The following is a 251168-nucleotide window of genomic DNA, read 5'->3' on the forward strand; positions in this document are numbered from 1 at the left end:
CCTGCTAAAAGCAGGTTCACTCCAATAGTTAACACATGAAAGCACTTCAGATGGGTCTTGACTATCTTGAGAGAAGGAGACCCCATCATTTCTTTGGGCAGCTTGTTCCAGAGCTCTGTCATCCTCACAGGAAGGAAGGTCTTCTGAGTGTTTGTATGGAACTTTCTGTCTTCCAGTTTCTGCCCATTGCCCCTCATCCTGTGCCCATCCACACCTCTCACAAGAGCCTAGACCAGGCTGCCCTGGGCCCCATCCAAGTCTGGCCTCAGATCACAGGGATGCTGTGGGAGCCAAAAGCCCTGCTGAAGTCAACTATCGTGATTACAGATTTGCAAATAGTGCACTGCCCGATCCATCTAGCCATGTTCCAGTGGGCTTCTCTCAATCACCCTTAAGGAGTTTGCCCATGCCCAATGAGATCTCTCATGGCTTGATTAGTGAATAATTCATTTTATTAAAGCAATAGAATGCACATTGTTTTTATTGTAAGCAGAGCATGTGAAGTTAACCAAGAACATGAGTAATATGGCTGACTACAATCAATTTAAACCATGGAATAACTCTACAGTGATTTTTAGGTTCTCTGGGGGAAGCACTCAGCATAACTGAGTATGCAAATCTCACCTAATAGCCTTCCCTATAAGGGTGAAGAGAGCTCAGCCCATTGGCAGGTCCTGGAAGTCAGCAGCGTCCTCCCAGGTTGTACCTTCTTCCAAAATCCCTCTCTTAAGCCATTTTACACCATTTCTTACTTTCAGGTGGAGCTTCAGTGACTCCATTCAAACATACCTTTGTCTTGTAAAGTTTACTTGAGAACGTGTTTTTGAGTAGGTGGAAAAGTGCTGGCTCAGGGCTGGCTCAGAACAACAAGATAGTTTATCAGTTCCAACGGCCCCATCACGGCCCCATCCCTGCAGCACCTGCACCCGCCCCACGTTTCGTGTTGGCTTTATCTTCTAGTCAGCACACCAGGCTCCCAGGTGTTTGCTAACAGCAAGGTCGCAGGTCATGTTGCTTAGGGAACTATCACAGAATGGATTATCCCCTGCATTCCACCACAGAAGTTTACCTTCTGTTAAGAGGTGGACGTAGGAATAAGTCACCTCCAGGAAATGCTCCACAACATCGCAAGAGTATTTCATTGAATCATTAAGGCTGGAAAAGACCATTAAGATCATGCATTCTTCACTCACATCATAAAGGAAAGCTCAGATATGCTGGTTATCCAAAGCAGCACCAATGCTTGGTGCAGGCAAATCTTGCACTGATGCTTGCAAGCAGACAAACCTCCAGTCTGCAGGGCAAGGAGATGGAGCTCTGAGCTCTGAGATGCTGCTCCCCAAGTTTATCACTCTGCATCCCCTGGGGTGGATTGAAAGCCACAGCCAAACATCCCTGGCTGAGCAAACACAGCTTCCCTATCTAAACAAGCAAGTGAATCTCGAGGCATAATTTGTCATCTAATTGCACAAACACACCCAGGATTAATTGTTACATTTGAATGCGAAGAAGTTTTGATTTATGGCAAGATCAGGTTTAATCAGCTGTTTAGCAGAGGTGGCTGCCAAGCTGGAAGCTGCATTGCAAACAGCAACAAGAGGACTTCAGGAGGTGTATTTTTGCAAAGCTGAAGGGTTATTGAATCACACACAGCTTGCGAGGGGCACATAGAGACCAAAGGGGTGAAATTAAAGCCTCTAATGCATTTGTTACAGACTCCACTGTGGACTTTTTAACCTGTGCACAAAGGTAAACTTCTCTTGTTAGCTTATATAAGATTTTGATAACATTATGGACAGAAATAGAAAGCCAGTAAGAGAAGGCTGCCAAAGTTTTCCACATATCAAAGCCATTAACCACCACCCCTGTGCCTCAGATAAGAAAGTGTAATTAAACAAGAACCTGCAGCCCTAAATTGGGATTTTGGCTGCAGGCACACAGCCGCTGCAGCGAGCCAAACCCCACAGCCTCACAGCCCCAGGAGCACCCAGCCCCACATGCAGCTCCCCATGTGCTTTGCACTTGTCCAAATGCAACAGGGAAGCGCCCACCTTTCAGTGCGTTGCAGGGCATCGTGCTGCGTGCCCACTGATGCACGGATTCACTCAATAGTGAGGACAGAGCCTCTGACTTGGGCTTCACGTGGCCCCCAGTGACCATCACTTCCCATCGATGAAAAGGAGCAGAGATGCTGTGCAGGAGGTGCCACTGGTGTGGGATACACAGTGGGTGTCCATCTCCCAGCTGTGAGCTCCCTATGGCCCCTGCTTACAGTTCTCCATCAGCCCACCCATCCCTGCTCGGTTTTTGGGTACAAGCAACTTTCTCCTCCCTCTACCAGCTACCAAAATCAATTCTTCTCCAGGCTTGCATCCCCATATGGAATGCATGCCCTTGGCCATGACAACCAACAGCATTCCTTTCCATGCATGTGGTCTTTTGGTGCTCGTGGAGGGTGCTCAGGGCTAGGAGAGCAATGGGAGCTGGGAAATCCAGAGATCTCACCCAGTTTCCTGCTGCTTTGTTGGCACTGAAGGGAGAAAAACTACAGATTCATCCAAAATGGGGATCCCCCTTGAGGTTGGATACAGCCTGGGAGTGCTTTTAGGAGGGGCTACACAGCAATGATCCCCCGTTCTTATGGAGTTATGGTTCCCACCCAGCTCATGATAGCCTGCCCCACAGCTCAGCCCCATCTCTGCCCCCTGTTGTACTCCTCCTCCTGGCAGTGAAGGTCAACTATGAGCAGGAGGCTGCAGCATCAAAGGCAGATACTGGGTTCTGCCCCAAAAAACATGCATGAAGGTAAAAAAGGGGCAGCAAAATAAGCCAGGATCCTCAAGAGTTGCCAACATACCTTGCTGGGAACACAGAGTATCTTTTTTAATGGCTTTCCTTTTGCTTTTAAAGAACACCTGTGAAGGAAAACAGGTGAAAAAGTCCGAAACGATGCTGAAACTGAAACCATGACCTCAGGGTCACCCTGAAGGAGATGTTTCAGGTGAAAGCACTGACCCAAGGAGGGCTTTCTGTGCTCTGTTATGCCTTGGCAGCAGCAAGCTCTGACAGAATGGGTATAAAATTGCCTCTAATTGTGGCTGGGGAGGGGGAGGCCAACTGCACCTTCAGCCACAGGGGCAGGGAGAGCACAAAGCTGATTCATGGGGCTCTCTGGCGTGGGTTAGGGGCTGCACAGGGATGGGCTTCCCATTCTCTGCTCTTTTCAGCTGGGTTGGACCTGACATGCTCCCCACAGAGCTGTGCGGAATGGCAGAGGATCCAAGAAGGCGAATCTCAGCCTTTATTCTTTCTTAATCACAGTAAATCCCTCCAAAATTAACCACTGCTCAGTTTGGCTGAGCCTGCAGCTACAGGATGGGAGTATCGGGGTGGTTTGTTGCTTTTAATGTGCCTTCATGGTCGCCTGCGAGCTTTTGTAAAGGATGCCATCCTCATCCATTCGCTCCAGGCAGGGAATCCAAGCCCCAGAGCTGCTGGCAGTGTGATATTCAGCAATATTCAGTATGTCTTCCCTGCACTTCAAGCCTAAACTTCTTTTGCTTCTGGCCTGATTTTGGACAACCCTATAAGACTGTGTCCCACTGTTCCCATTGGATCCGCATGGCCACTGCTGCTTCTCCCAAAGATGCAGATACCAAAGCTGGTAGATCAATCACATGCTCAGTCCTGGGGGAACTTGATGGGAAAACGCCCTTCTTCAGAGGATGGAAGAGTTGATCCAAGCACTGATGAACCTGAGGTGTGCAATATGGCCCAGGCGTTTTCCCAACCCTCTTTCCTTGCAGGCAAGGTGTAGCAAGCAGGACAAGTGTGTTCTTTGGGATCCACGGAGAGATGGTGGCAGCGAGGCAGAGGCAGATAGAGGCAGATAGACAAAGGGCAGGCAGAGAGAGGCTGCCACCTGCTGCCCATAAAAACCTCTCCAAGCCCTAAAAAAAGTGCAAAATCCGGATCTGTGCGTGTAACTTAACACATGGCTCTGTGCCCCCACAGTGCTATCGTCCAGCATGGGAGAGACACTAATTGGTGGGCTACAGATGCCTAGAAAGGGAAGACTATCATAGGAGTTGGACTTGGTGATCCTTATAAGTCCCTTCCACTCGAGACTCTCCATGAATGCGTTCCAGAGAAAATTACCTGGGGAGGGGAGAGGAAGAGTCCCATTGGGACACAGCACTCTGACACCTGGAACCCCTGTGGAGAAAACTGAGACACACCATGGAGGCGTTGCATGGACTGGGTTGGATTTCTCTGCACTGCCACAGAAATCTCGTGCCCTTTCCCAGGGGCACCACAAGCAGTGCCACTGAGAGCTAATTTGGTGGCATTAATGAATGTTCCGTCCAAGTGATGGGTGGGACATCTGGACCTCTCGTCTGAAGGTTGAGCTAATTAATCTCCTACCTTTCTCCTCTGATGTCAGGCTTCCTCGTAAGGCCATTGCTGGCCCTAATTAAAAGGCTCTTCAAGCTGAGTGTCCCCTGAACACCAGTCGTATTTTGACAGTAATAATAATTACAGAAATCTCTTTGGTAGAATAATAATAACTACCCAACAGTGAGAAGAAAGGTCCCAGGGGAGAGACGGTAAGCAGTGGGGAAGTCGGGGATTCGAGTCTTCATGCCCTGGTGGTGCTGGGTGAGGGAGAAACGTGGCCCATCTCCCTCAGGCCTGCTGTTCTCTGCACCTGTGAAATGGGCACTTGGGCTGCAATGGGCACATTTAGCCCCTGAGCACTGAAACATGAGTTCCTGGGTTCCCCCAGTGCTCCCTCAGGAGCCCCCGCCCTGGGATGGCCGTGGAGCTCAGGGCTGTGTCGCTCAGGGGCTGTCAGCACCCCACAGCTGGCAGTTCTGCTCCCCTCCAGCCTCGTTTCCATGGATTTTAAAGGGATGAGCCCAGCTCTCAGGAGACACCCCAGCAGAACCCATTGTCCTTGTCCTGATGAGTTCCAGATGTTCCCCAGCCCCTGGTCTGAGCCCAGATGTCCCACGGGATGAAGCTCTGGCTCAAAACTGCAGCTGCTTCCACTCACCCCCAATGGGAGAAACGGTGGTGAACGGCCCCATACCTGACCTGGCCTTAAGGGACAACACTGGGCTTGGATTGAGAGAGGTGTCTGCCCATCTTTGGAGCTCTGAGCCTAAATTTCACCTTGCAGAAAGCAGCAGTGAGTGCTCGTGCACCCAGATGCTTCATTTACTTTTCCACTTCCTTTTATTTATTTATTTATTTTCCTCCTTTCATTTTTAATGTTTTCAACTCATACCAAAGGTGTTTGGAAGGGCAGTCCTACGGGCACAGAAATCACCTCCCTGTGCACGATGTGCTGTGGCAATGGTGACCATTGCACCTGGAAACTTGAAACCCGTGGGTCACTCCGTTGGTCCAAGCTATGAAAGAAAAAAAAAAAAAAAGAAATTCAAAGATAAGAGAAAAAGAAATGATCAAAAAAAAAAAAAAAGAAAAGAATAGAAGGAAAAAAAAAAAAAAAAAAGCAACCTAATCAACTCATTGCTGAAGGCGTAAGCTGAAAAATATGGCAACAACTATATTTTTGCAACGGCCCCTCTTAAAAAATCCTGTAATGATTCATAATGACCCATCCAACTAAAAAGAGGAGCACCGATGACCTACCTGTCAGCTTTTAGCATCCTGCTAACAAGCTTAAAAGCACCAGGAAGGAGTGGAGTTGAGCCACAACCAGCAAAGGAGGGAAATAGGATCTTGCTTTTAGGGGAGCAGTTGTCCTCGCAAGAAGGTAAGTGCCTTTCGCTCCCTTCTTTCCTACCAATCTCTGAAGAAATTAAAGTAATGATTGCCTGATGATAGACCAAAAATCTAATTTTCTGCAAACGAGAGGTGGGGGGGGGGGGGGGAGGGGTGCATTTTAAACCCTCTGAGCCGTGCAGCCCCGTTAGGAAATGTAGAACTCTAATTAGCCAACTCTTTGTAACACGGCTTCTCTGAGCAGCTGGTGGTGGGGAAAGTCCCACAGCATCGTGGTGATGAGTGTGAGGAAGGAATATTGCTGCTGGGTAAAGGGGGTGGGGGGTGGCAGAGTTGAATTTTGTCTTTGGATCCTACAAACCCTGTGTGCCTACAGCCAGGACCATGTGCTAATGGATAGTGATGGGAATGGGTTTTCAGCTGTGCACCCACCACAATGCTGCCGGCACTCCTGGCAGGGATCTCTTATTCCACATCCATCCTTACCATGCTGGAAGGGTTAGAGGGGTTTCCACAGCAATGGCAAGCTGTACTTTTCTATCTGAATTCCAGGAGGAGAAATGAAGCTCATCCGCTGGCTGTACCTCTCCGGGCTGGTGTTGGCTGTGCTGATCCCAGCAGCGTGGCAGGTGGTTCCGAGGGACACAGGAGATGCACTCAGGTATGGCATCGGGTGGTTGGCTGCAGGCGGCAGCTGCTGCAGGCTGAGAGCTGAGCCCCTCGCTATTGAGCGATGCCTTTGGATTCATCCTTTCTGCCAGCCCACATTGCCACGTCCCACAGGGGTTTCACATTGCCCAGACCCAAAGGTTGTGTTGGCAATGTGGCGAGCAGGGCTGGGTGCCTCTCTCCTTTCCATCTCTATGGGGACAGAGGCAACTGGCCCCCCCTGAGGCCAAAGGCAGCATGTGTCAGGAGCTGTTAGCTATGGCAGAACACCGCAAAGAGCAGAGATTTCTGCTGCATGGGGAGATGCAGAGGCAGACACCCAGAGTGGTGCTGAGCCTGTCTCCACACTGTGCAGAGACCCTCTGTGGTCTCTGTGCCAGGAGGGGCTGGCCCTTAAGCCCCCCGTCTGCAGAGGGCTGAGAGCAGCAGTGATGAGATCCCTGGAGCTGGAGGTGTCCATAAAGACGCAGCCAAGCAAGGTCCAGGGCACAGAACAGGACGTCTCATGCACTTAAGGGACAATACTGGCCAGGCTTGTCAGATCCCCACCATTATTTTTATGTGTTGTTACAGATTTTCTGGACACTGCTCCACTCGTTGCCGCATTTTGCAGCCTCCTGCAGGGAGGGCACAGGAGCCCTTCTATTTGATGTGCATTAATCCCTGCATTTTGCCCCATTTTTGCCCTCAGATGGCCCTCATACGAAGCCCCATCCAACACTAAGCGGCACTCGGAGGGCACCTTCACCAGCGACTTCACACGCTACCTGGACAGGATGAAGGCCAAGGACTTTGTGCATTGGCTCATCAACACCAAACGATACAGGTAGAGGGGAGAGGGGAGCAGGATGATGCAGGGAAACACCCCAGTGCAAAAGGACAACAGCAATAGAATCATAGAATCATGGAATCATTAAGGTTGGATAAGAACTCTAAGATTACCCAGCTCAACCAGCCACCTACCACCAACACTGCTCCCTAAACCACAGCTCTAAATAGAGTAGTAGAATCAGTGAGATTGGAAAAGACCTCGAAGGTCATCCAGCCCAAGCTCAACCCGTTCCACCACCCACAGGTGCCACATCTCCATGGTTCATGAGCACCTCTGGGGATGGGGACTCCACCACCTCCCTGGGCAGCCTGTGCCAATGCATCACCACTCTTTTGAAGAAAAAATGTCTCCTAACGCCCAACCCAAACCTCTCCTGATGCAACATGAGGCCAATAATTATCTCTGCTTTTACTGATGCCATTCTCACAGCAGCCCATATTTTAAATTTTGCCCGTGACCAAAAAAACAAACTTCAAAGTGCTGAAACCCAACAAATACCAGCCACGTTGGGTACGGTTGGATTTCTGGCTACACATCCTCCTTCATCCCATTTCCAGAGGCAATGAAAAGCATTTTATGAAGTCCCCAGCACATTCTCATTGGAGCATCCTCGTGTTGTGGCTGCTATGGCTGTTGTCTTATTTCCACAGCTCCACCAAGAGGTACATGAGGGAGCAGCCCCGCAGCGTCCCCTTCCTGGCCATGCTGCCAGCAGCGTAAGTCATCCAACCCCAAAAAGGATCGTTTCAAAATGCATCCACACACTGGGTGCAAAACTTCCCAACACCACCTCTTCCTTTTGCTCTCGTGTGGGTTTTATCCAGTGCTTATTGGCAATAGAGGACAATGAGGAAAGTGAAGCAGCTTTTGGGGTGGGGGGGGGGGTTAAATAGTTTATGAAATCAAAGAATGATAGAATCATTAAGGTCAGAAAAGACCATCAAGATCGTATAGCCATCCATGCAGCCCAACCATCAACAACGGGGCAGAAGCAGTTTTGCACTGAGCTGTGCTCAGCCATTTTCACTTTGTGTGTGGGAGAGTTTCTGTTCTGCTAAACTGTTTGGTGCTCAGTTCCTTCCTTCCTTCCTTCCTTCCTTCCTTCCTTCCTTCCTTCCTTCCTTCCTTCCTTCCTTCCTTCCTTCCTTCCTTCCTTCCTTCCTTCCTTCCTTCCTTCCTTCCTTCCTTCCTTCCTTCCTTCCTTCCTTCCTTCCTTCCTTCCTTCCTTCCTTCCTTCCTTCCTTCCTTCCCTTTCTCTCTTTCTCTCTTTCTCTTTCTTTCTTTCTCTCTTTCTTGCTTCCTTGCTTGCTTGCTTGCTTTCTCTCTTTCTTTCTCTCTCTTTCTCTCTCTTTCTCTCTCTCCATTTATTGACTTATTATTTCCTTTTTAAAAGGTACAATTAAACAGCAATCCCAGGCTTTCCAGCGTGCACCCATGGCTGTGGGACCCCTGCATCACCAGCAGCAATCTGACCCTCTGCAGAAGGAATGATCCATGGAACCACTGCACGAGCCCGCATGGTGTTTCCCAATCCCCTGCTGAAATCAGCGCTGCAGCTCAGCATCTCTGCCCAATTTATTTCCTCTCTACCCCCCGTTCCTGCCGTGCTGCCCTTCCTAATTCTGGTTCTGGGTGCTCCAACCCACCCCAGCACCCCATGGGGATCCTGCATGCTGCTGCCTGAGGACTTTGGGAGAACCAATCTCTGACAGGGGCTGGTTCAGGTGCCCCGTTTTTTCTCCAAATTCCTTCAATTTTAGGTAGATGGTAACCAGGGTGCCCCCTCCTGACCCCCCTGAGTATCCCATCTGCTCAGACCTATGGCTCTAAGATTAAATAAAGGAGTATGAAAGACAAGTAGAACATATTTTGTTTAATTCTGCCCTGTTTGTATTGAAAGCAGTACCAAAAGAAAATCTCACACGACAGAGGGACTGCTCTCTCTGGGTGGAGTTTTGCTACAGATCAAGGACACAAAGTGATGCTGCTCAAAAAAAACCCCAATAATGTCACGTCTTTCCCACCAGCTCACAAAACCCAGCGGGGATGGATTTCCCCCAGGTCAGTGCTGCTCACTCCCCCACCTGTCTGAAACATCCATAAACATCTCCAGGAACACCTCCAACCCTCTCCATCAGCACCACAGCCCTTCAAGAGACACCGGAGCAGCACAGAGACACAAACAGATTTTATTGGGTGGTTTTCCCATTGTGGTCAGTGAACGACAGAGAAAACCCAGCAGATGGGGCTGGGATGGTGGAACATGTCAATAGCAGCAACAATTTGAGACAGGAACCACGAGACAGCGACACGGAGTGATGGCATTTGGGTTTCACAGAATGAGCCCTAAATAAATCGAATTCTTTAAAAATATATAAATTAAAATTCAGAACTGGGAGACAACACAGATTTGGTCGGATGTTTTCTTTTCCTCCCCGTTTTATTTACAACACTGTGCGTTTCCAAACTAGATCATCTCTTGCAACAAAAATAAATTCATTTCAGTATCTCGGAACAAAAATAATTCCTCTATTTCTACATTCAGATGGCAGAAGGGAGAATATACTGGGACAAAACAGAAGTGCCAGCACCAAGCTTATTACCCTCTTACTTTCCTCCCGCCCATCTTCACTTAGGGCTCTCCATAGGATTCATTTAGGATCCTTTTTTTTTTTCTTTTTTTTCTTTTTTTTATCCTATGGGAGAGAGGAGCTTTGCTTTTTGCACTGCTGGTTGTGAGCCTTCTTCCTTCTCCTCCTCCTCCTCCTTTTCCTCCTCCTCCTCGCATCCCCAGTGCTTCCAAAGTCCCCTCATGTAACAGAGCCGCCTTTGTGCATGGCCCCAGGAGCTGCTTTAAGGCACCAGAGATGAGGATGAACCCCAGCACCCATCCTGCAATGGAGTTTGCTGCCAACTGAACCAACACGGCACGTTGCAAGGAAGTGATTTTAATCCCATGCTGATTCCAGGGCTGCCTTTGGGGTGCTCCCTGCCCCCTACATGGAAATATCAAATCCTCCCCAAATCGTGGAATCCTTACGATTGGAAAAGACCTCTAAGATCACCAGCCCCAATCAAGTCTGCTCATACAGAGCAATCCATGGGTTGGTGGTGAGTAAACGAAGCAGCAGCACCAAGAACTGCAGCTGCAATTGCAATAATGGCATTAAGAATTAGAACTCTGCTTCCTTTTAAATAATAACTTAAAAATAAAATGAAGGAGAGAAGACTAGGCCTGCAAACAGGGGAAAAAATCATTTCAGATCCGGATGTTTGTGCATCCTGTGCCAGGGCACTCTGAGGAAGCCTGGTTTGCTTTTAACATAAGGAACCAATAATATTTGCCTTCATGGCTGGGACTTTTCTGCTCCTTCAATGCCAGCTGTGGGACGCTGAGTGCATGTAGAAAACAATCCCATCCCCTGGCCGCAGTCCCTTCTGGGGCGAACAGGAGTGGAGACCGACTTTCTGCTCATAATCAGAGGCTAATAGACAGAAAGCAGCTGTCCTGCAGACAGAGGGTGAATAATTCCAAGGTCAGAGCTGCACTGCTCTCGTGCAATGAGCAAACCCAGGCTTTGCAGCTCTTCCTTCCTCCAACTCAAGTTTATTTTCCCCTGCAAGAGGTAAATCCCCTTCTCTTTCTCTGACAACCACCAGCCACCAAAGCACGGTTTGCAAATCCAAATCAGTGACTTTCTGCCCCGTTTGCTGATGCACCACTGACATCCTTACAGAAGATTATTTTCCCCCATCCATTTATTAGTGTTCTGGGTTCGTCTGAGGCATGGAAAGGTTGAACCGATGGATGGGACAGCAAATGGGATGAGGAGATGGCAGCAGCTCCAAGTGCCTGGAGCCACTTCACATGGGATGGGGACAGGACAACTGTCCCTTCTGTGTTCCCTTTCCTCCCAGGCTCCATGGCCACCCAAAGGAGTCTGTCTCAGGGGTGAGACCACAGCCCAATGGCTCCCAAAATGTGAGGAGCACATGGGTACCATCCCTGCTCAACAGCATCTTCCTGCAGGGCAGCAGGGAAAGCAAAAAGGAAAAACCTCTTCCTGCTTCCATAGAATCACCGAATGGTTGGGTTAGAAGGGACACTGAAGATAATTCATTTTCCTGATGCTCCATGCTACCTTGAAAGAGAAAAGGCTTTTTGCATGGGGTGGGGGGCAAAGAAAATGAGCAGAGTATTCTTGAGGATGTAAAGCAAGGAAAGCAATGGATGTGGCTGGCTGCTCCCATGACTACGTGGTTTATTCAAAGCAGTGGGTTTTAGGAGTTTCCTTATATCCAACTCACAGCCAGGGACAAGAAGGTGGCATTTCAGCTTTTTAGAATCAAAGCACCACAGAATGGTTTGGGTTGGAAGAGTCCTGAAAAATCATAGAACCTCAGAACGGTTGGCTTGGAAGGGACCTCAAAGATCATGGAATGATAAGATGGTTGGGTTGGAAATGATCTTAAAGGCTATAGAATCATAGGAAGACTGTGTTGGAGGGACCTCAAAGATCATAGAACCAATGATCTTTGAACGATCAATGATCACAGAACAATCCGTTGAGTTGTTAAAGATCACTCAATTCCAAGCCCTTCCATGGGCACCTGCTGATTCTGGAGTCAAAGCAAAAAAATGATGACAAAACTGGAACAAACGCTTCTCCTTTCTCTCTGCACTTCCCACCACAAAGGACATCTCTCCCACACCGGTAAGAGATGGAAGGGAAGAGCGAATCCAAGCAAGGACCCCAACCAAGCAAGGCTTGGTTGCCCAAAATCTGGCAGTGACGAAGAAGGAAGTGTAGAATGCGTCAAATATAACAGAAAATTCTTTTGTACATTCAGAGTTTATATTTGGACAGAAAAAGGGAAATGAGGGGGGGGGTGAGGGGAGAGATTAGATATTAAAAAAAAAAAACTAGATAGCACTGAATGACCAAGCGGTAGCTGCCCCTCTACCACCACAGACCGCGACAACACACGCACACACACGTACACACGGAGGCTGAGCAACACCGAGCTCCCACTGACAGCGAGGTGCACCTCAGATTGCTGGTCTAGAGATACTGAATGCCTGAAGCACACCAAGGATAACTGGAAACATCTTAAATGGCTTTAATGGGAATCCTGCTACTCGGAGGAGAGAACCAGGGAGGGTGCGTGTTTGCTTCCTCCACCCAGCACAGCTGCACCGGCTCATCCCTGAGTCACGTTCTCGCTCCTCTCCTTCAAAGCCAAGATCCCTAAAGAGGACAACTGAGGGGAGAAAGAAGAAAAAGAGGGAAACAGAATCATTAAAGTTGGAAAGGCCTCTAAAATCATCCATCCTCCAATCTCAATTTCCCCAGTACTTGCTGCCTGTTGCTGGGGATGAGCTCTTTGGCGCTGTGGCTTGCAGAGCAGCACGGACACATTCACCATTACTATTACCTTTTACCTTTTTCCTCCTCGGATTCAGAGTTTTTCTGCATTCATGGTGAGAGCCTTCCACACAGTTGTCTTCGACATTTCATCTGAGATGTTGATCTCAGAAGGGTCGGTCCTGCAATCATAGAACCAATTTTTACAGTTGGAAAAGACCTCGTGAATCGTCAAGTCCAACCGCTGACCCATCCCCACCAAGCCCACTTACCGAGTCCCTGAATAGAATCACAGAGCACTGAGGTTGGAAATGACCTATAAGATCATCCAGTCCAACCCCAACCCATCCCACCACGCCTGGCATGTGATGGGTCTTTACCTGTCCCTGCTGTTCTGGTTGGGGACACCCACGTAGCTCGTCTTCCCCAGGCTCAGCTGGACTGAGTTTGCAGCAGCAGCTTCCATCATTTGCTGAGACTCCTGCAGCAGAAGGGCAGATCAACCTCCTGTCTTTGAGCAAAAACCCCACACAGACATTGCATGCTGCCCCTCCTGGTCCTCGGCAGCTGTAGCACTGATGGAGCAGGAAGAAAACCTTTCGCTCCAAACATTTTGGGGGTTTAAAGACCCATGATGAGCAAATCTTTCCAATAATAATAATGATCAAAATAACAACAATAATAAAACAATTTTATTTTAGAAGGCATTTTAAAGTTGTATGATTGTTCAACAGTTAAGCTTAATGTATGTCTGTTCAAGTGATGATTTAAGGTAAAAAAATGGTTGCCAAAAGCCATTGGAATCTCCTTCTGCTTAGTTCCAGACTCCTCACACCGTTTAACGACTGGCTGTGATAGAAATTTCACAGCACTCAGGCACCCAGTAGCATTACCTCTTCTTCTTTGGCTTCATTTTTGGCATCGTCCAACTTCTTCTTCTTGCTTTCTGGCATGAGGTCATCCAGCCAGCTGAGCTCTCGCTTCGAGAAGCAAAAATCCAGGACTTTCCGGACAAAAACGAGAGCCAAAACCTTCAGAAACAGAAACATAGGATGGTAGGGCTGGAAGGGTCCTTCAAGATTGTAGAACCATAGGATGGTTGGGCTGGAAAAGCCCTTAGAGGTCACAGAACCATGGAATGGTTGGGTTGGAAGGGACCTTAAGGGAAGCCATGGTGAGACCAGAGGCACGACTACACCCCGTTCAATGCTGCAAGCATCTTGTTGAGAGCCACCAACCATCATGGGGAAGACGATGGCCGCACGGGACGCCTTGATGACCCAGAGCAGCACGAGGCAGGTGAGCTGCACCAGGGTGAAGAGGTGCACTTTGCGCAACGGCACGTGCCGCAGGTAGATGAAGTCAGGCTGGTGCTTGGCCGGCATCCCAAACAGCTTCAGGCGGTCAAAGAACTGCAAAACAATGAGGAGATGCCACTGTGGGACTGCAGGGAGTTGCTGGCCTTACTGAGACCTGTAGGAATTTATTAGGGCTCTCACAATAAGCGCTGATCTCTTCCTGTGGGAACGTAACCCTGCAGAGCCGTCACCAAACTGCAATTATCCCACGTGATTCTATAATTAACTTTCCTTTGCCTAGTGAATCCTCCAGCAACAACTTCCACGAGAGGGAGACATTTCCTTCCACTTGCATCGAATTCTCCCATCTTCACGTAACAAAGCACTGAGGCCATAACACAGACAGCACCAAACCCACCCGGTCCTCTCAGCCCTGCAGACCCCCTTCCTCTGCCTCTACCACCTCCAAGCAACAATTTGGGCTCCGTGATGACCCTTATGGATTCCTTCCAATATTATTCTCTATTTCCATCTCTTGCACTTGAAGAGGCTTTTCTCTTTTCCCCCACTACTGGCTGCAAGACCTTTTTTCCCCTTCTCTCAGTAAGACAAAATATCAGGGAGCAAACATCTGCGTGGTGCAACAGTCCATACCTGGATTCCTCTGAGCGACGATACACCCATGTAGAGAAAGACACCGTACAGCACAGGCATTGGTATAAACTGCAAAGGGAATGCTATTTTAAGTAAAGCCATTGCATTTTCAATCTTATCCTTTCATTCTGCATAAAGTTGCCCAAAGCCTTCCAGTTTCCACAGGGCTGGAGATGTGTCGAATTTTATCCACTGGACATTTTGTGCATGCATGTGAGAAGCGCTCTGCTTTAGGCAGAACTTCTGAGCCACTTTTTCATCAGAACAATCCAATTTTCCAGAAAGATTGCAGGAAAATAGGTGATTTCACCCATGCTACCATATGCTGCGCTCTGTGACGGCAGGAAAACAGCTCTGCATATTCCTGTGGCAAAATGCAGAGGTGGCGTGCCTGCCTTCAGCCTGGAGATTAAATGACTTTGTGGGAGGAATGTGCACGAGAAGACTGCAGCACATTTAGCCACCAGGAACGGTAGCTCTGAGCACAGTGCAACCTGTCCTCTTACTGATGGAAAGAGAGTGGATGTAGTGGTCTGAATGCATGAGGCTGTAGCCCATAAACACAGGCAGGTCCAAAAGACAATCAAAAAATGATGTGGCTTGGTGCCCTCAAGTATGCCCAACTGAAGGGTTGGGAAGTGCAAGTGGGGCCAGTTGCTATTATGGGTCACACTTCAAGGTCTGGGATCACCTCCTGTGCCCCTCGGACCTGGAGAGGGGACTAGAGACTACTTTTGTGCAATCTCCAAAAATCCTCCAGGCTGTTGGGTGCTTTGCATTTTCCTCCTACCTTTAACACAGCAGTCAAGAAGACGGAACAGCCCATGAGCACAAAGATCATCAGTCCCGTGACCCTCTGCTCTCGTATCCCCAAAAATCTGGGTTGTTCTCCAGGAGCTGAGCAGCCTGACTCCAGTTTGAGGCTGTTCACGTGGGTGATGGAGAGGACGGTCGCGGCCACAAACCAGGGCAGCCCCATCACTGAGCACACCCCGAGCATCACAGCCACCATGAAGAGGTCCAGGTGGTACCCACATCCTTTCTGCAGAACGAGAAACAGAGCATCCCACAGCAGAAGAGCAATGAGCCAAACTCGCAGCTTGCTCGAGCTCGAGTCAACTCTTTGCAAATCTAAAATAATTGGAAACAACTACAGATATGCTCAGGTTTGCACAAGTTCTCCCTGTGAAAATCTGTCCAGAGTTCAGACAAAGCAGACTCTAGGGTGGGTTTATTTTCAGTACAGCTCCTAACTCTTCAAAAAACATCGAGTTTTTCCCATCCTTGCAGCACACTCCCACCACTCACAAGTGAGACGTGACTGGCAGGTTCCTGGCACTGTGTTAAAACGATTCATTCCCCTAAATTTGCTGCTGACATTTTAAAACAAAAACACTCCTCGTTATTGTTACAAGGTTAATTTGCTGCCTCTGAAAGGTTTCCTGTACAAACTGCCTTCTTGTTTGCTCCCTGTGACATCATTAATGCAGAGGAGCATCCTGCCAAGCAGAGCTGTTTGCCCCAAGCAAATGTGTTTGCATTTTTTAGGGTTGGGGTTGGATTCTCCTCTCGCAACCACTTACCTTCAGCCTGTGCTCCTTCCTGTTCACAATGACGGCGGTGATCTGCTGGTCCATGAATATCAGGATGGTGCAGAGCAGAGCTGGGATGAGCGCAGCCAACACCGTCCACCATGGGTTGGGTCCTATGGGGTTCATGAGCCACCCACGGTCATCCCTGGTGGGCTGGGACAAAGCACCAGCATTAGTGTCACCTGCCAGCTTGGATTTCCCCTCCATCTCCACTTTGAAGCATTCTCAATGCTTTGCATTACTCTCTGCTAAGGGTTTCAGCAGCACTCTTTGCAAGCACCCATAGATATTTCTCCTGTCCATATCAAGTTTTAGGGTTGTTTTCTCGTTTCCAGAGAGAAGTGATGCATTGGAAGGTGGAAGAAAGTCACACCGCCAGCACTTCCCTCAGGCTCAGCCCTGTCCAGCCCCATTATCATCAGGTTGATGTCCCCAGCAGCACAGCCACGGGGTGAAGCCAACCCTGTGCCAAAGCTCCCCATTACCTTGAACATATGGGGGACGTGGAGCTTTGGTGATGGGATCCCAATGAGGAAGTCAATGACCACCATGACGACGATGGTGAGGAAAACAGCAAAGTCACTTATCGTAGACCGGACCTATGGGGGCAAGAAATTGATGCTGAAAGAAAGGGTCATGGCAAACACAGGAGCAGCACGAGATGAAAAAGCTTAGGGATGCGAACAACATGAAGGCTGATTAACAAAACCCCACCACTCTGAGGACGTGAGCTGAATCCCTTGGTTAGAAGCTGCTGCTGTGTTTGTCCCTGTGAGATCTGGTGTCAGATAGAAAAGAAAACAGCTTAATTAAGGGGAAAGGGATGTTTAATTCTTTTTATTTTAATCATTATTAAATATTTGGAAATAAACATTTGTCACTACAGCCACTCTCACTGCTGAAATGGGAATAAGGCACTGAGGTACATTTGTTCCCTATAGAGAAGAAATATCTCTTCTTCTATGGCAGCTGCTCATATGAACCAACCTTCCTGTAGAGTACACAATGGTGAGGGGAAAAAATAACTTTGGAGGGTCTGATTTTCATAGAATCATGTCATCATTTTACACTGCACTGGGACAGGCCTTCAGGCAGGTAGGAAATGCAGAGATCACTGAGCTCACAGAAATGGTAAGGAAACAGTTGATGGGGATCCCATCCAAATCAATGGAGATCCCATCCAAACCAATGGAGATCCCATCCAAGCCAACAGAGATCATGGCCTTCAAGGCTCTTCCATCAGCAGTTCTTGACCCAGTGGTGGCAAATGCTGCAATATCTGAGGCAATGAGTGTGGGGCCTTCTGCTGGCCCCCACCTTCTACCTACTCTGGTTGGGAAGTAGCGGCTGGTTTTAAACATCTTCAGTGAACTCGAGAGGACAAAGGTGGAGAAGAAGAGGATGCAGGACCAGAAGAGGACATTGGGTGTGTAGGGGCCATCGTGTCCACAGGCAGGTCCATGAAATTCTCCATGCAAATGTCGACATTCCTGGAGAAACAGAGCATGAGGACACAAAAGAGGTACATGTGCTCAAAGGAAATGTTGGGTAACTGAGGCAGGGTTGGGGGCCTGGTCTGAGATCCGTGACCTTGTGCCTGCTGCTGGCAGGGAAGATTTATATCTGAGGAGCAGCGGGAGCTTAACGAGTGACACATCAACAGAGGGGACAGGGAGAAATGGGCTGTGATGGGGCACAGAGTCATGGCACGTTCTCCATTTGGACTGCATGCAGCTATGGCTGAAGGCACCACAGGGGGATGAGATGCCCAAAGGGGATTCTTGGGGGCAGAGTAAAGGGAAAAAAGGGAAAGGAGGGAGGTGATCACCATGGTAGGAAAGGATAGACAAAGCACCATCTCCCAGGGCTCATCCCTGGGACACATCAGACAGGCAGACGTGTGCACGCTCAGATATGCAGATATGTGCACGCTCGGATACTAAGCCTTATGCATGTAGGTGCAGACAGCGCTGAATAAGAACTAGCCCTGGAGTTACTGAGGACCAATTAAAGAACCAATTACCACCTTCAGGCATGAACTTAAGACCTCCAACACATCCAGTGCTCACACCACCACCAACCTCACTCCCAGCCAGAAATACCGCCCTGCATCATGCCTGGGGGTGACAGGCATCACCACTAGAGCTAAGAGTATGGTGCACTCCTTCCCAAGATCGCAGGTGGGCACCACACACACCGCACCACAGCAGTGATTTTTCACATCAGTTTGAAGCACAGCATCACCCGAAGGGCTTTGGCACCGCCTTGACACCAACGGGCACTTACAGATACGGTGAGGTTTTCCCAGGCGATGGCTGCAGGGTTGACCTCATTGCTCTGCCAAAAGTGCAGCGTTTCATTGGTGGGATGGGTGGGAGCTGCACACTTACAGCTGGGAGGAGAGAACCAAGGGGAAGGGAAGGAGGAGCAGCGTTGGCGCAGCCCTAAGGTGCTGCCAGTGGGGTGTTTTAGGGGAAAAAAACCCACTAGTAGAGGGTGAGGAAGTCAAGCTGGCTGTGCATGTGCACCGGGTAGGTCTCTCCCAGACAGATGAGCTTCTCCAGAGCCTCGTAGATGAAGATGATGCAGATGAGGGCGGCGAAGGCTTCCTCGGTGAAGCGGGTGATGTAGCACACCAGGCAGCTGGCATCCGTGGCCACCAGCACCATGCAGAGGAAGGCAGTCCACAGCCCGATGCACGTCCGCAGGGACAGGTAGGAGAGCGCGTAGTCCCTGAGATGGGAGGGAAAGCGAACGGGTTTTCCCTCAGGGAAAATCCAGAGAGATGTAGGAACGTGCCAAGGAATGTGGTTTGCGTGTACTACAGACAGCCGCGGGGCTGCAGGGCCCATGGGTGGAGAGGCCAATGAGGTAATTAGCATTATTTAACAGTGATGCGGTGTCAGTATCTCAGAGGCTAACTGAGGTCAGGTCTTTGTAGGGGAGCACATTGTGTTCGCCCATCACCTTATGCCAACACCAAAACCCTCTGGTTGGGCATCCAGCACCAGCTGCCTGAATGGTGTGGGTGATTAATTGCAGCAAGGGTGGCTAATCACTGTCATCACAGCCATCACGGCAATGGCTCTCACAGAAAGTATGCATTTGGCATGAAAAGCTCCTGCTTCCTCAACAAAATCATCAAATCTCCAAATATTTCAGCAGAAGGGAAAATTGTTTGGCTGTCTGGGTGAAATGTATTTCTGCCTTTGGAAAAAAAAACTTGCTTCTGTGGCTGAGAGAAAGCAAATCTTCCTTCATGCTCCCAAAACAGAGTGATTTGTCTCCTCTCACTCATGCGTCCCATCTTGAACATCTCCATACAGGTGATTTCTCCTCATCCTGTTTTGCCTCAACCCCACAAACTCTGCACAAACCCTTGCATCCTGGAGGTAGGAATATGCAATGCACTCGGCGCATGCCACAGTAGCCAGTTCAGATCATCTCCAATCTCACAGCTACCATTAAGAAAAATAACAGAAAAAAAAAATCTCAGCCTTCAGAAGGCTCCGTGCAGCCAATCTTACTTGCAAAACTTGTAGAGGATCTTCTCGAACACGAGGACAGGGCCGGTGCTGCCAAGGATGGTGAGAGGTTGGCCAGCAAAGAGGGAATAGACAACGCCAGTCATGGATGCGCCCAGCAGCGACTCCATGGCGCTCTGCCCGGGGAAGAGAAGAGCAATTAAATCACGTGGGTAAAGCATTCGTGGATGAAAAAAAAGTGAAAAAAAAATGTGAGAAAAGCATTATTGTAGGAAAAATAAAAAAGAAAGTAAATTTGCAATTGAAAATAGAGATACAGAAATAGTAAATAGAAACATAGCGTCATTTAGGTTGGAAAAGACTTAGGTCATAAGCCCAACTGCCAACCCAGCAAGTCCCATCATGCCGTGTCCCATTGTGTCACGGCCATGCACACCTCCCCATCACCCCACACTCCTCCCCATCACCCCACACACCTCCCCATCACCCCACACACCTCCCCATCACCCCATACTCACTATGTGGCCATCGGTGGCCTCCCCCAGCAGCCCCCCGAAGGTGATGACAGGGGACATGCAGGCACAGTAGAGGAAGAGGAAGGATGCCAGGCACTGCAGACTCAGCGCATCCCGAAAGTCACTCCAGAACCACGGTGCTTTCCGCTTCACGTCCAGGATCAAACCTCCAAAGAGTCTGGAGGAGGGACAAGAAAATAGATAGGGCAGGCAGAACGGAGAATTTTGTGCAACTATGGGCATAGAGCAGCTTCCATAGCTAAAAAGCAGTGTCCCTCTCCCATTTTACACACACCAAAAAAACCCTCCAACAATGAAAAGGAGCTACCCTGAGACACCATCATAGAACCACATAGAACCATAAAACCACAGTATGGCTTGGTTTGGAAGGGAGCTCAAAGATCACAGAACCAGAGAATGGTTGGGTTGGAAGAGTCCTTTGAGATCGTAGAACCACAGGGTGGTTAGGATGGAAGGGTCCTTCAAGATCACAGAACCATAGGATGGTTGAGTTGTAAGGGTTCTCAAAGCCCCTCCAACTTCACCACCTGCCCTGGGTTGGTCCCACTCCTCCATCAGCTGTCCAGAGCCCCATCTATATCCTTGAGCATCTCCAGGGATGGGGCACCCACACTTCTATGGGCAGAAGTGGTTTCACTGCCCTCTGGCTAAAGAATTTCCACCCCAAATCTCACTCAAATCTCCCCTTTTTTTCTAAATAAGAATACTGAACCTCCCACCTTCCTGTCCGCTCCAGTTCAGGGCCGCTATGTTTTTCAGGCTTTCTGTGAGAAGCATTGTCATCCAGAGCTCCGGGCACCTTCCTTTTTTTCTGTACAGAGAGATGGATTTATTCCCAAGTCTCCCACCCACCCCCTCACACCTCCCTCCACAGCAGCACCCACCTGAGAAGGGACGTTTTTGGGGGGCTCGATGCGGATCGATGGGTCCCACTCTCCTGGTGGCAGAACTGTGACCTGATCCAGGAACTCATCGATGCCAGCCACCAGGTCAGCCCGGTTCTTGGCTTTGTAGGCAACGTCATGAAAAACCTGCAGGTAGGGGACAGCTGGTGAGGGGACAATGCAGCACTGTTGTCCTAACCAGCGCAATAAACTCCCAGATAAACGCGGAAGAGTTTTCCCCCAAGTTTCCCCAAAAGGAAAAATTTGTGCATCGTGGGATTTGGGGTCATTTCCTCCCATCCTTCAGTCATCTTAAAGAGGTTTCGCATGTTGGGGATTCTGGAGAGCAGGATGAGGTGCAGGATTGCAACCAGGATGGGAATGTGGGCTCTGGGACAGAATCGTAGAATAATTAAGATTAGAAAAGAGCACTACAGTCATCCAGTCTAATTGTCAACTCATCTCCACCATGCCCTCCATATGGGGCGATGCAGACCCCTGGTGTTGGCTTTAGGTGCAAAATTTGGGAGCTTTCAGGTCTCCAGATCTGCTTCCTTGCTACAGTGGAGGTGATCCGAAATCCTCACTGCAGTGGAGATGGGGAGAGAGGAAGAAAGCCAAAAACAACCCTGGGATCTGCATTATCTCATCACACCTCATCCGTCATCAGCGTGGCCATGGACCTGCCGATCTCGTGGTACTGATGGGCTTTTCCTTCTGGTCCCAACAACACAAACAGAAACCTGAGTGAGGAAAACAAAACAAGAGAGAAGAACAGGTCCTTGCTTAGGGAGCACCCAAAGAAATCCCAGCAGCTTCCAGTCCAGAGCACAGCCTGAGACTGGGCACACAGGTGATGGATTTTAAACTCATCAAAACCCCTTTGCCAACTGACCATTCAAGCTGACTTTCATTAAAGTTGGGCGGTTTTTAACTTTTGTGTTGATGTTCATTACAATTGGCCAGTGCATTTTATAATTTTGGGGTTGATGTTCACTGCCATCGACCAGTGCCCTTAGAAACCACAGCAGGGAAGGGAGAAACGAAGGTGGAGAACGAGAGATGGGGGAAATGTGCTTGCAGACTCGCTCCTGCTGGCCTCATTCTCTCAGGATGAATTTAGATGTTGGTTTTTGTTGTTATTTTTAAAGAAGAACCTTGTGCTTCTCCTTCTGACCTGGTTGGGATGGGGACTTCTGTCATTCCCGAGAGGAGGACAGCCGGGGTGAGGCGGGCGAAGGCCATGATGGGCTGCTGAAGGAAATCCAGCTCTCCCACCAGCACGTTTGCTGCTTCAGCCCCAGTGGGAATTTTCTTCATGAAGTGCAGCTCTGCCTGTGCACATCAAACGAAGGGCTTTTCAGGCTCTTACCCCAAAGTGGAAGCCCACAGCACTCTGCTGTAGACACATTTGCAAGAGCAAAACCAGCCCTAAGAAAGCTACAGGATCTCACCTTGCTTAAATCCATGGGGCTGGTGTCGTGGTTTACCCCATTTTTAGCTTCTATGGTGGTGGGAGGAGGATGGGGGATGAGCGTTTGGGCTGGGAGGAGAAAGAAAGACTCAGAAAGACAGACAAAGAGCAACTGGGACATAAATCCTCGTGCAGGGCAAGTCCAACGGGGCCAGATCCCACAAGAGCCTTCACCTGGTGCCAAACCCTACAGGAACCTTCACCCAGTGCCTGGCCCTATAGGACCCTTCACCTGGCTTGTCAGCGAAGGAGAGGACGATGGGGAGGAGGTTGTTTCTCTTCTTCTCGTTCTGGTGGTGGTGCTTTTTGAGAAGGACCTCACGGACCTTCTCCCGCATGCTCTCATCAAACTCACTGGAGTGGTTCTGCTGGTCCAGGATCATATCTGAGGGTGGGAAAGGGATGTGAGAGGAGAACCCCTGCAGAACCCAAGAGGGATGCAGCACAGCTCAGCACGGGCACAGCTTTACTCCATGAGGTATTTTTAATGCAACTCAGCTTTTGCAACAAAAGCAAGAATTTTCTTTTGCTAAAAAACAGCATCAAAGTGCTTATTCATTGCTCAACTACGGTAATTATTTCTCCTTCTAAATAATGCAATTTCCTCGCCTGGTCTGGTCTTTCAGTGTTGCTCCACGTATCCAACCAAATTAAAAGCAACCCAAAGCACAGACCTTCCCTGAGTTCCCTCCACCAAATGACTGCAATTTGCTGAGAAATGTGCTGAGAATGGCTGTGACTCCCCTGCCTCCTGAAAGGGCTGAATGGGGACCACCAGTCAACCATCATTTCTCCAAAGCCTGCTTTTCCAATTAACTTCTATTATCTTCCTCCTCCCCTCACCCCAAAACACACTGCCTGGTCATCTTCCAGATGAACTCTGCCTTCAAAGCTCCCAAATCCTCAGTGTTAAGGCAAAAGGGAAAAAAAGAACGTGAGGAAATAGCTGGTAATAACTAATTTATTTAACGAGGCTCAGCCCTTATGCAGACTGTGTTCATTTCTAAGAGGTTCAGCTCTATGCAAAGCTCCATGCTTCCATGAGCAGACTGCTGAGCCCTGATCGCAAACGCCTGCTTTGGATGCAAAACATTCTCCAAGTTGTTTCTCCAGCCCCAGAAATGGCTCTCAGAAGGGTCCCACATTGCAAGAAAACGCTCAGCCTTCCGCCAGGCCAAAGCAAAGCCCAACAAACCTTTGAGACACAAAACTGCAACGGGATTTCTGAAGGATGGGATGCCTGGGGGTAAGGTTTGCAGCGCACGGTCCCACCCCGACACCGAGCGGTACCTGCGATCTCCTCGGTGCTGTTGGCACACATATCCAGCAGCACTGTGCCTTTGATGATGCAGTTCCTCAGCTCAAAGAGGCTGTGCAAGGAGAGTGTGGCCACGTAGGGTTTGCTCCAGCGCTCGCCGCCGTCTTCCACGTCCTCCTCGAATTTCAGCCACCTGCAGGCACCGCTCGGGGTCAGCCCCACGGCACTGCGGACAGCCCTGATGCAGGAGGAGCTGCCATTTACCTCGCTGTCTCCTTCCACTCTGTGCCCTCGCCTTCTTTCACGCGGATCTCATCCAGTTCGGTGAACAGATCATGAGGGACGTGCTGCTCGTCCTCCTCGGTGCTGAGGATGAACTGCACCCGCTGTGATGGAGTGTCTATGGGAGAAGCACAGAGCCAAACACCCCATGTTGGGGCCAGGTCAACCATAAGATCACCAAGTGCAACCATCAGTCCATCCCCACCGTGCCCCCTAACCACATCCCTAACAGAATGAACAGAATCATGGAATCATACAAACAGAATCTCTATGAACAGAATCATAGAATCACAGAACCATTAAAGTTGAAAGAGACCTCTGAGATCACCCAGTCTGACCCCAACCCGTCCCACCATGCCCATTGACTGCGTCTCCAGGTGTCACACCTCCATGGTTCTTGAACACCTCTGGGGATGGTGATCCCACTGCTTCCCTGGGCCACCAGCCTGTGCCACTGCATCACCACTTCTTTGGAAAATAAATTTTTCCCCCCTCCAATCCCTCCCAGTCTCCTCCAATCTATTCTACGTCCTCCAATAAATGTGACTTTCCCACATGAAGACAGACTCCCTAAGATGAGGCTATGTGTTTAATTGTCTGGAAAAAAAAATCCCAAGAAAAGTTTGCAAACAGAGGTTCTTGCTCTCAATAATGCAATTTTCCCCCAAAACAGCAGCTGGCCGGGCATCAAATCAGCACGAGAATCATAGAATCATTAAGGCTGGAAAAGGCATCTATAAGATTACTAAATCCAACCACCCCCCACCACGCTCAATCAATACAGGAATCACAGAATCGTGACGGTGGGAGAAGACCTCCAGCATCACCGAATCCAACCATCAACCCATCCCCTCCATGCCCAGTAACATCCCTAACTCCCACAGCTCCCCAGCTCCAGCTCTGCAAATAGAGACCCTTGCTCAATAATGCAGTTTTGATCCCAAATAGCAGCTATAGCCCTCGAGGCCACCCCACAGAGCCAGACCCCCCCAGCCTTAAGGCTCCTCATCCCCAGGACTCACAGTGGTAGCCCTGCTCTTCAGGAGCTGCCTCCTTCGCCCGTTCGCGCTTCCGATGCTTCTGGCTGCGGGGCCGGTGGTGCCGGTGGCTCTGCCTCACCAAGGGCATCTGCACACCCACATACAGGGTCCGGTGTCCTGTGGGAGAGCAGCACCGTGACACAGTGGGCTTATTTTTACTTGAGTTTTGCTACAACACAACAACAAAAAGCCATGGCTCCCTGTTTTTTAAAAGTAACACCGGAGGGTTGAATCTCTTCTTCAACTCAAGCTTTGCCTGGACAAAGCTCAGAGTTGTTCATTACGAAATGGGATTATCCTTAAAATAAGGACAAGGTGGTGAAATGATCAGGTCACCCTCCTGATACTGAGCTAAAGAACAAGAGGAAAACAAAGAATTGAAGCCCTGTCTGCAATTCTCATCCAGTCAGGAGCAGCCTCATTGAGAAAGGGAGCTGTGATGATGGAAGAAAAGGAGGTTATCAGAGGCAGTCAGCATGGGTTCACTGAGGGAAAATCATGTTCTCTACCTGGGGAGGAATAAGAGCATGCATCAGTGCAGGTCAGGGGCTGAGCTGCTGGAAAAGAGCTCTGCAGAGAAGGACCTGGGGGTCCCGGTGGCCAACAAGGTGACCATGAGCCAGCAGCATGTCAAGACAGTCAATGGTGGCCAACAGGTTGACCAAGAGTTGACCAAGGGTTGATCAACAGGGTGACCATGAGCCAGCAGTGTGCCATGTTGGCCAAAGGTTCCCTGTGGGGCACTGCACAGAGCACAGCCAGCAGGGCAGGGAGGTGCTTCCCGCTGTGCTCTGCACTGTGGAGAACCCATTGGGAGCACTGGGCTCCCAGTTCAGGGCAGACAGGGAACTGCTGGAATGAGCAACGTGGAGGGTGCAGAGCTACTGGGGGCCTGGAGTCCCTCCTGGTGGGGACAGGCTGAGAAGGCTGCTCGTGAGGGACAAAAGGGGAGGGGGTCCTGAGCAGTGCAGATCAACATCTAAAGGAGGAACCCAGAAGGATGGGGCTGGGATCTGCTTGGTGCTGCCCAGAGCCAGGACAAGGGCATGGAGCCCATAGAGTTCTGTCTGAGCAGGAGGAACCCAAAGGTTCTTTCCAGCTCTACTGTTCTGGGATTCACCCTGCCCTCCTCCATTAAATAAAATAATAATATGAAAATTGTGAAAGGGAGCGTGTTTCTTGGTTAACAGGCACAGCAGGTTCTGCTATCGCCTAACGGAATCATCAAGGTGGGAAAAGATCATCCAGTCCAACCTCTCACCTTCCAGCTCCTCCTTCTCATAGTGGATATTGACAACGTTGCTCGTTCCTCCTTGGTCAACCACTGCCTCTTCATCGGGTCCCTGCTGGGCAAGGAGCAGGATTACATTTTATTCTTGTGTTTTTGTAGAAATTGAGGCTGCCAGTATTTATTGCAGGAGGGGAGGGTAGCGTGTGTTAGATGCCCTCAAAGACAAAACCCGTACTTCTTTGCTTTTGCAGCTTCCTAGAACAAACAGAGGCTGTGGATGCCCCGTCCATCCCTGGAGGTGTTCAAGGCCAGGTTGGATGGAGCCCTGAGCAGCCTTGTTTAGTATCAAATGTGGAGGTTGGCAGCCCTGCCTGCGTCAGGGGGGTTGGAGCTGGATGATCCTTGAGGTCCATTCAACCCAAACCATTTTCTGATTCTATGAAATAAATAGATTTCAAGGCGGGGGGGGGGGGGGGGGGGGGGGGTGGAATGCACTTTTCCATTCCTGAAGATGCAGTGCAGCTGTGCCGGATGGAGATCCCTGCAGGGCTCGCTAGGTGGCACTTGGCCACAGGACACGGCCGTCACCAACTCCAAAAGCAGAGACCTACAAGGGCAGCTCCATCTCCAGCACGGTGGGAGCACGGTCAGCTCTGGTTGCCTTCCATGGAAAACGTGATTTTTCCCCTTGCAAAAGAGCCGATGCATTCCTGGGCTGAGATACCATTGCTGCATCAGGAGAGCATTTGTGCATCACAAGCCGAAAATCTATTCCTCCATTCACATCCACTCAGGCGGCAGGAATTCAACCACAACGACCGCAGTGTTTTCACCAACGCAAAGAGAAACTGCGACCTCCAAGTGAGCACCGTTGTGTTTCCACTGGGTTCCAAATTATTCCTCCGTGAAGGGGGATGGCAAAGGGCTGGAAGCTGTGAATTCCCATTCACCATACCTGACATCGCAGCCACCAGAAGATTGTGGGCTGTTCCAACAGACGATAATGGTGCACTTTCTGTTGGAGATTTGCAGCTGAAATTGATGCTGCAGAGGTGCTCAGGAGGATGCTCACCCCCCTATCTGTGGTTATGTGTTGGGAAGGAGAATGGGGGTCTCTCCACACCACTGCTCTCCAGATTGATGTGCTGGACAGCAGGGCTGCTCTTGGGGTTGACCTGATGATCCCATGGCCAAAGCAGCGCTCATGGCTCCCTTATTTGCTCACCTTCAGCCCATTTTAGCAGCAAATTCAGCTCCCCCAGCCCAGATTTGTACAAAACAACCTCAGAAAAAGCATGGGATGAAAGCACAGAACAAAATCACTGCCAACTTGCAAGCTTGGGTGTGTTCAGTGGGTACCACCAATCAGCACCACCCTGCCCACCACAAACCATCTCCCCAGGGCACCACCTCTGGGTGCTGTGCAAGGAGCTCTGGCCATGCTACCTGCAGCTTCTCCACAAGAGTTATCTTGCAGCTGCTCTCTGGCTCAGCCCCACGTTGGACATCACCTTTGAGGGCAGGTGGAGCCTCTGGGTCCTGCATTTAGCCAGGCTCCTCCGGGACATCCGAGTGGATCCTGCACCCCCCCCCCCCCAGCAGAGCTGCCCCCACCAGGAGGAACCCAGTGACGCCCCCAGTCCCAACAAACACGGGTGGGTTTTCTGGAACCAGAATTCATGGGGCACGGCCAGTGAGGTTAAATAAAGACACGCACTCCGAAACCGGGAGATGCTCACCAACACGGTGTCCCCACCAACGTGATGGTCCCATCAAAATGAAGGTCTCATGAACGTGATGGCTCCATCAACATGATGATCCCATCAATACAATGGTCTCACCAACTATGTCCCCACAAAAATGGTGGTCCCACCAACACTGCGTCCCCACCAGCATGACGGTCCCATCAAAATGATGCTGCCATGAACATGATGCCCCCACCAGTACGATGGCCCCACCAAAATGATGCTCCCACCAACATGATGCTCCCATCACCAACACGATGTCCCCACCAACCCTTCCACCAGCCAGTGCCCTCCAAGCCCTGGGGCTGCTCCAAAATCCCGATCCCCACATCCCACAGGAACTGAGGTCATGGCCAAAATACTGCTGGAGTTCCATCGGGATGAGGGATTTGGTTGAGCCAAGGGCAGCGGTGCCCAAAGTGCTCCAGGTTGGAGCCCATCTGTTAACGGGGCTGAAAAATGGAGCGGCTGAAGGTCGTTTGGGCGTTTAAAATCTGAGCTGCTGATGTGCGAACTGTCGGGAAAACCAATATTATGGGATGGCACTGGGTTTTGTGGCAATTTCCTGTGCAAACTGCAGGAAGGTCTCACTTTGGCACGACTTCCATTAGCCCCTTATTAGTCAAACTGAGCCCTAACACGGGACTGAAGTTGGTGAAGGATTAAAAAAGCTTCTTCCAAATTTTCAAAGCAAGGCAACCTATTTCTAACCAGCAGAACCTCCTCCCAGGTCGAGGATGCAGCAAAGCGGAGCCCCGTGCAAAGGTTTCTCATTTCCATCCCCTGCAGCTTTGCACCCCACGTTGGTGAAACCACTGCCCACAACCCTCGTGGAACACAAGAACGTGGGATCCCTCCGGGTCACCACCTCCTCTCTTCCCCAGCTCTCCACTGCCCTGCCTTACATCCCGCTCTGAGCTCATCCCTCTGTGCTGCACATTTCCCTCCTGCTATCCGCTCAGGACGGAGGTGAAGCGCTGGCCCTGAAAGGTGAGGCAGCTGTAAGACAACACGGCGAGGGAAGCCGACACCGAGCTCTGCTCAACACAAATCCCATGGGGATCCAAGCTCCAATCCTGCTGCTTTTGTATTATTCAAGCATTCGGTGCAACTACAGAAAATGGGGGGCACCTCCTTGTGCCAAACCCACAGTCTGACTGGGGTCTGAGCAGCCCATCCCTGTTTGAAGCATCGTGTAATGGTGCCAGCAAAGTAAACGGCCCTGAGAAAACATTCTGTCCCTTAAGGCACGGACCCCCAGTGTTTATTTCTCTGGGGAAATGGGAAGATCTCATGGTTTCATAGAAAACACCCAATTGTCACAATATGGGAAAGAGGACTCTGAGTTTCAAGGGTTTGTTTGTAGCTCTGGAGCAGCAGCAGCTGTTCCACGTTGCTGTTTGCTGAGCAAAAACTTCTCTTTTATTTTCATGTTGCAGTAGGGATTTATGGGTGCCCTGCCTCAGTTTCCCTGCCTCATTGCAGCTTTTCCAGTTAAGAAAGCACTTTGTGAGCCCCATCCCCACTGTCTCACCCCACACAAGCAGAGCTGCAGAGATGGGAGCACGGGGTCTGTGAGGGTCCCTGAGCAAATGGGAGGGGATTAATTGCACCCAAATGGAATGAATAAGTCTGATCTTGGGGTTCTTATGGGATGAGGACAGCTGCCTGCATGGAGCCAATCTGGGAAGGAGGCAGAGGGGGTCTGAGAGCAGTCCCTGCTCCATCCCCATCCCTACATCTTTATCTCCCTCCATTTCAGGGAAGGTGAATTCATTCCCATACCCAGTCTGGCACTGAAGGCAGCTGCTCCAGATATGAGGGGGGACCCCGGGCTGCTGTGGGGTCCCTTGGGTGCATGGGTTCCCATAGAGGCTGCAGGATCCCATGGGTGCATGTATCCCATGTGGGGTCCAGGGTGTCAGGGGGTGCAAGATCCCATGGGGTTTGTGGAGACCCATGAGGGACATGGGGACCAATGGATGCATGTGGTCCCATGGAGGGTGCAGAGGGTCAGAGGAGGTGCAAGATCCTACAAAGGGAGCAGGGTCCAATGGACATCTGGGGTCTCACTGGGGGTTCATGGAGTCCCATGGAGGGTGCATAGGGTCCCATGAGGGGTGCATGGTGTCCAGAGAGGGATCCATAGGGTCCTGTGAGGGATGTAGGAGGTCCTATGGGGTGCAGGATCCCACAGAGGGTGCAGGATGCAATGGAGGCATGCTGTCCAGTGAGGGGTGCAGGCTTCCCTGGGGTGCAGGGTCGAATGAATGGGATTCTATGGGGTCAATTGGGTTTGATGGGTTGTATGGAGTCCCATGGGAGGTGCCAGGTCCCATGGGGTGCTGGGTCCCATGAATGCTCAATAGATGGGTGCAATGGGCCAGGAGGTGCTCCCTGGGGACAGCCCAGATAAGATGATGCTAAAATGGGGGGGAAGGTGGGGGGACTTCTCTGCTGCTCCCTGCTGCACCCAACCCCTCCTGGGACTGCGTGTTGTGGGGCTTTTGTCCCTGCTCCGATGGGCTGTGGCCACACAAAGGGGACGCATCCAGGTGTGGAGGGGATGGGGGGGGTGAGGGGGGGCAGGGAGGTGCCACCAGCCAGAGACACCCCCCCCCCATACGCCCTCTGTGCCCCTCCCAGGCAGGCGCCTTTCACCTCTCTTTGCATCCACCTTGTGCATCCCCCCGTGCCCCCTTACCTCCACCCTTCAGCCTTACATCTGCCTCCTCTCTGCACCCCCATTTCAGAGCCTGCACCCCCCCCCTCCCCTCCACTCATCCCTTATGCCTCATTTTACAGATTCCCTCCCCATCCCTTGCAACCCCCACTGCAGACCAATCGCACATCCCCCTCTTTGCAGACACATTGCCCCCAACCTAGCAGACGCCTTGCATGCCCCCCATCCTGCATCCTCTCCCCCCCCCCCCTCCCTCCGCCGCTGGAAATGCCGCAGTGAGCAGCCACAGAGCATCCTCCGGCCGCACCGGGTACCCCCCCCCCCCATGCACCCCCACCTGATAGCTGAGGATGCCATCGGGCTCGGTGCTGCCCGCGGGCATAGCTGGGCTGGGGGGGGGGGCCGGGCTCCCCCCGGGGCTCGGGGCCAGGGGGGGCCGCAGCCGCTCTGCACCCCGATCCGCTCACATCGGCTCCACCATCTCCGGAGCGGGAACAGACCCCGCCCAGGGCCGGGAGGGGGCGGGGGAAGGAGGCAGAGCCCGTTGGGGGAGCATCGGGGGGACACTGGGGGGGCAGCTGACAGCCTCCCTTCTTCCCCCCGCATAGATCCCCTTCGGCACGGCCCCTACGCTCCCCGGCATCGCCCCTCGAGGCCCCCATCATCATCACCCCCATGTCTCTGTGCCCCCAGCAATTCCTTTCCTGTCCCCCACCCCTTCTGCAGCAGCCCCACAGCACTCAGACAGCACCCCCCCCCTGCTCCCTCCAGCTTCAGCCCCACACCATCACCACCCTCAGCATCAACCTCCTCTCCAGCATCATCCCCCAATTCTGCCCTGCGCAGCATCACCCTCAATTCCTCCTCAGCACCACCTCCTCTCCTGCATCACCCCACAATTCCCCCCCAACATCACCCCCTCTGTAGCATCACCCCCACCTCCAGCATCGCCTCAATTTCACCTCAGCATCAGCACCTTTCTAACATCACCTCCAATTCCCCTCCAACATCACCCCCATCTCCAGCATCACCCCACCTCCAGCATCGTTCCCACAGCATCACCCCCTGAATCCCCTCCAGCACAATTCCCTTTCCAGTATCACTCTGCTCCCCCTCCAGCATCCCCCAAGCTCCCCTCAGAATCACCCCCAGGCTCCCTCCAAGCATCCCCCTCCCCCCTTCCATCCTCACCTTCTGTTGGCCCTCCATCCTCATGCCCAGCTCCCTGCCCCTTCCTGGCCTCTTTCAGCATCCTCCCCTCAACTTGCCACCCCCAACACTCCCTTCATCCCCCAGGGACAGGACCAGTCCCCCCTGGAGGCCCCATTTCCCCAGCAGAAAGTGGTCAGAAGCACAGGGGGCTGGCAGACACTTCCCCCTCTGATGGGCATTTTTCAGAAGTGTTGGCAAAAACCTTAAAAACTGCTTTTCCCCAAATGTTTTGGGAGCTTGACATCCTCCACGACCCCCAAACGCAGTGTTTTCAAGGGAATCCAAACCCTAAAAGATCCTGCAATCACACCCAAGGCTCACCCTGCTGCAGGGACTGCACTGTTACTCCCTTTTGCTGCTCCCTGCTTTATTTTCAGTGGCAAATCCTAAAGTCAAAAGCCCCTTCCCAAATCCCCTGCCCAAGACACGGCTCTCAGCCCTCACAGTAACACTCTGCTGGTGGTAATGCTCTGATGTTATTATGTGATTGGAAACGCCCTTTGTTCCGTGTCCCAGCTTCAGACTCCTTGAGCTCGTGTCTGGGATAAGGAAAACATTTCTCTTCTATTAATGGGAGATGTAAACAGAGGATCAGTTATTAATTAACAGAGACAGTAGCAGTTTCCTACCCTCTCTGGAAGCGCAGGTGTGTTCCTGCTGTGGGTTGTGGGGTGGTGAACCCCTTCTCCTGGGGATGGGGAGCAGCTGGGGGGGGATTGGGCACAAGTGCAGCTTCCTTCCTTCAAGAAATATTGCTGCTGATGGAGGAAATGTAAATATTTCACCACATTCCCCATTAGAGGTATTGCATTCCCCCTCCTGTGTCCGGTGGGATCCTGATTGCTTTTGGGTCCTGTAAAAATGTGGTCGTAATGTTTCTGATAGTGGAGCGTGTGGATGATTGCGCTTGGCCAGGACGCCCGTGTCCCCTTTTCCCTCCCCACAGCCCAGTATTCTTCATTAGAAAACCCAACCACTGGACGTTTCCCACCCTGATCTGTTTTCCAGCTGCAGTTTCAAAGTTTGGTTTCCATTGGGAAATGGTGGCATCGCCTTCACCCAGCCCTGCTTTGAAACCAAGAGCCACAGGAGGACGCGCTGACCCCCAACCCAAGGCATTGCACCCAGCAGCAAGAAATAAAACAGGCGTAATTCTGCTTGATTTTCCAATCCAGCCTTGATTTTTCCAATTTCTCCTTACTGGAAACTGCCACCAATCTGCCATTCCTTTCCAGAAATGACAACACTGCAGACCCGGTGAGCAGACCTGGGGAAAACAATAACACCGCCCACCCTGCAGCTAAAACAAACACCCTATACTTAAGGTTATTTGGGAAGCAGCAGCATGCTCACACCAATGGAAAGTGTGGGATTAAAAAAAGCAACTCCTGTGTCACCGTGGACCATCTGGCTGGGAGGGGGGTGACTAATTGCACTGTACAACTCAACATCTAAAAATACAACGAAGCACGTTGAGAAAGTTCATGCAGTGAAGTTAGATGGTGGCAGAACCTCTATAGCTCAGCCCCAGCCTGAGTCACCAGGAAAGGAGCACAGGCAGAGCATCACACCAAAACTCGAGGTCTGGGTGACCCTAAACGAGCCCAGAGTGATTTGTCACACAATCCCAAAACCTCTCCAGTGCAGAGCAGAGGGGAGGAGCACCTCCCTGCCCTGCTGGCCATGCTCTGTGCAGCCAACAGTGTGCCTTCCTGGCCTCCAGGGAACACTGTTGGCTTGAGGTCCATCTTTGGTCAACTGTTGGTCAACCATTTGTCCACTGCTGGTCAACCACTCATCTACCACTGGCCTTCTCCACCACCAAGGCACACTGCTGGCCCATAGTCAATGGTTGGTCAATTGCTGGTCAGCTGTTGGTCAACCAGAATACCACTGGCCTTCTTGGCCACCAGGGCACACTGCTGGCTCACAATCACCCTGTCAGCCACCAGGACCCACAGGTCCTTCTCCACGGAGCTCCCTTCCAGCAGCTCAGCCCTTGACCTGCACCGGTGCATGCAGTCGTCCCTCTTTGGGTGTAGGGCTCTACACTCACACTATTCCTGTTAATTTGAACTGTGCCATGCAAACACACCTGCATCTCATCACAAAACGCATCTCACAGAAGTCGGCCCTCTGCCACGACTGCTTTGACTCTTGAGAAAAGCCATCTGTGCTCACAGTTCTTAAATTAAATTTATTGGACTTGCTCTCAGAGCAGGAGGAACTGGGTTGGTTTTCTTCCTTCTGGCAAATTCTGGATGGCTGTTACAATATCATGCCAAATGAATTTATGGCCCTTCTTGATGCAGAGCGCCGCCAGAGCTGGTGCTTCTAGTAACTCTGCAAGCTGCAAACTGATATTTTCTTCCAGGCCCTATAGAAGAGCAGAAAACACCATAGAATTATGCCACTGCCTAATTAAATCAGGGAGCCACAGGAAGCAGCTTGGAGCTGTTGGAGTTGCCAATGGGAAGGCTGCACTGTAAGAAACCCCAACCAAGTCAAGGTCTTGTCCATGCTCAGGGTGAGGAGCAGCTCCAGAATCTGCATGGAAGGAACTGAGCCCAGAGATGCAGCTCTAAGAGAGCTGAGGGCTCCATCCTGGAAAATGGTTCCCAGACCGCAAACCCCAAATCTGCAAATGCCAAACTGCCAGGACCCGGTGCTGCCCCATGCAAGTCAGTCCCTGCCCTCGGGACACACAGATGTTCATCATCAGCTGCACTGCTTCATCATGCAGCTACGCTTCTGGGAAGAGCCTCGAGTCATTGCTGTTATCTGTGCTGCTAAAGATGAGATTCTGGAGCTGGAGACGGGAATTAATCTTGATCCATGGAAGCAGAGACGTCGGACGTTGATTTAAACGCAAGTTGCCTCAGAGATGCGATGCCAGATCCGTTTCAGAGCTACTTGTTAAGCGTGAAGGTCTGAGATAAGGCTTTTCCAAAGGAAAGGAAAAGAACAAAACACAATGATTTGGAGCTAATCGGCGTTTTGCCGTGCTGTTTCCTCAGCTCTGCAGGTGAATTCCTCCACAAAGCGCATGGGTGCGTATTGAGAGAAAGCATTATAGAATAGCAGCATCACGTGTGCTGTTAATGGAAGAGTGCAATCTTCATTCTGGGTTTGCAGATGGCTCTCCAGATAGAAGGGATATGGCAGAATAACACCATGTGCCCACCTGGCTGCTGCACGGCAGGAACTCCTTCCTGTTCTGCTGTTCCCTACACCCATCAGCCCACCCCACATCCATGGGCTTCGAGCAGCCTCCTCCCACCTGGATAGCAATTAAACTCCCAGGAGCTAACGAGCCAGAGCTGATGGGGTTTTAATGAGGAGGGGTCTCAGTTGTGCCCCTCATAGGGATGGGAGCTTTGCATTGCTGCAGGGTGGGTGGCATCGTGCATGCGGTGCTGGCACCCTCTCCAAAAGCGAGTTCAGATTTAGTGCCATGAAAACATGGTGATCCCCCCTCCTGTGTTCTTGGAAAAAGCAACAATGCAGCTTTCAAATGTCTCTATTCAAGGAAAATAAAAAAGTAAAAAATTCAACATTTTCCAGTTACAGAGAACTTTGGAAAAAAACGTCCACTTCCCATTAAGCTGCAGCTCCCCAAACCTCCTACACGCATCTGGAGCTCAGCACAGAAGCAGTTTTGATACCCATGAAGCTCAGTGAGCCGAAACACACCCAGAACCCCCGCTGAGCCCCCAGGCAGCACAGCAGGAACCGATCCGGGTGGCACAGAACGGAACTGCAGCCTGAGCTGCCCCAGCAGCCGCATCTCACGCAGGTCCGGAGCCCGTTGTGCCGCTCACAGCTGCACACCCGTGGCTTTCTGAGCACAAAGTCCTAAAGCCCTACTTCATGTGGGTTAAGACGTGCTTTAAATAGTCAGCCTGAGCTGCGGTGTCCGCAGGGAAGGTCGCCTGGCAAATGTCACACATCTGAGCAGCCGCAGCTGCGCCGGGTCCAAGCGCGGCGTCCTCCAGCATCCATCCCGGCGTCCAGGAGGTCTGTAGGGAGCAAAGGGGAAAGAGATCAGTGGGAACGCAGACACAGCCTCTCCTCGAGCCCTCAGCAGCGCCCAGACCCCCCGCATCCACTGCAGGATCCCGGAAGGGTCTCCCCATCGCCTGTTGTTTCCCCCGGGGCAGAGCGTGAGAAAAGTGCTTTTGTGCGGAGCCAAATGGGGGGCAGCATTTATTTCCTCCTGTGCCATTATCATCGGAGTGCTGATAAGGCACATTAGGACTTCAGCAGACAGACAGTGCTTCTACTTCTTTCTTTCTTCTCCTCTTTCTTAAGAAGAAAACAGCTTCTAAATATAACCCAGGCCAAAAATCAATAGCTTTCCCCACGGATGGGTCACCACAGCAGCCACGAAATAATTTCTAAGGGTCTCATTTAGGAAAAGAAATTAAAGGAAAATAGTTTGGCATTTCAGAGACCCTCAGTGGCCAGCCCAGTGTTGGTGCCCCACACATAACACACACTGAAGGCTGAGCAAGAATGAGGGGATGCATCTCAGGATGTATTTTGGAATCTGTGTTTGGGAGCGTATGAATCAGAGAGACTGAAGGAAATAATTCAGAGCTTATTTAATTTGCAGATCCAACAGAGGTCGATACAGGCTGCCTCAAGGATCCCTCAGCTGGGAAAGGTCACTGGGTTTCTCCCAAAGCACACCAGGTGCTGGAATGGAGTTTTCATGGACCTGACTCCACTTGAAATCAGTTTCAGGGCATAACCACAACCACAGCTCCCCACCTTACAGGAAGGGTGAAGGAGAGGATGATGATGAGATGGACAGGTGCCCTCACACCGGGAAGAGCAGTCAGAAACCTCTGACCCCTTCATGTTTACCTTCAGAGGTCCCCGGATTTCCACTGGCACCTTTTCTGCAGCAGACAAAGCGCTGTTGCTGGGAGCATCCTCCCTCCCAAGAGCTTCTGGAGCTTCATAGAGGTCCAGGATAGTCAGAAAGGAGTGCTCAGCCTCGCTGCTCGGTGTCACAAATTCCTGTGGGCTGCAGCAAGCTCTTGCTCCTTCCTCAGGGCTGTTGGTGGTAGGAGTCATCCTACAGTCCTCCAGCCATGTGTCTACCAGCATCTTCTCCTTTCTCCCCGCCTGGCTGCTGCCAAAAGCCCCTGGGAGGGTGGCTCTCCCAGCCCCGAGGTCACTGCAAGCTGGGTACCAACCACTGGCACCAGGCAGTGTGTGGGCAGCATTTGGTGGGGCCAGAGGGTGGGCAGAGCCCTGCGGGGCCTTGGGGTGCACCTGGGGGCTGGCTGCTGGCTGCTCCCCTCCCTCTGTCCAAGCGTCCTCTGTGCACTGGATGGGCAGAGACATGGGGATGTCTTGGAAAGAAAGCAAGCCAGAGAGGTCAGTCTTGGGGCTCTGTGCTTTCATAGGGAATCACTAAGACGTCCCAGACCATCCAGTCCAACCCCAATCCACCCCACGTCCCCAGGTGCCACATCTCTGCAGTTTCTTGAACACCCCCCAGGGATGCTGGCCCAGCACCTGGCTGGGCAGCCCGTGCCAATGCATCACCACTTTCCCAGAGGAGAAACTGTTCCTAACACCCAACCTGACCCCCTTGGTGCAATGGGAGGCCATCACCTCTCATCCTATCACTGGGAGCCTCTTCCTTCCAGCGATGACCACAAGATACACAATTAAGGGAAAGCAGCCTAAAAAGATCGTTAAATATAGCGACACATTACAGCAAGCTGACTAATTTTTCTACCCCCACCACAAATAACTAAATTAGCATCCAAACTGAGACAATTTCCTTTTCTGCCTTTTGGTGCCAACTCATCCAGCACTCACAAAACTCACCCATCCTAACAACCCCCATCTCGTACCAGAGAGGTCCTTTGGAACCAAAAGACATTGCACCAAGGGCTGCGTGAGTTTGGGCTGCATCCCATCTACATTTTTTTCCCTTCCTGTTGCTTCATTCTCTGTCTGTGCTACAGTGAAACAGCCCAGTGTTATCTCCTTTGTGGCAAGCAAAGCTCGCTGCCCCCACAGAAAAGGGATGGCAAGAAATACGAGGCTGGGCCAGCATGAAGCGGCAGATGGAGAGAGATAGAGAAGGCTGAGAGCTGGAGGAAGAGCATCAGCTGCCCCACCAGGGGAGATGATGAGATATCTCTGCGTCCTCACGTGATGGCGTTGGTCCGCGTGCTGCTTGGAGATGTTTATCTGCGTTCCAGCCCCATGCAGAGGACGTGCAGAGGGCCATGCTGCAGGCTCACCCCCTTCATTGTGGGGGAAATGAGGCGATCACAGGGCTGAAAGCTTGGGAAAAGGTTGGGAAAAAGCTTGCAGGACCCTGCAGGATTCATTACTTGGAGTGCTGGAGGGGAGCAGAGCATGGTGGGGAATAGGAGGGCCATGGCTTGGATAACCATGCAGGCTGCTGGGGTGGGCGAGAGCATTTTGCATAGGCAATGTGCAGCCCTTGGAGGCCGCACCACCGCCATGCCTGCTTCCCAAAAAGTCTCCAGGCCATCAGCACCATCTGGCACAGCTCCTCCCTGCTTTTCCCAGAGTAAATCGCAGCCTGGGGTGGCTTAGCGCGGCTCTCAGCAGACCCACACACGTGGCCATGCATTAGATGGCAAAGGAAAAGCCCAAACACCATGACAGCCAGCACAGGGAGCTGTGCCTGCAGCCAGCTTCCTCATTACACCCTATTTGGCAGCAAACCTCTCAGCAGCATGAGGTTAAAGGCTGAAATCCCCTCCCATCAGCCTGTATCTGCTCTTTGCAGTGAAGGAGCAATTCAGCACGACCTCCCCCCGTCCCCAGCCCCACTGCTCACCCACAGCGGGGCCCTTCCTGGCGCTCAGTTTCTGCAGCAGCTCGCTCTGCCTGGAGCACAGCTCCCGCAGCCTGGCCACCTCCTGGCACAGCTGGAGGAAAACTTCACCCATTTCCATCACACCTGGTCAGGGAGGAAGCAAGGCAGCAAGGAGGGGACGTGGCGATGGGGAGCACGGAGCTCCGTCCTGCTGCAGGATCTCTGGAGATGTCGGTGTTTCACTGTGATGGAAAGAAGTCGTGGTTGCAGTTTTCTTGCAATTTAAAAGAAAAAAAAGCTGAAAAGGGAAGTGATGCTGTCCAAAGCAGGGGATAACCCAACTGCTGAGCTGGACTTCTGCATCTCTCAGCCCACAGTGGAGAAAAGTTCAAGGCCTTCTGATGGAGGGATTGGACATGTCCGGAGCAGGGAGAGGGCTGGGGGCTGTGAGCACCCTTCCAAAGCAACAATCCTACGGTTCTATGATCTTGAAGGACCTTCCAACCCAATTATCTCAAGGTTCTGAGATCTGTAAGTTCTCTCCCAGTACAACCATCTCATGGTTCTGTGATCTTTAAGGTCCCTTCCGACCCAACCATTCTATGGTTCTGTGATCTTTAAGAGCCCTTCCAGCCCCAGATAAGCTGTGATTCCATGATTTGGAGAAATAACTTCTTTTTTTTTGTTTGTTTGTTTGCAGCGGTGTGAGAGCAAACAAACTCCTGGCAATGAACCCCAAAGGGGAAAGAGGTCCAAGCATGGGGGCACAACTCCCATTTCTTCAGTCACTCAGCCCTGAGCTGCCCATTCTGCTCCTGAAAACACCCCACACGAAAATCCAGCTCGTGCCCACAAGGTTTGCTTTAGCCAAATATTGTCACCACGAAAAATAACCTCTCCACGCTGTGTTCAGCGCATTTCTCCTCGCTTTAACAGCTGTATTGTGCATTAGGCTTTCCAGTTTTACCATATTGCACCAATTATTACCAGTCTGAAAGATAATAAATAAAGCCAAAGCGTGGTGTAAATCTGCAAGCCATCTGCAACGCACGCTTTGATTTGAAAGATTTGTGCAATAGCAATTAGCATAAACATGCAAATCAGCTTTGCTTCCTGTCATATTTTCCAGCTTCGCCACCGCTCAGCGCTGCGAATTTAAGCCCCGGCGCTGTAATTAGGGGCTCAGCTGATGGCTTTGGGGATAACTCCTCCACCACCCAGAGCAACGTGGGAACCCAAGAGGGATGAAGGGCAAAAATCCCAGCGGAGCTGAAGGGAACGCTCCCAGCACCAAGAGAACTGCAGACACCGCGGCAAGGTCGCCTTCAGCACGGGGCTCCCTGTGCTCCTCAGCCCAAAACGAGCTGTGATGGGAGCTGCGTCGCGCTCTCAGCTCTTTGGGCCCCCACTGGTTCTTGAAAACCAAGCGCACAAAACCTGCAAAGCAGCTAACTAATTAAAGATTAAGAGGATATATTTTGTCTAGGAGTTATATATAACCGCGCCAATTAATTATTAAGACGTGTGTGACTCGGAGCTGCCATTCCCAACAAGCCCATATTGATTTTGAACGAGCCCTGCTGGCTTCTCAGTAGTTAACCACGTCTTAATTTCCCCCCCAAATTACCACTTTGTCATTAAGGGGACGGGAGATCTTAACCTCCTGTGTAACCCGGAGAAGCATTTCCCAAATTGCAATTAAAGAAGCAACTGGGGACGCAGATGATCAGGGCTCAGAGGGGCACGACCCACGTTCTCCCCCGGTGCTGGGGAATGGGGTTGCTTTAACACAGCAAAAATCCCGACCCCCACCCCACACCTCTCCATATAACCCAACGGGGACCCCGTGAAGCCCCGGGGCTGCAATTTGGGGAGCGCACTTACAGTGGTGGGGGGCTCTCCTGCCCCAATCCTGGTGGCCACAGCTCAGAATCGGCCTCTGGGCGCAACTGAAAAAGTTTCTCTAACAGAAAAATCCGGGGCAGGGAATTTCCCTTCAGTTTTTCAGTGCTCAGAGCGAAACCTCAGCGCGGCAGAGAGACAGGAAATATAGCAGCAGTGAATTACAGGCAGCAAACCCAGGGCTTTAAAATTAGCTCTCAAGAATCCGGGAGGCGATGCTGAAGGCCGACGGCGGTGAGTTTGGGCTCTCCTCTGCTCCGTGCCAGGTAAGCCGTCGTCTGTTCTGTGCCTCGGTTTCCCCCTGCCCTTCTCAAGGAACGTGTTGGTGCTTTAATGTGTTGGGGATTTGCACATCTGCCTCAAAGCCCTGCTCGACTTATCCTCCGTAAGGCAGCTAATATTCAACCTCACATCCCAATAATCCAAAGTAATTCTCACTCCACCCCAGCTCAAATCCCTCAAATCCTCCATACAGCATGGGAGCCAACACAAAATGCTCAGCAGGAGATTAAAACCCTCCCAGCATTCGTGCCTCCTGCCTTCAGGAGCCTGGAGAGGCCCCTGGGGTTTCCCCACTGGCATTTCCCTCGCGCCCCTCTGCCCTTCTGTGCATCTCAACCACTGCTGGGATGCACAGAAGACTCGGGAGGTTCTCATCCTCTGCTTTGTCTGAAAAAGCAGCCAAGCATTGGCACAGGCTGCCCAGGGAGGTGGTGGGCTGTGGGGGTGGCACTTGGGAACGTGGCCAGTGAGCGTGGTGGGATGGGTTGGAGTTGGGCTGGAGGGTCTTAGGGGACGCTTTCAGTTCTGTGATTCTATGATTTTCTTCCATTCCATCTTCGGAATCCATTGCTGATGGGGTTGCCTGTGCCTACACCTGCCATCTTGTTCAAACCACATCCTCCAGAGGGGCTACAAACAATTCTTTCACACCATCTCTACCACAGAATCATAGAATCACAGCATGGCTTAGGGTTGGAAGAGTCCTTAAAGATTATAGAACCATTGAAGGGCTCAGGTTGGAAGGAGTCCTTAAAGATCACAGGACCACTGAAGGGCTCTGGTTGGAAGGGACCTAAAAGCCAATTCAGCTTTAACGTGGAGTCCTCAGTACAGCAGAGACTTTCCCTGCCATAGCAGCCACCCGCCCTCAGCTGGAATCTTCATGGTGATACCACCACCTAGTGTTAAACGTGGGGCTGGAGGATAAGGACATGGGGTGCTCAGAGCTGGGGCTGTGCTCCATCCCAAGCTGCAGGGACAAGCAGCCCTGTAGCAGCACAGCTGGAGAGCAGCAAAGTGACGCCATCAGGAGTTCAGCGGGAAGGCTGAATAAGGATGACAGAGATGGGAGCAATTAGCAAATCCCAGCCTCGACGGTCTGCGTGTCCAGCCACCCAAAGAAACGTTGCCAGCAGTTATCACAGCCTGATAAAAATGACCTTAGAGTTCACATTGCTGCACAGTGCAACCACTGAGCTACGGGTGAGGGAGGCTTTGGAGAGCCAGAGTAATTAACAGTGAGAATAATAACAGATATGAGGTAGGACGAGGACTGAGCACGAGTAGGGAGGGCACACCTGGGCTCAGAGCTTCGCTGGGTCTCAGCACCCCACATTGGCCCCTATGGCCCATACAAGCACCTATAGGTCCCTATGGCCTCTATAAGTCTCTATCAGTCCCCTATGGCCTCTATAGGCACCTATGGCCTCTCCAGGCCCCTATCTATAGGTCCCTATGGCATCAATAGGTCCCTTTAGCATCTATAGGCCCCTATGGACTCTATAGGCATCTATGGCCTCTCCAGGCCCCTATCTATAGGTCCCTATGGCATCAATAGGTCCCTTTAGCATCTATAGGCCCCTATGGACTCTATAGGCATCTATGGACTCTCCAGGCCCCTACTGACCTCTATAGGTCCCTATGGACTCTATAGGTCTCTATCAGTCCCCTATGACCTCTCCAGGCTCATACGACCTCTGTAAGTCCCTATGGTATCTATAGGTCCTTATGGCCTCTATAGGTCTCTATCACTCCCCTATGGCCTCTATAGGTCTCTGTGGCCTCTATAGGCACCTATGACCTCTCCAGGCCCCTATGGCCTCTCCAGGCTGGTAATTCCCAGCACACTGGTGCCAGGCTATGATAGGCCCTATGGCCTCTATAGGACTCAATGACCTCCACCGGCCTCTCATTCCCAGCACACGGCTGTAAGGTCACTATGGGTCCTATTCAAAGAATCACAGAATGGCTTGGGTTGGAAGGGACCCCAAAGACCATCCTGTTCCAACCCCCCAGCCACAGGCAGGGCCAGCACCCTCCAGATCTGACACCAGCCCAGGTTGTCCAGGGCCCCATCCAACCTGGTCTCAAACATCTCCATGGATGGAGCATCTGCAACCTCTATGAGCAGCTGTTCCAGCACCTCACCTCTCTCATAGTAAAGAACTTCTCCCCAACATCCAATCTAACCCCTCCCTCCTTGAGCTTAAAACCATTCCCCCTTGTCCTATCGCTGTCTACCCTTGTGAAACATCAATCCCCTTCCTTTTTATCATCCCCTTTTAAATACTGGAAGGTTGCAATGGGGTTCCCTTGCAGCCTTCTCGTCCCCAGGCTGAACAAGCCCAGATCCCTTAGTCTGTCTTTATAGGGGAGGTGCTCCAACCCTCTGAGCATCTTCATGGTCCTCTCCTCATCCTCTGGACCCTCTCCAACAGCTCTCTTTCTTTTACTGGGGCCTCCAGACCTGGATGCAGCGCTGCAGATGGGGTCTCAAGAGGGCAAAGTAGTGGGGGATGATCCCCTCCCTGTCCCACTGCCACCCCCCTGCTGATGGAGCATAGGATCCCATTCTGAGGGATCACTGCCCTTCTGAGCTGCAAGAGCAACCTGCTGCCTCATGTTCAGTCTTTTACCAACCAGGACCCCCGGTCCTTCTCTGCAGGGAGTCTCTACGTATATCAGGGACAGGGAGGTGATCGTCCCCCTCTGCTCTGCTCTTGTGAGGCCCCATCTGCAGCACAGCATCCAGGGCTGGAGCCCCCAGGACAGGAAAGGCAGGGAGCTGCTGGAGAGGGTCCAGAGGAGCTGGAGATGAGCAGGGGCTGCAGCACCGCCCTGCAAAGCCAGGCTGAGGGAGCTGGGCTCGTTCAGCATGGAGAAGAGAAGCTGGGGGTGAGCTGAGTGCAGCCTGCAGTGCCTGAAGGGAGCCTGCAGCCAGGAGGGGAGGCAGCTCTGTGCAAGGGGAGATGGCAGCAGGACGAGGGGAAATGAAGTTGAGGGAGGGCAGATGGAGGTTGGGTGTCAGGGAAGTTGTGTGCTGTGAGAGCGGTGAGGGGCTGAACAGCTGCCCAGAGAGGCTGCGATGCCCCGTCCATCCCTGGAGGGGTTGGAGGCCAGGCTGGATGGGGCCCTGGGCAGCCTGGGCTGCTGTGAGATGGGGAGGTTGGTGGCCCTGCATGGCACTGGGGGGTTGGAGCTCCGTGATCCTTGAGCTCCCTCCCAACCCAACCGTCCTGTGACTCTGTGATTCTGTATCTGGGATTACTCCATCCCAAGTGCAAAACCCCGTGTTGTCCCCTTCACGTCCCCTTCATTCCCCACACCTCCCATATCACTCCCTTAGAGGTCAGCAGCCACTCCCAGCACCCTGATGTCAACCCACCCAAATCCCTACCACCCCGCAGCATCCCAGCCTCTCCCCAACCCCCCGCACTCCCCCAGCGCCTCACCTCGAGCCCATCCCCCATTATATCCCCTATAAACCCCCACCAACCTCCGGACTCCCACCACCAGCCTTTGGATCCCTTACGATCCCCGTTCCTCCGTTGCTGAGGACGGCGTTAGGACCTGGCGGTGCTCACCTGAGCCCCGGGGCGAGGCAGGTACCGGCTGCATCCCCGCCCCCCGCCCCGCCCCCCGGACGGCACCTGCGGCCCCGAACCCGCGGCCGCCGCCGCTCCGGAGCGGGTGAGTGGGGGTCGTTTGGGGCTGTTTGTGGGTTTCGGTTGTCGTGTTTTTGGTGCCGGTTTGGAATCTCCGTCCCGCTCTTGAGTCCGGCTCGCTCGGTCCCGATTTTCGGTCTTTGTTTCGGGTTCCGGTCTCAGATCGCTGTGCTCGGTCCGGGTCTTGGGTTCCCGGATTTCGGTTCCTCGTTCCAGAATTCGGTCCTGGTCCTGGTCTCGGTCTTGGGTCTTCAGTCCCGGTCCTGCCTTGGATCTGAGTTTTTTGTCTCTGATCCTGTCCCCGGTCTTTGGGGTCTCTTGTGTCCGTAGTCTTTGGGGTCCCCAGTCTTTGGGGTCTCCCAGATCTCCCATCCTTGGGGTCTCTGGTCTTTGGGGTCCCCCTGGGTCCCCAGTGTTTGGGGTCTGAACTTTTTGCCACACTCCTGAGTCCTGGTCTTTGGGGTCCCCTGTCTTTGGGGTCTCCCAGGTCTCCCATCCATGGGGTCCCCAGTCTTTCAGATCCCCCTGGGATCCCAGCCTTTGGGGCCCTCAGTCTTTTGGATCCTCAGAGTTTTTTGGTCTTTGGGGTCCTCTGGGTCTCCCTAGTTCCAGTCTTTGGGGTCCTCAGCCTTTGGGGTGCCCCCAGTCCCACTCTTTGGAGTCCCCCAGGTCCTTGGTCTTTGGTATCCCCAGTCTTTGGGGTCCCCCTCGTCCCAATCTTTGGAGTCTACTGGGTCCCTGGTCTTTGGAGTCCTCAGTCTTTGAGGTGCCTGCTGGGTCCCTGGTCTTTGGGGTCCTCAGTCTTCAGGGTTCCCCTGATCCTGATCTTTGGGGTCCCCTCTGGGTCTCTGCTATTTGGTTCCCCCAGTCTTTCGGGTCCCCAGTTCCCAGTTTTTGGGGTATCCTGGGTCCCTGGTCTTTGGGGTTCCGTCGGGCCCATAATCTTTTGATACCCCAGGGCCCCAGTCTAGTCTTTGGGTCCCCCAGGCACCTGGTCTTTAAGACCTCCAGTTTCTTCCTTTGTGTTCCTGATCTTCAGGTCCCATTCCCTGGTCCCAGACCTCGGTGCTCAGTTCCTTTTCTGATCATCAATCCCATTCCTGGTCCCAATCTTAACTCTCTGGTCATGGGTCCCATTCCCTGATCCTCAGATCCCTGTCTCAGTCCTGTGTCCCCATTCTCTGGTCTTGAGTCCAGGTCCTGGTCTCAGCCTTTAGTCTTCTTTCCCAGTACTGGGTCCCCAGCCTTCATGCCCCACTCCCTGATCCCAGTCCCATTTCCACCCTATTGCATCTTTGGGGTCTCCCACAGCACTCACGCCCTCTCCTACCCCCCAGCATTGCTCCCTTTTTCCCAATCTACTCAAAATTAAAGGCGTGCCATCGCACTCCCATGATGATGTGGGGGAAGGGGAAATCCCACCCGTGTGGGGCTGCTGCATCTCTTGGCTTTTTGCCTTCCCAAACATCCTTGGCACCCCAACCAATGTGGCCGCGCTGCCACGTGGAGCTGAGGGTGGTGTCAGGTGAGGCTGTGCTCCGTGCTGCGTTGATGCCTCTGCCTTTTTATTTACTTTCTGTGATCATCGTCATCGTTTTGCTGTTCTCCTGCTATTGCTTATTTCTGGGGGGGGGAAGGGAGAGAACATCTCTAGTTCAGCCTCTGGGGTTCCTCCCTCTGTCACCAAGGAGGAAGCAGCTGTCCCATCATGTGGGCACTGTCCTGCTGCCACCCGTGGCTGTGACCGTGTTGGTGACCCTTTGCCCTAAATCCCCTTTTTTTCCCCCATTTATTTCTTCTTTCTCTCTTTTATTTTTTTTTTGTTTGTTTGTTTGTTTGTTTTCCTTCCTTTAAAACCTCTTTTGAATGCAACAGGCTCAATAACTCTCTCTCCGAACAGCTTGCACGTGTCGCTCTTGCTGCGTGCATCCTGGGGATGGTTTTGGGGTGGTCTAGGGAGTTTTTGGGGTTGGGGTGGCCAAGGGAGGCTCTGGGAGGGGGGAGAGGGGGGTCGGTGGTGGCTCTGAACCTTGTTAAGGGGCTGTGCAGTGCTGGGCTGGAAATGTCCTCGTGGCAATGCCCACCCCCGAGACGCGCCCTGCGGGTGACTCAGCCCTGCGGGAGTTTGTCACGATGTCACCGCGCTCCTATGGGACACGGGGAGGGGAAGCGGGGGGGGGGAACGTCCCACGTTTCAGTGCGGTTCCTACAGAGGCCCCGTGAAACCCCCCCTCCCCCGCCCAAACGCGTTCGGGACTTTAGTGGGAAAGGAAAGGAGAGTTTTGGGGAAGGGCTGCTGTGAGATGTCAGCGCCGAGGGGGCGCTTTGGGGGTGTGTGTGGGGGGGGGGCTTCTCTTTTAGGCTTTTAGGGAAGGAGATGGGGCGGTGGTTTAGGGTAGGATCCCTTCTTCCCCCCTCTCCCCCCCCTCCCCCGAGGGATGGACCTTTTGGGGCTGAAGCTGCTGTGCACCTTCCCCAGGGTGCTGCGCTGAGGTTCGTTAGCAGATAACGAGGTGCTCGTTGGCGCGATCAAGGCAATGGGGCCAGCAGAGGATTGGGAAGGGTGGAATTGGGGTTCCTCCTCTGCACCGACGCTGCCTTCACCTCATTGCACAGAGCTCCAGGAACATTGAAGGTGAAGCTGTGGGGGGAGGGAGCTCAGATTAGAAACAATGTATGAGCAGAGATCCGGGGGGCTGGGGGAGGGGGGGGGGGGTTGAGCGGAGATTGATTTTTATTTTTTTTTTTCTCCCCCTTCATTCTGCTTTTTTTCCTTTCACGTCGGGCTTTATTTCACGTCGCGCTGTCTGATCGCCGGCGTTGTGATCCCGCAGCCCTACGGGCACTGAAAGCGCTGACCCGGAGGCGGAGTGTCCCCCTCCCCTATAGCGCATCGCTGCTCTCCCCCCGCCCCTAAACCTCATGGGGCCGTGGAAGAATGGGGACCCCGCACTGAGCTCCCTGCCCTTGAAGTTGACAGCGGGGTGCTGGGGGGGGAAGGGGGGACTGAGCAGCTTCCAAAGCATTTTAAGAAAGAAAAAAAATAAAAAAAAAAAAAGAGGGAGGGGGAGAGAGATGAGGGGGAGGGGGGGGGGGGTTGATCCTGAGGAGGAGGAGATGGCGGTGAATGGCTCCCGCGGAGCTTCTCCATGCTCCGGTGGCAGCGGCTCACAAAGAGCAGCGGGGAGGAATGGTCGGCGGATGGGGCAGAGCCCCGGGTGCTGGGATTGCTGCTCCCAGATAGCACAGCTCGGAGCGATCTGCACTCATCCTCCTTCCCAGGCAGGAGAAGTGCCCGAGGGAAGGCACTGTCCTTGCATCCCAAGTGTTGGAGTAAACTTTTTTTTGATGTTTTAGCTTTGTCGCACACCGCGTTGATCCTTCTGCTGCCTGCAGGGCTTGCAGGGTCGCACCGCTGGGGCTGGCGGTTTGGTTTGCGTCTTGCAGCCTCCTTCCAACCCGTTTCAGCTGTTCCAGGGGGGGTTTGCCGGGTGCAGGTGATGAGAAGAGCTCTGGGAGAGGCGCTGCTCTCCGACGACGCCGGGCTGCTCCGCTGACAGCTTTGCACGTTGCATGGGGGGGTGAATTAACCCCTTGTGCGTTTCTCCCCTCCAGGTTAACGGAGCCATGAAGCCCCCACGGACCCCCCGACCCTGAGCCGTGCGCCGCAGCTCCTGCAGACAGCATGAGGCTGCTCCGCCGCCGCTACAGCCCGCTGAAGGTGGCCCTGGTGGGCGCCGTCTTCCTCCTCTTCCTCTTCATCCTACAGAGGGACGTCGGGGATGGCGACCCGCGCGAGGAGCCTTGGTTGAAGAACATCGTCGATGGGAAGGACCAGGTCATCGACCTGATGCTGGGCGCCGTGCACAACCTCCGTGACTCCATGCCCAAGCTGCAGATCGGGGCCCCGGTGCCCCCGGAGGAGCCGCCCCACAGCTCCCGCTCCTGTCCTCCCGGCTTCTACACGGCAGCAGAGCTGCGCCCGCTGCTGGAACGACCCCCCCAGGACCCCTCCGGGCCCGGGGCTGATGGCAAAGCCTTCAAGAAAGAGCAGTGGACGGCAGAGGAGAGCAAGGAGAAGGAGCGGGGCTACGAGAAGCACTGCTTCAACGCCTTCGCCAGTGACCGCATCTCCCTGCAGCGTGCGCTGGGACCCGACAGCCGCCCTCCAGAGTAAGAGCCCCCTCCTCCCAAAAGTGTGCCGGCCTCCTTGGCTCCGTTCAGGCAAAGTTAAGAGGAAATCAAAGCAGAGTTGGGCCTGCAGCTCGTGCCCTCGCTCTGCAGCAGCATATTGCAGGAGCTCCATGCGCTCCCTGTGCAGCTGCCTGTTGCAGAAGCTCCATGCGCTCTCCGTGCAGCAGCCCAGCACAGGAGCTTCACAATTTTGCTCTGCAGCAGCATATTGCAGGAGCTCTGTGGATGCTTTATGCAGCAGCCTGCTGCAAGAGCTCCATGCAGCTCCCCGTTGCATGAGATCCATGACTTTGCTCTGTAGCTGCCCATAGCATGAGCTCCATGCACTCTCCATGCAGCTGCCTGTTGCAAGGAGCTCCATGCCCTCGTGCTGCAGCAGCCCCGTGCACCACCAGATGCATCAGCCCAGCAAAGAGGCTGCAAACCACTTTTGGGTGGGCCTGGCACCTTGGGAATACCCAATTTCTTCTCGATTTCTGTCTGCTTTATGCTTGATTTGTAATTGCAGCGGGTGAAATGGCACAGCAGCTCTTTGTGTACCTGCTCCAGGCTCCAGCATCTCCCCCCTTCCCCTCCTTTCTTCCAGCCCAGCCCTAAGCTGACTTTTTCTTTTCTTAGCGGAGTGGAACAGCCCCAGGCAGGGGGTGAAGGAAGCGGCTTCAGCACCGCCCGCCCGGATTAGAGTGCGCCCCCAACCCCTGCCTGGTTGGGGGTGGGTTTGGGGGGGGGGATCCTGGAGAAAAAAAAGCTCTGAATAGGAGGGAGAAGCCGCGCCGGCCGGCGATTATCCGTGCCTAGCAGGTGTAGCGGTCACAAAGGGGGAACACCGGGTCGGGGTGGGATGGGAATGTCATTCACTGGACCGGAGGCAACGGGGGCAAAGGGAGGGGGAGGAAAGAGGTAAACCCAATGGAAATCAAAGAGGCAGAGCTGCGGGGGCTGCCGGTGCCGCTGCCCCCCTGTGCGGAACGCCGCAGTGGGGGACGGCGGCGTTTTGTTCCGGCACGCCAACCCCACTGCTTCTTCATGCCTGGTGCATAGCCGCGATAAATTCTGCTTTTTCTTCCCCTTTATTGTTTTGGGTTTTTTTTATCCTCCCCTCCCTTAGGTGCATCGACCAGAAGTTCAAGCGCTGCCCTCCCCTCCCCACCACCAGCGTCGTCATCGTGTTCCACAACGAAGCGTGGTCCACGCTGCTGCGCACGGTGTACAGCGTCCTGCACGCCTCGCCTGCTGCCCTGCTCAGGGAGATCATCCTGGTGGACGACGCCAGCACGGACGGTGTGTGGGGCTGTTATAGGGCTGTTATGGGGCCGTTATGGGGCTGCAAGATGGGGAGAAAAACGCTCCTGGGCTTTTCTGAATCGTTTCCTACTGTCTGGAGCCGCCGTTGGGTTTTTTATTCCATCTGGATGAAGCCCAGCTGCTCATCCCACGTCATACCTCATTACATGGCTCGCTAATGAGTTCCACCCAAAGCAAACGAATGGCACAGCGAGGTGCTGGGAGAGGAGCAGACTTTACCCTCGTGCTCTGCTTCCGCCTCCCAGGGTGCGTAAAGCTGTGTGTGCTGCACCTGGAAAATAAAGGGATTTCTGCACCTGAAGCACCTCCTGGGGCACGGCGACGTGTTGCTCAGCGTGCAGCATCCCAGGGAGAGATGTGGTGGTGCTTTCTCTCACAGCACTCTGCTCTCTGCTGGGTTTTCTGCCCTGAGCACTGCTCATCCCCGTGCACTCACGGTGCGGGGTGACCTGGGTGGTGGTTCCCATTCTGCCCCAGTGAGATCCGGGTTGTGTTTTGGCCAAGAAGTTGTGGCCTGGCTGTGTGCAGGCATGGGCGGGGTGGGAGATGCTAGGAGAAATCCTTGGAAAAGCCAAGCGTGGAGCCAGGAACTTTGTGATGGGGACACGGTTTGGGTGCCCCTGAGATTTTGGGTCTCTTCTGGGGTGTCCAGCTCTCTGCCGAACACTTTGGGTATCCCTTCCCAAACCCCTCCTTTGGTTAGGTGGATCTGCTCCAAACCTGAGCCCAGGACAGCCCTCCTCATCCATTCCTCAGTGATGAAATTCTGTGTAGTCATACTGGTGCCTTAACCGCAGAGCCAAGAGCCCTTTTTCCCCTCATCACTCCTTGGTGGGGGCAAAATTGCAAACTTCATTTGGTGGGCATGGTGGAGTTTGGTTGGTGGTTGGACTGGATGACCTTCGAGGTCTTTTCCAACCTTTATGATTCGATTTAGGAACGTGGTTTAGAGGACGCGGTGGGGATGGGCTGATGGTTGGACTGGATGGTCATAAAGATCTTTTTTTGGCCATAATGGTTCTTTTTTTAGCAACCAAAAACCCCTCAGGCTCTGGGAATGGGGAGGACTTGTGTCACCCCCACCTTGTTGCAGGGTGCAAATGAGAGCAGGGACGCCCCTTCCCTCGCTGTGGGGACCCCGATGTGCTGGCGGGGGTGAGGAGCAGGGGCTGAGCTCACCCTGAGGCTGTCCACCCTCTTCTGTTCCCCCAGAATATCTGAAGGACGAGTTGGACCGCTACGTGAAGCAGCTGCAGATTGTGCGGGTGGTGCGGCAGGCGGAGAGGAAGGGGCTGATCACGGCCCGGTTGCTGGGAGCCAGCGTGGCGAGCGGCGAGGTGCTCACCTTCCTGGATGCACACTGTGAGTGTCCACCTCCCCACCACCCTCTGGGTGCCCCTGGGGTCGGGATGCAGCCCCCAGTCCTGGCGCATCCCATTGAAGCGATGCCGGTGAGGTCGGTTCACCCTTCCCTGTGCTCCAGGTGAGTGCTTCCACGGGTGGTTGGAGCCCCTCCTGTCCCGCATCGCCGAGGAGCCCACGGCTGTCGTCAGTCCTGACATCACCACCATAGACCTCAACACCTTCGAGTTCTCCAAGCCAGTGCAGTATGGCAAGCAGCACAGCCGGGGTAATTTTGATTGGAGTCTCACCTTTGGATGGGAGGTCGTGCCACCCCGTGAGAGGCAGAGGAGGAAGGACGAGACTGTCCCCATCAAGTAAGCCTGAGCATGGGGTGTTTCATCCTCCCTGTGCCAATGTAGAGCCCTACACCTGAGGAGGAACAACTGCACATACCGGTGAGGGCCAAGGGCTGAGCTGCTGGAAAGGAGCTCTGCAGAGAAGGACCTTGGGGTCCTGGCTGGCCAACAGGGTGACCATGAGTGAGCAGTCTGCCCTGGTAGCTAAGATGGCCAGTGGAGTTCTCTTTGACCAAGGGCTGACAAACGGGGTGACCGTGAGCTAGCAGCGTGCCCCAGTGGCCGAGAACTCCAGTGATGTCCTGGTTGACTGATGGTTGGCCAACAGTTGGCCAGTGGTTGACCACTAGCCAGCCCCAGTGGCCAAGAGGGCCAATGGTTCCCTGTGGGGCACTGCACAGAGCATGGCCAGCAGGGTGAAAGAGGTGCTCCCTGCTCTGCTCTGCACTGGGGAGACCCTATCTGGAGCACTGGACCCAGTTCAAGCAGACAGGGAACTGTTCGGCGAACCCCCCATGGAGGTTCCAAGGATGGTGGGGGCCTGGAGTTGTCATTTTTCTTGCTGCTTTGTGACTTTTTACATTCCCAGCACAGTTTCCCCATGGGTTCTGGGGCCAGGAGCTCTCTGGCAGCTGATACTTGGGTAGGGAGGGAAACCTCAGCGTAGGTTCGGTGAATCTACAGACACAAATGTAGGATAGCACTCCTCAGTTGCTTCCAGATCCAGCTAAATCTCAGTTCTTGCAAAGTCTCTCGTTAAGGGATTAATTGCTGCCTGTTCTCTTCTTGCACTCAGAGCCTGCTACCTGGGCATGGGGTGGTGCTGAGCTGGCAGAGCGGTGAGCAGGATGCTACCTGTGGGTTGGGCTGCACTGATTTTCTTTTCTTTGTTTTTTTTTTTTCCTTCCCTTCCAACCCAATTTTGCAAGCAAAGAAGCCCCCCAGCACCAAAGCACGCTGCCCTGTTTGCAGGCTACAGTGGGTGAGCACGGCTGCAGAGCTCCCTGCTCCCCATGGGGTTGTGCAGCAAAAACAAACCCTTTGCTGGGTGTGCTGGGGCTGTTGGCAGCAGATTTGCAGCATTGGCTGCAGGCAGCAAGCTGAGCCCACAGCAAGCAGACAGGGACACCAGCAGGTGCAGGAAGGATGCTTGAGGTGTTGGTTTGTGCCCCCCGAAGTCGATCTGTTGTTCACCCCACCATTGCTCCATGCAGCTGGTGGTTAAGCTGTGAAAACACCGACAGTGCCACGGGGCTGTGTGCTGCAGGAGCTGACAGAAAGCATCCAGAAAAACGGGCTTTCTCCTAGGAAAAATGAAATAAAAACTAAAAATAATAATAACATAACTGCCCACTGACAGCCTCGGCTCTGGGAGCCCGGTGTCCCCGCCTTGGCAATGGGGTTCCTCCGGCTGCTGAGCCCCTCAGCCGTGTGGGGATACCTGACACTGTGTTTGGCTGTGCTGCATCCTGTCCAGCAGGACTGGCTTTGTGCAGAGGTCACCCGGGAGACGTCCTGGCCCCAATAAAGGTCCCTTTCTCTGTGAGCTGTGCTGGCTCCCAGCAGCGTCTCATCTCTCCCCGCTCCTCTCTGCAGGAACGTGGCTGTTCAGCGAGCTCCTTTTTGTCCTCATATTTTATTATTTTTTTTTCTCCCCCTTGAATAAAAGCAAGTTTCTGTTCCAGCCTCCGTCTTCTAAAGATCAGATAGAGCAGATTAGAAAAGCCAGAGGAGTGAATGGGGTGCCTGGTCACCGAGCTAATCTCTGCCTTTCTTTGCTGCGATAGGTTTTCTGTAATCAAATCCACCGTGCTTTGCCCTGGATCCCGAGGCGACAGAGTGAGGCCCCTCGGTGCCGTGCTGCCCTGTGTTCCTGCTGTCCCCTGCTGGCAGTGGCTCCATCCCCGTGGTGCCCTCTGCTGTGGCCATGGGAGCACGAGGGATCACATCTGGGGCTGGCACGCAGCTGGTTGAGGGGAGGCTGCTGCTGCCCAGTGCCACCCTCCGTGGTGCCCCCTGAAATTCAGATCTGCGTTCTGGTGTTTCCTTAACCTGTTCTGCAGATGGAGGTCCTCCAGCCTTATGTTTTCTCCCTGTCCTGTAGGTCCCCGACCTTTGCCGGTGGTCTCTTTGCCATCTCCAGGTCATACTTTGAGCACATCGGTTCCTACGACGACCAGATGGAGATCTGGGGGGGAGAGAACGTGGAAATGTCTTTCAGGGTGAGGCCGAGGGGGCACAGAATTCAGAGCACTGCTTTGGGGGACGTCCTCGATCCCGGGGCTGCTCAGCCCCCACGTCTCATCCCTGCAGGTCTGGCAGTGTGGGGGTCAGCTGGAAATCATCCCCTGCTCTGTCGTGGGCCACGTCTTCCGCTCCAAGAGCCCCCACACCTTCCCCAAGGGCACGCAGGTCATCTCCAGGAACCAGGTCCGCTTGGCTGAGGTCTGGATGGATGACTACAAAGAGATCTTCTACAGGAGGAACCAACAGGCTGCACAGATGGCCAGAGAGGTACCTGCACACCAGCAGTGGTCTCGCTGTCATAGAATCCTTGGGTGGCTTGGGTGGGAAGGGACCTTAAAGAGTGTAGAATTTGTAGGATGGTTTGAGTTGAAAGAGTCCCTGAAGATCACTGAACTTTGGGTCCTTAAAGATCATAGAACCATAGGATAATTGGGTTGGAAGGGTCCTTAAAGATCATAGAGCCCTAGGATAGTTGGGTTGGAAGGGTCCTTAAAGGTCATGAAGCCATGGGTTGATTGGATTGGGAGGGACTTTGAAGATCACTGAACCGTAGGACGGTCAGGTTAAAAGGGTCCTTGAAGATCATAGAGCCATAGGATATTGGAATGGTTGGGTTGGGAGGGTCCTTAAAGATCTTAGAACCATTGAATGTTGAAATTGTTGGGTTGGAATAGTCCTTAAAGATCATAGAGCCATAGTTGGGTTGGAAGGGTCCTTAAAGGTCATAGAGCCATAGGATAGTTGGATTGGAAAGGTCCTGAAAAGTCATAGAATAATAGGACAGTTGGGTTGGAAGGGTCCTTAAAACCCATCCAGCTCCAGCCCCTCCTGTGGGATCCTGAGGTCTGAGCTCCTGCCCAGAACTTGGGTCTGATCAACAGGAGGTGCAAAAGCTCTGCAGGCTCAGCTTAGAGCAATGAAATCAAATGCAGGTGGGAAAACACAACCAAGGAAAATAAATCCTTTGGGCCGTAACGCTTTCTAGCCACGTTTTTTTTTTTAACCCCAACAAAATGTTTTGCCGCAGCTCAGCTTTGCTCTGGTGCCCATTGGGGTCCTGCAATGGGGGGGAGGACGGAGCTTTTGGCCTTGGAGGGGGATGAGGGGTTGGAGGGGGGGATTTCCTGCCGGCTCCGGAGGTCAGTTTAATTTTCTCACGTGCCTTTGCCGATAGAAGACGTATGGTGACATTACAGAACGGCGCAGGCTGAGGGAGCGGCTGCACTGCAAGAACTTCACCTGGTACCTGCAGAACGTCTACCCCGAGATGTTCGTCCCCGACCTCAACCCCACCTTCTACGGAGCAGTAAGTGCAGGAAGGCGGCGGGTTTTTGCTTCAGCTGGGAGCTGGAATCCAGCAGAGCTGGTTTGGGGGCCCCCAGGGACGTCGTGTGGCCTCAATGGGGAGGAAGAGGCGAGGAGCTCCGCGCCATCGCTGCGCACAGCCGGGCATCGGCGTCCCGCTGCTGGCGCTGACGGCTGCGCTCAGCTCCGCCTCTGCGCCCGCTTCTGTTTTTCTCCCCTTCCATTTCCTCAACCTTTGCTCCCCTCCCGCCGTTGGGAGGCGTCGCTCCGGGCGCTTCGCACCGCGGCCTGGAAAGGAGCGGAGCCAAAGCAGCGCCAGGCTGCGATCCGACCGCGGACCCAGGGCGCGGGAAACCCAGGGCTGGTTTGCGGGTTTGGGGGCGCTTGGTTTTTTATCACTATTTTTTTACTTATTTTTTAATATATATATATTTTTATGTTATGCTTTTTAAAAGTTTTTTTTTAATTTTTAAATTTTATGCGTTTTCTCGGTTTTTTTAATTTTATTTTTTTATTTCATATTTTTTTATTTTGTGTATTTTTAATTTTTTTATTTTAGATTTTTTTGAGATTTTTTTTAATTTTTAGATTTTTTTAAAACTTTTTTAATTTTACTTTTTAATTTTATATATTTCTAACTTCTGCTTCCTTTTTATTTTTTAATCTTATTTTTTGATTTTATGCATTATAATTTTTTTATTTTATGCATTTTCTGTTATATTTTATTTTTATTTTATATATTTTTAATTTTATTTTTATTTTATTTTTAATTTTATGTATTTTTAATTTCATTTTCATTTTTTAATTTTTAATTTTATTTTTATATATTTTCTAATTTTATTTTTAATTTTATACATATCGTTTTATTTTTATTTTTTTAATTCACTTTTTTTTTTTACTTTTCGAATTTCTTTCATTTTAAATCGTACATTTTTTTTTATTTTTTCATTGTTTTTATTTCCGTTAATTGTACGCTTTTTATTTTTTAAACTTTTTTTAATTGTAGACTTAAAAGAAAAAAACTTTTTAATTTTTAAAAATACGGTTTTTTCTTTTTTTCTTTTATATATTTTAATTATTTATAGTTATATATAAATATAAATACATATTATAAATATATATTTTTAATAAATAAATACATATCTTATGTATATATATATTAATACATATATATTTAATATATATAAATATATAAATAATAAATATATATCCATAATATATATTTCAATAAATATCAAAATAAATAAATAAATAATAAATAAACAACAATTAATATTAATAAATAAATAATAATTAATAATGATATATAATATAAATATATATTGTTATTGTTATTTATTATTATATATTTCAATAAGTCTATATTATAAATATATATTTTTAATAAAACATTTTTTATCATATCTTCTATTTTACCTTTTTACTTTTGCAAATTCCATCGATTTTACACCTTTTCTTTTTTTTAATCTTTCGATGATTTTTTTTTTTTTTTCTTTTTCATTTTAATTTTTTTAATCGGAACAAAAAATTATGAGTGTTATTATTAATTATTAATTCTTATTTTCCCCGTGCAGATTAAGAACGAGGGCACCAACAGCTGCCTGGACGTCGGGGAGAACAACCACGGCGGGAAGCCGCTCATCACGTATCCCTGCCACGGGATGGGGGGCAACCAGGTGGGCCCAGCGCTGCCCCCGCAGCTCTTCGTTGCCCCCCTGCCCCCCAGCCGCCACCCGAGGGCCGTTTTATCACCACCCCCCCAGTGCTCTTTTATCCCTTCATCCCCCCCCCCCGGGGTCGTTTTACCCCTTCTTCTCCCCCCCCCCCCCCAGTCTCTTTCCTATCGCTTCCCATCCCAGCTCTGAGAGCTGCTTTATCCATTCCCCCTCCCTTTCCTCCCCCCGAGGTTTATTTCATTGCATTTTCTTTCAGCTGCTCCCACCCTTTGAGGGCACTCTTATCCCTTCCCACCCCACAGCTATTTTCTCATCTTCTCCCTCCCCAAGGACTATTTTATCATTATTTTCCCCCCCTCACTCTGAACGGTTCCTCACCCTTACAGGCTATTTTTTCCCCCCCCTCGCCCCCCAAAGGTCTCCTTTATTGAGCGTTCCCCTGCCCCGAGGGCTCATCCCTGCCTCTCACATGGCTGCTGAGCCCCCCTCCTCCATTTCTGCTCTCTCCCCCCGCAGTATTTTGAGTACACGACTCAGCGGGACCTGCGGCACAACGTGGGCAAACAGCTGTGCCTGCGGGCGGGCGCCGGGCCGGTGCAGCTCGGGGAGTGCAGCTTCCGTGGGCAGCCCATGCGTGTGCCCCCCGATGAGGAGTGGGAGCTGACGCAGGTGAGCAGCACTGCAAACATCCCCTGTGCTCAGAGCGTCCCCAAGCTGTGCACTCAGTGCACCCCAGCACCATGATGCACTCAGAGCATCTCAACACCACAGTGCACCCCAGCACCATGTTGCACCCCAGCACCGTGATGCACTCAGAGCACTCCAGCACCATGATACATCCCAGCGCCATGCACTCAGAGCGTCCCAAGCACCACAGTGCATCCCAGCACTGCAATGCATCCCAGCACCGTGATGCACTCAGAGCATCCCAACACCACAGTGCACCCCAGCATCACAATGCACCCCAGCACCATGATGCACTCAGAGCATCCCAGCACTGTCCACTCGATGCATCCCAACACCATGATGCACTCGATGCACCCCAGCACCATATTGCACCCCAGCACCGTGATGCACTCAGAGCACTCCAGCACCATGATACATCCCAGCACCATGCACTCAGAGCATCCCAGCACCACTGTGCATCCCAGCACTGCAATGCATCCCAGCACCGTGATGCACTCCAGCACCATGCACTCAGGGCATCCCAAGCACCACAGTGCATCCCAGCACATCCCAGCACTGAAATACATCCCAGCACCATAATGCACTCAGAGCACCCCAGCACCATCATGCACCCCAGCACCAGGGTGCACCCCAGCACCATGCACTCAGTGCATCCCAGCACCATGATGCACCCCAGCACCGTGATGCACTCAGAGCATCCCAGCACCACAGTGCATCCCAGCCCATCCCAGCACCATGATGCATTCAGAGCACCCCAGCACTGCAATGCATTCCAGCACCATATTGCACCCCAGCACCATAACGCACTCAGAGCACTCCAGCACTGCAATGCACCCCAGCACCATGCACTCAGTGCATCCCAGCACATCCCAGCACTGCAGTGCACCCCAGCACCATAACACACTCAGTGCACCCCAGCACCACATTGCACCCTAGCACCATAATGCACTCAGAGCACTCCAGCACCGTGATGCATCCCAGCACCGTGCACTCAGAGCAGCCCAGCACCAAGCACTCGATGCGCCCCTGCTCTGTGGTTCTGCACTCTGGCACCCAATGCCATCTTGCACCGTGCACTCCGTGCTGCATCCACACACGAAGCAAGTGGTGCTGCAGCTCTGGGCTGTGCACTCACCCGCATCCCTGTTCTGTGCTGTGTGTCGCATTCCCACACTGTGCACTTGATGCTGCATCCCTGCACTGTGTGCTTGGAGCCTCCCTGTGCTGTGCATTTGGTGCTGCATTACCTGCACGGTGCCTTGCACTCAGGGCTGCATCCCACCTCCATGCGCTTGGAGCATCCCCGCATCGAGTGCTTGCTGCTGCATGCTGGCACTGCACGTTTGGTGCTGCACCCCAGCACCATGCACTTGCTGCACCCCATTGCTGCACATACAGTGCTGCATCCCTGCTCCGTGCACTCGGTGCTGCAGCTCTGCACAGTGCCTTGTGCTCGGTGCTGTGTCCCCTTGCTTTGCTCTTGATTGCAGCCCTGCACTCCCTGCTGCATCCCTGGGCCATGCACGATTGCATCCCAGCAGCGTGCACTTGATGCCACAACACTGTGCACTCCGTGCTGCATTCCTTGCACGATTGCTCAGTGCTACAAACCCACACAGCGCGTTTGTTGCTGCATCTCCATGCTGTGCTCACAGTGCTGCATCCCCACACCACGCACTCAGTGCTGGAGCCCTGCACCGTGTGCTCACTGCGGCATCCCCTCACTGCACACTTGCAACATCCCTGCACCATGCACTGCTGCATCCCCACACAGCACTCGGTGCTGCATCCCTTTGTCTTGCTATTGATGCTCGCATCCTTAGGGCCGAGCTGAGCCGGACTCTGTTTTTCTCTCTCTCAATCCAGGAGCACCTCATTAAGAACCACGCATCCCGGATGTGCCTGACAGCACGTGGCAAGCACCCGGCCATGGCCCCCTGCGACCCCTCGGACCTCCACCAGCTCTGGTCCTTCACCTAACGGCAGCACACCGGGACCCAGCCACGCTCAGGGCACTGGCAGCCAACTCTTTCCCCTCCTTATTATTATTATTTTTTTAAATATTATCTTTTTTCTTTTTTCTTTTTTTTTTTAATTTAAAAGAAGCAAAACGCCTTAAATATGCTGCAATTCACGTCTGGCCTTGAACTCAGCCCTATGCCTTTTGCAAACCCCGTGGAGATGGGGTGATAATGTGAGAAGCTCCAAAGAGGAGGCGTGGAGGAACCCCAAAGTGGGGTCGTGGAGGAACCCTAAAAGGGGCCGTGGAGGAGCCCAGTGCTGCGTTTTAGTGCCTGGATGGGAGAGATGATGCTGGACTCATGCTGGGCTCATCAAAGAGACTCCAAACTTGTCCTTGGGGCATTCCAGAAGCTGTCACAGCTGCCCCACATGTGCCCCTTCCCTATACCTGAGGAGGGCAGTGGGGTTGGCCCGGCTGTGGGAGATGGACCATGGGCTCAGCCCCATAGAGAGGAACTGGGATGTATGGGGTGGCTGCCGGGACCCAGCCCCACACCAGCATCCAGTGTCCCCACTCACGGTCGGGGAGAGGGACCTCAGGCAGCTCTGTGGGGCCACCTGCCTTAAATCCCAGCCTTGATTGTAGGGGAAACATTAGAGGGTTGTTGTTGCTATTATTTTGGTCATTATGATGTTGTTGTTTCTCGGGGTGGTTCCATTGGTCCTCGTGCTGAGCAGGAGGAAGGGGCAGGGCTGTGGGGTGCTCCTGGGTGCTATGCTGCGGCCACCCAACCACAGTCCCTGCTGTTCCCCAGCCCCACTTCTCCCCCCACCCCAATTTCGGTACCATTTCGTTGGTAGCTGGGGAAAGCTCCTCCTGAAAATGGATGGGGAGGGTCCACCTTTGGGTACGTGACCTGAAATAAAGAGATGATTTATTTTACAGACCATGTCTCGGCTCTGTTTCCTCTCCCAGAACTGCCCCCGAGTCCCCAGCCCTGGAAGTCCTCTTCATTATCTGCAGCTCAGATGCTCCCTTGGAACCCCATTCTGGCAATAAGGTGTTGACTTCTGGAGGCTCAGGATTGCCATGGGTGGAACTGAGTTGTGCCTCTGCTGTGTGTGCCCTTCGGTGCTGATAAAAACAAAGAGGTGATTAATCAGAGACAATTTTTCCCCATGAAACCTCACGTTTTCTACAGTGACAAGAGCAGAAATGGGACAGCTGTGTTCTTTTCTTTCCTATTTCTTTTTTTTTCTCTTGTGCCCATGGAATTTGGGACGTGTGCCCGCTGCTGTTTTCCTGTGGCCACTCTGTTGGAGGAGCAAAACCTGAGTGGTGCTACTCCCATAGAATAGAAATAGAGGATGGTTGGGTTGGAAGGGTCCTGAAAGGTCATGGAACCATAGGATGGGTGGGTTGGAAGGGTCCTGAAAGGTCATGGAACCATAGAATAGTGGGATTGGAAGGGTGCTGAAAGGTCATGGAACCATAGGATGGGTGGGGTTGGAAGGGTCCTGAAAGGTCATGGAACCATAGGATGGGTGGGGTTGGAAGGGTCCTGAAAGGTCATGGAACCATAGGATGGGTGGGGTTGGAAGGGTCCTAAAAGGTCATGGAACCATAGAATAGTGGGATTGGAAGTGTCCTTAAAGGTCACGGAACCATAGAATAATGGGGTTGGAAGGGTCCTGAAAGGTCACGGAACCATAGGTTGGGTGGGGTTGGAAGGGTCCTGAAAGGTCACGGAATCATAGAATAGTGGGGTTGGAAGGGTCCTGAAAGGTCACGGAACCATAGGATGGGTGGGGTTGGAAGGGTCCTGAAAGGTCACGGAACCATAGGATGGGTGGGGTTGGAAGGGTCCTGAAAGGTCACGGAACCATAGAATAGTGGGGTTGGAAGGGTCCTGAAAGGTCATGGAACCATAGGATGGGTGGGGTTGGAAGGGTCCTAAAAGGTCATGGAACCATAGGATGGGTGGGGTTGGAAGGGTCCTAAAAGGTCATGGAACCATAGGATGGGTGGGGTTGGAAGGGTCCTGAAAGGTCATGGAACCATAGGATGGGTGGGGTTGGAAGGGTCCTGAAAGGTCATGGAACCATAGGATGGGTGGGGTTGGAAGGGTCCTGAAAGGTCATGAAGCCATAGGACGGGTGGGGTTGGAAGGGTCCTGAAAGGTCATGAAGCCATTGGATGATTGAGTTAGAATTTTGCTTAAAGATCACAGAACCATAGGATAATTAGATTGAATGGGTCCTGAAAGATCATAGAATGTTGGTACGGTTTATTTGGAAAGGTCCTTAACCATAGGTTCATAGCTCCTTCTGTCATAGCAGCTGCACCACTCAGCTCGGTGCCATCTGCCAGAGTTCTGAGGGCACACCACTGATGTCCCTGTTAAAGACATTGAAGACAGGCCTGGGGGTCACCACCCGTCACCACCCGAACCATCCAACCAACCCATCCTCCACCCAACTGTCCACCCTTCACTTGGATTACGCCCTGCCAGAAGCGTGCCATTGCCGAAGGACCCCAGAACAGCCTCCATTCATTTCTAACAGGCAGAAAATATACATGGGCTGGATTCCTTTTTCTTTATTCATTTTGCCAAAAGTCAGTTTCTTTGTGACAAACTGAAATATTTCAGCTCAACGAATGCACAGAGGTAGAAAACGTGAGGTTTCACGGGGAAAAATTGTCTCTGATTAATCACCTCTTTGTTTTTATCAGCACAGCAGGGCACACACAGCAGAGGCACAGCCCAATTCTACCCATGGCAATCCTGAGCCCCCAGAAGTCAAGATATGGCCGTGCAGGTGCTCTGTGCTGATAGCTGAAGCCAGGTGAGCACATCCTGCCCCCATTGTGAAAAATGGATTAAAATAAACGAGTTTACTGCAGCTTGCTTGCATTGAGGCTACTTTTAGCTCTTGGCTCCCGACTTTCATGGCCATGTGTGTTTTGGAAAAGGGACCAAGGCTGCTTGATAGGGCCAGGCCACCTGTGGGGCTCCCATACCTCCTCCTCATCCCCTATAAAGCAGCGTGAGGTGAAGTCTTGGCCACGCTGTCACCATGCTGCAGCTCCTGCTCCTCGCTGCCCTCGCGCTGTGTGGTGAGTTCCTGTGCCCAGGGCTCGTTAGCTGCTAATGAGCTCACAGATTTGGGGCTCCAGGGAGCAATGGGCGCGCGGCTGTCACTGTCCTTTCCCCACAGGATGCCATGCAGAGCCGGGTTCTGGTGGGATGCAACGTGTGGTTGGGGGGACCGAGGCTCAATCACATGCTTGGCCCTCACAGGTGGGTTGTGCTGGGGACTGGTGATGAACCCAGTGGGATTCCATCCTATTTGGTCTCCCATCCCTTTGGATCTCCCATCTCCTTGGGCATCCCATCCCCTCAGGGCTCCCATCTCCTTCAGGCTTCCATCCCTTCTGGGTATCCCATCCCCTTGGTTCTTCTGTTCCCTCAGAGTTCCCATCCCCTTGGGTATCTTATCCCTGCCTCCTTGGGTCTCCCATCTCCTTGGGTCTCCTGTCCCTTTCAGGCTCTCTTCCCCTTGGGTCTCCCATCCCCTTTGGGTTTCCTGTCCCCTTTGTGTTCCCACCCCCTGGGAGCTCTCGTTTCCACATCTCACCCTGTGCTGTTTCCCCCCAGATCTCCCTCCAGTATTACTCTGGGGGCAGCTGGCACCACACCTGTGGAGGGTCCCTCATCCGACAGAACTGGGTGATGACAGCAGCCCACTGCGTAGACAGGTGAGCAGCCTTGGGAGCCCCACTGTCTCCTGAAAATGCCATTTTTCCATCAAAAAAAGAAAAAAAAAAAGAAAAAATTAGCTGTCCCCACCCAGAGAGTGGCAGTCCTTTCTGTTAAGGACTGGGAGTCTTTGCTGATCTTTCCAGTAAGGAGAATGATCCCTGCAAGCATCTTCTTGTACGGATGACTCTTCACTATGGAACCATAGGATGGTTGGGCTGGAAGAACCCCTAGAGATTGTAGGACCATAACCATAGAACATTGGGCTGGAAGGGTCCTGAAAGATCATAGAACCACAGAATATTGGGCTGGAAGGGTCCTGGAAGATCATAGAACCAGAGAACATTGGGCTGGAAGGGTCCTGAAAGATCATAGAACCACAGAATATTGGGCTGGAAGGGTCCTGAAAGATCATAGAACCACAGAATATTGGGCTGGAAGGGTCCTGGAAGATCATAGAACCAGAGAATATTGGGCTGGAAGGGTCCTGAAAGATCATAGAACCATAGGATTATTATTCCTCCTTTCTATCCCTGTGTCCATGGTGTCAATAAAGAATTATAAGTTTCTATTGCACACACAGAGAAAGCATGAATGTGTACATGAGAAATGTTGAGTTAAAAACGGGATTTGATTATTCTCCGTTGAGTCTGTTCATCAAAGCCAAGTCACTTCCTCGGTCCTGCTGCGTTAACCCTCGAAGCAATGGCAGCGTGGGTCCTGATCCTGTGCTCTTTTTGCAGTAACTTGAATTACCGCGTCGTCGCCGGTGACCACAACATCTACCAGAGCGAGGGCACCGAGCAGACCTTCAGCGTCAGCAGCATCTACATCCACCCCAACTGGAACTCCAACAACGTGGCAGCTGGGTAACGTGCCCGGGGAGGGGGGTCATCAGGAGGGAGAGCTGCAGGGGGTGGGGGTTTCTCCAGGTGCTCTACAGCACCCTGCGCATCCTCCCCACAAAGATGGTGAGGGGCCTGGAGCATCTCTGCTATGGGGAAAGGCTGAGTGAACTGGGTCTGTTCAGCCTGGAGAAAAGAAGGCTGAGAGGGGACCTGATCCAGGTCTATGAATATCTGAGGTGTGGGGGGCAGAATTGCGAGGCCAGACTCTTTTCAGTGGTGAGTGGAGACAGGATGAGGGGAAACGGTCACAAACTGCAGCATAGGAAGTTCTGCACCAATGTGCGAAGGAACGGCTGTGCAGTGAGGTGACGGAGCACTGGAACAGGCTGCATTGAGGTGGGGGAGTCTATGGGTCCCAACGTGTCTCAATGGGTCCCAATGTGTCTCCGTGGGTCCCACTGTTCACTGGAACAGTCTGCCCAGGGAGGTGGGGGAGTCTCCTTCTCTGGAGATGTTCAAGACTTGCCTGGATGCCGACCTGTGCGACCTGGTGTAGGGAACCTGCTTTGGCTGGGGGTTGGACTCGATGATGTCTGGAGGTCCCTTCCAACCCCTACAATGCTGTGATTCTGTGATTCCCCACAGCTACGACATCGCGCTGCTCCGCCTGTCGGGTTCTGCCACGCTCAACAGCTACGTGCAGCTGGCGGTGCTGCCCAGCGCGGGCACAGTGCTGTCCAACAACTACCCCTGCTACATCAGCGGCTGGGGGCTGACCCGCAGTGAGTGCCACCGGCACGGGCATCCCAGGGACATTCATCCCCAAATCCCTGAAGGTTTTAGGGAATTGGGGTTGCTTGTCAGGTTTTGGAAGTGGGTTGAGGTCCCACGAGGCGTTGTGCGTGGGGATGGATTTGGTGGTGTGAATGTAAAGGGGAGTTTTGTGGGGATCAACAAAAATCCCCCAAAAATGTGAGAAAATGGGGGAGGTTCGTCCTTTCTGGAAGCGAATTGAGACCCTACAAGGCAAGGAGATGCTCATGGTTGGATGGGATCATGAAATGTACTGGGGGGGTTTTACGGGACTCATCAAAATCTACTGAAAACAAAAAGAGGGGAGGTAAATCCTTTTTGGAAGGGGGTTGAGGTCCCACAAGACATGAAGATGCTCAGGGTTGGATGCGGTCATGCAAAATTTTGGGGGGGTCTTCCAGATCTTGCTAAAATTCACTAAAAATGTGGGAAAAATGGGAGAGGTTAATCGTTCCTGGAAGTGGGTTGAAGTCCTACAAGGCGTCCTATAAGGGATGGATGTGGTCATGCAAATAACTGGGGAGATTTTGTGGGGTGCCTAAGGTTGGATGCGGTCATGAACATATTTTGGGGTGTTTTATAGAGCTCACCAAAATCCCCTAACAAAATGGGGAAATGGAGGAGGTAAATCCTTTTTGGAAGTGGGTTGAAGTCCTACAAGGACTGGAAAGGGGATGCTCAGGGTTGAATGAGGTCATGCAAAAAATGTTGAGGAGTTTTACAGGGCTCACGAAAATTCATTAAGGATGTGGGAAAATGGAGGAGGTTAATCACTTTTGGACACGGGAGGGGGTCCCCCGTGGGATGGATGTTGTCGTGCAAATATTTTCAGAGGTTCTATGGGATGCTGAAGGTTGGATGCTGCCGTGCAAATATTTTGGGGGGTGTTATGGGATCTATGGGTTTTAATAGACCCTTGGTCACTTTCAGCCAATGGGCAGCTGTCGAGCGTGCTGCAGCAGGCCTACCTGCCCGTCGTGAGCTACAGCACCTGCTCCAGGCTCTCCTACTGGGGCTCCACTGTCAAGAACACCATGATCTGTGCCGGCGGGGACGGCGTGCGCGCCGGCTGCCAGGTACAGCCCTGTCACCTCACTGCCTCAACCCCCAGCCCTGTTACAGCCCCACTCTGATGGGTGCCCCTCCATAGGGCGACTCGGGAGGCCCCCTGAACTGTGCAGTCGATGGGGTGTACCAAGTGCACGGCATCACCAGCTTCGTCTCCAGCTTGGGCTGCAACACGCGCAACAAGCCCACCGTCTTCACCCGCGTCTCTGCCTACATCTCCTGGATATCCAGCGTAAGAAGACGGGGTGGAAGGGTTTTGTTTTTTCCAGCGGGGTCGTGCAAAGGGGGCTTGCATGGCTTCTCTACCCACTGGGAAGGCGTGGAGCACCCAATGGGGAATGGAGAACCCAATGGGGAATAGAGCACCCAGTGGGGAATGGAGAACCCAAGGGGAATGGAGAACCCAATGGGGAATGGAGAACCCAATGGGGAATGGAGAACCCAAGGGGAAATGGAGAACCCAATGGGGAATAAAGCACCCAGTGGGATGTGGAACATCCAACAGAGAGTGGAGAACTCCAAGGGAAATGGAAGAACCAGTGGGGAATAGAGCATCCAGTGGGGTGTGAAGTACTCAACAGGGATGGAGTATCCAATGGGGAATGGAGCACCCGAGGAATAGGACACCCAATGGGGCATGGAGCACTCAGTGGGGTGTGCAGCACCCATTAGGGCCATGCTAGCGACTCAATGGGAGTGCTGTGGATTTGTGGGGTTACACTCCTTGTTCTCCCTCCAGGTGATCTCTTAGAACAAAGCAGCAGGAGGAGGAGAACCCCAACCCCAGCTGTGAATGTGGACATAGAGCATTTCAGCTGGGGACATTTATGTCTCAAAGCTAGCATCAATAAACTGTGTTCTTCAGCGAGAACGTGCTGGCTGTTGTTTCTCCTCAGCAAGGCTGGGGATGCCCTGCCCCACTTCTTTTGCCTGTGTTCATGCAATTCTTCTCCAATCTCATCATTTGCAGTATCCTTTTTGTCAGGTTCCCTTTGGCCAGACCTCCTTCTGCCTTGCACAGAGTCTTGGAAAAAACAACCAGGCCTGGAAAGCCGAAGTGTCTTTGGATGAAAGAAGGGAAAAACTGCTCCCCTGAGGAGCAGGAAGCTGTCAGGGGAAGGATTTATCATAGACCCTCAATCCCATCCCATCCCCATCCAATCCCTGTCCCCATCCCCATTCCATCTCCAACTCGTCCATGTTCTATCCCATCCCCATTCTCATTCCACCCCATACACCATCCCCATCCCCAACCCCTTCCCCATGCCACCCCCATGTCCCATTGGGCTCAAGAACATCCAGAACAAATTCATTTGCAGTGAATGAGAGGGGATGGATGTGGTGCTGTTATCACCTCTCCCGGTGCTGCAGGGTCGAAGCACAACCAAGCGCCCCACTGGTGAGCGGCTGATGGCGCTCGAGGTGGGAAACAAACAGCAAAGAATTGCAGAAGTGAGTCCAAAAGCAAAATTGAAACTCAAAACAGAAACGTGGGTGAGAAGTGCCGCGGCTTCTCCCCTTCCCGTCCCACCCCGTGGTTGTGTGTTTCGGGGGTGCCCGGAGCTCAGCGGATGCATCGCTTCGAACTTCCGCAGCAGAAACCAAACCACAGCTGATGCTGCAAGCAGAACCCCGCAGCCATCAGCAACCATGGCTGAGGGCAAGAGCGGGGCCGGGCTGTTTGCCAAGCAGGTCCAGAAGCACTTCAGCCGGGCACAGGAGAAGGTAGGGCACGGCCTCACCACCCTCGGCTTGCATTTTTCGGTTGGGTTTTTGCAGGGTGAGGGGGGGCAGCCCCGATGGGCTCTGCTCGCTGTGCACCTCTCTCCTCTCATGGGTGCTCACAGGGTATCCGGTTGGGTGCCCCATAGTGCTGCAAGGCTTCAGTTTTGCAAGCTGCTCCTCACAGCCCCCCGAAATGCTTCATAAAAGTGGGATTTTCTCCCCAAAAGTACTTGTGGTGCAGGCCATGGGGTGGGTGATGCTGGAACGGGGTTCTATGGGACTGTCCCCACGTCCCCCAGGGCCAACAGAACCCAGGGTCAGGATGGCCCCGCAGTACGGGTGCAGCCCATGGCAGGAAGTGGGGGGAAGGGCTGCGGAAGTGGGCTGAAATGGGGCGATTGGCCGTGGTTGGGGGACATTTCAACCCCAACAATGGAAGGAGCAGCTCCCACAGTTCCTGGTTAGGGCTAAATTCAGCTCTTCCGTGACCGTATCAGCCCAGGACACGCTTCCGTGGTTCTGCGGTGGGGACGTGGGGGTGGCCTTCACCCACAGCTATTCCTCCTCCTCTTCCTCCTTGCAGCAGTGTCACCAATTCCCACTGGGGCAGCACTTTAGGGCTTCATTTGCATCAGTATTCACTCACTGTATGACACCCCGTCCCATCTCTCTTCCATTCCCACACCATCCCCATCCCATCCCTGTTCCACCCCCACACCATCCTCGCTCCAATCCCATACCATCCCCGTTACATTCCTCTTCCATCCCCACACCATCCCCACACCATTCCTGTTCCATCCCTGTTTCATCCCCATACCATCCATGATCCAGCCCTGCATCATTCCTGTTCCACCCCCTTACCAAATCTGTTACCCTCATCAAATCTGTTCCATCCCCACACCATCCCCACCCCTCTTCCATCTTCATCCCATTCCTGCTCCATCCCCACACCACCCCCATCCCATTCCTCATCCATTCCCATAACACCCCCATACCACCCCTGTTCCATCCTCATCTCATCGCTGTTCCATCCCCACACCATCCTCATGTCATCCCAATGCAGTGGTGTTGTGGGGAGCACAGGGCTGCATCCGTAGGATTTCACAAATGAAGGCAGTCTTGACTGGGGACACACTGTGTTGGTTTGGCTCCCTGAATCCACAAATTCCCCCTAAAAAGTGAAGAGCATTAAGGGATGTGCAGAAGTTTGGCATCCCTCGAGCACAGCTTGGTTCAGTTGGGCTCCGCGTTGAGGCAGTCAGGTCCTGGGCATCCTTTGGGGCTCTTCCAGCATTTTGCCCACTCTCCATGCTGTCGCGTTCCCCTTTCCATCCCAGGTTCTGCAGAAGTTGGGCAAAACCGTGGAAACCAAAGACGAGCAGTTTGAGCAGAGTGCAAACAACTTCCAGCTGCAGCAGGTGGCACCAGGGAGCAGAGGGGACTGGGGGGAGAGGGTCACTCCGTGCCGCCCCCATGTCGTCTGCATGTCATCCCTGTGACTTCCCTGTTCCATCCTCATACCATCCCCATTCCATCCTCATGCCATCCCTATGCGATCTCCATATCATCCCTATTCCGCCCGTTTCATCCCCATGGCATCTGCAAGTTCTCCCCCTCCATCCCTGCTCTATCTCCATGCCATCTGCATTTCATTCCCATACCATCCGCATCCTATTCCTGTTCCACCCCCACACCACCCCCATTCCATCCCTATTCCATTCGCACATCATGCCAGTGCCATCCCCATGCCATGCCTGTACCATTCCCATCCCATCCCTGAACCATTCCCATCCCATTCCTGTACCATCCCCACGTCACCCCCATGCTATCCCTACTCCATCCCCATTTTATCCCAATGGCATTCCTGTACCTTCCCCATGCCATCCCTGTGCCGCTCCTGTTCCATTCTGGTGCAATCCCCATTTCATCTCATCCCTTCCCTGTACCATCCTCCTTCCCATCCCCATCCCACCCCACCATCACTCCACTGCAATCTCCATCCCATCCTCATTCCTCCCCAGCGCCACCCCAATTCCATCTCCTTCCCATCCCCATCTCATTTCCTCCCCCATGCCATTCCTGTTCCATCCCCATCCAACCCCAGTGCCACCTCCATCCCATCCCTGCTCCATCCCCACCCCAGTGCCATCCCCATGCCATCCCTGCTCCATCCCCATCCAACCCCAGTGCCATCCCCATGCCATCCCTGCTCCATCCCCATCCAACCCCAGTGCCACCCCCATGCCATCACTGTCCCATCCCCAACGCACCCCCATCCCATTCCACCCCCCCCACTCCCCACACTCTCTTTGGGCTCGAGGGCATCCCCACCCCAGGGGCTCCAACCTGCCCCCTTCCCCCCCCCAATAAAATTGCTTTACAGAATGAAGGCAACAAACTCTACAAAGACCTGAAGGCTCTTGTCGGCGCAGTGAAAGGTACAGAGCAATGCTCCTTTTGCACACCATGGGCAGTGAAGCACAGAGCATCCGGGGGGGGTGGAGGGTGGGGGGTTGTCAGGCCCCGTGCTGCATTTCCTCACCACGAATCCCAACTTTTGCAACCCCCCCCCAATCCCTGCAGTGATGCACGAGAGCTCACGAAAAGTGACCGAAACGCTGCAGGAGATCTACAGCACCGAATGGGACGGACATGTGGAGCTGAAGGCCATCGCAGACGTGAGCACTGCTGTCCTCTGAGGGTTGGGGTCACGGGGATGAGTCCATGGGGACAGAGCCCGGCACGTCCCTGATTCCCATCCCTTTCCCTCCTGCAGAGCAACGACTTGCTGTGGGAAGACTATGAGGCGAAGCTGGGCGACCAGGCGCTGCGCCTGATGGAGAACTACCTGGCTCAGTTTGGGGACATTAAGGCACGTGGGGTGTGACTGTGTGGCAGGGCATGGCATGGGATGGGGTGGGATGGGATGAGATGAGATGCTGTGGTGTGGCAGGGCATGGCATGGTAAAGTGCAGTATGGCACAACACGGCGTGACGTGGCATAGTGTGGTGTAGGATGGGAGGGGATGGCACAACAAGGCATAGCACAGCATGGTATGGCACGGCCTGGTGCAGCATCGCATGGCACAGCACAGCATGGTACAACAACACGGTATGGAACCGCATGGCACAGCATGTGGTTTCGGGTGACACATGGCACAGCATGACATTGTGCATCATGGCATGGCATAGCATGGTGCAGAAAGGCTCAGAGTGGCCGTTGGCATGGCATGGCGTGATGTGGCATAGCACAGCATGGCACAGAATTGCATGGTATGGCATGGCATGGCATGATGTGGCATAGCACAGCATGGCACAGAATTGCATGGTATGGCATGGCATGGCATGATGTGGCATAGCACAGCATGGCATATAATTGCATGGTATGGCATGGCATGGCATGATGTGGCATAGCACAGCATAGCACAGAATTGCATGGTATGGCATGGCATGGCGTGATGTGGCATAGCACAGCATAGCACAGAATTGCATGGCATGGCATGGCATAGTATGATGTGGCATAGCACAGCATGGCATAGAATTGCATGGCATGGCACAGCATGGCATGGCATGGCACAGCATGGTGTAGCATGGCATAGCACAGAATTGCATGGCATGGCATGGCATAGCACAGAATTGCATGGCATGGCACAGCATGACGTGGCATGGCACATCATGGCATAGAATTGCATGGCATGGCATGGCATGGCACAGCATGGCATAGAATTGCATGGCATGGCATGGCACGGCCCAGCACAGCACGGCACGGCACGGCACTTTTCCGTCTCTCTGAGGCCTCTGCCCCACTCAGGAGCGCATCGCCAAACGCAGCCGCAAGCTGGTGGACTACGACAGCGCCCGGCACCACCTGGAAGCACTGCAGAACGCCAAGAAGAAGGATGAGGCCAAGATCGCCAAGGTGGGTTCAAGCTCCTCCGGGAGAGGGCTGTGCCCCACTGACACCCCCCCTAAGCCCCATAACTGCTCCGGACCCACACAGGCTGAGGAGGAGTTCAACAGAGCGCAGGCGGTGTTTGAGGAGCTGAACCGGGAGCTGCGGGAGGAGCTGCCCGTGCTGTATGGGAGGTACTGAGCTGCCCCAACCCGCAGCCCCCTCCCCAAACTCCCCCCTGAAAAAGCTTTGCAAACACACATGCAGCATTCCAACTTCCCCCCCCAAAAAAACCAACCACCCCACTGGGATGCAGTGCTGTCCCAAACAGCCGTCCCCATTCATCCCATTTTCACCCCCCCTCATTTATCCCCTCCCCAAAGACGGGGGTCAGGAGCTGCACCCCTCCAGCCCCCTCCTCCTCGTGCCCCATTTCTCCCTGCAGCCGCATTGCCTGCTACGTCACCATCTTCCAGAACATCTCCAACCTGCGTGACATCTTCTACAAAGAGATGAGCAAGGTGGGACCCCAAAGCCCCCTAAAGACCCCCCCTCCCCCCCCATTCTGCTGGTTCTGCGCCGCTCTCTGGGGCTGGTGGGGATTTGCATCACCTCCAGCGCTCCGGTGCTGTCGTCAGCAATGAACAGCGCTGCTTCACCACCAAATCTGGGGATGAAAAAAAAAGGCTTTTTATCCATCGTTTCAATGGTGGGGGGAAAAAATATATAGGAAGAGTTTTGGAGTTTTGCTTCTTCTGTGGGGATCAAATACACCCCCAAAGGGAATCAGAGAGAGGAAGGATGGGAGAAGCGATTTCCTCGCAGCTGGTGCTTTCCGGCCTCCATTTGACCTCTTTTTAACCCAAATTTGCCCTTTGTGGGATGCAGCCCCACCCACGGGGGTCCCGGGGGGCTCTGATGAGTTTCTCTCCCCCCACACAGCTCAACCGTGACCTCTACGAAGTGATGGGGAAACTTGACAAGCAGCACTCCAGCAAAGTCTTCATCATCAAAGGTGTCTCCAGGTAATGGGGGGTCCCATGGTGCCCCAGAGCCCCCTCCCCCAAAAAGTGGGTGGATGTAACGCCCTCCTCTATTTCTTCCTGTGACCAATGGGGATGGATGAGCACCTCCTGACGTTGGGTTCTGTAGGGATGAATTGGGGCTGAGCATCTCCTCATGTTGGGTGATGAACTGGGGCTGAACACCTCCCAGTGCTGGGTGCCATAGGGCTGAATTGCAGCACCTCCTGCTGTTGAGGGCTACAGGGTTGAACTGATGCTGAGCATCTCTTGATGTTGGGCGTTAGAAGGATGAACTGGGGCTGAGCACCTCCCAGAACTGAGCATTATAGGGATGAGCGCCTCCCAACACTGGATGCTGTAGAGATGAGTTGGAGCTGAGCGTGTCTAGGCATTGGGTGCTGTAGGGCTGAATTGGGGCTGAGCATCTCCCAACGTTGGGTGTTATATAGGGTTGAACTTGGGTTGAGCACCTCCTGATATTGGGTGGTGGACTGGTGCTGAATGCCACCCTGTATTGGGTGTCATAGGGTTGAATTTCAGCACCCTGTGGTGTTGGGTGCTGTAGGGTTAAAATGGGGCTGAGCACCTCCCGGTGTTGGGTGATGAACTGGGGCTGAGTGCCTCCCAGCTTTGGGTGCTGTAGAGATGAAATGCAGCTGAATGCGTCTAGACATTGGGTGCTACAGGGCTGAACTGGGGCTGATCATCTCCTGGTGTTGGGTGCTAGAGGGTTGAATCGGGGCTGAGCACCTCCCAGTGTCTGGTGGTGAACTGGGGCCTTTGGCTTTGGTGCCCCTCCAAGCGAATGGGATGCCTGGGGATGAATTTGGGTTGGGGACACGGTGTCACCAAGACCCCAGGGCAGCGTCCAGCTGCATTTAGGGTCTCACAGGAGCTGAACCCAATCTGTCATCCCCCCACGCAGCAACCGCCGCTCGCTGCTCATCTCAGCCCCCGTCAGCCCCCCAGCCGTCTACCCTTGCCCGGAGAAGGCACCCGACTGGGACCCCTCATCAGGAGAAGAGCAGACACCAACGACCCCCGGGGTGGGCAGCGGTGCCACTGAAGATGTCCCCAATGGCCCCGCAGCACCGGGTCCAGCTGAGCCGGGTGCCCCCATGCCTGGACCCCCTCCAGCCTCACCTGCGAGTGTGGGGTCTGCGTCAGAGTCAGAGTGCAGCCAGGAGAGTCATGAGATCGACCTCAGCCCCAAAGAAATGGAGGCGTCTGTGGGCAGTGGGTGCCCTGAATGCCCCAAAACAGAGGGGGCTGCCGGGGGGGGAGTGGAGGGCATCGCTGCATCCATGGCTTCCATGATCCTCTCCGAGGCCATCGCTGCGGCCTCCGGTGCTGCTCTGGAGGACAGCGATGGCACCGGTGGGAGGGACAGCATCGACAGTGAGCCCAGCCCCGTGGAGGGGGCAGGGGAGGGTCCACCCACCGAGGGATCAGTGGAGAGTGTGGAGGGGACAGATGTGTCCCCAGAGGTGAGCAAAGCCCAGGTCATGGCACTGAGGATGGGGTTTGGAAAGCAGAGGGGGCTGCACCCCGTGGAGGCACACGGGGTGATGCCCTGGGGTGCTCAGAGCCCCCATAGAGGAGATGGAGCTGGGGGGGTCTGTGATTGAGCTCCAGCTTTGTGCAGGGATGGGGGTCTGGGGATAGGCCCAGTCTGATGCAAGGCAGGACACAGGATGAGCCACGGGGCAGGGACATGGGGACGGGGGAGGCCAGGGGCGAGGGGGGTGGGGGGAGATGAGCCCCAGCTGGATTCCAGGATTTGGGGATGAGGGGGTCAGGAGATGAACCCCAGCTTTATGCAAGGAGATGGAGTTTGGGGGGGGGAGGGGGAGGGGAGAGAGTGAGGGGATCAGGGGATGAGCCCCCCCCCCCCCCATGCATCGCTGCCATCCCCGCAGGTGGGGCCGGACGCAGGGCCTCGTGATCATGGCACCCCCGAACCACAGGAGCAGGACGTGAGCTGTGACCCCCCCCGGGACACCAGCGAATCCCTCACCCCACTGTGACCCCCGCTCTGTGGCCCCCAAGCCCGGAGTTGTGCAGGCAGTGAAGGGGGAGCAGCTTCATGGCACTGCCTGCAGATCACTGCGCCTCACTGTAATGTGCTTCACAACACACAGTGCTGAAATAAAGGCAGAAATAAAGGCAGAGGGCAGCGCCAGCACCTGGAAATGCACTGAGAGAAAAGGTCAGATTTTTTCAGACCGCAGTTCCGTCCCCAGCGCCAAATCTGGGATTTGCACTGCAGCGGGGATTGCATACAGATGGTGCATCCCATGCAAACCTTTGTGCTGCAAAGGTGCAGCTTTAGGGTGCATGGAGTTTTGCTCATGGAGAGGCTCAGGTGCAGCTCCACCCCCAGCACCAAATCTGGGGTTTGCATTGCAGCAGGCGTTGCTCACTGCTGGAGCATCCCATGCAAACTCACTGTGCTGCAAAGCTGCAGCATTGGGGTGCACAACAGCTCTATCCCCAGTACCAAACACCAAATCTGGGGTTTGCATTGCAGCAGGCGTTGCACACTGATGGAGGACCCCACGCAAACATCTGTGTTGCAAAGGTGCAGCTTTGGGGCTCCCCACAGAGCAGCTCCTGTGGGTCTTACGGACGGGTTCACAAATGGGATTTGTGCCCCACCTCCCTCCGGGCTCCACGTGTGTGCAAAGCACTTTGCAACGCACTGCAGGCTGCCCCATCCTGCACCAGCAAAGGGTTAAGCAGGAGGAATTGCAGCTCTGTCATCATCAGGGGCAGTGGAACTGGAAAGGTGAGGCAGGAAGGGAACGCCCGGGCGAGGCCAAGGCTGCACTGCACTGCATTACGCTGCACTGCACTGCAAGGAGCAGCACATGGTGCCTGCAGCCCCACACGGCCGGCACGGGTATGGGGGAGTGGGGGGGATTTGGGGTGTGCTTCGTGCTTGGGGTGGTGAGAATGAAGGGTGGGAATGGGGTGGTGGGTATGGAGTGATGGGTGCTGGGTGGTGGGTGTTTGGTGTAGGGTGTCAGATATGGGGTGGTGGGTGTCTGGTTTTTGGGTATGGGGTGCTGGGTGGTGGGTGTTTGGTGTAGGGTGTCAGATATGGGGTGGTGGGTGTCTGGTTTTTGGGTATGGGGTGCTCTGGGTGGTGGGTGTTTGGTGTAGGGTGTCAGATATGGGGTGGTGGGTATCTGGTTTTTGGGTATGGGGTGCCGGGTGGTGGGTGTTTGGTGTAGGGTGGTGGGTATGGGGCGGTGGGAAGGGGGTGATGGGAGTGGGGTGGTGGGGGTATGGTGTTGGAAATGGGGTCTTGGGTATGGAGCGTTAGGGATGGGGTGTTGTATATGGGGTGCTGGGTATGGGATGTTGGGTGTTTAGGGCTGTCCATGGGGTGCCAGGTATGGGGTGTTGAGTTTGGGGTGTTTGGTGTTGGGTGTCAGGTGTGGGGTGCTGGGAATGGGGTGTTGGGTGTTTAGTGTAGTGCGTGAGGTTTTGGGGATGGGGTGGTCGGTATGGGGAGGTGGGTGTAGGGTGGTGGGTATGGGGAGGTGGGTATGGGGTGGTGGGCATCCAGAGCATGGAGTTTTGCTCATGGAGAAGCTCAGGTGGAACTCAGCCCTGCAGAGGGCAAAGCAAACGCTGAGTCAGGAGAGGGGGGAATCCCGTGAGACGGAGCAGAAGGCAGTGGGGCCGTGGGCCCATCCCCTGGGTTTGGGGGTGGGATGGTGCCACGCATCCCCTGCGTTGAGTTTTTGGGATGGCTGCACTGCAGGAAGCACTCGAGGGCTCCAGGGAGGTTACAGGGACTAAAGAGCAGCGCCGCGTCCGCGTCCGTAGCAAACCCTCACCCAGAGAGCCCTCCCCCAACCCCCTTTGCACCCAGCAGTGCAAACAAGAGAGCGTTTCCCATCCCGTCAGCACTCCCAGCTCTACAGCTCATTCCCTGCAGTCACAGCCCCACACCTCTGCCCCACGCGGTGCTCAGCGCAGAGCCGTGCAGCGCCTGCAGGACCGGCTGCCTTGTGCCCCACAAACTGGTTTAGCACTGGTTTGTCTCCATCTGGACCGGCCAGTGCTGTGCTGCAGCCTGGGGGGGTCCTGTTAAAATAGGGTTTGGCTGCTGGGAATGGGAATGAGAATGAGAATGGAGTGGGAATGGGAACGAAGTGGGAATGTTGTGTGCACGCAGTGGGGCAGGAGCTGAGGGAATGGGAATGAGAATGGGAATGGAATGGGAATGGGAATGCAGCAAGGATGTTATGTGCACAGTGGGATGGGCTGATGGATTGGGAATGGAGCAGGCATGGAGCATACGTGCAGTGGGGCAGGGACTGAGGGAATGGGAATGGAATGGGAATGGGAATGGGAATGGGAATGGGAATGGGAATGGGAATGGGAACGGGAATGGGGTGGGCACAGGGCCTGCACACAGTGGGGTAGGGGCTGAGGGAATTGGAAGAGAAATTGGAATAGGAATGGGGTGAAAATGTTTTGTGCACACAGTGGGGCAAGAGCTGAGAGTATGAGAATGGGGAGGGAATGGGAATGGAAATGGAAATGGAATGGGAATGGCAATGGCAATAGCAATAGGAGTGGAATGGGAATGGGAATGGGATGGAATGGAATGGAATGGAATGGGAATGGGGCAGGCATGGTGCAGGCACAGTACGGCGAGGGCTGCTGGAACGGGAGCGGTGCGAGCACAGTGCGTGCACACAGCAGCACAGAGGCTGGGCCGAATTCCTGCAGCCCCGACGGCTGCACCCTGCGAGCAGGGAACCAAAGCGCTGCAGGAGGACGGGGAGCAGCGAGCCGAGCAGCTCCGAGTCCCAGCGGGGCCAGCAACGCCAGCGCTGCTCCGCGCTCTGCAAACCCCGGTCGGCGCGGTGAGCCGTGCCCGCCCCGCTCCCTCCTGCCGCTCAGCTTCGCTCTTCTTACCGATGGATTTTCTTTTTTGGGGGGAGCTGTATTTGCTCCTGACATCTAGCGGCTCCTCTCTGCAGAGCGCTGAGTCACTCGGTGCCCGGTGCACGAGTCGCTGCCCCCGGGCTGCAGCAGCGCGGCTCTGCTTTCTGGGTCGCAGAGGCGGTTGGTTGGATGGGGTCGGTGCACGGGAAGGAGCTCTGCTGAGCGGTTGGGGCTGCAGCAGCTCCTGGTGTGCGATTTGCGAGGCTGTGCAAGGTGGAGGGGGGGGGGGGGGGGAGGTGATGTTGCAGCCCCGCAGAAGTTCACCTCGGAGAGCACAAGGCGAAATGCGGATGCTTTCCCCAGACGCCCGCTGCTCCCCTCCCGGCCCATCGCATGGCAGCGCTCACCGCGTCCCTTCCTTCTCTCCACAGTTGTGAAGGAGCCCTGAGGCCGAGCTCAGCCACGCCGATGCCATGGAGGGGGCTCTGCCCACGCTCCCCCCAGGTAAGGCTCGGGGCACGGGCTGAGCTGGGGTTTGTGCTTTGTCAGAGGTCTTCTCCAACCTGAACGACTCCACGAGCAGACATGATGGGATGGGTTGGGGTCGGATTTGACCTCAGAGGTGTCGTCCCATCTGAATTACGAGTGGGCACGGTGGGGTGGGTCGGCAGCCGGGGGGGGAAGGGGGTCACCATCCCTATGGGGGGAAAGGGGGGCTGACAGAGCTGCAGGGACGTGGGGACGCACTTGGGTGGGAGGGGGTGACCTCACAGCTCTCATCCAACCCAACTGGAACCATTCTGCCGTTCCACGAGAAGAGCTGATAACGCCGGGGCTGAAGAAGTCTCACCCCCCAGCCCCCCACGAGGCAGCCAACACGGCCGTCATCGCAGGTAGGGGCTGCCCCCCGCCCCCAGTGCTCCCCATACACCGCATGGGGCTGAACTCCTCTCCTCTCCTCCCATCAGTGGTCATCACGCTGGTGTTCCTCACTCTGCTGACGGTGCTGGTGGTCATCGTCATCTACCTGTACAGAAACAAGGGCAGCTACCTCACCTACGAGCAGCCAGTGGCCGAGGAGGAGGCGGCCGTGCAGATGGAGGATGAGCCATCCAAGGAGAAAGAGGAATATTTCATATAGGGTCCATCTCACGTCGCCTGAACCTCCTGAGTCCGATCTCTGGCAGCTTTTCTTTTCTTTTTCTCTGTAATTTATTAATTAAGGCAGACGAAGGTGAAGGCCAGGCATGCTGCTGCCTGCCTGCAGCTCCGCGCCCCATCCCCTCCCTAGGGTGAATTCAATACAGCCCAGTGACAAACGCTGCAAGAATTGCTGTTGTTCTGCCTTATCTCGCCACACAATCGAGCGATTCTGCTCTGGGTTTAGCAGCAGGGTCATTAGCATGGCGGGCTCATTAGCGTGGCTAATTGGGAGGCGAATCACAGAGTCACAGCACGGTGGGGTTGGAAGGGAGCTCCAGGATCACGGAGCTCCAACCCCCCTGTGCCATGCAGGGCCACCAACCTCCACGTTTCACAGCAGCCCAGGCTGCCCAGGGCCCCATCCAACCTGGCCTCCAACACCTCCAGGGATGGACGGGGCATCGCAGCCTCTCTGGGCAGCTGTTCAGCCCCTCACCGCTCTCACAGCACACAACTTCCCTGACATCCAACCTCCATCTGCCCTCCCTCAACTTCATTTCCCCTCGTCCTGCTCTCATCTCCCCTTGCACAGAGCTGCCTCCCCTCCTGGCTGCAGGCTCCCTTCAGGCACTGCAGGCTGCACTCAGCTCACCCTCAGCTTCTCTTCTCCATGCTGAACGAGCCCAGCTCCCTCAGCCTGGCTTTGCAGGGCGGTGCTGCAGCCCCTGCTCATCTCCAGCTCCTCTGGACCCTCTCCAGCAGCTCCCTGCCTTTCTGTCAGTGTCCCCTCTGTGTCCCCTTCATTTCTCATGACGCTCTGTCCTTCTCACCTCAATCTCTGTGTGTGTCCCCACATCTGTGTCCCCACATCTGGTCCCCATCTCCCCAGCCTGCGGCTCTGTGTCCCCCTCACCGCAAACCTTCTCAGTGTCCCCTGTGACCCCAATCTCCCCCCATCACCCCCAAGGGTTTCCCCTCCTTTCCCCGTGGCACCGTGTCCCCATCCCCCCAATCTCCGTGTCCCTTCCTTGTCCCCACATCTGTCTCCACGTGACCCCAAACTCTGTGTCCCCTGTTTCCCCATTTCCCCACGCTGTGGCACTGTGTCCCCACCCCCCAACCTCGGTGTCCCCACATCTGTGTCCCTGTGACCCCAAACTCTGCGTCCCCTCTGTTTCCCCATTTCCCCAGTCTGTGGCTCTGTGTCCCCATCACTCAGTTCTGGCACTGTCCCCTTTGTGCCCCCATCACCCCAAACTCTCACAGAGCAGAGCAGAGGGGGACGATCGCCTCCCTGTCCCTGCTGCCACCCCTCTGCTGCTGGAGCCCAGGATCCCATTTGCTTTCCGAGCTGCAGTCACACACTGCTGGCTCACGTTCAGCTTCTCATCCCTCGGGACCCCCAGGTCCTTCTGTGCAGGGCTGCTCTCAAGGATCTCCTTCCATCTCTATGGATGCCGCCATTCCTCCGGCCCAAGTGCCAAACTCTGCCCTTGGCCGTGCTGAACCTCATCAGCTTCACCCTGCCCACCTTCCCAGCCTCCCGAGGTCCCTCTGGACGGCATCCCTTCCTTCCAGCCGCTCAGCTGGGTGCCGTCAGCAAACCTCCTTCCCATCACGCCCCAAACTGAAGCCAAAGCAGGAGGAAGTTTGCGAAACTGGCAGCAGAGGGGAAGAGCTTCAGCAGCGCCGCAGCATGGGATGGGAGGAAGCCACGCAGGTTTTGGGGCTGGGGGGGAAGCGATGCAAACGTTCTCCGGCGTTCAAATTTTCAAAATAAGTCTTTATTCTACTTCTTTTTTTTTTTTTTTTTTTTTTTTTCTCGTTTCTTCTTTTTTAGTATAAAAAAAAAAAAACCAAAAATCCACGAGTTAAGTGCACCACAGTGAATACAGAGAGAGACAGAACGCGGATCTTCCTTTAACAGTCGGTCGATGGTCGAACACAACACAGAGGGACGCGATTTTACACCCAACCGAAACCTCCTGATAAAACAGATCTGAATGCTGAGCTTTGTTTGGTTTCTTTCTTTCTTTCTTTCGTAAAACAACAACAACAACAAAAAGGAAACATTGAGGATCCCTGAAATGTTTTTCATCGCCCTACTATGAGTCCATCGCACCCCCCGGCTGTTTTGCTGTGTGTGTTCCTATAGTGACCCACAGCCCAGACGCTGTGACACTGTGTGGGGATGGGGGGCAGCCCCTGTTTGACAACAGTGGGGTGGGGTGGGGATCAGGAGCTGAAAAAGGGGGAAAAAATGAAAGGGGGGGGGGGGGCAAAGAAAAACGGGGGGAGAAAAAATAGGGAGGAGGAAAAGGGGGGGAGAATGTGGGGGAGGGAGAATAAAGGGGGGAGGGAATGAGGGAAGGGATAAAGGGGGGAATAAGGGGGGGATATGGGGGGGAATAAAGGGAGGAGGGAAATAAAGGGGGGGGAGTTAATGAGGGGTAATTAAGAAGGGGGGAATAAAGGGAATAAAGGGGGGGAGAATATGAAGGTGGGGGGATATGAAGAGGGGGGATATAAAAGGGGGGAGATATAAAGGGGGGAGAACTAAAGGGAAGGGAGGAATAAGGGGGGGAGTAAAGTGGGGAGAAGGAATAAAGGGGGGGAGAATATAAAGGTGGGGGGGATATAAAAGGGGGGGATATAAAGGGGAGAGAACTAAAGGGGGGGACAGTAAAGGGGAGGAATAAAGGGAAGGGAGGAACAAAGGGGGGGAGGAATAAAGGGGGGGGAGTTAATGGGGGTAATTAAGGGGGGGGGAATAAAGGGGGAGGAAAACCTGCTTATTAAGCATCATCTAAAAGCAGAGTTAGCATCGAATGAAATGTTCCGACAGGAGTTGCATCGTGTTTCTGGCACCAAAGCACGGCTTTGATTAGACCTAAATGTGCAAAGAAATCCAAGCGTGCTTGGAGGGGGGTCTGGGATCCCACAGGGGGGGGGGAGGGAGGGAGGGGGGGTCTGCAGAGGGAATTGGGCGAGGGATGCATTGCAGCTCTGCTCTGTGAGCTGCAGCTCCCAGGGCTCCGCTCCAAACCCCCCCCCCCAAAAAAAAAGAAACCAAAAAACCCCTGGGATGAAAGAAGAGGCAGCGGTGCTGAGCGCCCCCCCCCCCCAAACCCCCATGGAGGGATGGCGGCCGCGGTGGGGTTCAGGAGCAGGAAGACACCTCGGCTCTGCCGCCTCAGGTTAATTTGGGACGGAAGCAGTGACACGGTGAGAAGTGCTGACGGTTCCTTACACACACGTAGGCCCCCCCCCCACCCCCTAACCCTAAAATCCCCCCCCCCACCACCGCCGCCGCCGCCACCCAGCCCCCTTTCCTTCTTCACCAGATAGTGTAGCCACCGTCTGAGCCTCCCAGGAAGAAGTTGCCCTTCCTCTGCGTCACCAGAACGTTGGCTCCCTGCATGACGGCCAGCTGTGCTGCGTTGGGGGGGCAGCCAGGAGGGGGGGGCTGCAAAACACAGAGGGGGGGGGGCTCAGAACTTCAGGGGAATGCAAGGTTGGGGGGTGGGAGAACATCCCCAGCTGTGCTGGGATGGGGAATGGGGGCATGGGGAGAGGCAGGGGGAGGACAACAACCATTAGGGGGGCAGCCGAGAGGGGGGGGCTGCAAAACACAGAGCATGGAGGAGGGAGGGGCTCAGAAGCTGAAGGAGATGCAAGGTTGGGGGGGGGAGGTGAGACAGCATCCCCAGCTGCACTGGGATGGGGAATGGGGGCACGGGGAGAGGCAGGGGGAGGTCACCAACCATAGGGGGGATGGGTTGGAAGGGTGATCAGAGCCCCCCACCCTTCTGAGCTGGGGGGAGGGGCAGAGCTGAGGGCAGCACTGCAGATGAGACCTGACCAGGGCAGAGCAGGGGGGAACAACCCCTTTCCCTGCCCCACTGCAGAGGGGGACAACCCCCTTCCCTGCCCCATTGCCCCCTGTCTGTCGATGCAGCCCAGGGCACAGTCAGCCTGCAGCTGCACTTTTGTGACCCCCCCCACCTCCCAGGTCAGAAATCAAGGCACGTCTCCTCCCTGCAGGTTTTTGGGGCTCAGTCTGTACTCACAGGGATGCTGGCGGTTCCTCCAGCCCCAAACCTCGCTCCAGCATCAAAGCCACCTTCCACCAGCACGGTGGAGCCCGGCGGGTAGACGGGTCCCACGGGGTAATAGGCCATGGGGACGGAGGAACCGATGGGCCCCACGGCCACGGATTGGGCCACGGGCAGGAAGACGGAGGCACCCGGATACGCTGCCGACATGGTGGGGACGGTGGCAGCCCCCAGAGGGACGAAGCTGGGACGGTAGAGCTGCACAGAGTCACGAGGCAGGGCGTTATTCCAGGCTTTATGGCCCCACACACCCGTCTGCTTCCTCAGCCTCGAGGTGGACTTTCACCTCCTGCTCTGCCACCCCCCACCCTGAGTTCTAGTGCATATTTCCCCCCCTTTCCTCCCCCCTGTTGTTTTCTTCACCCCTCCCCCCCACCCCGTTCTGCACCCGGAGGCTCTGTGCCACCTCTGCTCCAAAAAACAAAAATAAAGTGCTCAGACTTCAGTTCTACAGAAAGATTAAGGGCAGCAAAAAGTCAGAGAGGCAGAGAGGAAACGCATTTATCAGCGTACCCGGAGCTGCTGTTTGTTTGTGGGTTTTGGTTTCTTTTCTAATCTTTTAATCCTTATTATTTCTGAAGAAAACAAACTCTGCTCACCTCGGAGTACGCAGGAGGAGCGTCGGTGTACGGCGGGGGCTGCGGGAGGGGCACAGTCTGTGGGTACACGGGGGGGTTGGCAGCGCTCTGCACGGGGTAGGAGGGCTGCGTGGGGTACTGCCCTATAGGGGGAGAGAGGAGGTCACAGCCCGACCCACACACAGCCCCCAAATCCCCGCTGGGGACGCTGGGAAGGTTCTGGTCACTGGAAAGTGGAATTCTGGAGTTTCGGTGCTGCGTTGGATGGAGGGAGATGGGGAAAAGGGGAAGTCTGGTGAAGAAATGTGATGAAACCGCAGCGATGAGGGCAGCTGCTGGGAATGCTGCAGCTGATTCCGGGCCGTGGTTGGGGCATTTGGGGGGGGGGGGGGGACGGACTCTGGGGGTGGGGGAAGGAAGCAGGGGGGGTTGCGGGGTTATAGCGGACCCAGAGCAGAGCAGGGGGGCCCCCTCCATCCCGTGGGGTGCTAAGCCCCAGGGTCTTCGGGTGCCATGCTGGGCTATGGGGCAGAGCACGGGGAGCAGTGCCGTGGGGGAGGGGATGCTCTGACCCCTTTGTTTGGCGGTGGGGGGGAGGGGGGGAGGTTCCTACCCTGCCTCGGTGGGGTCCAATCCCCAGCAATACGCGGTGGGAACCCCCTGTACCGGGGGGTGCTTTCCCCGTGCCATGGGGTTCCCCCGCTGCCCCTCTGGGGGTCTCCCCTTCCCATTCACCCCCTGACATTGGATACAGCCCCCCTCCCACCCTCCCCCCCAATCCCAGAGGAGGCAATGATCGCTCCTCCACGCACCCCCCCCCACGTCCCATCCCCCACGCGGGGCTCCCCAACGCCCCCCGTCCCTGTCAACCTCCCCGCAAAGAGAGAACCCCCCCCAGTTCCTCACCTTACCCCCCCCACGGCCCACCCCCCATTCCTCATCCGGGAGGGTCTCCGCTCCGCCCCTCCCCCCTGGCGTTGAACGCAACCCCTCGTGACGTCATCCGGGGATTCCCCCCCAAGCGCTCCCCCGCGGCGCACACAGGGTTAAACCCCGGCCGAGCCGCCCATCACCATGGCAACACGCGCGCCCGCCCCCCGCAGTGCCGCTCCTATTGGTCCGTTCCGCTGCTGCGGCGCGACCCTTAAAGGCGCCGCGACCCTCTTAAAAGACGACCCCCGAGTGGTGACAGCGGCGGCGCGGCGTGACCCCCGGCGTTGCCCCAGGCGCGGCGCGGTGCTTGCCTTTGCCGTTCATGGCGGCGGCGGGGGGCGGCGGTCCCGCTGTGCCCGCGCCGCACTCTGACTGCTGCCTGTCACTGCGGCGGGCGGCGGGCCGGAAGTGGGCGCCGCACGCACGGCGCTGCGTCATCACGCAGAGGGGGCGGGGCCGAGCGCCCTTAAAGGGGCCGCAGCCCTTAAGACGGGGGAGAGGTGGGAGTGCCGAATAAAGAGATGGAGGGCGGCAGGTGGGCGACGGGGACCCTCGAACAGATCGTAGAGTAGTGGGGGGGTCCAGTCAGGGCTTTGGGGGGGCAGCATTCAAGGACTGCAGTAGCGAGGGGCTTCGAAGGGCCCTGAGGGGGCGCATGTGGGGTGGGAGGGGGTCAATGGAGGGTGGCCCAGGGGTCTTTGGTGGTGGGGGAGGGGGGATATGTGGCCCAGGATTCATCTGTGACGGAGAGGTGAGGCCTGGAAGTCACTGGGGGGAGATATTTGGTGGCCCCCATCGCGCTGCGGCTCCCCGCGGAGCTGTGCTGAACGCCATCACATTCCCAGACAAGCTTGTTTCCTTCACAGCCCCACCCAGCACAGCCCTGCCAACCACCCCTAATTAAAACAAAACAAACAAAAAACCCTAAAAACAAAACAACAAACTTCCAACCCATTCGATGATGGGGTATGGAGTGGTAGAGAGCTTTAAGAACCCTTCCAACCCAAACATCCCATGGTTCTGTGACCTTGCAGGACCTTTCCAACCCAACCAGTCCACAGTCGAGAGTGGCAGCAAAGTTTCCTGCCACAGCCTCCAATTAATTTGATGTTTTAGGGCCAAACGCTGTTAGGAAAATCCATCACCTTTGGAAGCAGAGTTCTGGATATGCAGCTCTGGTTTTGGAGCTCTGGATGTGGAGCAATGGATCTGGAGTTCTGGATTTTTAGTTCTGGATGTGCAGCTCTGGATGTGGAGCCCTGGATTTGGAGTTCTGGATTTTTAGTTTTGGATGTGCAGCTCTGGACCCCCCACCCCTCCTTGCAACCAACTCATCACCATTCTCCCAGAGGAGAAATTGCTCCAACAAAGAACCCCCAGCTCTCTTTTATGGTTTTTCTGCAGTCTCAGGGCACAGCCCTCTGCTCTCCAGCTTTTTGCCTTCCGTGCTGGCATTGTGTTCCCCCTCAGTGTAAGCCAACACTTCATGAATAATGTAGTATTGCTGATGAATATGCAGCTGGCTGGCTGCTGTGCCTTGGAGGGCTTGTGAATAATGCAACGGGAAGAGCTCTGGCTGGAGCTGGCTGCAAAGCACACATATGTGTGTTGGGATAGAGCCGTATTTACCCTTTGAAGTGGGAGAATGGCTGGAAGCGTGCCCATGGCACTGCAGGGTGTGAAAGCAGGGCATAAAGACCAGAGAGGCATAGGCACAGTAGGAAGGATCCTGAAAGAGCACAGAGCCATTGGATGATTGGGTTGGAAGGGTCCTGAAAGGTCATGGAACTATGGGGTGGGTTGGAAGGGTCCTAAAAGAACACAGAACCATAGGATGTTTGGGTTGGAATGGTCCTTAAAGGTCATAGAATCATAGACTGGTTGGGTTGGAAGGGTCCTGAAAGATGACAGAAGCATGGAATGGTTGGGTTGGAAGGGTCCTCAAAGGTCACTGCACCAAAGGATGGTTGGATTGGAAGGGTCTTTAAAGTTCATAGAGCCGTAGGATGGATTGGAAGGGTTCTTAAAGATCATGGAATCGTGGAATGGGTTGGAAGATCATAGAGCCATGGGATCATTGGGTTGGAAGGGTTCTGAAAGATCGTAGACCCATAGGACGGGTTTGAAGGGTCTTTAAAGATCGTAAAACCACGGAATATTTGGGTTGGAATGGTCCTTGAAGATCATAGAAATATGGGATGGTTGGATTGGACGGGTCCTGAAAGTTCAGGCAGCTTTTGAGCATCACCACAGCCTCCTGCACCCCACAGATCTCTCCTTTAAGAGGAGCAATGCAGTTGCTGATATCAGTGCCCCTAAATCACGTCTGTGCCAGTGGAATTTTGGGGAAGAGAACCTTTAAAAAAGAGCTAAAAGCCACATTTAAGATCAGATTCATGGAAGTTTGTGTGTTTGGCAGCACAGAAGCCAAGAGCAGCCCGGTGCACTTCTCCCTGCCTGTTCAACATCTGGAATACCAATCGTTGAGTTCTGGGAACATCTGGAACGCCAATCACTGGGTTCTGGGAACACATAGGACAAGTTGCTTTGCAGCACGCTCCTCCCTTGCAGGGCTGGAAACGTTTTATAGAGCAAATCTGATGTGGCAGAATCCGCATGGTCAGCCGCAAACCCTTCCCTGCCCTGGAACCATTTGTGATTTCTGCAGCCAAATCAGCAAAAGGAGCACAGGAGAGCAAGGTGCAGTCAGGGTTTGAGTTCTGCCAGCTCTTCCCATCAAACAGTTAATTAACATCCCCCTCCCCCCACCTCCAACAAGTTGTTTTCTTTTAGGAAAAAAAAAAAAAAGCTTCTCGGCACTCGTAAAACCAATTCCTCTCGAAGGGAAATTAAAAATGCAACACGCACCCTCTTCCCCGTGTGCGTTATATTAAGCAGTATGCCAATGTATGCAAATGAGGCAGAAATTTAACTAGATAGAAGTGTTTAAATATTCATAATCGCAGCACAGTGTATGCAAAGCAGGCTCTCGGCAGAACGAGGCGATGGTCTCCAATAACAGCTGTGTGCAGAGGGGGTGCTTCGATGGATTGGGGGTGAAAATGTGGCCCAGTGTTCCGGATGGGGCCTCCCCAGCGCAGAGCGGAGCTGGGCAGCTCCTCTCCCCTTCCCCTTTTCCCTCTTCCCCTCTTTTTCTCTTCCCTCTTTCCCCTTTTCTCTTTTCTCTCTTCCCCCCTTTCTCTTCTCCTCCTTCAGTCTGTCCTGCTGGCTGCACTCTGTGATGTGCCCACCAGGGAACCGTCAGCCTTCTTAGCCAATGGGGCACGCTGCTGGCTCGTGGTCTAATGTTGGCCAACTGTTGATCAACAATTTGTCAACTGTTGGTCAACTGTTGGTCAACCATTGGTCAGCTGTTGGTCAACTATTGGTCAACCATTGGTCAGCTGTTGGTCAACTATTGGTCAACCATTGGTCAACCGTTGGTCAACTGTTGGTCAACTGTTGGTCAGCTGTTGGTCAGCTGTTGGTCAACAGATGGTGAAGCATTGTCCAACCAGGACAACATTGGCTTTCTGGGCGACAGGGCACACTGTGCTCACAAGTTTTTCAAGTTTTGGTCAACCACTGGTCATTCATTGGGCAACTGTTGGTCAACCGTTGGTCAACCAGGACACCATTGGCCTTTTAGACCACACTGCTGGCTCACGGTCAACTATCAGTCAACTGCTGGTCAACCACTGGTCAACCAAGACAAGATTGGCCTCTGGGCCACCAGGAGATGCTGCTGGCTCATGGTGAATCTGTGGACAGCCGTTGGTCAAATGTTGGTCAGCTGTTGCTCAATCTTTGGTCAGCCATCGGCCAACCATTGCACCTTTGGCCATTTAGGCCAGCAGGACACACTGCTGCCTCACCGTCACCGCGTTGGCCACCGGGAGCCACAAGTTCTTCTCCAGAGAGCTCAATTCCAGCCATTCATTCACCAGGAATCCCATTTTGTGAGTCCTAGCGCATTTTGTCCCATCCTCGCAATGATCAGGAGTGCACCCAGGCTGCAAGCGACAAAAGTCCAACGATTCACCACAAGCAGAGTATTATGGGATGCAGAAATAACTCACTCAGCGAAGACAGCAGCAGGTGACCCCCCTCCCAAGCTTACATCACTGTGGAAGAGGTAAAAATAACTCAGCCCTGTTCACACGCGCTCATTAAGAGACTCCGATAACTGAGATTAATTTGTCTTTTTTTCCACTTTTTTTTTGTGTGTGTGTGTTTTGTTTTCCTGCCAGGGTATAAGAAGGAAGTTTCCATTCACAAAAGATGCAGAATGCCCCATACCACACCTTGGTCCCTTCTTTTTAACGACTCCAAATGAGCCCTAATGGATTCACAGACGGGCTTGGAGCGCCGCAGAATGGCACCTGTGCTTCGGTGCAGCAGAAACGGCACCCTGCCCTCTGTTAATTATGTGGTGATGATTAATTACCTGGTGACAATTAAGGGAACGTCGCACCTGATCTGCTCTGTGTCCCTACATCCCCATCCATAAAACCAGCGCCCCATTGGAGGGGACTGTAAAGATCCACCCCCCATCCCACCCCAGGCTTCATAGGATCAGAGCCCACCCCCCCCCTCCCGCAGCCTTTATAGGATGGGAGCCCCCAACCCCTCCTGTAAGCTTTATGGGATGGGAACCTCCAACCTTCCTGTGGCCTTTATAGGACCAGGACCCCCAACCCTGCTGCAGCCTCTGTAGGGTCAGACCCCCAACTCTCCTGCAGCCTTTTTAGGATGGGAACCCCCAGCCTCCCCTGCAGCCTTTTTAGGATGGGAACTCCCAGCCCCCCTTGCAGCCTTTATAGGATCAAGCCCCCAACCCTCCTGCAGCCTTAACAGGATGGAAACCCTTAGCCCCCCCCATAGCCTTTATAGGATCAGACCCCCAGTGCCTCTCTCAGGCTTCATAGGATCAGAGCCCCCAGCCCCCCCCCCCCCCACAGCCTTTATAGGAGCCCCCAACCTGTCCTGTAAGCTTTATAGGATGGGAACCTCCAACCTTCCTGTGGCCTCTATAGGACCTGAACCCCCAGCACTTCCTGCAGCCTCTATAGGGTCAGACCCCCAACCCTCCTGCAGCCTTTATAGGATGGGAACCCCCAGTGTCCCCTGCACCCTTTATAGGACCAGAACCCTTGGCCTCCCCTGCAGCCTTTATAGGATCAGACCCCAAATCCTCCTGCAGCCTTAACAGGATGGGAACCCCCAGCCCCCTGTTGTCCCTGTTATCGAGGTGCATCCCATCGGGGCCATCTGCCCTCGTTAGGGCCACTGCGACACAGACCCCAATATGAGGATGCAGCAAATGGCGTTTATTGAACAGCGACTTACATACCCTAAATGCTTCATCTACGCCCCTAAAGCGAGCATCATGATTTCCAAAACAGAGCAGGGGAATCGCCTCACATCCCGACTCCTCGTTAGCGCCTGCTACAACAGCTCCCCCTCCCCACGCTCCACGGAGCCTTGCTCCATAGCAGCCCGTTATTCGCTTGCCGCCCAACAGCTCCAGCCCAGGTTGTGCAGGGGGTGAAATGCCACATTCTTAGGTAATTCAAGCCGGGCCACTTGTCTCAGCATGAAGGTGCATATGAAGGTGACAGACCTTCACATATAACATGATGACAAGCACTAAACACATTAATGTTAGGATTAATAAGGTCACAACCAGATGCAGTGTGGAACTTAACACCCCTCTCACTGTTGGTGACCATCCAAGGAGCGTTTCCCACCAGCCGTGTTCTCCACCCCTCTTCACCCTTTCCAGGACACGAAGTTTCTCTCTCTTGCATCACGGTGAACAGGGATTGAAGTTGAGGGGAGGAGTTGGCCCAGGTTGAGGGAGTTGGGAAGGACCTGGGGCCTCTCGGTTCCACTCCCACTGCCGCTTCCCTGCTGTCTCTTCCCCTTGCATCCTCTCCTTTACTCAGGCACTGCGTGCAGCCAGGCAGTGTACAGCAGCACAGCATCACAGCAGCACAGCAGCACAGCATTGTAGGGGTTGGAAGGGACCTCCAGAGATCATCGAGTCCAACCCCCCTGCCAAAGCAGGTTCCCTACAGCAGGTCGCACAGGTCGGCATCCAGGCAGGTCTTGAACATCTCCAGAGAAGGAGACTCTCCCACCTCCCTGCAGCCTGTTCCAGTGCTCCTCACCTCACTGCACAGCCGTTCCTTCGCACATTGGTGCAGAACTTCCTATGCTGCAGTTTCCGGCCGTTTCCCCTTGTCCTGTCTCCACTCACCACTGAAAAGAGTCTGGCCTCGCCATTCTGCCCCCCACACCTTAGATATTTATAGACCTGGATCAGGTCCCCTCTCAGTCTCCTTTCTCCAGGCTGAACAGACCCAGTTCACTCAGCCTTTCCCCATAGCAGAGATGCTCCAGGCCCCTCACCATCTTGTTGCCCTCCGCTGGACTCTTTCCAAGAGATCCCTGTCTGTTTTGTACTGGGGAGCCCAGAACTGGACGCAGTGCTGCAGATGAAGCCTCACCATGGCAGAGCAGAGGGGGAGGATTGCCTCCCTCGACCTGCTGGCCATACTTTGTGCAATGCACCCCAGGATGCCATTGGTCCTCTTGGCCACAAGGGCACACTGCTGGCTCATGGCCGACCTGTCGTCCACCAGGACACCCAGGTCCCTCTCCGCAGAGCTCCCCTCCAGCAGCTCATCCCCCAACCTGTACCAGTGCACGCAATTATTCCTCCCCAGATGCAAGACTCTACACTCGCTTTTGTTGAACCTCATCCGGTTTCTTACTGCCCAGCTCTCCAGCCTGTCCAGGTCTCGCTGGATGGCAGCACAGCCTTCAGGCTGTCAGCCAATCCTCCCAACTTCGTGTCATCAGCAGACTTGCTGAGGGTGGCCATACCTTACCTGGATGCAGCCCGCTTGGCCACACCGGCAGCACAGAACCTGCGCTCCAACTGCAGTGACAGCGGCCGCCGCAAACCCTTCGTTGGTCAGAGATGCTGTCTTTTGCTTACCCAGAATAAATCTGATCATCTCCCCAGGCGTACCGAGTTGCAGAGCAATTTAAAGTTCCCTAACCTCCGGCTGGCTTTGTTGCTGGAGACAGTCCATCATAACTGGGCCTTGCGCTGATTTTGGGAGTTCTGACCCCTCTATGGCTTTCAAGAGTCTGTCCACAAAGGAGGAGAATGATTGATCGGCCCCTGGGTCACTTTGGTCCAGGGCTCCGCTGCCTCCACACCGTTGGCTACTCTCTTAAACACCTGAATCATTGCATCCACAGCCCTATAAACTCCCCTGGTCTCTGAGCCCAGCTGCTTGTCCCTGGGGATTTTCCACCCCCTGGCCATTCCTGCCAAGCACATCAGCAAGGACCCGTGCAGTGGGTGCTTTGGGCTTGGTTCCGCTCGCAATCCTGCCATCCACTCTGAGCACCACAGTGTACGCTGTACCGGCGACAGCACCCTGCGCATCCAATTCATTATGCTGTGAGCAGGAAGGGGGCCTGCGGATGTCATGGCCTCTAAGGCGTGCAGGGGGAGGGCTGAGCTCAAGCCTCGCTCCTCCACGCAGCCTGGCAGGCTCCAGCCCTCTGGATCTCGAGGCACCCACTCAGGGTTTCCTCCACTGCTTACAATAACTGGGAAAACTTCCAGTGCTCTTCCTTCATCTATCGGACTGGATCCGATCTCTCCCCAGTCTGTTAACGTGCCCCCCTCAATTCCCCACTATGGGGCCGCTCCCCCTCCCCATCCCGTCCTCTTCCAGGACAACAGGAGGTTGCGGCTGCCGCGTTTCCCATCCTCCCCGCGCCTCCCCCGGCTCAGCCTTTGCCTCACACGGCGTTGTCTGCTGACGAGTCTCCCGATGGGTGACGCAGGCTCTCATTTCTGCAGAAGGAGATTGTGCTCGAGTCCACGGCTCCGTTGGCCAGTCGCCGTCTTGTCTCCCTCCATCAGCCGCGGTCGGAGCAGATGGCGCCGCTCGCACGGCATCGCCCGAGCACCTGCGGGTCACAGCGCCTCCCGCCTCCCTTCCATTCCCCACCTGCCCGCCGTCCCGAGCAGCGCTAACATTCTGCTGACCCTCACCCAGACCCCTCTCGTCTCCACCGGCTGCCATAAGCGCGCCCCCAGCCCCCCCCCCCCCCCCCCCCCCCCCCCCCGCGTCCGGGGCGAGCCCGAGATGCTGCCGAGCGGCCCCCCGTCGCTCCCCCCTCCTCCTTTGCTGTTAGTAATATTCCCAGCACCAAGCCCCCGTCCTGAGTTCTGCACCCCATTGGGCGCTCATCGCGTGCTGCGCGAGCAGCAAAATAATCTCATCCCACTTCCGAGGCTTCAAAACGTCCCTGCGGTCCTCGCGCCCCCCCTCCCGCTCCGAGCGGGACGCTGCGGCAGCCGATTCATTCTTAGAAGGCGGATCCTGGCCGCCGCAGCCCTTCCCCAGCTGTAACAACACGTTTATCACCGACTCCATCCCGGCCAGCATTGATCACACACCGCATCTCGGCTGACGCTCCTCCCGCGGGGCACCGCTTGTTGTCCCCGTTACCGAGGCGCATCCCGTCGGGGCCATCTGGCCTCGCTAGGGCCGCTGCCGCTCACACCCCACTATGAGGATGCAGCAAATGGCGCTCAGTGCAACCGAGCAGCGGCTTTAATCTCCGAAGTGCTTCGTGGACGCCCCTAAAGCACGCGTCGTGATTTACATAACAGAGCAGGGGAACAGAGCCCCCCTGCAGCCCTTATAGGATCAGACCCCAACCGCGCCACATCCCCATTCCTCGTTAACGCCTACTACAACAGCGCCCCCTACAGCCCTGATGGGGTCAGACCTCCAGCACCTCATGCAGCCTTTATAGGGTGGGAACCCCCCCTGTAGCCTTTATAGCATCAGACCCCAAACCTTCCTGCAGCCTTTATAGGATGGGAAGCCTATACCCTTTATAGGATCAGAACCCCCAGCACTTCCTGCAGCCTCTATAGGACCAGAACCCCCCCAGCAGACTCTACAGGATCAGACCCCCAACCCTCCCTCAGCCTTTATAGGATAGGAACCCCCAGCCCCCCCTGCAGCCTTTTTAGGATTGGAACCCCCAGTTCCCCCTACATCCTCTATAGGACCAGAACCCCCCTTGCAGCCTCTATAGGATCAGACCCTAAACCCCCCTGCAGCCTTTATAGGATGGGAACCCCCAGCCTCCCCTGCCGCCTTTTTAGGATGGGAACTTCCAGCCCCCCTTGCAGCCTCTATAGGATCAAACCCCCAACCCTCCTGCAGCCTTAGTAGGATGGGAACCCTTAGAGCCCCCCCTATAGCCTTTATAGGATCAGACCCCCAGCACCTCTCGCAGCCTTTATAGGATCAGAACCCCCCTACGCCCTTTATAGGTTCGGACCCCCAGCACCTCTTGCAACCTTTATAGGATGGGAATCCCAGCCCCTTTTTGCAGCCCCCTCCCACCGGTGCTGTGGGGCCGCCGGAGCAGAGCCCACCCCCAGCTCCTCCCTCTGCATATTATGCCGGGGGGGTTGGACCTGCCGTAATGCTATGCAGGAAAATGGAGCGGTCCTGAATTATTACTGCCCAGCTCTCGGGCGCTCCTCCCGTTTTCGCTTTTCGGGGCTTTTGGGGGCTTTGGGGGGCGGTTTGATGACTTTAAGCGAAACCCCCCGGTCCTGGGGTTCGGCCTTGGGTCTCCGTCCCCAATTGTAGTGGATAATTTGGGGGGAGCTGGGGGGGAAAACACTTGGAATCCCTTCGGTTGTCGTGTCCGTCCGTCCGTCCGTTCCCCCCCAACCCCCCCCATTGCTTCGCCTTAATGCTACGATGAACGAATTAATTGACGGCGGTGAAATGCTGCGTTAGGGTTAGGATTGGGGGGGGGCACAGAGCTGGGGGTCCCACCCCGCTGCCATGGGGGTCAGACTGCAAAGTGCGAACCTAAAGTGCGTTTAGGGGGGGGGGAGGTGTCTGGGAATAGGGCTAAGGGGGTGGGGGGTCAGAGGTGGCGGTTCAATGGGGCTGAGGGGGTCTTGGGGGGGGGGGGGGCAGGTGGGACTCAATGGGGCCGAGGTTTGGGGTTGGGGTCTGGGGGTTGGTTTGGGGATGTCTGGGGTGGCGTTGTGGGGTCAGGGTGTCTTGAGGTGAGAAAGGACTGGGAGCACGGGTTTGGGGGGCTGTGGGTTTCATGGGGTTTAGGGGGCTCTGTCGTGTGGGGGGGGTCAGTGTTGGGGAGCTTTGGATTTGAGGAGGCTCAGAGCTGGGGGGTCGGGGGGGTTCTGGTTTTGGGGAGAGTTCAGCTGGGGAGGGAGTTCTTGGAGCTGGGGGGGGTCTGTTGGGGGTTCTTAGGGCGTGGGGAGGGGGCTCTAGTTGTGGGGAGCTCTGAGCTTGGGGGTCTCGGGGCTGGGGAGGCTCAGACTTTAGGAGTCTGGAGAGGGTCTGGTTTGGGGGTCTCAGGACTCCAGATGGGGAGGGATCCGTTTTGGGGGATCTCTGAGCTTGGGGAGCGGGCTCAGGTTGTGAGGATCTTCACTTTGAGGATTCTCGGGGGGGGGGGGCTCCTGTTTGGGGTCTCGGAATTGGGAGGGTCAATGAATGGGGGTCTCTCAGGACTTGAGAAGCTCCGATTTCGGAGTCTCGGGGCTGGGGCTGTGGGGAGTTCTCACTTCAGGGGTCCCGGGGGGGGGGGGGGTGGTCTCCAATTTGTGGTTCTGGGGACTCTGGTGTTTCAGATCTCTGACTTCGGGGGTATCGGGCTTTGGGGGGGAGCTGGATGTGGGAAACTCTCAGTCTGGGGGGTCTCGGGGGGGCTCCGGTTTGGGGGATTCATGTGCGGGGGTCTCGGGACATGAGAAAGCCTGGCTCTGGGGGTCTCAGGGTTGGAGGGCGGCTGTGGAGCCCTCACTTGGGGGAGTCTCGGGGGGGAGGCTCTGGTTTGGGGGTCTCGGCGCAGGCAGGATTCACGGATGGGGGTGTGGGGGGTTGAGAAGCTCTGACTTCGGGGGTCTCGGCGTTGGGGGGGGGGGGCTGAGGTTCTGGGGAGCTTTCACTTCGGGAATCCCGGGGGGAGGGGGGGGGGAGCGGTTTGGGGGTCTCAGGGCTCTGGCTTTTCGTGGCTGGGGGGATTGGGGGGGGGGGGGGAGGGGCTCGGCTCCGCTTTGAGGTCTCACTCCGGGGCCGGGGGGGGAGCGGAGAGACTTGGGGGGGGGGGGGCGGGAGGGGGTCTCGGCGCGCCCCCTGCGGCCGCTGTGCGCGGTGCAGCCCCGCGGCTGCGGCAAAGGCCGCGCGCATAAATTATGTTCATGACGCAGCAGCAAAAGGGAAAAAAAAAAATAGAAAAATCCCCGAGCCGAGAAAACAACAAAAAACCAAAACCCAGCCCCAAAATCCAGCGATTCGCCCCGAACGGCCCCAAATCCTCCCCGCCTCAACAGCCCGCCCCCCCCCTCCTCTCTTTTCTCACCCCCAAAACCCCTCCAAGCTCCGGGGCCGCCCCCCCCCCATCACTCCCCCCCCCCTCCCTTCCACCCCCCCCCGCCCCTTTGTGCCGCCGCCGCCGCCGCGCGGTGCAGCGGTGACCGCGGTGCGGTGCGGTGCGGTGCGGTGAGTGCGGGGCGCTGCGGGGCCGCGCGGGGGCCGGGCGGGGGGCGGTGGGGCCCGGCGCGGTGAATATGCAATGCGGTAATTAGCATAATTTATATATTTATGATAAAGAGAGAGCGGTGCGGGGATCGGTTGTAGGGGGTTGTGGGGTGGATTGGGGGGCGGCTGCCGGGCTGCGGGGGGGGAGGGAGGGGGAGGGAGGACTTTGGGGTTTGGGGGGCACGCGGTGGGGGTGGGCGAGTTGGGGGCGTTGGGCTTTAAGGGGGCTTTAAGGGGGCTTTAAGGGGGCACGCGGGGGGGTCGGCGAGTTGGGGGTATTGAGATGTGGGGCGCAGCGTGGTTTGGGGGCACAGGAGGGGGGGGGTTGGGGAAGGTGAGTTGGGGGCGCTGGATTGCGTGGGGGGGGGCTTTGGAAAGGCACGATTTAGGGATGTTTGGGGGGCACGGGGTGGGGGGGCGTTGTGGAGGCATTGAGGTTTAGGGGTTGCGGAGTTGGGGGGTTATGGGGTGAGTTGTGGGCGTTGAGGTGTGGGGGGCGCAGCCTGGGGGCAGTGGGGGCAGGACGGGGGGTCTTATGGGGGGCATAACTTCAGGGCATTGGGGTTTGTTGGGTTCGGGGGGGTTATGGGGTGAGTTGAGGGCATTGAGATGTGGGGGGGGGGCACAGAGTGGGGGCATTGAGGTTTAGGGGAAAGAGGGTAGAGGTTTATGGGGGGCATAACTATGGGGCATTGGGGTTTGTGGGGGCAGAGGGTGGGGGGTTATGGGGTCAGTGAGATGGACATGGAGATGTGGGGGGGGGCACGATTTGGGAACACAGATTTAGGGGGACACAGAATGGGGGGGCGGGCAGGACATAAAGTAGGGGCGCTGGGGGATTGGGGGCACAGAGTAGGGGGTTATGAGGTGAGCATTTGGGGGCAGTGGGGTTTAGTGGGATGTAGGATGAGGGGCTTTAGGGGGGTCACGATGTAGGGGCTTTGAGGTTTAGTGGGGGGGGCACAGAGCAGGGGGTAATGGGGTGAGTTGGGGGCATTGAGATGGAGGTCGTGAGCTGGGGACACTGAGATTTAGGGGACACAGGATGGGGGGGTTTATGGGGGACACGAGCTGGGAGCTTTATGATTTGCAGGGTGGGGGGGGGGTTATGGGGAGAGCAAGGGGGGGGCACTGAGGTTTAGGTGGTCGATTAGATTTGGGGGGGGGGGGGGGGGCAGCAGCCCGGGATGGGGGGGGCATGCAAGATTCACGGTGTGGATAGGAGATGAGGGGGGGTCTGTGGTGGGGGACACTGGAGTGCTTTGGGGGGGGGATGACTGTGCCCCCCCCCCCACAGGGAAAGGGGTGGGGGGGATTTGGGGGTGCCGGCTCCCTTCTGTTGTTACCTTGGGGGTGGGGGACCCTTTTCCTATGCGAGGGCATTGCTGGGGTGCAGCTCCCGGCGGGGTGGGGGGGGTGCGATGCAGGAGGAGGGGAGCCTGCGTCCCCCGAGGGTCTGGTTTGGGGTCAGGGCGGGGTTCTGCCCCCCCTTTAAGGGATGTGGGGTTTTGAGGGGCTGAAAATGGTAAAACCAGTCACGACAGAGCAGAGCGGCTGCATTTGGTGGCGCAAAGAGGATTTGGGGGATAGCAGAGTTAAAGCCCCACGTGGCAGCCAACTCCCCCCCACCCCCCCAACCTCCCCCACAGCCATGAAAACAGCTTTGGTAGAGCTCCAAAGGGGAGAACCCGAAGGGGAGAACTCGGGGGGTCCCAGGGAGGAGCAGTGGGGGCTGACCCACCCCCCCCTTCCCCCAATGTGGGGCGGTGGAGATCATCGGATCGTAGGGCAGCCCCAGTTGGAGGAGGCCCATAGGATGCATCGCGGGGAGGGGCTCTGCCCCGTGCCTCAGTTTCCCCACTGGGGGGCTGTGCTGGGAGCACTGGGAGCACTGCGTGTGTGTGGTGAAAGCGTTGGGGCTTTGGAGGAACCCGAGGCGGTCACCCCATAGCGCCCAGCCTGTGCTCCCCAGTCCCCCTCAGTGCTCCTACGTTGTGCCCTACTCGCCCCCCCCATTCTGTCTCCACGCTCATCTCACTGACCCCATAACCCCCCCACCCTGTCTGAGGGGGGCAGCAGGTGGATTTGGGGTTGGTAGGGGAATTCAGGTCGCATTTTCCCACCTTTCTCCACACGTTGGATTGGGTTTGGTGACCCCAATGGGTCCCTTCCCATATTTGATCACCTCACTAGCCCCAATGGATCCCTTCCCATATTTGATCACCTCACTGACCCCAATGGGTCCCTTCCTGTATTCCAATGAACTCATTGATCCCCGTGGGACCCTTCCCATATTCAGTGACCTTATTGATCCCAATGGGTGCTTCCCTTATTTGATCCCAATGGGTCCCCTCTCATATTTGATCACCTCCTTGATCCCAGTGGGTCCCTTCCTGCATACAATGACCTCGTTGATCCCTACGGATCCCTTCCCATACTCAATGACCTTGCTGATCCCGATGACTCCATTCCCATGTTCGATGACCTCATTGATCCCAATGGATCCCTTCCTACGTTCGGTGCCCTCGCTGAACCCAGCGGTCCCTTCTCATACTTCATCTACTCGTTGATCCCAGTGGGTGCTTCCCAGATTCGATGACCCCATTGATCCAAACGGATCCCTTCCAACGTGGGAGGCTCTGTGAGCAGGGCGACGTGGCGGCGTGCGTTCCCAGGGTGGGAATTGCAAAGGAATGAATCTGGGATAACGATGGCCTTTCCTCGGCGCCCCTCAGCCCCTCGTCCCCATTGTCCCCATTGTCCCCAAATGACCCAGCCCCAATTAACCCCATCGGATCCCTCACTGCCGGAGAGTTCCGCCCATGTGGGATCCGCGTGTGACTCATCAGTGCTGTAATTAAGACGGGGCTGTAATCACTTGGAGCAGCTCCAATGGTCTTCTCCTTCCCCTTCCCTCCCCCCCCCCCTCTTTTTTAATATTATTATTTTGTGCATTTTGGTTCTGGCCGCCATCTGGTGCCGAATGGCTCTTCTCACCACGCGCTGTTTGCCGCCATCTGCACCAATTAATTGTCCCATTAATTGCAAAAAAAAAAAAAGAAAAGAAAAGTGTGAAGAAGCCCAAACGCGGCCCTGCATCCAGGGGAGCTCCCAGATCCGAATTGTGCCACCAAACAGCTCAGAGCTGGCTGCTGAGATCCATGGGGTGGGATGGGATGGGATGGGATGGGATGGGATGGGATGGGATGGGATGGGATGGGATGGGATGGGATGGGGTGGGGTGGGATGGGATGAGATGGGGTGGGATGGGATGGGATGGGATGGGATGGGATGGGATGGGATGGGATGGGATGGGGTGGGATGGGATGGGATGGGGTGGGATGGGATGGGATGGGATGGGATGGGATGGGGTGGGATGGGGGTGAGGATGGGGATGGGGATGGGATGGGGATGGTTCTCAGCCCCATGGCCTCAGCTCTGCTTTCTTTTTCCCCACAGCTGACGGTGTGACCCCAAGTGCCACCAAAGGACTGGGACATCCCCAACCCAACAGCGGTCTGCGGTGCTCAGAGCAAACCGTGAGTGAGAAGTGGGGGCCCCCAGAGCGCCCTGCAGCATCCATGGGGTGGGATTGGGGGGGTCAAATCGGGTGAGCTTCAAGGACCCTTCCAACCCAACCATCCTGTGGTTCTGTGATCTTTAAGGGCCCTTCCAATTCAGTCATTCCGTGGTTCTGTGATCTTCCAGGACCCTTTCATCCCGACTCTGCAACAGTCCTATGATCTTTCCAGGACCCTTCCAACCCAACCATCCCGTGGTTCTGTGATCTTCAAGGATCCTTCCAACCCAACCATCCTATGGTTCTACGATCTTTCAGAACCCTTTCAGCTCAGCCATTCTATGACCATTGAGGTCCCTTCCAATCCAACCATCCCATGGCTTTATGATCTTTCAGGACCCTTCCAACCCAACCAGTTAATGGTTCTATGATCTTTAAGGACCCTTCTAACACAGCCCACTGCTGCAGGTTCCTCTCTTCCCACTCTCCACCCACATTTCCCTGCACCCCTGCCCCGTGCAGTCAGTTCAGGTCTCCTTGCTCTGCTCTGCTCACCACTGGCCAGGCCCTGCTTGATGGAGGGTCCCATCCGAATGTTCCCATCCAGATTTTCCATCCCCATGTTCTCATTTGGGCTGTCCCCATGTGGATCTTCCCATCCAGGTGTTCCCATTTGCATCTTCCCATCACGGTGTTCTCATCAGGCCGTTCCCATACATCAGGATGTTCCCATTTGGGTGTTCCAATGTGGATCTTCTCATCCAGGCATTCCTATACGTGGGTTCCCATATGGAATGTCCCATCCAGGTGCTTCCATCCAGGACTTCTCCCATATGGATTTTCCCATCCACGTGTTCCATTTTGGATGTTCCCATATGGATCTTCCCATCACGATGTTCCCATCAGAACGTTCTCATCCAGGCTTTCCCATCAGGGTGTTTCCATTTGCTGTTCCCATGCGGATGTTCCCATATGGATGATCCTATCAGGATATTTCCATCAGGATATTCCCATCCAGCTGTTCCCATCTGAATGTTCCCATCTGGATCTTCTCATCGTGATCTTCCCATCCAGGTGTTCCCATATGGATGATGTCCTGTGGTTCTTCTCATCCATGTGGATCTTCCCATCACAGTTTTGTCATCATGGTGTTCCCATATGGATGTTCCTATCAGGATATTCCCATATGGATGTTCCCATCCAGGTGTTCCCATGTGCATGTTCCCATGTGGATCTTCTCATCACAGTCTTCTCATCCAGGAGTTCAAATCAGGATGTTCCCATCTGGGTGTTCCCATCCAGATGTTCCCATTGAGGTATTTCCATTTGGGTGTTCCCATCTGGATGTTCCCATCTGGATCTTCTCATTGTGGTCTTCCCATCCACGTGTTCCCATATGGATGATGTCATATGGTTCTTCTCATCCAGGTGTTCCCATCTGGATGTTCCCATCTGGATCTTCTCATCGCAGTCTTCCCACCCAAGTGTTCCCATATGGATGATGTCCTATGGTTCTTCTCATCCATGTGGATCTTCCCATCACAGTTTTGCCATCATTGTGTTCCCATATGGATGTTCCTATCAGGATATTCCCATATGGATGTTCCCATCCAGGTGTTCCCATGTGCATGTTCCCATGTGGATCTTCTCATCACAGTCTTCCCATCCAGGTGTTCTCCTCCAGATGTTCCCATCAGGATGTTCCCATTACAGCGTTCCCATCCAGTGCAGCCCCTGGGTTTGGTGTAGGAGCAGGGTGCCCAGGAAAAGTCCCATTTATTGAGGACCCCCCTGGTTGGTGACCCACGCCCTCTCCAGGCCGCGTTCTTCACCCTTTTCAACCTCTTTCCGAGGTTCAAAAAGATTTTCCTGCAGTTCTGTCCCACCTCAGGGCAGGTGGTGGCAGTGATGGCCACCAGGACGTGGTGACAATGGTGGATGTCACCCATCTGCGGGGCGAAACGCGGCCCCGAGGCGTCCCTCATCAGATGCTCGTCCACCTCTTATGGAGGCACTTTACTAATGGGAGGCAGTGGGGGGAGCAAAGGATGAATGCAGGAGGGAGGAGGGGGAGCGCAGCCCCTAACAGCAGTGTGAGCCCCCAGGGGTGTGTGAGACCTCAAATGGGTGTGTGAGACCCCAAATGGATGTGTGAGACCTCATATGGATGTGTGAGACCCCAAATGGATGTGTGAGACCCCAGATGGGTGTGTGAGACCTCAAATGGGTGTGTGAGACCCCAAATAGGTGTGTGAGACCCCAAATGGGTGTGTGAGAACCCAAATGGATGTGTGAGACCCCAAATGGATGTGTGAGACCCCATGGGTGTGTGAGACCCCATATGGATGTGTGAGACCCCAAATGGGTGTGTGAGACCCCCAGTGGATGTGTGAGACCCCAAATGGGTGTGTGAGACACAAATAGCTGTGAAACCCTCAGTGGATGTGTGAGCCTCCATGGGTGTGGAGACCCCCAACCGGTGTATGAGACCCCCAATGGGTGTGTGAGATCCCCGTAGGTGTGATGACCCCCAACTGGTGTTCAAGACCTCCAGAAGGAGTGTGAGACCCCAACAGGTGTGTGAGACCCCTAGTGAGTGTGTGAGACCTCCAATGGGTGTGTGAGACCCCCGTAGGTATGTGAGACCCTCCAGTGGCTGTAGGAGACCCCAACAGGAAAGTGGGACCCCAGTAAGTATGTGAGACCTCCAGTGAGTGTGTGAGACCCCCAGCAGGAGTGTGAGCCCCCTGGTGGGTGTTTGAGCCCCCACAACAAGAATGTGAGACCCAAGTAGAAATGTGAGACCCCCAATGGGTGTGTGAGACCCCAGTGAGAGTTGAGACTCCAGCGTGTGTGTGAGACCCCAACAGAAAAGTAGTACCCACAATGAGTGTGTGAGCCCCCCAGTGAGTGTGTGAGACCCCCAGTGGGTGCGTGAGGCCCCCAAATGATGCGTGAGCCCCCCACCAACAGGTGTGTGAGCCTTTCCTGCTCGGAACGCTTCCTTGCACCTCCAGTACCAGGGGAAATTCAACCCAAGGAGCGATGCTCCGGGTGGGCGGGGGATGATGTGGGCTGTGTCCCTTCCTTGCAGCATGAGGAAGGTGTGAGCCAGACCCCCACCCTCCGCCACCTCCTGGGGAGCGCGCAATGGACGCTGCGGCCGTGCGGAGCCAGGATGCCCCGCTGACGGTCAATGAGCAGGTATGGGTCCCCGGGGGGGGAGGGGAGGGACTTGGGGGAGGTGGGCAGCCCCACGGTTGGTCGCTCCATCATCCAGAGAATCAAAGTTCCGTGGGAGATGCGATGGAAGTGCCCCTGGGGCGGCTCTGTGTGTCCCATGGGGTCACTCCGACCCTGAGGTCGGTGCTCAGCATTTGCCTGGTGCTGTTTGATGCCACTGCAATGTTTGCTGCCCCTGGGGGAGGATCTTCTGAAGACATCACACCCCCCCAGTGCTGTGGTTAATGACAGCAGAGCCCTTCGGCTGCTCATTAAGAGAGCAGAGAAATGGGCCCCGCTGTGCTCGGGGGGCTTCGAGCTCCCCTTGGGGATGTGGGGGAAGGATTTGTCCCGTCCCTCGAGGTGTTCAAGGCCAGGTTGGATGGGGCCCTGGGCAGCCTGGGCTGGGATTAAATGTGAAGGTTGGTGGCCCTGCGTGTGGCAGGGGGTTGGAGCTTCGTGATCCTTGAGGTCCCTTCCAACCCAACTGTTCTGTGATTCTGTGATTATGGAATCCCCCCCCTTCCGGAGCTGAGTCACTTTGGGTGTCCTCAGGTCATCGTCATGTCTGGCCATGAAACCATCCGTGTGCTGGAGGTCGGTGTGGACGCCGCACCTCATGCCGAGGAGGAGCGCAGAGCAGCGGCGGCGCCACCACCAGGGAGCGACCTGCAGGAATCCCCGGCACGGAGCGGCGATGCGGGCACCGAGGATGGGCAGCCCAGCACCGAAACGCAGCGCGGCGCAGAGACGGCAGGTTGGCTTTTGGCAGCAAACCGAATGGCCTCGCTTGGTCACCGGGTGGCAAAGTCAGCCCTCCTCATCCTCCTGCAGAGCATAAAGCGTCACGGACAGCGCGGCTCCGCACCCCTGTGTTGTGTTGGTGGGGAGGGTTACCTTGACCCTGCTGTGAGGTGTTGTGACTGGGTTGTGGGAGGAGGGGATGCGGTTCAGAGGGACCTCGAGAGGCTGGGAAGGTGGGCAGGGTGAAGCTGATGAGGTTCAGCACCGGCCAAGGGCAGAGTTTGGCACTTGGGCCGGAGGAATGGCGGCATCCATAGAGATGGAAGGAGATCCTTGAGAGCAGCCCTGCAGAGAAGGACCTGGGGGTCCAGAGGGATGAGAAGCTGAACGTGAGCCAGCAGTGTGTGACTGCAGCTCGGAAAGCAAATGGGATCCTGGGCTCCATCAGCAGAGGGGTGGCAGCAGGGACAGGGAGGTGATCGTCCCCCTCTGCTCTGCTCTGTGAGGCCCCATCTGCAGCACTGCATCCAGGGCTGGAGCCCCCAGGACAGGAAAGGCAGGGAGCTGCTGGAGAGGGTCCAGGGGAGCTGGAGATGAGCAGGGGCTGCAGCACCTCCACTACAAAGCCAGGCTGAGGGAGCTGGGCTCGTTCAGCATGGAGAAGAGAAGCTGGGGGTGAGCTGAGTGCAGCCTGCAGTGCCTGAAGGGAGCCTGCAGCCAGGAGGGGAGGCAGCTCTGTGAAAGGGGAGATGGCAGCAGGACGAGGGGAAATGAAGTTGAGGGAGGGCAGATGGAGGTTGGATGTCAGGGAAGTTCTGTGCTGTGAGAGCGGTGAGGGGCTGAACAGCTGCCCAGAGAGGCTGCAATGCCCCGTCCATCCCTGGAGGTGTTGGAGGCCAGGCTGGATGGGGCCCTGGGCAGCCTGGGCTGCTGTGAAACGTGGAGGTTGGTGGCCCTGCATGGCACAGCGGCGTTGGAGCTCCGTGCTCATTGAGCTCCCTTCCAACCCAACCGTCCTGTGACTCTGTGACTCTGATTTTGTTGAAGCTCAGCTCACAAACCTCGCTGAGTCAGCCCATGGTTTGGCTGCCTGCACTGCTCAGGCTGTTGGTCCTCGTGTCTGCTCTGCATGCGCTGCACTCCATGGCCACAATCCAGAAGAAGCTGTTGCTCCAATCACTGTCCCCATCTGCAGAAGCGTTGAGATTGGAAAACACCTCTGAGTTCCAGCCCCCCCACCGAGCCCGAGCCCTCCCCCCCCCCCGTGCCCACCGCCTCATCTCCATGCGCCGCATCTCCTCTGTTCTTCAGCATCTCTCAGAGATGGGGACCCCCCACCCACCCCTCCCATCACCGCTCTTCCAGAGGAGAAATCGTTCCTGATGTCCAACCTGACCCCCCCAGCGCAGTGTCTCCCATCGCCCCTCGTCCTGTCGTTCCCACTGAGCACAGCCCAACTCCCCATGGGGCCATGTGGGTCACTGAGACGGAGCTGCTCTGCATTCCAGGGGGGGAACCAGGGTGGAATCCAGAGTTCATGTATTGAATGCAATGGGACTGAGTGCCAATCCGGGCACCCCCACCCCCTCCACTACTGGGACACTGGAGCTTATCTCTGCCAACCCTTTTTAACACAACACCCCCACCCCATCCTCCCGCTCTGCGTGCTGATCCCCTCTCCTACCCCTCCCCAGGCAAAGCCAAGCCTCCAACCGGAGTCCCCGCCGGCACAACGGGCACCCTGAGCCCCTCCAGCAGCCAACAGCCGCAGCCCCTGGCCCCGCTGGCCGTGCAAACAGCCCCGCAGGTAACTACGGGGGGTGGGCCGGGGGTGGGGCAGCTTGCTGGATATGGGGACGCGCACACACGCACACGGGGCCGCGGGTCGGGGGCGCAACAGCGCAGCGTTGGCACGGGGTGTGGAGCCGCCCCCCGGACCACCGCTGCATCCCCCGCTCGGCGCCCTCCCCCCGAGGTGCTGCCAGAGAGCGACGCGAGGGGGTGGGCCGGGATGATGGGGTGGGGAGCATCGCCCCCTTTTTGGGGGCGGGGGGGGGGGGAAGGTGGGAAGGGGGGGTCGGCGGAGCTGGGATCCCAGCTGTGAGATGGGTGGGAGCACCGGCCGCGCTCGCTCTTGCCTCGCTGATGCTGTCTGCAGTGGAGTTGATTTTTGTTCTTTTTTAAATCTTGTTTGCTTTTGCAGGTCTTGACTCAGGAAAACTTAGCAACAGTTGTGACAGGAGTAATGGTTCCGGCAGGGACAGTTACTCAACCTCTTCTTATCCCCATCAGTATTGCAGGTCAAGTGGCAGGTCAGCAGGGGCTGGCTGTGTGGACATTTCCTACAGCAACGGTCGCTGCCCTTCCCGGACTGACGGCTGCTTCTCCTACAGGGGGAATTTTCAAACCGCCTATAGCCAATCTGCAAGGTAACCGGTGCTCTTCTGCTTTGCAGCATCCTTAATTGCACGCCTGCTCCTCCCCGGCTTGCGCCGAACCGCGGCCGTCCTCTCCCGGAGGGGTCTGCACCGGTGGTTAATGGCGGGCGTTGGAAGAAGCAGGGTTTGTCGGGACCCCCCCGCGTCCGAAAGGTGCTGGGAGAGCGGGAGAGGGGCGGGCAGGACGGAGGATGGCGGTGGGGTGAGACGGGGACCGGCGCGGGGTTCGGGGCCGGGGGCAGCCGTGGGGTCACGGTCTGGTTCGGGGCTCCGGGCTCAGGGCTGGGAACCCCCCCCTCCCCCTTCCCTCCCCCCGGGGTCAGCAGTGTAGGCTCTGTGGGTGCAGAGCCGGGCGGAGGGATCCATCCCTGGGTTGATGGGGGGCGGGGGAGGAGGTGTGGGGGGGCGCCGGGCTGCCGGCTGACCCGCAGCATCCTCGGGACGGGACGGACGGAGCCGAACCCGCAGGCGGCTTTGCGTCCCCTCCTGCCCCTCTCACGTTCTTCCCGTCTCTTTCCTCGCAGCCGCCGCCGCCGTCCTCAACACGGCCATCCCGGCCCCGCTGCCCCCCGCTCAGCCCCGGCCCCCCCCGCAGCCGCAGAGCTCGTACCCCTCCCAGCCCCCCCCCATCCTACCGCAACCCAACGCCGCTCCCGCAGCGAAACCGCTGGAGACGCAGCCCCAGATCGCGGTGCAGCCAGCCGGATTCGCCTTTAATCCGGGCATAGTAAGGAGCCGGACAGCCCCCACAACCCCCCCCCACCCCCCCCCCATGTTTGCCACCCCGTGTGCCGCGGGCGAGGGGCTCTGTGCCCCTCCGGCGTCCCTCCCCTGCCTCAGTTTCCCCATCTCCGTGGGATGCTGAGCCCTCTCTGCTGTCCCGGGCGGGCACGGAGGGGGGGGGGAACGACCCACATTGGCCGTGGGCTGATGGGGTGACGGCTCCTCTCGCTCCCCCCGCAGATCGGTGCCGCTTCCCTGGGGGGTCAGACGCAGCTCCTCGGTTCTCTGGCGGCCGCCCCCGTGATCGCCAACACCATCCCCAGCGTGCAGAGCATCGCGGGGCAGCTCCTGACCAACGCGCAGGGACAGGTACCGCTAACCGGGGGTAGGGGAGGAGTCGGCGCTGCGGGGATGGTCGTTTGGGGGATGGCCGCCCGCAGCTCACGCTGCCTCCCGCTCCCCAGGTGATCGGGACCCTCCCCTGGGTCGTGAACCCCCCCGGCATCGCGACGGCCAGCCCGGCTCCCACCCCCAGCCTGCAGGTGCAGGCGGTGACCCCGCAGCTGCTGCTCAATGCCCAGGGCCAAGTGATCGCCACGTTGGCCAGTGGAACCATCCAGGCGGCCGCAGGCAAAAAGAGCGGCCCCCCCGAGACCCCCAGCAAGAGTGAGGTGAGCGCCGGGCACGGGAAGGGGTGAGAGCATCCATGGGGCGTGGATCGGCCCGGCCCCACTGAGTCATCCCATAGGGGGGGCTGCACTGGGGGCACTGCCTGTCCCTGTCTGTCCCTGGTACCTGCAGGGTGACAGTCACCCCATAAGGACACTGTGGGGCTGCGTTGGGTGCACTGCTGTCCTCCCATGTGTTCCTGGTCCCAGTAGGGTGACAGTCACCCCATAGGGATGCTGTGGGGCTGCATTGGGGGCACTGCTGTCCCTGTCTGTCCCTGGTAGCTGCAGGTGACAATCACCCCATAAGGACTCTGTGGGGCTGCGTTGGGGATGCTGCTGTCCTCCATGTGTTCCTGGTACCTGCAGGGTGACAATCACCCCATAGGGATGCTATGGGGCTGGGTTGGGGACACTGCTCTGACCCCCAGGTGCAGCCCATCCAGCCGGCCCCAGCTCTGTCCCAGCCAGCCGTGGTCATCGCCAGCCCAGCCCCAGCAGCCAAGGCGACCGCGGCCCCCATCCCCATCACCTGCTCGGAGACTCCCACCGTCAGCCAGCTGGTGTCCAGTGAGTCACTCCGCTCCCATGTGGTGCTGAGGGGTGGATGGGGGGGGGTTTCCCCTTTGGGGTGGGGAGGTGCAGTGGGATCCGTCACCACTCACACTGTACGTCTGCCTGCAGAGCCCGCGGCGCCCAACAGCAGCGCCGAGGAGGATGGCATCAACCTGGAGGAGATCCGGGAGTTCGCCAAGAACTTCAAGATCCGGCGTCTGTCCCTGGGGCTGACGCAGACGCAGGTGGGGCAGGCGCTGACGGCCACCGAGGGACCGGCGTACAGCCAGTCTGCCATCTGCAGGTGCGGTGTGGAGATGGGGCAGCACTGCAGCCACCCCGTGTGGGAGCGTAGGACGGGGGGATGGTTGGCTTTGGAGGGTCCTGAAAGGTCGTAGAGCCATGGGGTGGTTGGGTTGGGAAGGTCCTGAATGGTTGTAGAGCCGTGGGGTGGTTGGGATGGAAAGGTCTTTCAACATCATGAATCTACAGGATGGTTGAATTGGGAGGGTCCTAAAAGGTTGAAGAGCCGTGGGGTTGTTGGGTTGGGAGGGTCCTGAAAGGTCAAAGAGCTGTGGGATGGTTGGGTTGAGAGGGTCCTTAAAAGTCAAAGAGCCACAGGGTGGTTGAGATGGAAGGGTCTTTCAACATCATAAATCTACAGGATGGTTGGGTTGGGAGGGTCCTGAAAGGTCACAGAACCACAGGATGGTTTTGTTGAAAGGGTCCTTAAAGATCACAGAACCGTGGGATGGTTGGGTTGGAAGGATGGGTTCCTTCCAAGGCCGTTCCCCAAGGCCGTGGTCAGTCTCAAGCAGCCAGAGCTCGAGTAGCCTCAAGGTTTGTGTTTGGGATTGGGTTTGGGTACAACGCTGTCAGCTCCGTGTTGGCCCCGCAGGTTCGAGAAGCTCGACATCACCCCCAAAAGCGCTCAGAAGCTGAAGCCGGTGCTGGAGAAATGGCTGAGCGAGGCGGAGCTGCGCAACCAGGAGGGGCAGCAGAACCTGATGGAGTTTGTCGGCGGGGAGCCTTCCAAGAAACGCAAGCGCCGCACGTCCTTCACACCGCAGGCCATCGAGGCGCTCAACGCCTACTTTGAGAAGAACGCTCTGCCCACGGGCCAGGAGATCACCGAGATCGCCAAGGAGCTCAACTACGACCGCGAGGTGGTCCGCGTGTGGTTCTGCAACCGCCGCCAGACGCTGAAGAACACGAGCAAGCTCAACGTCTTTCAGATCCCCTAAGGACTGGGGTCCCTCCTCCGACCACCCCCCCCCCCCGACCCGACCCCCCCCTCACCCGCAGCCTCTGCCATCAATCAGCACTTTGTGACCCCACTCCCTGACCCCAGCCCTCACTCAGCTCCGTGGGGGTGTGGGGTTCCCTCCCCACCGTTCTGTGCCCCTCTCCACCTCCCCCCCCCCCCAGCCATGTTTGCTCCCCGTGTCACACGTGTGCCTCGTCGCCCCGTTCTGTGCGTGGTGCCGGACCCCTCTTGCACCCCGTGTCCCCCCTGGGGAGGAAGGGCCCCATTCTGTGTCTGTTCTCCCATCGCAGAACGATGTTCTTTTTTTTTTTTTTTTTTGGCTGTTTTCTCCTTTTTCTGTGACTTTTCTGTGTTTCCGGATAGCGTTAAGGCCCCGGTTGGGTTTCAGCCCTTTTTTTCGCCCCTTCCCCAGGTGCTTAGCCCTCTGAAGGACTATAGAGCCACGTGAACCCCGCAATGAAGGTGTCACAGCATTGATGTCTGGGGGTGCCCCCCGCCCAGCGCTGTGCCCCCCCCGGTCCCACATGGATGCTGCACTAAGGGGGGATGGGCAAGGCTGAGAATGAGGGGAGAGGGCTTGGGAGTGGGACCCCCCCCCCCCCCCCCGAGCCTGGGGAGCGATGGGGATGGATGAACAGGGATAGATGGACAGGAATGGACAGACAGACGGACAGATGGAGCGCAGTGGTGGCGGCCACGCCGGGGACGTGGAAGACATGATGCACTTGATGTAGTGGTGTGAAATAAACAGTATTTTTCTTTTTTCTTTTCCTTTTTCCCGTTCTTTCCAGTGAGCGGGCTGCTCTTCCTTCACCGTGCACGTTCCCAAATCCTGGCGACATGGAGGAGGAGGGCACGGCTCTGCTCGCCCCACGAGCCAGCTCAGCTCCGGCTGAGACCGCGCAACTCAGCGCACTCACGATCCCGACCCGGGCCTCGAATCCGCGGTCCCACAATCTCCGCACGGCCGCGAACCTCTCCGGGAGGTGGGACCCGAGCGCACTACGCCGCTCATCACGCCCCGCCCACTTCCCCCCACAACCAATCCCAACGCTCAGAGCCGCGCTCGGGCTCCACCATTGGCTGCGTCCTACTTGCGTCATTCTACCGCGCCGGATTTCTATTGGCTGATCGCGGCGGAAAGAGGCAGGGCGCGTTTCCCGTTGGGGCTGCGTGGGGGCTCCAGGTGCCACCGCCTCCATTTTGCGGGGGCCGCGGCCCGGAGCCCTTTGCAGGGCGGTGCGGGGCTCGGGGGCTCCCGTAAAGCCGTAAGGGGGCTGGGGAGCGTGCAGCCTCAGGAGGGGGTAGGGGGCAGCGGGGCTGGGGGCACCTATAGGGCCTGGGGAATGCCTGTAAGGTCTCAGGAGGGCCTGGGGGTGTTTATAGGGCCTTAGGAGGCCCTGAGGGTTCCTGTAGGGCTTGGGAGGACCTGTAGGGCCTTAGGAGGGCTTGGGGGCGTCTGAGGGGTTTTAGGGGTGCCTGTAGGGCCTGGAGGTGCCTGTAGGGCCTGGAGGTGTCTATAGAGCCTTAGGAAGACCCGGAGGTGCCTGTAAGGCCTCAAGTGGGCTTGGGGGTATTTATAGGCTCTTAGGAGGGCCTTAGAGTGCCTGTAGGGCCTATAGCACCTGGGAGGACCTGTAGTGCCTATAGGGCCTTGGGATGCCTGAAGAGTGCAGCCTCCCAATGGGGTATTTGTAGGGCCTGGAGGTGCCCAGGAGTGCAGCCCTTTGGGGGGAAGGGGGTGTTACCCAGAGGGTACAGCCCTTCAGGCAGTGCCTATAGGGTCTTTGAAGGGGGGCTCCCCAGAGGCTCAACAGTGCCTATAGGGCCTTGGAGGTTCTCTGCAGGGTGCAGGCCTTAGACGAGAGGGGCTGTGGGGCCTGCGAGGGGGCTGAGGCCATTTGGAGAGGCCCCTTGGAAGAGGAGTGAAGGCTTTGAGGGGTGGGTGGATCCTCCACATCGGGCACCTCAGGGGAACTCCCCATAAGGAGGGAAGGGAGCGGAGCTGCAGAGACCCTCGAGGAGCCCCAGGCTGCACTCCTTGCAGGGGGTGACGCACCGGGGGACCCCGTCTGGCCCTCCCCTGCTGGGAACGTGGCCCCGGGCCTTGCGGGGGGAGCATGGCCTGGGCGCTGAAGCTGCCGCTGGCAGATGAGGTGATCGAGTCGGGGCTGGTGCAGGACTTCGATGCCAGCCTGTCGGGCATCGGGCAGGAGCTGGGAGCAGGAGCCTACAGCATGAGGTAGGAGGGGTTGGAGTTGGCTGCGGCTGGGGGCGGCCCTACGGCACGGGAGGGTTGGGGTGAGGTGTGGGCAGGGAGTTCTGTACTCTGAGGGTGGTGAGTCCTGACACTGCTGCCTGGAGAAGTGTGGGTGCCCCATCCCTGGAGGTGCTTATGGCCATGGGTGGCTGCTGGGAGGGTGGGAGCAGCCCAGGGCAGGGGGTGGGGCTGAGGGGGCTGTGAGGCCCTTCCAACCCAACCATCCCGTGGTTCTGTGACCTTTCAGGACCCTTTCAACCCAACCATCCTATGGTTCTGTGACCTTTCAGGACCCTTCCAACCCAAGCATCCTAGGGTTCTATGACCTTTCAGGACCCTTCCAACCCAACTGTCCCATGATTCTATGATCTCAGTTGGGCTGTCCTAGCTGTGCCTGTGCTGAGCATCACCCAGTGCCCTGCGACAAGGAAGAGGCTTTTTTTAATAATAATTGATAAAATATTGTGAGATATTACTAAAATTAAATATTAAATTCATCCAGCACCTCCATGACTTGTGTTATGGCCGCACCTTTGGGAGATGGCTGCCATTTTGCTTCCTGTGGAGCAATCTGGCATCCCCCTGTCTTAAAGAACTGCTGCTCCTTAAGCCCTTGCTGCTTTTTAACCATCCTACCCCTCTAAATCTTTAACTTTTGATTGTGCCCTGCTGGCACCACTCTCTGTGCTGAGCTGAGGGTGTGTGCAGTGTGTGCTGGGCATCCAGGTGGCAGCTGTTGGAGGGCAGAGCGACAGTGGAGCAAACCTGGTGAGGTTCATTACGTGTTCTGTGCCTGGGGAGGAGCAGCTCTACGTGTCAGTGCAGGTTAGGGTCGGAGCAACTGGAATGGAGGTCTGCAAAGGAGGACCTGGGTGTCTGTCCTGGTGGCCATAGGGTGACCATGAGCTGACAGAGTGCCCTGGTGACCAGGAGTGGTGTTCTGGTTGGCCAGCAATTGACCAGAGGTTGACCATACGCCAACAGTGTGCTCTTGTGGCCAGGAAGGCCGATGGTGTCCCAGTTGGCCAACAGGGTGACCGTGAGCCAGCAGTGTGCACTGGTGGCCAAGGTGGCCGACAGTGTGCATCAGGTTGACCATCAGCTGAGCACAGGGTGACGATGAGCCAGCAGCATGCCCCGGTGGCCAAGATGGCTACTGGTGGCCAACAGGTTGACCAGTGGTTAAGCACTGAGTGATGGTGAGCCAGCAGTATGCCCTGGTGGCCAGTGGTGGCCAACAGGTTGAGGAAGAGTTGACCAGTGGTTGATCACAGCGAGGCACAGACAGCAGTGTGCCTCGGAGGCTGAGATGGCCAACAGATTGACCAAGAGTTGACCAACAGTTGAGTACAGGGTGACAACAAGCCACCAGTATGCCCTGGTGGCCAAGATGGCTGCTGGTGGCCAACAGGTAGACCAAGAGTTGACCAGCCGTTGGCCAAAGGGTGACTGTGAGTCAACAGTGTGACCCGGTGGCCAAGGCGGCTACCGGTGGCCAACAGGTTGACCAAGACTTGACCAAAGGTTGACCACAGGGTGACCAGAAGCCAGCAGCGCCCCCCGATGGCCCTGTGGGGCACTGCACAGAGCACCGCCAACAGGGCAGGGAGGTGCTCCCCCCTCTGTTCTGCACTGGGGGGGCCCCATCCAGAGCACGGGGCCCAGTGCTTCCCAGTTCAGGACAGACTGGGAAGTGCTGGGAGAGCCCCATGGAGGGTGCAGAGCTTGGAGCCCCTCCTGGTCGGGACAAGCTGAGGGCTGGGATCGGAGTGAGGAGGACATTTCTGTTGCCCTCTCCTGTGTGGAAGGGGATGGGAGGAAGGCTGTGTGGTTCAGGGGGCAGGATGGAGGCTGTGCAGTATGGGGAGGGCTGCCAGCAGCTCCTCCCATCCCCAGGTTTGTGCAGCCGTTGTGAGCATTGCTCACACAGCTTTGGATCAAGTGTGGGTTTGTGATTGCTGAAAACCAAAGGGTTCAAGTGCTGTCGGGGTGGGAGCTGTGCTCTACCCAAAGCAGCCCGGTTTTCCCTCTGAGAAGTTTTTAATGTTCAACTGAAGGAAGGAAACCCAGCTGAACCTATGAGGATGTAGTGCACTCACGCAGCATGCCGGGGCTCTGAGGCCATCGTTGCAGCTGGAGGCAGCTGCTGCACATCGGGTCTGCAGTCATTCCAACCCGATACACTGCATGTCTGTTCAGCAGTGCTCCTGCTTGCACCCAGCAGCTCCGTGCATCTGCAGCAGAGCTGAAGTGACCCTGTGTGCCGCCTCTCTTGCAGCGACGTCCTGGCGCTGCCCATCTTCAAGCAGGAGGAGTCCAGCTTGCCTCCAGAGAACGAGAACAAAATTCTGCCCTTTCAGTACGTGCTGTGTGCAGCCACGTCGCCTGCTGTGAAGCTGCACGATGAAACGCTCACCTACCTCAACCAAGGTGGGAACTGTCTGCTAATGCTGCCCTACCACCCGTGTGTGTGCCCTGTGGGGAAAGCAGCTCCCAGCTGCAGCTTTGCAGTGGGGGTCTTGTAGCTCCCGGCTGTTGCAGATCCCAGCTACGTCTGTTGCTTTGCAGCAAGTGCTGCACAGCAGTGGTGGATGGCACTGAAGCACTGTCACATCCTGTGACAGCAGAAGGGTCTGAGCACTGGGGAGGAGCAGCAGGGGATGTTCCTCCCTGTGTGACCCCTCTGCTTCCCTGCAGGGCAGTCCTATGAGATCCGCATGCTGGACAACAGGAAGATCGGGGAGCTGCCCGAGATCAATGGGAAGCTGGTGAAGGTGAGCACAGTGCCTTTATGGCACTTCCCTTTGCTGCTTTCCTGATCCCTCCCCCCTGTCCCTCTGCTCCTGTTCTCACCCCCTGGACTCAGGGCGGGGGTTTACCTGGGGGGCTCCTGACTTTTTGTCCCCCTTCCTCAGAGCATTTTCCGGGTGGTTTTCCACGACCGACGGCTGCAGTACACGGAGCACCAGCAGCTGGAGGGCTGGCGCTGGAACCGGCCTGGGGACAGGATCCTGGACATAGGTGAGGTCCTTCGGGGAGACTGGAGCATCCCTGGGCTCTGAGGAGCAGTTCTGTCTCTGATGTGCAGGCCTGCGTCCCCTGGGAATCTCTTGTTTCTCCCAACAAACGTCGCAGCTCGGTCTCTGTGCAGATATCCCCATGTCCGTGGGCATCATTGACCCGAGAGCCAATCCCACTCAGCTCAACACCGTGGAGTTTCTGTGGGACCCTTCAAAGAGGACGTCGGTGTTCATCCAGGTACTGTGGGGTAGGGGAGCTCCTCCTGTGGGGCCCCGGGAGAGCAGATGGGAGCTTCCAAGAGCACAAGAAGGCACTTGTGTGGCTCAGAGCTGCAAGCAGGTGCTGTGTGCCTCGAGGGGAGATGATGTGAACTAAGCTGCAGCTCTCCTCCTGCTGCAGGCAGTGCAGGAGGATGGCAGCCACACACCATAGAATCATAGAATCACCAAGGTTGGAAAAGACCTAAAAGCTCATCCAGTCCAACCGTTCACCTATTCCCAGCAGCTCCCACTAAACCATGTCCCCCAACACAACATCCAGTCTTTCCTTGAACACCCCCACGTTGGTGACTCCACCACCTCCCTGGGCATCCATTCCAGTGCCTGACCACCCTTTCTGAACAGTAACACTTCCTCATGTCCAGCCTGAATCTCCCCTGCCGTAGCTTGAAACCATTCCCTCTGCTCCTATCACTGATGACACTAGAGCAGAGGCTGACCCCCAGCTCACTGCAGCCTCCCTTCAGGAAGTTATAGAGAGCAGTGAGGTCTCCCCTGAGCTCTTCTTCTCCAGGCTGAACATTCCCAGCTCCTTCAGCCTCTCCTCATATGGCCTGTGCTCCAGACCCCTCACCAGCTTTGTTGCCCTCCTTTGAACACGTTCCAGGGCCTCAATATCTTTCTTGCAGTGAGGGGCCCACCAGCAGCTCAGCTGACCGCCTGCGGGTCATTTTATTTGTGCTGCTGGTGATTTAAGGCTGTTGCAGATCTCTTGCGCTGCCTGGAACAAAGCGGTCCGCAGCGTGAGGGGTTGGTGGCAGCATCACGGTGCTGCAGGACTCACGGGAAGGGATGGGGCCACAGCTCTGCTGCCTGCTCGCGGCTCCTGTGTGCCGCTGTTACACGGCGTGGTCCAGTGGCAGCACTGACAGCAGCTCTCCTTGCCTCCCCAGGTGCACTGCATCAGCACCGAGTTCACCATGCGGAAGCACGGCGGGGAGAAGGGAGTGCCGTTCCGGGTGCAGATCGACACCTTCAAGGAGAACGAGAACGGGGAGTACACAGAGCACCTGCACTCAGCCAGCTGCCAGATCAAGGTGTTCAAGGTAACGCAGCGAGCGCTCCCTGCCCCGTCGGATGTGCAGTGGAGCTCAGTCCTGTCCTGCTGTGGCCTGGCTGAGTGTCGCAGCTGCAGGGCTGTGGCTGAGCTCGCAAGCTCTGGGGCCTTTTAGAACGCTGGGGAGCGCATGGGTTGTGCTGCTGCTCTCTGAGAGCTCCCACACTGACAGAAACACAACCGCACAGCTGCTGGGGCTGGAAGGGACCTCTGGGGGCTGGTCAACCTGTTGGTCAACCTGTTGGTCAACCTGTTGGTCAACCTGTTAGCCACTGTTAGCTATCTTGGCCACCAGGGCACACTGCTGGCTCACAGTCAGCCTTGTGTTCAACAGTTGGTCAACTCCTGGTCAACCTGTAGGCCAACATTGGCCATCCTGCCCACCAGGGCACACTGCTAGTTCACAGTCACCCCTGTGGTCACTCTGTGCCAGTGGATGTGTCCTGGGGATGGAATTCTTCTGACTCTATCCCAGGAAAACCCAGCACTGAAGCTGCAGTGCCCAGGGGCGCAGCCATGGTGTTGAAGCACAACGTCCCTGCCCACAGTGGGTCAGGGGAAGCAACGTGGGGTTGCTGGGGGGATGCTGCCTGTCCCGTGCTGGTTATGCTGGCATGACCTTGTGGGTTAAAAAAGAAAACAGAAAGGAGAGGGTGGGAGAGGAAGGCCATGAGACGTGGCTCTGTGCCTTGCTTGGTTGTAAAGGAAGCAAATGGGAAGTGCTTGGAGCTCGGTGCAGCAGGGCTGTGCTCCGTGGGGTGTTGTGGGCACGGAATTGCACTGCTGGCACCACGGATGCTATCGGAGCTTCAGTGTGACTGGAGGACAGCAGAGCCCTCGGTTCCCTTGGTGCCAGCTCAGCTCTTGGCTTTCTCCAAACCCACTTGGCCCCTTGTTCAGGGGAGTGAGGTGTGCTGGGGAGCCGCTGCTGCTGCAGTTGGTGCCGTGCATCCCCGGCCCTTTGTGAGCAGCACGAGGCCGAGCAGGAGGAGCTGCCTGCATGCCTGCCCACCCCTCCGTGACCCCCATCCTGCACTGCCCCTCTAAGGAGTGTTTCTCCTTCCCAGCCCAAAGGAGCCGATCGGAAGCAGAAGACTGACCGTGAGAAGATGGAGAAGCGCACCCCGCACGAGAAGGAGAAGTACCAGCCCTCCTATGAGACCACCATCCTCACCGAGGTGGGCACTGTGGCTCTGCAGCACGGCGCCTGGCTGGGCACACAGCTGCAGGGTGGGCAAACCAAGCTGCCTCCTCCCAGACCTGAGCTGTCATGAGAGGTGGCACCTCTGCTGCCAGCTTTACTGTGCCCCTGTGGCGGCAATGGGCTGCTGAAGCTGTCAGCACAAAACCCCATCGTTGCCTCCCTTTGCTCGTGGGACTTTGCTTGAGTACTGTGTTTAGTTTTGGGCCCCTCACTACAAGAAAGACATTGAGGCCCTGCAACGTGTCCAGAGAAGGGCAACGAAACTGGTGAGGGGTCTGGAGCACAAGGCTGATGAGGAGCGGCTGAAGGAGCTGGGAATGTTCAGTGTGGAGAAGAGGAGCTCAGGGGAGACCTCATTGCACTCTACAACTTCCTGAAGGGAGGCTGTGGTGCAAAAGGCTCTGGCCTCTTCTCTCAGGCAAATAGTAGGACCTGAAGAAATGACCAGAAGTTATACCAGAGGAGGTTTAGGTTGGATATTAGGAGAAACTTCTTCTCTCAAAGGGTGGTCAGGCACTGGAATGGCTGCCCAGGGAGGTGGTGGAGTCGCCGTCCCTGGCAGTGTTCAAGAGGCGCCTGGATGAGGAGCTACGAGAGATGGTTTAGTGCTTGTGGTACTGATAGGAATGGGAGGGTGGTTGGACTGGATGATCTTGCAGGTCGTTTCCAACCTTGTGATTCTGTGATTCTGTGATTCTGTGATTCTGTGATTCTGTGATTCTGTGATTCAGTGAATGGGGGACTTTGAGTCTCTAAAGGTGCTGGGGACGGAGTCCTCGTCCTTCCCTGGGGACTGTGGGCTCTATGGACTGCATCAGCAGTGGGCTCTTTGGACCGGTGCTGGCAGCAGAGAGCCCTGCACTTGGATTCCGTGGGATGGTGTTCGGTGTGAGGCTTGTGGATCCGGCACGGCTCCGTCTGATCCCTGATATCATCACTTAATTCTTTTTTTGTAGTAACCAGGTGGCAAATGGCTGTTAGGGGGTGGGCGTGCAGGTCCGTTCCGAGCTCCATCACTCCTCTGGGTTTTTCCTTTGCAGTGCTCTCCGTGGCCTGAGATCACCTACGTCAACAACGCGCCGTCCCCCGGCTTCAACAGCTCCCACAGCAGCTTCTCCATCGGGGAAGGGTGAGTCTGGGGGGGTTCCTGCCTCACACGAGGGATCGGTGCATCCGTGCTCGCCGTGTCCCCGTGTCCCAGTGGTGCTGGGGTGGCTCTGGTGCGGAGCTGACTGCGGGCTCTGCTCTGTCTGTCTCTCTCTCCCCCCCATCCAGGAACGGGTCTCCAAACCACCAGCCTGAGCCCCCGCCTCCGATCGCAGATGTAAGTCACACTTCAGAGCTTATGCTTGGGGTAAGGATGGCGCGCGGGTCGGAAGGGGGGCTGCGTGGGGAGGGTGGGGTTTGGGTGCTGCGCTCGGTGCTTTGCTAGGATGCTACTGGGGTTTAACATCCTTAGGAACTCTTCTTTTTGGTTCCTAATGGTTTTAAACTTAGAAAGAGGATGGAGGTGAGGTATGGGGAGGGAACTGTGCGCAGAGGGCAGGGAGACCCAGCGCTGCTGCCTGGGGAGGTGGGGGTGCCCCATCCCTGGAGGGGCTCAGGGCTGTGGCTGGGGCACTGGGCTGCTGCTGGGGGGCGAGAGCAGCCCAGGGTGGGGGTTGGAGCTGGATGACCCCTAAGGTCCCCTCTAGCCCAAGCATCCCATGGTTCTGTTTGATAGCAGGCCGCCTGTAGCTCGTTGTGCCCTGCACTGACCGTGCTTTCTTCACTCACGTCTTCTCTTTTGCTTCCTTCCCCTTTCCCTGTCCCTGTGGAGCCCTTTAAACCCAAACCCACCCCAGCTGCAGCCGTTGTTGTGTACCCACTGTGCACTTTGGTCTCGGTGTGAGGGTGATTACAACGCCGAAGCCACGCTCGGTGCTCTGTCCCCTCTGGGGGCTGTGACCATATTCTCCCATCCCACAGAACCTCCTGCCCACCAGCACTCCCCAGGAGGCCCAGCAGTGGCTGCACCGGAATCGCTTCTCCACGTTCTCCCGTCTGTTCCGGAACTTCTCAGGTACCATCAGATCCCTCTGCCTCCCCTCACTCCCATTGCCTGGCACAGATGGTTGGAAATTTGTACTTGGAACACGGTAAAACTGCCTGAGAGCTGCGTGGTTCATTTCCTGAGGCGTGGGGGGAGCTGTAGGTGGCTGGGCTCTGCCCCAGGGGCTGAGCGCTGCTCCACGCTCTTCCCGTGGTGTGACTCCTGCAGGTGCAGACTTGCTGAAGCTGACCAGGGAAGATGTCATCCAGATCTGCGGCCCTGCAGATGGCATCAGGCTCTTCAACGCACTGAAAGGACGGTGGGTTTTGGGTTGCTTGATCAAAATGTGCCTCTGGATTGGGCAGAATGTGGTGTGGACCTTCTAGTTTGGCAGCTGGGATGGTGGGAAAGCTGTTTTGGGAAGAAGGGAAATCCACGTGGGTGAGGAGCATTAGAACAGATCTTCCTGTTGGGGGGCAGAGGGACAGCGCTGCGCAGAGGTGTGGGTGCATGGAATGAGATCCCACAGGGAGCCCACATCCCTCAGGGGGGACCGACACCAAAACACCCCTGGGGGCGGCGTCAGCCTCTGCCTCTTTGCTTTTGGGTGCTTTTGGGTGAATTCCTGCTCTGTTCCTTGGGAGGATGCTGAATGCTGTCTCGGGGTCCTGGAGCCAACCCCTGTGCTATGCCTGCAGGATGGTGCGGCCCCGGCTGACCATCTACGTGTGCCAGGAGTCCCAGCAGCTGCAGGAGCTGCAGCAGAAGCACGAGGACGGCGACGCAGTCACCAGCACCTTCTTTGGTAAGGGCCTGGAGGAGAGCAGGGGGAGCAGCAGTGCTCTCAGCCAGCAGAAATCACACAGGAGCAGTGGAACTGCTCCCAGCTGCTCAGGTCTGGGTCTCCCAGCACACATCACCCGATGGACCTCGGGGCTGTGGGTGCTGGAAGCATGGAGGCTTTGCTTTCCAGCTGCTGTGCCTCCTTTGGGCTGCTTTCTCCTGCTCCAGGCAAACCAAGGAGCTGCGCACGCTCTCTTGGGCACAGAGCTGCAGCGAGCGCTTTGCCTGCCCCGCTCCTCGCCCTGCACATCTTCCCCTTGTTGGCTGGAGAGGTGGCTGCAGATCCCGACCCACAGAATGCTGTTTGCTTTGAGCTGCCCAACAGTGGCTGCTGTGAGAATGCAGAGCTGCCCAGACAATGGCTGACCTACATTTGTGCAGCAGCCAGGCGTCGCTCTGTGGTCAGAGTGAAAGCAGATTGTGTGTCCATCCCTTCCCACTGCAGGGCTGGGGGATGTAAAAATGCCAGGAATGGGACAGAGCGATGGTCAGAACGGGAGCTTTTTGGGCCAAGGGTTGCATAAATGCAAAATGGAGCATTGCAGGCCATGTTACTGCAGCATTGGTGCTTTTGTGGCTCAGGGTGTTGGGCAGCCGTGGAGCAAAAGCAGGCACAGGAGAGAAGCTGCACGTTGCACGGGGGTTTACACGAACGTCTGGGGCAGTCCCAGGTGCGGGGATGGACTTCAGAACTGAGAGCAGCCCTGCAGGGAAGGAAGAGCCTGGAGGTTTGGGTGGATGAGAAGCAGAGGCTGCTGCATCCCTGGAGGGACTCACGGCTGTGGATGGGGACCTGGGCAGCTGATGGGGGGTGGGACGGCCCAAGGCAGGGGCTGGGGCTGTGAGGTCCCTTCCAGCCCAACCATCCTACAGTTCCGTGATCCTTTAGGACCCTTCCAACCCAACCCTCCTATGGCCCTGTGATCTTTTGGGACCCTTCCAACCCAACCGTCTTACAGCTTTATGATCTTCAAGGTCCCTTCCAATCGAAACATCCTAGAATTCTGTGCTCTTCCAGGACCCTACCGTCCCAACCATCCTACAGTTCTATGACCTTTAAGGTCCCTTCCAGCCCAGGCCAGTGCACGCTGCTTTCAGAGCTGCTCTGGCCATCCGTTCCCCTCTCAGCACGGCTGCTCTGCGCACTCCTGGCCCGTCCCTGCAGCACTCCTTGTCCTTGCAGTGTACCACGCCATCTATCTGGAGGAGCTGACGGCAGTGGAGCTGACAGAGAAGCTGGCTCAGCTCTTCAGCATCTCCTCTCAGCAGATCAGCCAGATTTACAAGCAGGGTCCGACGGGGATCCACGTGCTGATCAGCGATGAGGTAACGATCCCTCAGTGCTCCTTTTTCTGCCTTTCATACTGCTTCGTGTCCAGCCTCCAAAGCACGACCTCAGGGTGGGCCCCTCTCATTTGCTGCTGCTTCCAAAGAGTTCACTGACGAAGCTGTGGAGCTGAGGATGTCAGACAGCACTGGGGACGCTGGCAGCACTCACGCAGTTCTGGAGTTGGGGGGTGTTGTAAGGGCACAGCTGTCCCTGCTGTGCTTTGCTGGGAGCAGGAGGGGAGCTGCTGGGAAAGGGCTTTGCTTCCAGAACACACGGCGGGGTTGGAGCACTTTGCCTTGGCTTGCTGGTTCACTGTGGTTCTGAAGCGATGGAGGAAAGGATGAGTGTTGCTGTGGGTGCCCTTCCTGCTCCGAGCCCTGTCTGCAGTGCAGCCCCGTGTTCGGGTGCAGCCTCAGGCTCAGCTGTGTTGTGACTTCTTTCAGATGATTCAGAACTTCCAGGATGAATCCTGCTTTGTTCTGGACACCATGAAAGGTGCGTAAGCGACGCGCTGCCCGTCCTCTGTGCCAGATCTGAATGCAGCAGATCACTGCCAGCAGTGTCTCAACAGCTTCCTTCTTTTTGCAGCTGAAACCAACGACAGCTACCACATCATCCTGAAGTAGGAGGGGACGGGATGAAGAACAGCCACAGTCCTCTCATCTCATGTGGATCCCCCTCACTTCCAGCACCAGGACATGGGAGCAGAGATCCAGAAGCTCCCATTGGCCTTTTCAAAACCCCAGAGCTGTTGGTTCTCAGCCCCTTCCTCACCCTTCCAGCTGCAAACCACCTGCGGGTGATGCTCTGCTGACTTCTCCACGTTGTGCTCTTGCATAGCAGTGAGCAGAGTTCACCTTTGGGACCTCAGAGCTGCACGAGGGCTTTTCGTGGCTCTGTTTTTCCAGAAGGCAGCAGCTCTTATGACATTTGGACTGGAGAGGGGATGTGAAGGAAACCAGCCCGGTGCTCCCAGCCCCGTGGAGCTGAGCGGGTCTGGAACGGACACGTGGAGCGGTAGGAGAGGGCTGGGAGGGATTTTCTTCAGGACTTTGGTGCGCTGTGATATTGAGTGGAAGTTGATCTGATGGGCTTTTTCTCCTACCCACCACCGTGGAAGCACTGCTGCTGTGTGCAGGCGTGCTGCCATCCCTCAGAATCACAGCATCCTGAGTTGGAAGGGACCCACGAGGATCATCATCCAAACTCCTGACTCCACACAGGACTTACCCAAAAGGAGCCTCCGCTGCTTCTCACGCTTCTTTCCCTCCCTCATCAGCATTAGCTGGCACAGGTGTGCAAAGCTGGAGGAGAACTTGGAGCGAAATGGAGCTGGAGAGAGAAGCAGCTCACGTGGTTCACCTGGAGGATTCTTTTCTGCACATTTTTGTGGTTTCGAGTGAAAAGGAGAAAGATTCAGGTGTCCTGGTTGGAAATCTGAAGCTGTATCTACATGTTTGCTACCTTTGCATCCTCCTGCCCCAGCTCTGAGGATGGAGGTGGGGAGGAGTGAGATGAGTTTAAGGGAGTCTCAGCTCGACTCAGTGGAACACTCAACAGGAGGCTCAGCTCAGTGTGAAGCTCAGCTCAGCAGGAGACTCAACACAGGACTCAGTTCAATGGGAGTCTCAGCTCCGCTCAATGGGAGACTCAGCATGAGGCTCAGCTCAGTGGGGCTCTCAGCTCAATTCAAGGGGAGGCTCAGCTCAGTGAAGACTCACCTCGACTCAAAGGGACGCTCAGCTCGGCTCAATGGCAGCTCAGCTCAGTGTGTGACTCAGACTGGGTCGGGTCAATGGGGCGCTCGGCCCGACTCAAGGCTCATCATGAAGCTCAGCTCAGCTCATCGTGAGGCTCGGCTCAGTGGACACTCAGCTCCTTGGGAAGGAGCCGGAGCTGCCTCCCTCACTCGGGGAGCCCAGTGCTCCCCCGTAGGCGTGGTTTGGTACTTGGAGGTGGGGGGGCTGCTGTGTGTTTGATGCCATTCTGTAACGCAGCCGTGGGGCAGCGGTAAAGTTTTGTACGGACGCTGTGGGTCTATGTGAGCTGCGGGTGGGAACGAGGGGGCAGCGGGCTGAGGATGGGGGGATGAGGGCGGTCACCCCTCGGTGCCTGCACGGCACATCTCAACCTGCTCGCTCGTTAATTAATTGGTTAATGAGCTAAGCCTTATGCCAAGGGGAGGACACTGGTGGTCTGAATGGTGCGGTGCGCTCTCTGCCCCACATCTGTCCCATTATTTCCCCTTTAAGGCGCTTTTTGCCGCTCCCCGCCGCGTTAATCTCCGTCTAGACTCCGGCGGCGGCTCGGGCCTTCGTCCCCCTCCTCCTCCTCTTCCTCCTCCCCCCCCCCACTGCTCCCCTTCCCCTCCCCCACGTGCCCCACGCCCACTTCCGCACTCCGTTTCCCATCACGCCCCGCTCGGACTCGCTTTCCCGACACCCCCCGCGGGCGGAGTTTGTGGGGTGGGGGGAAGGGGAGGTGAGGCCTGCCGTCACGTGACTGCGGGGTATATAAGGCGCGGCCCCATTGTTGTCGGCAGACGGCGGCGGGGCGGTCCGCGCGGCCGCACTCGGGCTTCGAACCCGCGCCCCGGGCCGCCCCCCGCCCGCAGCGCCGAGCGGTAAGTGGGGAAATGGGGGGCGGCGGGGCTGGGGGCTGCAGAGGGGGAAGGGGGGGGTTGTGTGGGGCCAGGCCTGAGGGGGTGGGGGTCTATAGGGGGGTCTACAGGGGGTCGGGACCCTGGAGGTGGACGCCTCTTGGGGGGGTGTGGGTGGTCAATAGGGGATGGAGCTTTGAAGATGGAGGCCTATAGGGGATCACGGGCCTGGAAAATGGGAGCCTGTAGGGGCCTTAGGAGGTCTGTAAGAGGTGAGGGTCTTAAAGGTGGAGGGCTGTAAGGGGTGGGGGGGATGCAGGGGGCTCATAGGGTTTGTAGGAGGACTGCAGGTTTGGGGGGCTTGGAAAATGGGAGCCTATGGGAGGTTATAAGGTGAGGGCTTTAAAGATGGAGGGATGTAGGGGAATGATGGCCTTGAAGATGGAAGGGTATAATGGGGCCTATGGGAATGCAGGAGGCCTGTAGGGGATGGAGGGCCTGTAGTGTGGGAGCCTATAGGGGCCGTGGGAGGTCTGTAAGAGGTGAGGGTCTTAAAGGTGGAGGGCTATAGGGGATGGGGGGGTGATATTGGGGATGCAGGGGGCTCATAGGGGTTGTAGGAGGCCTACAGGGGATGGGGGGCCTGGAGAATGGGAGCCTATAGGGGCTGTAGGAGGTCTGTAAGGAGTGAGGGCAAAAAGGATGGAGGCATAGAGGGGATGAGGGCCTTGAAGATGGAGGCCTATAGGAGACGTGCAGGGCTTGGGGTCTTGGGGATAGGGAGGCTATGGGGAATATAAGATGTCTATAGGGTACATATGGAGGCTTACAGATAACATAGGAGACCTTAAATATGAAAGTGTGTAGGGAGTGCGGGGGGGGGGGTCAGTTGGGAGGGGGTTTAAGAGGAAACGGTAGAAGCCATAAGAGGCCTGTGGGGTGGGGGGTGTGCATACAGAGCCTATAAGGGCTAGAGGAGGTGATGGCCTTAAAGAGGGGATGGGGGGCTCATGGCAGCAATAGGGGGCCTATGGGGGCTGAGGGGCCTTGAAACGGGGGTCTGTAGGGGGTGTAGGAGGCCCGTAGGGGATGGGTGAGGGAGATCTTTGAGGTGGCAGCCTATATGGGGCACAGGAGGACTATAGGGGGATGGGGTCCTTAAAAATAGGAGCCTGTAAGGGATGTAGGAGGTCTGTGGGAGGGAGGGGGGGGGGAGGGAGCTTGGAGATGGAGGCCTGTGGGGCTATAGGAGATCTTTAGGGGGTGCTGGTAGTAGAGGTAGAAATATATAGGGCCAATAGGAGGCCTGTAGGGAGTGTAGGGGGCCTTAAAAATGAAAGTCTATAGGAGGCTGATGGGGGCTGCAGGGGAGGGGGTCCTTAAGAATGGAAGCTTATAGGGGATGTGGGGGGGATGTAGGGGCCTATAGGGAACGGGAGCCTTGAAGAGGGGAACCTGTAGGGGTTGTGGGAGGCCTGTAGGAAATGTGTTTCCTGCAGGGGGGATCAGAGGCTTGTAGGGAGTGGGAGGTGTCTTAAAATGGGGCTCTCTGGGGAGATAGGAGGCCTATAGGGGCTGTGTAGCCATGCAGGGGATGGGAGCCTTGAAAGTGGGCTTTAGGGGCTATGGAGGGGTGCTAACAATGGGGCTGTGTGGGGTGACCCCAAAAAAGTGCCTCAGGTGGGAAGGGAGCAGAGGAGACCCTGAGTGAGGGACGATCGGGGCGGGTGGGGGTCCTCGGGGCCCTGCCATGGGGATGGGGTCCCTGGTGGGGTCTGAGCTGGGTTCTGAGGTCAGCCCCCCACCCTCCCATACTGCAGGGTCTGGTGCGACCCACTGTGGGGGCGCCTCCCCTTTTGCCCCCCCATCTTTGCTCTGGGGGGGGCTCCTTCCTTTAGCCCCCCTGTTTTTTGCAACCACCCTTTTGCTCCTATCGTTTTGGGCTCCCCTTCCTTTACCCTCCTTTCTGGGGGGCTCCCTTTTTGCTCCTCCCTCCTCCAGACCCGTGCTTTTTAGGACCCTGCCTCCTTTAGCCTCCCCCTACCTTCAGGGCTGCCCCTTTTTGTCCCCCTGCTTTTTGGGGTTGCCCTTCTTATCCCCCTTCCTTTTTGGGACCCCCCCTTCCTTTTTGGGACCCCTTTCCTTTAGTCTCCAGCTTTTTAGGACCTCCCTGTTTTTTACCCCCAGCTTTTTAGGACCCTTTCCTTACTCCCCCCTGCTTTTTGGGGCCACACGGTCTCCCCACACCTGCCGGCAGCGCTGCAGTTCGGGGCCGGGCTCTGCTGCTCATTGCGATGCGTGTTGTGTAAGTACTGCTGCTGTGGAGCTGCAGCCCAGAACATCCGTGGGGCTCAGCTGTAGGAACATAGGAACACGGATCCCAAAGGAGGCAGCCCTGGCCCCTGAGGAGGAATCTGCCCCTCTCAGCATCCCTGCAGTGGTGCAGTTCTTAAATCCTCAGCTGTGGGGATAAGAGGTGAATCCTGCAGGGAATCCTCTGTGCCAGAGGAGCAGAGCTGTGTCCCGTAGCCCTGCCAGTGGTGGCCCCCTGGTTTTCTGCTTTATTTGTGGGGTTGGACTTGCTGCTCGCTCAGTCTTTCCCGCCCTCGCTCCTCCCAGCAGCCCTGGGATGTTCTGCAGCACTTTGGGGGAGCAGAACCCAAAACTCCCGGAGCTGCGGCAGCTGGAAGGAACCTCCTCAGGTCCTCATCCAACACCTCCCAGTCTGCCCTAAACTGGAGAGCCTGGCGCCGGGCCCAGTGCTCCGGATGGGGCCTCCCCAGTGCAGAGCAGAGGTGGGAGCAGCTCCCTGCCCTGCCGGCTGTGCTCCGTGCAGCCATCTCCAGGGAACCGGTGGCCACCAGGGCACGCTGCTGGCTCATGGTCACCCTGTAGTCAACCACTGGTCAACCTGTTGGCCACCATTGGCTTTCTTGGCCGCTGGAGCACACTGCTGGCTTGTGGTCAGCTTTTGGTCAACCGTTGGCCAACTGTTGGTCAACCAGGACACCACTGGTGTTCTTGGCCACCATCAGCTGTTGATCAACCCTTGGCCAGCTTGGCCACAGGGCCGTAACTTCCAGCTCACGATCAACCATTGGCCAACCACTGGTCAACCAGGATGTCATCGGTCTTCTTGGCCACCAGAACTGCTGCCTCACGGTCAGCTTTTGGCCAACCGTTGGTCAGCCGTCGGTTATCCAGGACACCGTTGGTGTTCTTGGCCACCAGGACGCACTGCTGGCTCACGGTCAGCCGCTGAGCAGCGAGGACACGGGTTGCATTCTTGGCCAGTGGTGCACACAGCTGGCTGGCAGTCAGCAGAATGAAGCCAGGCTCACCAAGCAGCTCTGCTGACAGGTGAAGGTTTGGAGCCTGGCAGCGGGATGCAGAGCATCCCTCATCCTGCAGCCCTGTTCCCAAGCTGCAGGATGTGGAGGAACGAATCTTTTCAGCTGAGCTCCTTTCAGCACAGTTTAATGGAGGGAAGGAGGAGAAGCGCTGTTGGGTGGCAGCAAAGCTTTTGGTGCTGAGCTCCACGGGGAAAGGAGCCGTTTTCCCTCTTTGATCCGATTCCCTCTCACTGGAAACAGCGGAGCCGTTGATGCCACCAGCCCAACTCCAGGCTGCCAGCTGAGTGAGAGCTCCGCTGTTCCTGCAGACCCTGGGCACTGTAGCGTTGCTGCCAGTCGCTCTGTGCCTGGAATGCTTTCCCAAGCTCTCCCTCTCATTTTGGGAGAGGAGCTGCAGCCGGAGCCCGGTGTCAATTGTGTCCCTACCCCCCTTTGTCACACCTGGGTTGGAGGTGGCAGCGCGAGGAGGTGCGCAGGGAGATGAAGGATGGATGGGATGGTGGAGGGATGGACAGACAGATGGAGGGGTGAATGGACAGACGGACGGATGAAGAATGGATGGGGGGAAGGATAGATGGACAGGAGGATGAGGAGATAGATGGGCTGATGGAAGGATGGGCAGAGAGGCAGATGATGGATGGACAGACAGATGGAGGGATGGACAGATGGATGATGGAGGGATGGACAAACGGGCAGATGATGGGTGGACAGAAGGATGAATGAATGGGATGAGGGAGGAATGGACAGATGAATGTCGGGTGGACGGAAAGGGGGAGGACTAGGATGACAGAGGGATGGACAGACAGACGGGCGACGGATAGATGGATGATAGGATGACAGAGGGATGGACAGACAGGAGGATGGACGGACAGAAGGGCGAATGGAGAACGGCTGGGCTGATGGAAGGGTGGACGGATGAACAGATGATGGATGGACAGAAGGATGAGAGCTGGAGGGGGTGGATGACGGACAGACAGACGGACGCCGGCAGCTTTCTCCAGAGCCGTTTGTTCCGTTGCCATGAGAACCGGCGCTGCTGCGGCGACGGCACAAAGCGGAGCGGGGCCGAGCGCCTCGCCTTCAGCTCTGCTGTTCCCCCTCTCCCCAAATCCTGCAACCCAGCGGCGTCCCCACGGCTCGGCTCTGCTGCTGGGCTCCGCTGCGCGCTGACGCCGTGCCACGCTCCCACGTTTTGGTGAAGGAGATGCAGAGAGCGGCGAGCTCGGCGGCTTTGCTCATCCCTGCGCTGCCGAGCTGTGCTGCTCTGGGTAGGGGGCACCCCTGGACCCCCACCACCACGGTCCCCATCCCGCAGGTCCCTGCTGAGCCGGGCGGCCGTTCCTCCCCCCCGTGCACCGCGTGCCGCAGCTCCATGCGATCCCGATGGACGCGATCGCGAGCGGCCGCCTCAAGAGGAAGTTTGAGGATGCGGACGTGGGATCCCCGGCGTCCAACTCGGATGATGAAATCTCCAACAGCGACAGCGCCGACAGCTGTGACAGCGTCAACCCCTCCAGCTCCAGCGGCTTCATCCGTGAGTGGGATGGGGACAGGGATGGGTTATGGGGTGTGGGAATGGGAGTGGGGATAGAGTGTGGGAATGGGGGCAGTGGCTTCATCTGTTAATGGGTTATGGGGACGGGGATGGGGATGGGTTATGGGGCGTGGGGATGGGGTGTAGGGGTGGGGATGGGATGTGGGGATGGGGACAGTGGCTTCATCCATGAATGGGTTATGGGGATGGGGGTGGGTTATATGGGGTGTGGGAATGGGGTGTAGGGATGGAGATGGGGGCAGTGGCTTCATCTGTGAGTGGGGTGGGGATGGGTGATGGGGTGTAGGAGTGGGGATGGGGGGATGGGGATGGGGGCAGTGGCTTTTTCCCTGAGTTTCCTTGGGAACGTGGAGAGCAAACAGTGACAGAGTGAGGGGATGGAGTGTGGGGACTGAACAGTGACAGTGAGGGCATGGCGTGGGGATGTGACACGGGGACAGCAAATGGTGGTAATGAAAGGTCTGGGGGTGAGAGATGGAAATGGGGGTGGGCACAGTGACGATGATGGGACGAGAGCGGGGGACAGCAAAGAGTGGCAGAGTGAGGGGACGTGGATGGGGACATGGGATAGGGATAAAACATGGGTACAGCAAACGGTGATGGGGAGGGGACAGGGTATGGGGACAGGAAAGAGTGTCAAAGTGAAGGGGACAGAGCGTGGTGACAAAGTGAGGGGACAAGCATGGGGACGGGACATGGAGACAGTGAACAGTGAGTGAGGGGACAGGAAACAGTGACAGTGAGGGGATGGAGCACAGGGGATGGGGACAGACGAGGGGAGAGGGCGTGGGGGTGGGGACAGACCCTGGCTGTGAGGGGGTGCTGGCCTTGCTCCCCCCACGCACGCCCCTCGCAATCGCATGCCTTCATCCTCAAACCAGGATCCCGCTGGCGCCTCCCCTACTGCAATACCTCACGATAACGGAATTAACGAGGCATTGGGATTAATGGGGTTTGTCCTGACAGTATCAGAAGGAAGCACGCAGCCCATGCTGGCACGGCTCGGTTGCCGACGCCTGCTCAGGGCTGCAGCAAAGCTCCCTCCCACCCCAACCCATTGCACCGGGAGGCGCCAGGGCTCCCGTTCCCATTCCCTCGTCCTCCCTCCTTGCAGCCACCTCCATCCTGAAGAGGCAGAAGCAGCTGCGCAGGAAGAATGTGCGCTTCGACCAGGTGACGGTGTATTACTTCGCCCGGCGCCAGGGCTTCACCAGCGTGCCCAGCCAGGGTGGCAGCTCGCTTGGCATGGCCCCACGGCACAACTCGGTGCGCAGCTACACGCTGTGCGAGTTTGCACAGGAGCAGGAGGTGAACCACCGCGAGATCCTGCGTGAGCACCTCAAGGAGGAGAAGCTGCACGCCAAGAAGATGAAGGTAGGATCGGGCATCGCCCTTTTTAGGTGCTGCTGGGTTGTGGTCGACCACCTGTCAGCCGTTGGGCAGCTGTTGGGCAGCGAAGATGCCCTGCTGGCTTGTGGTCAGCTGTTTGTCAGCTGATTGTCCGCTGTTGGTCAACCGTTGGTTGACTGCCTGTCAGCTGTTGGTCAACAGTTGGGCAGTGAGGACACCCTGCTGGCTCTTGGTCACTTGTTTGTCAGCTGATTGTCTGCTGTTGGTCAACAGTTGGTCGACCAGGGCGCGCTGTTGGCTCACGGTCAACCGTTGATTGGCTGTTGGTCAGCAGTTGGCCAATGAGAACACGCTTCTGGTCCACGATCAGCCACTTGTCAACCATTGGTCAGCTGTTGGTCAAGCAGGGCGCACTGCTTGCTCATGGTCAACCATTGGCCAACCGCTTGTCAACCGTTGACCGGCTGTTCCTCAACCACCGGCCACCCAGAACATTGTCGGCCATCTTGGCCACCAGGGCGCACTGCTGGCTCCTGGTCACTCTGGTCCTTCTTCACAGTTCCCCTTCCAAATTTCTCTGCTGGAAATTCCAGTCTGGAAGGTTGTGGTACCTGAGATCAAATCCCAGCTCAACCCTTTTCCCATCCTGACCTCTTTATGGGTTCCCTCAGGCGTTGTCTGGGGTTGGGCTTCATTTAATGTGACACAACCCTGGGATTAATCAGGCTGCTGCTGCCATGACAACGTTTGGCGGAGAGATGCAGAGCCAACACTTCTTTTTTAAATCTTTTGTTAAATTGAACTTTTTCTGCCACTTAAGCTATCGATGGGGAGCGCGTTATGGTTGGGGTGGTGATGGGGATCAGTCCCCACGTTTCTCATGAGGGTTCTTGCTGCTTCCCCCCCTCCTCGAAACGTTTCTGTTGCGATTTCTAGCTTCGTTCCAATCCCAAACCCTGCAGCTGCCTCTCAGCTCTCTCCAAACCCCAATATTTTGGGAAGCAGTGACCTCCTTTTCCTTGAGCCGTTTGCAGCACGGAGGGAAGGAGGCAGAGGTGCCCTCCTGAGCGCTGCGGCGTCGCTTTCCTACCTTTATTGCAGATGTGGGGTCCCGCAGACACGGCGCGCTCCTTCCTGCTGTGTCTGGGATGGGTTGGGGTCGGACTGGATGATCTCAGACTTCCAAACTTAATGATTCTGCAGCACGGGGGACCCCGCGGGTCCCCTCACGCCGTGCCGGGGGTCCGCAGCCTCCCAGCACGGCGCTGAGCGCTGACCTGACCCCGCAGCTCACCAAGAACGGCACGGTGGAGTCGGAGGAGGCGGAAGGGCTGACGCTGGAGGACATCTCAGACGACGACATCGACGTGGAGAACGTGGAGGTGGATGACTACTTCTTCCTGCAGCCCCTGCCCACCAAGCAGCGGCGGGCGCTGCTCCGTGCCTCCGGCGTGCACCGCATCGACGCCGAGGAGAAGCAGGAGCTGCGCGCCATCCGGCTGTCGCGAGAGGAGTGCGGCTGCGACTGCCGCCTGTACTGCGACCCCGAGGCCTGCGCCTGCAGCCAGGCGGGCATCAAGTGCCAGGTGAGTGACGAGTGGCAGAGGGCTGCAAGGGACCTCGGGGGTCCTCTGTCCAACCCCCAGAGCAGAGGCACAGCACTGGGGCAGGGCAGGTTTGGATCTCTCCAGAAAGGAGCGCCTCCCTGCTCTGCTGGCCATGTGCCGCAGTGCCCCCAGGGAACCTTTGGCCTTCTTGGCCACGGGGGCACACTGCTGGCTTGTGGTCAGCTGCTGGCCAATGTTACGGCATTGGCCTTCTTGGCTCTGAGGGCCTTGTGGTCAGTTGTTGGCCAACCAGGACGCGCTACTGACTCACGATCACCCTGTGGTCAACTGTTGGCCATGAGGTCACGCTGATGGCTTGTGGGCAACTGGAGGGCAGATGGAGGTTGGATGTCAGGGAAGTTGTGTGCTGTGAGAGCGGTGAGGGGCTGAACAGCTGCCCAGAGAGGCTGTGATGCCCCATCCATCCCTGGAGGTGTTGGAGGCCAGGTTGGATGGGGCCCTGGGCAGCCTGGGCTGCTGTGAAACGTGGAGGTTGGTGGCCCTGCGTGTGGTGGGAGGTTGGAGCTCCGTGATCCTGGAGCTCCCTTCCAACCCAACCATTCTGTGATTCTGTGAACTGTTTGCCAACTCTTGGCCAAGCAAAAACCCATTGGTATTTTTGGCTGCTGGGCTGCACTCGCTGGTTTGTGGTCAACCATTGGCCAAGAGCAGCCCGCTGGTGTTCCTGGCCACAAGGGCACACTGATGGCCTGCAGTCAACCATTGGTCAACCACTGATCACCCATTGGCCAACCAGGCTGCCGTTGGTGTTCTTGGCCACCGGGGTGCACTGCAGCCCCACCATCACCCATTGGTCAACCGTCGGTCAACCCGTTGGCCGGCAGCACGCAGTGCTGGCTCGCAGTTGCCCTGTTGGCCTCTGCAACTTCATCCTTGGAGCTCCTTCTCCGTTCGGGGCGCTGCGTCGGGCCGGAGGCAGAGCAGCGCTTCCCGCAGCCTCGCTGTCCCCACAGGTGGACCGCATGTCCTTCCCCTGTGGCTGCTCGCGGGACGGCTGCGGGAACATGGCCGGCCGCATCGAGTTCAACCCCATCCGCGTGCGGACTCACTACCTCCACACCATCATGAAGCTGGAGCTGGAGAACAAGCGGCAAAGCGCGCGGCCCGGCGACGAGGAGCTGCAGGGTGCCGGCAGCTCGTGGCCCCCCGGCACGCAGCCCCCCGAGACGCAGGACTTCCAGGAGTTCATGGCCGAGAACGAGACGGCCGTCATGCACCTGCAGACCGCCGAGGAGCTGGAGAGGCTGAAGGCCGAGGAAGACTCCAGCGGCGGCTCAGGCGTGGAGAGCGTCGGCGTCTGCATCCTGGAGGAGCCGCTGGCCGTGCCGGAGGCGCTGTGCCCGGGGTTGGCGGCCCCCATCCTCATCCAAGCGCAGCTGCCGCCGGGATCCTCCGTGCTCTGCTTCGCCGACGGCGCCGAGCAGCCGGCGGCCGCGCAGCCCTACTTGAACGCCGCTCCGCTGCTGTACTACCAGGTGGAACCGCGCTCCGCGCCGGGCCACAAGAGCGAGAACGGTGCCGACGAGCGCCCCAAGGACACCGGGACCGACGCCGCGGCCCCCGCAGCGCCGTGCAGCCGCGCCGCCCCGAGCAAAGGGGACGGGGCGAAGGGCGCGGGGCCGGAGGGCGCGCAGAGCTGCGCTGGGTCGCTCGGCCCCCCGGCGCCCCGCGAGGCGCCCGGCCCTGAGGAGCCCCCCCGGGGGGTGTGAAGCCCCCCGCCCATTATTTATTGAGGAGATTCCACGGCTCAGCACTGCCCCGAATGGGGAGGGAGGGAAGGGAGGAGGAGCGGGGACCGCCGAGGGAACGGACGGACAGACGCGCGGACACGGAGCCCATGGGGCTGCAGTCCTGCTTGGGGCACCGAGACGGACGGACGCACGGACACCGTGGGCCGCGTCCCCGCGGAGCTACTTGGGGCGCCCTGTGCTCAGCGGTGCCCGCTTCCCCCTGCTGCCCACCCAGGGCCCCTCCTCCTTTTTGTCTTGGACACAGAAGACTTTGGGGTGGTTTGTGTTTTGTTTTTGTTTTTTTTCGTTGTTGATTTTTTTTTTAATATTGTTATTTGTTTTTTTTTTTTTTTAATTATTCTTTTTTGTATTTTTTTTGTATTTGTTTTTTAATTATTCTGTTTTTTTAACGTGCTGAATGTTTACGGGGCCGCACTGCAGCCCAGCGCTTCCCTCCCCCCCCCCCCCACAGGGAGCCCCACAGCCGCTCCAGTTGCACAAAGAGGGGTGAGAACGCAGACACGGACGCTCCTGGAACCGCTCCGACCCCCTTTGCTCACCGCTTTCACCCCCAGGACCCGCAGCCGTCCGTCCGTCCCCAGGACTGCAGCCCTGCTCTGCGCTCCCAGCGCCGGAGCTTCGGGCTTTGCCATCTTCCTCCTCTCCCCCGGCTGAGAGCCCCAGAGACGGAACCGGGACCGACTCGGCACAGCGGTGCTTTTCTCCCTTGGGTTCGTTTTGCTTCCACGCTCTCCGCTGCCGAGGGGCTGCGACCCGTCGTGCCGCACCGAGGGGCGGCCTTGGGGCAGGGGCCGCCCGGTGTCCCGCAGCACCGCTCCGTCCCCACACTTCGGTCCCCCCAGCAGCTCCAAGCGCTTCCCCTGCCCCCTTCTGCTCTGTGCCCCCTCCCCGGGCGCAGTGGGTGCTTTCCCCCCCTCTTCCCTCGCACACCGCCGGCGGTTTTCATTTCTATTCCACTGTGAATCCAAAGCTGTGTCGGGTCCTCCTTGTTATTATTTTGGCTTTTTTACGGTTTTGTTTTGTTGGGTTTTCGTTTGTTTGTTTGTTTGTTTTTCCCCACGGTGAGAATGCTGTATTTAAAAAGAGAATATTTAAAGAGTAACAAATAAAGGAGGCTCCGAGCCGCAGGGCGCAGAGCGAGGGGAAGCGCAGCCGGGAGGGGGAGGGGGCACGGGGCACCGGCCTCAGCCACAAACGGGGCGGGGGGGGGGGGGGGGGGGAGAAATGTCTTTAATGAAGGGGGCTGGGATGGAGGTGGGGAGGGGATGGGATGGGGGTGGAATGGAGTGGGGGTGGAATAGTGATGAAATGGGGATGGGAGGGCGGTGGGGTGGGATGGAATAGGGAGAAGGATGGGAGGGAGGTGGGGAGGGGATGGAAAGGGGTTGGGGAGGGGATAGAGATGGGATGGGATTGGGGGTGAAATGGGATGGGGGTGGAATAGGGATGAAATGGGTGTGGGGATGGGATGGGGTGGGGGATGGAATAGGGATGGAAAGGGGGTTGGGATGGGATGGGGGTGGGGATGGAATGGGAGGGGATGGGGTTGGGGATGGGATGGAATAGGGATGGAAAGGGGGTTGGGATGGGGTGGGGATGGAATAGAATGGAGGTGGTGATGGGATGAAATGGGGATGGGATGGCGGTGGGGATGGGATGGTGGTGGGGTTGTGGGTGGAATAGGGATGAAATGGGGCTGGGAATGGAATAGGATGGGAGTGGGAGTGGAATGGTGACGGGGTGGGATGGGGTTGAGATGGGGCTGAGGATGGGGCGCTCCAGCGGTGGTGTCACACAACAGGCCGAGCCACGCTGCTGCTCCACTCCTTGCAGAGCAGCACGGAGCTTAACGAGGCACAGCTTAACGAGCAGAGGGGCAGAGCTCAACAGCGCTGCACCAAACGCGACGCCGTCACACCAAAACTCAACGACACCAACGCAGAACTGAGTTCAGAGTCAGAGCTCGATGGGGTCCATCCAGAACTCAGTGACCCCCGTGCAGAACTCGATGGAACCAACAGAGAAATCTACTGCTGGAAACGTGATGGCATCACATCAAAACTCAACGACACCAATGTGGAACTCGATGGCATCAAATCAAAGCTCAACACCAACGCGGAACTCGATGGCATCAGGGCAAATCTCAACTGCAATGCAGAAAATGGCACCAATGCAAAACCCAGTGATGTCGAGGCAAAACTCAACAAAAACCCCAAGAACTCAACGCCACTGCAGGACTTGAGGACATCAAAACTCAGCGCTGATGTGGGACTGGACATCAAGTCCAAATTCAGTGACATCAATGCAGAACTCAGCGATGTCAAAGCAGAACTGACGACGTCACATCAAAACTCAGCGACACCAAAACAGAACTCGATGGTTAACGCAGAACTCAGTGACATCACGTCAAAACTCGGTGACATCACATCAAAACTCAGTGACATCAGTACAGAACTCAACACCATGTCCAACTCAGTGACACCAACGCAGAACTCAACACCACGTTGGCCCCGCATCCTGAATGGGGACATTTGTACCCCCCCCCCCCCCCCAGTGCAGCGGTGACCCCCTGGATCCCACATGGAGCACAGGGTCCCATCCCCAGCCCCAAACCCTCTGTGAGGAGCAGCGATGCGCAGAGCTGAGCCCAGTCCCTGCTGGGGGGGTCGCGGGGTGGGGGGACGCCCGTTCCCCCCACAATAAACATGTAAAGTGCTGCAGCGGCCATGGGGGAACGGACAGAGGTGCAGGGCATCTCCCTGACGGGGTGCAGGGACGCAGGGCTGCCATCCTCCACTCTTCAGTGCCTCCCGTCCTGCTCCTGCTGACCCCCCCAGAGGTGGGGGGCACAGAGCAGCGCCACAGCAGACGATCAGCGCCGCTCATTGCTTCGCTCCTGCGTAGTTGAGGGACAGCAGCACCATGCTGTTGGCCAGCAGGGACGCCTCGGAGGCTGCAATGGGAGAGAGGGGGGCTGAGGGGGTCCTGTGCCCCATATCGAGCCCCTCAGGTCTGTTTGGTTTCCCCCTGTGTTGGGGGGGCTCAGTCTGTACCCACAGGGATCCCCTCCCTCAGAGCGGGTTGGGGGGGGCTGAATTCCACAGGATGATTGGGATGGGAAGGTCCTGAAAGATCTTAGAAGCAAAGGATGGTGGTGTTGGAAGGGTCCTTAAAGGTTCCAAAACCACAGATAGGGTTGGAAGGGTCCTGAAAGATCATAAAGCCACGGGACGGTTGGGTTGGAATGGTTGGGTTGGGATGGCCCTGAAAGGGCCCTGAAAGATCCCAGAACCAGGGGATGGTTGGAATGGAAGGATTCTCACAGCCCCCCAGTCCCAACTCGCACCCTGGGCTGCTCCCACCTCCCCAGCAGCCACCCTGGGCCCCATTCACGGCCCCGAGCCCCTCCGGGGATGGGGGACCCCCACCCCACACACACACACAGCTCCCTCCCCTTCTCCCCCAACCCCCCCGTGGCGCAGGGTCGCCCCCCCTCCCCCCGCACACCTTGCAGCACGCAGGACAGCCTCAGCCACTGCTCCAGCCAGGCTCTGCACTGCGCCACACTCAGCCGTGCGGGGTTCAGGCCCCGCAGGTAACAGGCCTGCAGAGGGGAGGAAGGGGGTCAGCACCCAAAATTCCCAACTGCGGGATGAGGGAGGAGGCCGGGACCCCCGCCAACCCCCAGCCGGGGGGTCTCTCACCGCTCTGAGCTCCTCCTCGGAGAGCTGTGCCAGGCCCAGGTGAGCCAGCGCGCGGTCCAGGTGCCGGATCTCCAGGAGGTGGGAATGCAGGCGGCGCCGCACCAGGACGGCGGGCAGCAGAGGAGTCAGGAACAGCACGCGGCTCAGCGCCCGCTGCGGGACAGCACGGCGTGGGGACGGGCACCAGGCATGGAGTGCGGGGGGGTGGGACATGGGGGCACGGAGAGGGGCAGAGAGCGTGGCACAGGGTGGGCATGGAATGGGACATGGGGTGTGGAATAGTACAGGGGACACAGCATGGAGCAGGGACTGACTGGGACAAGGGACATGGAATGGAGTGGCACATGGGATGGGAAACAGGGCATGGGACAGAGTGGAGATGCGGAGCACAGAGAGGGGCACAGGGCATGGCATGGGGTGGGGTGGGGATGGAATGAGACACGGGGCATGGAATGGAATGGGACACAGCATGGTGTGGTGCAGGGATTGACTGGGACAAGGGGCACAGCAGGGAGTGGGGATGTGGGGCATGGCATGGGACACAGAGCATGGGATGGTGCAGGGCCTGACTGGGACATGGGGTATGGAATGGAGTGGAACATGTAGTGGGACACAGGGCATGAGACAGAGTGGATATGTGGGGCACGGAGAGGGGCACAGAGCGCAGCATGGGGTGGGGATGGAACGGGACACGGCATTGCATGGAATGGGACACAGAGCATGGCATGGAGCAGGGACTGACTGGGACATGGAGCATGGCATGGAGTGGAACATGGGATGGGACACGGGGCATGGGACAGTGGGCACAGAATTGGACAGGGAATGGCACAGAGTGGGGATGGAATGGGACACGGCACGGCACAGAGAGGGGCACAGAGCAGGACATGGGATGGGACACAGCATGGCACAGGGAGGGGAACAGAACACGAACAGGGCATGGTGCGGGGCACGAGGTGGGGCAGGGATGTGGGGCACAGAGAGGGGCATGGAATGAGGCACAGAGCAGGACGTGGAGTGGAGCACAGAGTGGGGCACTGGAGCACAGCATGGAGCAGGGATGGAGTGGGACGTGAGCATGGCACAGCGTGGGGCACGGACTGGGACACGGAGGTGGGGCAGGGTGCTGAGGGGCATGGAGTGGGGCACGGGGTACATACAGCACGGGGGGGGGATGGAATGAGGTGGGGGTGTTGAATGGGGCACAGAGAGGAACATGGAGTGGGACAGGGGATGGCGCACAGGGTGTGGGATGGGGCCCAGAGTGGGACACGGGTCATGGAATGGAACAGGGCACGGGGCAGGAGACGGGACTGGGACACGGCGTGGGGCACAGGGTGCGACATGGGATGGGGCACAGAGAGGACATGGGGCACAGAATGGGGCACAGCGTGGGGAGGGAACGAGACACAGGGTGCGGATTGGAGCAAGAAGGGAAGGCAGTGGGGCTCGGCGTGGGGCGCGCAGCACTCACCACGTGGGCTCCCCGCAGCTCCGCCAGGCGCAGCGCCGGACCTGAGAAGAGTGGCTGCATGGCGCAGAGCTCAGCCACGAGGGGATGGCGGCCGCACTGCACCTGCACAGAACCAGGAGGTCAGCAGTGCCACAAAGGGGGGTGGGATGGGATGGAATTGGGGATGGGATGGGGACCAATAATGGGATGGCAGTGGGATGAGGACGGGGGTCGGGATTGGGATGGAGTAGGATGGGAACTGATAATGGGATGGGAGTGGGGCTGAGATTGGGACAGGGATAGGAGGTAGGATGAGGATGGAGAAAGGGATGAAAAGGAGATGGAGGTGGGATGTGGTGTGGTAATGGGGAAGGGATGCGATGGGGGGGAACGGATTGGGATGGGATGGGGAGGGGAAGGGGTATGGAGATGGGATGAACATGAGTGTGGGGTGGGGATTGATAATGAGACAAGGATGAGTAAGGGGATGGAGGTGGGGAGGGAGTGGAAATGTGATGGGGGTGGGGAAGGGGACAGGGAAGGGGTGGAAATGAGGGTGGGAATGGGCTGAGGGTGAGGACTGATAATGGGACAGGAATGGGGAAAGAGATGGGAACGGGGTGGGATGAGGGCGAAAGTAGGAAATGATAACGGGGAAGGGATGAGAGCAGGGATGGGGAGGGGGATGGAGGTGGATCGATAACGGGATGGGGATGAGGATGGGGAGGGGGCGGGATGGGGATGGAAATGAGGGTGGGATGCAGAAGGGGGTGCAGAGCCCACCTCGACGCAGAGCTCCCGCAGGCGGCGCTGCAGCTGTTGCTGAGGCAGGGACCGCGCAGCCGCGTCCAGGCAGCTGAGCACTGCAGGGTAGGCGGTGCGGCGGGCGCTGTGGTTCTCCTCACTGAACTCCTGCTGCTGCTGCGGCGTCCAGAAGTGGCGGATCAGGAGCTGGCGTGGAAAGAAGTACCTGAGGGGGGGGGAAAGGAGGGCAGGAGGGGGGCAGGAAGGGCAGAGGGAGTGAGGGGGGGGTTCCAGAAGGGACAGGATGCCACAGGAGGGGCACAAGAGGGGCGGGGGGAGCAGGGAGGGGACAGGAGGGACGCAGGAGGGGCACAGAGGGGCAGGGAGGGGGCAGGGGAGCACAGAATAGACAGGAGAGGCAGGGACAGAGGGGACACAGGGGATGGGGGGGGCACAGAATGGACAGGAGGGGCAGGAGGAGCACGGAGGGGACAGGGGGAGCACAGCATGGACAGGAGGGGCACAAGAGGAGCAGAGGGGACACAGGGGATGGGGGGGGCACAGAATGGACAGGAGGGGCAGGAGGAGCACAGGGGGGGCAGGGGGGGCACAGGAGGAGCAGAGGGGACACGGGGGATAGGGGGGCACAGGATGGACAGGAGGGGGTACAGAGAGCACAGAAGAGTCAGAGAGGGGCACAAGAGGGGCACGGAGGACAGTGAGGGGGCACGGGAGGGGCAGGGGGGGCACAGGGGAGCCCATTAAACTCTCCAGTTGTATTCACAGCTCCAGAACCAATTGGCCGCAATTGGAAGGAGTGCCGTCAGCACAGAGATCCTGGGGGGGGTGGGAGGAAAGAGGGGGGCCCATTTTGGATGCTCCTGGTATGGGGGGGGAGAAGGCAGAGGGGGCCGAGAGACACAACTCACATCAGCAGCAGGACCAGGAAGTTGGCGAAGGGCGGAATGGCGATGAGAGCGACGGGGACGGCCTTGAGGACATCCCTGCGGAACTGCAGAGCGCCATCAGAGGGACGCGAACCATCCAAGCCCCCCCTTCCCACCCCCCCAACACCGCCCAAGGCCCCCCCCCAGCCCCCTGGAGCAGCACCCACCTGCCGCAGCCGCTCCATGTCCCTGTAGTTCAGCTGCGCGGCGCTCAGCCCCTGCCGGGCCATCGCCTGTCGGATCCGTCGCACCTCCCTGGCGTCGGCCAGCAGCGACTCGAGCCCTGAGGGACACACGTGGCACCAGCAGAGCCCCCTCCCCTCACAGCCCCCTCCCCTCACAGCAATGCATATCAGGGGTCTGGGGAGACCTAACTGATAGCTGGGAGTCTGGAGGGGATCCACACGCAATACCTGCAGGTCTCAGCCAATAACTGGAGGTCCACATCTGGTCCCTGGGGGTCTGGAGGGGTCTAACCAACTCATGGGGGGGCCTAGCTGATAACTGGGGGTCTCAGAGCCCCCTCCCCTCAGAGCAACGGGGGGTCTGGGGAGGCCTAACTGATAACTGGGAGTCTGAAGGGGGTCCACATACACTATCTGCAGGTCTCAGCCAAAAATTGGGGGTCCTTATTTCGTACCTGGGGAGTCTGGTAGGGCCTAACTGATTCCTGGGGGAGGGGGCTGGAGGAGCCTAGCTGATACCTGGAGCCCCCTCCCCTCCGAGCAATGGATATCAGGGGGTCTGGGGAGGCTTCACTGATAGCTGGGGTTTCTGGACGGGGTCCACACCCAATACCTGCAGATCTCAGCCAATAACTGGGGGTCCACATCTGGTCGGGGGTCTGAAGGGGCCTAACCAACACGTGGAGGGGCCTAGCTGATAACTGGGGGTCTCAGAGCCCCCTCCCCTCAGAGCAATGGATATCTGGGGAGGCCTAACAGATACCTGGGGATCTGGATGGGATCCACACACAATACCTGCAGGTCTCAAACAATATTTGGGGGTCCTCATTTCGTACCTGGGGGGTCTGGAGGGGCCTAACTGATAGCTGGGGGTCTCAAAGCCCCCTCCCCTCAGAGCAACACGTATCTGGGGGTCTGGATGGGGTCCATACACAATACCTGCAAGTCTCAGCCAATAACTGGGGGGTCCATATCTCCTACCTGGGGGGTCTGGAGGGGCCTAACTGATACCTGGGGGGGCTGGGGGAGCCTAGCTGACACCTGCATGTCTCAGAGCCCCCTCCCCTCAGAGCAATGCATACCTGGGGGTCTGGGGAGGCCTAACTGATAGCTGGGGTTCTGGATGGGATCCACACACAATGCCTGCATGTCTCAGCCAATAACTGGGGGTCCTCATTTCGTATCTGGGGGGTTTGGTGGGGCCTAACCGATACCTGGGGGAGCCTAGCTGATACCTGGAGCCCCCCCCTCCCCTCACAACAACAGATATCAGGGGGTCTGGGGTGGCCTAACTGATACGTGGGGGCCTGGAGGGGGTCCACATGCAATACCTGCAGGTCTCAGCCAATAATTGGGAGTCCACATCTGGTCCCTGGAGGGTTTAGTGGGGCCTAACCAACAGGTGGGGGGCCTAGCTGATACCTGGGGTTCTCAGAGCAATGGATATCAGGGAGTCTGGGGCGGCCTAATAGCTGGGGGCCTGGATGGGGTCCATATGCAATCCCTGCAGGTCTCAGCCAATAATGGGGGTCTTCATTTCATACCTGGGAGGTCTGGTAGGGCCTAACCGATAGCTGCAAGTCACGGAGCCCCCTCCCCTCAAAGCCCCCTCCCCACAAAGCATCGTTACCTGCAGTGAAGGCAGAGTGCAGAGCGTAGAGGCGGGGGAATCTGTGCTGCAGGAGACGTTCGTAGCGGCTGCGGAGCCACCGAGCGCCCAGAGCCCAGCGGGAGCTCGCCTTGGTGGGCAGGGAGAGCACCGGGGGAGGCCTGAGGGGGAAGGAGGGGGTTAATGAGGTCAATTAGGCATCTATTAATGAGGTTTCTCGGCTCTGCTCCTTCCGAGGAGAGTCGCAGTCTGATATTCAGGATTATGGAGAGATGTGTGGATTGCAAAATGGGGGTCCCAGGGGGTCTACAGCTAGGGGCTGGGGGGGTCCACACACAATACCTGCAGGTCTCAGCCAATAACTGGGGGTCCCCATCTGGTACTTGGGGGGCCAAGTGAATCTGGGAGCTCTTAAGGGGATCCACAGGCGACACCTGGAGGACTCAGCCAATAACTGGAGATCTAAATCTGCTACGTGAGGGGTCCGAGGGGGGTCCACAGCCCCTGCCTGGAGATCTCAGCCAATACTGGGGGTCTGGAGGGGCAGAAGAGAGCGGGGGAGGGGATAAGGGGAGGGGTTGCATGGCCTCTACCCAGGAGCTCTGTGCCTGGGACAGGGGGTCCGGGGGGCCACTATCGTGGGACCTGGAGGGGTCTATGGGTGACAGCACTGCGGCGCTGAGGGCGGCACCGGGAGTGCGCGCGGCGGCCCGCGACCACCGGAGGTGGGGGGAGAAGAAAAATCTCAGAAAGCCCCACAACCGCTCCAGGCGTCCCTGTGGGCTGCGGGCCCGGCCTGGGGAGCGACCGTGGAGCTCCACGTTCGGTCACGGCGCTCCGCAGCTAGAGGGGAGGCCCACACCCCACGCCCGACCTCGCAGCCGCCCCCGGCTCGGCCCCGCTCACCTCAACGCCGTCAGGAGGGGCGGAACGGGACCCCACAGCCGCTCCGCCCCGCACCGGCCCATCCTGCACAGCGCCATCTTGGCGGGGGGGGGGGGGGGGGGGGGGAGGCGGGGCATGTGACCGGAAGAGGAAACGGTTGCGGGATGAGGGCGGAAGTGGCAATGGGAGGCATGGCGGCCTCCATCTTAGAATGGGGCCCCGAACGGAGTGGTTCTTTGGACGGAGCTCACAGCAGAGCGCGGCCTCATCTCCCGCCGCGTGTGGATCAGCGCTGCTCAGAGCCCCCGTCTCCTTTTCTCCCCCAGGGGAAAAGTCTCATGGCCTTCCGCCCGTCCCCACCACGAGGGGCTCTGGGCCCCCACAGCTCTGCACCCCCCGCGGGGCTCCCAGCACCTCTCAGTCTGCCCCGAAGTGGGGAGAGAGCCCAGCACTGGGCCCAGTGCTCCGGATTTGGCTCCCCAGTGCAGAGCAGAGCGGGGAGCTCCTCCCTGCCCTGCTGGCTGCGCTTTGTGCAGTGCCTCACAGGGAACCATTGGCCAGCAAGGCACACTGCTGGCTCACAAACACCCTGTGCTCAACTCTTGATCAACCTGTTGGCCACCATTGGTTCATGAGGTCACACTGCTGGCTCATTGTCACCCTTTTTGTCAATCACTGACCAACCAGGACCCTATTGGCCCTCTTGCTCACCAAGTCACACTGCTGGCTCATTGTCACCCTTTTGGCCAACCATTGGACATCTGGACCCCACTGACCCTCTTGGTCACCAGGTCACACTGCTGGCTCATTGTCACTCTTTCGGATCAACCAGGACCCTATTGGCCCTCTTGGCCACGAAGGCACATTGTCACCCTCCCTGCCACCAAGTCGCACTGCTGGCTCATGGTGAACCAGCAGTCAGCCACGACGCCATGATGCTTTAAGCCACCATGATGCACCATTGCCTCATGACCTCATTCTCCACCAGCCTCCCCTGGCCCCCCCGCTCCCCTTCCAGCCCCACCCTGCCCCACATCGCCGCTCCCCACCTGATGCCAACCCAGTCCAGCACATGGGGACAGTCACGCACTCCGCTCCCCATACGTGTCCACCGCCTGCAGGCGTGCATTCAACTCTCCTTTATCAAACGGCACCGCGGCCTTTCGGCCCGTCCCGGAGCCGGGGGTTATCAGCCCCACAGCCGTGGGGTTCGGGTCGCCGATAGCCGCCCCATTGATCCCGATAAGGCATTATCAGTGCCGCATGCAGCGGTGCCCGTTTGGGGTAATCGGGTAACAGTGCGGAGGAGCAGAGTCCAGACCCTGCGCTAATTACGGCTGCACTGTTAATGAGGACAGCGGCGATAAGGGGCCAGGAGCCATCGGGACGCACATCAAAGCTGTTCGGGGGGCAGCAGGTGGCCCTGTGCTCCACTGGGGACTCTGCCCACGGGTGGGGACAGCACTTATAGGGCGGTGGGGACAGCGGGGACACGGAGCACCATGGCTGGGGAGCAGAGCACGGAGCCCCGCGGCACCCCGGAGATGGGTGAGGGCCCCGTGCTGCCGGCTGGGCGTTTGGGGGAACGGTTTTGGGGGATTTGGGCATTTTTGGGAGGATGCTCTTCGGCTCTTTTTTTTTTTTTTTTTTTTTTTTTTTTCTGGGGGTGGCGGAGTTCTCCGGTGTGAACTTCTCAGGAAGTGTCAGCCACAGTTCAGCGGGAGGCACTGAGGTGACGGAAAACCAATGTTTTCTTGGTGGAAAAGGGCCGGAATTGTCGCAGAACCCCCAAAAAAGGCATTTTGCCCCAATAGAACCGCGCTGCGCGGCGGCCAGACGCTGCTCCGGGCGAACTCCCGAGCGGTCCCGAGCCGAGCGGCGCCGAACGGACTCGAGCGGTCCCGGGCCGAGAGGTGCTGGGCGCTCCCGAACCGAGCGAGCCCGAGTGAACCCGAGTGGGTCTGAACGGACCAGAGCTCTACCGAGCCGAGTGGTGCCGAACGGACCCGAACTGTCCCGAGCCGAGAGGCGCTAAGTGAACCCGAGTGGGTCCGAACGGACCCGAACGGTCCCGAGCCGAGATGTGCCGAACTCTCCCGAGCCGAGCGGCGCCGAAGGGACTTGAGCGATCTTGAGCCGAACGGCTCCGAACGGATCCGAGCGCTCCCGAGCCTAGCGGCGCTGAGTGAACCCGAGCGGGTCCGAAAGGACCCGAGCGATGCCGAGCGCTCCCTAATGGAGTTCCGGTATCCGAAGTGCTCCGAGCGCTTCCGAGCGCAGTCGGGCCGGCGCGGAGAATGTGGCGGCGGCGGCGTTGGGCGGGAGCGGGGGCGGCGGTGAGCGGACATGGGGGGGGACAGCGGGGGGGTCCCGAAGGGCTGTGGGGTGGCGGGGGTTGAGAGGGGGCGGCACCGGGGGTCCGTGAGGATGTTGTGGAGGGGCGGGGGGCTCCGCGGGGGGTCGTTAAGAGGGCGGGGGGTCCCGGGGGCTACGGGGCTCCGTGCGGTGCCGCGGGACTCGGTGTTCTCCGTGTGGGGACAGAAGGAAGCCGCTGCCCTCAGACGCCCTGCACTCCCTGCCCGACCGCCACCCCAGCGGCTCCGCCACCCCTACAGAGCCGCCACCCCGATGTATCCGTGACCCCGGTGTCACCCACAGCCCCGACGTCTCTGTGATCCCAATTGGCACCACGACCCCAATGGCACCCTGACCCCTCTATAGCCGTGACCCCAATGTCAGCCACAACCCTGATGTCACTGTGACCCCAATAGCACCCAATGGCACCACGACCCCTATATAGCTGTGACCCCAATGTAGCCATGACCCCGATGTCACCCACAGCCCCGATGTCTCTGTGACCCCCATTTATCTGTGACCTTGATGTTACAGTGACCTTGATGGCACCGTGACCCCAAAATCACTGATCCCAATGTCACCGTGACCTCAGTGCCACTGCGACACAGACATCACTGTGACCCCGATGTCACCGTGGCCCTGATGTCACCAGGACCCCAATGCTACTGTGAGCCCAATGTCACCACGACCCCAATTTCACCATGACCCCGATGTCACCATGACCCCAATGTTACCGTGATCCCAATGTCACCATGACCCCGATGTCACCATGACCACAGTGTCCCTGCCACCCCAACATCACCATGACCCCAATGTTACTGTGAGCCTGCTGTCACCATGATCCCAACGTCACCATGACCCCAATGTTAACGTGATCCCAGTGTCACCGTGACCATAGTGTCCCTGCCACCCCAGCACCACCACGACCCCCTGTCACCACGACACACACTGCAGCCCCCCAACATTCTCCCCATGCTCAGCATTTTGGGCTGTGCCAGGAGAGCTGGCTGCGCCAGGGGCAGGAAGGAAGCGCTGACATCAAAGCCCAGCACGCAGCCCTGCTGCATCAATGCCTGGAATTGTTCTCACTGGGCTCCCTCCCAGTGTTCCTCCCCCGGGGCCCGGAGCACTCGTGATGGGTGGTGACACTGACAAGTGGCCCGCGGGGCTGAGAGCCATCAGGAAACACAGGGAATGTGAGGATCAGGGGCTGAGCTGTGGGAAAGGAGCTGTGGGGAGGAGGGCGTAGGGGTCCTGGTGGCCAACAGGGGGACTGTGAGACAGAAGTGTGCTTTGGTGGTCACAAAGGCTGGTGATGGCCAATGGGTTGACCAGGGGTTGACCAACAGGGTGACCAAGGGGTGAACAGAAGTTGACCGTGAGGCAGCAGTGTGTCCTGATGGTCACAAAGGCCAGTGGTGGTCAACAGGTTGAACAACAGGGTGACCAGGAGGCAGCAATGTGTCCTGGTGGCCACAAGGGCCAGTGGTGGCCGATGGGTTGACCAAGGGTTGACCAAGAGCGTGACCAAGGGGTGAATAGAAGTTGACCGTGAGGCAGCAGTGTACCCTGATGGTCACAAAGGCCAGTGGTGGCCAATGGTGAGCAGCAGGGTGACTGTGAGCCAGCAGGTGAGCCTTGGTGGCCACAAAGACCAGTGGTGGGCAAAGAGTTGGCCAGTAGGGTGACTGTGAGGCAGCAGCGTGCCCTGATGGCCATGAAGGCCAGTGGTGGCCAATGGACTGACAACAGGGTGACCATGAGGCAGCAGTGAGCCTTGGTGGCCACAAAGACCAGTGGTGGGCAAAGAGTTGGCCAATACGGTGACCATCAGGCAGCAGTGTGCCCTGATGGCCATGAAGGCCAGTGGTGGTCGACAGGGTGACCAACAGGGTGACCAAGAGTTGACCAGAAGTTGACTGAGGCAGCAGTGTGATCTGATGACCACGATGGCCAATGGTTCCCTGGGGGGACACTGCATAGAACGCAGCCGGAGACACTGGGAAGCAGTGGGAGGCACTGGGAGACACTGGGGGGCACTGGGAAGCAGTGGGGACACTGGGAGGTACTGGGAAGGCACTGGAGGGCACTGGGAAGCATTGAGGGCCAATGGGAGGCATTGGGAAGCAGTGGGAACCACTAGGAGCACTGGGAGGTACTGGAGAGCACTGGGAAGCAATGAGAGTCACTGGGGGCATTGAGGAGCACTGGGAAGCACTTGGGGACACTGGGAGGCACTGGGGGGCAATGAGTGGCAATGAGAAGCAGTAGGGGGCAATGGGAGGCACTTGGAAGCACTGGAGGGCACTGGGATGCAATGGGAGGCAATGGGAAGCACTGGGGGGCAATGGAGGGCACTGGAAAGCACTGGGGGGCAATGGGGGCACTGGGAGACAATGAGAGGCAATGGGAGGTAATGAGAAGCACTGGGGGGCAATGGGAGGCACTGGAAGACAATGAAAGGCAATGGGGGGACACTGTGGGGGGCAATGGGAAGCACTGGGAAGCACTGTGGGGGGCACTGGGGGGCAGTGGAGGACAATGAGAGGCAATGGGAGGCACTGGGGGCAATGGGGGGCAATGGGAAGCACTGGGGGGCAAAGGGAGGCACTGGAAAGCACTGGGGGGCAATGGGGGGCACTGGGAGACAATGAGAGGCAATGGGAGGTAATGAGAAGCATTGGGGGGCAATGGGGGACACAGGGAAGCAGTGGGGACAATGGAGGGCACCGGGCGGCTCTGTGCCCCGCAGGCTGGGGCTGCGGTGGCCGCTGGCATCCCGGCTGCATTCCGTGGTGCAGCCGAGGCCCCGGGGCTGTTTGCTGAGCCGCAATCAGCGGCGCTCCCAGTGCACTTCATCCCGCCCGAGGTCAGCGCCGTGTTTGCACTGATGGGCGGCGGTGCCGTCCTGCCTTCCTGCCCTGAGCAGCCTGGGAGTCGTCTTCACGCACCTCTTAATTGGTTCCGATCTCTGGGTTTGTTAATTACCGGTGGAGATGGCGTTAATTACCGGTGGATGTTTTGCCATCAGTTTTTAACATGGGCTGCAGGGACGCCGCTGCTGTGGGCTGCTGTGCTGGGGGTGGACGGCGGCGGCAGTGGTGGAGGTGTTGGTTGTAGTGTTGGTTGTAGTGTTGGTTGTAGTGTTGGATATGCAGTGTTGGTCACAGCATGGTCGCAGTGTTGTTGGTGGTGTTGGTTATGGTGTTGATGGAGATGCTGGATGTGGTGTTGGTGGTGGTGTTGGTCACAGTGTTGGTGGTGGTGTTGGTGGAGCTGCTGGACGTGTTGTCGCAGTGTTGGTCATTGTGTTGGTTGAGGTGTTGGTGGAGGGGTTGTTCACAGTGTTGGTCACAGTGTTGTTGGCAGCGTTGGTTGTGTTGGTGGAGGTGTTGGATGTGGTGTTGGTGGCAGTGCTGGTTGCAATGTTGATTGTGGTGTTGGTCGCGGTGTTGGCAGCGTTGGTTGTAGTGTTGGTTGTGGTGTTGGCAGTGTTGGTTGCAGTGTTGGTTGCAGTGTTGGTTGTGGTGTTGGCGGTGTTGTTGGCGGTGTTGGCAGCGTTGGTTGCAGTGTTGGTTGCAGTGTTGGTCGCGGTGTTGGCGGTGTTGGTCGTGCTGTTGTTGGCAGCGTTGGTCTCCCGCTGCGGCGCTGCCCTCCTGGCGCAGCCCCACGTGCCCCATAAGGGTGCGGTGTTTTGCACGGCAGCAAATTGCAGCCCTGCTTTCACAACCTCGTACCACAGCCAGGTGCTGCTCCCCGCCCCCCACTGCCCCATAACCCCCCTCCTCCCCCCGCTGCCCCATAACCGATCTTCCCCCTCTCACTGCAGCCAACGGAACCCCTTTAGAGCCCGTCCCGGGCCCAGAGCAGCGCTCAGCCATGGGGCCGCCCTACAGCAACCTCAGAGCATCCGGCGGTGAGTGGAGCTCAGCCTGAGATCGTCCAGGGGGGAGAAATGGGGCTCTGCCCCACAGTACTGCACACAGCTCTGCCCCACAGCTCTGCCCCACGTCTCTGCCCCATGTATCTGCCCCACAGCTCTGCCCCACAGTTCTGCCCCACAGCTCTCTTTGCCCCACATCTCTGCCCATGTCTTTGCCCCATGTCTCTCTCTACCCCACGTCTGCCCCACAGCTCTGCCCCATGTTTCTGCTCCATATATCTGTCCCACAGCTCTGCCCTGTTTCTATGCCTCACGTCTCTGTCCCATCTCTGCCCCATATCTCTACCCCACAGCTCTGCCCTACATATCTGTCCCACAGCTCTGCCCTGTTTCTCTCTGCCCCACATCTCTGCCCATGTCTCTACCTCTACCCCCCATGTCTTTCTCTACCCCAAGTCTGCTCCACAGCTCTGCCCCACGTTTCTGCTCCATATATCTGTCCCACAGCTCTGCCCTGTTTCTCTCTGCCTCATGTCTCTGTCCCGTGTCTGTCCCACATCTCTGCCCCACAGCTCTGCCCTATTTCTCTCTGCCCCACAAGTCACGGGGGGGGGAGCGCAGCCCACCCATCCCTGCCAGACCAGCCGGACCGGCTCCTCTGTGACCCCGTTGTGCAAATCTCTGGGCGGTGGATGGAGGTGGGGGGGGGTGGAGGGAAGAGGTTTGGAGCGGGCGGAGCGCTGCCGCTGCGATGATGCAAGAGCGGAATGGCAAAGCGCTCCGTGCCGCTCCGCCGCTCACAGCGCGATGGCGGAGAGCAGTGAGTGGTGGTGGGGGGGGGGAGTTGGGGGGGGTTTTAGGGGTCCCGATCCGCCCCACCACCGCTCTCCGTGCCGCCCTCACTCCGTCCGTCCTCTCTGTGTCCCCTCCCGCAGAGGACGGCCCCGCCGAGAGCATCGGCTCCGTGTCGGGCAGCAGGAATGCGCTGCAGCCGCTGCAGGGGGAGGAGGATGAACCTTTCACCACTTACTTCGACAGCAAAATCCCCATCCCCGAGGATGAGACGGTGGGTGCGCGGCCCCCCAAACCCCCCCCAGCACCCAGGGTGGGGTCCGTGCTGCTCCTGAGGGTCCGATCTGCGCTGCTCCTGGGGGTCTGAGCTCTTCTTGGGTGGCTGTGCTGCTCCCAGGGTCCCTGGTGCTTGCGGGGGTCTTCACTGCTCCCGGGGGTCGACAGTGTTTCTGGGGGTCCTCATTGCTCCTGGGGGTCCGTGCTGCTCCCAGGGTGCAGGGACCCCCACCCTGAGGGTCCAGGGTGGTTCCCCAGAGGTGTGCGCTGTTTCTGGGGGTCTGTGCTCCTCCTGGGGGTCCATGGTGCTCCCTGAGGTCTGCGCTGCTCTCAGGGGTCTGTGCTCTTCCCAGGGCTCCACAGAGTTCCTAGAGACCTCTGGTGCTCTCAGGGATCTGTGCTGCTCCTGGGGTCCTCATTGCTCCTGGGGGTCAGCAGGGCTCCTGGGAGTCCATGCTGTTCATTCAGGTCCATGGTGCTCCTGGGAGTCTGTGCTGCTTCCAGGGGGTCTGCAGCAGTCCTGGGGGTCTACAGTGCTCCCAGGGGTCCGTGGTTCTGTGCTCCTGGGGGTCCTCATTGCTCCTGGGGGTCTGTGCTGCTCCCAGGGGTCCATGCTGTTCTTGGGTGTCCACAGTGCTCCCAGGGCTCCGTGGTGCCCCTGGGGGTCTGTGGTGCCCCTGGGGCTGAGGGCCACCCCTCCTTGCACAGCACTCGTGCTTCAGTTTCCGAAAGCTGTGGGCATTCACCGGGCCGGGCTTCCTGATGAGCATCGCTTACCTCGACCCCGGCAACATCGAGTCCGACCTGCAGTCTGGAGCTGTGGCGGGGTTCAAGGTCTGAATGGGGGAAGGGTGTGGGGGGGGGGGCTGGAGAGGGGGCAGGAGGACTTCGGTAAGGGGAGGAGGAGTTGGGGTCAGGGGAGGAGGGTTTGGGGCAGGGGCAGAAGGGTTTGGGGTCAAGGCAGAGAGGTTTGGGGTCAGGGGAGGAGGGTTTGGGATCAGGGCAGAAAGGTTTGAGGTTGGTGCAGAAAAGTTTGAAGTCAAGGGAGGAGGTGTTGAGGTCAAGGCAGAGAGGTTTGGGGTGAGGACAGAAAGGTTTGGGGTCAGGGGAGGAGGGTTTGGGTCGAGGCAGAGAGGTTTGGGGCTGGGAGTGGAGGGTTTGGGATAGGAGCAGAAAGGTTGGGTGTCAGGGGAGGAAGGTTTGGGGTGAGAGCAAAAAGGGTCAGCATAGAAGGGTTTAGGGTTAGAGCAGAAAAGTTAGGGTTGCGGTAAAAGGGTTTAAAGTTGGTGAAGGTTTGGGGTGAGGGCTGGAAGATTTGGGATGAGGGTAGGAGGGTTTGGGGCAGGGCAGAAATGTTAGGATCAGGGTAGGAGGGTTTTGAGGCTGGGGGTTGGAGTTCAGGGCTGGGGGATTTGGGGTTGGGGCAGAAAGATTTAGGGTCGGGGTAGAAGGGTTTAAGGGCAGGGCAGGAGGGTTTGGGGTTGGGGCAAGAGGGTTTAGGGTTAGGTTGGAAAGGTTTAGGGTCAGGGTAGAAAGATTTAGGGTCAGGGCAGGTGGGTTTATGGTTAGGGTAGAAGGGTTTGGGGTCTGGGCAAGAAAGGAAGAGACAGGATAGGAAGTTTTGGGGTCAGGACAGAAAAGGTAGAGTCAGGGCAGGAGTATTTAGGGTCAGGGCAGAAAGGGCTAGGGATGAGGCAGGAGAATTTGGGGTAGGGCAGGAGGATTTAGGGTCAGGGCAGAAAGGTTTGGGTCAGGGTAGAAAACTTTGGGGTTGGGATGGGAGGGTTAGGGTTGGGGAAGAAGGGTTTAGGATCAGGATTGAAAGATTTGGGGTCGGGGTGGAGAGATTTAAGGGCAGGGCAGAAGGGGTTAGGGAGGGGGCAGGAAAGTATGGGGTCAGGGCAGGAGGGTTTGGGGTTAAGAAAGAAGGCTTTAAGGTTGGGGCAGGTGGAGGGGTAGGGACAGGGCAGGAGGATTTAGGGTCAAGATCCAAAGGTTGGGCTTGGGAGAGGAGGACACAGGGTTGGGATAGAAGGGTTTAAGGTTGGGGAGGGTTTGGGGTCAGGGCAGGAAGGTTTAGGGTCGGTTTGGAAAGGTTTGGGGTCAGGGTAGAAAGATTTAGGGTCAGGGCAGGAGGGTTTATGGTTGGGGTAGAAGGGTTTGGGGTCAGGGCAAGGGGACAGGAGGGGTTGGGGTTGGGATGGGCAGGATGCAGGGTGCGGAGCAGCGCAGAGCTGCGCTGGTGGGGCGTCCTGTGATCCGTGAGGAGCTCAGCCGTTTCTGCTGTGATCCATGGCTGCACTGAGCTCCGCCACTTCTGCTCCCTGGTCCCCGGGCGGCACTCAGCGCTTCGCCCCCCTCCTGTCCCTGCAGCTGCTCTGGGTGCTGCTGTTGGCCACGGTGATCGGGCTGCTGCTGCAGCGCCTGGCGGCACGGCTCGGCGTGGTGACAGGGCTGCACCTGGCTGAGGTCTGCCATCGCCAGTACCACAGGGTGAGTGGGGAGGGGGGGTGGGGGGCACTGGCTGCAGGGCTCTGATCACGGCCCACCCCCCTCCTCCCCTTCCCCAGACCTGCAGGGCGCTGCTCACAGCCCATCCCTTGTCTCCCTCCCCCCCCCCATGGCTACAGGGCACCCCTCGCTGCCCGCTCTTCACCACACCTCCCATCTCATGGCTGCATGCCACTGCTCACTGCCCACCCCTCTTTTTCTCCCCCTCCCCATGGCTGCAGGGCTCTGCTCACAACCCACCCCATGTGCTCCCCCTCACCAGAACTGCATGGCACCACTCACAGCTCAGCCCTCATCTCCCCCTCCCCATGGCTTCATGGCCACTCACCTAACCCTAACCCTAACCCTAACCCTAACCCTAACCCTAACCCTAACCCTAACCCTAACCCTAACCCTAACCCTAACTCTAACCCTCACCCACCTAACCCACCCCTCATCTTCCCACCCTCCCCATGGCTGCATGGCACCACTCTACTCCCACCCCTCACCTTCTCCCCCTCTCCACAACTGCAGGGCACTGCTCACAGCCCAGCCTTCATGTTCCCCCATCTCACAGCTGCATGGCACCTCTCATAGCCCACCCTTCGCCATCTCCTCCCCGCCATGGCTGCATGGCACCCCCTACTGCCCACCCCTCACCTTCTCCTCCCCCCCATGGCTGCATGGCATCTCTAGCAGCTCACCTCTCTCCTCCTCCTCCCCGTGACTTCAGGGTGCTGCTCACAGCCCACTCTTCATCTTCCCCCCCCTCCCCATGGCTGCAGGGCCCCCCCGCTGCCCACCCCTCACCATCTCCTCCCCGCCAAGGCTGCATGGCTCCGCACAGAGCCCACCCCTCTCAGAATCACAGAATCACAGAGTGGCCAGAGTTGGAAGGGACCTCAAGGATCATGAAGCTCCAACCTGCCACACGCAGGGCCACCAACCTCCCCATTTCATATTGGACCCTCTCCCCTTCTCCCCTTCCCCAGGTCTGCAGGGCGCTGCTCATGGCCCATCCCTCATGTTCTCCCCCTCCCCACGGCTGCATGGATTCACTCCCAGCCCACCCCTCCTTCTCCCCCTTCCCAGGGCTGCGTGGCACCATTCACAGCCTGCCCTCCACCATCCCCCCACCCCAGTGCTTCATGGCACAGCTCACCCCTCTCCCCCCACCTGCTCCTCCTCAGCAGTGTTTTTTTCCCCCTGTCCCCCCCCAGGTGCCTCGGATCATCCTGTGGCTGATGGTGGAGCTCGCCATCATCGGCTCTGACATGCAGGAGGTCATTGGCTCAGCCATCGCCATCAACCTGCTGTCAGTGGGGAAGTGAGTAATGGGGGGGGGTCCTCATTGTGGGGGGGGAGATGGGGCCGATTCTGGGGGGTTTGGCACCTCTGTTGACACCCACACCCACCCTCAGGATCCCACTGTGGGGCGGAGTGCTCATCACCATCGCCGACACCTTCGTCTTCCTCTTCCTGGATAAATACGGTTAGTGGGGGCTGGGGGGGGGATACTGGGGTGTGGTGGGAGGTAGTGGGGTGTGGGGTGGATAGTGGGGGCTGGGGGTGGAGACTGGGGTCAGAGGGTGGAAACTGGGGCGTGGGGGTGGATGCTGGGGTCTGGTGGGGGATGTTAAGGTCTGGGGTGGATAATGGGGTCTGGGAGTGGATGGGGGGGTCTGGTGGGGAATACTGGGGTCTGGGGGTGGATAATGGGGTCTGAGGATGGATACTGGAGTATGGGGATGGATACTTGGGTATGGGGGGGATGCCGGCATCTGGTGTTGGATACTTGGGTATGGGGGGGATGCCGGCATCTGGTGTTGGATACTGGGGTCTGGGGATGGGGGTCTGAGAATGGATATTGGGGTCTGGTGGGGGATGCTGGGTTCTGGGAGTGAATATGGGGTCTGGGGATGGGAGATGCTGGGGTCTGGGAGTGGATTCTGGGGTCTGGAAGTGGATGCTGGGGTTGGGTGGTGGGTGCCATGGCGTTGTGGTGGATGCTGGGGTCTGGAGGTGGGTCCAGCAGTGAGCAGCACACTGAGCCTGGTGCTGCCCCTGCAGGTTTGAGGAAGCTGGAGGCGTTCTTTGGTTTCCTGATCACCATCATGGCGCTGACCTTCGGATATGAGGTACTGCATGCTGCTGGGGAGGCAGGGCGTGCTGTGCAGCCACAGAGCCCAAACCGAGCTGGGATGGGAGAGCACAGCATGGAGAGTCCCTGCATCACAAAGGGGGGTCTGCTGTGCGGAGCTGGGCAGGGCTGGCGACAGGACTGAGAAAAGGGGTGGGCACAGAGCTGGGAACAGAGGTGGGGACAGAGGTGGGGACAGAGGTGGGGACAGGGGTGGGGACAGAGCTGGGGACAGAGGTGGGGACAGGTGGGCACAGAGGCAGGGACAGAGCTGGGAACAGAGCTGAGCACAGAGCTGAGCACAGAGCTGAGCCCAGCGTTGCTTTTTTCCCTCAGTATGTGACGGTGAAGCCGAACCAGAAGCAGGTGCTGCAGGGGCTGTTTGTCCCTGGGTGCCGGGGCTGCGGCACCCCACAGCTGGAGCAGGCTGTGGGCATCGTGGGGGCCGTCATCATGCCCCACAACATGTACCTGCACTCTGCCCTGGTCAAGGTGAGCCCGGCAATAAGCAGCCCTGCAATAAGCAGCCCTGCAATAAGCAGCTGTGCTGCAGCAGGGTTGGAAGCTCACAGCCGTGAGCTCTGCAGGTCAGCGCTGTGCAGCATCTCCCCATGGTGCTGGGGTCCGTGCAGGCAAAGCTGCAGCTGCACCCAGCAGCGACCTCATGCGTGGGGGCAGGGCTCACTGTGCACCCCCTCTCTGTGCGCCCTCATTGTGCTCCCCCACGCTTTGCACCCTCACACACCACCCACTTTGCACCCCCACACTTTGCACCCCCACACTTTGCACCCTCACAGCTCACTCCGTGCACCCTCATTCTGCACCCCCACTCTGTGCACCCTCATTCTGTGCAAACCCTCTCTGTGCACCCCCACACTTTGCACCCCCCACATGCACCTCCACCCTGTTCACCCCCCCACACACAGTGCACTCACTCTGTGCACCCTCATTGTGCCCCCTCCACACTTTGCACCCTCACAGCTCACTCTGCACCCTCATTCTGCACCCCCACGCCCTGCACCCCGACACTTTGCACCCCCCCTCTGTGCACCTTCATTGTGCACCCCCACTCTGTGCACCACCCTCTCTGTGCTCCCCTTACACTTGGCACCCTCACACTTTGCACCCTCACAGCTCACTCTGTGCACCCTCATTCTGCACCCCCTCCCTGTGCACCCCCACACTTTGCACCCCCCCCCCGCGCACCCTCATTCCATCCAAACATTCTCTGTGCCCCCTCACACTTGCAACCCCCTTCTGTGCACCTCCACCCTGTGCACCGCCCCACTTTGCACCCTCACACAGCACCCACCATGCGCCCGTCTTTGTGCCCCCCACACTTTGCACCCCCCACTCTGTGCACCACCACGATGCACCCCCCCGTGTGCATTCACATTGTGCGTCCCCCACTTTGCACCCTCACACAGCACCCCCAAACTTTGCACCCCCACTCTGTAGCCCCCCGTGTGCAACTCACACTCTGTTCATCCCCCACTTTGCACCCTCATTGTGCACCCCCTCACCCTGCACCCCCTGACCCTGCGCCCCCACGCCCTGCACTCTCCCCCTCTGTGCACCCATGGGTGCATTCCCGTTGCCCCCCCCTTGCAGTCCCGCCAGGTGAATCGCTCCAACCCACGGGAAGTGCGTGAGGCCAACAAATACTTCTTTGCTGAGTCGTGCATTGCGCTCTTCGTCTCCTTCATCATCAACGTCTTCGTCGTCTCTGTCTTCGCCGAGGCTTTCTATGGGAAAACCAACATGGATGTGGTGAGTTGGGGGCCGGGGGAGGGGATCTGGGGGGGGGGAGGGAGGCACTGGGCTGAGCTGGGAGGGCAGAGCGGGGTTCTCGATGCCCCCCAGCAGCGCTTGGAGTCTCATTGCAGCACGAGGTTTGTGCCAACACCAGCAGTGCCCACACAGGGCTGTTCCCGAGCGACAACACCACGCTGGAGGTGGACATCTACAAAGGGGTGAGGAGCTCTGATAGCACTGCTGATAACGGGCTGTGCTGCTGATAACAGCCCCCAGCTCTGATAGCACAGCCCCCAGTTCTGATAACAGCCCGCAGTTCTGATAACAGCCCCCAGCTCTGATAGCACAACCCCCCAGTTCTGATAACAGCCCCCAGTTCCGATAACAGCCCCCAGCTCTGATAGCACAACCCCCCAGTTCTGATAACAGCCCCCAGTTCTGATAACAGCCCCCAGCTCTGATAGCACAGCCCCCAGTTCTGATAACAGCCCGCAGTTCTGATAACAGCCCCCAGCTCTGATAGCACAGCCGCAGCTCTGATAGCTGCAAGGCTCTTTGAAGATCACAGGACTGTGGGATGGTTGGGTTGGATGGGTGCTAAAAGATTGAAGAGCCATGGGATTGTTGGGATGGCAGTGTCCTTAAAGGTCGTTGAACGATGGGGTAGTTGGGTTGGAAGGGGCCTGAAAGATCACAGCACTGTGAGGTGGTTGGGTTTGGATGGTCCTTACAGATCATAGAGCCATAGGATGGTTGGAATGGGAGGGTCCTTAAAGATCACAGAACCATGGGGTGGTTGGGATGGAAGGGTCCTGGAAGGCCACGTGTCAGTGGCGTCCATCTGTCTGTCTGTTGCAGGGCGCAGTGCTGGGCTGTTACTTTGGCCCAGCTGCTCTCTACATTTGGGCCATTGGGATCCTGGCGGCTGGGCAGAGCTCCACCATGACCGGGACGTACTCAGGGCAGTTCGTCATGGAGGTGCTGCCCTCTGCTTTCCTCCCCCTTCACTTCTGCTTTTCCCTCTGAACCTTTTCCTCTCTTTTTCTCCTCTCTCTGTCCTGGAGCGTCTCCTTTCCACTCTGCTTCTCTTCTGCTCTTTTTTCTTATTTACATTATTTTTCTCCCTCTGCTCTTCTCCTCCTTCATCTGCCCAAATTCCTTCCTCTTCTGCTGCTCTTTAGCTCTTCTATCTGTTTCTCCTCACACTCCTCTCAGCTCTCCTCCTCTTCTGGTTTACTTTTCTCTCCTCATCTTCCATTCTGCTCCTCTTCTCTCATTGCTGCATCCTTTCTTTTCCCCTCCTGCTCTTCTCCTTCACCTGCCCCACACGTCCTCCTGTGCTGCTCTCCTCCTCCTCTTCTGTCTTCTCTCTTCTCCTCTTTCTGGCTCATTTCCTTTCTTTTCCTTTTCTGTTCTCCTCCTTCACTTACACATCTTCCTCTGCTGCTCTTCTTTCTTATCTTCTCACCTTCCTATCGTCTCTTCCCCTCCTCTTCTTTATTTCCTTTATCCTCTTTTTTCCTTCTGCTCCTTGGTCTTTCCTGCTTCCTCTCTCCTCTTCCTCTCCTCTCTGGGTTGTATCCCTTCTTTTCCCCTCCTGCTCTCCTCTCTCACCTGCCCCATGTGTGTCCTCCTCTGCTGCTCTTCTGCTCTCCTCTCTCTGTATCTCCTCATCTTCCTCTCAGCTCTCCTTCCCTTCTTTCTTCCCCTCTCCTCTTCCACTCTGCTCCTCTTTTGTCTTTCCTGTATCCTCTCTTCTCCTTTTCTCCTCCTCTTTCTGGGTTATTTCCTTTCTTTTCTCCTTCACTTGCCCTACTGTGTTCTGCTCTGCAGCTCCTCTTTCTTACCTTTATCTCCCCAGCCTCCTATCACCTCTTCCCCTTCTATCCTGTATTTCCTTTATCCTCTTTCCCTCTTCTGCTCCTTGGTCTCTCCTTTATCCTCTCCTCTTCTCTCTGGCTTGTGTCCCTTCTTTTCCTCTTCCTTGTGTGTCCTCCTCTGCTGCTTTTCTGCTCTCCTCTCTCTCTGTATCTCCTCGTCTTCCTCTCAGCTCTCCTCCTCTCTCACTCTATTCCTATATAACGGTTGCATGCCTTCTTTTCCTCTTCTGCTCCCTGGCCTTTCCTGTATCCTCTCCTCTTCTTCTCTCTGGTTGTATCCCTTCATTTTCCCCTTCTGCTCTTCTCCTCCTTCACCCGCCCCACGTGTGTCCTCTTCTGCTGCTCTTCTGCTCTTCTCTCTATCTGCATCTTCTCATCCTCCTCTCAGTTCTCCTTCTCTTTTATCTCACTTCTGTCTTCTCCTCTTCCACTCCTCTCCTGCCTTTCCTGCACCCTCTTCTCTCTTCTGCTCTCCAGCCTTACCTCCAAGCTCTCTTCTCCCCTCATGCTCCCCTCTGCTCACCGTTCCCCATCTCCCCACATCTCCTCTGCCCCCTTGCCCCCATCGCCCCCCTTTGCCCCCCATCACCCCCATCATCACCACCCTTCTCCTTCCTCAGGGTTTCCTCAACCTGCGCTGGTCGCGCTTTGCCCGTGTGCTGCTGACGCGCTCCATCGCCATCACCCCCACCCTCTTTGTGGCCATCTTCCAGGACGTGGAGCACCTGACGGGGATGAACGACTTCCTCAATGTGCTCATGAGCCTGCAGGTGGGCTGGGGGCTCTGCAACGCATCCACAGAGTCACAGAACGGTTGGGTTGGGAGGGAGCTCAAGGATCACGGAGCTCCAACCCCCCGCCACACGCAGGGCCACCAACCTCCACGTTTCACAGCAGCCCAGGCTGCCCAGGGCCCCATCCAGCCTGGCCTCCAACCCCTCCAGGGATGGACGGGGCATCGCAGCCTCTCTGGGCAGCTGTTCAGCCCCTCACCACTCTCACAGCACACAACTTCCCTGACATCCAACCTCCATCTGCCCTCCCTCAACTTCATTTCCCCTCGTCCTGCTGCCATCTCCCCTTGCACAGAGCTGCCTCCCCTCCTGGCTGCAGGCTCCCTTCAGGCACTGCAGGCTGCACTGAGCTCACCCCCAGCCTTCTCTTCTCCATGCTGAATGAGCACAGAACTTCCCTGCCATTCAAATTTCCCCCTGACATCCCATTGCTTCCTTTGGGATTCCTTCCTGCAGAGTGGGGCACGTGGGGGAAGGCTGCCCCAATCCCAGCTTCTATCAGTGGGGCAGGAGGGGGGGGGTTGGCTGCCTCTGGTCTGTCCCTGTGGGAGCCGACAGGGGTCTGCTTGTCACCTGGCAGTTATGGGACACAAAAGGGAATGGCTGTGATGTGGAGGAGGGGACAGGAAGGCGTTGTCACCCAGACGTGGAGTGATGGGACAAGGGGGAATGGATGCAGTGTGGAAGAGGGGACAGGAATCCATTCGTCAGCTGGATGCACAGCGATGGGATGATGGGGACCAGCTGCAGTGCAGAGCAGGGGACAGGAGCCCATTGGTCACCTGGACACAGAGTGATGTGGGATTGTTGGGATGGCAGTGTCCTTAAAGGTCGTTGAACGATGGGGTAGTTGGGTTGGAAGGGGCCTGAAAGATCACAGCACCGTGAGGTGGTTGGGTTTGGATGGTCCTTGCAGATCATAGAGCCATAGGATGGTTGGAATGGAAAGGTCCTGGAAGGTCACAGAGCCACGGGATGGTTGGGATGGAAGGGTCCTGGAAGGTGACGTGTCAGTGGCCTTCATCTGTCTGTCTGTTGCAGGGCTGTAGCGTGGAGGAGGGGGTGGGAATCTGCTTGTCAGCCAGACATGGGGTGAGATGAGACGAAGGGGAGCAGCTGTAATGCAAAGGAGGGGACAGGAACCAGCAAATCTGAGTGCACTGAGATGGGAGAAGGGGCAGAAGCTGTAACGTGGAGCAGGGGACAGGAGAGCGCTTGTCTCCTGGCTGCACAGTGATGGGATGAGAGGAGCGACTGTCATGCAGGGGGGGTGGGAATCCACTCGTCATCCTGACCCTGAGCGATGGGGGGGGGGGGATGGCTGAGCCACAAAGAAGGGGAGACTGTGGTGGATCTGCACAGGGTGCTGGCAGCACGACGGGGCTCTGGCAGTGTGGGCGTCAGCTCCCTGTGCCGGGATGGAGCTCCGTGGTCACCACGTCCCTCAGCCCAACCCTCTCCGCTCCATGGCCCCACACTTTTCCCATAGGGGCGAAATCCCTTTCTCTGCATCACAGCACCCTCAGTGGTTGCATGGACTCCCCTCCTCACCCCTCCTCCTTCCATTTCAGCTCCCGTTTGCCCTCATCCCAGTGCTGACCTTCACCAGTCTGCCCAGCGTCATGAACGACTTTGCCAACGGGCTGTGAGTACGATGAAGGGGTGGCTGGGGGGTCCGGAGGGGCCCAAAAGGGGGGAGGGGGGAGGGAAGGGGGGTTCTGTGCTCAGCTCATGCCGCCGGCAGGTTCTGGAAGATTGGCGGCGGCGCCGTCATCCTGCTGGTGTGCAGCATCAACATGTACTTCGTGGTGGCCTACGTGATGGCGCTGAACCACGTGGGGCTCTACGTCGGCGCGGCCATCCTCAGCGTTGTCTACCTGGCCTTTGTCGCGTACCTGGTGAGCGGGTCCTGCAAGATTGTAGAACTGAGGGGTGGTTGGGTTGGGAGGGTCCTGACAGGTTGGAGAGCCGTGGGGTGGTTGGGTTGAGAAGGTCCTGAAAGGTCAAAGAGCCATGGGTGGTTGGGATCGAAGGGTCCTTGAAGGTCAGAGAACCACAGGATGATTGTGCTTGGGGGTCCTGCATGGGGGGCAGGAAGCAACATGGGGGGGCAGGAAGGAGCACATTTGGGGCAGGAAGGAGCACATGTGGGGCAGGGAGCAACACGTGGGGCAGGAAGGAGGATATATGGGGCAGGAAGGGGCATGTGTAGAGCAGGAAGGAGTGCATGGGGCAGGAAGGAGTGCATGTGGGGCAGGAAGGAGTGCATGTGGGGCAGGAAGGAGCACACGTGGGGCAGGAAGGAGCACACGTGGGGCAGGAGGGATGTGAGGCTCCGTCCTGCTGTCGTTGCAGACCTGGCTGTGTCTGATCGCGCTGGGGGCCTCGGCGCTGTCCTGCGGCAGCACGGTAAGCGTCACGCGCAGCCTGCTGCCCGAGCCCAGCCCTGCGCACGGCGGCAAGTAGCGCCCGCAGCGCGCGTGTGCGAGTGTGACAGCACGGGTCTGCGTGTGTGTGTGAGCTGTGTGTGTGTGAGCCCTGTGTGTGTGCATCCCAATGTGTCCCCATGGGTGCACATCCCTGTGTGTGTGTGCGTGCCCCCATGTGCCCATCTATGTTTGCACACCTGTGTATGTGTGCATCCCTGTGTGCGTTCCCCCTCTGTGTGTGTCATCGTGTGTGTACATTCCTGAGTGTGTGTGTGTGTCTGTGTGTGTGTGTGCGCCCTCCCCGGGCACTGAGCACCACCAACAACGTTTGCACACACAAACCAACGCGTGACACTGAACTGTGGCACTGCTGTGCGGCGCCGACATGGCGGGGTGACAACACTGCGTTGGTTGTGACAACATGAGGTTGGGTGTGACGACAACAACACTACATGGGGTGTGACAACAACAACACTACGTTGAGTGTGACAACAACAACACTACGTGGCGTATGACAACAACACTACATCGGGTGCGACAACAACAACACTACGCCGGGTGTGACAACGCTGCATCAGGTGTGACAACACTACGTGGGCTGTGACGACACTCCATCGGGTTTAACAACGCTGCATCGGGTGTGACAACACTATGTTGAGTGTGACAACGCTACATGGGCTGTGACAGTGCTGCGCCGGGTGTGACAGCGCTCCATCAGGTGTAATAATGCTGTGTCGGGTGTGACAACACTCCATCAGGTGTGACAACACTACCTCAGGTGCACCAACGCTGTGTTGGGTGTGACAGCACTGCGTTGGCTGTAACAGCGCTCCATCGGGTGCGACAGCACTGCGTCGGGTTTGATGAGACTCCGTCGGGTGTAACGATGCTACGTCGGGTGTGACAACACCGCGTCGGTTGTAACAACACTCCTTTGGGTGTAACGAGTCTGCATCGGGTGTGACGACGCTGTGTTGGGTGTAACAACGCTCCATCAGCTCTAACAGTGCCACGTTGGGTGTGATTACAGTGCGTCAGGTGTGACGGTTCTACATGGGGTGTGAGCACACTGCGTGGGGTGTGACAACACTGTGTTGGGTGTAACTGTGTGAGGTTGGGGGTGACGGTGCCTCATGGGGTGTGAGAACACTGTGGGGTGTGGCAGAACCACATTGGGTGTGACAGTGCTGCGCTGGGTGTGACAACGCTGCATAGGGTGTAGCGGCACTGTGTTGGGTGTGACAACACTATGTTTGGTGTAACAGTGCCACGTTGGGTGTAATGGCACCATGTTGGGTGTAACAACGATATGTTGGGGGTGACAACACTACAGTGGGTGTAACATCACCATGTTGGGTGTAACAACAATATGTTGGGGGTGACAACACTACAGTGGGTGTAACATCACCATGTTGGGTGTAACAACAATATGTTGGGGGTGACAAAACTACGTCGGGTGTAACAATGCTATGTTGGGTGTGAAAACCCCACGTTGGGTGTAATGGTGCTACACTGGGGGTTGACAGCAACAACAGTGACAACAGTGCTCTGGGATTAACGCATGGAGTGTAATGAGACCATGTTGGGTGCAGCAGTGCTGCATTGGGTGTGACAATGCTGTGTCAGGTGTGGAAACATCACAGTGGGTGTAACAGTGCTGTGCTGGGAGTGACAACACCGTGCTGGGTGGGACAAGCCTCCATTGGGTGTGACAACACTACGTTGGGGGTGTTGGGTGGGAGAACACCATGCTGGGTGTGACAATGCTACTCAGAGTGTAACGGCGCTGTGTTGGGTGCAGCAGTGCTGTATTGGGGGTGACAGCAACATGTTGGGTGTAACAGTGCTGTGTTGGGTGTGACAGTCCTACACTGGGTGTAACAACGGTGTAACAATGCTACGTGGAGCGAGACAACACTGCCCTGGGTGCACTGGCGCCGTGTCAGGTGTGGCAGCACTGCTGTGTCGGGTGTAACAGTGCTACACTGAGTGTAACTGTGACAGCGCCGTGTGGGGTGTAACGATGATATGCTGGGTGTGACAACAGAACGTCGGGTGTAACGGCGCCCTGTTGGGTGTAACAGCGCTGTGTTGGATGCGCCGACACTGTGTTGGGTGCGACAAACCTCCGCTGGGTGCAACAGTGCTGCGTCAGGTGTGGCGCCGTGACACTTTGTCAGGTGTAGCAGTGCTGCACTGGGCGTGACAACATTGTGCTGAGTGTGACAACACTGCGTCGCGTGTGACAACGCTGTGCCACGTGCGGCAGTCCTGCATTGGGTGTAGCAATGGTGCCTCGGGTGTGACAACACCGTGTGGGGTGTGGTGACAGCATGCTGGGTGTAACAGTGCTACATTGGGTGTAACAACTCTGCATTGGGTGTGACAGTGCTATGTTGGGTGTGACAGCACTGCATGAGGTGTAATGACACTGTGTTGGGTGCAGCAGTGCTGCGTTGGGTGCGCCAACACTGTGTTGGTGTGACAATGCTGCATTGGGTGTGATGACACCATGTTGGGTGTAACAGTGCTACATTGGGTGTAACAATGCTACATTGGGTGTAACAGTGCGATGTCGGGTGTGAAAACCCCACGTTGGGTGTAACGGTGCTACATTGGGGGTTGGCAGCAACCCATTGGGTGTGACAACAGTGCTCTGGGTGTGACAACACTACACTGGGATTGACAACGCCTGGAGTGTAATGACGCCGTGTTGGGTGCAACAGTGCTGCGTTGGGTGTGGAAACCCCACAGTGGGTGTAACAGTGCTGTGCTGGGTGTGATAACGCCGTGCTGGGTAGGACAAACCTCCATTGGGTGTGACAACACTGTGTTGGGTGTGACAGCATCACATTGGATGTGACAGCGTTGTGTTGGCTGTGACAACCCCATGTTGGGTGTAAGAACACTGCACTGTTTAACGGTGCTCCATGGGGTGTGACAACACCGGGTTGGGTGTGACAAGGTTACATCGGCTGTGATGATGCTATGTTGGGTGTGACAACGCTGCATTGGGGGTTACAGTGCCACATTGGGTGTGACAACACCATGGTGGGTGTGATGACACCATGTTGAGTGTGATAGCAACACTGCGCTGGGTGTAACAGTGCCACGTTGGGTGTGACAGCACCACACTGAGTGTGACAACAAGACATTGGGTGTGACAACACCATGTTGAGTGTGACAGCAACGCATTGGGTGTGACAACACTGCGTTGGGTGCAACAGTGCCACGTTGGGTGTGACAACACACACACACACAGATTTGGGGCAAGGCGCGCAGCTCGGTGCCGCTGTTGCTCTGGTCCCATTTTTTGGGGCAGTGCTGATGGTCTCCCCTTCCCCCCCCCACAGCGCTGCTGGGCCTTCGCTGCACGCCCGGAGCTCTTCCTCCTCAACAACATCGGCGTGGAGGCGGCGGTGACGCGGTGATGTGGAATGGGAGCTGGAGATGGGAGCAGCGCCACCACGGAACCGGGATGGAAACAAACGGCGTTGGGATGGCACCAAAATGGCACCAGAATAACACAGGGGTGGCGCTGGGATGGAACCAGAATGGCGTTGGGGTGGCACCATGATGATGTTGGGATGGCATTGGGGTGGCACTAGAATGGCTTTGGGACGGAACTGGGATGGCATGGGGATGGTATTGGAATGGCACCAGAATGGCACCAAAATGGGACCAGAATAACACAGGGATGGCACTGGGGTGGCACCACAATGGCGTTGGGGTGGCATTGGGATGATATTGGGATGGCACCAGAATTGTGTTGGGGTGGCATTGGAATGGAACCAGAATGGCGTTGGGATGGAACTGGGATGGCATCAAAATCGGACCAGAGTAACACAGGGATGGCACTGGGATGGAACCTGAATGGCGTTGGGGTGGCACTGCGATAACATTGAGATGGCACCAGAATTGTGTTGGGGTGGCATTGGGATGGCACCAAAGTGGTACCAGAATAACACAGGGGCAGCACTGGGATGGAACCAGAATGATGTTGGGACAGAACTGGGATGGCATTGGGTTGGCACCATGATGATGTTGGGATGGAACTGGGGTGGCACCAGAATAACACAGGGGTGGCATTGGGATGGAACCAGAATGGTGTTGGGATGGAACTGGGATGGCATTGGGGTGGTATTGGGATGGCACCAGAATGGCACCAAAATGGGATCAAAATGGTGCCAGAATACAGGGATGGCACTGGAGTGGCACAGCTACGGCAATGGGATGGAACTGGGACCAGAATAACACTGGGATGGCACTGGGATGGAACCAGAATGGCGTTGGGTTGGCATTGGAGTGACACTATGATGATGTTGGGATGGAACTGGGATGGCACCAGAATGGAACCAGAATAACACAGGGTGGCACTGGAGTGGCACCACAGTGGCGTTGGGGTGGCATTGGGATGATATTGGGATGGCACCAGCGCTGCATTGGGGTGGCACTGGGATGGCACCAAAATGGAGCCAGAATAACACAGGGATGGCATTGGGGTGGCACCACAATGGTGATGGGATGGAACTGGGATGGCACCAAAACGGCACCGAAACGGGATCAAAATGGTGCCAGGATGACACAGGGATGGCATTGGGGTGGCACCATGGTGACATTGGGGTGGCACTGGGGTGGCAACAAAACAGAACCAAAATGGGAGCACAATGACACAGGAATGGCACTGGGATGGCATTGGGGTGGGACTGAGATGGCACCAAAATGGGACCAAAATGGCACAAGAATAACAGGGATGGCATTGGGGTGGCACCAGAATAACACTGGGCTGGCACTGGGATGGCATGTCTCCATGTGTCCCTGGGGTGTCCCCAACACATCCTCCATGTGTCTGCAATGTGTCCCTGATGGGTCCCCAAAAAGTCCCCATCGTGTCCTCAATGTGTCGCTAACATGGCCCTGGTGTCCCCAATATGTGCCCCATATGTCCCCAACGTGTCCCCATCACATTGTCAGTGTGTCCCCAACATGTCCCCAATGTGTCCTCCTGTGTGTTCCCAACATGTCCCCAGTGTGTCCCCACTGTGTTCCCATGTCCCCTGTGTGTCCTCACTGTGTTCCCAATGTGTCCCCAGCATATCCTCACCGTGTCCCCAGTGTGCCGTCACTGTTTCCCCAGTGTGTCCTCAGTGTGTCTCCAACATATCCCCAATGTGTCCTCCTGTGTGTCCCCAACATGTCTCCAGTGTGTCCCTGCTGGATCCCCAGCATGTCCCCAATGTGTCCCCTGTGTGTCCTCAATGTGCCCCCGATGTGTCCCCAGTGCAACATCAGTGTGTCCCCAGCATGTCCCTGTTGTGTCCCCAACATATCCTCAGTGTGTCCCCAGTGTGTCCTCAACGTGTCCCCAACATGTCCCCCATGTATCCCTGATGTGTCCCCAGTGTGTCCCCAACATATCCTCAGTGTGTCCTTGATGGATCCCCAGCATGTCCCCAGCGTGTCCCACTGTGTCCCCAGCGTGTCCTCAATGTGTCCCCAATGTGTCCCCAACATACCCTCAGTGTGTCCCCAGTGTGTTCCCAGCATGTCCACCATGTGTTCCTGATGGGTCCCCAATATGTCCCCATCCATGTCTCCAGTGTGTCCCCATCATCCTCTGTGTGTCCACATGTCCCCAATGTGTCCCCAGTGTGTTCCCAATGTGCCCCCATCACGTCCTCTGTGTGTCCCCAACATGTCCCCAATGTGTAATCAATCAATGTGTCCCCAACCTGTCCCCAGTGTGTCTCTCATGGATCCCTTGAATGTCCCCAATGTGTCCCCTGTGTGTCCTTAATGTGTTCCCAATGTGTCCCCAATGCATCATCAGTGTGTCCCCAGCTTGTCCCTGTTGTGTCCCCACCATATCCCCCATGTGTCCCTGATGAGTCCCCAATATGTCCCCAATGTGTCCCCAGCATGTCCTCATGTGTCCCTGATGGATCCCCAGCATGTCCCCAGTGTGTCCCCCATGTGTTCCCATCGTGTCCCCTGTGTGTCCTCAGTGTGTCCCCAACATGTCCCCCACGCATCATCATGTCCCCAACCTGTCCCCAGTGTATCCCCATTGTGTCCCCAACCTGTCCCCAGTGTGTCCCGAAGTCCCCAGTCAATGCAGTTGTTCCTTTCCCGATTAGTTTGGCCTTCATTTGGTTCATTTCACTCTTGGTTAATTACCATGCTGGGGTCATGCAGTGTTCCTTGTGTTCGGTCTCTAATTACAGCGCTGCACTCGTTAAATCTCTCATTAAGTCTGTTGCCAAGCACGGCTTTTGGTGCCCACGTGTTCAGTGCCATGGGGTGGGGATCTATAGGGCAGGGATTGTATGGGGCAGGGATCTATGGGATGGAGATCCCAATGGGATGGATGCTAATGGGATCTATGGGGTGGAGATCCATCTATGGGATGGATGCTAATGGGATCTATGGGGTGGAGATCCATCTATGGGATGGATGCTAATGGGATCTATGGGATGGAGATCCATCTATGGGATGGATGCTAATGGGATCTATGGGGTGGAGATCCATCTATGGGATGGATGCTAATGGGATCTATGGGGTGGAGATCCATCTATGGGATGGATGCTAATGGGATCTATGGGATGGAGATCCATCTATGGGATGGATGCTAATGGGATCTATGGGATGGAGATCCATCTATGGGTTGGATGCTAATGGGATCTATGGGGTGGAGATCCATCTATGGGATGGATGCTAATGGGATCTATGGGGTGGAGATCCATCTATGGGATGGATGCTAATGGGATCTATGGGGTGGAGATCCATCTATGGGATGGATGCTAATGGGATCTATGGGGTGGAGATCAATCTATGGGATGGATGCTAATGGGATCTATGGGATGGAGATCCATCTATGGGATGGATGCTAATGGGATCTATGGGATGGAGATCCATCTATGGGTTGGATGCTAATGGGATCTGTGGGGTGGAGATCCATCTATGGGATGGATGCTAATGGGATCTATGGGGTGGAGATCCATCTATGGGATGGATGCTAATGGGATCTATGGGGTGGAGATCCATCTATGGGATGGATGCTGCTGCCGGAGGACGATGGGAGGGATGCCGCCTGCGTGAGGTGTGAGCAGGTGGACGAGCTGCTCAGCCTTGTGGTGGAGCTTAGGGAGGAGGTGGAGAGGTTAAGATCCATTAGGGACTGTGAGAGGGAGATAGATGGGTGGTGTAACTCTGCGAGAAGCAAGCAGAGATTGCAGCCCCCAGCCTGTAGTGGACTCTCTCCCTTGCTGTGGTCAAACCGAGAGAGCTGACTTGAGGGGAGAGGAGAAATGGCAGCAGGTCCCACCTCAGCGATGCAGGCGGCGCCCTTCCCGACCTACCTTAGTTTCTCAGGTGCCTCTAAGTAATTTTGAAACCCTGGAACTGGAGGGCGAGGAGGCTGAGAATGAGGTGGTGGAACAGGCACCGAGATTTCCTAAGGAGAGGCGGTCGGCTCCACACTTGAAGACCGCCTCTTCTGGTAAAGAAAGGAGGGCGACCATTGTAGGAGATTCCCTTCTACAAGGAACTGAGGGCCCGAGATGTCGACCTGCCCCCACCCGGAGGGAAGTGTGCTGCCTCCCTGGGGCACGGGTCAGGGACATCTCTCGAAAGCTGCCTGGGCTTATTCGCCCATCTGACTGCTACCCCTTATTGGCAGTTCAGTTGGCAGTGATGATGCTGCCAAGAGAAGCCTACGGGCTATCAAGGATGACTTCAAGGGCCTGGGGAGGGTACTGGATGGTGCAGGAGTGCAGGTGGTCTTCTCTTCTATCCCTTCAGTGGCGGGGAAGGACACTGAGAGGATCCAAAAAACCCTCCTCATCAATAAATGGCTTAGAGGCTGGTGCAGGTTTTTTGACCATGGGGCAATTTACTCGGCTCCTGGCATGACGGCTGCAGATGAAGCTCACCTGTCTGCAAGGGGTGAAAGGATCCTAGCCCAGGAGCTGGCGGGCCTCATCGAAAGGTCTTTAAACTAGGAAAGAACGGGGAAGGGGACAAAATGAGGGCTGCTGGGGTTCAGGTAGTTCGAGGTTCAAAAGAGAACTTGATGGGTGATGAGGGTGGAGTTTGAAGGGATGGAGTGTGGCAGGGGAATGCTGCTTCCCTGAAGTGTCCATACAGTAATGCGCGCAGTATGGGAAATAAACAGCAAGAGCTGGAGTTCTGCGTGCGGTCGCATGGCTACAATCTCACTGCGATCAAGGAGACGTGGTGGGACGGCTGGCATGACTGCAATGGAGGGCTGTGAGCTTCGAAAGATCGGCCGGCGAGGCGGGGTGGTGGAGTTGCTCTATGTGAGCGCAGCTAGAATGTATTGAACTGCACCTGGGGGAGAGTGGTGCAGCTGCAGAGAGCTTGTGGGTGAGAATCAAGGGGAGGGCTGGTATGGCTGACACTGCTGTGGGTGTGTGCTGCAGGCCCCCCGATCAGGAGGAGGTTGATGAGGCCTTCCACCAGCAACTGGAACGGGGGTGTGCTGGTAACGGGGGATGCTGAGAAGGCGGAGATACTGAATGCCTTCTTTGCTTCTGTCTTCAGTGAAAAAGCTCCCCCTTGGGAATCTGAGACCCTGGAGGTGAGTGAGAGGGTCTGGGGAATGGAAGACCTCCCTTCTGTCAGGGAAGAGGTGGTCCAGGAGCGCCCAGGCAGCACCAATGTTCACCAATCCATGGGACCTGATGGGATGCATCCACGGGAGCTGAGGGAGCTGGCAGAGGTGATTGCTGAGCCGCTTTTGGTCATCTTTGGGAGGTGTTGGAGGACGGGGGAGGTGCCTGAAGAGTGGAGGAGAGCCACTGTCACTGCGGTCTTCAAAAAGGGCAAGAAAGAAGAGCCAGGCAGTTATGGGCCAGTCAGCCTCACCTCTGTCCCTGGAAAGGTGATGGAACAGCTGTGCTGGATGCCATCTCCAGACAACTGAAGAAAAGGAGGTGATCAGGGGCAGTCAGCATGGGTTCACCAGGGGGAGGTCGTGCTCCACCAACCTGGTGGCCTTCTATGATGTTGTCTCTGGCTGGGTGGATGGGGGGAGAGCAGTGGATGTGGCCTACCTTGATTTCAGCAAGGCTTTTGATGCTGTCCCCCACCACATCCTTGTAACAAAGCTGTGGGACAGACGAGTGGACAATGAGGTGCGTTGAGAACTGGCTGAGTGGCAGAGCGCAGAGGGTCGTCGTTGGCGGTGCAGAGTCTGGCTGGAGGCCTGTAACCAGTGGTGTCCCACATGGGTCGGTGCTGGGTCCGGTCTTGTTCAACATCTTCATCAATGACCTTGATGAGGGGATGGTGGCCACCCTCAGCAAGTTTGCTGATGATACAAAGTTGGGAGGATTGGCTGACAGCCTGAAGGCCGTGCTGCCATTCAGCAAGACCTGGACAGGCTGCAGAGCTGGGCAGAAAAAAACCAGATGAGGTTTAACAGAAGCAAGTGTAGAGTCTTGCATCTGGGGAGGAATAATTGCATGCACCAGTACAGGTTAGGGGGTGAGCTGCTGGAGGGGAGCTCTGCGGAGAGGGACCTGGGTGTCCTGGTGGACGACTGGTGGTCGGCCATGAGCCAGCAGTGTGCCCTTGTGGCCAAAAAGGCCAATGGCATCCTGGGGTGCATTGCACAGAGCGTGGCCAGCAGGTCGAGGGAGGCAATCCTCCCCCTCTGCTCTGCCCTGCTGAGGCCTCATCTGGAGCACTGCGTCCAGTTCTGGGCTCCCCAGTACAAAACGGAGATCTCTTGGAAAGAGTACAGCGGAGAAGATGAAGCTGACATGCTGGCATCACCTCGTGTCCCCTTGATGCCACCATGTCCCCTTCTGAAATGGCAGGAGATTGGAGACCTCCAGACCCTGCAGGGAGGTGACAGGGTTCACCCCCAGGCCCCCTGCCACAGAACCACGCAGTGTGGTTCTGGAGCAGTCCTGTTGCGTCCTACCACAGAGCAGGGGCTCCTGGAGTCACTGAGGGGACACTGAGGTGTCTTGAGGGGCTGCCGGGGGGGCAAGACGGAAGGGGTGGAGCCAGAGCTCCAGGCTGCAGGTCTCTGGGGGGTGACTGCAAACCCAGGGATCCAACCCCTATGGAGTCCCCTCACGTTGCCCCAGGACCTCTCAACCCCTCCAAAATCCCCCAGTGCCAGTGGGAACTCCAGCCTCAACGGGACTCCCCATTTCTTCCCAAATATAATAAAGCCCCTGGAAGAAAGACAGGACCCCTGGGAATGCACACACCTCCCAGCCCTTGTTAGGACTCTCCCCATTGAAACAGGAGCCCAGAGAGCCCCACAACCCAACGGGACCCCCAGCCACAATGGGACTCCCCAGTCCTCCCAAGACCAGTAAGATCCCCTCCAACAAATCGTATAGGAGACCCTGGAGTCCCCGGAGTCCCCAGCCCCAATGAGAGACCTCCTAACCCTCCCACCACCAAGACCATCATCTCCCCCCAAAGTCAGGACCTCTAGGAGCCCCTAACCCCAATGGGATGCCCCCATAATCTCACTCTTTTGGGGCCCCGCATTACTCCTGTGTTCTCCTGCTGTCCCTTGGTGGTTTTGGTGCACCCAGCGTCCCCCCCGTTCTCCCCTCCCTGGTGGTTCTGTGCCCCCAAGTCCCCTCGGTCCCTGTCCAAGTGGCTCTGGGGGCCCCTGGGCCGCCCTCAGTGTCCCCCTTTGTTCCCTCCCCAGTCGCTCTGGGTTCCCAGTGCAGAAGTCATCACTGAAAAATCACAGTTGCGTGTCTGCATCTGCAACTTCGGCTGGAAGTCCTAGGGCTTTCTCACACCTCGATTAGAAAGGAAACAAAAGCAGGAAAAAGACACTGCAAGTTGAGTGGTGCTGAGGCAGCAATGACTGAAAAGGCAGAGCCCTGTACAGCATCCCCCAGGGAGGGACGCCTGGCAAGAGATCAAATCCCTGCATCTCGCTCTGCAGGTCATCAGCGCGGTGACTCGTCATGCTAGAAAGGGGTGGGGAAAGGGGGACAAGTTGTTCTTCCCACACGCACAGTAGAAGACTGTAACTTTGGCTAAAACAAAATGTGAGAGTCCTCCGCGTAGAAAGAATTTTGTGTCTTTTAATGAGGGTTTTGGGACAAATTTGAAGAAATTTGAAGGAGAAGGGGAAAGGAAATGGGGACATCATCCTCCAAGAGAGAAGCAGGACAGCGCAGGGCAGGCAGTGGATTCCCGAGGTGGCTGTGCATAAATAAAGGGCAACCGTCGGCTTCTCAGTTCTCCGCTCACGCAGGGTGAGCTGCACCCCGCAGCTGTCAGGGCCGGGCAATGAAGAACAGCACGTCGCAGATGACCTGGGAGAGCAAGGAATCCACCGCGGGCGACACGGAGATGTCCAACAGCCGCGACTCGTGCAGCATGAACTGCGAGCGGCTCTCGCCCACCTCGGCCAGGGCGAGCAGCGCCCGAGCCGCTCGGCGCATCATGTCCACGCTCGGTGGCTCGCAGGGCGCGTTCTGCTCGGGCACCGGGCCGGCCTGGCTCTGCTGGCACCGTGCGGCGGCCAGCCCGTCCTCCAAGAAGCCCAGCAAGTCGCCCACACTCCTCTCCTGCGAGGCAATCGCCCTCGCTGCCAGGCTGTCCCCCTGTGCCAAGGCGGCCAGTAGGATCACCGCCATCTCTCGGCACACCGGGCTCCCTCTGTCGCGGAGGAAACGCAGCAGGGTGCTGTACAGCATCTCCAAGCGGCTGGTGGGGGGAGCTGCGAGGATCAAATCCACGTTGGTGTCCCGGGTGCTCAGTTTGCTGAGCGTTTCCAAAGCCAGGCTCCGAGGGGAGAGGACGGCATTCGACCTCAGCGCTGGAAAAGGGTCCTGGGCCTCTGCTGATGGACACACTGCCCAGTGGAGGAGTCCGTCCAGGATGGGCAAGCAGAGGCTTTCTGGGAGAGGGGACAGGTCCAGCTGGCCAGAAATGTTGGCCAGCGTCACCAGTGTGTTCTCACGCAGCCCCTGCAGGCAGTCCCGCCACCACTCCTCCTGGCCGCAGCTCAGCCCCTGGTCCTGCTCGAGCTCCTCTCTCTCCGAGCTCAGGGCTGCCTGCTTGCGCTCTGGGTGCTCATGGTGTAAGAGCAGCAGTTTCCCCAGGATCAGCAGCAGCCCGGCGTGTTTGCACATCTCGGCGTCATTGCCCGGCACAAACGACAAGCTCCTGATGATGTTGGAGACACAGATGCAGCGCTTCGCCACAGAGTCCTGCCAGTCGTGGGTGAGGCAGAGCGGTGCCTCGTCTCTGCTGCGAGGCTCATCCTCCAGAATTGCTGAGGAGCTGTCAGATGGAGGAGCCTGCCCTTCCCGAGCATTTCCATTGCTCTCAGCCGTGGAGCGCTCTCTCTTGCTCTCAAAGTGGGTCTGGATGTGCTCAGTGGTATCTCCGCCGCCAAGCTGCCAGAGCAGGTGGGCGCCCTCCAACCCACAGAGTGATCTTTGCCCTGGGCAAATACCCACCTCGTACTCCTCCAGGATTCCAAAGACCTCGATCAGGCAGCGGCGGAAATACTCCACCAGGACTTCCAGCAGGCCTGGCAGCTATGGGGGAGGAGAAAAACGGGAGGGGAAGGAAGGAAAGATGGATCAGTGACCACAAAATAATTCTGAGGTCGCTGTGAGCAATTGGACAACCACTGCATAAAGGGCAGAGATCTTGAGGAGCCGCTTATTAATGGAATCTTTTCATTCTGGCAATAAGCTCTTTGCAACAGAGACCTTTCTGTCCGCTTGGAACAGAAACAAGGGTCCCAGAATGTCAGGATCCAGCCAGCTCGTACCCTTGTAAACATGCACGCTCTCGGTTTTCGTCTCCTCTCTGAGTAACGCTCAGGAGAGAGGCAATGCTAAGCAGAGCAGCCTCTAAAGTATAGTGGAACAGTTTTTGCAACAGCCTTGCAGGCACGAGGCAAATCATGGAGACAGGCTGCCCCTTCTAGAGGCACCCAAGCCACGCTGCACGCTGACCCGTGCGCAAAGACAGAGCTGTTGCACCAGGAGAGGCGAGCAGCCTTCAGCCCTTCACAGCGCTCTGCTGCAAAGCCCCTCTTGGCCTCCCCACCACGGTTCCCTTTCTGCGATACGTTAGAGGCGACACGTCCCACCAGAGAGGAGAGACCACGCGCTTGCACACCAACCACATGGAAATCCACAGCTCAGCGAGCGCTCGGTGCTGAGCATCTGCACCCACCTGCCTGAGGTCAAAGGACGCGACGCTGCTGTCATCGTGGAGCAGGACAGTTATGGTGTCTAAGGCCCACGTGCTTTCAGCGAGCAGCCCAGACTTCAGAGACATCATCACCCTCCAGGCTGCAGGAGCTCCTGGAACACAAACACGTCATAGTTCCAGACCCTGGCCTTCAAAACCGAGAAGGAGGGACTGGATACTGCTTTTTTGTCTCACACAGAGCACAGCCTGCTGAAGGCGTTGCACAGGCTCCACGCAAAAGCAGTCTCCACACAGACAGTGCCCAACACAAACGTTATACCCAGTCCTTCTGGGTCCCTTCACCCTTGCGTTATCACAGAACGACAGAACGTCCCAACTAACTTGGCAAAGGAGACCACTTGCAGAGCTGGCAGAGCCCTTCCAATTGGCAGCACTGTACCAAAGGGGGATGGCAACACCCAGCCTCTCGATGGGCGCAGGCAGAAAAGCAGGAGTTTCCTCTTACCAACATCTGCTGCTGTCAGCCGCCTCCTTTTCTGTAACACCGGCTTGGCAGCTTCCACCGATCCCGGAGGGAAGGAGACGGCCCGTCGCTTCCTGGCAGGCCGTTCCGCTGCCGGTGCCACGTGCGCGGCGGGGATGGGCGGTCCTGCCTTCTTCTTTCCCCTCCCTGGCTGCGGGGATGCAGATTTGCTGGGAGCGGTGCGATTCTCCAGAGCTCTGGGCTGCTGCTGCGGCTGCCCCTGCCCGGCGCTGCATGGGACGCTGTGCATCCCCGCTTTGAGCCGCTTGGCAGGTGGGGTGCAGCTGCTGTCCATCGGTCGCCTGGGATTCTAGATGGAAAGTAAAGCCATCGGCAACATGAGGTCATCGAGCCAGAAACGGGCAACACAGACTCAGTGGGGAGAAACGCTCAGCGCCACAGGACACTTCCTCTCGGGCTCACCACCCAGCTCACAGGGTTCAGTGATCTCGCTGGCCGTAGCAGAGGAACTGGACTGATGGAAGGAAACACATCAGGACTGAGGAGCACAAAAACACCTGCATCACATCCCAGATGGCTTCAAAGAGCAGTCAGACCTCAAGGTTCTGCTGTCATATTCAGATCAGCTTTCTGCCAGACCCACACTTGTCTCAGATCAGGTCCATGTCAGTTTAAAAGACAACTACGACTCAACAAAGGTACCAGGGAACCAGCTGCTACTAGCAGAACATGCATTTCTAAAAAGGAAAAGCTTTCACCAAGCAAACCTCACGGAGACGTTGCAGAGCCACCTCTTTGAGAGACCTCCTGTGGCCTCATTTGCTCCATACGTCAGGAAACGCCTCAGCCAGTTGCACGTGGCATTCCCCAGGGCTGCAGCACGACGTAGATTTTGGCACAGTCTCTACTTTGCTGAGACCACGTCTGATTCGAGCAACAGTCTCATTAGCTATGGACTGCATTTGGAGAGTTGGAGAGACCGACCGACCCACCGGGAGCATCTGGTCCGGTCCATTCCCTCCAACTAACAACGGCAAGGCCGGCCCAGCGTTGACTCGGGGACAAACCGAGCTCTGCAGAGGGATGGGGAGGACAGTGCTGCATCCCGGCTGCTCACACCTGGCAGGAGATGCCAGCATATGCCACTCTCCAAAAGAGAAAACATCCCAACAGACGATATCCCACTCACTGGCCACGCTGCTGACGTAACACTGGGCTCACACGGAGCAGCAAGATCACATCCTGCGCAAACGGCCACGCTAACGGCAGCTCTGCTCACAGTAGAGGGCAAGTGACATTGGGTTTCTCTCGGGCGCTGCACTCACTACTAGATACGTACACTGTGTCATTTACAAACGAACAAACAAACAGAAGTTTTACCTTCGACTGCAGTTCTGCTTTTTGGGTCTCTTCTCCCCTCTTTCTTCTTTTAGTTGCAGGAGTTAATTTGACATCCGCCAGACCCATCACTTCAGGACTTGCTGCCACCCCTAGGAAGTCACAGGAATTTGTGACATTGCTTTTCAATCCATGCTGTGAAGTCTTCAAAGCCCAGCACTCAGCCCAGCCTTACCTGCAGAGCCGTTAGCCATGTTCCCACCCATGGGATAAGGTGGGCCCTGGCGGTTGATCACACCAGCCATGCTGTTAGTTCCCTGTCCGTAAGGAGGTCCAGTGCCCAGCATTCCCCCTTGGTTCACACTGGGATAACCGGGTGGCCTGGAGAGGGCAAGGAAAAAACAGGCGTTCACTCCAAATAAAGATGCTTCCATTGGTGTTTGGGCCTCTTCTGTTAGCAGTGAAGGGAGAGGAAAAAGCCTTCCAGAAGGCAAATCCTTAAGGAAGTGTATGTTGACTATCACCCCAGCTTTGGGCTACTGCAGCCATGGCTTTCAAAGCCAGCTACGACAGAGGGAATGGATTGATACGTAGAGACCAAGGAAATGTTCACGCCTCACCAGTGCTGGATGGCGCTGGCAGCAGCACACACGGCGGCTGCTCCTTGTGCTCTGTGAGCCATGCCACCTGCTGGGGGGCGCATCCCTGCCCCCAGCTGAGGAGGAACGCTGCCACGCAACTGGCTCCCTGCTGCCGCCGGGTTCATGCTTCCTCCCAGTCCTGCGCTGCAGAAGTTGGCACCGGGCAGAGCGCTGCAGTTGGGCCACACGGGATAAGCTCCTAGAGGGGTGGCAAGAGGGGAAGACGGCATCGTTCAACCGGTTCGTTCATGAACCGCCATGCAGACCTCCTGTCAGCAGATACTTCAAGGTCACTCACGGAGAAGAGGGAGAGACTTAGGACTTGTGCTAAAAGTCAAAGCGCCTGGATAGGAGCCACGTAACGTGCGTTTTGACACAGCTAAGGAACAACACCGAGCCTAAAGCTGTCTGGCACTCTCCCAACCTTCAGCCAACCACACTGAGCTATACAATACAGCACAGGATGTAAAAAAGCCTCTAAACCCTTTCCAAAACATAGAACGTGGGATTTCCTTTCCCTGCGTAGCGAAATGGCTCTTTAACACACTGCAGGTGCTGCCTGTATCTTCCTAAGTGAGAAGGAGAGATGCAACGGTTGAAAGTACAGCCAGCCCTGAGAGCAACGTCGTTCATGACTCCCAGCATAATACACAGAGCACAGGTTGTTCCAGCTCACGAGCAGTGGACTGCTTTGCATTGCCCGTGCAAGAAGTGAAGAAGAATCAAATCAAAACGCTTTCTCCAAAGACAAGACGTTGCCTCCGACAGAGGCCTTTCCCATTCGCTGCACGCGGTTCCCCCTTGAGAAGCTGCCCATGCCTCACCTTGAGGGCTGTGCTGCCCGGCCTGGGGTCTGTGGCTTCCCGTGCAGTTCTGCTGATATGGCCCCACTGCAGCGTGCATCTGTCCTCCAGAAGGCAGATGGAGAAATAAGGCTGAGCCGGACTGGGAAGAGCTGTGCTGCGGCACCTGAGCATTCCTCTGCAAGTAACCTGGTCACCCAGGGAGAGGAGCAGGCAGTGAGTGAAGGACCCAGAGGTGCCGCTGGACACGCGTGTCTTTAGTAACCACGGCCCACAGGGCCCACTGACAGAAGCCTGCCAGCACCATCCCAGCCACATTTTGCAGTTGTTGCTAGTAGGGTGCCAGCATCACCCACTAAGATAACAGATCCCATTTCCTCTTTCACCCAAGGAACATACCTTCAGCCACCAAGGCTGAAACTTCGGGCTCATTTTCCCTTACCGTCACACAGGGAAATGAGACCCAACAGCGTCACAGCCACCCCTCGTTGGGAAGCTTAAGGTCACAGAGCTTGGAAAACCAGCAGCCATAGGAAAGTCTTGCCAAAGCCAGAGGAAACATCTTACAAGCCCAACTACTGGCCTGCATCGAACACTCAGAGGCCGAAGGACTGGCAACAGTCAAACGTGGTGCCAGGCGCCGGAACGCTTGCAGCAAACAGCGCTGGCACAGCCTCCAGGTGCTATCTCAGCACAGAATGCACGTCATCAGGCCGGGCACTTCCCAGTTACGCACCCAGCTTCACAAACAGATTTGTACCATGAGCTCCAAACCCAACTCACATACCTGGGTCTTGCACAAAGCCTGACTGGTTGATGGAAGGATGCAGGACGCTGTTCCACTGCACACCGGGCACTTGGGGCGGCACCGGATTGCCTGCACCAGACGGGTCCTGCAACACCGAGAGACAGATGAGCCACAAAGAAGGAGACTCGCCTTACTGTCAGTAACGTGCTATCCAGCAGCGCCACGCTGCTGAGAGCTGTGATTCCTGCGCATGGGAGGAGAGAAGCGCAGAGTGCAATGCTGTTCCCCACCTACCAAGTCATCTTCTCAGGATGCCAAACACCCAGGCACAGAGTGCTTTTCTAACTAAACCCTTCCAAAGGACACCTTCCAACTCCGACATCTCCATTGATTGTGCCAGAAACGACACCACATGGGACCCAAAGGAGGGGGCGGGGGAGTTCATCCACCTCAGGGCTGGAAGTCCTGGCAGGACTGGCTCAACGGAGCCTGTTAGATCATGCTGGAAACAGCAAGGTTTCTCTTCCATGACAAGGGGAACGACCACTGCACACTGCGTGCCACCAACACCGGGCTCGGAGCTCTGCACCACATCCTCCAGGTGCACAGAGACAGCACCACAGCTGCTGAGATGGGCACAGATGTGACGGAGAGCTCCAGGCACCGCCGCCTTTCTGCTTAGGGCTTCACCTCCCTCACACTGCTTCCCCAGCGGGAACCACAGGGCTTGGACTTGGGGAACAAAGCTTAAGCTGCAAAAAAACCCCAAAACATCTACTTCTCACTCCCTCCAAACACAAACCCCGACCAAAACCGTCAGCGCTTGACAGCACCAACAGAATACCCACTGGGTACCAGATCCAGACAGGAACAGTCCAAGGGACGAACATCTTTCAGCTCCCTCTGTTCTCCCACAGTCGGGTACCGACTAGAGGATAACAGATCCTTCTTTACTGGCGGTCACTCTCCGAGCACCTATCGGCTGCACAAGAGCCAAAGGGCAGCAGGAGGAGGGACGCGTGCAGATGGACACTGCACTGCTAACACCTCTCCCCACGCCCACAGCACTCGGAACTTCCAGTGATGTCACAAGCAGAGGCACGGATCCCAGAGCCCGTGTCACACAGCAGGGTGGGGTCCACACCAAAAAGGCCGATTTTTAAGGCGTCGCTTCACCCGTTATTCATTCTCACTTCATACATGTGCGCCAACTGCACTCCTCCCCTTTCTCAACCTACCCAAGGCAACTAAGACCCCAGCCACAAAACCATCTAGTGGGGTTCTGGAGTGGTCCTGTTGCGTCCTGCCACAGACCAGGAAGTACAGGGGTGAACGTACCCTCACTCCACCATAAAAGGCCACCAGATTGGTCAGGCACGATCTGCCCTTGGTGAAGCCATGCTGGCTGTCTCCAATCACCTCTTGGTCTCGTATGTGCCTTAACATAGCTTCTAGGAGGATCCGCTCCATGATCTTCCCAGGCGCAGAGGTGAGGCTCACCAGCCTGCACTTCCCTGGGTCTTCCTTTCTCCCTTCCTTAAAAATGGGATTCTATAAAAACGTTTCCCTTTTTCCAGTCACCGGGGACTTCACCAGACAGCCGTGATTTTTCAAATGTGATGGAGAGCGGCTCGGCAACCACATCTCTTTCAGAACCCTGCGATGGATATCATCCGGCCCCATGCACTTAAACACGTTCCATTGCATGAGGAGGACTCGGAATAAATAGCAGAGCAGAGCATCAACCATCATTTATACGGACTCAGTCTTCACTTATGTAAAAAAATCTACAACTAATCTAGTGTAAGATAAAGTATGTGAGAAATTCATAAATCATTTCCACATTCAGGATGCAAATCTGGAACACACAGCAAGCGAGTGAGCCTGGTGCAATGCTATTTAACCAAGCTGAAAGGAAAATCTTGAAGATGAGTGACATTCCTAGCAGAAAACACAAAACGTTGGTACTCTCAGCTTCCTCCAGACTTGCTAAAACAGAGAGAAAGTGACAAAGAGGAGACCAAGATCAGGAGACGTGCTTAAATCCTAGCAGCAATTGCAGCACCGCATACAGCCCGCAGTTCAGGTAACAGGCTGAAGAGCTACACAGCGCAGTGTGAAAGCTGAATCTTCAAGTGCTTTTCTGCTCCCCACTGTACAGCAAAATGTGGAGCCAGCAACTTTTGTGAAGCTCATCTGAATATGTGTCCCATCTGATGCCACTGGCTTCAGCAGAGCTGACTGCTTCAGTCAGCCAAAACAATTCAATTATTTGGTATGGAAGCGCTTCAGTTCTGCTTACTATTTTCAGGCGCTGTTCAGATGCCAGCATGGACAAAAACATACTTATTTCCCGGAATCCCAAGCATGGCAATACTTTCCCAACAGAACCTCGCAGGTTTCCCACACAATACATCACAAGGAGGTGCTGCTCCCTAAAACTACAGCACGTGACTTCCCGACCAAACTTCACACTGCTAAGAAATGCCGGAACTCCATTCTGGCACAGAAGTAAGGTTACTTACAGATTTGGTTAATGCCCTCCATCTATTCATATGCGCTTTTTCTCCTGTCTGCTCAGTTTTATACTTAACATCCCCAGCTGCACTGAACTGTGCATGAGAATTTAAACCTTAGATGTTATTTTAACAAAATATCTCTCACCCTATAAGGCACTGTCAGAACAATTAGAAAAGAGAAATAAGCATGAAGGGCAATGAACTCTTACCCATCATGAGCAGAGGGTGAGAAATCTTACTCAGAATCCACAGCGACAAACGATGCTTCCATGCTGGTTGCATTCCATGCCACAGAACGGCCAAAAACTCTGTCAGCCAAGCACTGGCAGAAAACAAGAGTACACATTTTTAGCATTTCATCATGAATTAAAAGTATAGAATCAGTTTACTATTAAAATTAAAAGGGAAAAAAACATCTCTATACACATATGCGTTAGTCTCCAAGTTGCCAGGCATCAGTTTTCCATGGAGAAAAGCCACATTTGACATCTGCTTCTAGAGCAGAGGCCATCTGACTTTTAAAAACTATTCTCTCGAGGATAAAGACGTTCCACTGCTTTGTCCTTACAAAGCACTTCATGACACGCATCGAATTTGGCAGCCAGCAGAAGAAAAGACCTTCTAAGGGCGGCCTTCAGTATCTCAAGGGGAGCTGCAAAAAGCAAGGGACAAATCTTTAGAATGGGCATAAGGATGAAGTCCATTACAATAAGCCTGGCACTGGAACAGGGACACTGAGGGCGTCTGACACTGACTCCCAGCGTCACTGAGGAGGTGGGACAGGGGCTGTGGCTGCTGTCCCCAGGGGACCCACATCCTGCCCTGGGCTGCTGCCAGCCCTCCTCCTGCCCAAAGTCCTGGGGCACAAACCCTGCACGGACAAGGCTTCTCCATGGTCAGTGACACCTTCCGACATCCTCTGCTGACCAATGGAGTCCTCTGAAGAAGAAGGAAGACCCTGATGATCGCTGACATCCTCCAGTGATCAACAAAGCCCTCAGCAAAGCCACGCTCTGTGTGTCTGCGTCCTTGTCCCCATGCTCAGCAGGAACCGCTCACATCTGTCCCTGCCTGGCAGAGGCCACCCCTAGGTGCTGGGAGGGGTCCCCAGCTCCGTGCCCCGCACCCCACGTCCTGCACCCATGGATCTCTCCATCTCCTCTGTGCTGCCTCCTCCAAAATCCTACAGGACGGAGCACCCCATGCTGCCAAGCAGCCCCAATGCCCTCCCTCTGCTCTCTCCCAATTCCTCCTTCCAGTTCCTGCCAAACCCTTCACCCTCTCTTCCACCTCCATGGCCACGATGTCCCCAGGTCACTCTCCTTTTACCCCCTCCCTTATCGCAGCCAATTGCCCCTCACTGGATCTGCTTCAGCCCTCCTCCTGCAGTCCCACTTCTCCTCCATTACTACTTAATTAATGAAGCCCTCTGACTGTCAGTGAAGATCGTGTTGCTCACCATGTTACTCACTGGGCCTAGGATCTTCTGAAGTTCTTCTTCCAATGGGGATGTGGACAGACTACTCCAGTCTTTACGCCGAGGAAAAGAGGCAAGGACAGCCAGGATGTAGGAATGAAGAACCAGAGGGCTAACGTCAGGTAAGGAAAGGCAAGGTAAGTGGGAGGAGGAGAACAAAATATAAGGTATTAAAGAAGAGAAACTCAACGTAATGCCGTGAAAACTGATTTGAAAAAAGGGGGAAGGAAAAGAATAAATAAAAAGGAAAAAAAGTAACAATAAGGCATAGTGAAACGGGGCAGTAAAGAAAGTGAAAATGGAAAGGGGAAAAAGCCCAACAAGAACTAGGTGGCATACCAAAGGAATAGCATTGAAAAAGCCAAGACATAGATTGCAATAGCATGGCAAAACAATTGATTCAAAGACAGTAAAAAACAAGAAACTGCCATCCCAAATTTCTCAAAGGAAAGAAGAAATATATGACAATAATGACTAAAAAGCTAAGCAAAGAAAAGAAATGCAAAGGAGAAATTCCTGTGATTTCTACAGGCATTTAGAGGCTCTCTGGAAATACCAGCTGTGGTACGCTCCCACCCCTGCAGCAGTTGTGACCTCTGTGAGTGCTCATGAGTCCACAGAAACAGGCACCCAACCTCTGCAAAGAGATGCAGCATTCCAGATCGTGCCAGAGACAGGAGATCACAGTGCTGAGCCGTTAGTTACCACTAAAAGAAACAAACATTTGGGAGAGTATTTGACGGAGACCAGCTCAAGATGCCCGGGACAGACGGGCTTAAGGCTCTGGTGGCGCAAAAGCAATCTTTATTGCTGTTACAGGCTTGTTATATCTTTTAGTTACAGGAGTATACAATACTTAAATCAGATAACATTCATGCAGCTGACAGCAATACATCATTATTTAATTAGCTCTTTAGTGGATTATGATCAGTACAGTGATTAGAAGGTGTTCTATTCACAGAACATGTTCTGCTCTTGGTCACGGAACGAAGAAGCTGTAACTTATGCTTGCCAGTTTCACATGGCAGCCCTTCCCTTTCAGGAGGGGCCGCGTGTTCCCTGTTTGACCCTTTCAGGCCAGCCAGGTCTGTTTTGCTTCACAGTCTTCCTCAAGTATTCACAGCAACTGCTGCAACTCCTGGGCATATCCAGCTTTCTTACTGTTCAGGTGGAGAAGACAGGTGCTCACAGACATCAGTTCAGGGGTTAAACCAACACACCTGCAAAATGCCAGCATTATTCAGGAATGGACCTGTGTCTTCAGGTGCCACAGTTCAATCCATGCAAAGTTACCGTGTAGAGCCTTAGCTCTTGACTTCCATTTCTTCCCTATCTTTTACTACTGCAGGCAGCTAGAACAAACCTCTCAGGTGAAATCCAGGGCAGCAGGGGCCTGGCAAACCATACCCAGGTGCAGCTGGCAGGAGGGCAGTGCCCACTCTCGGCTCCCACCCTGCCCCAGCAGGTTAAGGAGCCTGGCTCTGCTGTCCAGGACATTACAGCACATGCAGAATCCAACCAGTTATGCAAGTAACAAAGGACCAGTAAGGCTTCCCCTGCTCCAACTTTTCCCCTTCAAAGTGAGAGAAAGGAAGAAAACCCACACGAAGAAACCCAGCCATACCTTTCCATGTGCAGAGCAGGAATGGGAACTGCGTCTGTCTCCTTGCTGAGACAGTGGTGGGGAAGCTCAGTTCCTGAGGTCCTCTCCACAGGGACTGCCCCCTGGCTTCACTCTTTCTTCAACTGCCTCAATCCCGAAAATCTCCTTATGGAAAGGATCCATAAAGAAAGAATCTGCAAGTGAAAAACAGCGAGGAGAAGCATTTTCCCAGCTTTCTTCTATCGTGCACTTTAGACTCTCAAGTACGACAGTGTCTCGAAATCAGCTGGTTACAAGAACCATCCCCAAAATACATCTAGATTCTGTACAGCTGCCACGAATTCTGACAGCAAGGGCCATCTCCTCAATAGTTATACACCTTGAAGCAAATAGCTGGTGTTGCTGTCATGGAGAAAACTCCCTGTCTTCCACTCCTACTGCAGCTGCAGTAGCTACACTGGCATGACCCACGTGTTCCACAAACCTCAGCTCTGCCTTAGTCAGGCTCAGCGGCTGTCCTTGTCCCTCCCAGCTCACATGCCACAGCACTGCTGTACCACACGGTAAGAGCAGCAGGGACAGTGGGCAGCACCCATCAGCCTCTCCCTGCTCTCACCACCAGCTGGGACAAGGGCTGACACAGCAGGCCCACCCAGCCCGGCTTTTCTGCTGAGACACCTCCCAGCAGCCACCCAGCACCAAACCCAGTTCACCGGCTCGGCCTGCTCAACGTGAGCTGTGCCCAGCTCACGCACACGCCACAGCAGTGCTTCCGGTGCTCTCACGGGGTGATCTCTCCCAAGAAAGGTCCAGAGCCCAGTCTCTGCGTGCAGCACCAGCTCTGCTCACCAGCTGTGGGACAAACGCTCCCACCCCAGCAACCGTTGTGACCTCTGAGAGTGCGCACAGCACTTCTGGGCCCTCATCATAAGTAAAGGTCATCTCCTACATCCAAATTTTAAGAAACCAACTGCAGGGTCACCCAATGGGGTTATCTGAAGTAAAATAACAAAGAAGTTAAGATGACTCTTGTGCAGCCAGCTCAGGTCACCCTCTTGCTCAGGTGCTGCACAGTCGGACAAAGGAGATGCTGCCTCAGAGCTGCCTACAGGGTGGAGGCTGGAAGGGTTTGGGCTTTCAAACTGTCAGCAAGCATTTGGATGAGCCACTTTCCCGCTGGGGAGCCCCCTGACATCATTCTCGCCTCCTCTGGTACTGTACTGGGAGATGCTGCAGAGTCTGTTAGCCTGGACTTCCTCCCCCCAATCAACAGCTGCTCCTGCGCTGACCTTCACTCACACTCTGATGCCGACCACTTCCAGCACAAGCTGACCTGCAAGGCACAGAAAGGAAACGTGGGATTAATGCCAGTGCAGAAGCCCACAGCTGTGTCACCACCACGTATTGCAGCCTTGGGAAGTCAGCTACAACTACAACCTTGGTCAGAATTAAAACAGGCACAGTACATCGATTGTGACCTCTAAACTGAAGGAACTGTCACGATCAGAAATAAATACTGAAGTCGCCCACTTAACTGTTCGTGGTTACCTCCAAACTCTTTTGCTTTTGGGAGAATATGGACTCAGAATTGAAGGATACGAGAAAAATGACATCTGCTTCACTGGAGATGGTTAAGCTCCAGTAAGTAGGACTCCAAAATGAAAAGGTTTTCTATTCCTTATAAGGCAGAAAGTGATGGGATGATTGCCTACGCCTGCAGAAAGCCTGGTCTGCTCTGCCACAGGTGGCTGAATGACACAAAAGCTGAGCTGCCCGTTCAGAAGCGCGTGGGGCACGGGCATGGAGCGGGCATGGGGTACCAACACATGGGATGTCAACATTCCTCGGGCACTTTCCCATCAGAAGGGAACTGCCTTCTCCCTGCCATGCCATGTCCACACCGCTCCTCAGGGCTGTACTGACACAGCACAGAATCCATGCAAACGTTCTTTTCTCATCAGGGTGGTTTTTAACAGACCCAAGCAATGAGACATCAGGTCACTGTGTGGGCTGCTGGGTGACACCGCCGTTACTTCCAAGCCATTGCTTCCTAGTGGCAAATAAAGTAAAATACTTTAAGAAAACTTCACACAGAGATTGCATACTGGACATTTCTTTTACACAAAGCAGAAGGACAAAACAGGAGATACGTGCAGCTGAATCAACACCCCAGTTGCTAAAAGAGTGCAAAGACAGAAAGATCAAATGACAATACATTATTCTAACACAAGGACTGCTCATCAGCACCCATTACCCAAGGAGCAACGCAGGGAAGATTGTTGCATTTCTTCTCCTAGCCAGAAATTGGTTTTCCTACCTTAAAAAGGAAAAAAAGCCTGACGTAGTGCTGACAGGGCAGGCAGGTGCGGCACACCAAAGCAGTAGGAGCGTGCTGAACCTGCAGAACATTTGAAACTTCCACCTTGCCTCTAAGAGCAGTCTAAACTTTCCATACCCTCTCCTACCTTCACCACTATTCTTACCAAAGCTGCTTTTTCCGCAGTAGCAGTAGGACTCAGCACACAGATGCATCTCAGCTTCATTTTGCTTCTGCGCCCACTTTGTGGGGACCGTGGGTTTCCCATCAGAAGGCTTCACACACACCGTGCGTTCAGCTCAGTGAAAGGAGACAGAACTGATACAGACTTATTGTACAAGAGAAATCCAGGTTCTCTTCTCTTTCACAGAATCATAGAATCACCAAGGCTGGAAAAGACCTCAAAGCTCATCCAACCGTTCACCTCTTACCAACAGCTCCCACTAAACCACGTCTCTCAACACAACATCCAGCCTTTCCCTGAACACCCCCAGGGTCGGTGACTCCACCAACTCCCTGGCAGTCCATTCCAGTGCCTGATCACCCTTTCCGAAAAGTAATACTTCCTCATGTCCAGCTTGAATTCTCTCTGGTCTTTCTCACAATCCTTCCAGTACTTCAGCACATTTGGCCAGGAGAAATACATTGCCATGTCCTGCACTCTCAGCTGTCTTTTCAACACACTAATCTGTGTACCAACGGATACACAGGAACCAAGAAACCAATAGCTACACACAGTCATAACCCAGGGCAAGGAAATCTCAGACAATCCTAAGTGAAAGCACTACTTTTCTGAAACACTGCCTCAAGCTCCTCATGCTCCCCCTCAGCTCTTTTCTCAGAAGCCCACTCCTCTGCTTTTTCCTTCTCTTCCTCTGATTGCTTGCATTTTTGTGCAGCGAGGGCTTGGGAGAAAGCTGGGATGCAAACTGCAGACAACTGTCCTAAGAATGAACAAACAGAAAGCCTGGGCAGAAAGACAGTGCATCAAGTCCAGGTGCCTGCTGTGTATCTGTAGCTCTCTTTGTTGCCTTCTCTAGCTCTGTCTTGTTCCCCAGCCCTTCCGCACGGCCACGCTGCAGTGGAAGGCCACTGGCGTCAGTTTCTCACAGAGAGAAAGCAGGAAATACTTGAAGAGCAACTCTTCGGAAGAGGATTTTAGCACAGCCGGCCACTACCTTCAAGTTTTCAAGCAGAGTTTCTTAAATCTGCCTCTCCACTCTGTAACATTATGCCTTTCTTACAGTCCACACAAGGCACTTTCCCCTCTCCTCCATCACACGCACCCTTTCATACAGTCCTACTTAGATGAAGGTACCCAAACTACAGCTCACAAAACATTCCTACCCACAGAGGCTTTCCACTTCCCCTTTCTCAGTAAGAGTCAATCGAATCCCATGCTCCATCCCTAAAACAAAGTATAGCCTTTCCGTGTCACAGAAAGCAGTTGCCAATAGAATCCTTGTCCTGTTAGCCCACGTCCACCAAAATCCCTCAAATACAGCATTTCTACAACCAAAACAAAATCATTTTTTCAACTAAAATGCACTTACAGAAAGTCTTACTAGTCTCATTCCTGCTGAGAGAGTGGCAAATGAACTCACATCTGTCTGACAGCTCCACAATGCACAGAGCACAGCTGCACGAGCAAACACAACGCTATCAGGTTATCACGGACTGGGAAACACACTTCATTCCTGAGTCAAACAACTGTCAGTACAAGTACCTCCACAATGCTAGGCCTCTTCAAGGAATTAACACAGCTCTAAGAACCACTATTTACACACAGACTCGTATCGCTCTACTGACACCAACAGCCACTATCGGCCTCTCTACTGCTTCCACTGTAGCTTCCAGGACAGCACTGCCATCAGTCACTCTTTCCTCTCGAGACTCTCTTGTTTTCTCACTTATCTCCTTAGTTGCACTCAGGAAAGGGTTTTGCCATTAGCTACTGCAACCACCCCAACCAAACCAACACATCTATCCGTAAGCAGAGTTGAGCCCAATGAGGCCAGGCGCGATGGAAAGCACAGCCATGACAGCAGAGGAGCAAGGTCCAAGACTGCAGCAAGGGAGGATCTGCTCAAAGGCAACAGCCGTGGGCAGAGAAATCAAGGCAAGGAGCTGCTTACCTTCAGAAGGACTCAGGTAGGCAGGGATCTCCAGTGAGATCCCCTTGCCTCCAATGCCAGCCCTTCAATGAGGGCTGGGAAGGGGTGGATCCTGGCTCCAGACCTTCTGTCATTCTGAAATACTGCATGCTCCTGAGGAACATTTAGGCATCGTGTTGAGGGACACAGATTAGTGAGAACTGTTGGTGACAGGTGGATGGTTGGACTGGATGATCTTGTAGGTCTTTTCCAACCTTGGTGATTCTAGGATTCTATGACCTTGCTAATTATATCATGGCCATGACCATTATTCTAGGATTCTATGACCTTGCTAATTATATCATGGCCATGACCATTTTCAAGACATGCTACTTCATGTAGGCAGATGAATTTCTTAGCTACTTCCCTCCTGCCCCAATGGTGGTCACACTGCATGATCCCCACTTGACAGGCTGGAACAGCAGCCTGAAAGTACAAGTTGTACTTCTGGGTTTTTCAAGTCCCTTTTAATCTCAGGAGAGAATAGAAGAGCCTGAACAAAAAGGGCACAGCGGGGCTCTCTCTAGGACACCTGTCGTCGCAGCAGAGGTCACAGTTACTTAAAATGCACCTGCAGAACCAAACAAGGAAAGAAAACAAGTCCATGACGCCATGAAGGGCACGTAGCTCTTAGTAGCTGATACCTGCTCCATGGGCGCAGGATGCACACAAATTGCCCCTCATCTCTTCCCCATCCCCCACCCGCCCCCCACTGTCCCCCCCTTTGCCCACCCCCACCCCCACCCCCCCCCCCCGTAATTTCCACAGGCATTTAGAGACTCTGTGAAAAGACAACATAAGGCTCGTGGAGAAGACATGTACATCCGTACATGAGGTTTTTCCCTTCCCTGGTGCTAGAGCACTGCTTGTCTAGATGATACATATTGTTCATACAAGCACCAACCAAGCGTGGCAACAAACAACTGAAATGGCATTTCCCCTGCAAATCAACCAGCCTGTCCAAAGATCTCACTCCAGAGACTTGCCAAAAAGGCCAGAACCATTACTTCCTTTTAGCAGGCTTACTCACAGAACAGCAGGCTTCTCTTCACCGTGCATCACATGCACACAAACAGGCTGTTTGTGCAAGGAGGGCAATTTCACCTGAGCACCTCTCCACAAACGCCCTCCTTTCTGCAGAGATACAAGGATAAAAACCTCAGTTCCTCCAAGCAACGACAGGAAGGAACTCTGGAAAATTCTCCACTCGAAAGCAGCTCCTTTGTGGTCTTGGTACCTGAGGGCTCCTTTGGATCACCTTTCAGGCACAGTGTAAGAGGTTCTCTTGTACAAATCTATCTACCTTGGTACCTTTTTCCACCGCAAAACTAATTCGGACAGAGGTGTGATGCAGACGTTGGACACTGAGAAGAAGTGAAAAAGAGCAGAAGAGAGGATAAAATTAAGGATACGGGTAAGGAAGAAGAGCAGAAGATGAAAAGCACGATAGGATACAGGCAAGACAGCAAAAGAGATGAGCAGGAGTGGAGAGAATAAAGGTAAGAGACGATGAGAAGGATAAGAGCAGAAGGAGAACAGACAAGAAAGAAAGAAGTGCAGAGAAGAAGAAAAAGGATGGAGGTAACAAGCAGACAAGGAGAAAAGCAAAAGAGGTATTAGCGGATACAGAGAAGACAAAAGCAGAAGTGGTGAGAAGCTTGTGAGGCACAACCATTGAGGCAGAAGGTACAAGTATTCCTTTGTGTGCCCACACAAAGTTACTGAGGAGGAACGAGGCTGCTCTCCCACTAAAGCTGAAACGAAAGTTTGAGAACTATCACTCGTGGGTTCTTTTTGCTAAATTCATACGTTGGTTCTTAAACTGATGTGCTAAGCCCTGCTGCTGAACAGAGCAGCCCACATCAATCCCTGCTTTTCCTTCAAGGATAACGATGTTCACATCCTAAAACTCACCACCTTCGACCTTTCTTGCTTAGAGACGCATCTCCAACATCCAATCACGCTACAAGGAAGGACGCATACGTACAGCGATTGCACACACTATCCCCACAAATAACTTCTTTAGCCACTGCAATTTGGGAAGCCAGGAAGTCATGTTGGTTTCAGCTCACAATGTCTTATGTTGAGCAGTATTTCAGTTTGGTGCCATATCTTATCTATAGCTGCTTCAATTCTACCCCTCTGATCTACATGAACACAACAACATCATTTACTGCTGCACGAACTCCTCCTTGTGCACATAACAACATACCTGAAGCCTTTCTATGTTGCAATACCACTCAGGCCAAGCTTTGGACTCTTTCCCTTCTCTTCTTCCCTTCTGCCCCTCTCCTCTTCCCTTTCCCTTTCTCTTTCCCTTCCCCTTCCCTTTCCGTTCCCTCCCTCCCTGCATCCCCTCCCCCAAATCCCCTCTCCTTCCCACTCCCCATTCTCCCTTTCCCCTCCCCCTTCTTCCCCTCCCTTCTCTTTTTTTTCCTCCTTTTTCCATTTCCTTCCTCCCTTTCCCTCCCTCCCTTCCTTCCCACTCCTTCCCTCCTTGCTCCCTCCCTCCCTATCAGCCTGGCTCTCACGGTGTTGGCCAGATCCCCGTCTTCCTTTTCCCATATCTCCACGTTCTGCCCACATCCCATCGTTTCGCTGCATCTCCCTGTGGATCTCCCACCCCACAGCAGCCATCGCCGGAGCTCTGCCCTCTTCCAGTCGCCCCCCCACCTCCCCAGGAGATCCCTGAACGCTCTCCGTCCCACCGCTGCCCCTCGAACCCCACTCGGACTTCAAGCCGTTCGTGCGGGCTGCGCTGCCAGGCGACAGCACGCCCTCCCTCACGGCGGCGCCGGAAGCCGTTCCCGCAGCGACAGCGCATGCGTGGCTGCGTCTCCATAGCGACGGCACCTCGCGGCGTCCGTTGCTCCAGCGACGCGCAGTCCCCGCTGAGTGGCGTCATCACGCTGCGACCAAAGGACCCGGCCATGCGGAAGCGGAGCAGGTCGCCGCGCTGCTCCAGCGCCGCGGCGGCTTCTAAGAGTGGGTGTTTGGGGCGGCACCGGGGCTGGGGCCGCTCACTCTTGGCCCCGTGGGGCCTCTGCGGTGCTCAGAGCCTCCGCTAGGCGGCGGGAGGTGCCCTGTGCCCCCCGCCCCTCCCCCACCCCGCTCGGTATTTCACTGCCTTCCCTCCCCCCCCTCACAGCCCATCCCCGCCACGGGTCGCCCACGACCCACCAAGTCCCTCAGTCTGACCCCTGGGCTTACCCTATGCCCGCCCCCTGCCTCCGCTTCCCCCATTCTCATCGCTGGACTCCTCTTCTATCCCCTCCCCTAAGATCCTCACCACCGTGCCCCTTCATCCCTTACCCCAATTCCTTTCACCTGTATACTATGCGGAGAAAATAAAGATATTCTAGATCGGACTAGCAAAAGACCTCCAGAGGTATAAGCAAGTTAAAGATTGTAACTGTCCATGCCAGACAGACCCTCTTGACATGATCACGAGACGTCTAGCTCGTACAGCTGGCATGGGCGTCAGCAGATGCTATAAAGACCATTGGCAAGCCCTGCCAAAACTGAGGTGGCTTTGTGGAGGCGAGCGGCAAGGAACCATGGGTGCGTGTACGACAAAGGAGCAGGCGGTGGATTGCCAACTGACAGAAGAACCCCTCAACTGTACATGGAATCCGCTTTACATTCCCCTGACAGAGAGCAGACAGAGGAGACGACCTGCACAGAAGGAGGTGAGTGCCAACATGGAGCTGCATCTCGCGCAGGAATGGTTCCACGGCAAGCTGGGGGCAGGGCACAGCGGGCGGCACATCGCTGAGCGGCTGCTGATGGAGTACTGTTCCGGGATGGAGGCCCCTGACGGCTCCTTCCTGGTCAGGGAAAGTGAGATTTACATTGGGGACTACGTTCTGTCCTTCTGGCACTGTGGGAAGGTGCGGCATTGCCGCATACACTGGCGACAGGACGCTGCCAGTCAGAAGTTTTTTGCGACTGACACCCAAGTATTTGACAGCTTGTACGACCTCATCGCCTACTATTGGGAGACGCCGCTGAGGTACCACGGACTTGAGATAAGGCTGACTGAGCCGGTGCCTCGGTCCAACACTCACACCAACACAGACGGCACCAGAGGGACAAGTCCAGATCCAGAGCCATCTACTTCAGGGCAGGAGGGAAGATCCAGCACTGCCAACCGTGGCAAGAGAGTTACATTTAATAAGGCACTTAACCAAGTGCACGTTGTTCACGTTCATCGCCCACAATAAAAGGTTTTTGTTCTGCACTAACAACTGAGCCCGTGTCTAATTGCCACATTTAAACCTTCCTCTTATTTCTCTTCCTCAACCTCTATGAGGACCTTTGGACAGGATTTCAAAAGGGCGTAGAGGGGCTTTACCAGTATTCCATAGTTGTAGGCAGCACCACCTCGTTATCTCTAGGACAGTCTGGAGCTCAGTCCAGAGTCCCCTCGCTGTTTCCTAGAGTTCCGCATCCCAAAGTGATTCCATAGTGCAAATGGGTTACTTGTGGCTGTGCCACCTGGGCTTTCTGTGGAGAAAAATCGACAGCCTTTCAGTCTGAGAAAGTTTAGTAAGCTCTTTGTCCGTGTTGTGCGTTACCTCCTTTGTCTTGGTAGCTTTCAGGTCGTCCATGTCTTCGCATGTGGGGGGTCCTGTTTAATCCAAACCAGCTGAGCTACTCCTAATACTGGGTAAGGGCTCTCAAAGTATCCAGTATTATACCTTACCAAGGGGTTATTTACCCTTTTAACCCAGGCTCCAAATAGTTCTCACTATGCTGGTGGGAGTTTGAGCTCTCCCATCTCCAGAAACCTTTACCCGAATGACACCTACTCATTATATTACTTCCATTATGATATTCTGCCCACTAATGAGAGTGTTATTACTTTAATAGAGACCATTGTTACGTATAGGGATGTAAGGTTGATCCCCATAGAAGGGAGAAGAGTGACAATCACACATTTAGCAATAACGAATCAATAAATATCACACAAAACATAGTACTATTGCAACCAAAATACGAAACGTAACAGCACACAACATCAACTTGCCAGAGACATCACCCTAAAATAAAGCAAATTAGTAACCAATTCATCTTTTCTTTATGAGTTTAACTTTCAGTGTTGCGTTTTCCTTGACAGACCAAGTAGTTCCACAGTATCTTGGAATAACCCAACAATACTTAAATTACTCCCTGTGCCTTATTAGTTCTACGTGCCTCTGGAATGCCTCTGGATTCTGTAGAAGAAGTATCCGTTAGTACCCACATACGAGGATACCCCCCTTTTCTTGGGAGTTCCGAGAAATCAATTTGCCACTGTTGCCCTCCCTTCTAAATCATTAATTATACTCCTATCCTCTCTAGATTTTACAGGTTCTGACTCAGGTTTGAAGATTTTAAGTTCACTGTCTGGAATTAAAGCCCTCTTCAACTGCCTGTTCTGCCACCTGACCCATCATCTGATTTCCAGTTTCCTGTACAGTGTTACCTTTCTGATGTACTTTACAATGCGTAACAGCCACGCTCCTTGGTAGGTTTACATCATGCTCTTTTCCTTGTGTGTGCAGTCCTTGCTCTTTTCAGATGGTACTGCGATGTGTAGCATCCCAAATACATAATTAGCATCTGTCCATGTAATTAAGGCTCCTGTCCAAGCATTTACTTCAGCCCTTTGAGGGAAAGTCCCCTCAAGTAACGGTCGTGCTTCGATTACCTTGTCAGTTGCAGCTATTGCGTATCTTGCCTTACAGTTTCCTTGTCTGACAAAACTGCTACCGTCGGTGAGCCACGTGTCTTCTGCATCTTCTAAGGGTTGGTCCTTCAGGTCCGGCTGCTGGAAGATGCAGCTTCAGTTGTTCCAAAGCTGTTACAAAATACTGGTTATCCAGGAGTTCCACTAAGGAAGATACTGGGTTGCAATTACTTCTAAATCATCCTGCTCTACCAGGACGGCCTGGGATTTCAGGAACCTTTGGAGTGAGAGCCCAAGCCTCCCCTTTTACCTCCAATACAGCAGGCACTGTATGAGATATCAAAACTGCTCTTCTTTGGCCTAGCAACACTCGAGTACCAGTGGAGCCACTGCCCTCAAGCATCCCGGCCACCCCTTTCTCACTTCATCAAGCTGTTGGAGAAGTGTGCCACTGCCCAAGGTTCTGGGAAGGACTCCCAGGGCCATTCCTTGTTTTTTTTATGTGAACATTTCTGATAGCCGCAAAGCAGAGGGCCTTCATGAGTTCTTATTTCAGTTTAGGGAATGCCCACCTTGCCTCCCCATTTCTTATAATATTTGGGCTTTACCAACAGTCCGTAGCGGTGTATCCATGGTTGGCACCATCCTGTCACTCCTGGGAACGTACGGAGTTCTTTGGCAGTTTGTGGCTCAGGGCTTTGGCAGGTGGCTTCTTTCCTGACAGTCCTTAAGGTTTGAAGTCCAGCTGTAATCTCAGACCCCAGATATGTCTTTCTGTTGGGGAACGTGATCATCATTTAAACAAGAAATTCGGCAAACTCACACTCCGTTGCACGCAGTCCTCTTGTTTTCTGTGCCGTCCACGTACTGCAGTAAGGCTCCACTCTGGGACGGAGGAACCCAAGTCTCAGGTTCGCGAGTTGACCAGCTCTCAAAAATCATTGAGCTGTTCTCACACCCCTGGGTAACACTGTTCAGATCAACTGAGTCTTTTCTCCCCATACTGGGGCTTTTCTATTCAAAGTCAAATAACCTTAGGCTTCCTTTGGCCAAACCAGGCAGAAAAGACATCCTTCAAGTCCAGAAGGTAAACTCCAGTTACTCATTCCTTAACATGGTTAGTAAATGTGTGGATTTTTCACCACTTAGTGTATACATTCAACTGTTCCGTTGCTTACCCTCAAGTCTTGTTCCAAACTATAGCACTTGCTTTCCATTTATATTTATTTCTTTCTTTATTTTGGCAGGTTTGGAGTACTGTGTTTGCATTCATATTCAATTAGTAATCCAAACTTCAAAAATTATCTTTGCTCCTTCTACAGTCACATATCCTCAAAGGGCACTGCTTTACTCTGACTAGGCTAACTCTTGCTTTTAAGCAAGAACTTAAAACTGAACTTCTGCTTAGGGCTGCATTTTTGGCTCTGCCAGATATCCCTGATACCCACTCTCCTAAGCGTATCTTATTCAAGATTTCTGTAACTTCTGGGGCTATCACCTTGTTTTTCCCTGCTTGTGTTAAAGGCAGACTTAAAATTCTCAATCAATTAATACTGTTTGATCCTTAGCTCCAGTTTTATTTAATTTCTAGCCGGAGTAACCTGGCATGCACAAGAATCCATGTATTCCTACTTGTTTTCTCACACTGTATTTAATTAAACCCAAAAAGTAAGCATTTTCTTATTGGGCATTAGCTCCTTCTGTTGCTACCAAATCATCCACGGGCGGTAAGTGGTACCCGTATCCTCCGAAAGATAAACTTCTTTATCCTGCTCCCTTAGCTGTAATTTAAGCAATGGATCTGCTAGGGTAGACTCCCCAAATTCCCATCCTGCATCTATGCAACCAGAAATTGTTCCCTCTTTCTCAGTAATTTACACATTCCTTTCATTCCAATGGGGCAGAGCCCTCTCTGGGCTCTTCCAGCCCCCCCCATCTCTCTCAGTGGATCCCTGCCTCCTACGGCCCTACTCCAGTGCCGCCACACTGACAGCTGCTGTTATTCCCAATCTACCTCCTCCTCTCCAGAGGCTCCCACTACCAACACTGCCATTCTCTCTGCAGAGGCGAGTCTCACTTCCAGCGCCCTGTCCTCTCCACCTCCCCCTGTGCAAGTCATGCTGTTTGCAGCAGCAGTCTCCGTCTGCAGCTCACTCTCTCACACCAAGTTCTGCTTGCAGGAACGGTGTGAGGGGGTTGCTCTCACGCCAGCACAGCTAAACTCGCTTTCTCTTTAACCCTTCTTCCTTTGTCATACCCCCCGTTACACTTCCACTTACCCTTCATTCTACTTCTGTACACCAGTAACAATTACCTTTCTTACACCATCAAAAGTTTGCCCCATACTTTCAAAATCCACGAATCAAACCGTACAGTTCTTCAACTTCCACAAACACCCAGCACTTGGTCTCTCATGATTAGGGTACTCGATGATAAAACTGGTCCCGTTATTCCATTTATGTTCCTAGTTCCTTATTTAATATTCCCCCTGGCCCTCCTGCAACATCCTTCCAATGTGCCAACATATACCTGAGAGGTGCTTTTTTAAAATTTCTTTCTTCCTTTCTTTCTTTCTTTATTTCCCTTGTGACCCTCCCATAGCACTATTTTGTTGTTTTATTAGTTCATGAACGTTTCCACAAATTACTCCTTTTACCCTAAAGTTTACCCAAAACGATCCCCAAAACTGGTTTCACCACTGTTGCCCACACTCTGGGCACAAGTAACACCGATCCCCTTAATATATCTCTTTACAAGCTAATGAGAGCATAACATAATCTGGACAGAATAATATGTGAAATATACACCTTTCTTCCGGTCTGTCACTGTAATTTATGACCTATAAGTTCCCATATTCATCCCACTCCAAAAAAGTTCATTTCCATTTACACTAAAGCCATTCAGATTCCCTTTTTCCCAATTTGTCAAAAATAATACATACAACAGACAAAACGATGAACAGCTTCCTCTTTCGCTCCGTAACTTAGCTCCATCTCAGTCACACCACATTCATTCCAACACTTAGCTCTGCCAGCTCAGGTACCACCTCAGTTCAGATGTTCAAAAGCATATCCCGAATAAACCAATAGCAGTTGTTCAAACACACAGCGCTGGACATTTGCAGATGGCAACAACAGCTCAGATCATTATTCCTACTGCCGCGGCTGCAGTGATGCAGGTTATCTCTTGACAGCTGTCAGCACTGTACCTCGCTAACTCGGGTGGGACTCTAACCCACAATCCCTGGAATTGACCTGAGTTCTAGATGGTTATGAACTCGTGATTACCAGTGCCCAAGCGCTAGCCTAGCTTACAAGTGCTAGCCAGAGGTGGGGCTCGAACCCACAGTCCCTGCAATCAGACACAGTGCTACAAGGCACCTGTCCTTCCCGGTCATTACCTTCCCGCCCCGCACCCCTGCACCAGTCCACCCGCAGGGTAAAGCCCTCCGGCGTGGGGCGGCCCCTCACGTCTGACGGAGTCCCAGGCTCCTGCGTACGCCTTACGGAGCCTTCCCTTTAAACGTACCTGGTCCGCTTCCACATGGTCCCCGTCTGTCCCCGCAGCGATCGGATGAGCAGGGGGAGTCCTTCCAAGAATTCTCGGGGCGCGCCAAAGGCGTCTCCTTCCTCAACTGGTCCTGCAGCCGAACAGAGAGTGTCCCATCTGGGGTGCCCAACTGATCTGCGGAATCAAACTCTCGAACCCACGTCAGGTTATGAGAGCAGATACGTCTTTCTTTCAGCACTGCGCCACACGCCGGGCGCAAGGGGGATCGCTCCTCCTAGCTGGCGCGCCACAGTGGGGTCTCGATACATTTATTAGCACAGCCATACATATCCAGTAGTGTAACCCAAAACGGGGAAGCAGCGCGGCCGTGGCAGCACTGCGGGGAAACCTGCTGCGCTGCAGCGTGTGCCCAGAGCCTCCGGTCCCGCTGCTGGGCACCGCCGGGTGCAGCCTGGCTCCGTCCTCTCCGCACCTCCCTGCACGGGGCGGGCGGCGCCGAGGACGCGGGGCGGCGGGGCGGCTAAGCGCCTCTTTCCCCGCGCGGAGTCCCGCGGCTCCGCCGTCGCGCCGGCACCACCGTGCCGACCCCCCATCCGCGGACGCCATTGGAGGAGAGCCCGCGCTCGCCCCCCTCCTCCGCGCTGCCATTGGTCGGTCCGCCGGATGGGGCGGGCGCTCCGCGCGGGGTCCGTTCCGTCCGCGGTCGCGCCGTTATTGCGTCATCTCCGCGCGCGTCCCGCATGGCCCCGGCTGGGGCTGCGGGCAGAGGACGAGGAGGGCGGGGACGCGGGGGACGGCAGTGCAGCCCACCCCAAGCGGAGTCCAAGTGCCCGCACGGCAGCACCTCCACGAGGAGCGGGTGGGCATCGCTGTGGAGCAGCCGAGCCTCTTGGAGGAGGACTTAGAGTCAGGCAGCCGGTCCCAGGCACCGGGCAGCACACTCAAGCGTCATGCAGTCACACTTCTCTCCAAATTCCGTGCTTGATGAAATCCGTAGAAATCTTCATTCCATGGTGATTTCAACCAAATGATGTCTAAATATTCTTTCTCACCCTTCACTTCCCTTTCCTGCACTTGAAGCAGCAGCCCGCCGATCATCGGGGGCTCAGTTTGCCATCAGAGATTGTCAGTGGTCATCTGAAGGCTTTGTTGGCTGTCAGAGGGCTCCACTGATCAGCAGAGATCTTCACTGACGCTCAGAGGGCTTCATTAATCAGCAGAGGGTGTCATCGGTCATCAGAGAGGAGATTTGATGTGCTTAAGAGGGGATCTGGGGACTCCACGTTGGGTAGTGATGGAGGGGAAGTGGGACTGCAGGAGGAGGGCTGAAGCAGATCCAGTGAGGGGCAATTGGCTGCGATAAGGGAGGGGGTAAAAGGAGAGTGACCTGGGGACATCGTGGCCATGGAGGTGGAAGAGAGGGTGAAGGGTTTGGCAGGAACTGGAAGGAGGAATTGGGAGAGAGCAGAGGGAGGGCATTGGGGCTGCTTGGCAGCATGGGGTGCTCCGTCCTGTAGGATTTTGGAGGAGGCAGCACAGAGGAGATGGAGAGATCCATGGGTGCAGGACGTGGGGTGCGGGGCACGGAGCTGGGGACCCCTCCCAGCACCTAGGGGTGGCCTCTGCCAGGCAGGGACAGATGTGAGCGGTTCCTGCTGAGCATGGGGACAAGGACGCAGACACACAGAGCGTGGCTTTGCTGAGGGCTTTGTTGATCACTGGAGGATGTCAGCGATCATCAGGGTCTTCCTTCTTCTTCAGAGGACTCCATTGGTCAGCAGAGGATGTCGGAAGGTGTCACTGACCATGGAGAAGCCTTGTCCGTGCAGGGTTTGTGCCCCAGGACTTTGGGCAGGAGGAGGGCTGGCAGCAGCCCAGGGCAGGATGTGGGTCCCCTGGGGACAGCAGCCACAGCCCCTGTCCCACCTCCTCAGTGACGCTGGGAGTCAGTGTCAGACGCCCTCAGTGTCCCTGTTCCAGTGCCAGGCTTATTGTAATGGACTTCATCCTTATGCCCATTCTAAAGATTTGTCCCTTGCTTTTTGCAGCTCCCCTTGAGATACTGAAGGCCGCCCTTAGAAGGTCTTTTCTTCTGCTGGCTGCCAAATTCGATGCGTGTCATGAAGTGCTTTGTAAGGACAAAGCAGTGGAACGTCTTTATCCTCGAGAGAATAGTTTTTAAAAGTCAGATGGCCTCTGCTCTAGAAGCAGATGTCAAATGTGGCTTTTCTCCATGGAAAACTGATGCCTGGCAACTTGGAGACTAACGCATATGTGTATAGAGATGTTTTTTTCCCTTTTAATTTTAATAGTAAACTGATTCTATACTTTTAATTCATGATGAAATGCTAAAAATGTGTACTCTTGTTTTCTGCCAGTGCTTGGCTGACAGAGTTTTTGGCCGTTCTGTGGCATGGAATGCAACCAGCATGGAAGCATCGTTTGTCGCTGTGGATTCTGAGTAAGATTTCTCACCCTCTGCTCATGATGGGTAAGAGTTCATTGCCCTTCATGCTTATTTCTCTTTTCTAATTGTTCTGACAGTGCCTTATAGGGTGAGAGATATTTTGTTAAAATAACATCTAAGGTTTAAATTCTCATGCACAGTTCAGTGCAGCTGGGGATGTTAAGTATAAAACTGAGCAGACAGGAGAAAAAGCGCATATGAATAGATGGAGGGCATTAACCAAATCTGTAAGTAACCTTACTTCTGTGCCAGAATGGAGTTCCGGCATTTCTTAGCAGTGTGAAGTTTGGTCGGGAAGTCACGTGCTGTAGTTTTAGGGAGCAGCACCTCCTTGTGATGTATTGTGTGGGAAACCTGCGAGGTTCTGTTGGGAAAGTATTGCCATGCTTGGGATTCCGGGAAATAAGTATGTTTTTGTCCATGCTGGCATCTGAACAGCGCCTGAAAATAGTAAGCAGAACTGAAGCGCTTCCATACCAAATAATTGAATTGTTTTGGCTGACTGAAGCAGTCAGCTCTGCTGAAGCCAGTGGCATCAGATGGGACACATATTCAGATGAGCTTCACAAAAGTTGCTGGCTCCACATTTTGCTGTACAGTGGGGAGCAGAAAAGCACTTGAAGATTCAGCTTTCACACTGCGCTGTGTAGCTCTTCAGCCTGTTACCTGAACTGCGGGCTGTATGCGGTGCTGCAATTGCTGCTAGGATTTAAGCACGTCTCCTGATCTTGGTCTCCTCTTTGTCACTTTCTCTCTGTTTTAGCAAGTCTGGAGGAAGCTGAGAGTACCAACGTTTTGTGTTTTCTGCTAGGAATGTCACTCATCTTCAAGATTTTCCTTTCAGCTTGGTTAAATAGCATTGCACCAGGCTCACTCGCTTGCTGTGTGTTCCAGATTTGCATCCTGAATGTGGAAATGATTTATGAATTTCTCACATACTTTATCTTACACTAGATTAGTTGTAGATTTTTTTACATAAGTGAAGACTGAGTCCGTATAAATGATGGTTGATGCTCTGCTCTGCTATTTATTCCGAGTCCTCCTCATGCAATGGAACGTGTTTAAGTGCATGGGGCCGGATGATATCCATCGCAGGGTTCTGAAAGAGATGTGGTTGCCGAGCCGCTCTCCATCACATTTGAAAAATCACGGCTGTCTGGTGAAGTCCCCGGTGACTGGAAAAAGGGAAACGTTTTTATAGAATCCCATTTTTAAGGAAGGGAGAAAGGAAGACCCAGGGAAGTGCAGGCTGGTGAGCCTCACCTCTGCGCCTGGGAAGATCATGGAGCGGATCCTCCTAGAAGCTATGTTAAGGCACATACGAGACCAAGAGGTGATTGGAGACAGCCAGCATGGCTTCACCAAGGGCAGATCGTGCCTGACCAATCTGGTGGCCTTTTATGGTGGAGTGAGGGTACGTTCACCCCTGTACTTCCTGGTCTGTGGCAGGACGCAACAGGACCACTCCAGAACCCCACTAGATGGTTTTGTGGCTGGGGTCTTAGTTGCCTTGGGTAGGTTGAGAAAGGGGAGGAGTGCAGTTGGCGCACATGTATGAAGTGAGAATGAATAACGGGTGAAGCGACGCCTTAAAAATCGGCCTTTTTGGTGTGGACCCCACCCTGCTGTGTGACACGGGCTCTGGGATCCGTGCCTCTGCTTGTGACATCACTGGAAGTTCCGAGTGCTGTGGGCGTGGGGAGAGGTGTTAGCAGTGCAGTGTCCATCTGCACGCGTCCCTCCTCCTGCTGCCCTTTGGCTCTTGTGCAGCCGATAGGTGCTCGGAGAGTGACCGCCAGTAAAGAAGGATCTGTTATCCTCTAGTCGGTACCCGACTGTGGGAGAACAGAGGGAGCTGAAAGATGTTCGTCCCTTGGACTGTTCCTGTCTGGATCTGGTACCCAGTGGGTATTCTGTTGGTGCTGTCAAGCGCTGACGGTTTTGGTCGGGGTTTGTGTTTGGAGGGAGTGAGAAGTAGATGTTTTGGGGTTTTTTTGCAGCTTAAGCTTTGTTCCCCAAGTCCAAGCCCTGTGGTTCCCGCTGGGGAAGCAGTGTGAGGGAGGTGAAGCCCTAAGCAGAAAGGCGGCGGTGCCTGGAGCTCTCCGTCACATCTGTGCCCATCTCAGCAGCTGTGGTGCTGTCTCTGTGCACCTGGAGGATGTGGTGCAGAGCTCCGAGCCCGGTGTTGGTGGCACGCAGTGTGCAGTGGTCGTTCCCCTTGTCATGGAAGAGAAACCTTGCTGTTTCCAGCATGATCTAACAGGCTCCGTTGAGCCAGTCCTGCCAGGACTTCCAGCCCTGAGGTGGATGAACTCCCCCGCCCCCTCCTTTGGGTCCCATGTGGTGTCGTTTCTGGCACAATCAATGGAGATGTCGGAGTTGGAAGGTGTCCTTTGGAAGGGTTTAGTTAGAAAAGCACTCTGTGCCTGGGTGTTTGGCATCCTGAGAAGATGACTTGGTAGGTGGGGAACAGCATTGCACTCTGCGCTTCTCTCCTCCCATGCGCAGGAATCACAGCTCTCAGCAGCGTGGCGCTGCTGGATAGCACGTTACTGACAGTAAGGCGAGTCTCCTTCTTTGTGGCTCATCTGTCTCTCGGTGTTGCAGGACCCGTCTGGTGCAGGCAATCCGGTGCCGCCCCAAGCGCCCGGTGTGCAGTGGAACAGCGTCCTGCATCCTTCCATCAACCAGTCAGGCTTTGTGCAAGACCCAGGTATGTGAGTTGGGTTTGGAGCTCATGGTACAAATCTGTTTGTGAAGCTGGGTGCGTAACTGGGAAGTGCCCGGCCTGATGACGTGCATTCTGTGCTGAGATAGCACCTGGAGGCTGTGCCAGCGCTGTTTGCTGCAAGCGTTCCGGCGCCTGGCACCACGTTTGACTGTTGCCAGTCCTTCGGCCTCTGAGTGTTCGATGCAGGCCAGTAGTTGGGCTTGTAAGATGTTTCCTCTGGCTTTGGCAAGACTTTCCTATGGCTGCTGGTTTTCCAAGCTCTGTGACCTTAAGCTTCCCAACGAGGGGTGGCTGTGACGCTGTTGGGTCTCATTTCCCTGTGTGACGGTAAGGGAAAATGAGCCCGAAGTTTCAGCCTTGGTGGCTGAAGGTATGTTCCTTGGGTGAAAGAGGAAATGGGATCTGTTATCTTAGTGGGTGATGCTGGCACCCTACTAGCAACAACTGCAAAATGTGGCTGGGATGGTGCTGGCAGGCTTCTGTCAGTGGGCCCTGTGGGCCGTGGTTACTAAAGACACGCGTGTCCAGCGGCACCTCTGGGTCCTTCACTCACTGCCTGCTCCTCTCCCTGGGTGACCAGGTTACTTGCAGAGGAATGCTCAGGTGCCGCAGCACAGCTCTTCCCAGTCCGGCTCAGCCTTATTTCTCCATCTGCCTTCTGGAGGACAGATGCACGCTGCAGTGGGGCCATATCAGCAGAACTGCACGGGAAGCCACAGACCCCAGGCCGGGCAGCACAGCCCTCAAGGTGAGGCATGGGCAGCTTCTCAAGGGGGAACCGCGTGCAGCGAATGGGAAAGGCCTCTGTCGGAGGCAACGTCTTGTCTTTGGAGAAAGCGTTTTGATTTGATTCTTCTTCACTTCTTGCACGGGCAATGCAAAGCAGTCCACTGCTCGTGAGCTGGAACAACCTGTGCTCTGTGTATTATGCTGGGAGTCATGAACGACGTTGCTCTCAGGGCTGGCTGTACTTTCAACCGTTGCATCTCTCCTTCTCACTTAGGAAGATACAGGCAGCACCTGCAGTGTGTTAAAGAGCCATTTCGCTACGCAGGGAAAGGAAATCCCACGTTCTATGTTTTGGAAAGGGTTTAGAGGCTTTTTTACATCCTGTGCTGTATTGTATAGCTCAGTGTGGTTGGCTGAAGGTTGGGAGAGTGCCAGACAGCTTTAGGCTCGGTGTTGTTCCTTAGCTGTGTCAAAACGCACGTTACGTGGCTCCTATCCAGGCGCTTTGACTTTTAGCACAAGTCCTAAGTCTCTCCCTCTTCTCCGTGAGTGACCTTGAAGTATCTGCTGACAGGAGGTCTGCATGGCGGTTCATGAACGAACCGGTTGAACGATGCCGTCTTCCCCTCTTGCCACCCCTCTAGGAGCTTATCCCGTGTGGCCCAACTGCAGCGCTCTGCCCGGTGCCAACTTCTGCAGCGCAGGACTGGGAGGAAGCATGAACCCGGCGGCAGCAGGGAGCCAGTTGCGTGGCAGCGTTCCTCCTCAGCTGGGGGCAGGGATGCGCCCCCCAGCAGGTGGCATGGCTCACAGAGCACAAGGAGCAGCCGCCGTGTGTGCTGCTGCCAGCGCCATCCAGCACTGGTGAGGCGTGAACATTTCCTTGGTCTCTACGTATCAATCCATTCCCTCTGTCGTAGCTGGCTTTGAAAGCCATGGCTGCAGTAGCCCAAAGCTGGGGTGATAGTCAACATACACTTCCTTAAGGATTTGCCTTCTGGAAGGCTTTTTCCTCTCCCTTCACTGCTAACAGAAGAGGCCCAAACACCAATGGAAGCATCTTTATTTGGAGTGAACGCCTGTTTTTTCCTTGCCCTCTCCAGGCCACCCGGTTATCCCAGTGTGAACCAAGGGGGAATGCTGGGCACTGGACCTCCTTACGGACAGGGAACTAACAGCATGGCTGGTGTGATCAACCGCCAGGGCCCACCTTATCCCATGGGTGGGAACATGGCTAACGGCTCTGCAGGTAAGGCTGGGCTGAGTGCTGGGCTTTGAAGACTTCACAGCATGGATTGAAAAGCAATGTCACAAATTCCTGTGACTTCCTAGGGGTGGCAGCAAGTCCTGAAGTGATGGGTCTGGCGGATGTCAAATTAACTCCTGCAACTAAAAGAAGAAAGAGGGGAGAAGAGACCCAAAAAGCAGAACTGCAGTCGAAGGTAAAACTTCTGTTTGTTTGTTCGTTTGTAAATGACACAGTGTACGTATCTAGTAGTGAGTGCAGCGCCCGAGAGAAACCCAATGTCACTTGCCCTCTACTGTGAGCAGAGCTGCCGTTAGCGTGGCCGTTTGCGCAGGATGTGATCTTGCTGCTCCGTGTGAGCCCAGTGTTACGTCAGCAGCGTGGCCAGTGAGTGGGATATCGTCTGTTGGGATGTTTTCTCTTTTGGAGAGTGGCATATGCTGGCATCTCCTGCCAGGTGTGAGCAGCCGGGATGCAGCACTGTCCTCCCCATCCCTCTGCAGAGCTCGGTTTGTCCCCGAGTCAACGCTGGGCCGGCCTTGCCGTTGTTAGTTGGAGGGAATGGACCGGACCAGATGCTCCCGGTGGGTCGGTCGGTCTCTCCAACTCTCCAAATGCAGTCCATAGCTAATGAGACTGTTGCTCGAATCAGATGTGGTCTCAGCAAAGTAGAGACTGTGCCAAAATCTACGTCGTGCTGCAGCCCTGGGGAATGCCACGTGCAACTGGCTGAGGCGTTTCCTGACGTATGGAGCAAATGAGGCCACAGGAGGTCTCTCAAAGAGGTGGCTCTGCAACGTCTCCGTGAGGTTTGCTTGGTGAAAGCTTTTCCTTTTTAGAAATGCATGTTCTGCTAGTAGCAGCTGGTTCCCTGGTACCTTTGTTGAGTCGTAGTTGTCTTTTAAACTGACATGGACCTGATCTGAGACAAGTGTGGGTCTGGCAGAAAGCTGATCTGAATATGACAGCAGAACCTTGAGGTCTGACTGCTCTTTGAAGCCATCTGGGATGTGATGCAGGTGTTTTTGTGCTCCTCAGTCCTGATGTGTTTCCTTCCATCAGTCCAGTTCCTCTGCTACGGCCAGCGAGATCACTGAACCCTGTGAGCTGGGTGGTGAGCCCGAGAGGAAGTGTCCTGTGGCGCTGAGCGTTTCTCCCCACTGAGTCTGTGTTGCCCGTTTCTGGCTCGATGACCTCATGTTGCCGATGGCTTTACTTTCCATCTAGAATCCCAGGCGACCGATGGACAGCAGCTGCACCCCACCTGCCAAGCGGCTCAAAGCGGGGATGCACAGCGTCCCATGCAGCGCCGGGCAGGGGCAGCCGCAGCAGCAGCCCAGAGCTCTGGAGAATCGCACCGCTCCCAGCAAATCTGCATCCCCGCAGCCAGGGAGGGGAAAGAAGAAGGCAGGACCGCCCATCCCCGCCGCGCACGTGGCACCGGCAGCGGAACAGCCTGCCAGGAAGCGACGGGCCGTCTCCTTCCCTCCGGGATCGGTGGAAGCTGCCAAGCCGGTGTTACAGAAAAGGAGGCGGCTGACAGCAGCAGATGTTGGTAAGAGGAAACTCCTGCTTTTCTGCCTGCGCCCATCGAGAGGCTGGGTGTTGCCATCCCCCTTTGGTACAGTGCTGCCAATTGGAAGGGCTCTGCCAGCTCTGCAAGTGGTCTCCTTTGCCAAGTTAGTTGGGACGTTCTGTCGTTCTGTGATAACGCAAGGGTGAAGGGACCCAGAAGGACTGGGTATAACGTTTGTGTTGGGCACTGTCTGTGTGGAGACTGCTTTTGCGTGGAGCCTGTGCAACGCCTTCAGCAGGCTGTGCTCTGTGTGAGACAAAAAAGCAGTATCCAGTCCCTCCTTCTCGGTTTTGAAGGCCAGGGTCTGGAACTATGACGTGTTTGTGTTCCAGGAGCTCCTGCAGCCTGGAGGGTGATGATGTCTCTGAAGTCTGGGCTGCTCGCTGAAAGCACGTGGGCCTTAGACACCATAACTGTCCTGCTCCACGATGACAGCAGCGTCGCGTCCTTTGACCTCAGGCAGGTGGGTGCAGATGCTCAGCACCGAGCGCTCGCTGAGCTGTGGATTTCCATGTGGTTGGTGTGCAAGCGCGTGGTCTCTCCTCTCTGGTGGGACGTGTCGCCTCTAACGTATCGCAGAAAGGGAACCGTGGTGGGGAGGCCAAGAGGGGCTTTGCAGCAGAGCGCTGTGAAGGGCTGAAGGCTGCTCGCCTCTCCTGGTGCAACAGCTCTGTCTTTGCGCACGGGTCAGCGTGCAGCGTGGCTTGGGTGCCTCTAGAAGGGGCAGCCTGTCTCCATGATTTGCCTCGTGCCTGCAAGGCTGTTGCAAAAACTGTTCCACTATACTTTAGAGGCTGCTCTGCTTAGCATTGCCTCTCTCCTGAGCGTTACTCAGAGAGGAGACGAAAACCGAGAGCGTGCATGTTTACAAGGGTACGAGCTGGCTGGATCCTGACATTCTGGGACCCTTGTTTCTGTTCCAAGCGGACAGAAAGGTCTCTGTTGCAAAGAGCTTATTGCCAGAATGAAAAGATTCCATTAATAAGCGGCTCCTCAAGATCTCTGCCCTTTATGCAGTGGTTGTCCAATTGCTCACAGCGACCTCAGAATTATTTTGTGGTCACTGATCCATCTTTCCTTCCTTCCCCTCCCGTTTTTCTCCTCCCCCATAGCTGCCAGGCCTGCTGGAAGTCCTGGTGGAGTATTTCCGCCGCTGCCTGATCGAGGTCTTTGGAATCCTGGAGGAGTACGAGGTGGGTATTTGCCCAGGGCAAAGATCACTCTGTGGGTTGGAGGGCGCCCACCTGCTCTGGCAGCTTGGCGGCGGAGATACCACTGAGCACATCCAGACCCACTTTGAGAGCAAGAGAGAGCGCTCCACGGCTGAGAGCAATGGAAATGCTCGGGAAGGGCAGGCTCCTCCATCTGACAGCTCCTCAGCAATTCTGGAGGATGAGCCTCGCAGCAGAGACGAGGCACCGCTCTGCCTCACCCACGACTGGCAGGACTCTGTGGCGAAGCGCTGCATCTGTGTCTCCAACATCATCAGGAGCTTGTCGTTTGTGCCGGGCAATGACGCCGAGATGTGCAAACACGCCGGGCTGCTGCTGATCCTGGGGAAACTGCTGCTCTTACACCATGAGCACCCAGAGCGCAAGCAGGCAGCCCTGAGCTCGGAGAGAGAGGAGCTCGAGCAGGACCAGGGGCTGAGCTGCGGCCAGGAGGAGTGGTGGCGGGACTGCCTGCAGGGGCTGCGTGAGAACACACTGGTGACGCTGGCCAACATTTCTGGCCAGCTGGACCTGTCCCCTCTCCCAGAAAGCCTCTGCTTGCCCATCCTGGACGGACTCCTCCACTGGGCAGTGTGTCCATCAGCAGAGGCCCAGGACCCTTTTCCAGCGCTGGGGTCGAATGCCGTCCTCTCCCCTCGGAGCCTGGCTTTGGAAACGCTCAGCAAACTGAGCACCCGGGACACCAACGTGGATTTGATCCTCGCAGCTCCCCCCACCAGCCGCTTGGAGATGCTGTACAGCACCCTGCTGCGTTTCCTCCGCGACAGAGGGAGCCCGGTGTGCCGAGAGATGGCGGTGATCCTACTGGCCGCCTTGGCACAGGGGGACAGCCTGGCAGCGAGGGCGATTGCCTCGCAGGAGAGGAGTGTGGGCGACTTGCTGGGCTTCTTGGAGGACGGGCTGGCCGCCGCACGGTGCCAGCAGAGCCAGGCCGGCCCGGTGCCCGAGCAGAACGCGCCCTGCGAGCCACCGAGCGTGGACATGATGCGCCGAGCGGCTCGGGCGCTGCTCGCCCTGGCCGAGGTGGGCGAGAGCCGCTCGCAGTTCATGCTGCACGAGTCGCGGCTGTTGGACATCTCCGTGTCGCCCGCGGTGGATTCCTTGCTCTCCCAGGTCATCTGCGACGTGCTGTTCTTCATTGCCCGGCCCTGACAGCTGCGGGGTGCAGCTCACCCTGCGTGAGCGGAGAACTGAGAAGCCGACGGTTGCCCTTTATTTATGCACAGCCACCTCGGGAATCCACTGCCTGCCCTGCGCTGTCCTGCTTCTCTCTTGGAGGATGATGTCCCCATTTCCTTTCCCCTTCTCCTTCAAATTTCTTCAAATTTGTCCCAAAACCCTCATTAAAAGACACAAAATTCTTTCTACGCGGAGGACTCTCACATTTTGTTTTAGCCAAAGTTACAGTCTTCTACTGTGCGTGTGGGAAGAACAACTTGTCCCCCTTTCCCCACCCCTTTCTAGCATGACGAGTCACCGCGCTGATGACCTGCAGAGCGAGATGCAGGGATTTGATCTCTTGCCAGGCGTCCCTCCCTGGGGGATGCTGTACAGGGCTCTGCCTTTTCAGTCATTGCTGCCTCAGCACCACTCAACTTGCAGTGTCTTTTTCCTGCTTTTGTTTCCTTTCTAATCGAGGTGTGAGAAAGCCCTAGGACTTCCAGCCGAAGTTGCAGATGCAGACACGCAACTGTGATTTTTCAGTGATGACTTCTGCACTGGGAACCCAGAGCGACTGGGGAGGGAACAAAGGGGGACACTGAGGGCGGCCCAGGGGCCCCCAGAGCCACTTGGACAGGGACCGAGGGGACTTGGGGGCACAGAACCACCAGGGAGGGGAGAACGGGGGGGACGCTGGGTGCACCAAAACCACCAAGGGACAGCAGGAGAACACAGGAGTAATGCGGGGCCCCAAAAGAGTGAGATTATGGGGGCATCCCATTGGGGTTAGGGGCTCCTAGAGGTCCTGACTTTGGGGGGAGATGATGGTCTTGGTGGTGGGAGGGTTAGGAGGTCTCTCATTGGGGCTGGGGACTCCGGGGACTCCAGGGTCTCCTATACGATTTGTTGGAGGGGATCTTACTGGTCTTGGGAGGACTGGGGAGTCCCATTGTGGCTGGGGGTCCCGTTGGGTTGTGGGGCTCTCTGGGCTCCTGTTTCAATGGGGAGAGTCCTAACAAGGGCTGGGAGGTGTGTGCATTCCCAGGGGTCCTGTCTTTCTTCCAGGGGCTTTATTATATTTGGGAAGAAATGGGGAGTCCCGTTGAGGCTGGAGTTCCCACTGGCACTGGGGGATTTTGGAGGGGTTGAGAGGTCCTGGGGCAACGTGAGGGGACTCCATAGGGGTTGGATCCCTGGGTTTGCAGTCACCCCCCAGAGACCTGCAGCCTGGAGCTCTGGCTCCACCCCTTCCGTCTTGCCCCCCCGGCAGCCCCTCAAGACACCTCAGTGTCCCCTCAGTGACTCCAGGAGCCCCTGCTCTGTGGTAGGACGCAACAGGACTGCTCCAGAACCACACTGCGTGGTTCTGTGGCAGGGGGCCTGGGGGTGAACCCTGTCACCTCCCTGCAGGGTCTGGAGGTCTCCAATCTCCTGCCATTTCAGAAGGGGACATGGTGGCATCAAGGGGACACGTGGTGATGCGCGCAGGAGGTGACAGGTTCATGGTCACGATGGCCTTGGTGATACCAGGACCCTCACGGGGAGCCAAGAATCCCCTTGTGGGGTCATGGTGGCTTTGAGCATCCTGGAACCAAGAACGAGGATGCCAGGAGCTCTGCCACAGGGACACCGGGACCCCTTGGTGTGCTTGAGATGGCTTTGGGGATACCAGAAACCATCACGGGGCCACTAGGAAGCAACATGGAAAGCACACAGCGGAAGTGACATAGAGAGACGGGGGGGGGGGGGGGGGGCGTGGAAGGGACACACGATCTCTGCTGATCAGTGGAGCCCTCTGACAGCCAACAAAGCCTTCAGATGACCACTGACAATCTCTGATGGCAAACTGAGCCCCCGATGATCGGCGGGCTGCTGCTTCAAGTGCAGGAAAGGGAAGTGAAGGGTGAGAAAGAATATTTAGACATCATTTGGTTGAAATCACCATGGAATGAAGATTTCTACGGATTTCATCAAGCACGGAATTTGGAGAGAAGTGTGACTGCATGACGCTTGAGTGTGCTGCCCGGTGCCTGGGACCGGCTGCCTGACTCTAAGTCCTCCTCCAAGAGGCTCGGCTGCTCCACAGCGATGCCCACCCGCTCCTCGTGGAGGTGCTGCCGTGCGGGCACTTGGACTCCGCTTGGGGTGGGCTGCACTGCCGTCCCCCGCGTCCCCGCCCTCCTCGTCCTCTGCCCGCAGCCCCAGCCGGGGCCATGCGGGACGCGCGCGGAGATGACGCAATAACGGCGCGACCGCGGACGGAACGGACCCCGCGCGGAGCGCCCGCCCCATCCGGCGGACCGACCAATGGCAGCGCGGAGGAGGGGGGCGAGCGCGGGCTCTCCTCCAATGGCGTCCGCGGATGGGGGGTCGGCACGGTGGTGCCGGCGCGACGGCGGAGCCGCGGGACTCCGCGCGGGGAAAGAGGCGCTTAGCCGCCCCGCCGCCCCGCGTCCTCGGCGCCGCCCGCCCCGTGCAGGGAGGTGCGGAGAGGACGGAGCCAGGCTGCACCCGGCGGTGCCCAGCAGCGGGACCGGAGGCTCTGGGCACACGCTGCAGCGCAGCAGGTTTCCCCGCAGTGCTGCCACGGCCGCGCTGCTTCCCCGTTTTGGGTTACACTACTGGATATGTATGGCTGTGCTAATAAATGTATCGAGACCCCACTGTGGCGCGCCAGCTAGGAGGAGCGATCCCCCTTGCGCCCGGCGTGTGGCGCAGTGCTGAAAGAAAGACGTATCTGCTCTCATAACCTGACGTGGGTTCGAGAGTTTGATTCCGCAGATCAGTTGGGCACCCCAGATGGGACACTCTCTGTTCGGCTGCAGGACCAGTTGAGGAAGGAGACGCCTTTGGCGCGCCCCGAGAATTCTTGGAAGGACTCCCCCTGCTCATCGGTTTCCCTGAGTCAGGACGTCATCTACATAATGAACTGTTTGCATGTGAGGAGGCAGTTTGGTGTCATGCAGATGTTCAGCCACAGTTCTGTGGCAGATGGTTGGGCTGTGCAGCCGTCCCTGAGGCCATCTACAGACAGGATCTTGTCACCTCTGCCACGGGAAGGCGTTTCTCTGCAGTCAGGATCGTGAAGAAGCTAGCATTAGCTAAATCAATTACAGCATGCCCTGCTCTGGAATGGTTCTGAGCTTTTTCTGTTAAAGCAACACTAACTGCTGCAGCTGCTGTGAGAGGCGGGGTGAGCTTGTTTAATTCCTCCCACAACCCACCGCTTTTTGACAGGCCATGTTGGATTGTTCCGAGCTGTAGTAGCTGACTTAAAACTCCTGCACCCAATAAATCATTAATTGTCCTTGATATCTCTTCATGCTCCCCCCCCCCCCAGGTCCTGTACTGTTTCACTGTCACTACTTCAGTTGCAGCAGGAATCTGCACAGCAGGCATTGTTACTTTTCCCAGTGAAATTGTTGGAGCACGAATGCAATTCCTTATTCCAAACTGGGGCTGAGCACTGGGGAGATTCAGTGTTAGTCATTTTAGAATGCCCATCCCTGCGATGTATTCTGGGGCGGGGACAGTCATCACAGGATGCAGTCGTTGTGGGGGGTTTCCTATTCTCATTTCTATTTGTGTTTGTACAGCTTCAGGTTGTTTTCCTCCCAGCCCTATAATAGCTACCAGTTGTCCTTCACGTTTCTTGGGGTTCCCATATGTTAAGGAGGCCACTGCTCCGGGGTCATTTAAGGCTCTTACAGTTTGTGAGGACCCGTTTTTCCAAAGTATTTGGAGCTCCACGAGGGGTTGTTGGTCCTGCACCTGTTGCATTGGAGCTTGGCCATCGTTTTATTCTTGTCTTTACGTGGAGCTGCTTCCCTAGCCTCCTTCCAAGTATACAAACTGGAACATGGTTCCCAGCCCTTTTCCCCCAGAGCAGCTGATCCTCTCGCGTTGGGCCCTGTGAGCAGATGAGAGTCCCATTGAGGCTCTCAAGGGAGTGCAGTAGCTGGAATTGTTCCTGGGCCGTTTGCTTTAGAATGTGGCATTTTCTTGCTAGGTTTCTTAACCCTATGAATCCTTATGTATCCTCTGTAATTCAGGAATTGGAAACCATCCATCTTACTGTGAGGCATCCTGTCTTGTAATAAAGCTGTAAACACTTATTTCAAGGAATCCTATTTTCACTGCCTTTCTGCTCTTCCCTCTTGTCCATTCTCCCCTGCCATCTCCTGCTTTCTCCTGCCCCATTAGCTCTGCTTACCTGTGTCCTTTCTTCTCTTCTGCCCTCTCTGTCCTCCCCTCTCATTCATCACACTTCTGTTCTCCTTGCTTACAATTTCCCTTCAACTTTGTGGTGGGCTGCCAGGGGATTCTGTTGTCAGCCTGGAGCAGGGACAGCACAGGGATAGGGAAGGGAAGGAAACAGGAGAGGGAAAGGGGTGGGATAGGGAAAAGTGTAGGGGTAGGGGCAGGACGAGTGATAGGGACAGGGGCAGGAGAGATGGGCAGGAGAGGGAAAAGAGAGGGACGGGCAGTGATAGGAGGATAAAGAAAAGGGTGAGAGTAGGTGTGGAGATAGTGGTAGGGTCGGGGTAGGGACAGGAACATAGGCAAGGTGAGGTGGAGGATCCAGGGACAAGATGAGAACAGGAATGGGCTAAACGGAATGGGGGCAGAACAGGGCCTGGTCAGGGCTACATCAGAGGCAGGAGAGGGACTCGAAAAGGGCAGGACTGGAGACGGGCACTGCTGGGACTGCTGACACTTTGTGGCGGTGAGGATGAATGGATGCCTGCTGCATTTCCTGGCTCGTGAGAAGTAGAAGATCGTGGGGACTTCTCTCTTTTTATTTATTTTCTCCAAAAAGCTTATTCATTGCTTTGAATAGTGACTTAGCATAATTAATGTAAACGTTCAACTTGTCAACTTGTTCTCTGTGAGTGTGGAACATAGACGGACTTGCTGTGCTTTGTGTGCATATTGCCTGTAGATCTGGAGGTGGGGAAGCTGCTCCAGTGACTGCAGAAGGAGCTCTAGCTGCACTGTGCCTGGTTACAGGTCAGCATCGTAGTCTTGGTCTGTCTGACTTGACTAGTTAAAGGTGACACATTGGCACAGCTGTGCTGGGCTTAATGGTGACACATTGGCACAGCTCTGCTGGGCTTAATGGTGGCACATTGGCACAGCACTGTTGGGTTCAATAGTGACGCATTGGCAAAGTTCTGCTGGGCTTGATTCTGGCACATAGGCACAGCTCTGCTGGATTTAATGGTGGCACATTGGCACAGCTCTGCTGGGCTTGATGCTGGCACATTAGAACAGCTCTGCTGGGTTTATTGGTGGCACATTGACAGCTCTGCTGAAGTTATTGGTGACACATTGGCACAGCTCTGCTGGGTTTAATGGTGGCACATGGCACAGCTCTGCTCAGTTTATTACTGACACATTGGCACCACTCTGCTGGGTTAGTGGTGACATATTGGCAAAGCACTGCTGGGATTAATGGAGGCACACTGCACAGCTCTGCTGCAGGGTTTCTTAGTGACACATTGTCCCAGTTCTGCAGGGTAAAATGGGGCCACACTGGCACAGCTCTGCTGGTGACACTATGCCTGGCTCTGAAGGTTGTGTCCACCCACGCCTTTCGATCCAGCCACAATTCGTTGCAGTGTTGTTCTCCGTGACTGCACTTGGGCATTCTGTGGCCACAAGGGTAGAAGGGAAAACCCTCTCTTCAGAGGCAACTGGAAGTTCGAGGAGCGACAGATGTTGTGCTCTCAGGGAGCACGTTCAAAAAAGTCGGGAGCACTGGTAAGGGACCTAGAGGAAAAACGCCCACCAAAATATTGTAAAATGTGCCATCATTAAGCCTAGCAGAGCTATGCCACTAGTCAACCTAGCACAGCTGTGCAATGCGTCACCAGGAAACCCAGAAGAGATGCGCCAGTGTGTCTCCATGAAACCCAGCATATGTTTGCCAGTCTTTCACCATTCAACCCATCAGAGCTGTGCAGGTGTCACTATTGAACAGAGCAGAGCTGTCAATTGTGTAACCACTAAGAACAACAAAGCTGTGCCGGAATAAACCCAGCAGATCTGTGCCAAAGTCCCACCATTAAACCCAGAGAGCTGTGCTAATGTGCCACCATTAAAGCATACAGGGTTGTTCCAGTGTTTCCCCATTAAACCCAGCAGAGCTGTGCTAATGCTCCCCCATTAAAAAAAAACATAACCTTTGCCACTGTGCCACCTTGAAGGCATAAGAGATGAGGCATATGGTGACGCAGAGCCAGGCGTAGTGCAATCTTCGTATTTTTACATGAGGCAAAGTCCGAACATCTCTGTTTGTATGTGTGCAGAAGAGCCCGGTACTCGGAGAAAAGCAGCCGACTGCAGTCGCCCTTTCCCGGCGACCGAGAAGCACGAGACCGCTGCTGGAGGCTGCAAGCGGCATTCGGGGAGAACAGCTAATTCTTGGTGGCGAGTGCAAACGCTCCAGAGCGGTTCCCCCTAGTGTTGTTTTCGAACAGCGTGAGGGAAGAAGTGCCATTCCAATGCCGAGAACGTGCGAATTTGGCCTGCCTTCTGCGGTCCTTCAGGCGGGGTATTTTCTCCTTGCAGTGCACACTACATTGCTCTGGACATTTACGATTGTGCTCCCAAAGAGCACAGCATTTGTCGCTGCTCGCATTTCCCGTTTCCTCTTTAGAGAGGCTTATCCCTTTGACTCTTGTCATCACAGAATGTAGACCTGAAGCCACAGAGATGCACACTACCACGAATTGTCGCTGGATCGAAAGGCATGGACACAACCTTCATGCCAGGTGTAGAGCTGTCTGCTTATTTTTACATGAGGCGAAGTCCAAACTACTCCGTTCCTACGTGAGCAGAAGATCCCACTACTGGGAGAAAAGACACCGGTTGCACTCGACCTTTCCCGGCGACCAAGAAGAACGGGACCGCTGCTCGAAGCTGCAAGCGACATTCGGGGAGAATAGCGAATTCTCTGTGGTGAGTGCAAACGATTCGGAGTGGTTCGCTCTGAGTGCCACTTTCGAACAGCGAGAGCGAAGTAGTGCCATTCTGACGACAAGAACTTGCGAATTCTGCTTGCCTTCTGCGGACCTGCCGAAAAGGTTTTTTTTCTCCGCAGTGCAGATTACAGCGCTCCCGAATTTTTCGGATGTGCTCCCAAAGAGCACAACATCTGTCACTCCTTGCTATTCCCCTTCCCTCTTTACAGATCGTTATCCCTTCGACTCTTGTCGTCACAGATTGCAGACTTGGAGCCAGGGATAAACTCACTACCACAACATCTCTCTCAATCGAAAGTCATGGAGACAACCTTCAGAGCCAAGTGTAGTGCAATCTTCATATTTTTACACAAGGCGAAGTCCAAACATCTCCTCTCCCACATGTGCATAAGAGCACGCTATTTGGAGAAAAGCAGCCGACTGCAGTCGACCATTCCCAGCGACTGAGAAACACGAGACCGCTGCTGGAGGCTGCAAGCTGCATTCGCAGAGAAGTGTGTTTTCTCATGCAGCAACGGCAAGCGCTCCGGAGCGATTCACCGTGAGTGCCGCTTACAAACCGTGACAGCGCGTAGTGCCATTCCGATGCCGAGAACTTGCGAATTCTGCCTGCCTTCTGCGGTCCTTTTGACGGGGTTTTTTGCTGTACGCAGTGCAGACTACAGCGCTCCCGACTATTTCGATTGTGCTCCCAAGGAGCACAACATCTGTCGCTCCTCGCATTTCCCGTTCCCTCTTCAGAGCGTTTTCCTTTTGACTCTTGTCATCACAGAATGCAGACTTGGAGCCACGTAGAAGGAACAGGACACGTTCACTGCGGAACCTTGGACATCCCCAAATGCCTGCTACTTCTGGGGCTGGAGTCCCCAATCCTACAAAGAAAGAAGAAAGCCTCACACGCCGTCCTCAACAAAGTGGGCTAGAAAAGAAAGGTGGGCATTGGACAAACCCCAAGACGAGGACAGCACTCAGCACAAGCCTGTTTAGGAGATACCTCTGTTTTTGGCACCTCACTTGGTCACAAGTGGGACCGGGGCTCATGGGAACTCCAGCGAGGCACCGCCAGGCAACATGGAAAAAAGAGAAGAGAAACAGAACACACGTGTAGCAAACACTACAGGAGCCAAAAGGAATTGAACCTGCCATTTATTGAGAGCAAAAAGAAAAAAAAAAAAAAAAAAGAAGAGAGACAGAATGAAAGTGTAGCAAATGCTATGGAAACCAAAAGAAATCAAACCTACCTTTTCTTAAGAGCAGCAGGTGGCACTGGCATCCCATCAGCACTGGGCAGAGCTGAGCATGGGGAAAGGAACAACACCCAGTGAAAGCAACGGGAGCACGAGGGACAAGCGACACCAAGCCCCAAAGGACCTGAGCGAGCGTGTGAAACAGGAGACGGCAGGGATCCACGTACCTTGGCGCAGGAGCGGACACTGGCATCCACCAGCGGCTGTGCTTTCCTGCTGCATCCAACAAAGTCTTTCTCGCAGTCCTCACACTGCTTAGAAGAGCAAGCCGTGTCCGGAACCTCGAGCCGAACAGAATGCGACGAGCAAGGAGCTGGGCATCAATCTCAAGGCCAACAAGTCGGTCCCTCCCAAACCTCACTGCTCACCCAACCCCACTGACACCAGAAGCCCAGGCACACATCTGAGCCCTGCCATTCCCAGCCCTTAAATGAGCTCAGGCAGGGCTTGGGCTCCACCCAGTCCCACCCCCGGCTTCATTGCACCCACCTGGGCTTCCACCCTGCTGCTGCCATCCTGCACCAGCTTGTCCATCATTCCTTCACTCTCTTCTGTAACAGGATGAGGGGGAAGAAAGGAGAGAGAGAGCAAAGAGGAAAAAGGGAATAGGGGACAGCAGAGAACAAAAAAAGGGGGTGGGGAAAAAAAGGGAAAAATGGGGTACAGGGACAGAAGAAAGGGGACGTGAGGTGGGGGGAAGCAGAGCTGGGGACAAAGAAGAGGAAAGGGGAAAAAAGAACAGGAGAATGTGAAGAGAAATAAGGATGGGGGGAGAAAAAGGGGTCAAAGAGTGCAAGAAGAGATGAGGGAAGGCGGGGATAAGGCGGGATAGCAGGAAGTGCATGAGAAGGACAAAAGGAAAAGGGGGACGAGGGAGGAAAAAAAGGAAAAGGAGGACGAGGGAGGAAAAAAAGGAAAAGTGGGACGAGGGAGGAAAAAAAAGGAAAAGTGGGACGAGGGAGGAAAAAAAAAGAAAAGTGGGACGAGGAAGGAATCAGGGCTGTCGCACGCAGCAGCGCTGTCCCGCTGCGTGGGAACGCGAGGAGGCTGTGAAGCTCCCAGCTGCTCCCCTCTGTCCTCCTGCCGAGCTCAGCACTGCGGAAGGACGGCCGGATGAGCAGAACGACGAGCAGCGGGAAGGTCACGAATGGCAGGGGGTAATGAAGCAATTCAGAGGCTGTGTCTGTGTTGATGCTGAAAACCTGAGAGCCGCAAGTTCCGACCGCACGTTGGTTAAGAGAGCAGTGGTGAGAAAGCAATGAAGCAATGAAGGCCTGTGTGTGTTTGTGCAGCAAAGATGTGCGTCTGCTGGCTGTTTGTGCGAGTGGTGAAGCGTCGCCAAAAAGGGGAAGCTGCAGCACTCAGCCAATGAGGAGCCAGGGCAGGAAGAGCTCAGCAGCGGGCAATGGGGGAGCCAAGACGCAGCGCTGCTGCTTGGGGCTCGGCTGCTCGCAGGAGCCGCTATCGCACTGCGAATGGAATGGGCTTTGGAAGAAAAGGGGATGATGGGGAAGGAAAAAGGAATGGGGCCGAGGCGGGGGGGGGGGGAAAGGAAGGGGGAGAAAAAGAGGAAAAGGAAAACAAGAAAGGGGGACGGGGAGAAAAGGGAGATGGGGAGGAAAAGGGGTAAAGGGGGTGAAAGGGGAAGTGGGGATGGGGGCAAAAAGAAGAAGAAGGGGGCGGAGGAGAGTAAAGGGGGCAAAAGGGAAAGGAAGACAAGAGGGGAAAGGGGAAAAGAAGAATGAGAAAGGGAGGAAAAAGAAAAGCAGATGAGGAGGAGAAAAGGAGAGAGGAGAAGAGGGGGAAAAATGGGCAAAAAACAGGGAGATAAAAGGGGGGAAGGGAGAGTAAAAAGGAGACCTGGAAGGAAAAAACAGGACATGAGAAGAAGGAAAAGGAAAGGGGAAAAGGGGCCGGGGGAAGGTGAAGAGAAAGGCGGGGAAAAGGCGGGGAAAAGGCGGGGAAAAGGCTGCTGCTGTCCAATGAGATGCTGGCGGAGGCGGGATGGAGCTGTCGATGACCAATGATAGACTGGCGAGGGCGGGACAGCGCTGCCGATGACCAATGAGAGGCACATGAAGGTGGGACGGCGTTACCGATTACCAGTGAAAGGCTGGCGGGGGCGGGACGGCGCTGCCGATGACCAATGAGACGCTGATAGAGCGGGACGGTGCTGTCGATCACCAATGAGAGACACATGAGGGCGGGACGGCACTGCCGCTGACCAATCACAGGCTGGCGAGGGCGGGACGGCGCTGCCGGTGACCAATGAGTGGCTGGCGAGAGAAGGATGGTGCTGCCGATGACCAACGAGAGGAAAGTGGAGAGCGCGTTCCGGAAGGGACAAAGGTGTCACTTACCCCTCTGCAAGGATCAGGGCGCAGCAGTGCAGCAAATCAGGGGTCCAAAAGGCAAACAGCATCTGGTGGGGGACTGGGCACATGGGCAAGGCATGAAGATAGATACCTTCGTGTCCAGGAACGCCCACACCTTTACCAGGAACAGGACACGTTCACTGCGGAACCTTGGACATCCCCAAATGCCTGCTACTTCTGGGGCTGGAGTCCCCAATCCTACAAAGAAAGAAGAAAGCCTCACACGCCGTCCTCAACAAAGTGGGCTAGAAAAGAAAGGTGGGCATTGGACAAACCCCAAGACGAGGACAGCACTCAGCACAAGCCTGTTTAGGAGATACCTCTGTTTTTGGCACCTCACTTGGTCACAAGTGGGACCGGGGCTCATGGGAACTCCAGCGAGGCACCGCCAGGCAACATGGAAAAAAGAGAAGAGAAACAGAACACACGTGTAGCAAACACTACAGGAGCCAAAAGGAATTGAACCTGCCATTTATTGAGAGCAAAAAGAAAAAAAAAAGAGAGACAGAGTGAAAGTGTAGCAAATGCTATGGAAACCAAAAGAAATCAAACCTACCTTTTCTTAAGAGCAGCAGGTGGCACTGGCATCCCATCAGCACTGGGCAGACCTGAGCATGGGGAAAGGAACAACATCCGGTGACAGCAACGGGAGCACGAGGGACAAGCGACACCAAGCCCCAAAGGACCTGAGCGAGCGTGTGAAACAGGAGACGGCAGGGATCCACGTACCTTGGCGCAGAGCCTCAGGAGCGGACACTGGCATCCACCAGCAGCTGTGCTTTCCTGCTGCATCCAACAAAGTCTTTCTCGCAGTCCTCACACTGCTTAGAAGAGCAAGCTGTGTCCGGAACCTCGAGCCGAACAGAATGCGACGAGCAAGGAGCTGGGCATCAATCTCAAGGCCAACAAGTCGGTCCCTCCCAAACCTCACTGCTCACCCAACCCCACTGACACCAGAAGCCCAGGCACACATCTGAGCCCTGCCATTCCCAGCCCTTAAATGAGCTCAGGCAGGGCTTGGGCTCCACCCAGTCCCACCCCCGGCTTCATCGCACCCACCTGGGCTTCCACCCTGCTGCTGCCACCCTGCACCGGCTGTTCCAGCTGTTCCAAGATGGGGGAAACGGGGATGCGGAGGAAGGTGAGGTGTGGGGGAACATCAGCACCCTACACTTGCCCCACAAATAGTACTGCAGGGACCCTTAAGTGACCCACGAGCAACATATCAGTGCCCCTCATGTGCCTGCTCACCGCTCTGCGGGTGACACATCACTGCCCCACAAGTGCCCCATCAGAGCTCCACTAGTGACCCACAAGTGCCTCACAAGTGACTGCCCAGTTGCAATGTGGAGACCTACAATTGACTCACAAGTGACACATCAGCACCCCCACAAGTGCCCCACAATTGCCCCAAATGCGACACATCAGTGCCTCGCAAGCGCCCCATAAGTGCCCTCCAAGTGAGATGGCTGCGACCCACAAATGCCCACCAGTGACCCATAAGTAACACACCAGCGTCCCAGGATTGACAAATCTGCACCCCACAAGTGCCCTCCTAGAGCCCCACAGGTGCTGTGCAAGTATCCCACAGCATGCGGTGACCCTCAAGTGCCACACAAGCAACCCACAAGCAGCACAGCACGGATACACAAGTGACCAACAGCATCCTGTGAACCACAAGTGCCCCACAAGTGCCCTGTCAGTGCCCTACAAATGCCCCACAAGATCCTTGCAAGTAGCACCACAGGGACCCATAAGTGACCCTCAAGTGCCCCATAAGTGTCCCATGGAGCCACACAAATGACCCAAAGAGCTCCAGAGTTACCTGTGACCCACAATTGCCTTCCGCAGTGACCCACAAGTGCCCCGTAAGCGACACATCAGCGCCCCACAAGTGACCCACAACTGCCCCACCAGCGCCCCACAGGTGAGACGGCAGCGCCCTGTAACTGTCACATCGGTGCCCGAAAAGCGCCCCACAAGTGACACATCAGCACCCCAGAAGTTGCACATCAGGGACCCACAAGTGACCCACAAAATCCCACAAGTGACACATCAAGTGCGCACAAGTACCCAACAAGCGACCCATCAGCGCCCCACAAGCGGCACCGTACAGACCCACAAGTGGCCCATGAGTGACACCTCAGTTCCCTTATAAGTAACCCACAAGTGCCCCACCAGTGGCCCCATGTGACCCATCAGCGCCCCACAAGTGACCTGTGACCCACAAGTGCCCCCCCAGTGCCCCACAAGTACACCCCCAGTGGCACATCAGTGCCCCACACGTGCTCCACACGTGCCCCATCAGCTCCCCACAAGTCACCTACGACCCACAAGTGCCCCCCCAGTGCCCCAAAAGTGCCCCACAAGTGGCACAGCAGGGACCCACAAGTGACCCAGAACTGAAAAACAAGAGACCCACAGGTGCCCCGTCAGTGCCCTACAAGTGCCCCACAAGATCCCCACAAGTGGCACTGCAGGGACCCATGAGTGACTCACAAGTGCCCTTAAGTGCCCCATAAGCGCCCCATGGCACCACAAAAGTGACCCAGAGAACTCCGGAGTGACCTGTGAACCACAACTCCCTTGCGCAGTGACCCACAAATGCCCCACAAGAAACACAGCAGTGCACCACAAGTACCCACAAGTGCCCCATCAGCAACCCACAAGTGCCCCACAAGAGCCGACCAGTGTCCCATAAGCGACCCATAAGCACCCCACCAGTGACTCACAAGTGACACATCACCGCCCCATAACTGCTCCACAGAGCCCCATAAATGACCCACAGCACCCTGTGACCCACAAGTGCCTCCCAAGTGACCCGCAAGGGGCATATCAGCGCCCCAGAAGTGGTCCATAAGTGACCCATGGAGTCCCACAATTGCCCCACAAGACACAAATCAGCACCCCACAACTGACCCCCTAGAGCCCCACAAGTAACCCATCACCGCTTCAGAACTACCCCATCGGTGCCCCACAAGTGATCCACAGCATCCTGTATCCCAGAAGTGCCCCACAAGTGCCCCATCATCGCCTCACAAGTCATCTATGACTCACAAGTTCCTCTCCAGTGCCCCACAAATGACCCACAGCAGCCTGTGACTCACAAGTTACACACAGGGACCCACAAGTGCCCCACAGGTGATTCACCGAGTCGCCGAGCCCCGCCATTCAGCCGGCAGCAAAGTGGTGGCCGCGCTCTCTGCTGTTACCGCGTGGCCGATGCGTGGAACTGCCGCTGCCCACTGCTGAGGCCCAAAGACGGCACGACGCATGCGTCCACCAACGCGGAAGCGCCGTTCTGACCGCTCTGCACAGCTCCTCTGCCGCTCTCTATGGTGCTCAGTCCTCCACTCATAGCGAACATGCACCCGGCAGTTCGTGGCAGCCATTGCTTCCACAGAGTGCTGCGGCTCCGGGCCAGGAGCTGATTCTCACACCGCCAGCTCAGCCGTTTGTTTTCTCCCCTTCTACCCCAGGAAGCCCCCCATCTATTGCCGCAGTTTTAGCCTGGAACCCAGCCGGGAATCGAACGGTTCGGCTCCCTGTTCCCCTTCGCCACCCCAGGAGACAGCAAACGTCCTTTTCCACCCCCAGCCTTACGCTGCTCTCCAGCTGTTTCAAAGCCCGCACAGCACCAGTGGAACACGAGCGGCTCGGCGCGTTTTGGAGTGGCTCGCGGCGCTTTGGTGTGCTATGGAGCGGCTTGGAGGGCTTCGGAGCAGATCGAAGGGCTTCAGAGGGGCTCGCAGCGGCTAGGAGGGGCTTGGAGCTATTCCGAGCTGCTCGGCACAATTCGAAGCAGCTCGGAGTGATTCGCAGCAATTTGAAGCAATTCGCAGTGGTTCAGAGGTTTGCGATGCGCAGCAGCTCGGCCCCGAGCAGTCCCATAAAAGCAACATCTATGCGGAAATCCGGCCGCTGACACTCTCTTTATATACGCGCACGTTTCTGCCGCGCATGCGCACTTGTGCCGCAGCGCACTGCGCACGCGCCAGTTCCCGTACAGCACTGCGCATGCGCTGAATTTGACGACCTACTGCGCGTGCACGAACATCCCCGCCATTTTGCACATGCGCATGCGCGTAGCCGGATAGCACACCGGATGGTAGTCGCAAAAAAAAAAAAAAAAAAAAAATAGCTACAGTCCTCATTTTTGGCGACACTATGGCAGAAGAGACCGTGAAATAAAAATAACATAAAAAGAAAAGAAAAGAAAAGAAAAAAAAATGTAAAAAATAAAATTAAAATTTAAAAAAATTAAGTCCTTGAAAGTAATCCGCCATGCGATATGGGGAGATATTGCCCACAACGCCTAAGGGACCCCATTTCTTAATGGGAACCGCTAGCTCGTAGTAGGGGGATCCCACAAATCCTGGAATCATTTTCTCCAGAAAAGTATTGTTCTCCCCCTTCACCCATTGAAGAAATTCCCAAGAAAAGACATGATGTACATTTTAGTACATTTGGCCTGCCTGGCTCGCCAAGTGTATAATCAAAGGATGTTCTAGTCACGAAATAAACAAGACAGTTAAGCAAAGCGGACCATGACAAAAGAGAACAAACAGTAGGCTTACCCCCGTCCAGGACTCACTCACCAAACACCAGCAGAGGCTGTCTCCGGAAGAGATCCTTCCCCACTGGTAGCCAGCTCTTACATAGGTCTAGGAGGGGTGCAGCATGGCCTCCGGCAGCACAGTTGAATTGACTTCAGCTGTGCTCCTCTGGCTGACTCATTGCTCGCCTCAGCTGATCAATCAGAGGTTTAGGCTGTGACTCAGCAGTCCCCATACACACCGCTTTACTGTATTTCCTGATGGCACACGGGCACTGCTCTGCTGGATTTCATGGGGACACATTGGCACAGCCCTGCTAGGTTGAATGGAGAAATAGTGCACAGCTGTGTGGGGTTGAATGGGTGCACACTGGCACAGCTCTGCTTGCTTGAATGGTAGCACTTTGTACAGCTCTGATCGGTTTATTAGGGACATGTTGGCACCACTCTGCTGGGTTAGTGGTGACATATTGGCAAAGCACTGCTGGGATTAATGGAGCTCTGCATTGCACAGCTCTGCTGCAGGGTTTCTTAGTGACACGTTGTCCCAGTACTGCAGGGTAAAATGGGGCCACACTGGCACAGCTCTGCTGGTGACACAGCGCCTGGCTCTGAAGGTTGTGTCCACCCACGCCTTTCGATCCAGCCACAATTCGTTGCAGTGTTGTTCTCCGTGACTGCACTTGGGCATTCTGTGGCCACAAGGGTAGAAGGGAAAACCCTCTCTTCAGAGGCAACTGGAAGTTCGAGGAGCGACAGATGTTGTGCTCTCAGGGAGCACGTTCAAAAAAGTCGAGAGCACTGGTAAGGGACCTAGAGGAAAAACGCCCACCAAAATATTGTAAAATGTGCCACTTCCACTCTTGTCGTCACATAATGCAGCCGTTTAATCACGGAGAAGACAACTACCACGAATTCTGGCTGGACCGACAGGCGTGGACGAAACCTGCATGCCTGGAGTCGAGCACTGTGCTTACTATGAAACGAAAAGTATTAAAAGCCTCTCCGCTTCTATGTGTATGTTTTACGGATAGTGGCGTCTCTATCAAATAGCGAGACCTTCCTAAAAGATGTGTTTTACTCCGCAGAGCAGGCTACACTGCTCCCGACTTTTATTAATATCTCCCGAAGAACACATCTCTCTCACCCGTAATGCCCCTTCCCTCTTTATACATTGTTATCCCTTCGACTCTTATCGTCTCAGATTGCAGACTTGAAGCCAGCGATAAACTCCCTACTACGAAATGTCTCTCGATCGAAAGCCATGAAGACAACGTTCATGCCAGGCGTCGAGCATTCTGCTTATTTTTAAAAGAATCCAATTCCAATCCGCTCCTTTCCTACCTGCACAGAAAAGCCCGCTACTTGTAGAAACGAAGCCGGCGGTTGTCGCCCTTTCCCGGTGACCGAGAAAAAACGAGACCGCTGCTGGAGGCTGCAATCGGCATTCGGGGAGAAGCGTGAATGCTCGGAAGTGAGTGCAAGCGCTTCGCAGCGGTTCTCGCTATTGCCGCTTTCGAACCGGGAGAGAGAAGTAGTTTCATTCCGATTGCAAGAACGTGCCAATTCAGCCTGCCGCGATTCTCTCGACTGGGTTTTTCATGTCCAAGCTTCAGGAAGATTCCCTCGAGTCTTTTTTCGAATGCGCTCCCAAACAGCACAGCATCTGTCGCTGCTCGTATTTCCCTGATGCTCTTCTGAGAGGCTTATGCTTTCGACTCATGTCGTCACATAATGCAGACGTTTAGCCACGGAGAAGACAACTATAACGAATTATGGCTGGACCGGCAGGCATGGGCGCACCCTTCATGCCAGACCTCGAACATTCTGGTTATTCTTAAACGAATCGAATTTCTATCAAATCGTTTCGTACGTGCACAGAAGAGCCCGCTACTTGTAGAAACGAAGCCGGCGGTTGTCGCCCATTCCCGGCGACCGAGAGAAAAGGATACCGCTGCTGGAGGCTGCAAGCGGCATTCGGGGAGAAGCGCGATTGCTCGGACGCGAGTGCAAACGCTCCGGAGCGGTTCTCGCTATTGCCGCTTTCGAACCTGGAGAGCGTAGTAGTGCCATTCCGACGACGAGAACTTGCGAATTCTGCCTGGCGCTATCCTGTCGACCGCGTTTTTTCATGTCCGCACTTCTGGAAGGATCCCTCGAGTCTTTTTTCGAATGCGCTCCCAAACAGCACAGCATCTGTCGCAGCACGTATTTCCCTGGTGCTCTTCTGAGAGGCTTATGCTTTCGACTCTTGTCGTCACATAATGCAGACGTGTAGCCACAGTGAAGACAACTACCACGGATTGTCGCTGGACCGACAGGCGTGGACGCAATCTGCATGCCTGGCGTCGAGCACTGTGCTTAATATTAAACGAAGTGTATTCCAATCCTCTCCGTTGCTACGTGCACAGAAGAGCCCGCTACTTGTAGAAACGAAGCCGGCGGTTGTCGCCCTTTCCCGGTGACCGAGAAAAAACGAGACCGCTGCTGGAGGCTGCAAGCGGCATTCGGGGAGAAGCGTGAATGCTCGGACGCGAGTGCAAACGCTCCGGAGCGGTTCTCTCTATTGCCGCTTTCGAACCTGGAGAAAGTAGTAGTGCCATTCCGACGACGAGAACTTGACAATTCTGCTTGTTTCCTCGGACCTGCGTAAAGGTGTTTTTTCACCGCAGAGCAGATTACAGCGCTCCCGACTTTTTCGAATGTGCTCAAAAAGAGCACATCTGTCGCTCCCCGTTGTGCCCTTCACTCTTTACAGATTGTTATCCCTTCGACGCTTATCGTCACAGTTTGCAGGCTTGAAGCCAGGGGATAAAGTCACTACTACGAAATGTCTCTCGATCGTAAGTCATGAAGACAACCTTCATGCCAGGCGCCGAGCATTCTGCTTATTTTTAAACGAATCCAATTCCTATCCGCTCCTTTCCTACCTGCACAGAAGAGCCCGCTACTTGTAGAAAAGCAGCCGGCGGCAGTCGCCCTTTCCCGGTGACCGAGAAAAAACGAGACCGCTGCTGGAGGCTGCAAGCGGCATTCGGGGAGAAGCGTGAATGCTCGGAAGTGAGTGCAAGCGCTTCGCAGCGGTTCTCGCTATTGCCGCTTTCGAACCGGGAGAGAGAAGTAGTTTCATTCCGATTGCAAGAACGTGCCAATTCAGCCTGCCGCGATTCTCTCGACTGGGTTTTTCATGTCCAAGCTTCAGGAAGATTCCCTCGAGTCTTTTTTCGAATGCACTCCCAAACAGCACAGCATCTGTCGCTGCTCGTATTTCCCTGATGCTCTTCTGAGAGGCTTATGCTTTCGACTCATGTCGTCACATAATGCAGACGTTTAGCCACGGAGAAGACAACTATAACGAATTATGGCTGGACCGACAGGCATGGGCGCACCCTTCATGCCAGGCCTCGAACATTCTGCTTATTCTTAAACGAATCGAATTTCTATCAAATCTTTTCGTACGTGCACAGAAGAGCCCGCTACTTGTAGAAACGAAGCCGGCGGTTGTCACCCATTCCCGGCGACCGAGAGAAAAGGATACCGCTGCTGCAGGCTGCAGTCGGCATTCGGGGAGAAGCGCGATTGCTCGGACGCGAGTGCAAACGCTCCGGAGCGGTTCTCGCTATTGCCGCTTTCGAACCCGGAGAAAGTAGTAGTGCCATTCCGACGACGAGAATTTGGGAATTCCGCTTACTTTTTGCGGACCTGCCGAAAAGGTGTTTTTTTCTCCGTAGAGCAGATTCCAGCGCTCCCGACTATTTCGAATGTGCTCCCAAAGAGCACAACATCTGTCGCTCCCCGTTATGCCCCTGACTCTTTACAGATGGTAATCCCTTCGACTCTTATCGTCCCAGATTGCAGACATGAAGCCAGGGGATAAAGTCACTACCACGGAATGTCTCTCGATCGAAAGTCAAGGAGAAAAACTTCATGCCAGGCGCCGAGCATTCTGCTAATTTTTAAAAGAATCCAATTCCTATCCGCTCCTTTCCTACCTGCACAGAAGAGCACGCTACTTGTAGAAAAGGAGCCGGCGGCAGTCGCCCTTTCCCGGCGACCGAGAAAAAACGAGACCGCTGCTGGAGGCTGCTAGCGGCATTCGGAGAGAAGCGCGATTGCTCGGACGCGAGTGCAAGCGCTTCGCAGCGGTTCTCGCTATAGCCGCTTTCGAACTGGGATAGAGAAGTAGTGCTATTCCAATTGCAAGAACGTGCCAATTCTGCCTGCCGCTATTCTCTCTACTGGGTTTTTCATGTCCACGCTTCAGGAAGAATCCCTCGAGTCTCTTTTCGAATGCGCGCCGAAATAGCACAGCATCTGTTTCTGCACGCATTTCCAGGGAACTTTTCTAAGAGGCTTATACTTCCACTCTTGTCGTCACATAATGCAGCCGTTTAATCACAGAGAAGCACACTACCACGAATTCTGGCTGGACCGACAGGCGTGGACGAAACCTGCATGCCTGGAGTCGAGCACTGTGCTTACTATGAAACGAAAAGTATTAAAAGCCTCTCCGTTTCTATGTGTATGTTTTACGGATAGTGGCGTCTCTTTCGAATAGCGAGACCTCCCTAAAAGGTGTGTTTTACTCCGCAGAGCAGGCTACTCTGCTCCCGACTTTTATTAATATCTCCCGAAGAACACATCTCTCTCACCCGTTATGCCCCTTCCCTCTTTACACATTGTTATCCCTTCGACTCTTATCGTCACAGTTTGCAGGCTTGAAGCCAGGGGATAAAGTCACTACTACGAAATGTCTCTCGATCGAAAGCCATGAAGACAACGTTCATGCCAGGCGTCGAGCATTCTGCTTATTTTTAAAAGAATCCAATTCCAATCCGCTCCTTTCCTACCTGCACAGAAGAGCACGCTACTCGGAGAAAAGCAGCCGGCGGCAGTCGCCCTTTCCCGGCGACCGTGAAAAAACGAGACCGCTGCTGGAGGCTGCAATCGGCATTCGCGGAGAAGCGTGAATGCTCGGACGCGAGTGCAAACGCTCCGCAGCGGTTCTCTCTATTGCCGCTTTCGAACCTGGAGAAAGTAGTAGTGCCATTCCGACGACGAGAACCTGACAATTCTGCTTGTTTCCTCGGACCTGCGTAAAGGTGTTTTTTTCACCGCAGAGCAGATTACAGCGCTTCCGACTTTTTCGAATATGCTCCCAAAGAGCACAACATCTGTCGCTCCCCGTTATGCCCCTTCACTCTTTACAGATTGTAAAGACGCTTATACAAAATGTATAATGTTATACGAAATGTATCTCGATCATAAGTCATGAAGACAACCTTCATGCCAGGCGCCGAGCATTCTGCTTATTTTTAAACGAATCCAATTCCTATCCGCTCCTTTCCTACATGCACAGAAGAGCACGCTACTCGGAGAAAAGCAGCCGGCGGCTGTCGCCCTTTCCTGGCGACAGAGAAAAAACGAGACCGCTGCTGCAGGATGCAATCGGCATTCGCGGAGACGCGCGATTGCTCGGACGCGAGTGCAAACGTTTTGGAGCTGTTTTCGCTATTGCCACTTTCGAAACGTGAGAGCGAAGTAGTGCCATTCAGGCTTTATATTTTATTTAAAGAAAGAGCTATCTGTTTGCCCCATGCGTTTTACCCGCATGTTTTTGCCACGTCCTGCATTTTACCTATGCCACTTCTTTTGGCCCCAGGATGTGGTTATTTCCATTTTCTCGATGCTTGCGAGAATTCCTGCGTTGTTTGTTTTTTGCTATTGCCCAAGTATTTCTACAGCGGTAACGGAATTATTAGCTGAGATGAATGTCCACTGCGAGGTGGTGAGCTGCCCTACCTGGCTATAAAGCGGCCCGCTGGTTAGAGTCCTCGGTCTCGGTGACAGCAGCTGCGTGCAGCTGTGATATCCAGTGGCCAATCGGAAGGTATAAAATGTGCATGGATGCTGATCAGCAGCTCGCTGTGCCCAAGGTTATCAACCCTGAGGCATGTATCTTGCCTTATTCGTGTCTAAATCCCTTTCTACACTTTTCCAGGATTCTGTTGTTGCCGCTACAGAGGAGGAGCGGCTGGTCAGAATGCAGGACTCCATCCAGCATCAGCCCGCTCCTCACTACAGGTCAGTGCTGCCCTCAGCCTTCTGAGCTCAGCCCTGCTGCATTTCAGAGGGCAATGGTGCGATTCTAGGCTTTGTCTCATGCGAGCAACACGATGCCTGTTTGTGCTGAAACACTGCATGGGGATAATTAGTGGGGTCAGCTCCTGGGCACGGGGACACGCTTGGTGCAATTGATGGCTGTGGCTGTGCTGTGCTGGGGCTGGGTTCTGCAGCGTGGCGCTTGGTCAAGTTTGATCTACTTCATCTTCAGCATCAGTACCAGTAATAACAACTAGCATGAAATGAGGTTTGCTTTGCTTGTCTCAGCACGGCATGGTGGACATTTGCCTCACTTGTTTTCCAGGGCAGCTGATGAGACACTTGGCCTGGTCTGGCTGCGAACAGCTCTGTCACCAACATGCACGCTAAGAACTTAGCGATCGTGTGGGCTCCAAACCTCTTAAGGTCAATTTCTTTTTCCATTTCAATGCTTATATCTGTTCTCCAGTAAAATAAAACAGTCCTCCCTTTTTCTCCATCAAATGTGCTCTTCTCCTGTGAAATCAGCAGTGAGTGGCTGACAGCAGAGCAGGAGCCTGGACTGTTCTCCGACCCCACGGGCACAATTTCTAGCTGAGCATTGCTGCTCTCTTGTTTAGATGGGACTGGTTTGTCCTTGATCAGCCAGGAGAACTTCTTCAGTGGCATCACTGGTTGCCCACTGCGGAAGTCTCCAGAGCCCCCGTATGACAGCTTTGGTCTACAACAGTTCAGTCCCGGGGAAGCGATCTTGGCTGAATGACTTCTAAAACCTGTCCTTTCTGCAGAACGAGTCTGACTGCACCAGCGGGAGAGCTGCCTGCACGGAACTGCAGACGCAGTCGGCCGTGGTGGAATTCATCATGGACCACACAGACGTCCTCTACTGCTCCAAATCTGGACCTGACATTGCAGATGGAGCAGGTGAGTGTCTTCCTCTATTAGCTTTATCTTGATCAGGCACCTGAATCAAGTGTAGGCCTTCTCCAAGTCCTTTGAAATATGCTTTTACTGCAAGGGGACAGCAGAATCCTGGGCTAGGTTAGAATCTGGCACCCTGTTGCAAGCCCAAATGTGACAAGAAGAAAACTGTCACCATCGTTATGTCACCATCATTTGAGCTGCTCTTCTTACAGTGGCTAGGATAAGCAGATCTGAGTACAAACACAGCACCTCCCAACCTGCCATGGCTGTGCAGCCGCTTTCTGATCCTGGCTCTCACCTGTGGTTTTCCCTTGCAGGGCACAGTTCTGTCTCAGGGCCTAGTGCCTGAATCCAATTCCGATTCTCCTCTACGCAGAGCTGTTGGTCAGACCTGCGGGCACTGGAAACTAGACGTGGCAGTGAGATGGGGCCGATGAGGTGTTAATGTCAGAGTTAGAGATGCTTTTGAAGATTCTTTATGGCTGCACAATTCCTCAGCAAGTAGCTACGCCTGCCAGCTCAATCAAAGACATCCTTAGATGCTGTCCTATACAGCTGTGGAGGCTTTGCTCACATGCTCTGCATCTTTTCTGACACAGTTGAGGATAATTTAGCCAGCAAGACTTCAGGGCTAAGCTGTGGGAATGGTACCATCCTCGACTGTTTGAAAATGAGCGAGTTTCTAAGCTGCGTTTCAGCTGGAACCAAGCCCTCGTTTCTCCCGGCTCTGCTGAAGTTACTGACCCAAGTCTGCCAGACACCACAGGCACCAACCTGGACTGTGACCCGGTGCCTCTGCAGTACAGCCCAGTCCAAGCAAAGCACGGGTGCTCTGAGAGGAGAATCTCCGCAGGAGCAAGTCGGCATCAGCGAGGAGCAGCAGAGCCTCTTGGAGGGGACTGAGAATCAGGCCTCCAGTCCCAGGCACCGCGCAGCGGCTCTGAGATCTCTGAGCCCCTCTCTCTCTCTGAGCGTTCCACTCAAGAGAGGACGATTCCAATCTTTACCTGAACCTCTCACGCCCTCCTGTCTTTTCCTTCAATAATAAAAGCGCGCTTGTGCTTAGTCAACAATTGACTGCCTGTAGTCTTCATTCACGAGGGCTGGGATGAATGCAACAAACAGCAAGACACCTCAGCGTGCAATGCTGAGGCCGTGGGTGCATGAAGCAGAGCTCTGGGTTAGTTCCCGTTTTGTCTGCCTTCGGGCTGTCTGCAGCTCGCAGACGGTACTGTAGGAAATAATCTCTAGCATCTTGGATGCTGCTCGTGATAACCCCAAGCTTCCTGGCCGTGACTTTGTGATGTCAATCAGGACTTTTGCATGCACTGTGATGCCTAGGCTGCTACCTAACACCTCTCTCCTCCGGCTGTGTCCATTTGTGGCTCCCAACCTCTGGTCTGCCTGCACAGATCATCTACAGTCCTGTCAACAGCTCGTTGCGACAGGATGAGCTCACCCAGACCCGGCGTCTCATTGGTCAGTGGCAACACTGTTCGGCCTCCGCCAGCGTCTTATTGGTCATCGGCAGCGCCGTCCATCCCTCGTCGGCCTCTCATTTGTCAGTGACAATGCCGTCCCACCTCCGCCAGCCTCTCATTGGTCATCAGCAGCACTGTCCCGCCCCAGGCAGCGTCTTATTGGTCATCGGCAGCACTGTCCCGTCCCCGTCAGTCTCTCATTTGTCATCGGCTGCTCCGTCCCCGCCCCGCCAACCACTCATTGGTCATCAACAGCGCTGCCCCGCACCCACCAGCCTCTCATTGCTCATCGGCAGTAACCATCCCGCCCCCACCAGCCTCTCATTGGTCAGCGGCTTCTACATCCTGCCCCTGCCCGCCTCTCTTTGGTCATCGGCGGCACCATCCCGCCCTCGCGAGCCTCTCATTGGTCATCAGCCGCACTGTCCCGCCTCCGCCAGACTCTCAATGGTCAGTGGCAGCGCCGTCACGCCCTCGCCAGCCTCTCATTGGTCATCGGCAGCACTGTCCCGCCCTTGCCAGTATCGTATTGGTCCTTGGCAGCACTGTCCCATACTTGCCAGACTCTCACTGGTAATTGACAATGCAATCCCGCCCTCGCCAGCCTCTCACTGATCATTGGCAGCGCTTTCAAGCCCTTGCCATCATCTTATTGGTCATCGGCAGTACAGTCCCACCCCTGCAAGTCTCTCATTGCTCATTGGCAGCTCTGTACCGCCCTCAACAGTCTTTCATGGTTAACGCCGTCCCACCTCTGCCAGCATCTTATTCGTCATCAGCGGCTCCATCCCTCACTCGCGAGCCTCTCATTGGTCATCGGCAGCACTGTCCCGCCTCCTCCAGCCTCTCACTGGTCATTGGCAATGCAATCCCGCCCCCACCAGCCTCTCATTGGTCATCAGCAGCACCGTCCTGCCCTCGCCATCGTCTTATTGGTCATCGGCCGCTCCTTCCCGCCGACACCAGCCTCTCATTGGCCACAGGCAGCACCGTCCCACCGTTATGAGCCTCTCATTGATCATCGGCAACGCCATCCCGCCCCTGCCAGCCTATCATTGCTCAGTGGCAGCGCCGTCCCGCCCACTCCAGCCTCTCGTTGGTCATTGGCAGCACTGTCCCATACTCGCCAGACTCTCATTGGTCAATGGCAACGCTGTCCCGCCTCCGCCACCGTATTATCGGTCATTGGCGGCACCATCCCGCCCTCGCGAGCCTCTCATTGGTCATCGGCAGCACTGTCCCGCCTCCGCCAGCCTCTCATTGGTCATCGGCAGCGCCGTCCTACCCCCACCAGCCTCTCATTGGTCAGCGGATTCTCCGTCCTGCCCCTGCCAGCCTCTCTTTTGTCATCGGCGGCACCATCCCGCCCTCGCGAGCCTCTCATTGGTCATCGCCAGCCGTCCTGCCCTTGCCAGCCTCTCATTGGTCATTGGCAACGCCATCCTGCCCCTACCAGCCTCTCAATGGTCATCGGCAGCGCCGTCCCGCCCTCACCAGCCTCTCATTGGTCAATGGCAGCACCGACCCGCCCTCGCCAGCATCTTATTGCTCATCGGCAGCGCCGTTCCGCCCTTACCAGCATCTCATTGGTCATTGGCAGCACTGTCCCACACTCACCAGACTATCATTGGTCATTGACAATGCAATCCCGGCCTCTCCAGCGTATCATTGGTCATTGGCAGCGCTGTCCCGCCCTTGCCAGCATCTTACTGGTCATGGGCAGCACAGTCCCGCCCATGCAAGCCTCTCATTGGTCATTGGGAGCACTGTACTGCCCTCGACAGACTTGCATTGGCCATGGGCAACGCCGTCCCACCTCCGCCAGCGTCTTATTGGTCATCGGCAGCTCCATCCCTCACTGGTGAGCCTCTCATTGGTCATCGGCAGCACTGTCCCGCTCCAGGCAGCGTCTTATTGGTTATCGGCAGCGCTGTCCCCTCCCTGCCAGTGTCTCATTGGTCATCGGCAGCACTGTCCCGCCCCTGTCAGTCTCTCATTGGTCATCGGCTGCTCCATCCCCGCCCCGCCAACCAGTAATTGGTCATCAACCGCGCTGTCCCGCTCCCACCAGCCTCTCATTGCTCATCAGCAGTACCGTCCCGCCCCCACCATCCTCTCATTGGTCAGCGGCTGCTCTGTCCTGCCCACACCAGCCTCTCTTTGGCCATAGGCAGCGCCGTCCCACCCTTATGAGCCTCTCATTGATCATCGGCAACGCCATCCCGCCCCTGCCAGCCTATCATTGCTCAGTGGCAGCGCCGTCCCGCCCACTCCAGCCTCTCATTGTTCATTGGCAGCACTGTCCCATACTCACCAGACTCTCATTGGTCAATGGCAACGCTGTCCCGCCTCCGCCACCGTATTATTGGTCATCGGCGGCGCCATCCCGCCCTCGCGAGCCTCTCATTGGCCATTGGCAGCACTGTCCCGCCTCCGCCAGCCTCTCAATGGTCATCGGCAGCGCCGTCCTACCCCCACCACCCTCTCACTGGTCATCGGCTGCTCCATCCTGCCCTCCTCAGCTTATCACTGGTCAGTGGCAGCGCCGTCCCACCCTCGCCAGCCTCTCATTGGTCATCGGCAGCGCCGTCCTGCCCTTGCCAGCCTCTCATTGGTCATCGGCAGCACAGTCCCGCCCCTGCAAGCCTCTCTTCGGTCATTGGCAGCACTGTACCGCCCTCGACAGTCTTCAATGGCCATGGGCAACGCCGTCCCACCTCCGCCAGCGTCTTATTGGACATCGGCGGCTATATCCCTCAGTCGCGAGCCTCTTCTTGGTCTCTCGATCGAAAGCCATGAAGACAACGTTCATGCCAGGCGTCGAGCATTCTGCTTATTTTTAAAAGAATCCAATTCCAATCCGCTCCTTTCCTACCTGCACAGAAGAGCCCGCTACTTGTAGAAAAGCAGCCGGCGGCAGTCGCCCTTTCCCGGCGACCGAGAAAAAACGAGACCGCTGCTGGAGGCTGCAAGCGGCATTCGGGGAGAAGCGTGAATGCTCGGACGCGAGTGCAAACGCTCCGCAGCGGTTCTCTCTATTGCCGCTTTCGAACCTGGAGAAAGTAGTAGTGCCATTCCGACGACGAGAACCTGACAATTCTGCTTGTTTCCTCGGACCTGCGTAAAGGTGTTTTTTTCACCGCAGAGCAGATTACAGCGCTTCCGACTTTTCGAATATGCTCCCAAAGAGCAAAACATCTGTCGCTCCCCATTATGCCCTTCACTCTTTACAGATTGTTATCCCTTCTACGCTTATCGTCACAGTTTGCAGACTTGAAGCCAGGGGATAAAGTCACTACTACGAAATGTATCTCGATCGTAAGTCATGAAGACAACCTTCATGCCAGGCGCCGAGCATTCTGCTGATTTTTAAACGAATCCAATTCCTATCCGCTCCTTTCCTACATGCACAGAAGAGCACGCTACTCGGAGAAAACAGCCGGCGGCTGTCGCCCTTTCCTGGCGACAGAGAAAAAACGAGACCGCTGCTGCAGGATGCAATCGGCATTCGCGGAGACGCGCGATTGCTCGGACGCGAGTGCAAACGTTTTGGAGCTGTTTTCGCTATTGCCACTTTCGAAACGTGAGAGCGAAGTAGTGCCATTCAGGCTTTATATTTTATTTAAAGAAAGAGCTATCTGTTTGCCCCATGCGTTTTACCCGCATGTTTTTGCCACGTCCTGCATTTTACCTATGCCACTTCTTTTGGCCCCAGGATGTGGTTATTTCCATTTTCTCGATGCTTGCGAGAATTCCTGCGTTGTTTGTTTTTTGCTATTGCCCAAGTATTTCTACAGCGGTAACGGAATTATTAGCTGAGATGAATGTCCACTGCGAGGTGGTGAGCTGCCCTACCTGGCTATAAAGCGGCCCGCTGGTTAGAGTCCTCGGTCTCGGTGACAGCAGCTGCGTGCAGCTGTGATATCCAGTGGCCAATCGGAAGGTATAAAATGTGCATGGATGCTGATCAGCAGCTCGCTGTGCCCAAGGTTATCGACCCTGAGGCATGTATCTTGCCTTATTCGTGTCTAAATCCCTTTCTACACTTTTCCAGGATTCTGTTGTTGCCGCTACAGAGGAGGAGCGGCTGGTCAGAATGCAGGACTCCATCCAGCATCAGCCCGCTCCTCACTACAGGTCAGTGCTGCCCTCAGCCTTCTGAGCTCAGCCCTGCTGCATTTCAGAGGGCAATGGTGCGATTCTAGGCTTTGTCTCATGCGAGCAACACGATGCCTGTTTGTGCTGAAACACTGCATGGGGATAATTAGTGGGGTCAGCTCCTGGGCACGGGGACACGCTTGGTGCAATTGATGGCTGTGGCTGTGCTGTGCTGGGGCTGGGTTCTGCAGCGTGGCGCTTGGTCAAGTTTGATCTACTTCATCTTCAGCATCAGTACCAGTAATAACAACTAGCATGAAATGAGGTTTGCTTTGCTTGTCTCAGCACGGCATGGTGGACATTTGCCTCACTTGTTTTCCAGGGCAGCTGATGAGACACTTGGCCTGGTCTGGCTGCGAACAGCTCTGTCACCAACATGCACGCTAAGAACTTAGCGATCGTGTGGGCTCCAAACCTCTTAAGGTCAATTTCTTTTTCCATTTCAATGCTTATATCTGTTCTCCAGTAAAATAAAACAGTCCTCCCTTTTTCTCCATCAAATGTGCTCTTCTCCTGTGAAATCAGCAGTGAGTGGCTGACAGCAGAGCAGGAGCCTGGACTGTTCTCCGACCCCACGGGCACAATTTCTAGCTGAGCATTGCTGCTCTCTTGTTTAGATGGGACTGGTTTGTCCTTGATCAGCCAGGAGAACTTCTTCAGTGGCATCACTGGTTGCCCACTGCGGAAGTCTCCAGAGCCCCCGTATGACAGCTTTGGTCTACAACAGTTCAGTCCCGGGGAAGCGATCTTGGCTGAATGACTTCTAAAACCTGTCCTTTCTGCAGAACGAGTCTGACTGCACCAGCGGGAGAGCTGCCTGCACGGAACTGCAGACGCAGTCGGCCGTGGTGGAATTCATCATGGACCACACAGACGTCCTCTACTGCTCCAAATCTGGACCTGACATTGCAGATGGAGCAGGTGAGTGTCTTCCTCTATTAGCTTTATCTTGATCAGGCACCTGAATCAAGTGTAGGCCTTCTCCAAGTCCTTTGAAATATGCTTTTACTGCAAGGGGACAGCAGAATCCTGGGCTAGGTTAGAATCTGGCACCCTGTTGCAAGCCCAAATGTGACAAGAAGAAAACTGTCACCATCGTTATGTCACCATCATTTGAGCTGCTCTTCTTACAGTGGCTAGGATAAGCAGATCTGAGTACAAACACAGCACCTCCCAACCTGCCATGGCTGTGCAGCCGCTTTCTGATCCTGGCTCTCACCTGTGGTTTTCCCTTGCAGGGCACAGTTCTGTCTCAGGGCCTAGTGCCTGAATCCAATTCCGATTCTCCTCTACGCAGAGCTGTTGGTCAGACCTGCGGGCACTGGAAACTAGACGTGGCAGTGAGATGGGGCCGATGAGGTGTTAATGTCAGAGTTAGAGATGCTTTTGAAGATTCTTTATGGCTGCACAATTCCTCAGCAAGTAGCTACGCCTGCCAGCTCAATCAAAGACATCCTTAGATGCTGTCCTATACAGCTGTGGAGGCTTTGCTCACATGCTCTGCATCTTTTCTGACACAGTTGAGGATAATTTAGCCAGCAAGACTTCAGGGCTAAGCTGTGGGAATGGTACCATCCTCGACTGTTTGAAAATGAGCGAGTTTCTAAGCTGCGTTTCAGCTGGAACCAAGCCCTCGTTTCTCCCGGCTCTGCTGAAGTTACTGACCCAAGTCTGCCAGACACCACAGGCACCAACCTGGACTGTGACCCGGTGCCTCTGCAGTACAGCCCAGTCCAAGCAAAGCACGGGTGCTCTGAGAGGAGAATCTCCGCAGGAGCAAGTCGGCATCAGCGAGGAGCAGCAGAGCCTCTTGGAGGGGACTGAGAATCAGGCCTCCAGTCCCAGGCACCGCGCAGCGGCTCTGAGATCTCTGAGCCCCTCTCTCTCTCTGAGCGTTCCACTCAAGAGAGGACGATTCCAATCTTTACCTGAACCTCTCACGCCCTCCTGTCTTTTCCTTCAATAATAAAAGCGCGCTTGTGCTTAGTCAACAATTGACTGCCTGTAGTCTTCATTCACGAGGGCTGGGATGAATGCAACAAACAGCAAGACACCTCAGCGTGCAATGCTGAGGCCGTGGGTGCATGAAGCAGAGCTCTGGGTTAGTTCCCGTTTTGTCTGCCTTCGGGCTGTCTGCAGCTCGCAGACGGTACTGTAGGAAATAATCTCTAGCATCTTGGATGCTGCTCGTGATAACCCCAAGCTTCCTGGCCGTGACTTTGTGATGTCAATCAGGACTTTTGCATGCACTGTGATGCCTAGGCTGCTACCTAACACCTCTCTCCTCCGGCTGTGTCCATTTGTGGCTCCCAACCTCTGGTCTGCCTGCACAGATCATCTACAGTCCTGTCAACAGCTCGTTGCGACAGGATGAGCTCACCCAGACCCGGCGTCTCATTGGTCAGTGGCAACACTGTTCGGCCTCCGCCAGCGTCTTATTGGTCATCGGCAGCGCCGTCCATCCCTCGTCGGCCTCTCATTTGTCAGTGACAATGCCGTCCCACCTCCGCCAGCCTCTCATTGGTCATCAGCAGCACTGTCCCGCCCCAGGCAGCGTCTTATTGGTCATCGGCAGCACTGTCCCGTCCCCGTCAGTCTCTCATTTGTCATCGGCTGCTCCGTCCCCGCCCCGCCAACCACTCATTGGTCATCAACAGCGCTGCCCCGCACCCACCAGCCTCTCATTGCTCATCGGCAGTAACCATCCCGCCCCCACCAGCCTCTCATTGGTCAGCGGCTTCTACATCCTGCCCCTGCCCGCCTCTCTTTGGTCATCGGCGGCACCATCCCGCCCTCGCGAGCCTCTCATTGGTCATCAGCCGCACTGTCCCGCCTCCGCCAGACTCTCAATGGTCAGTGGCAGCGCCATCACGCCCTCGCCAGCCTCTCATTGCTCATCGGCAGCACTGTCCCGCCCTTGCCAGTATCGTATTGGTCCTTGGCAGCACTGTCCCATACTTGCCAGACTCTCACTGGTAATTGACAATGCAATCCCGCCCTCGCCAGCCTCTCACTGATCATCGGCAGCGCTTTCAAGCCCTTGCCATCATCTTATTGGTCATCGGCAGTACAGTCCCACCCCTGCAAGTCTCTCATTGCTCATTGGCAGCTCTGTACCGCCCTCAACAGTCTTTCATGGTTAACGCCGTCCCACCTCTGCCAGCATCTTATTCGTCATCAGCGGCTCCATCCCTCACTCGCGAGCCTCTCATTGGTCATCGGCAGCACTGTCCCGCCTCCTCCAGCCTCTCACTGGTCATTGGCAATGCAATCCCGCCCCCACCAGCCTCTCATTGGTCATCAGCAGCACCGTCCTGCCCTCGCCATCGTCTTATTGGTCATCGGCCGCTCCTTCCCGCCGACACCAGCCTCTCATTGGCCACAGGCAGCACCGTCCCACCGTTATGAGCCTCTCATTGATCATCGGCAACGCCATCCCGCCCCTGCCAGCCTATCATTGCTCAGTGGCAGCGCCGTCCCGCCCACTCCAGCCTCTCGTTGGTCATTGGCAGCACTGTCCCATACTCGCCAGACTCTCATTGGTCAATGGCAACACCGTCCCGCCTCCGCCACCGTATTATCGGTCATTGGCGGCACCATCCCGCCCTCGCGAGCCTCTCATTGGTCATCGGCAGCACTGTCCCGCCTCCGCCAGCCTCTCATTGGTCATCGGCAGCGCCGTCCTACCCCCACCAGCCTCTCATTGGTCAGCGGATTCTCCGTCCTGCCCCTGCCAGCCTCTCTTTTGTCATCGGCGGCACCATCCCGCCCTCGCGAGCCTCTCATTGGTCATCGCCAGCCGTCCTGCCCTTGCCAGCCTCTCATTGGTCATTGGCAACGCCATCCTGCCCCTACCAGCCTCTCAATGGTCATCGGCAGCGCCGTCCCGCCCTCACCAGCCTCTCATTGGTCAATGGCAGCACCGACCCGCCCTCGCCAGCATCTTATTGCTCATCGGCAGCGCCGTTCCGCCCTTACCAGCATCTCATTGGTCATTGGCAGCACTGTCCCACACTCACCAGACTATCATTGGTCATTGACAATGCAATCCCGGCCTCTCCAGCGTATCATTGGTCATTGGCAGCGCTGTCCCGCCCTTGCCAGCATCTTACTGGTCATGGGCAGCACAGTCCCGCCCATGCAAGCCTCTCATTGGTCATTGGGAGCACTGTACTGCCCTCGACAGACTTGCATTGGCCATGGGCAACGCCGTCCCACCTCCGCCAGCGTCTTATTGGTCATCGGCAGCTCCATCCCTCACTGGTGAGCCTCTCATTGGTCATCGGCAGCACTGTCCCGCTCCAGGCAGCGTCTTATTGGTTATCGGCAGCGCTGTCCCCTCCCTGCCAGTGTCTCATTGGTCATCGGCAGCACTGTCCCGCCCCTGTCAGTCTCTCATTGGTCATCGGCTGCTCCATCCCCGCCCCGCCAACCAGTAATTGGTCATCAACCGCGCTGTCCCGCTCCCACCAGCCTCTCATTGCTCATCAGCAGTACCGTCCCGCCCCCACCATCCTCTCATTGGTCAGCGGCTGCTCTGTCCTGCCCACACCAGCCTCTCTTTGGCCATAGGCAGCGCCGTCCCACCCTTATGAGCCTCTCATTGATCATCGGCAACGCCATCCCGCCCCTGCCAGCCTATCATTGCTCAGTGGCAGCGCCGTCCCGCCCACTCCAGCCTCTCATTGTTCATTGGCAGCACTGTCCCATACTCACCAGACTCTCATTGGTCAATGGCAACGCTGTCCCGCCTCCGCCACCGTATTATTGGTCATCGGCGGCGCCATCCCGCCCTCGCGAGCCTCTCATTGGCCATTGGCAGCACTGTCCCGCCTCCGCCAGCCTCTCAATGGTCATCGGCAGCGCCGTCCTACCCCCACCACCCTCTCACTGGTCATCGGCTGCTCCATCCTGCCCTCCTCAGCTTATCACTGGTCAGTGGCAGCGCCGTCCCACCCTCGCCAGCCTCTCATTGGTCATCGGCAGCGCCGTCCTGCCCTTGCCAGCCTCTCATTGGTCATCGGCAGCACAGTCCCGCCCCTGCAAGCCTCTCTTCGGTCATTGGCAGCACTGTACCGCCCTCGACAGTCTTCAATGGCCATGGGCAACGCCGTCCCACCTCCGCCAGCGTCTTATTGGACATCGGCGGCTATATCCCTCAGTCGCGAGCCTCTTCTTGGTCTCTCGATCGAAAGCCATGAAGACAACGTTCATGCCAGGCGTCGAGCATTCTGCTTATTTTTAAAAGAATCCAATTCCAATCCGCTCCTTTCCTACCTGCACAGAAGAGCCCGCTACTTGTAGAAAAGCAGCCGGCGGCAGTCGCCCTTTCCCGGCGACCGAGAAAAAACGAGACCGCTGCTGGAGGCTGCAAGCGGCATTCGGGGAGAAGCGTGAATGCTCGGACGCGAGTGCAAACGCTCCGCAGCGGTTCTCTCTATTGCCGCTTTCGAACCTGGAGAAAGTAGTAGTGCCATTCCGACGACGAGAACCTGACAATTCTGCTTGTTTCCTCGGACCTGCGTAAAGGTGTTTTTTTCACCGCAGAGCAGATTACAGCGCTTCCGACTTTTCGAATATGCTCCCAAAGAGGAAAAAAAATCTGTCGCTCCCCATTATGCCCTTCACTCTTTACAGATTGTTATCCCTTCTACGCTTATCGTCACAGTTTGCAGACTTGAAGCCAGGGGATAAAGTCACTACTACGAAATGTCTCTCGATCATAAGTCATGAAGACAACCTTCATGCCAGGCGCCGAGCATTGCCAAGTGTTGGCAGTGGAGCTGAGGGTATCTCATCTGGAGATCCCTGCATAGCTGAGGCCTTCCAAGGATAAGCAGGTTTTTTTTCCTTATTTCTGTCTCCATGACTGCTCTGTTTAGCAAGTTTTCACTCACTGCAGCCTGGGGTCTTGCTACTCTGCTATCACTGTCGTGCTTTTCATTGTGTTACAACCACTAATTTAAGTGACTTGCTAAAACTCACAGGGCAAGGACAGTATTTAAGTGAGCCAGGAGATATTTGGCCTTGTATTTCATCTTCTTCTTCTTACAAAGTTCCCTTGTGTGAGGAAGTTTGTGTGAGGAACATTTGTTTTGTGGAAGCTGATTCAGGAGAACTCAATTTTTAACATTCCAAAGGGAAATCTCTCTGGAGTTATGACTACAAGCAGGCAAGCAAGAACTGAATCTAATGTAGAAGTTTAGGACCATATGAAAAGACAGCTACATTAGTGAACTGGACTGCCTGCATGAGTATGCTCCCTGGGATTCAACAAAATCTAAAGTTGCACTTTATTTCTTTGATTACCATTCACTCACTACTTCAAAATCTCAATTTTAATTCTATACAAATTTTCATTTTTCTGCTCTATGTGCAGATTTCCAGAAGAGTGCAATGCAACCAGCAACAGGTTTTGCAAGAATGGGATTTATTTATTTCTTTGATCCATAGTCCAACCATAATTTTTGTTTTGTCACAGCCAATTTTCCTTTCTCTTAATAATCTACTTGCACCTTGGAGGCATTTGTTAGAGGTAAACCCTATGGTTATCACTACACAGCCAGTAAACATAGTAGCTGGCACTCCAATTTTCATCACAAAGGGAACATTAAACATGTCCACACGGCAAATTAGAACCCCCACCCCCCTGTAGTACCGGATATAGTGATCCTGCCCCAGATATCAGGACAAAGGATGTTGTACCAAAGGCCAGGACATGCCCCAGCACAAGTGGAGGTGTTTGACTCAAGACAAAAACACAGCCTGTATCCTACCACTGAAGGCAGGCCCACCACTCCTCATACCTTGTAAACATCTGTACTACTCCCCTTGAGGCTGTGAAGTCCACAGGACCACTGGTAGGAGCATCAACACTTCAGCGTGCTTCAGTGTCTGTGAGGGTATGTCATGACACCAGGTGGTGGAGTGCTGAAGTTCTGGGAACCAGTGAACCCAAACCTGAACTGAAGAAGATAAGCCTCCAGAAGCAACATCAAGTACTGTTCCAACACAACCATAAGAAGACTGTCAACAATCACCTTGCAACAATCACCTGTCAATCACATCATTGATAAGTACTGTACCTGCATCACGCACGATACACCTTGTACTTCATGTTTCCAAAACAGCAGGAGTTTACCCCTGACCTATTCAATCTTTGGCTCAGGCTGTGACCTAGCAACTCTGCTGCACTCCATCCCTTCCCAGCCTGAACCAATGATTGAACATTAGTTGAGAGGTCAAGGCTATCCCAGGGAGCTCAGGTGCAAGCAATGATTGGAAAAGGTGCTTTTATTTAAGTGTTAGCAGCAGAGGGAGCAGTATCTCTCTGAGTTTGCTCTTCTTTTGAGTTGTTACTAGTTTCTGGAAGGGGTGAGCTAATTTTTCTTCATTACCTGCTGCTATGGTTCTTGTAGGTTATGTATGGTTACCTGTTAGGTATGGTCATATGGTCTTGTATGGTTACCTGCTATGGCGCTTCTATCCCATTAGAAAGCACTGTCATGACATTCTTTTGCCATGTGACTTAGTTTAAAATATTTCCTTAAGGTGACAGCCTTTTCTCAGTTCTGTTGCTTTATTTGTCAGTGCTGCTCTGCAAACCTTGCTGTGACTCCGGGCTAGGCCTGGCCACTCATCAGGGTAGAGCTGCTGCCGTGATAGATACAGCTGTAGGGGGTGCAAGTTGAGTTGGGATACACGTAGCATGTGGGTTACAGGTTGTGTATGCCTGAGTATCTAACTCACACTAAAATGTCTTGGCTGTATGCATGTGGTGGCTGGAATCCCTTGGCATTGTAGAAGCAAAGTTCAGAGCCAGAAAGTAAGGGAACGCAAAATTATGAAAAAAAGAAGAAATGATCTATGGAAAACTAATTGTTACAGATGTTCTTTGATCCTTGAAAATCATAAAAATAGTCTTGGGGAAAAAAGAAAAAAAGAAAAAAGCTGGTTTGGACTAACGGGCTTAAAGCAGGTCAGAAAAAGACTCGTGTAAATACTAAGGACAGAGAACTTTCTAAAAAGTAAGCAGCTAATCAGCAGTATTTAACCTGTAGGGAAAAATATTACTGTGCTTTGCCTAATTATAGAAATATTTATAAGGCCCCATTCATTCATTCATTCATGCATTCATTCATGCATTCATTCAGCCTGGCCCCATCCACCCCTTGGCCAGGCTGGGCTGCTCCAGGAGGCAGATGATGTGGCAGGGTGAGCAGGTGGAAGTGTGAGCAAAATTGTTTTAGAGGCAGAATGTTCTTGTTTCACAGTATTGCATATATGCAAGCCTGCATTCAAGATGGAAGAAAGGGGCCTAGAATTTCAAAGAGATATGATGCAAAGTGGACAATGAGGGTCATTGCAAAAATTGTCCTTCTTTAGGGAACAAAACTTGCCTCCTTTTGAGTTTAATGACAGTCCTGCTATTGATTTGTGCGTGCCCTATCTATTCATTTTTCTGCCTCCCTGATTTATTTTTTTTTCCACTTTTGCTCAGAGTAATGACTTGCTTCATTCCTTAACTTTATCCTCTCTTCCCAAAAAGTGTTGTCACTTAAAATGGCTCAGCATAGCTACTCTATTTATTCTATAACACCCCGAGTTTTACATTTCAGTTGAAAAATTCACTATCACTATAATCACCAGGAAGAAGAAATAGTTGCTTTAAACTTGTACAGAAGTAAGATCACTTCTGAAGAAGTAAGATCTCAATCCTGTCAGTCCTCCAACTGAGAGTGTGACAAATGGATGTCACAAAAGGAGAAAAAACACAATCATCTAGGAAATGTAAGGGTTAATGAAAGGTAATATGTCACTTCATGGCAATAGTAACACTTTTCTGATCATACAAAACAGGGACAGTCAGCAGTATGCTAGGGTTGCATTCAGGATGCAGTACTCCAGATGTGGTCTCACCAATGCAGAGCAGAGGGGCAGGATCATCTACCTTGACCTGCTGACCACCATTCTTTTGGTGCAGTCCAGGACAGGAGTGGCTTTCTGGGCTGTGAGGGTACACACTGCTAGTTCGTGTCCACTTGCTATTTACTAGTATCCCTATGCCCATTGTGGCAGGGCTGTTCTCTGTCCTTACATCCTTCAACTTGTACTGATACAAGGGGTTGGTTGCCATTACCCATGTGCAGTAGCTTGCACTTGGATTTTTTGAACCGCATGAGCTTTCTCCTTGTCCCACTGACAAAGCTGTCTAAGTCTCTCTGAGTGGCATCCCATCCCTCAGTCATCTTGACCTTATCACATAGCTTGTTGTCATCCACAAACTTGATGAGAATGTACTTGATCCCACTGTCAATGTCACTGCTGAAGATAGTAAAGAGCATTGGTCCCACTACTGACCCCTGAGGAGCACCACTTGTTACTTTCTCTAGCCAGACATTGAGCCCATGACCACCACTCTCGAGGTATGACTAGACTAAACTTTGTTCATCAGTCCACCTTTCAAATCCACACATTTTGAATTTGAAAAGAAGGATATGATGGGGACTATGTCCAAGTCTCTACTGACATTAAGATAGATGACATCAAGCATTTTCCTCATCCGCTCATGTAGTTATGCCATCATGAAATGCACTAGTTCTCTTTTCAAAATTAGTTCTTTTTTGTAACACTGAACAGTATAAATTGTATTTTCTTTACGTAGCAGTAGCTAATAGCTTTTACCTGAAATGAGCGTGTTTCTGAAGAAACAAAAATTGGATATGCTACTTTTGAACATTTTCTATTTTTTCTTTGTCAAATCCTAACCATTTTAAATGCATAGGTTTTCTTCAGTTTTGTTTATTTTGCTTGCTAAGTCAGGGCTTGAAACCGTGATTGAGCACCTAGTAGTAAGGCAGGGCCAAGCCAGGGGAGCTCAAGTGTATGCAGTGCACATGAATGACCAGTATGGGTATTGACAGGATCTTCCTCTTCCCAGACCTCATTTAAGTGTTGGCAGTGGAGCTGAGGGTATCTCATCTGGAGATCCCTGCATAGCTGAGGCCTTCCAAGGATAAGCAGGTTTTTTTTCCTTATTTCTGTCTCCATGACTGCTCTGTTTAGCAAGTTTTCACTCACTGCAGCCTGGGGTCTTGCTACTCTGCTATCACTGTCGTGCTTTTCATTGTGTTACAACCACTAATTTAAGTGACTTGCTAAAACTTACAGGGCAAGGACAGTATTTAAGTGAGCCAGGAGATATTTGGCCTTGTATTTCATCTTCTTCTTCTTACAAAGTACCCTTGTGTGAGGAAGTTTGTGTGAGGAACATTTGTTTTGTGGAAGCTGATTCAGGAGAACTCAATTTTTAACATTCCAAAGGGAAATCTCTCTGGAGTTATGACTACAAGCAGGCAAGCAAGAACTGAATCTAATGTAGAAGTTTAGGACCATATGAAAAGACAGCTACATTAGTGAACTGGACTGCCTGCATGAGTATGCTCCCTGGGATTCAACAAAATCTAAAGTTGCACTTTATTTCTTTGATTACCATTCACTCACTACTTCAAAATCTCAATTTTAATTCTATACAAATTTTCATTTTTCTGCTCTATGTGCAGATTTCCAGAAGAGTGCAATGCAACCAGCAACAGGTTTTGCAAGAATGGGATTTATTTATTTCTTTGATCCATAGTCCAACAATAATTTTTGTTTTGTCACAGCCAATTTTCCTTTCTCTTAATAATCTACTTGCACCTTGGAGGCATTTGTTAGAGGTAAACCCTGTGGTTATCACTACACAGCCAGTAAACATAGTAGCTGGCACTCCAATTTTCATCACAAAGGGAACATTAAATATGTCCACACGGCAAATTAGAACCCCCACCCCCCTGTAGTACCTGATATAGTGATCCTGCCCCAGATATCAGGACAAAGGATGTTGTACCGAAGGCCAGGACATGCCCCAGCACAAGTGGAGGTGTTTGACTCAAGACAAAAACACAGCCTGTATCCTACCACTGAAGGCAGACCCACCACTCCTCATACCTTGTAAACACCTGTACTACTCCCCTTGAGGCTGTGAAGTCCACAGGACCACTGGTAGGAGCATCAACACTTCAGCGTGCTTCAGTGTCTGTGAGGGTATGTCATGACACCAGGTGGTGGAGTGCTGAAGTTCTGGGAACCAGTGAACCCAAACCTGAACTGAAGAAGATAAGCCTCCAGAAGCAACATCAAGTACTGTTCCAACACAACCATAAGAAGACTGTCAACAATCACCTTGCAACAATCACCTGTCAATCACATCATTGATAAGTACTGTACCTGCATCACGCACGATACACCTTGTACTTCATGTTTCCAAAACAGCAGGAGTTTACCCCTGACCTATTCAATCTTTGGCTCAGGCTGTGACCTGGCAACTCTGCTGCACTCCATCCCTTCCCAGCCTGAACCAATGATTGAACATTAGTTGAGAGGTCAAGGCTATCCCAGGGAGCTCAGGTGCAAGCAATGATTGGAAAAGGTGCTTTTATTTAAGTGTTAGCAGCAGAGGGAGCAGTATCTCTCTGAGTTTGCCCTTCTTTTGAGTTGTTACTAGTTTCTGGAAGGGGTGAGCTAATTTTTCTTCATTACCTGCTGCTATGGTTCTTGTAGGTTATGTATGGTTACCTGTTAGGTATGGTCATATGGTCTTGTATGGTTACCTGCTATGGCGCTTCTATCCCATTAGAAAGCACTGTCATGACATTCTTTTGCCATGTGTCTTAGTTTAAAATATTTCCTTAAGGTGACAGCCTTTTCTCAGTCCTGTTGCTTTATTTGTCAGTGCTGCTCTGCAAACCTTGCTGTGACTCCGGGCTAGGCCTGGCCACTCATCAGGGTAGAGCTGCTGCTGTGATAGATACAGCTGTAGGGGGTGCAAGTTGAGTTGGGATACACGTAGCATGTGGGTTACAGGTTGTGTATGCCTGAGTATCTAACTCACACTAAAATGTCTTGGCTGTATGCATGTGGTGGCTGGAATCCCTTGGCATTGTAGAAGCAAAGTTCAGAGCCAGAAAGTAAGGGAACGCAAAATTATGAAAAAAAGAAGAAATGATCTATGGAAAACTAATTGTTACAGATGTTCTTTGATCCTTGAAAATCATAAAAATAGTCTTGGGGAAAAAAGAAAAAAAGAAAAAAGCTGGTTTGGACTAACGGGCTTAAAGCAGGTCAGAAAAAGACTCGTGTAAATACTAAGGACAGAGAACTTTCTAAAAAGTAAGCAGCTAATCAGCCATATTTAACCTGTAGGAAAAAATATTACTGTGATTTGACTAATTATAGAAATATTTATAAGGCCCCATTCATTCATTCATTCATGCATTCATTCATGCATTCATTCAGCCTGGCCCCATCCACCCCTTGGCCAGGCTGGGCTGCTCCAGGAGGCAGATGATGTGGCAGGGTGAGCAGGTGGAAGTGTGAGCAAAATTGTTTTAGAGGCAGAATGTTCTTGTTTCACAGTATTGCATATATGCAAGCCTGCATTCAAGATGGAAGAAAGGGGCCTAGAATTTCAAAGAGATATGATGCAAAGTGGACAATGAGGGTCATTGCAAAAACTGTCCTTCTTTAGGGAACAAAACTTGCCTCCTTTTGAGTTTAATGACAGTCCTGCTATTGATTTGTGCGTGCTCTATCTATTCATTTTTCTGCCTCCCTGATTTTTTTTTTTTTTCCACTTTTGCTCAGAGTAATGACTTGCTTCATTCCTTAACTTTATCCTCTCTTCCCAAAAAGTGTTGTCACTTAAACTGGCTTAGCATAGCTACTCTATTTATTCTATAACACCCCGAGTTTTACATTTCAGTTGAAAAATTCACTATCACTATAATCACCAGGAAGAAGAAATAGTTGCTTTAAACTTGTACAGAAGTAAGATCACTTCTGAAGAAGTAAGATCTCAATCCTGTCAGTCCTCCAACTGAGAGTGTGACAAATGGATGTCACAAAAGGAGAAAAAACACAATCATCTAGGAAATGTAAGGGTTAATGAAAGGTAATATGTCACTTCATGGCAATAGTAACACTTTTCTGATCATACAAAACAGGGACAGTCAGCAGTATGCTAGGGTTGCATTCAGGATGCAGTACTCCAGATGTGGTCTCACCAATGCAGAGCAGAGGGGCAGGATCATCTACCTTGACCTGCTGACCACCATTCTTTTGGTGCAGTCCAGGACAGGAGTGGCTTTCTGGGCTGTGAGGGTACACACTGCTAGTTCGTGTCCACTTGCTATTTACTAGTATCCCTATGCCCATTGTGGCAGGGCTGTTCTCTGTCCTTACATCCTTCAACTTGTACTGATACAAGGGGTTGGTTGCCATTACCCATGTGCAGTAGCTTGCACTTGGATTTTTTGAACCGCATGAGCTTTCTCCTTGTCCCACTGACAAAGCTGTCTAAGTCTCTCTGAGTGGCATCCCATCCCTCAGTCATCTTGACCTTATCACATAGCTTGTTGTCATCCACAAACTTGATGAGAATGTACTTGATCCCACTGTCAATGTCACTGCTGAAGATATTAAAGAGCATTGGTCCCACTACTGACCCCTGAGGAGCACCACTTGTTACTTTCTCTAGCCAGACATTGAGCCCATGACCACCACTCTCAAGGTATGACTAGACTAAACTTTGTTCATCAGTCCACCTTTCAAATCCACACATTTTGAATTTGAAAAGAAGGATATGATGGGGACTATGTCCAAGTCTCTACTGACATTAAGATAGATGACATCAAGCATTTTCCTCATCCGCTCATGTAGTTATGCCATCATGAAATGCACTAGTTCTCTTTTCAAAATTAGTTCTTTTTTGTAACACTGAACAGTATAAATTGTATTTTCTTTACGTAGCAGTAGCTA

General features: G+C 55.2%; 17 protein-coding genes and 2 long non-coding RNA genes across 35 annotated transcripts; 12 read left to right on the forward strand and 7 right to left on the reverse strand.

The window, feature by feature from the left end:
• The first annotated feature begins 6311 nt into the window (after positions 1 to 6311).
• LOC128090470 (pro-glucagon-like) lies at positions 6312 to 7972 on the forward strand. Its single transcript, XM_052702835.1, has 3 exons — positions 6312 to 6412; positions 7112 to 7246; positions 7903 to 7972. Exons 1-3 carry the CDS (start codon positions 6312 to 6314, stop codon positions 7970 to 7972), a joined length of 306 nt encoding a protein of 101 aa, XP_052558795.1.
• A 1453-nt stretch (positions 7973 to 9425) lies between these two features.
• On the reverse strand, positions 9426 to 31290 carry SLC4A8 (solute carrier family 4 member 8). 3 transcript variants are annotated; one of them, XM_052702851.1, is made up of 25 exons: positions 31118 to 31290; positions 26383 to 26464; positions 25104 to 25238; positions 24064 to 24199; positions 23832 to 23992; positions 22774 to 22926; positions 22522 to 22610; positions 22245 to 22402; positions 21723 to 21810; positions 21068 to 21214; positions 20903 to 20994; positions 20166 to 20340; positions 19690 to 19823; positions 18650 to 18895; positions 18449 to 18554; positions 17491 to 17652; positions 16648 to 16761; positions 16154 to 16315; positions 15361 to 15612; positions 14571 to 14639; positions 13857 to 14030; positions 13512 to 13649; positions 12999 to 13099; positions 12689 to 12800; positions 9426 to 12514 (listed from the first exon to the last, which is right to left on the reverse strand). In XM_052702851.1, exons 1-24 carry the CDS (start codon positions 31160 to 31162, stop codon positions 12713 to 12715), a joined length of 3207 nt encoding a protein of 1068 aa, XP_052558811.1. In that variant the 5' UTR covers positions 31163 to 31290; the 3' UTR covers positions 9426 to 12514; positions 12689 to 12712. The 3 variants fall into 3 exon arrangements, with proteins under 3 accessions (XP_052558811.1, XP_052558809.1, XP_052558808.1); XM_052702849.1 differs by having other exon boundaries at positions 12696 to 12800; positions 26383 to 26467; XM_052702848.1 differs by having other exon boundaries at positions 26383 to 26467.
• Positions 31291 to 35307: 4017 nt separating this feature from the next.
• LOC128090517 (uncharacterized) lies at positions 35308 to 44556 on the reverse strand. 2 transcript variants are annotated; one of them, XM_052702921.1, is made up of 4 exons: positions 44490 to 44556; positions 38831 to 39051; positions 36862 to 37355; positions 35308 to 36011 (listed from the first exon to the last, which is right to left on the reverse strand). In XM_052702921.1, exons 2-4 carry the CDS (start codon positions 38946 to 38948, stop codon positions 35856 to 35858), a joined length of 768 nt encoding a protein of 255 aa, XP_052558881.1. In that variant the 5' UTR covers positions 38949 to 39051; positions 44490 to 44556; the 3' UTR covers positions 35308 to 35855. The 2 variants fall into 2 exon arrangements, with proteins under 2 accessions (XP_052558881.1, XP_052558880.1); XM_052702920.1 differs by lacking the exon at positions 44490 to 44556 and adding an exon at positions 40694 to 40805.
• GALNT6 (polypeptide N-acetylgalactosaminyltransferase 6) lies at positions 40868 to 60679 on the forward strand. 3 transcript variants are annotated; one of them, XM_052702861.1, is made up of 11 exons: positions 40868 to 40977; positions 48274 to 48831; positions 49961 to 50133; positions 51370 to 51519; positions 51641 to 51875; positions 53962 to 54079; positions 54171 to 54371; positions 55279 to 55410; positions 56984 to 57085; positions 57602 to 57754; positions 59639 to 60679. In XM_052702861.1, exons 2-11 carry the CDS (start codon positions 48344 to 48346, stop codon positions 59750 to 59752), a joined length of 1866 nt encoding a protein of 621 aa, XP_052558821.1. In that variant the 5' UTR covers positions 40868 to 40977; positions 48274 to 48343; the 3' UTR covers positions 59753 to 60679. The 3 variants fall into 3 exon arrangements, with proteins under 3 accessions (XP_052558821.1, XP_052558822.1, XP_052558823.1); XM_052702862.1 differs by lacking the exon at positions 40868 to 40977 and adding an exon at positions 44571 to 44683; XM_052702863.1 differs by lacking the exon at positions 40868 to 40977 and adding an exon at positions 47122 to 47293.
• Positions 60680 to 62513: 1834 nt separating this feature from the next.
• CELA1 (chymotrypsin like elastase 1) lies at positions 62514 to 67095 on the forward strand. 3 transcript variants are annotated; one of them, XM_052702916.1, is made up of 9 exons: positions 62514 to 62581; positions 62709 to 62852; positions 62954 to 63036; positions 63394 to 63494; positions 64239 to 64364; positions 64989 to 65125; positions 66087 to 66232; positions 66307 to 66456; positions 66964 to 67095. In XM_052702916.1, the coding sequence occupies exons 2-9, from the start codon at positions 62813 to 62815 to the stop codon at positions 66973 to 66975; spliced, it is 795 nt and encodes a 264-aa protein (XP_052558876.1). In that variant the 5' UTR covers positions 62514 to 62581; positions 62709 to 62812; the 3' UTR covers positions 66976 to 67095. The 3 variants fall into 3 exon arrangements, with proteins under 3 accessions (XP_052558876.1, XP_052558875.1, XP_052558874.1); XM_052702915.1 differs by lacking the exon at positions 62514 to 62581 and having other exon boundaries at positions 62661 to 62852; XM_052702914.1 differs by lacking the exons at positions 62514 to 62581; positions 62709 to 62852 and having other exon boundaries at positions 62887 to 63036.
• Positions 67096 to 67752: 657 nt separating this feature from the next.
• BIN2 (bridging integrator 2) lies at positions 67753 to 75059 on the forward strand. Its single transcript, XM_052702897.1, has 11 exons — positions 67753 to 67949; positions 69287 to 69367; positions 70333 to 70387; positions 70533 to 70627; positions 70726 to 70821; positions 71761 to 71868; positions 71950 to 72035; positions 72287 to 72362; positions 72784 to 72866; positions 73792 to 74353; positions 74786 to 75059. The coding sequence occupies exons 1-11, from the start codon at positions 67875 to 67877 to the stop codon at positions 74891 to 74893; spliced, it is 1425 nt and encodes a 474-aa protein (XP_052558857.1). The 5' UTR covers positions 67753 to 67874; the 3' UTR covers positions 74894 to 75059.
• An 87-nt stretch (positions 75060 to 75146) lies between these two features.
• On the forward strand, positions 75147 to 80637 carry SMAGP (small cell adhesion glycoprotein). The gene is made up of 4 exons (XM_052702929.1): positions 75147 to 75768; positions 78206 to 78278; positions 78593 to 78667; positions 78743 to 80637. Exons 2-4 carry the CDS (start codon positions 78248 to 78250, stop codon positions 78913 to 78915), a joined length of 279 nt encoding a protein of 92 aa, XP_052558889.1. The 5' UTR covers positions 75147 to 75768; positions 78206 to 78247; the 3' UTR covers positions 78916 to 80637.
• Positions 80638 to 82066: 1429 nt separating this feature from the next.
• Positions 82067 to 84981, reverse strand: DAZAP2 (DAZ associated protein 2). Its single transcript, XM_052702926.1, has 4 exons — positions 84855 to 84981; positions 83632 to 83753; positions 82988 to 83230; positions 82067 to 82383 (listed from the first exon to the last, which is right to left on the reverse strand). The coding sequence occupies exons 1-4, from the start codon at positions 84979 to 84981 to the stop codon at positions 82255 to 82257; spliced, it is 621 nt and encodes a 206-aa protein (XP_052558886.1). The 3' UTR covers positions 82067 to 82254.
• A 40-nt stretch (positions 84982 to 85021) lies between these two features.
• Positions 85022 to 87410, forward strand: LOC128090534 (uncharacterized). Its single transcript, XR_008210970.1, has 2 exons — positions 85022 to 85078; positions 86963 to 87410. It is a non-coding gene; the product is annotated as an uncharacterized LOC128090534 (long non-coding RNA).
• An 8651-nt stretch (positions 87411 to 96061) lies between these two features.
• POU6F1 (POU class 6 homeobox 1) lies at positions 96062 to 110078 on the forward strand. 4 transcript variants are annotated; one of them, XM_052702866.1, is made up of 13 exons: positions 96062 to 96140; positions 99639 to 99718; positions 101591 to 101693; positions 102800 to 102903; positions 103477 to 103678; positions 105360 to 105472; positions 105869 to 106094; positions 106628 to 106830; positions 107067 to 107195; positions 107291 to 107497; positions 107926 to 108064; positions 108179 to 108353; positions 108948 to 110078. In XM_052702866.1, exons 4-13 carry the CDS (start codon positions 102850 to 102852, stop codon positions 109291 to 109293), a joined length of 1794 nt encoding a protein of 597 aa, XP_052558826.1. In that variant the 5' UTR covers positions 96062 to 96140; positions 99639 to 99718; positions 101591 to 101693; positions 102800 to 102849; the 3' UTR covers positions 109294 to 110078. The 4 variants fall into 4 exon arrangements, with proteins under 4 accessions (XP_052558826.1, XP_052558827.1, XP_052558824.1 ...); XM_052702867.1 differs by lacking the exon at positions 101591 to 101693 and having other exon boundaries at positions 102794 to 102903; positions 105869 to 105977; positions 106059 to 106094; XM_052702864.1 differs by lacking the exon at positions 101591 to 101693 and having other exon boundaries at positions 102794 to 102903.
• Positions 110079 to 110637: 559 nt separating this feature from the next.
• Positions 110638 to 123369, forward strand: TFCP2 (transcription factor CP2). Of its 2 annotated transcripts, none has more exons than XM_052702887.1 (15): positions 110638 to 111558; positions 113855 to 114006; positions 114274 to 114350; positions 114492 to 114597; positions 114728 to 114834; positions 115769 to 115921; positions 117000 to 117110; positions 118177 to 118265; positions 118412 to 118490; positions 119105 to 119198; positions 119397 to 119487; positions 119867 to 119973; positions 121195 to 121337; positions 121785 to 121836; positions 121930 to 123369. In XM_052702887.1, exons 1-15 carry the CDS (start codon positions 111437 to 111439, stop codon positions 121965 to 121967), a joined length of 1521 nt encoding a protein of 506 aa, XP_052558847.1. In that variant the 5' UTR covers positions 110638 to 111436; the 3' UTR covers positions 121968 to 123369. The 2 variants fall into 2 exon arrangements, with proteins under 2 accessions (XP_052558847.1, XP_052558849.1); XM_052702889.1 differs by having other exon boundaries at positions 118412 to 118460.
• Positions 123370 to 123902: 533 nt separating this feature from the next.
• Positions 123903 to 133618, forward strand: CSRNP2 (cysteine and serine rich nuclear protein 2). 2 transcript variants are annotated; one of them, XM_052702892.1, is made up of 5 exons: positions 123903 to 123964; positions 128609 to 128827; positions 129963 to 130222; positions 131488 to 131784; positions 132780 to 133550. In XM_052702892.1, the coding sequence occupies exons 2-5, from the start codon at positions 128677 to 128679 to the stop codon at positions 133533 to 133535; spliced, it is 1464 nt and encodes a 487-aa protein (XP_052558852.1). In that variant the 5' UTR covers positions 123903 to 123964; positions 128609 to 128676; the 3' UTR covers positions 133536 to 133550. The 2 variants fall into 2 exon arrangements, with proteins under 2 accessions (XP_052558852.1, XP_052558853.1); XM_052702893.1 differs by lacking the exon at positions 123903 to 123964 and having other exon boundaries at positions 125354 to 128827; positions 132780 to 133618.
• Positions 133619 to 135533: 1915 nt separating this feature from the next.
• LETMD1 (LETM1 domain containing 1) lies at positions 135534 to 143321 on the reverse strand. Its single transcript, XM_052702901.1, is given in 10 exon segments — positions 135534 to 136530; positions 137085 to 137181; positions 137282 to 137434; positions 138753 to 138854; positions 139515 to 139701; positions 140405 to 140487; positions 140590 to 140705; positions 142238 to 142377; positions 143123 to 143205; positions 143208 to 143321. Coding segments are annotated over 10 exon segments (1131 nt in total). The 5' UTR covers positions 143307 to 143321; the 3' UTR covers positions 135534 to 136459.
• Positions 143322 to 144540: 1219 nt separating this feature from the next.
• SLC11A2 (solute carrier family 11 member 2) lies at positions 144541 to 165708 on the forward strand. 2 transcript variants are annotated; one of them, XM_052702871.1, is made up of 17 exons: positions 144541 to 144649; positions 149286 to 149372; positions 150275 to 150405; positions 151116 to 151241; positions 152781 to 152900; positions 154118 to 154224; positions 154319 to 154389; positions 154968 to 155035; positions 155374 to 155529; positions 156649 to 156807; positions 156924 to 157010; positions 157651 to 157770; positions 159293 to 159442; positions 161038 to 161111; positions 161211 to 161364; positions 161822 to 161875; positions 165249 to 165708. In XM_052702871.1, the coding sequence occupies exons 1-17, from the start codon at positions 144604 to 144606 to the stop codon at positions 165324 to 165326; spliced, it is 1788 nt and encodes a 595-aa protein (XP_052558831.1). In that variant the 5' UTR covers positions 144541 to 144603; the 3' UTR covers positions 165327 to 165708. The 2 variants fall into 2 exon arrangements, with proteins under 2 accessions (XP_052558831.1, XP_052558833.1); XM_052702873.1 differs by lacking the exon at positions 144541 to 144649 and adding an exon at positions 145304 to 145437.
• A 222-nt stretch (positions 165709 to 165930) lies between these two features.
• On the forward strand, positions 165931 to 167942 carry LOC128090503 (uncharacterized). Its single transcript, XM_052702899.1, has 2 exons — positions 165931 to 166188; positions 166375 to 167942. Exons 1-2 carry the CDS (start codon positions 165989 to 165991, stop codon positions 167459 to 167461), a joined length of 1287 nt encoding a protein of 428 aa, XP_052558859.1. The 5' UTR covers positions 165931 to 165988; the 3' UTR covers positions 167462 to 167942.
• A 5020-nt stretch (positions 167943 to 172962) lies between these two features.
• LOC128090476 (AT-rich interactive domain-containing protein 1A-like) lies at positions 172963 to 179218 on the reverse strand. Its single transcript, XM_052702859.1, has 8 exons — positions 179131 to 179218; positions 178365 to 178532; positions 177520 to 177739; positions 177135 to 177280; positions 176942 to 177051; positions 175583 to 175910; positions 175099 to 175229; positions 172963 to 174449 (listed from the first exon to the last, which is right to left on the reverse strand). The coding sequence occupies exons 2-8, from the start codon at positions 178441 to 178443 to the stop codon at positions 173178 to 173180; spliced, it is 2286 nt and encodes a 761-aa protein (XP_052558819.1). The 5' UTR covers positions 178444 to 178532; positions 179131 to 179218; the 3' UTR covers positions 172963 to 173177.
• A 39-nt stretch (positions 179219 to 179257) lies between these two features.
• On the reverse strand, positions 179258 to 189736 carry LOC128090528 (uncharacterized). Of its 2 annotated transcripts, XR_008210962.1 has the most exons (6): positions 189449 to 189736; positions 187174 to 189400; positions 185980 to 186023; positions 184712 to 184884; positions 181820 to 182262; positions 179258 to 180066 (listed from the first exon to the last, which is right to left on the reverse strand). It is a non-coding gene; the product is annotated as an uncharacterized LOC128090528 (long non-coding RNA). The 2 variants fall into 2 exon arrangements; XR_008210961.1 differs by lacking the exon at positions 179258 to 180066 and having other exon boundaries at positions 181135 to 182262.
• A 9932-nt stretch (positions 189737 to 199668) lies between these two features.
• Positions 199669 to 209689, forward strand: LOC128090475 (AT-rich interactive domain-containing protein 1A-like). Of its 2 annotated transcripts, none has more exons than XM_052702858.1 (9): positions 199669 to 200615; positions 200720 to 200832; positions 203416 to 203521; positions 204120 to 204287; positions 205372 to 205517; positions 205601 to 205710; positions 206742 to 207069; positions 207423 to 207553; positions 208203 to 209689. In XM_052702858.1, the coding sequence occupies exons 2-9, from the start codon at positions 200760 to 200762 to the stop codon at positions 209472 to 209474; spliced, it is 2334 nt and encodes a 777-aa protein (XP_052558818.1). In that variant the 5' UTR covers positions 199669 to 200615; positions 200720 to 200759; the 3' UTR covers positions 209475 to 209689. The 2 variants fall into 2 exon arrangements, with proteins under 2 accessions (XP_052558818.1, XP_052558817.1); XM_052702857.1 differs by lacking the exons at positions 199669 to 200615; positions 200720 to 200832 and adding exons at positions 201952 to 202712; positions 204913 to 205132.
• A 9130-nt stretch (positions 209690 to 218819) lies between these two features.
• On the reverse strand, positions 218820 to 220524 carry LOC128090535 (proline-rich protein 36-like). Of its 2 annotated transcripts, none has more exons than XM_052702935.1 (3): positions 220412 to 220524; positions 220077 to 220289; positions 218820 to 219992 (listed from the first exon to the last, which is right to left on the reverse strand). In XM_052702935.1, the coding sequence occupies exon 3, from the start codon at positions 219791 to 219793 to the stop codon at positions 218858 to 218860; it is 936 nt and encodes a 311-aa protein (XP_052558895.1). In that variant the 5' UTR covers positions 219794 to 219992; positions 220077 to 220289; positions 220412 to 220524; the 3' UTR covers positions 218820 to 218857. The 2 variants fall into 2 exon arrangements, with proteins under 2 accessions (XP_052558895.1, XP_052558894.1); XM_052702934.1 differs by having other exon boundaries at positions 220367 to 220523.
• Positions 220525 to 251168: the final 30644 nt, after the last annotated feature.

This window comes from Tympanuchus pallidicinctus, unplaced genomic scaffold (genome assembly GCF_026119805.1).
Source record: "Tympanuchus pallidicinctus isolate F22 unplaced genomic scaffold, pur_lepc_1.0 scaffold47, whole genome shotgun sequence".
NCBI classification, from domain to species: domain Eukaryota; kingdom Metazoa; phylum Chordata; class Aves; order Galliformes; family Phasianidae; genus Tympanuchus; species Tympanuchus pallidicinctus.

Bases quoted from the DNA above. Each gene is read 5' to 3' on its own strand.
- SLC4A8 (XM_052702849.1), bottom strand. From the start codon at position 31,162: ATGCCCGCGGGCAGCACCGAGCCCGATGGCATCCTCAGCTATCAG. The intron at 19,824-20,165 runs GTGAGTATGGGG...TTCCCCGGGCAG, and splicing joins AGGCCACCGATGGCCACATA to AGCGCCATGGAGTCGCTGCT. The intron at 17,653-18,448 runs GTAAGTGCCCGT...CTGTTTCTCCAG, and splicing joins GGGAAAACCTCACCGTATCT to GAATGTCGACATTTGCATGG.
- CELA1 (XM_052702914.1), top strand. From the start codon at position 62,887: ATGAGCTCACAGATTTGGGGCTCCAGGGAGCAATGGGCGCGCGGCTGT. The intron at 64,365-64,988 runs GTAACGTGCCCG...GATTCCCCACAG, and splicing joins TCCAACAACGTGGCAGCTGG to CTACGACATCGCGCTGCTCC. The intron at 65,126-66,086 runs GTGAGTGCCACC...GGTCACTTTCAG, and splicing joins CGGCTGGGGGCTGACCCGCA to CCAATGGGCAGCTGTCGAGC.
- GALNT6 (XM_052702861.1), top strand. From the start codon at position 48,344: ATGAGGCTGCTCCGCCGCCGCTACAGCCCGCTGAAGGTGGCCCTGGTG. The intron at 50,134-51,369 runs GTGTGTGGGGCT...CTGTTCCCCCAG, and splicing joins GGACGACGCCAGCACGGACG to AATATCTGAAGGACGAGTTG. The intron at 51,876-53,961 runs GTAAGCCTGAGC...CCTGTCCTGTAG, and splicing joins GACGAGACTGTCCCCATCAA to GTCCCCGACCTTTGCCGGTG.
- BIN2 (XM_052702897.1), top strand. From the start codon at position 67,875: ATGGCTGAGGGCAAGAGCGGGGCCGGGCTGTTTGCCAAGCAGGTCCAG. The intron at 71,869-71,949 runs GTGGGTTCAAGC...GGACCCACACAG, and splicing joins ATGAGGCCAAGATCGCCAAG to GCTGAGGAGGAGTTCAACAG. The intron at 74,354-74,785 runs GTGAGCAAAGCC...CCATCCCCGCAG, and splicing joins GGACAGATGTGTCCCCAGAG to GTGGGGCCGGACGCAGGGCC.
- LOC128090476 (XM_052702859.1), bottom strand. From the start codon at position 178,443: ATGCACGCTGCAGTGGGGCCATATCAGCAGAACTGCACGGGAAGCCAC. The intron at 177,740-178,364 runs GTGAGGCATGGG...CCACCCCTCTAG, and splicing joins CGGGCAGCACAGCCCTCAAG to GAGCTTATCCCGTGTGGCCC. The intron at 177,052-177,134 runs GTAAGGCTGGGC...GTGACTTCCTAG, and splicing joins CATGGCTAACGGCTCTGCAG to GGGTGGCAGCAAGTCCTGAA.
- LOC128090503 (XM_052702899.1), top strand. From the start codon at position 165,989: ATGGAACCAGAATGGTGTTGGGATGGAACTGGGATGGCATTGGGGTGG. The intron at 166,189-166,374 runs GTTGGCATTGGA...AAATGGAGCCAG, and splicing joins TGGAACCAGAATGGCGTTGG to AATAACACAGGGATGGCATT.
- LOC128090470 (XM_052702835.1), top strand. From the start codon at position 6,312: ATGAAGCTCATCCGCTGGCTGTACCTCTCCGGGCTGGTGTTGGCTGTG. The intron at 6,413-7,111 runs GTATGGCATCGG...TTTTGCCCTCAG, and splicing joins GACACAGGAGATGCACTCAG to ATGGCCCTCATACGAAGCCC. The intron at 7,247-7,902 runs GTAGAGGGGAGA...TTATTTCCACAG, and splicing joins ATCAACACCAAACGATACAG to CTCCACCAAGAGGTACATGA.
- SMAGP (XM_052702929.1), top strand. From the start codon at position 78,248: ATGGAGGGGGCTCTGCCCACGCTCCCCCCAG. The intron at 78,279-78,592 runs GTAAGGCTCGGG...TTCCACGAGAAG, and splicing joins TCTGCCCACGCTCCCCCCAG to AGCTGATAACGCCGGGGCTG. The intron at 78,668-78,742 runs GTAGGGGCTGCC...TCCTCCCATCAG, and splicing joins CAACACGGCCGTCATCGCAG to TGGTCATCACGCTGGTGTTC.
- TFCP2 (XM_052702887.1), top strand. From the start codon at position 111,437: ATGGCCTGGGCGCTGAAGCTGCCGCTGGCAGATGAGGTGATCGAGTCG. The intron at 111,559-113,854 runs GTAGGAGGGGTT...CCTCTCTTGCAG, and splicing joins GCAGGAGCCTACAGCATGAG to CGACGTCCTGGCGCTGCCCA. The intron at 118,266-118,411 runs GTGAGTCTGGGG...CCCCCCATCCAG, and splicing joins AGCTTCTCCATCGGGGAAGG to GAACGGGTCTCCAAACCACC.
- LOC128090535 (XM_052702935.1), bottom strand. From the start codon at position 219,793: ATGTGCCTCTCATTGGTCATCGGCAGCGCTGTCCCGCCCTCGCCAGTC.
- LOC128090517 (XM_052702921.1), bottom strand. From the start codon at position 38,948: ATGGAAATGGGTGAAGTTTTCCTCCAGCTGTGCCAGGAGGTGGCCAGG. The intron at 37,356-38,830 runs GTGAGCAGTGGG...TTTCTTTCCAAG, and splicing joins CAGGAAGGGCCCCGCTGTGG to ACATCCCCATGTCTCTGCCC. The intron at 36,012-36,861 runs GTAAACATGAAG...TGCTCCCTACAG, and splicing joins AAATCCGGGGACCTCTGAAG to ACCTCCTGGACGCCGGGATG.
- DAZAP2 (XM_052702926.1), bottom strand. From the start codon at position 84,981: ATGACGCAGCGCCGTGCGTGCGGCGCCCACTTCCGGCCCGCCGCCCGC. The intron at 83,754-84,854 runs GCAAGCACCGCG...CTCCCCCTATAG, and splicing joins CGCCGCCATGAACGGCAAAG to GGCAGTACCCCACGCAGCCC. The intron at 82,384-82,987 runs GTGAGTACAGAC...TGTGTTTTGCAG, and splicing joins GAGGAACCGCCAGCATCCCT to CCCCCCCCTCCTGGCTGCCC.
- LOC128090475 (XM_052702857.1), top strand. From the start codon at position 202,671: ATGTTCGTCCCTTGGACTGTTCCTGTCTGGATCTGGTACCCA. The intron at 202,713-203,415 runs GTGGGTATTCTG...TCGGTGTTGCAG, and splicing joins CTGTCTGGATCTGGTACCCA to GACCCGTCTGGTGCAGGCAA. The intron at 205,711-206,741 runs GTAAAACTTCTG...CTTTCCATCTAG, and splicing joins AAGCAGAACTGCAGTCGAAG to AATCCCAGGCGACCGATGGA.
- CSRNP2 (XM_052702892.1), top strand. From the start codon at position 128,677: ATGGACGCGATCGCGAGCGGCCGCCTCAAGAGGAAGTTTGAGGATGCG. The intron at 128,828-129,962 runs GTGAGTGGGATG...CCCTCCTTGCAG, and splicing joins CAGCTCCAGCGGCTTCATCC to CCACCTCCATCCTGAAGAGG. The intron at 131,785-132,779 runs GTGAGTGACGAG...CTGTCCCCACAG, and splicing joins AGGCGGGCATCAAGTGCCAG to GTGGACCGCATGTCCTTCCC.
- SLC11A2 (XM_052702871.1), top strand. From the start codon at position 144,604: ATGGCTGGGGAGCAGAGCACGGAGCCCCGCGGCACCCCGGAGATGG. The intron at 150,406-151,115 runs GTGGGTGCGCGG...CTCCTTGCACAG, and splicing joins CCATCCCCGAGGATGAGACG to CACTCGTGCTTCAGTTTCCG. The intron at 161,876-165,248 runs GTAAGCGTCACG...CCCCCCCCACAG, and splicing joins CGCTGTCCTGCGGCAGCACG to CGCTGCTGGGCCTTCGCTGC.
- POU6F1 (XM_052702866.1), top strand. From the start codon at position 102,850: ATGGACGCTGCGGCCGTGCGGAGCCAGGATGCCCCGCTGACGGTCAAT. The intron at 103,679-105,359 runs GTTGGCTTTTGG...ACCCCTCCCCAG, and splicing joins GCGCGGCGCAGAGACGGCAG to GCAAAGCCAAGCCTCCAACC. The intron at 108,065-108,178 runs GTGAGTCACTCC...GTCTGCCTGCAG, and splicing joins CGTCAGCCAGCTGGTGTCCA to AGCCCGCGGCGCCCAACAGC.